This window comes from Falco peregrinus, chromosome 3 (genome assembly GCF_023634155.1).
Source record: "Falco peregrinus isolate bFalPer1 chromosome 3, bFalPer1.pri, whole genome shotgun sequence".
NCBI lineage: Eukaryota > Metazoa > Chordata > Aves > Falconiformes > Falconidae > Falco > Falco peregrinus.
In genome coordinates this window covers 88,388,365-88,676,722 of record NC_073723.1, presented here as the reverse complement: position 1 = coordinate 88,676,722, position 288,358 = coordinate 88,388,365, and the positions used below count along the sequence as shown (strand labels likewise).

Below are 288,358 nucleotides of genomic sequence, written 5' to 3'. Positions count from 1 at the left end.
TTACTGGGTAGTTACCTTCATTACTCATTTAGAGATTTTGATTCTATTAGAGATGTCAAAGAGTTTAATCATGGCAAATGTGTGTATCTTGGAGTCTGGGGGACCAGTCTATGGCAGTTCCACTATGTACCTCTGTCTTAGTGTATAAAGCTTTAAAAACGCTTAAAATGAAACAGCATTTATTGAAAGAGATTGAAAGTAAGATTTTTTACTATTCTCCTATTGAAGGGGATGTCTGGTTATGGTGCTCCTCTTCCTAGGTTTTCTGAAAAGAAGAAATCTTCCTAACAGTTAACAAATAGCTTCAAATTACAGAAGGGAGAAGTGACTGGAATGTTATATCCACCATTTATGCACAGGATTTGCATGTACTCTATTCATGAGTTTAAAACTACAGAGGCACCAGAAGAAATAAAAAAATAAATTTAACCTTGGTAGAGTAGGATAAAGGTTATTAAATGTTTAGAAATTCCACCTCAGTATTGCCTTTATAATCTTTTCCTGGTGGAAAATTTCCAAAAGAACCTGAACAATTTAAATACTTAGCTACAACTGACATACAATAAAACATGAGAATCTTGTTTACCAAGATTACTTTAAGATATCTTCCCTAATAATTTTAGCTGGTAGTGTTTAATGGTCTTTTCTTGATGTTTGCACATTGCTGGCATGCTTTAAAGATGGTATTTTTGTTCTCTGGAATTTTTCTTTCATTAGTTAACACACAGTTTTATGTTTGTTGAGTTTAAAGATCAATAGCAACAACAGCCTGTCTTAAACCCTGATTTGAAGATAATGGAGCCCCAATTCAAATTATAGATAAATATATCCTGTGCCGTCTTTCCAGATAACTTGTAGCCTAGATGCAGCAGACAACATTTGCCCAAAGTTGTCAGAAACCTATATAAATAATACGTCTAGTTTTATTCCACTTTTCAAATTACATGAAGTAGTGCAGTTTGTCAGAATCTACTGTTAATAGTAGAAGATCTTGGCTTATAAAAGTAATGATTCTGTGATTATTGACAAAATGAAATGGATCACTAGTAAAAACACTGTCAGTATTCCACCTCAGGACACAGTTTAGGAACTTGTGATAAAAGCAACAGTATATAAGAAACTGTGGTAGCTGTATGTGTTCCTATATGTTTCACAAAAAAATGGCTGAAAGGAAGTAATTAATTACATCTGTAGAGTGAAGCAATATCAATCTGTCACTCCAGCTAGACCAGACTGCTGTACTAAAAGTGCTAGAAGTCCACAAAATCAAAGGAATCAAAACATGTCTGTATTTTATTTTTTATTTTATTATTTTATGGTGCACTGGCTGGTAAAAACGTAACTGAATAATTCAATACTTCTATCTTGAAAATAAACCAATAATTATGAAACTTAATTTCTTGACTTTTATACCTGGCATATAACAAATCTCCTTCAGTTGTGTATTGAAATCCAGTAAATGATGGATTTAATGAACAATGATATTATTTAAATTAGATCTATAAGTGTTACACATCTCAAAACTCATCAGTATATTTTCTGCTGAAATAATAAATGAATGAAAGACTAATTTATTTTATCAAAGTTGGAAAGTATATTCTTTAGGAGAAGAGACAGAAGCATAAAGAAGTCCTGTTTCCACTTGGTTCAGAGAGAAGTCGATGTTCAGTGGCTTGTCTCAAGCTATATGTAAAGACCATGGCAGCACCAGGAACATGAATACATTTTCTAGCTCACAGCATAGTTCAAACTGTACCCCATCAAAGTTATTGACCGAAAACTAAACCAGACATAAATAAAACACAAACCTAAACCACATTCCAGCTAAAAGCCAAGGAGTGTGTAAAATAAATCTGACTGTGGTTGTTAAACTTCAAGTCTGTTACAATAATTAATATTAAGTAACAGTTTAACTGTGCTTCAATTCTAAATGGAAAATGCTAAGCCTATTTAGGACACAATTTAATGTGTTTACCTAATTGAATCACTATACCAATTCTGGTACAGAGCTAGGCTCCAAGTGTAAGGAATTCAGAGATGGAGAACTGAGTAAGAGCACTTTATGCATACAGAAAAAACTTAATAGCAGGATTTCAGGATTTGTGCAAAGCTCTAGGTGCTTTCATGCTCAATACCCTTGTCTTAGATTTGGCAGACCCTGGTTCCATTCTGCCAGAGGTACCTGAACAACTGCTTCACATATTTCTATTGATCTACATGATTGATATGTGCAGAGTCTCTTGAGTCCTTCTCAACTATCCCTGAGAGGCATGAAATATTTTTGTATAGAGCTTTTAAAGACTCCTTAAAGACTCTCCAGGATGATGGCTATGGCATTCACATAAAGGTAGGATGCCTGGATTTAGTGGAAGATTATGAAGAACAAAGCAAAACCTAAGAATATCTGCCCCATCTTCACAAGCACATATGTATTGGAGTACACCATGGTCTGATGGTTGAGGATCTGCCCTACTGGGGCAGATAGAAACTAGTCTCCCACATTCCTGGCAAACAGAGTAAATAGCAGTCATAAAAGGAAACAAAGCCATCCTAGAAACTGGGGGAAATTTTGATAAGAAATACATTATTTTATTTGTATTTCATAAAACCTGCATTATTTCATTTTAATTTTACAAACTTAACTTGATTGGTAAATGTGGAGAATATGAAAGAATTAACTTGCACAGAGTGTTTTTCAAGAGCAATGACAACATAATTCAAGTTGGTAGAGGCACCTGGAAGTCACTGGACTGCCAACCCTCCCCCAGCTAAAAGTTTTCAGCTGGTATATTATTTCTTTCATGTACTTATCACTGAAATAAAACTTGCATGTGATCTCAGAGAATGCATACTGTGATATTTTTTTTTTTTTTTCATTTTCAGCTGCCACTGGTTCTTGTTCACTTGTTCTTTACTGCCTGATTTAGAGTTAGGTCATTAAATGGAATAAGATCATAACTATAACCATTTGAGATTCCAGAGGAGCGGAGTCAGGAGCCTTTTGCTTCTGTTTAGAAACCCTAGTATGAAAGGTACCATTGACATCATGGGTAGACATGTTTAGATACCAAGGACATAGAATGGTATGCCAGGAATGTTCTTGTAGTCAGTTCATAAAACTTACAATTTCACATAGATAGTAGGTTTATGACCAAGTTATTTCAGGAGATCCTCAGAATAGTAAAGGCCTGAGCCCTAAATCACCACTGTTCTTCAGAATATGCAGTAATTTACACTAGAGCAACATTTTAATAAAATATTACCATGCTGATCTGAGAGCATTACATGCTTACTTTAGATGTGTTACTGATGCTTGCACAACACCCATAGGAATGATGATGAAGAAAGTCTTTGCTGCTCGTTATATTTATAGGCATCCAGGACTGTTGGCTTGCACAGCATTTGAAGAGCTCCTTTCAGACCACTCACAGACTAAGAAGCGATCAGTAATTTCTCAACAATTCTGAATGACATGCAGTAATTTCATATATGCTTGCCATGATTCAAAATCAGAAAAAATAAGTTCTATCCATAGAAAAATTATTGAGTAGGAATACTTTTTCAAGGGTTAGCTTTTTAAAATTACTCATAAGAAAACATGCAGTAGCCTCAAACATTACTGTGCATAGCCTATCAATTTCTTACAAAACGGGTTTGTGTCTGAGTAATCATTTTGTTCAGTCATTATTTCCTGGAATGTATGAATGGCAATTTGGCAATTTTTTACACAGAAAAAGGGAAAAAAAGTCAAAGGTGAAGCTCTTTTATAGTTGATGTTAACTAGTAGGAAGGATGTGATAGAGTTCACAATCCTTAGGAAGAAGAAAAGCAGAATAAAAATAATAGACTTCAAAAAGGTGGACTTTAACAAACTCAGGACACAGAAATGAAATTTTTGAAAAATGAGTTAGGGAGGGTCAGCTGATTCCTAAAGAGACAATATTAAGGGCATAAGTGCAAACTATCCCATTATAGAGGAAGAACAGAAGTATATTAAGAGATCAAATTACAGAAACCGTGAAAGAGATCATACAGGCTATGGAAACTAGGTCAGCTAGAAACTTGGAAAGGTAAGAAAAGTAGCACACATATGTAGGAACAACAGAACAGAAACAGCCCAAGAAAATACAGTTAGGAAGTAACGTGCAAGAGCACTGAGAAGTCATTCTACAAGTACATTTAAGGAAAGACAGGGATAGCAATGGTCTATCAAAAGGGGAAAATTGCTTTGTCTTTCTACCAGCATTCCCTGAAATGCTCAATTATAGGCATAGGCGATGTCAATGATCAGTTTTTACTGCTAGAGAAAAAACAAACTGGAGCATACTCTGAAAAGATGAGTCTGCTCAAATCTTTTGGCCCTGATGATATGCATATTAAACTGCTTTAAAAATGAATTAATGGCAGAATTGTTAGCCATTGTTTTTGAGGGTGCATGAAAAATGAATCAGGTGTTAGAAGACTGGAAAATGAAAACCATAACATTTTCAACAGGAATAGGAGGAAGAGATGGGAAAATATTGCTAAATTATTTCAATTTTCAGCTCTGTTCCACACTTTCTTCTCCCCTAAAATAGTGACAATCAAATGATCTGTAAGGTTTTAAAATATAATGAAGTAACAACTAATTTGGATTTAATGTTTTATGTATAGTAGAGAATCAAAAGATACTATGTCTCTTGACCTTAGTAAGACTTCTGGCAGTTTCATGTTTTTGTTAATTAAGCTTCGCAGATACAGTATAGATGAGACCACCTTATAGTGAAACTGATCGCAGGATGGTATTGAGAGAGAGACTGTTGATGGAAGGAGCTTTAGTTCTGAGTAAAGCCCTTCAGTGGATCCTACTTGAATTCTCATTTATATTTCATTAATATCCTGGGTGATGGAATAGAAAGTATGTTTATTATGCTATCCTGGTATAAACTGCAAGCATATTGGAAGTCTGTATTATAATGCAAAGTAATTTTAACAGGGAAAAAATGTTTTTAAATGTATGATTCAATTCAATAAAGATGACTACAGGCTTCTACTCTTGAGTTGTAATATCAGATACCTGAATACAGAGATAGCAGTTCTACATGAGTTGATTAGATAGCAATTCAATATTGAAGGATCTGAGGATAATCCTCAGCAGATCATAAGCCACACATCAGTCAGTGGTGTCATGCTGCTGTAAAGGAGAACATTGTAAATCATGCTGGGATATGTAAATGAAGTACAGCTTACCAAAAATGCTATGTAATTCTTCTGATTTGCTTATCATATATGAAACCTTAGCTGGAGTACAGCAACCTGTTTTGGGGAGCATTTGGACCCATCAAGAAAGCTATACACCAATGCTGCAAATAGGTCTCAGAGGAAAATTAGTTTAATTGGAGATCTGGATAATTCTTCTAGTGAGGGGAAAATGAACAATTTGGGATTGGTTCTTTGAAAGAAACCAGAAGTTTCAAGAGTATTTAATATGTAAAATACTACTTGAAAGAGGAGAGTAGTTGTCAGTTCTCTGTGTTAGTGATGTCATGACAATAGGTAATTAATAGGTTTAAATAGCAGTTTAATTTACATGTTGAAATAATAATCACAATGATATATTAGAATAGGCCAGTTTCAGAGTCTGTGAAGTCTGCACTGTAGAAAAGCTTTCAGAACTGGAAAGAAATATCTTGCACATAATTAATTATACTTCTTTCCATTTTGAAGAAAAGAGATGTACCAATGAATTTGTGAGATCCCTTACAGTTCAGTTCTATAATTCTGTACTCATTAATTCAAAAATTGAGAGTTTATAAACATTTATTTATTTATTACTATGTAAATGGAAGCAAAAAAAAAGGGGGGGAGGGTTTTGAGCAAAATTCCTCGTGTAATTATGACAGAGGAACTGACAGTTATTTCCCCAAAGATTGGGTTTCTACATTGTCTAATTGTTCTACATTTGCAAAGAAATATAATTGAATGTTAAGGCAAATATATGCATTCAAATCCCGTTAGAAAATAGTGGGATTCAGATGTATAATTTCTCAGCTCCTGCACACAGCTTTGGAAATACCCTGAAGTCTAATCATAAAGGTATCCACAGTGACAAACCCCCAGTTTAAAAACAAACATTAAACAGTTTTGTATCTGTTCACAAAACAAAATGCCACATTTCATAAAGACCTGCTTTGGGTGGAGAAAGAAGGGGAGATATTTTCATATCCAAGAGTGTTTATCAACAACCAGAGTCTGCCCTGAAGCAGATGACACCAAATTTAGCAGTGACTGTTCACTTCAGTGGGATACCTCAGCCCACCTCTGGTTAATTAAAATGATTGGTTAACTCTGCTTAGCATAAAATAAATTTTGGCACTGTAAGAAAAATGTGAACTACCAAAAAATCTCGCTTTATTTCTTGTGGTGTCATGGTTCTATGATTGAACGGACCCAACATGTATTACTGAATGTCAAAACCCCATAAAAATTAATATTCAGTATTTAAGTAATGTGGTAGTTACATGCATTAATTCAGCTAATTAAGCAAACAATTAAGAGCTTGCAATATTAACAAGTAATTGTATAATAGACATTCATTGAAGTTTGTTTGTAAGTTTATGTTATAGGCATTTTAATGATTTTCCTAATTGTACTGACACATTACACAAATTAGAATTAGACCAAAAATTTGGAAAAAGCCCTGGACAACACTAATTCAATCTTCTCAAGCATTTATAGATAGCTTAAAACAATTATCATTGATTTAACTAATTTTATTTGCTACTTAATCTAAATGGAATACTTCACTGCAGCCTGAATTGCAAGTTTTACTGGCAGTTATAACACAAAATATTATGAAGATAATTGGTAGTTATAGTACTGTTGTTACAATAAGACTTAACAAAAGTTTATATACAGATTTTATAAAGCTCTAAGGTTGAACTTAGAAGAGAAAATTTTTATTTAGGTCACAGTATTAAATATTACAGTACAATTATCAATGTTTTATTATAGAATTCAATGATTTCATCTTAGTCCTTTGATATTTTATATCAACAAGGGATTCATTACATCATGGAAATAAGCTCTTTGTGCAGTTTTATGTCATGGGAAAGGGATCATATTTCTGTGTGCTAATGAAGAAATTCTAAGGTGTTGATCTAACAGAAGAAAAAAACCAGACTCTTCCTACTCTTTCTCAGCTACCTCACTTTTCTTTTACTGCTGCATTGCTAGTTATGTATTCAAGAACAATGGAACCTTAATATATTGTTCTTTCTTCAGAAATTTAGCATGTTGTTTGCATGATATACTCTTTTTATAAGAAATGAAACAACAAACTATCTCATGCCTGTGAACCAGATCTTTTTTAAATGTATATATTGGAAACCACTTGATCCTAAGAAGTTCCTCTCTAGCAGTAAGTAATTTTCAATATCAGATTTTTTCCTTTATCTTGCATTTTCCTGTTCTCCACAGAATTCAAGAAATAAAGTTCTCATAATGCTAAATTACTGTACTGACACAAAATGCTAGTCTATGTGAGGGGTTAATGAATATCAAAAGAGACCATAAAAGCATTTAGATATTTAATTTGCTTTTAAAATACAAACACAGTATTACATATTACACTACAAATACAGCATTACATACAAGTGTCTGAATGTCTAGGCAGTTGCCTGTTCAGGGAAAGATACTGAAGAACCATTTAGGTATAAACTATAAAAGCTCTATACTGTATAGCATGTCAATGAGAACAACACCTGAACAGTGATTGTAGTACGTTGAAAAAGAACTCATGGCTTCCCCCTGTCATGTGAGAGGTCTGTTCAGTGGAGCTAACAAATGAAGCAAACAAAATCATCTGGGAAGGACAAGTGCCCCATCCCTCAGAAGAGAATAGCCTTGCTCAGTATGAGGCATACCTCCTGGAGATAAGTGACATGCATTTAAATTGTCTCCCAAATAACTCGGGGTCTGTTCTGATTTTCCCTAATTTGTGCTCCGGGATCTTTTTCCATCAATCTGTCTTGCAAAAGGAGGCCTTTAGAGCTGTTGTTCTTATATGTAGGGAGAACACAAGAAAGGGCAAAGCTCAGCTAGAGTGGAAACTGGCCAATGTTGTTTCAGATAACAAAGAAAGGCTTTTTAAAGTATGTTAATAGCAAGAGGAGGTCTAAAGGAAATATTGGACCCATGCTTGTTGAAGATGGTCATTTGACTGATACGAAGAAAAAGCAGAGGCATTCGATGCTTTTTTTTCCTCAGTCTTTAATAATACTAACAGACCCTGGGCTGCCCAGTCCCCTGAGTCAGAGGACAAGTGTGGGAACAGTGAATTTTCATTTGTGGACACTGAAATTGTAAGGGACCAACTGTATCAGCTGAATGTTCACAGGTCCATGGGGCCTGATGGGATTCATCCCAGAGTTCTGAAGGAGCTAGTGGATGTTACAGCAGGACCTCTCTCAGTCATCTACCAAAGGTCCTGGGAGTCTGGGGCTGGGGAGGTCCCCCGCTGACTGGAAGCAACCCATTGTTATTCTAATCTACAAAATGGGTGTGAGGGAAGACCCAGGGAACTACAGACCTGTTAGACTAACCTCATTCCTGGAAAAAAATACGGATTTACAAAGGGAAAGTCCTGTTTAACCAATTTGATAACCTATGATAAGGTCACACACCCAGTGGATGAACAGAAGGCAGTGGATCTAGGCTTTTGGGAGTTTAGTAAGGCTTTTCATACTGTCCTTCACAACACTCTTCTGGACAAGTTGTCCAACTGTGGGATGAGCCCATTCACACTATGCTGGGGGAACTGCCTGAACAGCAACGTTGTAGTGAATGAGGCTACATCTGGCTGGTGACGAGCCACCAGCAGTGCTCCTCAGGGTTCAGTTCTAGGGCCACTTCTGTTCAATATATTTATCAACAATCTGCATGCAGGATTTGAATGCACCATTAGCAAGTTTGCTGATGATACCAAACTGGGAGGTGCCTTTGATTCTCTTGAAGGACAGAAGGCATTGCAGAGAGATCTGGATAGATCGGAGCATTGGCCTGTTATTAACAGGATGAAATTTCACAAGTCAAAATGCCAGATTCTACACCCGGGACAGAGCAATAGCAGGCAGAAATATTCATTGGGAGAGGACTGGCTAGAGAGCAGCCCTGCAGAAAGGGATCTGGGGGTGCTGGTGGGCAGCTGGCTCAGTATGAGTCAGCACTGCGCCCTGGCAGCCAAGAGGGCAACCCACATCCTGGGGTGCATCAAACACAGTATAACCAGCCTGACAAAGAGGTGATTATCCCACTGTATTCAGCACGAGTGCAGCCTCACCTTGAACGCTGTGTGCAGTTCTGGACACCATAATTTAAGAAGGGTGTGAAGGTCCTTGAAAGCATCCAGAGGAGGCAGCAAAGCTGATGAAAGCACTGAAGGGAATGTCCTGTGAGGAGCGGCTAAGGACTTTGGTCTTGTCTAGTTTGGAGAAAAGTAGGTTGAGGGGTGACCTCATTGCTCTCTACAGCTTCCTGAGGAGGGGAAGGGGACAGGGAGGTGCTGGTCTCTTTTCCCTGGTATCCAGTGATAGGATGCATGGGAATGGTTCAAAGCTGCGTCAGGGCAGGTTTAGACTGGACTTCAGGAAACATTTCTGTACTGAGAGGGCAGTCAAATAGAGAGGTGGTTGATACACCAAGCCCTGTGTTTAAAAGGCATTTGGACAATGCTTTAGGTTGGTCAGCCCTGAACTGGTTATGCAGTTGGACTAGATGATCATTGTTGGTCACTTCCAACTGAAATATTCTATTCTATTCTATTCTGTTCTGTTCTATTCTATTCTATTCTATTCTATTCTATTCTATTCTATTCTATTCTATTCTATTCTATTCTATTCTATTCTACTCTGCTCTGCTCTGCTCTACCTATTTTTTGGATCTTGAGATGAAAGGATACCCCCCTCCCATGTTCTTTAAAACATACTTCAGATGACCCCCCTCACAGAAAATTTCATAGTACAAAGTCCAGTGTGGATGGTTTCACAGAGTAAAGCATTCAAACAGCAGAGCAGTAGTTTGCAAAGTGATAGCTTTGTCTTCTAGTTTTGCTACTGTCTAGTTCAGATGAATTAAAGAGAAATTTAGGTTTTGGATCATATATATGGCAGGCAAGCATGTAAGTCAGAGGTGCTACCAGCATACCTGCTAAATTCATTAGTTCCTTTCTTTGTGTGAACCTTATTTTGTCTGGTCCCTCTCTTCCTCATCTGTAAAATGGTAATTAAAAACAAACAGGGCAGGATGATGTGATAGGGGGTGGAACAGGGGTAGGGGAACAACTGCATGCCTAGGAAAGACAGTTGCCTGATACATTTCTTGAGCTCACCTCTACAACATCAATTTTATGACCTCTTCTGCTATGAAATATAATCTCATAGAAAGGTTTCTATTCTCATCTCTTCTGCTTTTCTTTCCCTTGCCTCTTTTCTTGAGAGGAAACATGCATTAAGACTGAACTAGTTGGTTCTTTGAAAAGAAAGAACTGTGTTTGCATCATGACTCTCAGAATACAAAACGAATCCTTCTGTCTCACTGAAAAAAAAGTATTTTTGTAATTAAATCATATAAATAAACAGATTTTATACGCTAATGATTGATGTCATAATGTGGTTGTTAATGAGGAGTCTGAGCTTATAGCTATAGTGTTTTCAGTGTAAAAGAATTACAGTAAAATACTGGAGAAAATCTTCTTAGGAAAGAAAAGGATTTGTGTTTGATTCACTCAAACTGTTAACCGTCCAAAAGCAAGCAGTCTGTATCAAAACATTCTGAGGGATGTTATATTTCAGAATAAGACTTCTAAAGAACTAGATATATTATAGTTAGGCATAGTTGTGGATGACTGTCAGTACTTTACCTTTCAATGAATTTCAGTCTGTATCACTCATACTACAGAAAACTGTTATGCTATTGGTTTTTATAGGAACTGGCTCTGTAGTTTTGTCCTGAAATTTTCGTTTGGCTTTGAGAAACCTTTCTAAATGAGAATTTAATGGAAGAGAAATAAGTTCTTGCAACTTAGTTCAGTTCTCAGGTACTGAAAACCATTCCACTAGAAAAGAATTAGATAAAACCCTTGTTCAAACCTAGTGTAAATGCCTGGAAATGTTAGCAAGCAAACAGGCTCTGGAAAAGGTACATTTTTGAAAGCTTAGATCCATTTTTCCAGTCAGACAATCGTCAGGCAGCTTGTAACATTTACAGTTATTCTTATATGGCAGAAGAGGCTCCATAGTTTCAAGGGACATAAAAGCTCCTGTTGGCCATACCTGAAACTCTGAACCAGGTTATCAGGCCTTCTCTGCATTAAAGAGAAAGTCACTTATACTTCTGGTGGTCTCAATAATTCAAAATCCTGCAACTGTTTCATAAAAGTTTGAAAGATGTATCGCACTTAATCTGATTCATACTTCCTATTTCATGTTAACCACAGCAGGTAGAAAGAAATAATTTCAGTCTTGTGAAAGCTGAAAAAAACCCCTCACATCATAAAGTGATAACTAAATATTTTAAAGGTTGACCATCAATATGAACCAGATGAGCTAGATCCTAAAGTTCAAAAAATATGTAACATTTTGTTTTATAGGACTGTAAATTAATGCCTTTGGAATAGCGCTTAGGAATAGATGACAGGAAAGGGAAATAGAAGAGCATATTATTAACATGAAATGTGTAATTTTGCTGGGTTGTTAATATTGACATAGGCATAGAATAGTTTTTCCTTTGACATTAGTGATTTTTTTTTAAACTTGAGAGCAATTTCACTTAGGCTACATGCAGTATGCAACTGCTCCATCAACAGAAAGCAGTATGATATAATTTTTTGAGTGGCAATTATTTTCACTTGTGCATCCACCTTCACAGGGTTTATCTTAATGTTTCAGAACTTTTGGTACACAGCAAAGCTTTTATAAGTCTGTCTGCTCAGAGGAGGTGTATTGATTATGCAAACTTGCTAAATGTTGCTTACAGTTACAGGGATTCAATAATAGCAAATGCTGGTTGTTTAGTTGAGCTGGTCTTTCAGTAAAGGTCTGATGAAACTTTAAATGTTGAGGCTATTTTAAAATTATTTATTTCAAAACCAGAGAATGAAATGAAGTTCTGACTACAGACTGAACTTTATAAATTGTCATTATATCCCATTTATTTAACAACCTATAAATTGAAAACAGGTATTTCTTGAATTATTTCTAAATGTTGTTTGACATTTCTTTTTAAGTATGAATCTTTCTACTTGACTGGAAACCTTATCATTGGATATGATTTTTCTACACTATTTGACACACAGTGACATTTAGAGGAAATAAATACCAAGATTCTTAAGAATTTAATACAATAATTTTGGTGTCTCTGATTTGTCAGTGTTTGAGGGATACATTTTGCTAGCTAGCGGTGATTTTGTCTGCACATTTTGATGGTGTGCAGAAAATAATGTCAAATACGCAGATTACAGTTAAAAAAAACCCAACAAGTGAACCTTCTGGAATGGCTACTTGTAAAAGTACAAACCACGGTGCTTGGTTTAATGAGATGGTCCTATTACTGGATCTGGAATTGTAAACTCTATTTAGTCCTGAAAATCTTTTTATTTATTTATTTTTTGTCAGAATTCAAGGCAACACATCTTTTCACGTGAGACCTATAGATGACTGTTTCAAAAACTGAACATGTCTTTTGAAATTCAGCAGGTTTGGATGTTATACATATTTTCAAGTAATACAGGCAAACATTAATTTCAGAGCTCTTTCTCCCCAGTAGTCCTGAGATATAAATCCTTTATAGTCTTATTGTTCTACCACCCTTACTGCTGATTTCTGTGTCCTGTTGACATTTGTACTTATTCACTGAAAGTATGGACTATCTGACAAATTTTAAGTTGTGAGGGTTTTCTGAAGTACAGAGAAACAATGGGATATAATTCTTTTTAGTTCATTTCTTTCTGTCTACATTTAAATATTTAAATTTTATCGGAGAAGGGGAGAGTTTAAGTTGGCACTAGTTGGATTATTACTAAAAAAGTGAAACCAAATCTAGGCTATATAATAAGTAATTGTAAAATAACTCATATGATGATACTCTCCCCAGTGTAAGAAGTAGAAATCCTTCATATGAACAAATTGTAGTGTCCTGGAAAGTATTCTTTAAAGGAAAGTCCTGTAATGAACTAGCTGCATTATATCTTATCTAATATTTATAATTCACAATGCAGCACTATTGTAGGAGTCTGCACATCTTTTGGCTCTAGTCCAAGACATCAATTATAGCTATAGAAATTTATAGGTATGATTTTATAATAGGTACCAGCAAGAGTAGTGTGGAATAGTGAAGCTGGTTATAAAGCTGACAGTGGGAATACACAAAGGTCCATAAAGTGTAGGACATGAGCACTTAACTGAATATACACTACCGTGGTTGACGTGTTAGCAGTACTGCTGATTTTCAACAAAATGGATCATTAAGTATCTCATTTGTATATTGTGAGAAGTATAAACAAAATCTACTATTTGTGAGCATCTATAATACTAAGTAAAGTTAGAAATGCATGGAATATTGCAAGTAGGTTGTTGGGGTTTTTTTGTTGCTGTTTCTTCCTTTAACATTAATTTCCTATACAGAGCTTAATTTTGATTATAAATGAAACCTTCAACATTAATTTTTTTTTCTAAAGTTGAACAACCCTATATAAATAATTTCAAACAAATGCCATTTGTGTCCTATTTTTAAACTGAAGAATTTTAAATAGCATTGTTGATACTTTAAGTATGTTTCAGCAGAAAAGTTAGAATAATCTCGAAAGCCTTCTAATTCTTCAAAATAAAACAAAAATGTAACTTCTTTTTCACTGTTAGTAGTCATGACTGTGTTGGGGGGTTGTCAGTGCTTGAGGAACTGTTAATTGAAATTTAAAAGTGTAAGCTCACAACTTTCTGAGGACATTTGAATTAAAAGTATTATACTTTTTACATTAAAATCCATTAGCTTCTTGGTTCTCAAAATCACAGGTAAACAGATGATGGAAAAGCTTTGACAGTCTTTGGCTACAAAACGGTGAATAAATTATCAGCAGATTGTATAGCTAGAACATTCCTGTTCAGAATGCATGTTACTGGGTTAAGAAAACAAACCTATTGATTTCTTTACATCCTAATCAAAATTGTATTGCTTTTTTCCTTATCCTTCTTTGTCTTGTCATTTGGAAGCTAACTGTATATTATGGAAAGGTTGACAGAAGTTGGTAACTTGTGAGACCCATTTCTGCTGCTACTCTGAAAATGATTGTCAGTCCATCGTTTTGTGTGCTTGAGGCCAGGTGCTGCATGCTTTTGGCTCTTATGGACTCCAACAGTGTGTGGGAGCACATTGCTTCTGAGGGTTGGGCCAATACTGCACTGAAAAGCCTAATATCAGTATTTCACTGCTCTGTAAACTCTTCTGGATTTGAAATTTCTGTGTCCTTCAAGTTCTTGTTCAAATGAGCATGAGTTTGGCTGGAGGAGCAGTTGTAAGTGAGTTTTCAACTGCCTTGTCCTATGGAAAGTATGAATTATAAATGAACTCAGAATCAGGGTTACAGGCTGCTACCCACAAATAGCTTAATCATGACATTTCAATTTTGACTAGCCTTTTTCCTGTAGGTCCTGCTGTTGGGGGACAAGTCCACTGGGATATTTTTTTTTTATTATTTTTTTGTAATTGCATGTGGTAAAAAGAGATGCAGGAACATGCCACTAGTGTGCCCTACTGCAGTCTGTATTTCTGTATTCTTGCTTGCAGAATAAAGATAGACCTGCTATGATAGGTTGGACTAAATTCTGAGTGGATCCCATCAATCAATGTGCCAAAGCCACAGACATATGCCACCTGCATGTTGAAGATAGCACATCTCTTGGGTTAGCGGACAGGAACTATCTTGACATGCCAAAGAAGTCTTTGAGTCTACTTTGTCCTGAACTTTTAGCCAAAGCTGCAATTTCATCTTTTGAATTTTAAACTAGATTCCTTCAGCCTACCCATTTACCATACAAAAGAGACAGAAGGCAATGCTGAGTCATCCAGTGAGCACGTCATGATGCAGCCCCAAAATGCAAACATTTCTTTGTAAGCAAGCTCTGTGGGCACACAGCAGTATCAAACTTTTAGAGATTCCCTTTTGCTTCATCGGGACACAGCAGGACACATACATAAGAAGTTTAAAGTCCTTTTTTTTACATGTTATTGACAGAACCAGCTGACCACCACGCAACTAATGATCAGTTCATTGTCTTCAAAGTTATAACCTACAAGCAAAACAGCTTGAAATGAAGCTCTCCTTTATGGCATTGCTGATTTTTTCAAGTATAAGAATTTTTAATGTCAACTTGTTTGATATTTGTTGAGGAAGATGTGGAAAGTTTTAATTACATAGAACACCTTTATACTCAAACATTCTTTTAAAATTATTATTGTTGTGATAGCTTCTATTGCTGCAATTTAAGGAAGGCTGTACTTTGGAAATATGTTCCAGAAAATACACTGTGCAAACAAAGGGTAAAATAGTTTCCTTGTTTTTTTATTAAATTCTAAATAAAAATAATATTTGCAAAAAAAAAAAATGCTTTGCAATAATTTTGGAGGTATAGACTTTCAAAGTCAAATCTTAAAATTATGATAAATCTATCTGGCATCATACGAAAAGCTAAGATAGGCCCTCATACTGCACAGAAGCAAAATGACAAAGCTAACTAATCACCTGTTGCACCTGGAGAAGGCATCACAGATACTATTGAAGCATTCAGATTCCTTAGCCACCAGCTAAACACAATTCCAGTTGATGTGTCTAAACTAGTATCCAAAAGAGCAATATACAAAAGTCTGCATCCTGATACATTGCAGCATCCAGAGTACTGGCTGGCTGACAGCAAGGATACTCAGTCATTTGAAGAATACCAAGAGTGGGAAAATAAGAGAATATTCTGCCATTTTGCAAAACAAATAACATCAAGTAATTTTGGATATATATTTCCCATTAGAGAATTCATACCTCTACTTGAAAGTAAAATAGTGGAAAATCCTATGTGAAGCAATTCTTACGAGATGCACTTCCTCTTTGTAGAGAATTTATATTGCTAAAATTTTAGATACATGTGAAATCACAGTTCCAGATGAAACACTGGTATATTTATCACAGGAATTAACTCTTACCTTTGCCAATTCTACTGTGTTGGCTATGTGAGAAGAAATTTTTGAGTTCTCAACAGGTTCCTGAAGGCGTTTTTGTTTCAGAAGTGACTTTTTTTGATGTGAAATGAAATATAAAGAGGTTCACTGCCATAGATATGAATAAATAACTGCTTTGGTTTAGGCACAGCAAAGACTAAAAGAATCACTGTACCTGTACTGGAGGCCAGCATATTTAGCTTATAGTATACTAACACTTAATGTATTAGAGGAAGCACTTCAGAGGGCACAGTCACAGTTAATTTAGGGTTTATTGTATATTCTGCAGTGCTGCTCATTTACATGACTGACTACTGTGCTTGAAATTCTTTTTATTTGTCATATTTCTTTAGGATTTAATTCTGAATTATCTACATGTATAACTTTAAGCTTCTTTCTATATCTAGTCTATGTAGGATGCAGTGTCTCATAGCTCTAAGCAGCATATCTTGGTAATTACTTGGCTTAGTAATTCACATCTCACTTTTAAAACTTCCCATAAACTTAAGTGAAACATACTACAGAAACACAAAGTAGACCATTATTCATACAGGTAAAAGTAGCGTTTCCTGCATTGGTCTCACAAAGAACCATAGATAGATAAATTTGGCAAGCCTTAAAGATAATTGATAATTAACTAAAGATTAAATAAAAAAGGACAAATAAGTGAAAATAATATTACTTTATCACCACATTTTCATGTCAGGGGTTTGTGTATACCTGTGTATATTACACACAGATATGCACATGCTTATGCCTTTTTGTCTATAAGAGATGCTAAATTTTATTAGGAATTAAAGAAAGAAGATGTGCCAGGGTTTCCTACAAATAGGTAAGACAAGAAATACTAGATTTCTTAGTTCTTAAAGTAGCAGTTCTTCCTGAAAGGAAAGAACTGCTTTAGGTTTGAAAACAACTCAAAAGTCAAAATGATCAAGACAGAATTTATTGTCTCTCCTAATCTTTCTACTCACTCTGGTAAAGTACATTTGACAGAGAAACTTCTATGCTAACCATATAAATACTGGGAATGCAATTACATTCCCACTGGCATCAGTCACTGCAAATCAGTAGGGAAAAAATGTTTTGTGTAAACACAGTAACTCTCAACATGTTGTCTTCTGCTTCTACTCTTTTGCTTTAGAAGTGGAAAGCATGAAAGATGTCTTATGAATCAAAGTTTGAGTGAGTTCTGTAAGCAAGAATGGTGAGCTGGCAACAGAAGCCAAAAGCACTCATTGCTAGTTTTTCTGAAGACATAAAATGGTGTTTGCATGCTTCATAGACCATTCTGGAACAGAGTATTATAAATTATTAATGTGTAATGTGATCTGTGAATAGGTCTAAAAGAAAATATTTGACTTACTTGAAAGGGCTCAAGAAATGAAAATTTTAATATATTTTCAGATCATTCTTAGAATTTGACTAATTTTATTAATTTTTTTTATTTAAGGAATCCAAAAGCTGTCTTTTCAACACACTGCTTAGTTTTTAAGCCTCAAAAGCATTGTTTTTCCTCAGCAAACATGTTAGTTGTCACCTTTGTTTTACTTTATCTCTCTACTGCTATACATTTCCATTAGCTTCGTTTCTTCATAGTTCAATTATACCTGAAGAGAGATAAGCAAGGTATCAATCATATGAACAACTTTTCATGTAATACCTTACTTTCTAACTCCAGCAAGGTTTTGGTGAGTTAACATATTCACTACTTAAGCTTGTCAATAAAAATAAAAGAATAATGGAGTGCTTGCCAGTTTTCATTACATTTTAGTATCAAATGGTGATGGGACATGATTGCTCTTGGAGAAGAAAAATGAACATTGGATTCTTTCAAAAATACAATGCATTTAGGCAACAGTGACATCAGAAATTGCACAGCAGAACATGTCCTGAATTTATTGATTGTGTCACCTATCTTTCCATGTGTAGGTGCCTGAATATTAGGATAGAGAAAATATTGGCAAGATCATTCTTTCTTTTGTTTTCTGGGTAAAACTGTGAAAGTCTGTGGCAAGGTCTCCTTTGTCTCCTGGGTAGAGAAAGGAGGAGGAAGGCAGCTTTCTTTTCCAACATAAGAGCCAGTCCCACTGGTGGTCTCTCTTCCCTTCTGAGGGGGTAGAGGAGGTTCTCTTATCTTATTTTCTCTCCTGGGTTTCACTTCTTTCCCATCAGAAACGGGAGGGATGGGGGTAGTGGGAAAGCCAAATAGGGGAATTTTATTGTGGGCATTTTTTATTTGATTCAGAGCATTATGTTAACCAAGGACTGGAAAGAAAAATGGAGAACGTTTGGAGAACAATGCATTTCTTAGTAATGCTTTTTCTGCTGTTGGTTTCCTCACCTGATTTGCATTTTTCAGTACTCAGTGGAAAGGCAGAGGGTTGGGCAGCTGGAAGCCTGAAGAGGAGGAATGCTGCATTTCCTGATAACCAAAAAGAGACAGAGAAAAAGGAGTCTTTCTGTTCTGATCATGTAGGAAGTGGTATCCATTACCACTGGATTGACAGTGTGTGTTACAGACTACTCATTTCTGGTCCCTTTTAGATGATTGGATTGATTTTTCCAAAGCCAAAGCACTGTTCTATCACTAGATCAGTAAGTAAGCCTTTGATACTTTGTATTCTGTATTTGCATTTGTAGCAAAAGAGTGCTGCTAAGCATGGAGATCTGTCAAGACTGATCCTGTGATGTGTAGGTCAGTTTTATTGTTTTCCAAGCATTCTACCTTTATGAGTATAGAGAAAAAGAAGTTGGAAATCTCTAATTATATATAGGCACTATTCCCACCCCTGCATAATAATGGTAACACAGTAATGTTACCGTAAAAATCAAGCAAGAAAGCAAAGTATCTTTACCCGATATAGTAACATGAGCTATTTTTCTTCAATAGATGTTACAGTGCTTCATTTGGTCTGGTCACTATTGTCACAACTGCTGCATCTCCATTTCTTGCCATCTTTCAGAGTTTTTTCCTCCCACATTATGGTAAACCTTAATTTACATCTGTGTTTGTTTTAATTTAAATCCTTTAAGCTCTTTTTGGCATATGTTGCCCATGGAATATTTGCTTATGTTTCGTTGCTGGAATAGGAAGGCATGTTTCTCAGGCCACTACCAACTTTAAGGTTGGTTTCCTCCATGGCCAAACAGCTTTGGTAGTAACAGGGGTTAATTAGCATTAATATCTTTTTTATTGTTTTGAAGTTCCAAAAAATCCCATATACAAGTTAACCAAGAGTTTCAGCATCACAATATGGTCATAGGATGTAATTACCCCGGTAGATTGGTAAGATTTTAAAATGTTAACTGTTACTTACATTCTCAAAATGTACACTCATACAGCCCCAATTGTCCATCCGTACTGATGTTTCAACTGCATAAGCAGTTAAAATGCAAGCTCTCTCATTGCAGTAGGACCTTGCTAATTTGCTCGTAGCTTCTTATAACATGCATCATCAGTGAGCATGCATGAGCATTCACAGCGCTTGGCGCATTGCCCTACGTGCTATGTAGCCCATGAAACAGAGCACTCTACCTGGATGGGAAAATGTCTGCTATGTGAAAATGACCCAGAAATCCTCATAACCACACATGACCACATCTACTTGTCCAATGTCACAACTCGCTGATGTCCTCAGGATCGTAAAAGTCCCTCTTTCATAAGGAACTAATTGTAAATTTTCAATGCTCCTAAACATAGGCAGTCCTTTTACAACACATTGCAGCCAGTCTGGAGTAGTTTCAGCTGCCAGGAACGAGGAGAGCAGACATGGTGTTTTGGGAACGCTCTTTTTTAGCCACAGAGCAGGAGCAGCAGAAATAAATGAAAGAATAAAAAGAAACAAAGTGACCTTCAAATACTTTTCCTATCAGTAGAAACACCCTGTGCACGCCCTTCTGAAACTGTTGCTAGAACTTCAGTAGTCTTGACAAATTTAAGCAGAAACTTCCAGCAAACAAATATGACTATTTTTATAAACTTAGCTGGAGAGACTACCCGTTAGAGAAAGCACCTTTTAATGTCAGAGTTGTGATTTATGTAACTATTTTGGGGGCATAGTGGCAGAATTTGAAAGTGCCCCATATGACTCCAGAGGTATGATAAACCAGGTACAGGACACATACCATTATACGTTGCTATCTAATCAGGCTGACATATGAAAAACAGCCAAGTACAATGATATATATTCCGTGTTCTCTTACCCAGAAGGAAACTAAGTTATAAGGTTAACGTAACAAGCAAAAAAGGTATACTTTGACCTTTCTATACAACAGTTTTAGAAGGAACTCTTTAACTGCCATTGGGATTGAGTGCTCCAGAGCGTGTTAAGCCTTGCCAGCCCACTGGATTCACTCCCATGGATCAGAGGTTGAACATGACAAATATGCCTATCAATGTATTCCTTGGAGCTACATGTGTTTCTGTATTTTCAGGATCAGCAACCTTGTTAAGTAAAAAGTTATGGGAACTGTTTATACAGGATGTTGTAACAAACTATTGTTCAATATAAGGTTGAGTGTTTAATTTGTTTATTCATTTCGGGAAGAAAGTAGGACAATTTATATTTTGAACAGCTTGGCTATAAATATACCGTTATGCCAAGATAAATGGCTAAAACAGTGGCTATAAATTTTATTTTGGCATTGCAGTAAATTGTGTATATTCTTTCCTGAATGTAGTGTGAATTAGCATTTTTACGTATCCATGACGTGACCTTTACAATTTAAACTTTCTTTAGGAAATTGTTCTCCTGGAATCTTTACAGTTCTTACCAAGTCCTTACTGAGATATGAACAAGTGAGGTCAGTGGCATCTGTCCCCTACAATTTAATACAGTATTTTATGCAGTCTCAGAAATTCTAACTCATCATCTTTTAAAATTACATCTGTCAATGCTCTTTTCAACATCTTTTTTTTTCCTGTAAAACACACTTTTCAAATAAAGAAATACAGTTGCTTATTAAAAAAAGAAAAAAAAAAGAAAAAAAAAAAAGAAGCAACCTTGGGAGGGAGTAAGGGGTGAATCAAACAAAAAAAAATATTTTTTTTTCTGTTTTTTCCTTTCCAAATCAATTTGGCAGTGAGTTGTTCTGATATGCAAATTGTTGAGTCCTCTTTTGTTTGTCTTCCATTGGCTGGGATGGATGGAGTAAATCCAAGGCCTCATGCATGACCCCAACAGTAGTCTATGCTAAGTTACACTGATGTGCTTCAAGAAGTGCACTTTTCACAGAATATATACTAATGAAAACAGGAAACTGTACTGGATATTAATTTCCTTACTGGATGCCATAAATCTGTCACAGAAAGATAATAAGACTAATATTTGTCTTTAGTGATCTTCATTTTTACTTTAAACATATTAATAAAATTAATAAGCTTAAATTGAACCTCATTTCAGTGTCTGCCAAGCAATCAAATGGGAAGAAAATTCCTACAAAGGATTTAAAAAAAAAAACATTTAAAAATTTTATTATACTGAAAAGATGCATGTTAAGAATCTTGTTATTTGCTTACATGTGGAACATATTTCAAAGGTCACATGTATTACTGATGAGCTTATTGTTTATTATTAAAAATATTTGTCAAACTGTGACACAAATATTTATTTTCAGCATATTAGCTAAAACATTAATTATTTTCAGCTATTAGAACATCCTAATGAGAAACTATTATTAATATGTCTAACAAAGTTCACTTTTATTTGAGACACTCACTGAGGTAATTAGTAGACTCCTTTCATTCATTAACATTTCAAATCTCATTAAAATGTAAATGGGAAAATATTTTTGCATATTAGAGGGTATTGGCACTCATCATAGTAAGTAATTTGGTCTTCATTAATTTTAAAGAATATAATAAATAGTCATTTACTTTTGTGAAAACAGCTGGTTAAAGGTTGTTGTACTTGTGGTTTTTAGCGTTGCAATCAAAATGGATGATTCTTTGTATAGGTCTAATTAATTCTCAGCACTGCACTAGATGGCACACAAAGTGAACAGACTGTATAAAGGGTTCCTGTTCCTCGTGCAGCTGTGTATATGCAGGAGAATTACCTTGAAGTAAAGGGCTTTCCTCCCAGAATGTAGATGGGTAAGGTTAACACAGGATATTTGATAATGACTCTGATGCTCACATTCTGCTTGTAAAATGGTAGTTCAGATAATAAAGATAGTTTATTTTCATAATCAGACCTATTGAAAAGTTTTCATACAGATGTCCTTTACACCTTCCCATCCTGGATGTCAATATTATATTGACCACCTATTTGACAGGCTTTTGGAGGAATTCTAGATCAATTTTTTCAGTCTGGATAAGACCACATAAGATTTGATTTGTATGCTAAAATTTAACAGGCTTCTAAAATAAATTGTTTCTGCTATCATTTTAATGTAATAAAAAAACCAGGGTTTACTTTGGTATATAATGCTTGACCTTTACATATATTAGCGTAATTTTTCCTGTCTTGCATATATCAGGTAATTCTCTATCAAAGCAACACCTATAAATATGGAGATGAAAGAAAAAAGAAAAAAAAGAAAAAAAAAAAAGAGGAAGAAACTGAAAGACATAAAAATGTTAAGAAAGTATTTTATGTACATTTTTGTAAATACAATTCCAAGTGAAACTGTTGTTTTGATAGCTTTTTAACACACTTTCTGTCAGTTTTTCATAGTTCTGTCCACAAAGGTCTGGTGGTTGTTTTATCTGAATCATTTTGTATAGGTATATTAGTTGAATTAAATTTGACCAACACTTACTAGAATAGTTTGATTTTTTTAGAATTTATTTAAGGTTAGTTTCTCAATAAATGAAGATTTATTTCAAAATATGTGGCAATAGCAACCACTAGTTGTTAAGCATAATTTCTAAAATAGTAAGAATATGAAAACTGATGTCTTTTCCTTTTTCATAACAAGTCTCAGAATGAAGCATTTCCTTTTACATTTCTTAGGATACCACCTTTTATACATATTCTGAAATGCCATCCTCAGACAAAGGGATTATAAACCAATTGAATTAATGAGCATATATAAATGAGTAGCTTTTTATTGTGGAAGAGCACAACATACCTTTTCATTTGATAAGCACAAGAAGAATCATTTGAAACATAGGAGCAACATGGCAAAACACCAACCTGTGAAACTTACCTGCTGAATGACTGAAAAGTAAGAACAAAGAACACCACAATCTACTCAGGTACTATAGAAATGATTGAATTAATAAAGGATTTATGTGTCCAAAGTGGGACTTACAGAGTTTAGGTGCTAACATGTTCACTGTTACGTGTTCATCCAAAACCCCTGCCTAACTAAAGTCCAAGCCTTGGAGTATCAGTGCTCCAAAATCTGCTGATTTCTTTTTCCTGTCAGGTTCTCCAAGTACTTTGAGTTGCACATCTGCTCAGCCCTTGAAGTATTCCATGCTACGCAGCTTAATACCAGGTCCCACCTAATGGAAAAACCTGACATTTCTTTATCCTTGTGTGCCAGTCTAGAATGTGTACTGCAAGAACCACCTAGGACACAGCCTGCCGCAGGACACATTTTTGGCCAATATTTTTATGTCACCAAAATTGTGGTTATGATTCAGTCTACCTTTTGCTTAAAAGACTGGGTACATGCTCAAAGCTTAATTTCAGTTGGAAGGAAACATCAATAAGTAGCAAAGTCAGATTCTTTTTCTTACTTCCATTTCTCCAAATTTCCTTTTTTTTCTTTTTCTTCTTTTAGTGTTGGCACAGTCGTCAAGAAAGGGAGAGAAATACAACAACCAATATATACTACATTCTGGAAGTTAAAGCAATATCTGGTTAGTAAATATGAACTTGAAGTACCTTCAGACTACTAAAGCAATTATACTCATGTCTCTTATTTCCTCAGTAGGTGTTTTCCTTGTTATACTACTGCATGGAAGGAGGAAAGAGATGCATAGGTTTCAAGAAAAGTGTTTGAGCTCTACTTATGTCTCTGAAGGAAGATACATAGACCTGTGAATCTGGAGGATGGATCACTAGTGCAGGATTTTTGACTTGTTCTCTTATAATTTCCTGACAGATAACTCCTGATTGATGCTTTGCTAAACACAGTGGCTCCTCTGGATGCCATGCAGACATTTACCCCTTTGTAGCAGCTGTGTGTGCTGTTCAGAGAAGCTTGGCACCAGGATTGTGTAGTCCACCGTGGGGAAGTGTGCAGAATTTGGGGATACAGTGCCTAACTGTAAGTATTGAATTACTTAATAGAATTTGGATCTGCTGCAATCTTCAGTACAGAGTTTCTCAAGGTCTCCAGTGATATGCCCTTTTTTCTTTCTTTACTTTTTTTTTTTCTTTTCTCTTTTTATTCAGGAGCTTTTTTTTTTTTTTTTCCTTTGTAGGTCATGCAGTTAGTATCTCCTAACTGAGTTGGATAGGTATACTGAAGAAAACCTTTCTACCATGATTCAAGCAAACTGTACACTATATGTACCCTAAGTGGTCTGTTTGCATTTTCAAAATATTTCCTGTGATGAGCCTGCCTGTGTTAGAGCAATCACAATAACATTACTTTTAACTGTTTTCTGTCCAGTTGTTGCTTAATAACCTGGCTTTTTATCAGAATCTCCCACCATGCATTGTTTAGAGTAAAGGTTATTTCTTCTTGTATTTTCATAAAATACTAAAACAATGAGATGGGGGCTTTTAGGTATTCTTATAGAACAGGTAAGGAAGTTAATAGTTAAGATACTGCAACCAGTTTTATGCTGACGATGATAATTACTGGTGTATTAACTTGAGAACCAAAATATCTCTGGTAGAGTTGGATAAAAGATATTTCATAGTGGCTCAGAGTGCATGGCACTTCTGTAGAATCAGTTACTGAGGGACTTAACATAGTTTCAACAACATACTGAAGATTCCCTCCCCTGAAGGAAGACTGTCGTTAGAGGAAAGGCATGAAGTTGATAATGAATCCCCCAAGTACCTGTAGTAAAGAGAGATTTCACATCCCTGAAAGAATCCCACTGGTGCTGTCTCGCTTGTGCTTGTCAGGAAAAGCCCCTAACTTCTCTAAGAGAGTTTGGGAGTTGACTTAAAGGGTGACATTGTGTTTGCAACTCAAATGGATGGAGCAGAGACAAATATATGTTTTTTCTCTAATGCTGAGTTTTCACCATTTATCTCTGCAGTAATCCTTTCTTTTCCTTTAACTTCACCTGATCTATTCCAACAATTTAAAATAAGTGTTCAGTAAACTGAGTTCATAAGCAAGAAAGTTACCAGAATCATGCCATTTCCATGTGTAAACCTTCCGAGCTGTAGATCAAATCTAATGTGCCTACATTGCAGTCTTGAAAAAACGTTATATGGACTTGCTTGAGGCAACATTAGCCCGGGAATTTCTGTGTTCCCTATTCTTTCCTCAGTGTAGACCCTTGTCCTACATATTCTTTGTGTTGGTCATAACATACTATTTCCTGATTCTTTATTCCCTTTTCTACACTAAATAATTGGGACTTTTTCTTATATCCAAGAACAAATCTGCTCCAGCATTTTAAAGGTGCAATGTGCAAGTGTGTTTTGCTTCTACATTACTCAATCAGATACATATCCCAGAGGTATTTATCTGTAAGTATATTAGGCCATATGTCAGATTGGAAAAAGCCATTTGTTTACAGATGACTAAAATTTATTACTTCATTTCACAGGAAATACTGGTAGTGATTTCATCTGCTTGAAAAAAAATCTCTAAAAAATTCTCGCTAAACAGAAGGTTTTGAAAAACAGATTGGCAAAATACCTGCCTCCAGTCTATAGAAAAAAACTATTGGTTTTTTATGTCTTGACTAATGTAAGGCTAATGACTAATTAGGCTATAGAAACTCACCTAGGAAATGCTGTTTGGAAGGGTATGTAGACAGATTCCAAGACCTTAAGCCTAGCCCAGGCTTCCCAGGCTCCAGCTTCCAGTTTCTGAAGCAAAAAGCCTGAGCATCCTGATACCTTTAATTCTTGGTGACTGTCTGGGTGCTTCCAAGCCTGTGACAAGGCTGAAAGCCAATGCTGTTGCAAGTGTGTGCTCCTTACCCTGTAGCATTGAGTTTGTATGGAGGTTGCTCTAAGATGAAACTACAGATATCTCCACCCAAAGGAAGCATGACAGGAGGGTTACCCTGCGATGTCTGATGGCCATGCTCCCAGGCACTGAAAGTTGTAAAGACACGGTCGTAGGGGCAGTTTGACTGGTAGGTTTGACACAGACGTTCTGTGGGAACCCTGACTTCTGATTTGCCATAAGTTAAATTGGAAATATTTAAAATTATACACTTTTGTCTTTTAATAAAGTGACACCTTTTACAGCAATTTGTGGGAAGATTACTTGGGGGGGTGAGAGGGGGAGGGAATTAGAGAAAACTGCGTCCTACTAGAAACATAGCATTACAGAAAGCTTTTCAGGGTAAAATACAGTTATCACTTTCAAGATGGTTGACGAGCACAAAATCTACTTTACCACGGCTCCTTAAGAAACACACCCTTAATACATGCTGATAGGAGTAACAGAGGATGGAGCAGAGTGGAGACACCCAGCCAGGCTCTGCAAGAATGGCAACTTGATGGTACCACACAGGTGATAAGATGAGAAGATGTCCACTGCTGAGCCAACAGTTGTGGTGAAATTACTTTCCTTGGATGAGATCTCATTGTAGTACCAGTGCACACCTCCATCCCAAAGTTACCTGCCTCCAAGGTACTACCACACCTCACTGGGCACATGATACCAATCAGTAACAAAAACATGTATGACTAGAGTCACTCAAGGTCCACCTAAATGTAAAGAAAACGAACTGATCTTGGACTGAAAAAAAGTCATGAAGGGAGGAATTGTCTAAACTTCCAATTTACTAAACTGATTTAGTATTTAACTATATGTTAAATATTTCTGTGCACAAAGTTTAGCTCAAGCTGACTCGCACTCTGATGTCATCAAGACTGACAAATGAAAGGACTTATAATCAAGGGAGTCAACCTTGGGAAACGAAAAGAACACTGCTATCTAAATTATGCAGAAAGAAGCCTCCACATGAGAAAGTTCTGGCCACAAGAGGAGACAAGTTAATAAGGTGTTGTAATCCTCAGAAAATTAGTTGAAATTAGGACATAGGTAATTGTGGTAGTGGGAGATCATGACCTCCAACTCAAATAACCCCCCTGAAAGAGGGCAAACCCCAACTTGGAGAGCATGTGTAGTTAGTAAAAAATTTCAGTAGTGCTACCTGAGGATGTGTACTAATTTGTATTAGAAGCAAGAAACTTGTAACCAATCCTGTGTATGATAATGATACGAAGTATAAGAAGTAACAAGGAAAGGAAGAAGTTAGGGAAGACTCCATCATAACTCCTGGGATCAGCTGATAGGCTGAACCTGTCTTCTCCCCCATAGGGACATCTACTGAGTAAGAACTTTATGACTAACTCACACTAGCTGTTATTAGGTGGATTATTTTAAGCTTGCTTTGCAAGCAGTGTATTGTCACCGGCAATCTTTGAACCTAATTCTGTCACAAACTTGCATAATAAAAATCTTTAGCTGAAGTTCATTTTGTATAAATCTCTGGAGATTTGAGTAGTTGTTGTAAGGGATTTGACTCAGTGACACTGTCAGCAGGTCTCCCTGAATAGTTTAGTCGAGTCACCCTCCGATACAGCGGGCGGTCAGGTAGCGGTCAAACTGGTCAGGCACAAGGGTCTCGTCTTTCTTGGGAAACTGGCAGGCTGATCAAATATAACGGGCTAGAGGAAACCCCTCCTTTTAACATGAGTTAATTGTTTCTCTGAAAGTTTCCAGCTAGTTTTGCATCTGTGCATCCCTTCAGAGGCAGTGTTAGATGGTACGTTGCAGTCAGTTAGTAGCGGATGTAAAAGGACGAAATTATTAAGACTACTATAGACAGGTTGTCAGATGCTGTTTCCTGTGATTGGTGAAAAAAGGTGACATCTCCTTATACCCCATCCTTACATTCTACTGACAGTTTTCTGGGAAATGAGGCTTGGAAAAATCACACAGTATTTCTGTCTGCCTATCAAAGATACCGTTCACGGTTTTATTTACTCCTTGCACACTCTTGATGCAATTTTGCTGTGTTTTCCAAAATTACTGCTGGGTTCTCACATCACACTTTGGTTTTTTCGGTTTTTTTTTAAATTTTCTTTCTTTTCATATTCAGTGTAATCCGTGAAAAATGGGTAGTTCTGATTGATTTGTTTCTGAGTTTTTGATGGAGGCCCAAACCAGCTTTGTTTCACAACTTGATGTGTAATCTTTAGATTTGGAATTTGACTCCCAGGACTGCTAATAAGATCTGAAAGCAGGCTTATCCTTGCACAATTGCTGTTGTCAATTTGTAGAAAAATGAAGGAAAAGCCACATTCTGCAGTACATGTGTGAAGGAAACAGAGCATCCTTCTTCCCCTGTGCAATCCCAGTACCAATATTTTCTGAAAAACAGGCGAGGAGGGATGAAAGAGTCAATGCTGTATAGTTCCTAAGGCTGAGAACCAAAAGACCTGTCTTGTATTTCCAGCTGTGTCACTGACCTGTAGTGTAAAGTGCAACCTGGCGTGTTTGGAGTTTGATGACTTTGTGTATTTGTCAGCAGTCTCCACTCCTGCCCGCTGACAGTTTGCTATACAGAACAATGACACCTTTCTCCCAGGATTAGGCAGAGCTTTTCCTCTATGCTTTTTGATTTGAGGACTTTTATGGTTCCTGAGCTTTCTCTGGGACAGAATTCCCAGTACAAAGCTATACTTTAAAGGGCATAACATAATTCTTGATATTAAAATTAATGTGATTTCCCTCTAGCCAAAATTCTCAATATTCTGACATAGCCCAAGAATGCGAAAATGAAACCTAACAGAAGGAGAGCAAACTGCTTTATTCGGACAAGCAGGCACCAGTGTAAAAGTCAAAAAAAAATGTACTGTGTATTAGCTTATTCCAATAAAAATAAGAATGGTACCAGATGATAAAATATAATACATCAGAAATACCAACAGCAAAATTTAAAATTTATGTTTTGAATGCCTACTTTAAAAAGGTCCTTTGTTATGAAGAAAACCAATGCTAACAGTTTTTGAAAGCAGCTGAAGCACATTTTCTAATTAGCTCACAGAGAAAGGGAGTCATGAGATGCTTATAGTTTTAGTTCTGGTTCTCTATACTACATACAGTATATATGTATATACATAGAGCTCCTTTTTGTTTGGAATAGCAGGAATGGTCATTCTTCCATATATCTGTCCTTACTATCATGACAAGTGTTGATAGTCATCAAATAATATAGAATTTAGTAGGTAGCATGGGTATAAACAAGAACATACTGCCAACTTTTATTGCAAAGAATTTTGCTTTAAGCATTCCTCATTTAATGGATATAAGTGAGTGCAATTTTAAAGTACATTTTTGATGTTGACGCCACTTATTATAGCGGCTGGTTCTTTGTCAAATTTGATAATAGTCAAAACAGGATTTTGTTGTCCTTCTTCTTCTTGCCATCTGTTGCTGCTACAGACATTTTTTCAAGAAACAGCTTCTAAATGAATTAGGTCACACTGTTAATGTGTTCTCTTTATGAAATGTTTAAAATTAAAAGCATAAGGAAAATTATGGTGTAACTTAATCTCATAGTATAACTTAATATACAAAAATTTTATTAAAAAAACAACAAACGTTTCTTTTTAGATATATGTTTTCAGCTGATACAGCTTGTAACTTAATCTTATAAGAAATCTGATTGCTTACAAACTTGTAATTCAGTTTGCTATTTGAACACCAGGCAAAGTATATAAAAGATAAAATTAGGTGCTGAAATAAGATAAGAACAAAGGAAAAATACAATCCTGAAATCTGACTTTGTTATACAACCTGAATCCTATTTCATACGTGTCTTTCAGCCTCATTGAACAGAGTAAATAAATTCTTTAGATCCTGAGCTCAGCAAATCTTACCAGCATATGTCTCTAAGCATGCAAGTAGCTTTTTTCACCTCACTCTACCTCGAGTTCCTGCATTATCTAATTATTTTAAGGATGAACTATTAAATTATACTGGATGGGAGAATTACACATGCAGAGATTAAAGGTTTTCATGTCTGTCTCTACCACAGCTAAGCATTTTTTCAAAAGGAGGAGAGGATTTGTTTGGATATTTAAGGCCTGAGCAAATATCTTGATTTCATCTTCAGAGCACAGAGTACCCTGAGCCCTGAACGAAACACAAAGAAGCAGAAAAGGTAAGTGAACCTGTTCTTAAATATACAGTCATATTGCACAAATAAAGAAAGAACCATCTTTTCTAGTTTTTAAACACTTACCATTGCAACTTTAAACATGCATTTACTGTAACTTTAACTATGCAATGTATACTTAAGGACGTAAGATGTCTGAGCTGGAACAAGCTTCTTGGAGCAATGTTCACATTGTATGCATGACCTGGGTCAGTACCCAAGGCTGCATTTGTAATGCTTGCTGCATACAAAGAAATAAAAGGCATGTGGCAAAGCCCCTGTGAATTGCTACTCATTTGCAATACCTGATAAATGTGATAAATGCCATTAATGTCCTCTCTGAAATTAATGTAATTTCTACAAGTAGATCAATGATTGCAACTACTTGTTATCTTAGCAAACACCTGACGGAAGGCAGAGTTTCATAATATGGACACACCTGTGTAGAATGTGCAATGTGTTGCAAGTGCAAAAAGGACTAGCCAGGCTGACTGCTTCATTAGCCAGTATTTCCAGCCATGCTCCATTTAGTGAAACTACCACTCCTGTAGCAGTAGCTAACATTTCTTACCAATTAGTACGTATTAATTGTCATAGTCCTTACACAAGCATGGGCAGGCATCATCTTTCTAATTCTTGGCTACTGTTAATTAACTACTGTTAATTAGCTACTGTTAATTTTAAGATGGGGGTTGCTTTTCTCCTGCTTAAATAATGATTTGATAACTGGTGAAGTGTCAGATAAGTAAAGGGTTATAGCAAGTTTGTTGTCTAAATGTGAAGGAAGGTGGGAGGAAATTCCTGACCCTCAGCATCACCAACTCAGAACACCACCAGAACAAGAACTCCTTAGACTCATTTGCCAAGCCTATTTTCACCGATTACAGTCTGAATCTAAAAACACTCACTGAAGTCTTGTGCTTCTAAGCAGCAAGTTTAGAAATGCAAAGTCAGGAGGCCTGGATCCTAGTATTCAAACTTTAGGTAAAGATGGGTAACCACTTAAGCCTTGAGATCTGAACTCCAAACAGCCTAAATTGAAGACTGCCTTGGGTTAGGTTCAGTCTTTTGCTCCCCAAACTTCCTCCTCATAAAATTTCCACTATAGATTTGTGGAACTGCAACTTTAAAGTACTTTATGGATTTTGGTTCCTTTTCTCCTGATGGAACACTATTACAGGAATTTATTTCTCCTGTGGCTTGAAATCGTCTTCCAATGATCAGCTTAAATTCCCCAAGGCCAATTTATTCCCATTTGATCTGTACCAGTGTTGTTGTTCAGCTAAAATAGTTCTCTCTCCCTGGAGTTTTATTGCCCCAATCTATTAGATTCAGTCTCTTAAGTCCTTGTGTTGCTTACTAATTTTTATACGATAGCTTCCTTATTCCCTGATGATCTCTTTTCTCTGTATTGTTATGTGTTCGAGTTACTTTTTTCTAATTAATTATTGTCACTATATACCAAAATTCTATCAGCGTGTATTCCAAGTTCTGCAGGTGATACACAGAACAAGGGTAAGCAGTCCTAATTTGAACAGTAATGAGGGAACTCTGCACTGTATGTGGGTGTACTGATCATACAGCAAATATTTCAATGGTTAAAGACAGTGTGTCAGTCCACAACTTGGAAACTGCATGTATGCACCAGTTCATATTAATTTTAACTACTATCTTGCACAATGGTATCAATAGTTTCCTGTTATGCTTGAAACATACCACCTGATTCACTTCTGTATAGTTTTACATCTATACACACACATATATTTTATATATAAGGAAAATACATACATATGTGTATATATATCTGTACCCAATTACAATTGCACTGTGTTTCAGATTTATAATTATGCTATTGCCAGGGACTGTTCATGGGTATTCTTCATTCTCTGCCACTTGTAACTGATGAGCTCTGAGCTTTTAACAGCAGTGTTTCTTTGTCCATGTGTACACGGTATTCCATGTTATGCTATTGAACTTTGGTGGACTTGGCAGTGCTAGGTTAATGGTTGGACTCGATCTTCAAGGTCATCTAGTTCTTTCAATGTGCTTTTGTTATCTCCTTTCCCACTGGAGGGGGCATCCCACCCTTATGCTGTCATCGTATTTCATTAGTCTGAATCTTTTTCTATGCCATGTCTGTTAATAAAAATTCTAAAAATGATAAATTTCAAGGCCAAACCTTAAGGAATTGTCCTGGTCACCTCCTGCTAACCAGACAATTATCCTTTCACCACAACCTGACTCTGCCTAGCTAATTCTGTATTTTAGAATTCTTTTGCTAACTCCCAATTTGGCTAATAGTTTCCGGTGAAGAACCATATCAGATACCTTTCTGAAGTCCAAATAAATTAGATATATTACATTTCCCTTGTTACTCTATTCTCTGCATATTGGCAGTGTAGCCCTTTTATACATATTTATACATATTACTGCTCATAGAACTGAATGCATTTTCATCATTAATATTAGATGTCTCCATACTTTGTTAATAACCCTTGTTGTTACAGGTACCTGGTGCTTTGGGAAGGATTTCTTGTTTCTGAAATATTTGATCAATTCTGTTATTTATCAAATAGCAATCATATCACAGGTTATAATCAGAGGTAAGAAAATATAGCTTAGAAATCTTCATTGGATTTTTTAAGGCTCAAGTCTGCAGTGTTTCCAAGTCTTCTAGTCTTACTAAAGTGGGAAGCTAAGATCTTTTGAAACAGAATTAATCTTTGTAAGAAATATTTGGCTTCTTAGAAAGCAGTTATTTTATTTGAAGCTTTTAGACTCCATACTGCCAATTTCTGTTCCTCTGAAACAGCTTTTCCATCTGCATCTAGAATCTGCCTATAATGTCATACCTTGCTCAGGATTTGTTTTTTTTTTAGTTTTGGGATGAAACTTTTTTTTGGAGGGGTGGGGGACAGTTGTTGGGGATTTTTTGTTGTGGAGGTGGGTTTTGTGTTTTTTTGGGGGGGATGGTTTGTTTGTTTGTTTTTTAACCTGAAGTGTAATTTTTACGTTTTGGCATATTATTTCATTACAAAATCCTGTTCACCCAGCAGGGTTTTTCACTATGTGAAAGCAGAGTTATTATAGCTGTAAACTGTTAATGATGGCATAAGGAAATATAAATTGCCTTCTACAAAAGATTTTACTATTATGGGGAATAACATTATTTTTAAGAGCAAATAAAATCTATCATCTTTTTGTTCTGTGTCTGAAGTGCATTAATAGTCACTGTAAACTTTCAGAGCTGATGACTGAATTAAGCCTGGAAGATCCAGCCCCACAGACTTCAAAGTGTGCAGAGTGAAAAAGTATTTCAGGGCAGCCAGGCAGGAGGGATAAGTTATCTTCTGCACAAGACCCTAAACCAAAGAAATCAAAATAAATAAATAAGCACACATGCACACACAAAATCCAAACACACACACAGACAAAAACAAATTATAAAGAGGTTCCACACATTTTCTTAAATAGTCTACTGTTGAAAAACATCAGATCATATTAGATCAGGTTGATCTAAACCACGAACCATTTAAAATCAAACTTTGAAAAAATCAGAGTGTGCATATTGTTGTGATGGTAATTTGATTGCTGTATTTTTTTTGTCAGTGAATGTGCTCATTAAACGATGATCATGCTCTTGCTAACAAAATCCTTCTCTATTCCACTTCAGCAACATTTAGCTATTTTTCAAGGCCTCTACGATGACTTCAAACTTCTCTGGTTAATTAGTAGACTCAAAAGGGTATTATTTTTAGACACTAAGGCCTACTGTAGTACATTTTATTCTCTTGTCAGAGGTCTAGTCATTAAATAATTGGATAAACCTACATGTAAATAGTTATGTTCTGACAGATCAATTTTTTTTAGTAAGATTTGTTTATTTCTCTGTGTTTAAGCACAGTGAGTAGATAAATCAAATTAATAAAAATGATCAAAATGAAAAAAATAATAGAAAGGTAGAACAAATATAAACAGAAGTGAATATATTAAATAATTTTATTTGCTCTGAAACTCATGTATGTAATTATTCTGATGTCTCATTCATGAAAGCATTTTTTCTAAACTGTAAATACAATTATATGCTGGAATTACTTTTACGGCTGTGTGCAGGATTCACACACTGGTCTCCATGAAATGTCTTTTACACAGCTAGCTGGTCATTCATGTCTACATGTTAATGGGTACATATGGTGATATGTATGTATCTGAAGTAGCTTCACAGCTGGCTTCATAGTATATTAGCTCCAATCAAAAAGGAAAAAGGAAAGAGAAAAAAAGAAAAAGACAGTTTTTCTTTTTTACTGCTTTTCCCCTAAACTTCTAGACACTGCCCGTGGCAAGACACACATTGTGACATTAGGATATCTTTTAAGTGGGGTAATTCTGAACAATTTTCAGTTACATTTTCTTATCCATAGTTCTTCATCAAAATAACAATTATTTTTGATGGGCAGGAACATTGTGATTGAGACAGATTACAGGTCATTTCTGGTACTAATTTTTCAGTGCCTGTGGAGCAACAGATACAAAAATGTTTGAAAGGATCTATCTTCTCTTAGCCAGGCTGGTTATGTATATGCTTTTAATGTGACATGCCACTTTTCTGATTTGTCACTTCATATTTATGCTACACAGCCATATGCTTAATCATTTCATGAGGAGTCTTGTCATGGTAACTCACCCTAATATAAAACGAAATGCAATGTAGCATGTCTAGATACAGAAATACGAAATACAAAAAAACATATAATATTCTATGACTTTGATATGATTAAGTAGCACACTGACACCTAGCAGAGCATGTGCAATAAAATTAAAGATACTATTTATGAAAGGAACACTCTTGCTCTTCAAGCAGTTCCATAGATTCAGTGTATTAGGATATAAGTTCCCTGTTTCTGGGAATTTTGGTACATACAGCACTGGAATTGGACTCAAGAAAAATGGTTTCCTACCATGTCTTCCACAGTGTTGCTGGATAACAATCATAGTATCTAGGGAGTGTATTTGTTCTGTTGGCTTTTCTGCTTGAATTTTAACTGCTGAAGAATGTCCTCCAGCAGCTTCACTTTAGTATCTGCCTAATAAGTTTAACAAGTATATGATTTTGGGTTTGTTATACTTCTAACTCCTGAAGACCTGAAGAATTGAAAGAGAATTCAATTTTTTTCCAAATTGCCTTCAGCTCTGATTTTAAAAGAGCATAATTTGTTGGAATTCTTTAATTTTACACGGTAAAATTCCATTTCACTAGAATCATAAATTATGCTTATTCATGTTACACATTCAGTTAATTCCTATCCTTGCTCAGGAGAAGTAAGATCACCATTGCAAGCTCAAAGTTTCACGCTTTTACTTTCTATTGTTTTCTACTTTTCCTTCAATATTAAAATTATTATTTCACCTCACCAATTCATGTTCAAATTTTAATAAATGTTCCATTTAATTTTGGTAATTTTTTCATTCACTACTACTGCAACTTTGTCCAGTTCTCCCTCTGGAAAAACAGGGACAGCTCTCATTCCTTCTGTATGCTCTGCATGTCTGCAAACACTTGGATGTTTTGCAAGTGATGTAATCCATGTGTCCTTATTCTAGATCTCTGTCACACATCTTTTTCAGGTTTGCATTTCTCTTCATCAAGGCACCCTCCACATAGCAAACTTACAAAATTTGTGGGAATTGTATCAGTCAGAACCTCTCTTATATTTCTTTCCCTCTGTATTTTGTTTGAAAACATTGCTCTCCTCTCTCTTCCTGTGAAATGTGCCACACTTTTTTTTTAGTATCATATCTGTCTTCCCCTGCTTACATTAACTGAAAACTATAAAACTTACCAACTGAAGACATCAGGTGTCTGAGGGCTAGCAGTAAACACTTTCCACTGGTCAGTCTTTGTCCGAATTCATTGAGTGCAGATACATTTTTGTAATATATCTCTGAGGAACTTTAACCTTGATAAACGTTGTAAGTACACCATTCCCGCTGCCTGGGGTATTGCCTTGGTTTTATTACTGGTGATATGTATTTTTTAATGACCACTCTGAACAATGGAGACAAAGAAAAATCTCCCTCATTCATTGTCTGAATTTAGCTGATGCATGATGGGTAACAACTTTGCTAAGCTTTTCTGGCATAATTTTATTAGTATTCATAATGAGCCATCCCCACTGATGAATAATCTTTCAATCATGAACAAATCAAACTCAGCTTAAAAAATATCATGTGGAAACAAACATATTCTTTTACAGTGCTTAGAACTGGAGGGATTACCTAGTTTTCCATAGGAAACATTAACAGACATCTATCCTCTCCAATATTAACTGCAGTCAAAAACTCAATGTACAGTCTGTTGGTCATAAAAGAAAATTAGGAGGCTTAAACTCCAACAGCACAAAATTAGCATCATAACAATATGTATCAGACCTTGGTGTAAGATAAAAACAAAGCAAAGGAGCACTAGTTGGAAGAAAAAAGAGACATGTTTGATGTGACAGATACGTGAGTGGAGCATGTTCCTCAGTAGGAAACAGATTGAAGGGCATTCAGAGCAGTCCCTGGAGACACCCAGCAGTGGCAACCAATAGTTCCCAAAACAAAGTGAGTGGAGGAACAAGTTCCCCCTGCTTTGCATAGTCCTCAGTGGGGAGAAAGAAGGCAGAATCCCATCCTGCCAGGTTGGGAGTAAAAAGACAGGTATCTTACTCTGCTCATGTCTAGGAACAGCTGGTAAACTTCATTCCTGGTGTTCTCCATATAATGTCTTCTTCCACTTACTGCAGCACTGCCTTGGCTCTGCAGCAAGCCAGGAGAGAGGTCATACCACTGCTGCTACTCCAGGGGCACATGACAGCCTCAGTGTTGGCAGGATGGACCTACCACAACAAGGTCTCCTAGGACAAATGAGAAAAGTAAAAATAATGCCAGCTCATCCTGCTTGTCTGTCTGCTATAAGACAGAAATCTAAGTCATGTACAGTCTTCTCTGAATCCCCCTGGCAAGGATATCTTGTTGCTATGTTGCACAGGAACAAGAGAAAGGGAAAGCTGTGATTGGTTTTCTGGCTCAAATCTATAAGTTAAGATAAAAAAAATTAACAAATCCTCCCCCCAAAAAACAAAAACAAAAAACAAACAAAAAAACCCACAAAAAAACCAACCAACCAACCAACCAAACAACCCCCCCCCCAAAAAAAAAAAAAAAAAAGAACACACCAAAACTCCACCACCACCAAAAAAAACCCACACCCAAAAAGCACACACTCACAGATACCCCTCCTCAGGAAAACAAAAATAAAAGGTCTGTCACCTTCTGTCAGATGGCAGCTGGCGTTACCGCTTTTCTCATCAGAGCTATGTAGAAGTGCTTCTCTTAGGCCTTGTCTCTGTTGATTCCCTACTCAGGTCCTAAACACACGGAAACAGTAAAAGATGGGAGAGAATATTCTGAAGAAAGCAAAGGGGCTTATAATTCCCAGCTGCATTAGGTTCAGGTACAGCCTAACCCTACATTACTCAAATGATTCAAGAAAAAGTAATTGATATTACCATAAGTAGATGTTCCCAGAATCTCTCTCCAACAACAGACAGACACTGAACTGAATTTATATTTGAAGTAGAGATTGCTTTTGGGCTAAGAACAGTGAGAGCTGGAAGAGCAAAATGTACTGTTCTTGACATTTGAAAAATAAGTGTGGAGTGGAAGGTGGGGAAGTGGTGGTAGAATTGGGATGAGCAAAGCTAAACTAGGAGTCAATCCTTGACTTCTGTGGGAAACCATAATCCCACTCTTAATAAAACTATATTCTTTTTTCAGGACATTGGCTACCATTCATTACAGAGTTTTATGAAATTACCGCATGCTATGTGTGAAGCAACTCATTAATCTGAACAGAGTTTAGCAAAGCCTGTGTTATTATTGATCAGCACTGGGCATTGCACTGATTGCTTTTTAACTACAGGAATAAACATGCTGAATGTGGTTTGGCCATTTTTGCAGTGTCTGTGGTACATCTACTGCACGTGTAAATCCATGTGTTAGGGCCAATCACAAAATTACCACCTTTCTGGGTATAAATTAATGGTTGTCCTTATTCAAATAGATATACATGTAGATTCTATGAAATAAATACATCTCATAGAAAATGAGTAAAAATGACCCCCCCCAAAAAAAAAATTACCAAAAAAAAAGTATTTTAAAAACATTTTCATAGCTCATGTGCAGCTAAATAAGGCCCTTATTCAAGAATAGAATTCAGCTATATCAGCTCTGTAACAAGTGATCCCTCTTTTATGTACTTTGAATTGACCAGCTGCAGCTTGCTCTTGACCATTAGGAAATTTAGATCTTCTCTCCCATCTTGCCTGAGAGCTTCCTTCTTCAAGTACATGGGCTGAAGCTTGCAATATGTCTTTGCAATATAAAGGATTTCTGTCTAATTTAAATTTTATCATTTATAGAAGACCTAAGCTATTCTTGAGAGAGGGAGAGATCAGAAAGTGTATTCACTATCTCAGCTTTGAAATATTGTCTTTGAAACTGCATAATTTGGGAGACAAGAGTTAAAATCACAAAGACATAGGTCAATAAAAACCACCAAGGATTCCTTCTTTCAGAGTAGCTGGTTTATTGTATCAAGTATAATTCAATGTTTCTGAGGCACAAATGTGTATCATACTGAATATTTGGAAAAAATATGGTCTAAGGATAAAGATTAAATCCTGAAAGTGAGAGAGAGATTTATGCTGCTCTTTCTTATGAAGGGATATGAAATACGAGACAGTACAACAGGAAAAAAGGTGAACATGTTCTTGTACTGATAGATAAAATACAGCCACTTAAAATAAATTTGTTTGTGTTGAGTCACTGGCCAGAGTTTTTGGTTCTGTAAATATAATGAAGCTGAAGTCTGATTCACTCCATGAGCTCTTTCAGAGCTCCGTTAACTCAGTAAAGTGCAGAACACTTCTTATCCATTGACGAATGTACAGTATCTAGGCTTTGAGCTGTCTTTCTTTGCCTACCTCTGAGGGCAACTTCAGTTTGTTATTTCCACATCTTGCTAGGTCCCGCTAATACTCCAGCTCCAGCGCTCCCCAAAGGAGTTGTATTTATCTCCCTGTATTTGCTGAGGTTTGTGGCCTCTCACTGACATAATACTTTGATTGTTTGTTTGTTTGGGGGGGTTGTTGTTGGTGGTGTTTGTTTTGGTTTTCTTTTTCTGGAAACTGAGTGAATTCTACCCTTCTTTGATGACCTCTTGGATACAAGAATCTGAAAAGTGACCTTTTCGTTTGCCAGTCTGATTCCCCAGAAGAATTTAAGGATCTTTAATAAACTCTTTTTTAGTTCCTAAATTTTTCTGAAGTAATAAGTGTTGCAAACAATAACAGGAAAATTTAGGTGTAAAATCACATTACTCCAATCACTTAAATCATCAGCTTGGAATCCCAGTTAAGGAAAACATGCAAATATTTGCTTGGAGTTCATTTGAGACCTCTGACATTACAGCTTTCTCCCTCCACACATTTTGTAAAACAGCTGTAATTGACATTGAATATGTATGAGGAGATTTCCACCCCATCTCAGGAATGAAAACTTTGGAAACTTATGATGGTAAATATAAAGAGTCTGTAATTACCAAGATAAATTAAAGTAAATAAATAAAATTGAATTAATTTGCTCAAAGGAATATAGCTAATTTGGAAATTAAATTTTCTAATGGTTAATTCATTGGAGAAACACTTTTGAGTTCCTAAATTCAAGAACTGTTAGATCTAATTATTTTTTTTAAGCTTAAAATGAGGACATACAATTGTAAACACTATCTTTAAGACAACATCATTGCCTTTAAAGTGTTTAACCTCTATGCCAGGGACATATGCATGAATTGAAAGGCTTTTGTATGAAAAAAGCAGCTAAAAAGTTGGAGGTTTTCAGCAAAAAAAGTAATAATCGTTTATTTCTGTAGTATTCAAAAGCTACCAACAGGTTATTTATATAACGAGTGTTGAGTTTAACTATAAAAATATGCACCTTTACCAACCTAAATGATTCTGATTCTATAGTTTCAAATAAGTTCCTGCTGTACCCTATGTAGCCATGACATTTTAATATGCTGTGACATGTATATATATACCCAGTGAAAAGTTACAAGATTAACATATCAGAAATTCAGAAATCTGAAGTGAAAAAAGTAAACTTGAACCCTTCTACGTGTGTGTGTGCTTACCTAATAAACTAGAACCTATGATAAAAGAAGGAAATCAAGAGACTGAAACAAAATATTCAAAAATAAGAAAATATCAAACTTACTGTGGTCCAGTCAACATAGAATTTCTAGTTTTGGCAACATGCATGTTTCAGATATATCTTTTATATTTCAGTGGTCTCAGTCAAAATACGTTTAAAACAAAACTTTAGAACTACATCTAAAGACAAAGGTTGCACAACAGTAAGTATATCAGTCCTCATCGGAAAGCCAGAGGAAAACATTCTGGAACCTTTTCACTACTTTTTATTTTTGCTCCATAAGATTTCCAGTAACTAGCAGTGTACCACAGGGTTCAACATCTTCATCAGTGACCTGGATGAAGGGACAGAGTGTACCCTCAGCAAGTTTGCTGATGTAACAAAACTGGAAGGAGTGGCTGATACACGAGAGGGTCGTGCTGCCATCCAGGACCTTGACAGGCTGGAGAAATAGGCTGACAAGATATATATACTGGGAGCAACTGGCTGGAAAGGAGCTTTGCAGAAAAGGACCTTGAGAGTCCTGGTGGACACCAAGTTGTACACGAGCCAGCAATGTGCCTTTGTGGCTGTATATGGTTTATGGGGCTGAGGAAGGGCTGCAGGGGTAGCTTCTCTGAGAAGACTCCAGAAGCTACTCACATGTTGGACACAGTCTCAGCTGGCTTCAAGATAGACCTGCTGCTGAGCCAAGCAGCGATGTTGCTGGAGCCTCTATGTTAACATATTTAAGGAAGGGTAAAAGATGCTGTGCAGCAGCTGTGAGAGACGAGTTAGAATATGCGACAGAAACAACTTTGCAGACACCAAGGTCAGTGAAGAAGGAGGAGGAGGAGGTGCTCTAGGCGCTGGAGCAGAGATTCCCCTGCAGCAGGTGGTGAAGACCATGGTGACACAGGTTGTCCCCCTGCAGCCCATGGAGGACTGTGGCAGTGCAGATATTCACATTGCAGCCCATGCAGGAACCCACAAAGGAGTAGGTGGGCATGACCTGAAGGAAGCTTCAGCCTGTGAAAAGTCAATGCCAGAGCAGGATCCAGGACTGTGGCCCATGGAGAGGAGCCCACACAGGAGCAGGTTCTCTGGCAGGACCTGTGACCTGTGAAGGATGCATGCCAGAGCAGTCTGTTTCTGAAGGACTGTTCCCTGCAGAAAGAACCCATGCTGGAGCAGTTCTTGAAGAACTGCAGCCTGTTGGAAGGACCCAAATTGGAGAATTTTGTGAAGGACTGTATCCTGTGGGAGGGTCCTCACACTGGAGTAGAGGGAGAGTGTGAGGTGAAAGGAGCAGCAGAGATGGAATGTTATGAACTGACCCCAATTTCCCATCCCCCCGTGCCACTTGGGAGGAGGAGGCAGAAGAGTTAGGAGTGCAGTAGAGCCTGGGAAGGAGGGGTAGGGGGAAGGTGGTTTTAGTTTGTTTTATTTCTCAATATTCTAATTTCTTACAATTAATTTGCAATGAATTAAATCAATATCCCCAAGCTGAGTCTGGTTTGCCCTTGATGGTTTTAGTGAGTGATCTCCCTGCCCTTTTCTTACCCATGAGCTTCTCATCATATATTCTCCCCCTGTCATGTTGATGGGGGTGGCGAGCGACAGAGCAGCTTGGTGGGCACCTGACAGCAAACCAGTCAGCCTGACACACTGTCAAAGGCAACTGATAGCATCCTGGGCTGCATTAGGAGTGTTACCAGCAGGCTGAGGAAGGTGGTACTTCAGATCTACTCAGCATGGGTAAGGCCACATCTAGACTCCTGTGCCCAGGTCTGGGCTCTCCAGTTCAAGAGAATTGGACATACTGGAGACAGTCCAGTGAAAGGCCATGAAGCTGATGAAGGGATTGAAGCATCTCTCCTATGAGGAAGGGCTGAGACAGCTGGGACTGGTCAGTGTGAAGAACAGAAAGATCAGGGGTATCTCATCAATGTGCACAAGTACCTGAAGGTAGGGTGCAAAGAGGATGGAGCCAGGCTCTTCTCAGTGGCACCCAGTGACAGGCCCAGAGGCAATGCGCACAAACTGAAACACAGGAGGTTCCCTCTCCGTAACAGGAAACACTTTCACTCCCGCTCTGCTACAAGTTGCCCACAGTAGTTGTGGAATCTCCCACCTTGGAGGTATTCAAAAGCTGTCTGGACGTGGTCCTGAGCAACTGGTTCTAGGTGGCCCTGCTTGAGCAGGGATGGCAGACAAGATGACCGCCATGCTATGATTCATTAAAAAAAAAAAGGGGGGGGAAAAAAAGAAAAATGTAAAGAAACTGTAACTCTAACTGTAACTGTAACTTTTAAAGAAAAGCTTTTCAATATGTATTAGACTAAAAAAGATCCTAATTGCCTGAATGTTTTCTTTGGTCTTTAATTAATCTGATCCCCTTAATAATGTTTTGGGGTTTGTTTTCATTGCTGAAATTATAGAAATAATTTAAAGTATGAGTTCTCTGTCTCTTACAATCTCTCTACACATAAATTAGAGATTCCCCATAGCTTTTTATGGTTTTCTAAGTTTTCATTTCACACAGGGCAAAAAAGCGCAAAACTTAGAGCACGTGTACTTTGAATACAGATGGATACAACTGACCAAAAAAGCAAAATACACATTCAGATACCTGAAGCCCAGTTACATCTGTGAGTAGTAAATGGTTACCATTGAAAAAAATTATGGCAGGCACTAATAACATCATGTTAGATAATTCTAGTGTTATATTATTTATGAAACCAAAACTCTTAAACTAACATTCAAGAAAGGGAAATGCCAAGTTCTGCACCTGGGAGGAATAATCCCATGCACTAGAATATGCTGGCAACCAATCAGCTGGAAAGCAACTTGGAAGTAGCTGGAGGTCCATGCAGACACCAAGCTGACCACTACACAGCAACGCATCCTTGCAGTGGAGAAGGCCATTAGCATCATGGGCTGCATTAATCCGTGTTGCCAATGGGTTAAGGGAGTTAATCCTTTCCATCTGCTTAATTCTGGTAAGACACAATTGGAGTGACAGGTCTAAGTCTGGGCTCCCCAGTAAAAAGTGGAAATACTGGAACAGGTCTGGACCATGACAATGGCTGAGAGCAGGAGGGTCTGAAAGGTTAAAGACAGATCTTGCTCCTGCCTACAAAAATAACCTAATGGAAGAGTACAGAGAAGATGGAGCCAGACTCTTCTTGAAGATGAACAGTGATAGGTTCATCTATTTACTGATAGCAGTAAATACAAGCTGGAACATGAGAAATTCTGATTAGATACAAGGGAAAACTTCCACCAACAGGATTGTCAGACACTGGAACAGGTTGTCCAGAGGAGCTGTGGGGTCTGTATCCTTGGAGATACACAAATTCCAGCCAGACACGGTACTGAGCAAATGTCCTAACTGGATTTGCTTCAAGCAGGAGTTTTGGACTAGATGACCTGCAGGGTCCTGTTCCAACACAAACTATTTTGTGACGCTACGTTTTATTATTATTATTATTATTCTTGTTGTTGTTGTTCTTATTCTGCATAATATATTATACAAGGCAAGCACAGCTGAGTTGAAATGCAGCACTGAACCATACAACAATTCTCTGTTAGGCTTTTATGCCGCCTACAATTCCTTCATCTACCTCTTACTAAATGACTACTTTTGGGAGCATAAAAAGGAGGGAATTTTGCAGTTAGAAGCTAGGGAATACATGCTACTGATTTGAGAATCAGTCAGCAATATGCAGGCAAGTGGAGGTTATCTTTATTCAGCAGTGCTGGGTGCATGGGGGATCGCTCCACCAAAGTCATGCACACCGAGAGGACTTTTCAGTCCCCCCTTTATACAAGCTACTCATACCGATTCATTAGTTTTCCAAGAAATCGTTTACATATTCATTACAATTCTGAGAATTCATTTACATATCTCATGCCTGCGCAACATCCTTGAGGATTTGTCTCTGCACAGACTCTGTTCCTTAGCGGCCATGTTTAAATTCTTCGTCTTCGCCACGTTGCATGTACAACAGGAATCTAAGACAAAATGCCCCTTCAAAAGATAACCAACCCAAGGACTTAGCAGTCTGTGCATCTGTCATGTGGCAATAAGGGTCCTTGGACATTTCCCGACTTTTAACTAAACATAGGTGCGTCATCCTTTAGATAAGTGGTACAGCATTCACTATTCATTCCCTCCTTTTCTAACAGCTATTGTAAATTCTTTCACAAATACAGAAAATCATCATATCTTATGATCATTCTTCGACCACCAAACAAAACATTGAAGTAATATACATATCAATATTCCTAAAACTACTACAATAAGTATTATAACAGAAGCATGCTTTAACCATTCTAAATTAGGTAACCGCTAAGTCAGTTTGTTCCCTATAGCTTCAAAACTCCATGATAAATCACAGGATCTGCACCTTGTTCCATATCTTATGGACGTCTGTTTAATCATTCCATCCATCAGATTGGGAAGAAGTATTTTGCCCTGGGTTTCCAGGACATGCTCCTCCTGTCTTGTTTGAGCTTTCCAATGACAGTTATTATCACTTTTCATAACTACTGCAGTGGTTAGGTTTAATATTTGTAAATCAAATCTAGGACCCAACTTATATGTTTTATTATCAAATAGGCAATATCCTCCACCATCGTTTGGCTTTTTCCAAAAGTCTGGCCATTTGTCATTGAGATAATTCCAGTTTTGGGAGGCCACCCCATACAGGGGTGTTATCAAGCCTCCTTTAGGAAGAGAGGTACATATCCAGCATTCCTTAGCTTTTGTAGCATTAACAGTTATTTGCAATGTTTGAAGACAGGTATTGTTTACCCATGTTTCAGTTTCTAATATCTCTACAACAGTTACAATTAAGATCAGAATAACTTTACACAAATGTCCTTGATCCTTTTTGACAGTCCATTGTGTCTCCAGAGATTTCTTTATGACTTAAAGAACTTTAGTTTCATGGGTCCTGCCAGGGTGATGGCCCATGATTTCTCAGGAGCCTTCTTTATCTGAGAGTAGTGAATCCAGGTTGGTTGTTCTCTTATCTTGACATCGGTGAAGGTTGTCAGCAGCACCTGATAGGGTCCTTCCCACTTTTCTTCCAAAGGTTTCCCTGAAAGAAGTCTTTATATACACAAAGTCACCAGATTTAAAGGAATGGACTGGTTGATCCAACCCTCTGGCCCTTGTTCCCAATACTTGTTTATTTATAACTTTTAATTGTCCCTGGAGGGCCTTCACATATTCACACAAATATCCCTTCCCTAACTGCCTTAAATCTTCTCCAGCAAATTGTAACTGGTACGGTTTCCGATACAATATTTCAAAAGGGCTTAAATTCTCCTTTGTTCTTGGTTTAGTTCATATTCTTAATAATACCAAGGGAAGAAATTGTGGCCAAGTTAGATTTGTCCCTTATTTTTGCTATCTGTAAATGGTTCATTTTTCCACTTGCCCACTTGTGTGAGGCCTATAATGAGTGTGTAATTGCCAATCTATTCCTAATACTGTGTTTACTTGTTGTATTATTTTGGCACAGAAGTGTGAGCCTCTATCAGAAGAGATTGTTGCCAGAACCCCAAAGCGGGGGATAATTTCGTTTAACAATTCCTTCGTACCTCTCTTGCTTTATTTGTTTGACAAGGGAAAGTTTCTGGCCAACCTGAAAATGTTATCAGTCATAACTAATAAATATCGGTACCCCCCCCCCTTTTCTTGGGAGTCTGGAAAAATCAACTTGCCACTGTTGTCCTGGATAATTTCCTCTACTAATGTACCCTAGTTTTATTCTATTTGCTACATTGGGACTATTATGTAAACACACTTCACATTGCTGAGTCACCTGTTTTATTACAGTATATAAGTTTGCCCTATCAATTTCTGATTTAGATTTTTATATAACATATCAGCTACCCAATGAGTCTTACTATGTTCTGTTAGGGCTGTGGTCCATATTAAATTGGATGGTACCACTATAGAGCCATCTGCCAAATAAGCCCACTTATTTAATTTTATTTTACCATTCATGTCCTGAATTAGCTTTAGGTCTTCTTTAAAATAGTTTGTTTGCTGATCTGTACTTACAGTTTGGATTTTACCATCTGGTATTAAGGATAATTCCTCCTTTCCCACCTCCTCTGCTACTCGTCTGGTCTCATGGTCGGCTAGGCGGTTTCCAATTTCCAAATCGGTGCCTCAATGGGCCATCTTACGTTCTTCCTGCCTGGGTGACCCTCTTATAACAGAGGGGGCCATTCCTCACGTCAAGGTCTGGCATGGCATATGTTCCCACCGCTCAACGCCCGCTGGGTTGCAGCCAACAGTAGAGCTAAAGATTCTTCTTGGTGGCAAACACAGAGGCCAACCCAGTCTTGCCCTTGACTATGGTAGGAGGCACCTGACCAACCTTATTCCTTGTACTTCGTTGTCAATGCAGAGTTTCATCTGCACATCCCATAACAAGTCACTGTCATGGCAAAACACATGGATTTATATTAGTAGAACTATTACAGAGTGTATTTTATTTTAGTTTTTCTGCCAGTATCCCCACAGCCCTGCTGACCAAGGGATATTGTTTTACCTGAACTAGGCAGGCCTCCCGCTTATCATTTTTACTGTAACAGGTAAAGCATTTTTTGCCTTACCTGGAATTTATTTCCAGATATACCTGGCTAAAGATTTCTTTTACTTCAGGGAGGTCCTCTCTTCCACTCTTCTGTTGAATTAAAGATAAACTCAAGATTTCAATTAATTGATAATTTTTAACTTTTGGGTTCATTTCTCCTTTAAACGTCTAGATGTTCTAATAAATCTCATCCCAACAGATTTTGGTGAATTTGGCATTCTTATTTGTTTTCTTAGTTTGTACTTGAAAGGTTTCAGGATGTTTTCCTGGTGGCCAGCAGCTCCCACAACTGTAACAAATTCTTTTCACTGAAGTTTAACACCAAATAAGTTGGGTTTGTATTCACTAAAAATTGCGCCTCATTTTTCCTAGTCCTTAGTTCACCAGAACCCCTTGCTGGTTCTTTAGCTTAGGGCAATCTCGCTTCCAGTGCCCACTTTCCCTACAATATGCACAGTGATCCGATCCCACAGGAGAGGGGTTCACTCTTTCACTTCTGCCTGACATTCCTCCTCTGTCTCTGCCTCATCTCCTCTACCAGTTTAGCAATACCCAGCTCTTCTTCTCTTACCTTCCGTACACGTTCCCTGTTCCTTCTATCAACTTTTCTACATCACAATTACCTAGTAACAATCAACTCGAACCTTTATCTAGTCCTATTAGATCATCCTGATAAGTCTTTCACAACCAACTTTCAAACATCTAAATTTCCCATCAAAGATTCATCTCTATTCTCCTCCGACCCATTGCCTGCCCTAAAGGGGCCGTTACCGGTCCTGTTGTACTGCAAATGCTGCAGCAATTGGGGTGACATTGTCAGGTCCTTCTGCTCCATTGTCAGCAACAGCAACCCCCTCCTCCTCACCATCTGAAGGATTGGAGCAGGAGATGCTCTTCCTGCTCTGCAGGTTACACAAGCCTGCCTCTGCAACAGCGCCTCTGTTTTAACTCCTTCTTACCCTGAATGCAAATCTGCTACTTGTTGCTTTAAGTCTGTGTTCTTACGCATCATTCCTTTGCGGGGAAACAGCAAACACCCTGCCATGCATCCAGCAGGACTCAGTCGCACCTTCGAGGGGGTACGGGGGTTTGTACAAACTCACCCCAATACTTTAACACTTTCACAGGGTCTTTGATTCTCCACCCGCTGCTTTAGGTCTTACATACATTAGTGCAAGTTTTTATCTTACAACGTGCTTCATTCTGGTTGCTCCACAGAAGGAACCACAATCTGAGCTCTTCTCTCTTCCCCGCCCCCCCCCCCAAAAAAAAAAAATCAACAAGAACATCTTTCTAGTTTAGGTCTCAGTTTTTCCCTTATCCTTTTCTAGAGCCATAAAGATCAGGTGGTGTTAATCCCACTTTTGTTCTCTACGAAGAAACCGCACAAGCTGTAAAATTGTGTTGTAATATAAGACTTCTTCGAGTGGCCATCTTTCACCATCACCTAGTGTATACAAAGGCTACCAATTCTGACAATATTTTTAAAATGTCTTTTTGTTCAAATTTCCACTGGGAATTCTGCCAAATTCTTTCCTATGCTTCCAAATACATCCCAGGGGTGTTTTGGTATTTATTTCTTGGCTCGGTCTGCCCCCTATCTTCCTAATAAGCCTGGTAATTGTCTACAATGTATTAGTTATTACTGGAGGTACCATGCTTATCTCAGAACACACACCACAGTTCAAGACCTCTATTTAGCCTTATTTCTTGGTCTCAAATTATTATTATTATTGTTATTATTATTATTATTATTATTTGCGAGGAGATAATATATCTTAGACACTTGCCACCCTTTGCTCGAGTATACAGACAGCATCTACGACACTGAGGGCAGAGGCTAATCAGTGCTTTTTCCAAATGATGTTAGTTCTAATGTTTTGTCCACAGTCTCCAGCTCTAATTTCTAATTATGCATCCAACACTTCGTAAATTGATTTTTTCAATCGCTCCGTCCCTCTCTGGCCAGCCCCTCGCGGGGAACACGGACACGCAGATCGGGACTCCCCACTCGCTTTGCAGTGACACCGCGTCTCTCACACACATCACACTCTCCAGGCAGCCCTCGGTCACACGGGCAGTGTATTACACGGTACCGTGCACTTACAGCTCTAGGAATGCTGACAGTTCGCGTTATCACACAAAGTACGCGTTTCAATGAACAATTGCCAAAAAACAGATCCTAATTATTTTCTGGCCTTAAGCAGAGTGTTAAGTTTTCAGCTATTTGCCTAGAATTACCAGAATATTTTTTTTTCAACATACATTTATTTCATAACTCGAATTTTGAACATGTAACAAGACAACACATAGAACAAACAAGACACAGAGCACTATTTCAGTTGTTATATTCTAGGAATTCCTCAAATCTTAGGACAACCTAAAGCAAGTTTTTAGCTTCCCAAATCTTAAGACAATCAAATAGGGAGGGCTATTACCCTTTTCAGAAGGCATCCCTTCTTCTCAACCCTGCGAGACGGCGTCCCATCTTTCGTCTTATGGGGTAAACCCAAATCTTAAGACAATCAAATACTTAAAACAAAGAATAAATATAAATACCTTTTATGTTGTGCAGAAGTCCTTGTCCACCTGTGTGAGAAGCTGAGGGGTAGGGGAGTCTTGCCGACAGAAGATGCAGTCGGGGGCCCTGAGGGTCCCCAGGCCCCTGGATTCCAGCACTGGTGGAGAGTTCTCCTGGCTGGCTCACCAAATTGATGCCAAAACAGCACAAAGGAACTGCTCAGAGACAAATTTTGTCTTTAAGCAGCAACCCCCACCATATACTCAATAATTCTTTACCCTATATGCGCTTTAAAACATATAGAGGTTTACACTCACCCCTCGGATGTTCAAGACAATAACCGCATACCAACATGCATAATATACCTAATACAGAAATGTTCTCACATTTCCAGCATGAAATGAGGATAACAATTATTATTAGTAACCCTATAATTATTAATCCTATATACACAGATTGACTTCAAATCATCAAACGTGTCAGTCTTCCGACCAAAACAGAATCAGAGTTCCGATATTACCTCAGTATCGGAACGAATACCGGAACAGAATCAGATGTATACCTGGGATGCCAGCTACCCGGCATATGCCATCCTGCATAAGCAGACAATGATCTTATGTCTTACAGACAGCTTTACAGATGGACCTGTCCCAGAACAGAAATATCCCAAACAGTACTGTTCAAAATATAATATTAATATAATATTTACAATTAATATAATATTTGAATAAAAATAGTACCTTTGCTCCGCAAGATGGAGTCCTTGTCTGCTCCTGCAGTGATCCAGATGAGGCGAGGAGCCCCTCCGGGAACATCCCCGGGGGTACCCTAGGGAGTCCCCGCTCTCAATGGGTCCCGCAGCCGAGCAGAGGAGGTCCCATCTGGGTCACCAAATTGATTTAAAGAATCAGTCACCAATATTCGAGTGAGCGGAGGTTATCTTTATTCGGCAGCGCTGGGTGCATGGGGGATCGCTCCACCAAAGTCATGCACACCGAGAGGACTTTTCAGTCCCCCCTTTATACAAGCAACTCATACCGATTCTTTAACTTTCCGGGAAACCGTTTACATATTCATTACAATTCCGGGAAGTTATTTACATATCTCGCTAAACTAGTGACCACGATTTAAGTCCTTGTCTTTGCCGCGTTGTATAAACTACAGGAACTTAGGACCAGATAGCCTTCTTAAAGATGACATATCCAAGAACTTAGCAATTAGCACATCCGTCATGTTAGCAATAAGGGTCCTTGGACGTTTCGCAGCTGTTAGAGAAACGTAAGTACATTATCCCATAGATAAGCGGTGCACCACTCATCATTCAAGAGACACGGGTGGGGCGCGAGGGAGGGCGGGAAGGGGAGGAAGGCGGGCGAGCGGGAGGGCAGGCGGGAGGAGGGCCGCCCCATCGTGCCCCGCCACGCCGCGATTGGCGGAGCGCTGCCCTGCCGGCCCCGGGTTGGCCAGCGGCGCCGCCGCCACCGTCGCGTCTCAGCTCGCCGGGTCCGCGATTGGCTCAGGGCGCCCTTATAAAGCTCCGCCGGGAGCACGCGCCCCTTTTCCTCCCCGGCGGCCCAAGGTGCTGTGTCCTTCAGCTGAAGCTAAGGCCGTCCCACCCCGGCGACTGGCACCGCGCCCCCACCATGGCCTCCGTCTCCGAGCTCGCCTGCATTTACTCCGCCCTCATTCTGCACGACGACGAGGTCACCGTCACGGTGAGTGCGGGCCGCGGCCCCCGCGCGGCACAAGATGGCGGCGAGCCGCGGCATGGCGGGCGGCGGCGGGGCCGGGCTGGCTTCTGAGCGCCGCTGTCGTTGCAGGAGGACAAGATCAACGCGCTTATCAAGGCGGCGGGAGTGAACGTGGAGCCGTTCTGGCCGGGCCTCTTCGCGAAGGTGGGCGAGAGGGAGCGGGGGCCGGGCGGGGAGGGGCCGCGGGCGGCGGCGGCCTCGTCTCGTCGCGGGGGCTGCCGGCTGCCGGTCACAACCGAACTAGCGCAGGTGACAGCAGCGCGACAAGCCCCGGCACCTTCTGCTGTGAAACGCGACCTTTAACGAACCTAAAGAGCCCCGCGTCCCCAGGGGTGCGGGGCCGCTGGTTTGTCATCCTGCGGTTTCCCCGCCGCACGGCTGCCGTGGCATCGCAGGTGCGCGGGACCGAAGCGGAGCTGCCCCCCGCAGCCCCTGGTGACGAGGTTTTACTGCTACTTGTTCCCCCCAGGCTCTGGCCAACATCGACATCGGCAGCCTGATCTGTAACGTAGGAGCTGGTGGTGGCGGCGCTCCAGCTGCTGCTGCCCCCGCGGGTGGCGCTGCGCCGGCGGGCGGTGCTGCCCCTGGTAAGTGGCCTTGCGTGGCCAGCCTAGGGAGCTTCAGCTGGGAGAGATACTTAGGTAAAAAGCTGCTTGTTACCAGGTCAGGAGCCAGCTCGGCTTTTCCTCCTGCGATTTTCATGTGGTTTCATGTAGTACGCACGTGGGAGTTCTGGAGCAAAACAGACCTTCATCGTAAGAAAGGCTGGTATTGCACTGAGGCAGTGTACAGGATTAGCCTTACCTCAGAGTTAAGGCTTGTCTTCCTGTACATCACCAGGATCTCTGAAGTTACTCAGATTTGATAGAAATTACTTTTGAAGGCACAAACATGCTTTCCTGGTGGAAACACTAGTCATCATGGGTTGTTAGCTTAGCTTGTTAGGATTGCTTAGGTCTTGCTTCTTGATTGCAGTCATAGTATATGAAGTCTTTTGTGGCATGTGACTTTTATGAGGTGACAGAATGGAAAACCCCTGATTCCCTTCTTCTTTTCTAGCTGAGGAGAAGAAAGAAGAGGAAAAGAAAGAAGAATCAGAGGAATCTGATGATGACATGGGCTTTGGTCTTTTTGACTAATCAATTTTGTACATGTCTGCAATAAAGAACACTTAATTGTAGTCTTGTGTCTTACATGGAACCATGTGAAGTGGAGTGGATGAAGGATGGCCAGGTTACCTGCAGGTTCCAAAAATGCTGTCATCACATGTTGATCTAGTGGTTTTACAACTTCCCTTGTTTGTTCTTTATACTTAGATGCAGCACAGTGACAGTTCAGGCCCCTAAATGGCACAGCATATGGACAAAGGTAGAGGCATGATCACAGTGAGCCTGGGACGTGGTCACGTTTAGCAAAAGCAGTATGGCCCAGTTCGTATTACGGCCTCTGGGTGAAGCTGCTGTGTGTCTAGTTAATGCTTTAGCAACAGTGCACCTTCCACCTTGGCAGTTTCTAGTACCAGGTAATTTTAACCTTTTTGGAGCAGCTAAAGCAAGGAGTATGTGCATTTTGCAGTGGAGGCCAGCTGTTGAGCTGACGAGTGGGGAAGAAGCTTGCAATCCTCAGGTAAAGGCCCTTGTTAGAGGCTAAAGTTGGGACGCTATTCATGAGCAGGTGTAACTGAAAAGCAGACTGAGCCTTGCAGTGCTAGGCACTAAGCCTAGGTTGTGTAAGATGTGTAATTTTTTTTTGCCTTTCCAGAAAAATGTTAAGGAGCATCTCTGAAAACCACTCTGAAGGGTGGGTGTGGAAGATTGTATAACTTCACACATGAGGAGTAACTTAAAGTATGTATTTCTAGAAATAACTTTTGAACACGACTTGTCCAGAGCAACTGAACAAGGTAAGGGCTGTGTTTCAAAAGTGTATTCTGAAGTATTGGATGAAAATGGGGCATCGGCAAAATGTTCCAAGTGTGTAAGGACTCCAGAGTTGCGTAGGAGGGTTGCTTCACATGTAGACCCAAAACTGATGCACTCTGCACTGTCGCATCTTCCCACAAAATGAGAGCTCATTTCTTTTTTGAAAAGATGCAGGCACCTGTGGAAGAATTGAGTCCATGCAACTGCCTATTGCTGCTGGGATTTCTCACTTACCAGCTATGCTTCCCCTGCCCCTTTCTGAAGAAGCCTCCCCCTAGGAAAACCTATTTTAAAAGTTTCCAGGAGTGTAAGGAGCAACACCAAGTAATTAGAAGTCAGTTACACAGATGATTACACTGACTCGAAAGAGATGCTTTCTGGAAGACTACTTAAATCTTGCATTTCTCCTCGAATGCTTACTGTTACTCCTTAAGTCCTGCATAACTGAATTCTTAAGTTTGTAGATTGGGGGGTGGGGGGAAATTCCAAGCACAGAAAACTTGCAGTGGTTTCTTCTGCAGTGCACGCATACAAAAAATGATACAGTCAGAATTTCACTGGTAACACCTTTTTAATAGGTCAAAGTAACTGTACAGTTCATTATATTCTTCCTGAGAATAATTTATATCCCTCAACAGCAAAAAGGGAGTGTGTGGTTTTTATTTTAACAGAACAGATGGCATAACTGAAAACCAAAGAAAATCTAATTACACTGCTCTACTGTAACTCCTCCCAGGCAAGATAGACAAAAGGATGGGTTAGTTAACTACAGCGGGTTTAAAATATTCCAACATGGCTTTAATCTGTCTTTATAAATTATATAAAAATGGGGGACATGAATGGTTACAGACTCCTCTAAATGCAGCTCTGAATTGCTCTGGTACAAAGCAGCATTTTCACTTCCAAGGAAAACAACATTGCTACAAAAGAACTGGCACGTTATTCTGGTGAAAAAGAGTTTTCAGTTGCGTTCTACAGCTAGTTCCAAACAAATGCTTCACACATTCACATAAAAGTAAAAGGTAGGAAGATGAAGAGGGCTTTAGTTTGTCTTGAAATGACTGAAGTCTTGAAAATATAGCTTTTTATTCTTTCTCTGTAAATTGTGATTAGCATATTGCGACGTAAGTGTTCTAATAAAAAAATTCCAGTCTGGATAGTTCATATACTGTGGGCAAGAATTCTCAGCCCTGAGGTTTCCCCGAATTCTTCACTTCACAATACCTTTCTCTGATCAGCTGCTCAAGCAGTTTTGGCTCCAAGACCATAACCCTGCTGCAGCTGCAGGCTAAGAGTGTCCCATGCAATGTATAGAACTGAATTGCACTCCATAGCTGTGATTTCCCGAGGACTCCTGTACAAACTTCATCTTGTGATAATGCCACTTTTTGATTCCCAGACCAGCTTGGCTTTATGATAAAAAGACTTGGTTAAACTTTTGTAATGAGAACCAACAGCGGTCAGGTCTGCTGAAGCAAGAGGTGCTGGAAAGCCAGAACTACACTGGGTTAATCCTCACTGCTGGTGGAAGGTGAAAGAACATCCCTTTGCAAGCAGAATTCTTAGACTGATGAAACTCCTCCCTCGGTACTTAGTGCGGCCTGGACTGACTGATCATTTTCAGTCTGGCTTGATCAATAACATCCAGCAAATTTTTGGCATCCACAGCTAGAGCGTGAGCAGCTGTCAGCATTTGCTTTTTGTACTCCTGCTGCAGGCTGGTCATGACGTACTGCTGTGCCAATTTCATCTTGTTAATGAGCTCAGCCAAGTCAGAGTTCAGCAGCTTCTGTGCCATCTCAATCTGGAATGAGAAGATTCGGTCAACTGTGCAAGTTGTTGGAAAGCATTGCACTTGTGGCAGCGATACTACAGAGCAGCAGCGCTACCTACCCTACCACGACAGCCCCTGCTTGTTATTTCTGAGCAAAGCTGGGGCTGTTTCTGTGGGCATCACATGGAGCAGCAGGTGGAATTTTGACACTCGCTGTTCTGTGCGGTGATCAAGAGCTGCCCACTGTTAAACAGCACCAAGACCTAAATGGCCATTGGAGTGGGTTTTAACACCTTGATAATTAGGACCTGGAAGCGTATAACATCACTCCTTATTAAAGTAGCTTTAAAAAAATATAAGGGGTCAAGTAGCCAGATATATGTTGCTGCACAGCTAAATGGGCATGATGCTCTGTGGCACTCACCATTCTCTGGCTTTCTCATTATCACACTCTTTCAATGGTTTTACTCCCACCTCATGAAAGATCTTGGCACTTCTCATCCAGAACAAGGTTTACCACCAAATATCTTCTCATCAAAACCTTCCAGCTGCACCAGCCTATACTCAATTACCTCTTCCATGACTATGTGTGCAAGCTGTACTTTAATGAAAGATTACATTTACACTAAGAATTAACTCTCAGATGGTCGCCCTGCATTAGAATACTGGTTTTGCATAAGCACTGCTAATGGTTTTTATGTCAACTTCCTATGGGTGGTGTGGTGTGCTCTTCAATTATATCCAGTTCATGTGTCTTTGCATAAGTACGAGCCTATGCCCATGCAGCAATTCCAGTAAAGTTTACGTCATGTAGAATGACAACTCGAGAGTTCAGGCTGCTTAGTGAGCCAAGATGTATGCATATGCAAAGCAGGGAGAGCTAAACCATGGCCAGGTAGCTGCTCTGGCCGAGGCAAAACATAACAATTGAGCATCAGGTCAGCAGAGCTCTACGTACCTCTCTGTGAGTGCTTGCAGGAAGCACTGGGAGGGTCTCATCTACTGTTGCCAGTAAGGTTCTTAGTGCCAAACCAACCTCCTAAGAAAAAAAATTTAAGGAAATAAACTTTGAAAACATGGAATGAATAGATGAGAAAATTGTAACAGTGCAGGAATCAACAGATACAATTAGTTCCTCATCTGAATAAGGGAGTTAGAACATGGCTGAGAGACTTTAAATCCCACCTGCAATTGTGTTTCACTATCAAAGCAAGATGCCAAAGGGTTAATTAAAAGTTTTTCTTAAAAAAGTGAAATGCAGATTAGATAGTGCATAACTTGCTGCCCCTTGATAAGCACAGGCAAGCTGGGGAATAAAAGCACAGTTGCCCACAATCCTGTTAAAAGCATCCAAAGTGCTAGCCCTGTGACCACGAGTTACCTGCCCCACAAACACAAAGCTTTTCTACTCCCAGCTTCCCAGAAGGTTTCTCCTACGCCGCTTAAGACCTCAGTCAGGAGAGAAATAAAACACTGATTTTAGGAACTGCCTCCATACCTTTACCATGGGTACGTACTCCTCTGGTGGAGCTGGTTGTATTTTACTGGACATTTCTATGACCGCTTTCACCAGCCCAGTTACATTCTCATAGACTTTGTCGTTGGAACGGTCCAGGTTGGCCGTAGGAGGAGGGCTGATTTCCTGTGGCTGAATCTGGAAGCAGAGAAGGGTTGTTCAACCTCCTGTCCCCAGCAGATGGGGCTCAGCAACTTCCCAACCTCCACAGACTGCCGGGAAGGTCTCATTCGCAACAGCGCCGCGCCGCCCGCTCCACCCCCCCCCCCCCCCCCCCCCCCCCCGCCCCGCCTTGGTCCCCTGTCCTGGCTGAGCACACTCACTCCTGGATCTGAAGGAAGTTTCCTTTAGTTCTTTTGACTGAACCTGATCTGTGAAATGACCCTGGGGAATTCTTTTTTTCACCAGGATTTCCCTTAAGAGCTTCCAGTATAACTCCCACAACAGAGAAATAATTTGAGGAACGAGGAGTCCGCAGTACATGATGTGTTCTAAATGGTTCACTACTGATGGGTAAGTTCCTCTGCTAAGGCAACAGGTATCAGGTCCCTTGTTCGGGAAAGTTGTTTTGTGCTCCAAAACAATGTCAGAGTACATAGTTAACATACTGATACAGTAAAGAGAGAGTATTGCAGTACATACTGTTTTGTTAGTGAAAATTCACGGCAGATTAACAAAAAATTGTGTCACCACTAGAAGTGGGAAACACCAACTCTTTTCATACAGTTTGTTTCCAGTAGATCAGAAAAAGAAATGGGTTAAAAATCCAGTAGTCCTTACTCAAGCAAAACTTCTGTTGAGTCAGATCTGCCTAGAGTTAAATCCAGGACAGACCAAAATAATCCTGGGTCAGAAAAGAAACAGACATTGAAAACTTCCTCTGTAAGGTCTTCAGTGTCTCTGCTTCTCAACTGTAGAACTACAAGCATCCCAGTTTCCTGCAGCTCTTCACTGCTATGGGATGCCCAAGCAACTGCTTTGTGGGAGCAGTTGGTTAAAAAATTGCTTATTTTCTACTGGTCACAGAGCAGCTGCCCACTCTTGATCTGAGACAGCTCATCGTGTTTCAGCCCACCATGCTGGGTTACTGCTGGTTCCTAGAACTGGTCCTAGCTACAGAGATGTTTCACTGGAAGCACCTGAGATACTACCCTGATGGAACTATAAAATACTTGGATGAAACTTTGTCTAAGGAAGGAGTGAGTGCAGGATTTAGTGCATGGTGATTCCATTTTGTTGCATTTCACCAAGTGCCTACTGACAACTTATTACAGAGATGCAATCAAGTACATTGATCAGAAAATACCTAAGGAAAAAGAACATTGTAATTGCCTCAATCACCAGTGAAAGGCTGTGATTCCAATTGGTTTCAGCAATCGAGAAGTTAAAACAGTCTTCTGGCAGAGTGACATGCAAAGACATTTTGGAATAAGAGCACATACACACACGCTCACGCACTGCTTACCCTCCATGGCTATGGTTGAGCAGAATGTGGGGGAAGGTTAAAGAAATTTACCAAAAGAAGGGAAAAAAGAAAAACAATATTAATAAAACTCAGCAGGAAAAAAAACCAAACCAAACCCAAAACATGTGTAGCAATAAGAGACCAGTTAAAAAGCCTGCAACAAAAATGCATCCTCAACAGTATCGGCAGTCATTCGTGTTAGCTCTTGGTCCATTTGTTACAGAAGCACCGTGTGCTGACAACCTGCTGTGCACCGCGTAGGAAGTGGAGGTATTTGCCATGCACCCATGCTTACTTTTTACTAAACACATGGGGAAGAGATCATGCAAAGCTTGACAGGAGCAAGCCAGTCTGGCGAGCAGCAAAGTGGTGAATGGAGTAGAGGGCCTCTGCAATGGTGGGAAACAACATGTCCTGTGCAAACAATCCAGTATTCAATAGACTGAAGAAAATTTATTTATCTCCTTGAAAATTTCTTGTTCTTGAAAAAAATCATGATAGGAGGAAATACACAGTCCTCTAACTGTGCAGCTCCTGTCTGTGATGACTAATCACAGTTGTGGTTAAGAACTATCAAGAACCCAGTCTAGATGAGCCACCTAATTTCTACAGCCAGGCCCTGACATTTCAAGAGCACGGACACCTGCATTTCTTAACACTCCTTTTTTTTTTTTTTTGTTTATACCCAACATCAACACTACCGCTCTGCAGACTAAGAAATCAGGAGTTGCTTTGTGTCGACTGGGCGGCTTTGCCTCAGCAAGTACCACAAACCCATGTATTTCCTGACGCATGCCCTAAAGGCTCCTGAGGGCAAGCAGTTCAAATTCTCTTAATTTGTATTCTGCAGAAAAGGGAGACTGAAATGGCAAGTCTGAAATGAGAGCCTCAGAAGCGTCTTCAGTTTAGGACTGCAGACATTAACAAAGCTATACGCTATCAAAAAATAATGGGCTGTTTTCTTGAAGGAGCATAAAACAATCCAATTTCAAGAAACTCTTGACAGAAAACCAAAATCAATCTGTCTTTTCTACTGAAGAAGCTATTTAGTACAAGAATCTTGTTCACTTGTTATTACTGATGATTTTTGGCTGCTCAAGGTTGGTTTGTTGTGAAAAGGATATATTTCAGAAAACATCTTTCACGTTCCAGTATCAGCATTTAGAAAGTAAATTTTAGAGAAGCCAAGTTTAGTACACATCTGTTACTGCTTTTTGCATTTTCTGAGGCTTGGCAGCTTGAAAGGCACTGGCATCAGTTTATAATAAATAATCCTGCTCAAATTGGCCACTGCTGTCTATTTACACTGAATTCTTAAATATTCTGGTAATCTCAGAACGAGAGCAAGAGTGACAGGCAGGTGGTGACTGAGATCGATTAGTGAGATCGATCAGGTAAGTGGCTTATCACAACAGCCGCACTTACCACAACATGGATTCCTGTTCTTTACTACAGGCTTGGCAAGGCTTAGAATAGCCAGAGGTTCTACTTCTGTGAGGAGCTGTACTATTAGCACTAACTGTTGTATTTACAGCAGGGATTGCCGCAGTGTATCTGCAAAGCCTGTGCTCTGATGGAGACCTGATCTTTCTTCTCTCAGGAAACAGCTGGCACATAAATACATCACCTCCTGGGGTGCTACTGATGGCATCAACTGACAGAATGAGAGCAGCGGCAGGAGTGATCCTGCTTTTAACGCTCTGGTCAGTAATACCGCCATCAGACCAGCAGTCTTTGTGGAGGTATTTGCCTGGCTGCAAAGGTTGTGAAATAATAAAACAGCGATGTGTATAGATCAGCTGCACTTCTAACAGAAGTGCAGCTTAATACTCTTAACTTAAATACTCTTAACTTCTGTTAAAAGTATTACTGACAGAGAATTCCCAATCACTATTCTACCTAGCTGCTGGAAACTCCTAGCATCAGAAATAGCTCCACTGGATCCCCTCCGGAGGCTCTGAGGTCACTTGGGTTTCTGTTTCCTGAAGAGGTACTGGAGTCCCAAAGGCAGGGAACAACACGAAAGGCAAGATTTTAGATGTGACTGACATCCTAAGAAGCACTTCCCTTGGCACCAGCTGCAATAGGGACATGACGTTGTGTTTCACAGCATCCTGCAGCATTTCTGCTAGAAAACTAAAGTTTCATTTTTGGCTGTATTACCTATTTACTAGAGATCAAACAACACATTGGAAAGTATCTCAGTCACAGGTCAGACGGTCCAGTTCCCCTCTTCCCTTGTTCCCCAGAGCCAGGAGGGTTTTAGGCACCTCGGTGCTCCAGCAAGAGCTTTTTGAGCACCACAGTTCAGACATGTCTCACTTCTCTGTCACCAAGTATAGGAGACTTTGGTACTACCAGAGTAACTGGAAACCCTAGGTGCGCTCCTTCCTGCTTAACAGAGCTGCTGAGCAGGTAGCTGAGTCCATACAGGAGACCTCATATCGTATGCTCTTCAAACTAGAAATATGCTCACCTGGGAAAGGTTCTAGGTGAGGAACATGCTGAATCACAGTAATGGAGGATATGAGCCTACCGGTTAACTCCCCACCTCCCTGGAGAGCTGCCAGTGCATATTTGCCCCATGACAACATTTACTTGGGAAGTTTAGTTGCTTTTGCTTTCCACGGTCTCTACTTAAGGAACAGCAAACTAACTGAAGAGTGGTAATGTTTAATTTTCTGAGGCATATTTCATGTGGCACTGAGCAATGTACCTTCACGCCTTCGTTGTAGCTGTCCACAGGGCTGTTCAGGCTTGCAAGGCTGCCCAAATGGCTGGGGGCTCCAGGGCGGGGAGGTTTCTTTGGTGGAGCTGCGTGATCTGATTAATAAAAAAAATCTGCATTTTAGAGGACCAACGTATTCAGATGTACCTGCAGCATTTTGGTCTGTCAGTACTACAAAGGCTACATGCGCTTTACTGTACTAGCAGAGGAGATGTACATCTTTATGTGCTTTACAGTAAATCCAGTATTTGTAGGAGTTACACTTACATCTGTATTTCTATTGGAAAAATGCAGACAGAAAAGGTCATGAAGTTTTCCTGTGATTCTGAGAACATGGATGTTTTAGTAAGATACTTAGAAAATTCCTTCATGGGACAACTGCTACTCATCTCAGTACACCTACCCCAGACCTGAGAGGTACTCACCCCGCTCTGTACCACAGCAAAGTGCCACACATGCTGCATATGTCTGGGAAAATTGGACTTCATGGCAGAAATCCTGGGTGTGATTCACTTTTGAGATTGAGAAACCTAAATTTAGGTGTCTACTTTTGTTTCACATGTCTGAACTCCACACACGGTGAAGTCCTACAGAGTGACTCAGCTTCCTCTAGGCCCTTCCCGCCTGTTGACTGAAACACTTTCTTGGCTTTGCTGACTACATCTCTGGGGACCACACGTGGAATTTAAACACATAGTGCACCGAAACATCTAGGTCTAGTTATCTGGAACTGAATCCACCCCTTGTAAGAAAATACTGGCATAGATCTTTGTTCACCACTGCTGCTAGACAACTTGTAATCAAGGATTCAAGATGACAGTATATGGATTTACTGCTTACCTGGTTTACCCACAGGCTGATATATGTGCTGGTTACCAGCCTATAAAATAAAATACGCATTTAGATTAGTTATTACAGTGCTCACAACCTTTAGCAGCACAATCTCAAACATTAAGAGCAGCCAGTTTTCAGCACATTTCCCAACAGTTAAAAATACATCCTTATTCACCATCATTAGCTAAGCTCCTAACAACAGGTATATTATTTATAGAGTAAGAAAAGAATTTCCATTTCTTTTGTATCGCTCACAACAGCCCTGGCTTCCACATTAGAATTTATTCTTCATTATTAATCAAACGTGGTCATATATTCCCAATAATTTTCAGTCTGTATTCAGAGATCAAAGTGTAGAAGTCACGGTGGTGAAGAAGAAATGGCAGTGCAACACTGAGAAGACTGGTATTTCTGCACTGTTGAATGGTTTCCATAATGGTAACAGATTTCTAAGCTGGTTTACTTTTGGGTTTTGTTGCAAAGCTCTTAGTCAGGGTCAATTTGCTTATTTATCTGGAAATAGTTAATAATAGATTGAAGCGACTGTCATTGGTAATCGTATTTATACAACCTTCATGTCAACCTCAGTCACTGAGGTGAGTGGCGCCAGTGGAGCGCTGCAGCATGGTGCACAGGGAGGTTTCCTCAACTGGGGGAAGCTCAGGGGAGCAAAGACCCGCCAGAAGCCCACAGCTTGCGCCACAGCGGCTGAGGAGGCCTGGGCAGGGACAAGCAATGGCAGCCACCCCACACACATATAAAATCAACCCCTGACACAGCACTTTGCTTAACCAACTTAATTTCCTTTTGTGACACGGTCACCCATCTAGTTGGCCAAGAGAAGCCAGTAGATATGTTTTTGGACTTTAGCAATGCTTTTGATGCTGTCCCTCAGTGTCCTTCTGGACAAATATCCAGCACACAGCTAGACATGTCCGTAATATATTGGGTGAGCATTTGGTTGATAGACTGGGCTCAAAGAGTTTAGTAAATCGAGTTACATCACGCTGGTGGCCAGTCCCCAGTGAGGTTCCCCAGGGCTCAGTTTCAGAGCCAGTGCTCCTCAGTGTTTTTATAAATGATCTGGACACAGGAATCAAATGTTCATTAAGTAGGTTAGCTGAAGACAGTGAATTAGGAGGAGCTGTGGACTCCCTCAAGGGTGGAGAGGCCTTACAGACAGATTGGGATAGACTAGAGAGCTGGGCAATTACCAACCATTGGAATTTAACAAAAGCAAGTGCCCGATTCTCCACCTGGGATGGGGTAATCCTGGTTATATGCAGAAATGGGGGGGACGAGAGGCTGGAGAGCAGCCCCATGGAAAGAGCTCTGGGGGTTTAGGTTTATGGCAAGTTGAGTAAGAGTCAACAGTCTCCCTGGTAGCCAAAAGGGCCAACCGTGTCCTGTGGCACATCAAGCACAGCATAGTGAGCTGGTGGAGGGAGGTGACTGTCCCACTCTACATGGCACTGCTGTGGTCTCATCTCGGGTTCTATGTGCAGTTTTGGGTGCCTCAGTAGAAGGAGGACATCAAACTATCAGAGTGTGTCCAGAGGAGGGCAACCAAGATTGTAAAAGGCCTCAGGGGCGAGACTTGTGAGGAGTGGCTGAGGTCACTTGGTTTGTTCAGCTTGGAGAAGAGAAGGCTGAGGGGTAACCTCATCGCAGTCTGCAACTTCCATAAGGAGGGTGGTGGAGGAGGAGATGCTGATCATCTCTCTCTGGTGACCAGCAACAGGACACAAGGAAAAGGAATGAAGCAGCATCAGGGAAGTTTAGACAGGACATTAGGAAAAGGTTCTTCACCGAGAGGCTGGTTGGTCACTGGATCAGGCTCCCCAGGAATGTGGCCACGGCACCAAGCCTGTCAGCAGAGTTCAAGGAGCATCTGGATGACACTCTTAGTCAATGCTATTATAAAATCACCACCTAAAAATGTTAATACATTGACTTTCTTTTCTGACCTTTTATGCAACTGTTCTTGAACATCTCACATTCTCTGTTTTCAGGAACACAGCCAGGTAACAGGGACAACAGCAGTGCACTTACTATAACTTAGCTTCTAACTCCACCACCACCTCATTTCAGTGCTAGATGACTATGAGGATACCGAGCAACCTTCCCAACAGCATGCAGCAAGTCTGCACAGGGTCCTCAACCGAAACGAGAAGCTCATGCCTCGACAACTCGCTCATCTTTCCATTATTGCACTGGAGGGATACTCACAACTATAGTTCAGCATTTATTTGAAGTTTCAGCCTGGCATTTTTAGAAATTTAAAAACTAGTTTTAAAACTACAGGCAGATCTGACAATGTTTCCAATGGCTAAGGTTGCCTAGCGCTTCATGAGGCCTGCTTTCAGCTGCTCAAAACTTTACCTAATTTTAACTGCATGAACTGAAAATTCCCATACTAACTCTGTACTTCAAGCTAATTTCTATCAGTTTACTATGGAAAATGGTGGCAAGAAGCCCAGCTTTCAGAAAGTAAGGTTGCATAAAAATGTATTAGAGAGAAATCCAGTTCTTGTAAGTCTCATAGATGATATTCTAAAAAAATTGTGTATCAGAAGTATATGTCAAAAGAATGTGCACTAAGTTATACAGCCACGTGCTCATCAGTTACGAACCACTAAAATGCTTGTGGTAACTTTTCATTTGTATCACCACCTCCAAGAACAGGATCATGTATAACTCCTTCTTCCTCCCAGCGTCCCTGAACTGTGCAGATGCTGCTGCTCTGAGCAGGAATCAGAGCTGCTGTGCTTTCTGCTCTAAACCCTACCAAGTACCACAATGACCGATCAAACAAAAAGGCCTGTGTGGGGAAGACATAAATGACCTTGGTGAACTGGTTTCTGTCCTCGCCATTGTCACAGAAATCTCCGTGTAATGCTGGGCAATTATTTAATCCTAGTTCTCCTAAAAATGACCACTGCCTATTTATTTCTCATCTTCATGAGAAATAGAAATTGACTCACAGACATTTCCCACTGCAAATGAAGCCATTCAGAGTTATGTTCTGAACATAGTAAGAACTATAAAACCACAAAACCAAGTTCTGGAACTAGGACTGTAGTTATGAATTAAGAGTCTCTTTTAGAATTAATTTTGCCAGTGATCACTAAGTGTTTTCTTCACACTCTTTCAAATGGGGTGTGAAATTGTACTACCTCCTCTGGGAAGAAAGGACTTCCCCTACAAGTAGATTGGGATCTGGGTGTTGTCATTTTTATTCTAACCCCAGGCAGTCATGCTGAACTCAAGGAGCAGTCAGAGAAACCAGCTGCTGCAAGAAGCTGTACTTTAAACCCACTGCCACTGACAGCCACCTGAATCAAACCTCTGACGTAACTCAAAAATCTCCATGTTATCTCAAAGCAGCTTCATGAGTGGCACAAAATGCAGCTATACTTTACTTGCTCTTATATAAAGATGCAACAATAGTAAAGACCTAACAATAACGAATAGTCTTCTCCAATTTCATGGAAGATGATCTTAGCAGCTTCCAGACACGAATGTCTCTAGACACCATGCTGTGGTGTGTCATTAATATACTCATTCATGACTGTACTTTGGCTGCAAAGGCAGGAAGAGTCCCTAAATTCTTAGGTAGTAAAGAAATACGGAAGCCAATCCAGGAATTTACAATTGCATCCCAAATGAACTAGGAAAGTAAATTTAAAATATTAACTATTTTAAAGGTGATCCCTGGGGACAAACAGTAAATGAAGCATCAGGTTTCTATCATTAACAGTCCCTAGCCTAACCTCCCTTTTCAATCAGTATGATTCAGAGATTCCAACAGCAATTAAACAATTGGAGAGACATTTTTAGTTAAACAGACGAGAGTTAAGCCAGTAAGAAAGAATACCACAGCTGCAGCTGTTGTCTAGCAATAAATGAATGACTATGGGGTTTATTCTACTTGTTTCATAGCAGATCATTTACCCCAAGCAGACTTCTGGGTAATAAAACAGTAACATTTAAATTCCTTTTAAGAAAACCCTTCAGATATTTAAACTACTGCAAAAGCTATTTTAACCCTGCTTCCTGTTGACAGAACTTTCAGAAACCTCTCCACAATTTTAAATAAAAGGCCCAATTATACAGCACACAAACATTTAAAAATAATTGCAACACAACTGTGGAAACATTTTAGTATTTGTTTCAACAGCAGCTTCAAGGGAAAAAAAACAACAAACCCCAAATCCGCCAAAATGCTGCATGAACAAGTTTGCCACGGCTGCTGTTCCCGCAGAAGCTGAGCCTCTTGGAAAGTTGCAGAACTATGTAATAACAGTGGAAATGTTTAGCAAAAAATTTAAATAATCTCCCACAATCAAGACAGTGTACAACATGTTCTACCAGGAAACTGGAGAAAGAGTTTGGAGATTAAAAGATCCCACACATACTTACTGGGCCCTGGAGACCTCCATCCTCTCGGTCGATGCTGCCTCTGGAGAGCCGCACATCAGGCTTCTAAAACAGAAAATACAAATTTCATTCTATACTCCGCTTACCGATTCATGCAACCTAGCTTAAAATCATCTTAAAGACAGGAAAATCCTGTTAAAAATTTACACTGACAAATACAGATGTCATTTCATTCCAGTCTATACACCCCCGCTGCTGCGACTACGTGCTTCTGCAACTGCAGCTACTCAAACTCTTGGCAGCCTTCTCGGCTGATTCTTAACCACCCATTCTCAGCACATGTGTAAAAATGTTTGTTATAAATATCAATAGTACCATTTCCCTAACACAACATTGGAAAACCTGCATTTAAATTTTCTTAAAAGGCAGCAAAAGTTGGGCGTTGTTGTTTTTTTTTTTAAAACAGTTTGCTTCCCAACAGAAAATTTCAACCACAGGATGCAAAATGCTGCACATTAATTCCCGCTTCCTGCCGGAGGATGGCTTATATGTACTTGGCTCACTCTCCAAGCCTGCAAATGGGGCCAATTACTGGAGCTCCTTAAACACTGCATTTGGATACAGAAAGCTAATAAAGACATCCAGATGCACTATTCTCCTAATAAAACCAACAAGCAAATTTCTGGTTTATATGTTTTAAGCAAGATATAGGAACCTGGGTGGGGCTCAGCCGTTAAAATGTAAAAATAAGACTACAACAATTTTTTTTTCACACAGAAACCAGTTATTTTTCTCACCTCCCCAGAAAATCCAGGTATGTTACTGGTACTCTTTGAGAATAACATTAATTGCATAGAAAGACAAAGACTGGATGTGGAACAAATGTTAACACTGATCTGAAGACACATGTTCAGCAAAATGAAAATGCTTTTCTAGTGCACTAATTCTGGCACGTAAAAAAAAAAAAGGATTTATCTGACTCTTCAATTCACTCTCTTATGAGACTGGATGACGAGTTAATGAAAATGGTCTACATCGCTGTAAATACAACCTCCTTCATATGCCTGTATACATATATACATACACATGCACATAAAATAGACACACACAGCATAAGAATGAAAATTTCCTATTTTAAGTGTGTGAATACTGATTGTAGGGTTAGTTTCAGAGGATAAATATATCTACTTTCTCTTTAAAGCTACTCTGGATCCCTTTTCTTCTTTCTTTCCAGAAGCACTAAAGAATAATTCCAACTTGCGTGACCTGCTAAATGACCTTAAAAATGCCAGAAGGGCAGACGGAACTTGCAAAGATACACTAATATTGATCTTGTATTATTAAAAATACTCATGTTGGTAATCTGTCAGAAGACCTTATACTTTGGATTTTCATTCAGTCTTCTGCAGACTGAGTGAAGCACAGCCAGAGACAGTCACTGCCTTAAAGAACTTGCAGATTAAAAATAGACAAATCATACTAGACAGGGAAATATTTAACCCCATCTTAAACATGAAGAACTGAAGCAGACACACGCAAGCAATTTCCCAATATTTCTTCAGGAATTTGTGACAAAGTTTATGACGAAAGTTACCATTGACAATCTCCAGTTTATTTCCTTTATTATGATGAAGGATTTTTTTTCTGATTGAAGTCTTATTTGATATGGGTATGTTAGATACTTCATTAGATATCTAAAGTAAGCCATGATTCACATTACATTTTTAAGCTAAAGCAAACAGCTATCCTTGTTTATCTAAGCATAGGACTAACCACACTAATGTTCACAATTTGCCTTCATTTCATGTTTGTTTCTAGCCAGGGAAGTGCCCAAAGTCTTTGGAAATAGTCAAATACTATTTTATCACAGAGGTCTTTAATGCTTTTTGCACTTTTAACCATTTATTAATCTAGAAATGCACCCTAAACCAGACTCCAAAGATAATGAAATATTTAGCATTTTAGATGATTCAGAAATACAAAAATACACACTAGTCCAAATAACATTTTTTTCTAGTCTTGCAAGAAAAAAATTAACAGACATAATATCCACCTCCTCCCCTCCTTGTCTTTACTAACTAGGTCCTCCCTTTCAGCCTCTAAACCCTCTACATGCCCAATTCTATAACCTCATACATATCACAGCAACAATTCAGTTACCCAAGCCACGACCCGCAGCAAATGTGCAGTACCTGAGCAGACTTCAGGTACACAAACATTACACACCCACCTAGCCACAGCCTAAGAATCGTTTCACAGAAAGACTGTAAATACACATAAAATTTTACTAAAATTAGCATTATTAACTTGACAAACACTTGCTTCACACATTGCCAACAAAAATACGGAGTGCTGTTGACCACCCCCTGCAAAGTGAAGCCGTGGAAGGCAGTGGTGCTGCCCAGGCATCTCCAAGAATCTGACCTGAAAGCGAAGATACCAAGTGCCAATGGGTAATGGCAAAGTAAAGAGTCCACAAGAAGCATGTACAGCTACACAACATACCTGCATCTCAGTGATCTGCATATTTACATCTTAGACTTAAGGACTGAAAATCTTTAGTGGTGCATAAATGCAAGCTCTTTCAGCTTCTCCAAATACTTTCCTCCCCCTGCCCCATCAACACTTGGAGAGTTAGGAATACAAGGAACAACAGAGAAATACCCAACATGCTTTTGCATCCAATAACTAGTAAGAGGCCAAATTGCATTTCTAGTGACTTGACTGTGTTCTAATAAACTCTTAACTCCTGTTTTAGTGAATGACACTCTGATTTATTGATTTGTGTAGCTGTGGAAATTCCAAAAGATAACTATTTTACAGTGAGTTATGACTAAACTCCCATTGTATTTTTAAATATTATTTACCAGCAATTCTCATGCTTCTACAGCAGTAAGAGCTTTGATTTTAGCTCCTCATGTTGGCATTACATTGCGATGCGTTGCTGGATTTTTAATCCTGATATTTTTCAGGTGTGTTTAATACAACATTCCCTAGGTCAAAAATAAGCCTCACACCCAAACTGACCCATTCTGTTGTTTACACCCCATTTCAGAGCCCCACAGCACACCATTCTATCTTTCCAGTACCTGCTACAGCCCTATACCTCCACCAGGGTTGATATAGGGTACTGGCCATACCAGAGAGCTTCTTGGCTGGATGGGGAACGATCCTTTCTGAAAGGCAGCTAAAGGGGCTGGAACGTGGGTGGTGGGTGCTGAGGTGCTCGGCACGCCTGCGTTTTTATGGAGAACATTTCTGGCAGTTGCTGGGACATAAATGTATTGAGGATATAGACACACCAGGGAGATGAGCTGGAGGGGGGAAAACCCTCAAGACATCTACTTGGTTGCGAAGCTCTGAAGTTGAACATCACGAATAAGAGTGAATCCCTGCAAAGGCCCTCCTTAACACTCTTGTGCAGTGTACGACTGTTTCAGAACACGAAGCCCTTGGGAAATTAGAGATTTAGGGTTTCAGCTTTATCTGAAAAAGTTGTAACTTGTGAGTATATTTTCCAAGCCTTGAGCCTAAACAGTGATTGACTATGATGACAAATTATCATCAAATGTGTTTCATACTCATAGTATGGTGCGACTTCTGAAGCATACAAACGTTAGTGCTCTAAAATTTTATTTTTTCAGTGAAAGTGCCAACTGTACTAAACTAAAATGCAAGTTTAAGCAAAGCCTTTTCTACTTACTATTCTATTCATTAGACACATATTTAACACATTTAACAACGTATGTATGTCATTAAAATCCTGCAGAAAATCAGAATCTTTCAAAAGCAAATTAATTTTTTCCTAATAAACAGTCTATCTGAAATCTTTGGAAATGTCAAGAGGACTTTTCAGACAGGATGCATATGTTGACAAACTGGAACATAATGCATTTTTTCCCCAGTATTTCTGGTTACTCACTAATAAAAGAACGTTTAAGTCTCAGCATTCTCAGGCCATGCCAAATTGTAATGCCTTGGTGGGATTTTCTCAGGCTAAAAGTTAAGATCTTATTTTAGCAACAGTTCACATCAATTATATTTGATTTGCAGTTCTCAGTGTCAAAATAGGACAAAACCACAACTATGTGGGAATTTCAGAAAAAAAACCCAAACCCAAACATGATAAGGGAACTATGCAAGTTATTTCTTCTTAACCTGTTAATCACAGGAAAGGACTATAAATTTCTTAACACAACACTCTTCTGTCTGCTGAGGAGTTACGAAAAGGCATGCATATATATGTCTTTATAGGATTAAAACCAATGCCATATAACATCAACGCAGCCACAAAGAATGGCTCAAACGGGAAAGTAAATATAAATGAGGCTGCAGGTAACTAAACAGCCCCCAAAGAAGAAAAGCGTTCTGCAAAACGTTCAGGGACAGTTAAAGGCAGTGCCAGAAGTTACAGCATTAAGATCAGTAACTTCACTTTACTGCTGAACTAAGAGGGTCACCTTGAAAAGACACAAATGACAGTTTCTTTCCCACAACTTCTGCAAAGTAAACTAGCTAGCTACCAGTTCAGTAGGCTCTCTCATGGCATCACTACACCACTGGTTTCCTGTCTGTGATTACAGGCGATTCTCCTTGTGAGTCAAACTCTGCATTAAAATACAGAAGGTATACTTTCTCCTAAAACCAATTTAAACCCCAAAAATATCAGTGTAGTTTTTGGCAGTTCCAGACTTTTGTCAAAACCTACAAATAAAAGCGTGCTCAGGGAGGGGCCTTTAAAATTATTTCAACTCAATGAATTCATTGATTTGCTTTTAAATTAATTCTACACATAGGAAGTCAGGGCTGGAAGATTAACATACATCTACTGTGGCCCTCATGGAGTAATTTGATTCGTAGGAGCTGATTTTCTGTGTGCACAAATACTGTAAAGGAAAGGCAGCATACATGCCAGACTGCAGGGTAACGGGGCCAAACCTTTTTGGTTACAGTGAGCTGCAGACATCAGCAGTTGAGAGGCCATTTGCGATTGTGGAGTGCTGCTTTCGGGGATGGAGGTTGTTTGGCTTCTATATGCTATGCACTACGTACATATAAAATCTTGAATAACCTTCATCAGTTTTATTTTTTTTGGGTGGAAATACCCGTATGATCCAAAAACAACTCAGCAGGAAGTGCAGAATGAGAACTTTATGAATTTGTTGTAATACTGCCCATGTGACTGAAGCCAGCTTCATAGGTTATAAATGAAAAGTCCACAAGACTGTATCACCTAAAAACTCCTCACAGAGAAGGCCAAAACAGACTTCCACTTGTTTGACATAATATGTTTGTACTGCAGCCATTTCACCCCTCCACCTGCATATGCCCTGGACAGAGACTGTCTTCTGTAGTTACCTGTACCGACCCTTAAGTGCAGTAATGCTTTCTCTTTGCTTCAGCCTCATCAAAAATAATTAAGATATTTCTGTCTTCCTTCTTGGAGATGCTGATATCTGAAGCACTTTTATCAAAAGAGCATGAAAGCCCGTAAGTTTAATCAGTACCCATTAAAGCTACCAGACTGGTGTGCAACATCCCCACTCTAGCGGAGGTGCGAGGCAGTGTCAGTCCTGGGAAAAAAATGTCCCCTGAAATCACCCCCCCCCCCACTTCTCTTCGCATCTCGCAATGACTGTATTTGGTACCATTCAAGACTAAACACTTCTCTACCTTTTGGTTTTTATGCTACAGATTTATTTTCATTCAGTTGCTTCCCATGAAGGGAGATGCGTTTGTTGCCTCTTTTTACAGCAGAATTTCAGAATTCTGGATTCTGTTAAGGCTGCAGCTTGCAAACACAATTTCTGTCTCCTTTCAAGTATTGACTAGTCACGTGTTCTCAAAGGACCAGTTTCAGGCAAACTGCTTACACAGATAACAACCTCTCTGATGACTGGTAAATTTCCATTTCAATGCCATTGCAATTTAATTCTTCATCCGGGGTGTCTCTTCTAGCAAACACAGCGTAAGTGCTGTTTATATGTGTACTAACACGCTTTGAGTTGTATTTTTCCCCTGTAGAAGCAGCAATAAATTTCAGGTCATGAGCAAGTTGCTGTTACTCTGGGGAAAGATGAATTGTACCAACAGAAACCCCACTGAGGATTTTTCTTCTCAGTGCAGCGTGTTACATGAAATGATTTGCAGTTGTTCCCCTGTGAGTCCAGTTCCCAGAAGCAAAAGCGAGATATAGTGTAGGAGTCTACAGACTGTGTAAATAGAGCTGCTTTTGAAAGGAGCCAGTTTAAACTGAGAACACTACGCTGTTGGGTTACAGAAGTTAAAAATTAAAATCTGGCTCTACTCTCTCTATTGTTCTCTGTGCTTAAAAGGAAAAATACTCTTCTGAAACCTGCCTACAGCAGGCAAGGAAGAGCCAGACTTCAGCAAAACATTTTATCGAAATCTAAATAAAGGTTAGTGCAGAAAGGTGTCTCAAAGCAAGCGAGAGATGACATCCATTTGGAGAATTAAGTTGGAGAATTAAGTTGCTTCTCCTCCCTAAATCACCTGGAGGGAAATTAGAGAAGGCCCTTCTCCCAGGAGAAATAATGGCTCTAGTCACTTACTAGAGGACATGGGCCAAGGAGAGTGTGTGTGTGTAATATATGGCTTGCTGCTACACTGGGCCAGTGTTTGGACTCTCATGTATGAATTGGGGATTTCCTTCATCTGCAAGGCCACCAAGAGTGACTCCCCACACTCTTCAACCATCTTGATTTCTTCAGGGCTAAATCCAGAAAACCACATACTTGTTCCAAGACACACCCATATCTATAAACTGAGGATTCCTCTGACATACATCCTGCCACAGGTTCAAATGTACCCTCTGTGGCCATCATTAGCTTGTTTAGCTTTGGGCACAGAATATAAATCTGTAACAGGCATTCCAAAGCCTGTACAGTAAAAATGTTGGTGCGGAAAGAAAAAACTGAGGTCTCTTATGCATTCTAATTCTTCATTTTGGCCATTTAAGTTCATACTTGCTTCCACTCAAAACTCTTTCTCTGTTTTTTGCCTTTTTAAACCTCTAAGGGTTTACATCAACCAAATCCAGCTCTGGCATAGGGCTGTATAGCTGCTCACAAGTTCACAAGTGCTAGCAGTCCTTCGGGTAGGGGTGGCAATAGACTGTCTCCTCGCAATAAAAACTAACACATAATGAAAACATGGTAATTCTTTTCCAAGCATATGCCAAGACTGTATTACAGATCAAAAGAACAATCAGCAAGTCTCTCCTCAAAGAGCAATTCAGGGGACAGTAAACATCCTAATGGTCCAGAGGCTGAGTCCAAAGACAGCAACAAACACTACAAATAATTATCGTCTATTCTGCAGAAAAAGTCAGAAAGCTCAGGAAGGTCAGAAAGTTTTCTCCAGAAAGTTCCCACACGATCTACTGCCACCTGAGATCACAATGCCTCATTCTCCATAAGCATATTAATTCTTCAAAAAGTTCTTGACCATCTTGAAAGTTTTAATGGACAATGGGATCTTTTTGACCTCCTGGGGCTGTGAAAGTCAAAAATGACTGGTTCCACTGAAGACTGGAAAAGCTCATGCCTGAATTAGGGAAGAAATTTTCCTTTCCTCTCCCTCTCTTCAGCTTGTAATAAATTGGACAAAGCAATCTGGGTACAGTGGTTTCTCTACTCTCATCCAATGGTGAACCGCAAATTCCCAAGTGCATTTACAAGGAAACCCGCCAAAAGCAAGCTCCAGCATCCTTTAATCCAAAGTAACATCTTAACTCTGGTACAATCTGGATCTTGGCAAGAGCATGTACTGGACATGGAGGCATCTACCAGTAGCTCTCAAGAGCCAGTAGAGATTTATCCTACCTTGGTTGTCTTCACAGCCAACAACCTATGGTACCTGCATTTATACAGGCATGTTCTTTAACTATGTACAACATAAAAGGCTTCCAAACAAAATCTTTGAAATACACTGAAGACCAAACATGCGACTGATGTTGTCACAACACATACCACACCACTGTGATTATCTACCTGTCAAGAGAGGCTCATGCCCCCATGGGCTTCCCAGCATGAGCCTATACAGAGAAATAGGCTACACTACCATCTTCTGCTGCATCTGCAGCCATCAGTCTCAAGTAGGAGAATTTTAAGGCAGAACTTGAATTTTGTCAACTGGGAAGCCAGTGTTGAACTAAAAGCCATACACCAGTGGCACTGACAACAAGAAAACATGGCACTGCAAAGAAACCGCAACAGAAGATCCCATGACCAATGCATTTCCTCCGCCTCCTGGTGACATTCAGAGCTTTTTCCCCACCTTGCAGAGCCTGCTCATAAATTTTCTTCCCACTAACATGTCTCATTATTCCTCCAGTGCAAGGCTGCTCACAGCTCTTACTACAGTCAAGGTTCTTAGATGGCTGATGGTTATCCCTTTTTTAGGGGTAGATTATGCACAGATCTATCTCCTTAAGAACAAACAGGCAATCTGGAGATTGACACAGAATTATACCCTCAACTTCCCACACATAAATACTCAGCTGGATAAAATGAGAGATTCCCTAAAAACCACAGCTGTTCAAGGTATTTGAAACACAGGACTTGCTAGCCGAACACTTCATTTAAAAACTGCTTCCAAACCTACATTTTGGTAGTGACTCCTGTATTCAGTAAATACTCTCTTTTCACAAAAGTGACCAAGCTGCAATAAAGAGAAAAGTCAGAATGAATTAAAGAAGCACTATGAAACAAAGTCTTACCAGGAACCGTTCCTCTTTTTCAAGCCAGCGCTGATCTTCTTCCATCTCTTGTTGTTGTCGTATCAATCTCTCCTCCATAAGATGTGTGGGTAGAACCTGGCCCATTCCTCGTATGTCCAAAGTGCCTGTATCCTACAAACCAGAGTGAGTTTATTCCATCTTACAACTTAGAATTTGTATAAACAGATGCAAGAAATTATGGATTGTAGAACAGATTTTAAAAAGCCCGAACGCTCAACAGCAGTCAAGCAGGGTTCCTTAAACGCCTTATAAACTGAAGCAGACCATCAGAAGAAACTCTTTCCAACTACATTTTATCTGCCTTGCCTCTAATCACTGGAACCAAAAAGATTTGAAAAATTCTGACTGTTTTTCAGTAATGTTGTCACTTCATATATTGCACTTCATTTAAGTTGGACAACAAAAACAAAAATTTTGTTTTCTTGGCCTTGCGCAATAACGTAAACTATCCAGTTGTTAAAAGCTGCACGACACGTTTTTCACTCAAAACAAATCTGCTTTTCAGTTTTATCTGACGCTTGCAAAACATGTCACAAAAGACATTTTAAATGGATTTTTGAACAAGTCTTTATGCATGTCTTAAGCTTACAATACTCCATATACCGTATCCCAATGCTGTCTGGAAATCATTAACAAGTAGCGTATAAATTCCACATTTCTAAAAAAGCCAGGGGGAGTTTGGTTACAAACTTCACTGAGATTGTTTTTAGGCAACCAACTTCCCAAGCTTTTGTGAACTTTGGCTGTAACTTATTACAAAGACGTGCAAAGCATTCATATGTTTCCACCAACACGTTTTTCAAGTATGACATAGTTAGACTAAGTTGTTTCTAGAATCAATAATCTACAGGGATGTTGAACTACTTGGGACTACAACCCTCAAGTATGTACTGTGTGAACAACTGCATGGCAGCAATGGCAGAATATAGAGCCAGATCAACCAAGAGAAAGTACAGGCAAATTGAAGACTTGGACACCTATCTGCTTGCCTGTATTTAATGGTTATTACTTAAATGTTTATCAGAGACACAGGGAATAGAGCGTTGGTTAGAAAGGAAACAGATCTAAGAAGCTGCACAAAGTGAATCTTTGTGGGAGGGTAAAATGGAATGCAAAAAGTATAAAATACTGGAGGAGAACAGAAAAAAAACAAACCCGGAAGGTTAAAGGGGGAATTAATTTGATGTTCCTTGCAGCAGCTCTGTGCAAGCTGAAAAGCACCTAACAGGAATACAACTGAAGAACAGTTCTGTAGACCATTTCATCTTCTGTTCAGGCTAAGTTCTGAGGAAGCCTCAGATACTTTAGCTATACTGGGTATCTCCCAACAAAGGGGCATTTTTAAACAGTAAGGATACTATAGATTTTTACAATAATGTTCCCATCTCTACTAAGAGCAGTAAGTTTCAGTAAAGCCTTCTTTTAGCAAACACAGAATATTTGCTATGACTCACTTAAGATAATAAGTAACAATAACCTCATCAAGTATTTGCATAAAGATTACACTTTATGCCCAGTCTCACACAGGATGATTTGTTTCAAATAGAACAGAATTCAGTCATGACTCCCACCCCACTGCAGTAAGGCAATTTAAAAACCACCAGAGAAACATTTAGTTCTCCAAAAATAATCTCCAGATGTACCTAAATAATACAAAAGTGTATTTACTGTAAGAGCGCAACAACAGATGTGTCAGTTCACAATACCTCCATGTTTGGCTGCCACACTGGTATTTCCTGAGGCCGATGGTTCCAGGAATCTGCTTGATCCAAGAGAGCAGCCTGCCCAGGATAAATGCTGCCTGCCATGGCTGGTATCCCATGAGAACCAGGGTAGCCAGACACCTTTGGGGAGGGGGGGGAGAAAAAGTTTATATTGAATAAGACCTACGCTTCCCCATAATTAATCGCTTCCCCCCTGCCCTCCTCAAGGAAGCAAATATGACAGCACAGAAATTACTAAGTTCAAGCAGTCACTGGGAGGGAGGAGGGGCAGCAACATCAGAAGGGGGAAGCTGAGCCAAAATATGACACAAACCCTCTTTTTTCAGTCTTTGAGGATGCCTATCATAACTGTTTGAGGATAACTGTAAGTATTTGAGGATGCTTATTAAAACAGCAGCATGAGAAAGTGTTTTAACCTCTGCAGTCAAGAAGATCAAAGTCCTCTTGTGAACAGAAATGAATCTGTTGACATATTTGTAAGGGCTACACATGCAGAGCTTGTACTAAAGTTAACAGGAGCCTGCAAACACTGCCTACAGAGCCATATAAAAATGTACCCCTAGTGTATGTTACAAGCGTAAGTCTTGAGTGACAGGATGTAATTAGTGTGCTTAGCCGCACGGCCTGAGAACTTCTCCACAGGAAAATCGAAGCAGCTTTAATGAGTCTGAAGTGCTGATGAAAACAATGAAAACCTCCCACCCTCCACGAAAAGAAAATCTCGACCTAGACTGCTGTATATGGCTGTAGCTTTCAACAAACCCAAGAACGCTTGAAGTACTTTCATAACAAAGTTTTGTTTTGAATTTCTTCAGGAGTGTTAGGAAGAAAAGCAAAACTTGTGAGTATATGAAGCGGTAGATCTGAAGGCGGCTATCAGCCAAGGGAAAATAATAATGTTTCAGAGAAACATCAGGGAGCAGAGTATCAATAAGCCCAAGGAAAGTCCACCAGTTAATGCCATTTTAAAAGTCAACTAATTTCGTAGCTTAACACAACCGTTAATAGGAACACCACATTCCTTCAATAAATACGACAATGTCTGATGTGTTTTGTTGCAGTTTTAGGAATTTGAGCACCGTATCAGGTATGAAACTATTTGCCATCTGGAGTAAACCTACCAGGCTCGGTTCAGGGGTTGTTCTGATGTAACCCAAAACCTATTTAACAGAACTGAATGAAAATAAACCACACAAGATGTGAATCAATTCCACCAGCTGCAACTGCGTTATAAACCCAAAATGCACGGTGTTAAATGTAATACCTGATAATGATTTGGCTGTACCATATGCTGTGGACTCGGATAAAACCCTTCACTGGATCTCGGACTGGGGTAACCAGGTCTACTGGGCTGTAAATATAAAGGAATTTTTAGAGATTTTAGAAACAGAAAACTGAAACCAAAAAATTACTCTTCATTGAGACAAACATTTACAGGTGGTGCATCACAAAAGCAAGCTCAAAAAACTTCCTCTGAAATAAATACTCTAATCTGACTAACATTTTTTGTAAACAACTAAAATTAAATTTTCCTCCATTTCTGCTTGGAAATGGATGCAGCTGAATTGTTTGCTAGGTATGCCCATAAATAACACTTGCTGTGTGAATTCTTTGTGTGTATTTAATTGCTTGCACTAAATGATCTGCTTTGTGCCATTTAAAGAGGACATCAGCTAAGAACGTAATTCTTAAGTGATGCTTCCAGGTGCAAATATAGCATTGGGTCTGAGTTCACAATCTGCAGTACATAAAGCTTTGGTATTAATTTGTTGCTTTTGTGACCATTCCCAAAAGCAAATTCTTTTGCTTCAGTCAGAACGCAAAACAAACTGGTTTGTTTAGCATGAATATTTCCATGTGTTATTCCAAGGACTAAAGTTGTGATAATTAACTTCTGTGTAAGCAACTGCCTCAACAGGGAAGGTGCCTTTGATCATATTCTGAACTCCATGATCGCTTCATTGTCCATGCTTGGTTTTGCAGCCATTGCCAGCCAAGAAAAAACAAGACAGAACTAGCTCCTGTTAAAGAGGACAGCTAAAGAACAGCTATCAAGAGTCTTTATCTGACTACCTTGCTTTACTCCTTCAGGAGAAAGGCAATCCTTTACAGGTAAACAAACAAGATTATAATCACAGGAACACATGAGAAAAGTCACCTGCACTTCAGACAGCACTATTATTAAAAAACTGCATGAAAAAGAGCCTGGTTTTCTGCACACATTGAACAAATCACCCTTTTGCCAGAACAGGTATAGAAATTTCACACTACTGAAAGAAGTAATGTTGGAAAATGTTGCTTAGAACAACATACTTTTATCTTCAAAGCATAAGTGTTCTGTTATTTTGGTATTAATGCTCCAGAAGTGTGTGTGTGTGTATATATATATGTTGGGGTTTTTTTTTAATGAGTAGCAGTGCTGTTGGGTGTTTAAGGAGAAAAATTAACCAAAGAGGGAAAAAAACCTCCAAACCTCATGATTCTGCAAATGGGCTCTTTCAGTCTCCTGGCAGTTAAAGGCATTACTTTGAGATTGCAGAATTTTATGAAAAATGTCTTTATCATTCTGTACTAGGATATTTTCTTAGGTTTCTAATGGAAATCACTTGGGATACCAGTAATTTCTTAGTACAAATGGTGATTATTTGAGAATTATTGAATTAGTTGAGAATGTGTAGGAGTTTAAGGCTATAAATAAAATGGCATTTAAGACCTATAAAGACCTGAAACTTTTATAATGAATTATTGGAAGAAAAAAAATCAAGCTGTCACTATTAAAGAATTAGATAATAACCTAAGAGATACGTAAAATCTCATCTCTACAAAATTCAATCTGTTCAAATGTCATTAGTATGCACATCAATATTTTAAACACAAATACCGTATAAAAACACCTAACCAAGAACTACATCACATATACAGGGAGGACATACCGACCCCCTCAAAAAAGATACGCAGCGGTAGAATGAATTTAATCTTAATAACTCTTTTGTCAAGTGTTTCAGTTTATACATCACACCCAATGCTCTAACGATAATAATTTCTAATATTATGTAGCTCATACATTACATTAGTAAAAGGCACTTATTCTGTTTGAATTAACTCCAAAACTTCAAGACTAAACAAATTCTTCAAACAAGATTGTAATGATTAAGTAGCATATTGTTGCAGTTTATGCAGTTTGTCTGCTTCTGTAACTCGGAATATTCTCTGCTTGTATATACACCAAATCCTGCCAGTTAATCTCAGATGGCTAAACAGGTTGATGGATTGTTTGCTGGTTTTAACTCTGAAATGAAAGCAACAACTCCACTGCCCATATTTCTTGGTTGCCATAAAGCTATCAAAACGCAGAACCAAGCTTGGAAATCTATCAGGCAACAAGCTGGGTATGGGGAAACAAAACAGAATAAAAATAAGTTGCCTTCCTATGAGTGCTGGGGGATGTGTGCAGCAGAAGGTGCCACACGAATACTACTGAAATCATTATCAGCACCAGAGCTTGCATATACAGCTACAGGAATTCATCACAAACTGATCAGGATGCAGATAATATTCCACATTACAGTGGTGACTGCAGATGAAATTCTTCAAAATACAGGCTTGATCCTTCAAAGTGCAAAATAACTCCAACGAGAAGCAAACAAGTTACTGAGAGAAGAGAGTGCTCAGCAACTGGGGAGATCAGAATACCACAGCTGCAGAACACATCAGCGACATCCAAACGGGACAGGCATGTAATGAAACGAAATTAAGTGTAAATTAAATCACATAAGGTCCTTGGAAGCAAATCTCTAATTTTTTTGTCTAGAATAAGGAAAATGCCATTATTTGATTTCTATCCTTTCACTAACGTGTTATAAATAAACTTCTTGCTGGTCGGTGGACTCACTAGCTAATGTTTCATAGGAGTGCTACAAGAGAAGAAAAAAGAAAAGGCCAGGATACAATTTTGTGGCAACTATGGCAGTCTTTTACAAGTTAAACAAGTAGAAACAGGAAATCATTAGTGCATTATTATAGCGTGTATCAGTTCTAATAACAGTTCAAGTATAGCTGGGTCATTTCAGGCAAGTATTAGCAGGATGATGATAAATTTGACCAGAATGCCGCTGTTTGAACAAACCCGTCAAAGAAGGCTTTGAAGAAATAAAATGGAATAAAAAGAGGGGTTTTATTTATTTTTTAAACCCACATAATTTGCAGTCTTAGATACCTTGGGAGGAGCTTCATCTGATCCTCCTGAGTCCCAGGATACAGTGACTTGTCGCCTGGATTCCATTCTCATTCGTTCTTCTTGCTGCAGCTTCTCTTCTTCCAGTATTGTACTAAAAAAAATGCATTATATTTAAGTAAAACTCTAGTTCAATGTCTGACAAACCTCCCCCCAAAGCTCTCACTTTTTCAGACTAATGAACACTATTCAACAAAGTGACTGAGCACTGAAACACAAACTTATTTTACTTATATTGTATATTGGTTAGGTTTCTGAAAATCAGTATCAGGAAGAAATACTTCTGTAGGATTACCAGCGTGCTTTTAACAACAGAAGCAGCACCAAGTTTTTAGAAAGCTGTGGCTGATCTTGCACAATTTTTTTTTTGCATGTTAACAGTCCTTTTGATGTGTAATTACAGAGAGAAATCCTCAAAGACAATAAATCAAGCGCTTACTTGCATGAAAACTTACTGTTCACAAGAAAATACTACACTGAACTGCCGCAAAGGTTCAAAACAAACTGAGTACGTTCTTTACTGAAGCCCAACAGAGCTTCAGATCACTGGGATTTGTTTTCTTTTTTAAACAAAGCAGTCAACAAACATTTTAAAGACTAGTCTTCAACTCTTATATTTTAGCCTAACCAGGAACACATTCAGCAAACTAATTTAGCAAAACAGAAATATCTGACAGTATTCACTCAGCTTCTAAACATTCAGGTCAAAAGGCTATATTTTCAACAAAGTACAAAACAGTAGTAAAACTAGTTTGCTACTTACCACTGTTCTGACTATTAAAGAGACTGTTTGAAGTTCAACGTGATACTGCTGCCCCCACAGCAGCCTCCTCCCAGTTCTGCTATGTGGATTATTAATGTTGGATATTTGCCATTTGAAAAATACTCAGAATGAAGCTTTGAAATAGGGAGCTGCAAAGTCGTTGAAGCTGCACGCTACATGAATAGTCTGGAGATGTGAGTAGGGCAGATCATTTACATATTGCTATCCCCAGTGTAAAGATAATCCTGTAAAGGAGCTATTCCAGTTTCTTTATCACTCCCGTTTCCAGAAACAAAGCTAGGTTCTGAGTTTATAATCTCCTGTTCAGTCTTCTAAATAGCCACCCAGAATTACTCATGCAGGGGATGAGATCAACTACAGCAATCTATTCTAATCTTGGAACTTTGTTGCTTATTTCAAGAATAAATTCCTGCTTGGTTAGAGATGAGAGCTGTGCTTTTCCTTACTCAGCCACCAAAAAAATCTATGCCACTTCTAAAAAGCAGAGAAGTCATCTCGTCTCACTGCAGCTAAACCAAGTTTGTAAGTATTGCTGCAATTTCCATCCATCATTACTGAAGTAACACAAGAATGTGGAATGAAAACAAAATCGGTCAAGTTATTTGCAAAAGTCATCCTGATACAACTACCATGGAAACACAGCTACAGCCCAATGCAGGGAAGTAAAAAGAGAAAATCTTTCTATTATACCTCCCTCTTCTTTCAGAATAAGGAAAATGAGGTTATTTCCTACTTGAATCCATGAAAAACTAGCAAAAGCGCACAGCTTTACAGCTAGGTCACACTTCAGATATTCGGCGAGCATTTTTATATAGCCTGAAAAATCAGCTGACATGCATCCGCAGCCATGAACCATGATAATGACCTTTCAAGAAATACCTCTGAATTTTAAAAAAGCACAACAAATCAAGACAAAAAGAAATCCATCCAGCCATTACATGAATAAAATACAGATTTTTTAACAGAGTTGTTGATACAGTAGTTGCTCTACTCCGAGCAGAAGAATGGAACAGGAGTCGGCTAAAAGCAGCCGACTAAATTTAGAGATGGCTTATTGACAATTTGGGGCCATGCGTATAATTTGGAACAGCACAGCCCTGTTTTTCCACAAGGAATGAAACACCAATACCTATCTGCCTTGCCATCAAAGCCATTTTATCTGTGGTGTCACAGTATTCAATACAATACCATTAACTTAAATCATATCACTGGACATGATGAATTTCTACTGAAATGGCTTGTTTTTTGTAACATAGGCTCAGATGTTTGCCTTAGAACTCTAATTCACCCCACTCTGCTCTTTCATCACCTGGGTCATCAGCGGTCCTTTCCCCAGCAACCCAGCAGCCTGGTCAAAGCCCGATCGCTGTAGTGGAATTTGTACTTGGATGCCCTTGAGTATTGCCAATGAGAATATAAAATAGAAATGCCTCAGAGAAGCATTACTTGAAAAAACACAGAAAATATAAATGACTCACAGAAACGTCTTTGTTTTTGCAAAGGGAAGACCAATCCATAGACAGAGTAAAAGCATGCCAAGAGATATTTTTGACCTTTTCCCAGTGCAGCTGCTCAAGCACTCTGAATACTTTATTAGAATTTGCAGAAGGTCATGGAAGTCAGATCTAGGCATATTTTCCCAAACTGCATGTATTTTTAGCAGCACAGAGGAGCAAGCAGAGAAGTATTTCTATTCATATGATTCCCCCAGCAAATCTTGAGGTAGTACAGACAAACTTAACTCATCTTCTTGGCTAGGTTAAGCTGATGAAAAATCTTGACCATTAACAGTTTGCAAAATTGATAAACTAACTGAAATTTACTGAAATTGGCCCGTGACAATGGAAACGAAACATTTACTGGGAGCTTCAGTGTACGAATATCTGAAATACTAAAATGTATCCTTACACTTCAAAAGGCACAGCAATAGCAGTGTTTGCTGCCGTGGTGAATGGGAACCTACAATAAGTGCTGACCATGATCAAGCAGCCTTTTTTTCCTCTCAGTGGTCTCCAGGCAGCAGAAATGCAAAGCTGGATGCTGATGAACATATTTTTGCATACTGCTCTAATTTAAAAGCACTTTCATATGGATCACAGATTATTCCTAATGGTCACTGTCAAAGAGCAAAAGGCTAATGAAGCATTTTGCAGCCTTGATCACCTATCTCAAGTATGTGATAAGCTATTTTTTTGGCAGGATGCCACAAAAGGAGAGGACTCAAACTGCTCCCCACTCTTACCACTTTTGTTTCTTTTATTTACAAGCAACATTTTAGGACCTACATCAAATGCTCAAGTCCAGTTCTCATCAGTTAATTATGTCACTGTTCTAACAAAAACAGACTTTAAAAGCATGAATCAGTCTTTTCTTTCTTTCTTTTTATTTTTTCCCCATTCTTTTTAGAGCTGTACTTCACATGCTCTGCAGTGCTAGGATACTACTGGGGTCACCCACTCTGTTAAAACCTCTGCTGCTTCACCAGTGACCAACAGAAGGCCAGTGACACTTATCACAGCAGTGATACAACTGCTGATTACTTTGCTATTTTTAGGAGAAAGGGTTACTGCTAGGTGCTTTAAACAGAATTCATTCAATGATGCTGTGAAAATGTCATTCAATTACATTAATTTGAAAGCTCAAAATTAAAATCCAACTTAACCTCCAATGCAAACCCCCCTCTGTTTTAACAGAATTACCAACCAAAAGGACATTCAGGGCACCACAACTTGTAAGCGCAGCCTGGGACCTGATTTACATGAAAGCCTGTGAGTACACTGGGGCTATCTTAGCAATACAGGCTTGCAGCATATGGAACATAGCACTGAATAAATTAAATTTATTACGTGCATGCATAAGATAGCGTATGGTTATAGTGAGTGTGCAATTATAGTATAGTAAGTGTATGGTTACAGGAAGTGGCTAGAAGTTGTTCTGAAGAGAAATGCTGTAAAAGTGATATTGTATGATCTGGGTACATTGGTTCACTTTGCAAAGGCCCTTTTGTATTAATTACTACATAATGCAAGACTAAAAGTCTCTTCTACACAAAGTCAGCAAGGCAACCTGATTAAAATATCCCAGATTCTAATTTTGGCCCAGTCAGTAACAGAACTGCAGGAGTAGAAAGGTAGCACCTCACACCCAGACTTAATCTCGCTTTTACATACAATTTGTGCAAAGCAGATGTACCAGGAAATGGGAAAAACATCAAATAATAAACAGAGAACACATGAAACGCTTATGTTCCCATCAGTGCTATTTCAGATGCAGAAAAGATATTTTTTTTCCCCAAAGCCATTGACTTTTTCTCATTAAAACAGAGAGGAACGTTGCGGTACTGTATCATTGACTTCAAGCAAACAACTAGTCTGCTCTCAGCTTGAAAAGACAACCCTGGACAGGATCCAGAACGAGCAGCAGCAACACCACACAGAAAAGGCCACCAGGGAAATGGCTTGTTTTTGCAAGTTCATGGGAATTTGAGTTTTGAAACACAATCTTTTCTAGCTGCCTGAGATTGCCTCATCATAAGGGAACTGGCAACCTTTCCAGCAAGAGGCTGCCTCTGTCTGCAAGCAGCGCAAAGAAGCCCTAAGGACAACTGTGCTGCCTAACTTCCAGGAGACAAAGGTCACCAGCCTGGTGTGGCAGAAGACTGCTTTTGTGAGAAGAGAGTAAAAACTGGCTTTTAGGGCTGCTGTGGCGCCAGGAGAGAGGCTGCCCTCTAAACTATCAAATCTCCTAGCATGAATAAAGGAGCAAAAATCCCACCTCCCTCGGTGCATTTTTCATCTAGCATCAGAGAATCATTTAGGTTGGAAGGGACTCCTGGAGGTCTCAAGTCCAGTCTCCTGGGAAAGCTGGACTCCATGCACAGCAAGGTCTGGTTGCTCAGAGCCTTTTCCAGTCAAGGTTCAAAAGTCTGCCAGCACGGAAATTCCTGAGTCTTTCTGGGTGACCTGTTTCAAAGCTTACCCACGCACACTAGGAAACACTTTAATTTGTAACCAAGGACAATCTGCCCTGCTGCATGTCATGAGTGTTGGTTCTCACCCTTTTTTCCGAGGAGAAGCAGGCTCTTGGGCACTGGCCTACCCTTTTTATATGGTGCTACCTTTCCACCAGATCTTTCACTTTTTTTTTTGCCCTTTCCCCCTCCTGTCTCATGCTGTTGTAATTCTTGCTGCCTTTGCTCTTTTTCTGAGTATAGCCCACATTTACTTCACCACCCACAAAACAATTACTTTTAGTCTGGATTTACTCATCCTTTTCCCTTGCTGGTGAGACGCCCTCCCTGGGTTTACACACCATAGCCCTCTTCCTAGTCACATTTTTAGGGCTTCATCTTCCTCTGTGCCAGCCACCTGTAAGTTACCAGTACAATCTGACAGCAAATTAAAAAGAATCCTATTCTTCCAGAGCCAAAAAAAAAAAAAAAAAAAAAAAGCAAGCACATGGCCAATTTCCACCTATTACGCAAATCACACAACTGTGTCTATCTTTTTCCTTGCAATCTCTACCCAGCCCTATGACTCCTTCCTTTGCGGTTAACTCCACACAGTCAATAGGATAACTTACTTGTGAGAAGAGCTGTTCTTCCTCTAGCTACGTCATTATTAGTCTACACTGCAGCTCCCAGAGTAACAGATGGTGGAACCATATGAAATGTTAAGAAATAGCAAAAACCTTAAAAGATAGCTAACTTATCCACACTGCACCTCTGAAACAGCATCATAATTATATTAAATCTGTCTCTTATTTTAGCTACCTATGAATCATCTTGTATCATGAACACCCAGTGACAGCACAAAATGATATTATGAAAACAAAACATGCCATAAAGCACAACTTTGAAACAAGACATAAGATAAAACTGAATAATTTGGCAGCGAATTACAACAAATCCAAGAATGGATTTACAATGTACAATAACTACATATCGTTTAAAGCTTATATTGACTTAGGCAAAATGGATCAAAATCTCTCAAAACCACTCATAAAATCTCAAAGTTGGTCACACATATCAGATGTGTCTGCACAATATCCCAGTGACGTTTCGAAGTTTAAATACCACTCCCATTTATGGCTGGTGAAACAGAGATATGGACACTGGAATAAATTACTGCAAAATAAACTAGGGTGTGAATTTAAACTGGTATCAAAAGTGTGTGCTCAAATTTATTCCAAGGTATGTATAAGGTAGTCTATATCCTGGTTTACAACAGGTAAAAGAATCTCTAGTCAATAATGCCACATTTATTGCAGGCTCAGGCCAACTAGTGTGCTACGTATGTTATAAAAATAACTTTCAACAGCGTTCACCTGATAGTTCATTCATCTAAGAAAGGATACATTTCTACCCCAAAACTGTCCTCTGCATTCTTTACTAGGTAATCACTCTAAGCTCTTTCTGCACCCCTCCCCAAAGATTGTAGCATACATAGCTAAAATTACAAGCAAACTGCAAATTGCTAATAAAATATGGAGTTTTTATTGGGAGAGAAAGGTGATTCATACTTCCAGTTATTCGAATTTATTACCTAGTCTAATTTTCTCCAACAGATAAGGTCCAGATTTCCAAAAGAGTAGCAACAACCTGGCCTTCTGAAGATAAAACTTAATACACTGTCTTGCATTTTCCACAGAAAGATAATACTGTAACAGAAGATACAGCGAAAATAAGTATTTCTGAACAAGGAAACGACCTTTCAGAAGTATAACCCTACCTGAGTTGTGCTTTAAGTTCAGTAAACCTGGGTCGTCTACTAGGGTCGTATGCCCAGCACTTGGTCATAAGGCTGTAGAGGGTAGGAGGGCAGTTTGGAGGCATTGGGAGCCGCTCACCGTTCTCAATTCGCCCAATCACATCATTGTTCTTCACTCCCTGGAAGGGCTTTACCCCATGCATTAGGATCTCCCACATACACACACCTGAGAAATACAGACAAAAAATTTTCTCCAGTGTAAGCAACGAACAAAACCTGTTAAAAAAGAAACAACCCCCAATTCTGTACAGCCTAACAGTGCAATTTCTTCGAAAACATACAGCTAGGGAATCAGTTTTGACTTACCAGCCAGCAGCAGAGATGAGTGATGTGCAGTAGGATTACACACCCAGTATCAACCTGAACTACTTATGAGGAAGCATGACCCACAGCTGGCTCATGGCAGCCTGGCTTCACGTGTAACTACCTTTTACCTTTTGTAAATCAGAATGGTTGCTCATATTCAAATCTACTTTTTTATGAGGTAGCATGAGTTGTGTTTGCTTTTCCCTTTGACTAGTTCTAACTGGCTTGTTTCGACACCTTGAGCGTATTTTCACTTTGAGGGTGTTTTAACACTGGCACTGATCCAAATTTTTTGTGCTCAAACTATGTAATAAAACAGTTTCTGTTGAAACTGTGTTAAAAGCACAAAGGGAAAAATGGTCTGTCAGCTTAGGATTGGCCAGAGTGTTCCATTGACTTCATTCTTCTAACTCTGACTGTACTAGAGCTTCCTTCAAACTATTAAACCTGCTAAAATTCACATACCCTTTACTTAAAAACATTCAAATGTTATTCTGTAAAAAGGGTGAACTCTTTCTTGACTGTCCTGCTCTTGTTTTAAGTCTCATCATCTTTGTTCCTTTACACAGCCTATCTTTGCACTGTCCAGATCAGCAGTCTGGACAAAGTCTGAGCACCAATGATCAGATTCATACACAAACTTGCATATTTAGGAGAAAAGGTCAAGGCTTCAGGACATTCCCATTTACCCTTATTTTACTCAGTTTCCGGTCATAATTCGTAAGCTAGCAGGAGACATGAAAGTCAAATTAAGTAAGAATCTAGCATTAAAGATCTGGAATAGGATATCACATAGGCTAATCTATGCTATAAGCAAGGAAATGGGCGTATCATCATAAAAGAAAAAGTGAGAATACAAAATAGAAACAGCAAGTAACAGTGGTATAACAGAAAGAAATCAGAGGGAAAAACAACAGTAAAAACATCACCTCATGACTATGACTTAATTTCCTCATACTTTCATTTCTGTCAGCTTCTCACTAGAGGCAAAAAGGCACATGTAACTTTAGGCTTACTGAGTAGAAAAAGGAAAGAAAAACACATAAATGGAAAATGTGCTGGAAGAAACCACATTTTCAGAATGTACAGTAAAAACAGTGCCAAGTATCTGGAAATTTTTCATGTACAGTAGTTAAAATGAAACATCGAACTTTTCTAACAGGACACTTAAGAAACCCCACCACTTAGTGTTCACTTACCAAACATCCACACATCACTAGCTGAGGTAAATCGTCGGAAGTTGATTGACTCTGGAGCCATCCATTTGATAGGTAATTTTCCTTTGGAAGCTACATGAAAGGCAAGACAAGGCAGGCTGTTATTCCTCCTGCTACTGAGCTCAAACAGATTTTGTTCTCGGTGAAGTAATTCATAAGCAAAACCCATCCCCAGCGAAGCACTTTATCAAACCTTGTGTTGCTGTCACTATCAAATATCACAAGAGATTTCTGTACTGTCTGACCAGCTCTGCTGGGAGCCCTCTATCTAGAAAGAAGAGCAGCACTTTCCTTAAGTATTCAGACTGACTGAGCTCCTTCAAGTTTTAAGTTAATTCTTATTTCGAGATGCAACTACTACGGTTAAGAAGGTACAGGCACCAGATCTCACACAGTCACAATATCACACCAAGGCAGTAGATGTTTTTATATGATTTATTAAAAAAGGGTAGGTTGTTTGGCCTTATATAAAGCAGAAAAAAGAATGAACAATAACAACAACAAAAAAAAAATCCCTAAACCTCCTAATAAAGCCCCCGACAACAAACTCCAAAAGCACAAGGAGAAATACCATCAAAATTATACCCCCTCTCTTCTCAGCAATTAAAATAATGATATGTAGCTCACAGTGATATGGGACAAATGAAATGAGGAAACATAATGGGAGTATAAGGGGACAGATATAGGATATTTTAAAACATACAATGAAACTAGAAAAATATTGAAAATTGTATTTATGAATACACGGTTTCATAATATACACCAGATCTGAAATGCTAGTTTGGTACCCTACATGCAATTTCTATTCTGCTTTATTTCCCATCTATCAGGCACTGCAGGACACCTCACAGCTGCTGGAGTCACAGAAGATCAGTATTCCATCCAAAATGCAGGGAAAAGTAAGCTTTAAAGACTTTTTTTGCACTGCATCTCCCTAGTCCAGAGGCATCTGAAGTATGCAATGTATAAGGACAGCACAAACTCAAAATTTATCTGTAGGTAACCTTGAACTCATTTTAGGTTACCTGTGTTATGCCATGAATATTAACTCAAAAAGGCCTCATATGTGGGTAGTCTTCTAAAAATTACAAAGAAAGCACTATAAGCTTGTCCTAAAAAGCAGCATCTTACCTACATATGAATTTCCTACTTTTTGCAACTTAAATCAGACCTTGTGATTCTTCTTCTTAAGCACACCTGTAGGAATTTACTGCCATCTATTAAATTGTTGAATAGCTTGCCTTTTTATACAAATAAACCAGCTAGACTAAGTAAGCTGCTGAATTACTTTTGACAACAAACTCAGTATTTGTGAGAAGCAATTGTGTTCCAACTGCCCTGTGAGAAGGGTCTGGAGTATTACCTTTATAGTAAGTACTGTCCTCCATGTATCGGGATAAACCAAAGTCACCTAATTTCACACAGTCAGTGGCAGACACCAGCACATTTCTAGCAGCAATATCCCTGCCAAAGAGAGGAGACATTATTTCTAGTCATTTAAAACCATAAAGCGCTGAAATATCATTTGAAAACAATTATTAAACCCCAGAAGTAGCAGACTCCTTTGAAAGGACTGAATTATTTTTCACGTCATTGTTTGGGTGTGTCTGTACAGAAAAAGACAGTTATGTATTTGTCTACTGATGCTGAGAAGTTTGCAGAAATGCTGCAGTACAGTTGATCCTTGTAAGTAGTAACTGTTGTCTGAAAGTATAACTGTCAATGTAGTCATCAAAAGAAAAAGTTTTATTCTTCATCTATTTAAATATCTCAGGAGAACATTTTTTGTATGTTAGAACTGATGGAAAGAAGAAAATTTGCCTCCTGACCCTGCAAAGAAGGAACTGGTTTAAGATCTCAGTCCTGTAAGAGGCTTCCTAACAAGGAGAGCTCAGGTTTTAGTGACACCACAGGGATTACAAAAAGACTTAGGCATTTTTCTCTTGAAGTTTCTGAGGTGAGACAACCTGCCTTATTACGTGTCTGTTGATTCTGGATTTCAGCAGGCTTGACTAAGTATAGACAAATTTAACTTTGAGCACCAAACTAAACGAACTGCCCATTACAGGACAGTATGAGTAAGGTGTATCATAGAATCACAGAATGGTTTGGGGTGGAAGGGACATTAAAGATCATCTAGTACCAAACCCCTGCCACAGGCAAGGACACCTTCCACGAGACCAGGTTGCTCAAAGCCCCATCCAGCCTGGGCTTGAACACTGCCAGGGATGGGGCATCCACAGCTTCTCTGGGCAGTTCTTTTGAAATTTTATTCCTTGAGTTAAAAAAAACAGCTACTTGGCCAAAATCATAGAATTGCTTAGGCTGGATCATGGAGTCCAACCACTAACCTAACACTTTCTGTTTTCAATACTTCCAGGGATGGTGACTCAACTGCTTCCCTGGGAAGCCTGTTCCAATGCTTGATAACCCTTTTGGTGAAGAAATTTTCCCTAATATACAGTCTAAACCTCCCCTGGCACAACTTGAGGCCGTTTCCTCTTGTCCTATCACTTGCTACCTGGGAGAAGAGACCAACAGCCTCCAGCCTACAGCTTCCTGTCAGGGAGCTGTAGAGAGCCATAAGGTCTCCCCTGAGCCTCCTTTTCTCCAGGCTAAACAGCCCCAGGTCCCTCAGCCGCTCCTCACAAGACTTGTGCTCCAGACCCTTCACCAGCTTCACTGCCCTGCTCTGGACACGCTCCAGCACCTCAATGTCTTTCTTGAAGTGAGGGGCCCAAAACTGAACACAGTGTTTGAGGTTTGGCCTCACCAGTGCCAAGTAGTCCTGCTGGTCACACTTTCTGATGCAAGCCAGGATGCTATTGGCTTTCTTGGCCATCTGGGCCCATGGCTGGCTCCCTCTGCAGAGCCTTTCGGCCCTCAAGCAGATCAACACTCCCACCCAGCTTGGTGTCATCTGCAAACTCACTGAGAATGCACACGATCCCCTCGTCCAGATCACTGATAAAGATATTAAACAGGACAGGCCCCAATACTGAGCCCTGGGGAACACCACTTGTGACTGGTCACCAACTTGCTATAACTCCACTCACCCCCACTCTTTGGCCTCAGCCATCCAGCCAGTTTTTTACCCAGCGAAGAATATGTCTGTCCAAGCCATGAGCAGCCAGTTGATACCCAAGTATCTGTAACAATCCTAAGGGCTTGTTATTTACAATGTTTTTATATACATATGTATATGTATACATACCTAATACTTATATATGTGTTTGTACGTACAATATATACAACATACATGTAGAACTGGAATGTATGTATTTAAACACAAATAAAACCTTCAAGTTCAAAATGAAATTGTACATGAAAATTGGAGTGCTGTGAACTTTTAATTGCATAATGTAAGAGGCTACAGCCAGTTTCATCTCCCTAGAAAGCTCATGTTCAAATTCAAGGGTGTAAAATTCAGAACACACCTAGAAGGAAATTTTGGTTCATTTTCTGGTTTAGCCAGTACTTATACTCTACAAATATTTTGCTTTCTTTGCTCTTTACCTAAGAAACTGGCTACCCCTTATTTTGCTTTTCTGTATTTGGATTTCGAAGATTACAGTTGACTCTCAGCTTTGAAAAAATACTGTAATCACAAAGCAGCAACTCAGCCAAAATCTGTTCTGATTAAAACCCAGCATCATCTCCTAGTCAATCTAGGAGCAGGCCAGCAGGTGTCACTCTTGAAAAGGGTGTCGTTTTGCTGACAGCATCTGAAAAAATGGCATATAATACAAAGTCTAACATAAAACAGTTCAGTGGATTTTAAGAGTTTGAAGTATTGCTGCTACACACTCTTTGTGTAAGTCAAGGAAAAGAAACACAAAAGGAAGGCTTCAAAGAATTGAACTATGTGTTGTAAATGTTTGTGGTCACTTGAGCTGATATTTCTAACAGCCAGACCGCTACCAAAACTCCGTTAATCTAGAACACCTCGTATAGAAATAAACATGTACATACATATAAAACAACTTACCTATGTACAAATCTTTTGCTCTCTAAGTAGGCAAGTGCTGTGCTAAGCTGGTAAGCATAGAGTATCAGAGAGGCCAGATCCAAGCTGTATTTTCTTACTTGTAAAAACGATCTCAACTTTTTGCAGAAAGAAGGAGAAATGGAAAGAAGTTAGGACAAAAAAATAACAAATTTGAACAAGGCATATCTCAATTTGTAAAGTTTACACAAGTATGAACGGACGTGTTCCCTTAAGACTGGATGAGAAAAGAAAACCACTTGCCTTGAAGAAATCTGACACGAGTTAATTTCAAGCAGTTTTTACTTCACAAAAACTTGTTAGCTAAACACATACAAAAAATTTTTGTACATTGCTTTCATGCTCCTTTTGAAGGGCATATGCTGCTGCTGTTCCAGAGCAAAGCACTCCTGGACTTTTCATGCATTCCTCCCTTGAGAACCGTGCATGGTTTTGGCCTAAATAATTTCAGAACAAAACAGTACATGGCCAATCCAAACACTGATCAGATCAATATTCTTTTGGAAGCATTTATTTTAATCTACATTTGCTAAAACAACTGGATTTAGCTCAGAGTAGCCAATATCAGTGCAGAATTTTTGTAAGCTATATTCCCAGTATAAAGCAGTTAGGACCTAATGGAAGGTGGCACTAGAGTCTCTTTATAAACTAAACCAAGGCTTTGAAAAGTGATTTGGGCACTGGAAATCTGTAATTTTTTGACAGAAAATCACTGCTCTGCTACAGTTTTTTCTGCCCTTTTGTTTTTTCGTTGGTCTGTTTGGGGTTTTTTTTGACAACGTATTGCAGTTTGGTTATTACAATGACTATCTTAAAATGCAGTATGAAATACCACTTCAGCTCACATTTTCAGAAACACAGCTCAAAGAAAACAAACTGATCATAAAAACTGAGATCTAGTTTTGTGTAAACCATTCATCCAAAAGACATAATAATGAGGAAAGTCATCTTATCTAGGGTCTCTGCTGCAGAGACTGTACAGAAAAAAAACCTGTAAGAAATTCAGGTTTCCAAGGAAAAAGACAGTATTTACTCAGGAAGAATAAATGATGTACTACAATTTCACTTCTAGAAGGTATGCTTGAAAATGCTGTTTAAATGATATCACATTATCTTCATCTTGACACAGGTCAGGCTCTCACTCTGGAACAGCAATTGAATTCTCTGAAAAATATGACTAAATCACTTTGGTATGAACTGATGCAGTTCCTCAGCGGAGGAGTTAGGTCAAATGCTGCCACTCCTGTTTCTGAGTCCATAGTTCTACAAACAAGTAGAACTTCACGTTTGAAGAGAGTGTCTTTGCATTAGTAGTACTGTGAAGTGATTTTTTTTCGGTCTTTTGTAAAGGTATCTGTGAGCTATGAGAGAAGACCAAAGTTGTACAAGGATTTTTCCTACCTCCCCAAGCGTACAGAGTTCCATGATTATCCAGACTGGGTTTTCTGTAATAACTCCAATGAGCTTCACAATATGAGGATGATCAAACTGACGCATTGTTACTAACAGGAAAAGAAACAAGTTGGTGCATTACATAAAACCTTTTTTTTAAAAAAATAAAAATAAAAAAGTCAGTTAAGAAGCATTTAGTTTGTGACTGAAAAATACAATCACAGTTCTGCAGGAACTGAAACAACTATGTGCAAGGAATAACGTCTGGCCATTTAATCTTCTGTGGGCAGTATGAAACACTGCTTGCTTTAGTGGTACTATTCTCCACTCACAAAAAGTAAATTGCCGTGGAACGTGCAAGTCAAGTCAGGCTCTCTGGCTCTTCTGCCATGGATGAGCATAACTTAACATAAAGCCCTATCAATCCAGTGCATGGCCCATTCACCTGTGCCTTACTACTGGAAGAGGAAGAATGAGAAAACAGCATATATAATTCAGTGTATGGGAAAAATGTGTGACAGTTTATGACAGACAAAAATCTCACTTCATCATTATATTTGCATCTCATTTTATTTTCCATGGACTTAATTTTCAGTCTCAGCAGTGCAGTCACATTGTATTTTAGGCAGTAAGACAGATCACAGAATGAGTTGGAGGGGACCTTAAAGATCATCTAATTCCAAAGCCCCATCCAACCCTGGCCTTCAACAATTCCAGCAATGGGGCATCCACAACTTCTCTGGCAACCTGTTCCAGTGTTTCACCACCCTCACAGTGAAGAATTTCTTCCTAGCATTGAATCTAAATCTACCCTCTTTTCAGTTTGAAACCATTACCCCTCACTGTATCACTACACATCCCGATAAAGAATTCCTCCCCATCTTTCCTGTAGGTGCCCTTTAAGTACTGGCAGGCTGTTGTCAAGTCTCCCCAGAGCCTTCTGTTCTCTAGGCTGAACAACCCCAGCTCTCTCAGCGTGTCCTCATAAGGGGAGATGCTCCAGCCCTCATGACCTTCATGGTCCTCCTCTGGATCTGCTTAAGCAGGTCCATGTCTTTCTTATGCTGGAGGCTCCAGAGCTGAACACAGTTCTCCAGGTGGAGTCTCACGAAAGCAGAGCAGAGGAGGAAAATCACCTTCCTTGACCTGCTGGTCACACTTCTTGGGATGCAGCCCAGGATGCAATTGGCTTTCTGGGCTGCAAGCACACATTGCTGGCTCATTCGGTTTTAATCTACCAGTGCCCCTAAGTCCTTCTCTGCAGGGCTGCTCTCAATCCATTGATGACCCAGCCTGTATCCATGTTTGGGATTGCCCTGATCCATGCCCTTGCTGAACTTCAGCAACTTCACACTGGCCCACCTCCCAAGCCTGTCAGGAGCCTTCTGGATGGCATTCCTTCCCTCTAGAGTATCAGCCACACCACTCAGCTTAGTGTGATCTGCAAACCTGCCGAGTTTCAATCCCACTGTTCATGTCCCCGACAAAGATGTTAAACAATACTGGTGAAGGGCCTGGAGAAAAAGTCTTGTGAGGAGCAGCTGAGAGAAATGGGGTTGTTTAGCCTGGAGAAAAGGAGGCTCAGGGGGTAGAGACGTTATTGCTCTCTACAGCTGCCTGAAAGGACGTTGTAGTGAAGTGGGTCTTGGTCTCTTCTCCCAAGTGACAAGGCAAGAGGAAACAGCCTCAAGTCGCACCAGGGGAGGTTTAGGTTGGATATTAGAAAAAGTAATATCCAATATCCCTTCACCAAAAGGGTTATCAAGCATTGGAACAGGCTGCCCAGGGAAGTAGTTGAGTCACCATCCCTGAAGGTAATTAAATGATGGGTAGATATGGTGCTTAGGGACACAGTTTAGCACTGGACTTACTGCTGGGTTAACGGTTGGACTCAACAACTTTTCCAACCCAAATGATTCTATGATCCCAGTACAGACCCCTGAGGGACATCACTCATCACTGGTCTCCATGCGGACATTGAGCTGTTGACCGCAACTCTTTGAATGTGACCATCCAATCAATTCCTTACCCACCGAGTGGTCCACGCATCAAATCTCTGTGTCTCTGTTTTAGAGACAAAGATGTGCAGGACAGTATCAAATTCTTTGCACAAGTCCAGGTAGATGGCATCAGCTGCTCTTCCCTTATCCACCAATGCTGTAAACCCATCACAGAAGGACACCACATTTGTCAGGCACGATTCGCTCCTAGTATAGCCATGTTGGCTGTCACCAATCATCTTGCTGTTTTCCGTCTGCCTTAACGTAGCTTCCAGGAGGATATGCTCCATGATCTTTCCTGGCACACAGATGAGACTGACCCACTTGTAGCTCCCTGACTTTTCCTTTTCCCCTCTTGTTAAAAATGGGGAACCCCATTTTTTAAAAGGGTTATGTTTGCCCTTTTCCATTTACTGGGAACTTCACCAGTCTGCCATGACTTTTCAGATATGAAGGGTAGTGTCTTAGCAACTTCACCTGTCAGTTCCCTCAGATGTATTTCATCAGATCCCATGGACTTGGGCACATTCAGGTTTCTTAGATGGCCTTGAACTTGATGTTCTGTGGCAGGCAGTACTTCTCCCAGCCCCTGCCTCTGGATTCTGTCAACTGGGTGGCATAGCTAGAGCACTTGCCAGTGAAGACTGAGGCAAATTGAATACCTCAGCTGTAGCCAGCTCTCCCATTCTGCTTATCAGGGGGGTACATCTTCCTTTTTTGTCCTATGTACCTTAAGAAACCCTTCTTTATATTTTTCATGTTCCTAGCCAAGTTCAGCTCCAGCTGTGCCTTCACCTTCATTATCCCCTCCCCTGCACCCTCAGGCAATATCCCTATCATCTCCCCAGGATGTATGCCTCTGCCTCCACTGCCTATGCATTTTCATTTTGTATTTTAGTTTGGTCCTGATTTAGCCAAAGTTGGCCTCCTACCTCCCCTGCCCAACTTCTTGCACATTGGCATTGAGAGGTCTTGCGCCCTAAGAAAAATGCCTTTACATACTTCTCATTTGCTCCTTTGCCTCTGAGGGCAGATTCCTAAAGGATCCCATGCATTTGCACCCTGAACAGGTGAAAGTTTGCCTTTCTGAGGTTTAGGGACCTGAATCTACTTTTTACCCATTTGGAACCCGAGAAGATTGAGAATTCCACAAGAGCATGATCACGGCAGCCAAGGCTATCTCCTATCTTGACCCCTCTGGGAAGTTCTTCCGCATTAGTGAGCAACAGGTTCAGCAGTGCCTCTCCATCACCTGTACTAGGAAGCTCTCCTCAATGCACTCTAGTAGTTTCCTGGACTGCTTGCAACTTTGCTGTCACTTTTCCAGCAGATGTCCAGGTGGGTGAACTCTCCTATCACAATCAGGGACTGTGAGCACAATGCTTCCTGCAGCTGAAAAAGGAACTCTTCATCAACCTCTTCTTGATCAGGTAGCCTATAGTAGAGACCAACCACAGAGTTTCCTCCCCTGGCTCGGTCTCTAATTTACACCCATAAGCTCCTGACCTGTGCATAACTGTTCTTCAAAGATAGCTCCATGCAATCAATCCCATTTTTGGCATAGAGGGCAACTCCTCCAGCTCTCCGTCCTTGCCTGTCCCTTCTGAATGATTTATAGCCATCAATCACAGCACTCCAATTGTGCGATTCATCCCACCATCAGGCAGTAGTTGTCTTCGATATAAACAGTGGCTACTGGCTCCTCCTGTTTGTTTCCCATGCCGCATGCATTGGTAGAGAGGCACTTCAGCTGGGCTATGGGCCACATCCCCTTTTTTACAAGATCTTGCTCTAATTCCCTTGAGGCAATTCACAGGTGCTTCCCTGTTGCTTTCTAATGCCTCAGCAGTCCCTGACTCTTCTTGAGTGCTTAGAGCCCCATCCACTTCCCCTGCTAAATCTAGTTTAAAGTTCTGTTTGTAAGTCCAACCAGCTTATTGTTTGCCCAAGACACCCTTGCCCCACTTGGTCAATTAAGCCCTGTCAGCTGCCCACAGGCCCCGTTGCTCCAAGGTATGCCAAAGATGGCAGAAGCTGAGATGCTGAGTGCAGCACCAGCTATGCAGCCATTCACTCATTCAATTTGTCTCCTTTTCCTCAACCCCCTTCTCTGACTGGGAGGATACAGGAGAACACCACCTGTGCTCCTGATCCCTTTAACATCATTCTGAGGCACATAAAGCATCTTTTGGTATTTCTGAGTTGCCCTGACCCTACTTGGAACAATAGGAATGGGTGAATGTCTGCATGCTTTGCCAGGCTCCGCAGCCTCTCCATGACATTATGGACGCAAGCTCCCAGCAGGCAGCAAACTTCTCCAGAGATATTGCCTGGGCAACAAACGGGTGCTTTGGTGCCTCTCAGCAAGAAGCCTCCAATTACTAACACACTACATACTTTTCTGGTGGCGCCAGTACTAATGGGGGGGTGATCAGACAAATTTTGCACATTGGTCCTTCCTGGGTCTTGCCCATTGCACTCTCTCTCTTCATTCTCCAGCCCCAGGGCATCATACCTGTTATGTAGGGGCACTTCACCAGGAAGGGGAAGATTCCTCCTCCTGCCCTGAGCAGAGATGAGAGTCATCTGCTTTGTCTTGCGAGTTGGTTCAGTCTGTCACCTCAGGGTTTGAAGCAAGTTTACCTCCCTGTTGCCCAGCTTGTGACAGTGCACAATACCACACATTGATCTCTTGTTCAGATGTCCGGATACTGCGCTGCCTGTTAAAACTCCTCTTGTAACATGGCCACTTGCTTGAAGAGTTCCTCCAGCTGAGCATGCCTGCACCCATGACATCCACCTCTGATTCTGGATCCTAAGGGGACTTCCAGGTTCTGGGTTTGGGAAGCTCTTTCAGTTCCTGGGGGGTCAGTCTGGGTGTAGGTGTCCACACAGGGAGGTTTTATCACTTACACCTGCGTTTCAGTTACAGCTTTGTAGTTGTGGTGGGTGCAAACAATTTTATATCAACAGAAGGCTATCTCTGTTCTGCTCCCAGAGTAATTACGCTGCCCTCCCTGGGTGCCCCTTCATGCAAACTGCCGCGCCTGGTCCTGTTTGCCCACCGTGGTCACTAGTGCCTTTTACAGGTGCAGGGGCTGGCTGCAGTTGCTTCTGGCCTCACCCAAGCCTTCTCAGCCACGCTCACAGCAGCTGCCGGCTCCTGGCGGCTCTCTCCGTGCTGGCACAGAGCTAACTGCCCCAGCTACTGAGTGCTAGTGGTGGTTACATCACGTTTAAATCTTGTGCTTAAATCTCTTGCTCCTGGCCCTGCCCAGGTCTTCTCAGCTGCTGTGGCATGAGCTGCAGGCTCCTGGTGGGTACCTCTGCTCCCCTCAGGTTCCCCCAGTTCAGGAATCCCCGCCATGCACCAAGCCGGAGTGCCCCACTGCCGATTGTGCCTGCACTGGAGCGGCTCACCTCGGTGACTGAGTCAGTGCTAATAACGCTTTGGGGAGATGTATTTGGTAGGTTAAATGAAACATCAGTCCTCTGATTAAGTTATTCCCTTCCAACACACACACAACAAATATCCTTAATTTAATCTTGACAAACATCCTTAATTTAATCTACAGTTGTAGTGTCAAGAGAAAGACAGAGAAATCACCAAACTGGAAAGTCTGTTTCAGTTTGCCTAAAATTAGGCAACAATAAAAACCATTATATTTTGGCTTTTGATTAATCACAAGCTGAAACCAGCAGGTGTTTCTGGATTCCTGCTGTGATGTGCTCTGAATTCTGCTTCTGTGCACTGGTACACAGCAGCTGTATAACCAACACATATTGCAACACCAGAAATCCCAAGAAAAATCCTTGGCCATCCAGTACTGTTTGTAAGACCTAATGTTATCATAGTTTAGTAACATATTTTCCTGCAAAGACACGTATATGGTCAAACTTAAGAGAACATATTCCTTAAAATATTCACATGATCTGAGTAATGCAGAAAAAAAAAATTAATAAAACACACATCCTTATCAATGACATAGCTTAACGCATTAACAAAAAGGAATAACTAATGTGGTGAAATATCAAACGGGCCAAAATAACTGCTAAAATGCTATACAGAATTGAAGCTAGATTCCCAAGTCACTCAATTCCCCTCCTCCCTTTTGAAGTAAATGGAATTTGAGACAGGGATGCTATTTCTGACACCTTAAAAAAGTATGCATTAGTAAGTCTCAGTAAATAATGTGTATATTCCAAACAAACCCCAATTATTCAGCTTTAGGGTTCTCTTGTGCTAATTTAATTCTATGCAATTTACAGTGCTTCATAACATGGCAATGTTGCTTCATTGATGTAACAATGAAGCAGGAACACAGTTTTAATTATCAAAGCAACAGAAAGACAACACAAATAGTTGTATATCGTATTGCCTTACCAGTTTTAAACACAAAATACTACATTGTTGGAAAGCATTTCCCAGACATTAATTCAATCAACGTTAGCTAACAAACTCACAAATTCAGAAAGGTAGTAGTTACTGTATCATTTTGCCACCCAGCTTCTAGAGGTAAGAGGAATGAACTACTTGCAGAAAGGAGCTATTTACCAAAAAGCCAGTGAAAGATCAATAAAAATCTCTCCCCCCCCCCCCCCCCAAGCATATACAAACGCATTAATAGTAATATGCTGCTATGCAAAAGCACACAAGAATGAAGACACAGGTGCTGCTTGTAAAACACTTTAATCTACTTTTTATTCTGAGGTGTTCCTCTTTGTGAGAATCAATATTAAATCTCAGCATTGAAAACTCTATCACAAGTAAACAACTGAACCTCTTAAGTATTTAAATATTCCTAATATTAAAATATCAGAAAATATTTTTTTTAATTCGGTGAAATAATCTCTCCAGATACTGGATTTGGGCCTTTTGGAAAGGCAGTATCTTCTGAGAGAGTTTGTAATCTGAACACAAACAAGAGAAAGGTAAAAGATGGGAAACAGAATTAACAAAAAAAAAAAGGCAAAACTATTAAATCGAAATTGAAAAGCACTATTTATCTGTCTACTATGTTGGCACTTCCTAATCTGTCAAGCTCAAAGCATAATAAGGAGCATTCAATGAGCAATTATTTTCTACATTGTTAACAGACAGAAGCCTACCTTTGACTGCTAAGTTATTACTATAAGCAATGGTATTTACTTTTTCAACAGCTAGAAGTGTAATGGAAAAAATTATAGTAATTTAGGAAAAATCTGACATCCAAAAGTATGCCATTAGCTATGAACATAGATTTTCTGAACAATTAGAAAAGTCCTTGAACAAAAGAACAGTGAATAAAAGTATGGTCTAACATCTGGCCAGAACCAAATAATTTATTGGTACCATACCAGTACCTTTGTGACATTTATCAATATACAGTAGCAGATGATCATAGGCAAAAATTGCGGCCTAAGTCTCCTATTTTAATTTGCTTACAAACCAAATAGTAGAGAAATCAGTAACTACAACATTCTTCTAGAACTTTTCATTACTATTCATCTCAACAAAAAGCCTTCCTCCATGTATAAGATGTACCATTTAGGGGATGCAGTATTTGTGGGCAATTATTTAGAAAACTGTTTTATTCTATCATCATTTTTAATTCTGAATTTTCAAAACAGATCTCTCTCTGACATAACATTTTTAGCCATTTTGTTAACAATCACCTGACCTTGTAAAGTGATACACTGGAAAAAAATGCTAGGATTTTTTTTTAATGCATTATGGGGAAATAAGGAAATAGAGGATCAGATCTCTAATATTCCAAAACTGGTTCTGAAGCCCTACAGGAGTCAGACATCACTGCTTGATTTAGAAAATCAAAGAACCCACATATAATCATATACACGGGCAATGCAAGGATGTAAAGCAGTCTTCCTGGCACATATTGCTGGAGAGGAAAAGGTCATGCTATATATTAATAAAATATTTATATTAGTATCAGATGTTTCTGGCACAGATAGCTGCAGTCTTTGCAAAGACCAGTTACAGGAGCTAACCCAAAAGGAGTTATTTGAATACTCACAGGCTTCTTGTAAAAATTTTTCTCTAACGCTGTCTGAGGTGCAGTTTTTACATGTTTTGATTGCAACAGCCATAGCTGGATTTTCCTGGAAGACATTATTGAGAAATAACTGAAATACAGTTCACGAAAAGCTAAGTCCTTTAAAATTCTAGCAAAACTGCTTTAGAGAAAATTACTGTCAACCAAAATATCTTTAGTTAAGAAATTAAATTTTGAAAGTTTCCATGTTCAAATATTATTACAATCAAGACATCTAGTGTACAACATTTACATCTAACGCACCCAGGAAATATTTAATCTGTTTTAAACTGTTACATCGTACAAAAATTATGACAAAAGGCAGTAAGTTTAACTGATACTGTAAACATTTTGCATTACTGAGGATGGTAAACTCTTGACAGTATTTAGCAAAAGCAGAAGAAACAAGTAGATATATGCCTAAACCCCACACTTGGCTTATGCAAGCAAGCCACCTGGAAAGCCAAATAAGGGACTATTTGTGGCTCTTACAGAGCACAGACTAGCTCAAAGATTTTGAATTCAAACTACAAAGGGAAGTAAACCAAAGGTTTTACATGTTAGCTTCACAATCAGTTAAATTAGGTGTTTAAAACCAAGTTAAACAACACGTATTTAACATCAGAAACAGATTTTGCCACCTCATTGCTTATCCTCTGAATACTGAAAAATGAGAAGCACTGAGACAGCCCAAAGGAGCCCTCTTAGCTCAGGCGGCATCTTTCACCTTGTCTTGCTTTGGTGTGTTTTTTTAAATACCCTTTCCATAAATTACAGCCAGCCCAGAGCTGCTTTCCATAAATTACAGCCAGCCCAGCAAGTGCTTTTCTCCTGAGTAGCTTTAAGTGTTCAGGCTTCCCTAGTATTCAGAATGCCACGGCTTAGAAAATGGTACTTTTACAACACAGTGTATCTTCACAGTAACATGCAGTGCTCAGATGTCATCACTCATACAAGTTTTTAACAGGTTGAAAACACCTGAAGTGTTTTAAAATTAAGCTTCTACATTAGGTATAGGTCTGCTCAAGGACTAGTATATGCCTGCCTTCCAACGGGGAAATTGGGAATTGTGCACTGTTTAAACGGGAAGATTACAAATGCATCTTTCCTTGAAAGGCTGCAGGGTTGATGATGTGTGTCCTCAGTTTTTAAGGCCAGTGAGAGCTGAAGATTCACAGAGTTATGTTCTGTGTCTGCTCATACTTGCTCTATTTTTAATCTGTTTTTATAGACAAACATTATCAGAATCATAGTATTTGCATTTTGCAGGCTTAAATGTCTACACTTCCTAAGTTACTCACGACATAGCTCTTCAAGTTGACTTTTCAGGAATATATTGATTAAAACCTTTTCTCATACATAAACATGTCCATAAACTGACTGAAAAACTGGTGGTAAATTAAGATGATTTTATTCCCTTCTGAAATCAGGATTCAATAATCAACACCGGATGAAACCTCTGGAGGCCTGCAAGACCAATCCTGCTCCTGGTGTTACAGATGAAGTTTTTGAAACATCTCATAACCAACATCAGCACCAAAAGGAAGAGTTTCAGTGTCTGCAACCAGCAAAGGCCCCAGACATTTTCCAAAATTAATACAGGAAAAGGCCTTGTTATCAGGGTTTTGCTGATCTTTTGTTTCCGGATAAGGAGACAAAACAGTGAGGATACATCAGACTGGCAAGAGTTTGTGTATTGAACAGCAAACACTATTTTAAATGACGCGTTTAGATTAAACCCACAGGAAATCAAGCTTTGAACAGTCTTATTTGAATTGTGTATGTCTGAGCAAAAGGATCCTGTATGTATACATACATTTTCCATTCAGTATCCTATAAATATAGGCTGGTTCTTCTATTTCAGGAATACCTAAGCAGTAAGCAGCATTCAAGAAGAGGTGGATGCTGCACAGTCACTAGGAATAAGAACTTTACAAGTGGAGTAACAGGGATAAACATGATTTTTCAGACTCAAATTTGAGCTAGCAGAACAAGAGGCCAGAAATCTCCCCTGTAATTTTGCATGCGAGATGAATGATCAATATATACAAGGATGGAAATACAATCACTTTTCTGTAACTAATCTTTTATCTGTTGTAAGATTTCTTCCAAAAGTCCAAGTTACACTTGTGATTAGTACATTAAATTTTAATGACAATATCTTCCTGTTTTCCCTTCACATATTCAAGTGTCTTAAATGTAGTAAAATTTTATTAATAAAAGTAATCATCAGGCTGACATTTAAAAACCTCATACTAGACACACGATGACTGAATAAAAATCTGTTTTCCAAATCAAGAAGGGATAGAGACAGCAATTTCAAAACAATAGTCCCTAAGAAAAGGGGTTGTTAATTGGTTTTACAGAGAACTGTATTTATCCACTGTGTCCCAAGTTCAGTGAAACATTACTCCCCAAATACTCCTCTTAACTTGGACAGGATTAAATTAAAAACAAGAATATCCCTTGATGCAAAGTGTATCAGATCTGCTTTTCTAAAAGAAGGTGTAAGAACAGACTTCAAACTTGTCTGAAAAGGATAACATGTATCTTTATTTATCTACTTAAATATTACATTAAGGATTTATTTATATAACCCACCTAGCCCAGGATGCTAACCAGCTGTTTCTGAAGTTAGAACTATATGCTTGTCCACATGAATTATTATGTCACCTATCAAAAATCCAGACAATTTCTTTTCACATGAGAAATCAATCTTCATTTTACACTTGTAGAATTAGTTTATTATAAGCTTGAAATTGGTTGAAACTAAATAATTTTTCAGCTTTCTCTTGCTTTTTCCCCACAAACTTAATTCCTTTGGGGCTGCAGTCTAGAAAAAACAAATAAGCACCAGCCTAAATTAAACAGGTCCCACCAACTTCACTGGTTTCACTGAGGTGACTCGTGCATTGGGGTTTTGCTGGATCAGTGTCCAAGTATTTTGTATCTTTTCTTTCAGGAAGAAGTAGAAACTTTATTGTACAAGCCTCCTTGTGAAAGACAGTGAAATGGTCATTGGAGAAACAGACACATTTGTTAAACATTATTGTCACTCTGCTATAGGCTACTGCCCTTCCAGCAGAACAGACTAATATTTCTTCTCTGTATTTCAGCACAGATGTTAGATTAGTTTATCCTGACACAGTTGCCATCTTTTGCACTGAATGCTGAACTCAAGTCAGACCGAACATAATAAACAGTTTTGAGCTTTGGAAACGGTTCTAAAGCATTGAATGCTCAATAAGGGAGTATGATCAGAGGGACATGAGCTTACCGTGCTTGGACACACTCAAAATGAAGAAGAGAGTGTATGGCTGGGGTTAAAAGCAATGACTTCTAATTCCGCCTCAGCCAGTGGCTTTGGTATGGTCCTGAATAATTTATTTGGCTTTTTGGATTCCTTTCACAATCTAAAAAAAATGGGGATATAGGAGCAGAGAAACTGCTCTGGAGCTAGTTTTCTACTTATCTGAAACATGGGAAATACTCTCTGTGTGCTGATTATTCTGAAAAATAAATCACAAAGTCAATATTTTTTTTTGTTTTGGAAGACTCAGACCACGACATCCAAGGAATACATTTATTTTTTATCGTACTTTTTAACTAGAAAGTTTTTATTGTTTGTTTAGTTTTATTTCAGAAGTGAGGCTTACCGGACTCATGTAAACTCCTTGGTGTACATCTCCAAACTGTCCTTCACCAATGCAGCGCCCCAGTTCAATTCTCTCCCTTTGAATTTCATAATCTCTGGCTATAAGAATATAATGCACTTAAAGTATTAAATTTCTGATGAAAGGCAAAGAAATGATCCACAAGATACAAAATTCAAAGTAAGTCACTCAAATGTCTCACATATGAATAACTACAATTAACGTTTACTGCACACCAACCTATACAAATGCTGTATATACACAGTGGAAACCTCTTAAACAAACGTTTGAGCCAAAGCAATGAAAAAGGAATTGTGAAATCTAATTTGCTAAATCAACTACTATGCATTATTTATATTTCAATGCAATAGACATAATTGAATCTTGCTTAATTATAGCTAGTAAAAGACAAAGAACACTAATAAGCCTAGGGCAATACCAATGCTACTAAATACAGCCTTAGAACAAATCCCTTCAGATGTTTAAGAGAACTCCACTATGTGGTATTTTAGATTTTGGAACCATCAAATGAGCCCAGAGAATTTTTAAAGAGGTAACTGCACGAAAAAATACAGAAGCAAGAGCTTTGCAAATAAAAGATAAAATGAAAGAGCAAAATTTTGAGTGCACTACACCTCTCCGTATGTAATTGAGGTAAAATTGATATGTTTCATAGAGTTATGCAATTTTGTTAACTTTGTGGTTTAACAGACTGAGAATATTACTGATAAAAAATGGCTCAGTACTTCAGCAAAACATTTAATCAATTGCAATTGAATTACTTCATTTGCAATTTGCTTTCTAGCAGACATGAAAAAATATTTCAGCAATAGCAGAAAAGCATGTACAGTATATGTTTTCACCTCTACTTGTAGCATTGAGAGGAAAAAAATCTGAACAACCAGCTTAGGACTTCATGACTGATGATTCTGACTTCATTAACACTACAGAAATTATGTCATCTAGAGCTGGATAACAAAGTGATAAATACCTTTTTCATTTCTTTTTTTAAGTACTGCATTTTCCTCTTTAAAATCCCAAAGCTAACTGGTTTAACTATAAATAAATAATGTTTATTAAATGAAAGTGAATAGTAAACTTAAAAATTCCACATCATTCCAAATTGCAAGCATACAGGGATGGGTAAAGGGTCTCCTGTTACCTTCATCTATTCCATAGCTTTCTGCAGTGCAATTAAGAGAAAAATCAAATGCTTACTTAGATAAAGCTTCTTAAAATCAAGACAAGGACAAACATTTTTCAATATTTTTTTAAAATGAAGAAATATACTGATGCAATTTTAAGTTTACATTAGCAGAAGTCACAGGTCTGTTCTTGTGATCTTTACTGACTCAGTCCTTTGAGAGCTGAACACTTGAGTCCACTTCAATCCAGCAAAGCACTTAATGAGTTTCACTTCCTGTAACAGCCCACCTCATGGGCTTTGAATTGAAGGTATACTTAAGCGTTCAGCATCATCCAGGGCTGGGCCTACAAGTAATTACTTCCATGAGAATTCAAATGTAAAATCAGGGAAAAGAAAAGATTCACACAAAGTTAATATGTTAACAAAAAATAAAGGATATAATTTATCACAGTACTTTTTTATCTTGCAATTATTTTAGTAGAATCATGTAGTGACTTACTGCAAGACATTCAAAACACATTGTTTATTTCTGGAAAACATATATTCTTGCTTTTCAAATATTTATGTTCAAATATATATGTTTTTCAAAACATATATTCTTGCTTTTCAAATATTTTCCACAGTAGTGGAAACACTGAAGTGATCATGAAACCTTCCTGCCACATGGTAAACTTGAGAAATCCTTACATACATTCATGGTTCTTCAGCAGAACATGGTACCAGTTCAGCACCATCCTCCTCCTCTTATACCAACCAAACTCAACATTTTGGCAGGTCTATGCATCAACGGATTGTCTACTTCTAGAGAAATCCATAGTTGCCAAAATGCAACTGTAATTTCACAGACACAACTTTTAAAATCAGAATACTACATTTTCATGTTAAATTAGTTAACCTGGACTGTTTAAGATTCAGAATATATATTAAAAATGCCATAAGACAAAATCCTTGTGGTGGCTAAAGCATCTTTTTTTATGACTTCAAAGATGAAGACTCAGAAAAACTTTGAATTTTTATTTTTGTTTCAGAAGTCTTTCATCTTTAACAAAATTGCATGTGGTACAGTTGACTTTCCTCTATCACAGAATTCGACAGCAGCAAGTTTGTCATAGAGCAAAGGTGAGACACCATTAAGACAGCAATACACAGAAGCTTTTCAAATTGTTTGCTCTATCAGAGAAATCTTATGCATTCTTTCTTTAAGCACGGTGTTCAGTATCACAAAAAAAAAATAATCTACATTTTGAGCTGTAAAAGGAATTTCACTGTGAAGTCACTGACAGCAGCAAAACAGAAATTGGTTTTATTTCCTTCAAAACCTTAACTTGAAAAACACTGAATCTATGAGTTTTCAAAACACAACATATATTTTCTTTGCACATATATTACTTAAGGCTGAAATAAAAGATTTAGTCCCTGCTAAACCAAAGAAGTTTTCAGATAGAAAAGTTCCCAAGTTAACTACCATACTTACTTGATGGCATTGTGTAAGTATCTTCTTCATCTATAATCTCTGCATAGTCATCTGTCTCTGTAAAGGGAGGAATTTAAGAGTTTCGGGAAAAGCAGATGAAAATAATTCTCCAGAACAATATCTCAAATTTATCAAGGCTGATATGTGACAACCCCCAACTTCAACATTACTGGGACGTATTTACAACAGCATGAATAAAACTTGCTCATGCATAATTTATGGTATGATAATGACCTCCGTGCCAATTATACTACATCACATAGATGCATTCAACAAGGAAAAAAAGGAAGACTCATTTGTATTCAAAAAAGTTCAAGTTCCATAATTGAAACCCATCTAAACTGTTGACTTAAAACGAAAAATCTTTTTAACAGCAAATTCCATTGCAGTAAGGAGAAAACATTATTAACAGATTAAACTGCTTCACCTTCAATAAAGTGTGAATAATAGTTTCCTAGTTTTTTGTCAAACAGGCAGAACAGACAGTAAAGACATTCCAGGGCAGCATCTACCTCTACTATCAGTGTGGCAAGGCGAGCTATTTTCCATAGTCTTCTACAGCATAAAGGTCTTTTAAACCACACTCTTGCCTTACATCCATTTTTCCTGCATTAGCTTCAATTTTCCTTGTTTAGTGGATATTCACCACCAGCTTTGCTGTCAAGAATCAACATCTCATAGACAGCGTTTGAAAACAAGCAGTTCGAGAAAAAAAATCCGAAAAATGACAGTGTATGTCTTCCTCTGTTTAAAACTTAGGACTTCTACATCTTATCTGTTCTCAAAATGATTTAAATAGTGTCAAGTCATATCAGAAGGTCCTTCTCTTGCTCTGAAGAACTTCTAGTGTGTGTAGGCAATTTCCTAATGGTCAGATAAATCCCTCCAGGGGTTACAAAACCAGTCTACAACAGTGAGACAATTTTTCACCTCAAGGCTGTTAAATTCTACTCACCAATTTTGAATGCATAGAGAAGTTCTCAAAATTGAACAATTTCAAATCCAGTATGCAGTTTTCATGGTTCGTTTCAGGTGATCACACATTGGGCCTCTGAAAGGCATTTTTTACTCCCCTTTTTCCCCATCTGCCCTGGAGCATACGTATATCCCTACGCCTCCCTGACACCATTTCTAGAGGTATGGTTTCTGAATAGTGAATGGGACAAAGCCACAGTGAGAGTGGAAAGAAGGATGGGATGAGGATCCCTTCTGGCAGCAGCCTTCAGTTCAACCAACTAAAGCCAACTCTGAAACCAGAGCAAGGCTCATAAATACACACATACATAGTGTAACAAGAGGCTTGCTTTTCAGACAGACTGATTATTCAACGATTAGGCAACTACAGGTTGCCTATAACCTTTGAAGTTCAACACACTTCAATGAGTAAACGTAGTTTTACGATCCTAACTTTGTATTATTTAAATAAGTTAAAGCTATTTTTCTTTCAAACTCCTGTAGGAATATATTGTGTCTTGTAAAAACAGAATCAGGAAATTCTATACCATTTAATTTTTTGCTAGGCAATTTCTATTTAGGACACAGCAAAACAGAGTCACTCAATGAAAATTCAATGAATTACGAAGACAGTGCAAAATTCTAAACAGGCAGCGTACTCCAGAGGACTAATCTCTTTCTTGGTATGTTTTTTCCTCCCTACATTGTAAACTAACGTTTTTTGTAGAAAATAAGCCCTGGTTTGATCTAAGTAGTAAACATCCATTTAAAGGAAATCATTAGTGTGATACCAACGTAATGGGGATAAATCACTTTGCTTCCTTGTAATATTGTGGTAACATGTTTTTTAACTTTTAAGTGCAGTATGTATCAATTATTGTTACAAGCTAGTACTTGAGGATACCAGAATTCTTAATCTATGTAAAAAAAAACGGACTGAATGAGACATTATTATAAACATATGTGAGAAGAATTTTAGAAGTTAGGAAACTACAACTGGTCTTTAAAAAACCAAAACACCTGTCACACTAGATTATTGAACAGTGCTTATGAAATGTGATAAACGGCTGGGCTTGTTCATCTCTCTATTTTAAATTAATGAAGTTAATTCATAATAAAAGCAGTATCAGAACACTGCAGAGCACTTTACATGGTTTTGATACATCGCCCTAAACAGTCCTGAAACCAAAAGGGTCTTCAGTAGCCAATTCAAATACATTACATGTATGCACTTAGCTAAAGAAGTACTTCTTGTTACACATTTAACACTCTGGACAGGAATATATAATAAGAATTCAGAAAATAACTCCTATACATGCCTGGTATTGTTTCTGGGAATTAGAGGAAAATTCAGTGAAGGCATTAACACTGACTTGCTCCAAGCATTCTGCAACAAAGGTAACTGACCTCTCTCACGAGCAGTCCTTACATCATGACTATAGAGTCACATACTGTGAGACTATTACCAAGTCTGCTAAGAGCAACTATGTATGCTAAGAGAGAGTTCAGAACCTATGTGGAGTCTAAAGCAAGACTCAGCTAGACAAGGCTCTCCAGGCTGCTTTACAAGGAATAATATGTCTCAAGAGCTAAACACTCACAACAAAGCAGCAATTCCAGGAGACGGTCTATCTCTGAGGCCCTTGACAAGTCTGGAAAAACTAAGATTTAAAAATGGGGCTCATTACTGCTGCTCTCTCACACATTTTAAAACCAGCAATGAACCTCTTCACCTGTTGGGTCAACCCCAGATTCTTCTAGATGGAAAAACAAATAGGTCACTTTTCCAAAAGAAAACTGTTGGTGGTACAGGTGACTGAGCCAATTTGAGCTTTACTAAATCTGAATGCATTTATTAAACAGTAGGAAAACACATCCAAGAATATTACATCCGTAATAGCTAATCCATGATGTTAATCACCTGTTCAAAATTTCCCTTTTCATGATTTTTTTTCCCATTTATCAGCACCCACAATTTATAAAAGAAGGCAAGCATTAATAAAAAGATGTAGAGGGTTTGTATCTGAAATACAACTTCTGAATTTAGGACAGTACAAATGTCCTTTGAGTTTTTCATGTTTAAGAAAAGAGAGAAAATTGGGGTACTATTATCTTTGATTTATATTTGAAGGAGAGAAATGAGATGAAAAGCTAGACACCCCCTTTACATTTTACTGAACGGAAGGCCACAAGACATTATACTGCTTTTTATGCTGTTTCAGTACCTCCTACTTGTAAGAATAAAAGCCATGAACTGCTACTACTCATAGTGTATTTTTTTTCAACATCAGATGGAATCCTTTAGAGAAATTGCTAAAAATCTCTTTAAAAAAAAATAAAACCAAACCCCAACTTGTTTTCGCAGGATAGCAAGACAGTACTTTCGAGGAAAAAAATCCACTTACGAAGTCTGGAGAAGTTAAATATTTCAAAGTAGATTTAAAAATTTTGAAGAAAAACATTAAAATCTGTATCTAAAATTAGTAGTTTGAGTAGCTAAAGCCTGGTTATTTCATGTATTTAATCTACATTGTCTTGTACGGCTTCTTTTTATGCAAGGAGCAGTAGTGGACTACAAAGCACTTTGATGCTACCATGCCTATAAAGCATTACTTAGTAGAGTCATTTCTCACAGGTTACATCCATCAATCCCACTCACTGACCAAAAAAATTCTGTGATATCACCATTTCAATCAAACTGAATGGACACTCTTGCAAACCTAATAAACCTTTGCATCATGCCCGAAGTCTCATTGCAAACACATGCAATACCCCATCCCTGTATGTCTGAAATAGTTTTTAATTTTTCAATTCCAGTTCAGCATAAGTGTTAGTTGCACAGCCTGTAAAGTGTAGTATTTATTGGCTAATGTCCAAAGCACACTGCTTTTTAATACTAAAAGCTGTATAAAATTTATTACTGAAATGTGCATTAAGTGGTGTATGGATATAAGAGTTGCATATTGCACGTTAGTTAACACACAGACTAGAAAACATATTACCGTCCCCACTAATTTCATCTGCAGATCCAGGTGGCATGCAAGGAGAGAGAAAAACAGAGGGGGAGAGAGAAGGGACAGAGAAGGGGGAGGGGAAAATATACTATTAAATTCATGAGTAATCCAAAAGTATTCAGACTGTAGTTATCTTATATACCTGACTCAAGAGAAACCAGAAAAAAAGCAGAATTTAAGACTTCTCACCTAAAACCCAAGGGACAAAGATACAATCTAAGAAGCTTGTATGATGAAACAGAGTTAATGACTTTCAAACACAAATGTAAACAAAAATTAAATTTGGGAGTGGAACTAGTTATTTTAATGCATTATTAAGAAACGCCATTTTCTGGTTTTATTCAATACTTAACTACAAAATAGATACCCTGCAGCCAGATGAGTCAGTTCAATTTCACTTTGCACATACGCTTATGACTTTGGATAACATAGAGTTGGTGTGACCCTTTCAAAGGAAATGCACTCCTGTGCTGTCATGAAGACATCAGTAAGAAATGGAACCATCTAAGTATTAATTATACAGAGCATATCCCAGTTATACAAAGCTGAAATTTAAACAAGTGGCAAACGGAGCAACTCTACTAGGAAGATGTTCAAATGAGCACCGTATTCTGCACGTACTGTAGCGGCCCTATTGCACACCAATACCCACAGCACAAGCCGATGCACTTTAGACACGAACTATAAATAAAAGGAAAATGTGCATTGATGTTATAAAAGTAATGCACTTATTACTCCAATTCTTCTTACCCCTAACAAAGCCAAACTGGTCCAGACCAAGTGCTGAACCAGTCAGTAAGCAGCCAAAAGCATCGCTGTATTCAATATTTAATTCAAAGTGATCTCAGCTGATGCTTATTGTTGCTATTCTATTTCATTCATAAGCATGCTGTATCAGGGGTCCAAGAATGAAGTCATAATATATTAACAAAAAACCCATGGTAGACAGGGGCTGAGTAGCTATACAAATGAAATCATTCATATGTTTTTATTAGTAAGATGCTTAAAAACAAGTCCCACATAAAAATGGGGACCAGCAAGCTTGTGACACTGTGAAAATCCAATTCAATAGGAGGAAAGGGCTAGCAGAAATGTAATGAAATTATTCTTGGAACTCTGTTTATCTGGGACTAAAGTAGTTTAAAAACAGTAACCGAGTTAGTATATTCAGCTTTTGGGTTAATAAGGCAGCCTATACAAAGAGCAGTGCAGTACCCTTAGGCGGCGACTCATGGGAACAGAAGACGAAAGGGAGAAAGCGTCTAGCTTTCTTTACTTTATGCTGACAGTGACTGACTCCTTTACAAAGAGGCAAGAAAAGGAAAGAGAAAAACAGAAACAAATTATTTGGAAATAAAAGAAAAGAGACTGGAGAGAACATCTACAATGAATGAACATAAAAGTAAAGGTTTACATTACAATTCTGTATATGCAAATGGATATACCAATGTTGTTGAAACTCTAAAGCATGTTTGGTATTTTCCTTCAAATTCCTTTCTCCAGCAAAGTTATTCTCAGTTCAATTTTTAAAAGTGAGACTAGAGTCTATTAAAAAGTCAGCTTTCACCAACTATATATACCATCCTTTGGCAACGCAGAGAGCACTGTCTATCCCAGAAGCATAACCTGCTTTTGCAACCTCCCCACCTAAGTTCTACTAGACCGTGCTATACCTAAATTCTGATTTAAGTGGCAGTCATCAGACTTACAACATGGATGTATTGACTTTCTGGACCCTTCAAAAAACTTAACACAAAACAAGTATTTCACATAGCAGGGTTACATAGAACAAGGAAAAAGACAGTTTCTCTGTCCACTGAAATACAAAACTGACATATTTTATGATCTGAAATCTGCCACTGGAGTTTTATAGCCAGTGCAGAGCTGGTCTTGCCAATTGATCTTCTAGCTTTCCAAGGATCTCCGGACAAATGCCCCATGGTGCTATCCTCAGTGTCCCCTTCCCTAGTCACCCTACCGCATTTAACCAGCAAAGCACTTACTGAAGAAAAAGATTTCTGAGTAGGAGAAAATACAAAGAAGCCAAAACTGATTTCACAAGGTGAGAAAGAAGGACAACAAGACAACACTAAGAACCTGAAGATAGCTGCTCCTTTTATTTCTCTTGTTACCTGTTCGCTCCTCTCTCTGCTGGCCTCTTTTCTCTCTCTCCTCTATCTCAGGAAATTTGAGAGGTGGTTTAAAAAGTCCATTAACTAAAAACCCACATCTTGTGGCTGACAGTCCTTCACAGTCAAAACTCAAAAGGTGAGGTCCAGCCACCGTGAGTTACACAGGCTGGAGGTACAGGTGTTAGAGGAGAAGCCCAGTACCACAGAAGCAACATACTGGAACAGCATACTAGTCAGCGGTGGCAAGAGTACAGGAAGGGCAGAAAAGGAGAAACACCCTTTAGTAAAAATAATTTCATGTTTTTCATAGATTCTGGAAACCTAAGGAGCTATACTTACACAAAAGCACCATCTTATACACAGTTGTGCAGTTTTTAGCGGCCAGATTTTGAGGGATAATGTGCAGAATTTTTTAAGAGGTGTACTAAGTATGTTTAATCACCATCCAATCTGGAGGCTGCATGTTGAATTTCACGCACACAAATCTAATGGGTAACAGACTATCATATACAACCCATTCTTTGCTAAGATGGCAATTTTAATCCAAAGTTAAAACAACTGGGTGAGTTTTATCATTATATCCTAAACAACAAAAACCACCATTCTAAAAACTGCTGGGGTAATTAAACAAACAGATGTCATCTCTCAATTGTGAAAATGTACGTGTCATTGGAAGTAACAGAACATTAATCAGATTCAATGCTAAGAACTAAAAGAGGTGCAAGGACTGGGCAAAATTATTGAATGAGTGCATTAGTATTTCTGTGTATACCACATTACTGCAATCCTAGGGACTTATCTTCCCAACATCACATAGCACAGTTTTCAGCATTATCATCCTAACACAAACCTGAGGTAACATTCATGAAAAGCTTCAGACATAGTATGAAAGAAAAGAAACAAATACTACAGCTATTTTAAGACACTACTGAAAAGGTACTGAAATGAGACTAAAGGAATCCAATACTCCCTACTGAAACAGAAGGAGAGGTAGAGTCACTGGAAGCAATGCAAGCTATCTAAAAGAAGAGAGATTTCACCTTCTGACCTGTGGGCTCAGGCTACAAAGCTAATTTAAGCCTGAAATGCTGAAACGCTGTTCACTCTTGCATTGATACTTGTGTAGCAAAAGCTGACTGAAACCTGACTAACCTATTTCATTGAAGAGCACATTGAAATGACAAAGGTGTTGTTAATTCATCATGTACACGTCCTGATGTATCTTCTGCATTTCAAACTTTGCCTTTATGATTTACCATCTAAAGTTTGTTCAACTATTCTCCCAGACAAAATGGAAGACTGCTTTGTCTTAAACCTACCATATCTTCAAGTCTAGCTACAAAATAAGGTTTATTTAGGTAAACAGCTAACATAAGATTTTTTTATAAAAAAAAAAAGACTGAAACTGATAATGTCCCACTCTTCTAGATATACATTCCTGAACCAGTTTGAAAAAAAAAACCCTGGGGAAAAAAATCTGTAGAAGGAATAAATCTATTTGTTTTCAAGGTTTTGAAATAAAATGAGCACTATGCAGCTGTCACATCAAGTATGTTAATACATAAACAAACCCCCAAGCCTAATACTGCATGGAACATTTCTTCAGTCATACTACAGTGTTACTACTACCAAGGCGAAAGTGCTGCTCAAATCAAATGAATGGATCACAAAGGAGTGTAGGAGGTTAAGAGCTCTTCAACCAACAACACAGACTGATGAAATCAACGCATAACATAAGCACTGATATGGAGAAAAGCTGTTTAGACTGTCACCACAGTTTATTCTAGTATTTTAATGTACAAAAGGAAGCATTTTAGTCAGTCTAAAATACAAAAAGATAATGCTTTATTTTTAACTATATTATCTTATTAATCAGTGGAATAGCTGGGTAAGTTAAGAAGCAAGTACTTCCATGAACTTGGAGCCTAATGACTTGCTCAAGGTTTGTAAAATTAATCTGCAGTAAACCTTACACTTGAATGTCTCCCAGTCCTGTGACCATGTGGCAGAGCTACAGCTGTGCAAAGCCTTTATATTCATAAAATCACAGAATGGTTTGGGTTGGAAGGGACCTTAAAAATAATCTATAGTTCCAACCCCCTGCCACAGGCAGGGACACCTTCCACTAGACCAGGTTGCTCAAAGCCCCATCCAGCCTGGCCTTGAAGATCTCCAGGGATGGGGCATCCACAGCTTCTCTGGGCAGCCTGCTCCAGTGTCTCACCACCCTCACAGTAAAGAATTTATTCCTAATGTCTATTTTAAAACTATCCTCTCAGCTAATTACTTAATAATGTGAACATATAACTATGTAATTTATGCTAAGACTGTCAAGTTGGGTTCTTTTTCCCCACAAGAAACAAGCTTTAGAGCATGACATAACTGACCCAGCAGACGCAGCCATAAGCACTCAGAATACAATTTTTCACCTTAAAAAAATCACTTGAACTTTTCAGTATTGTGTCTTTGGAGCGACTTGAGAAAATGGCCACAAAAAAACCCCACAACTTTACAAACTCAAGAAAAGAACACCTTTTACCCCTACCAACTAATTCAAATGGAACTAGGAAATACAAGTCCTACACAAGAAACTCTTTCAGAGTTAGGCACAGGGCAGACCTTCATTCTGAGCACAAGAAATCATGAAACAGAGCGTGCACTGTGCTCTGCAAGCAGAAATGATTCACTAAAATTGTATTTGTCTTTCCATGCCTGCTCACAGCTTTGCTTGTGATTAGCTTGTGTACGTTCAGGTCTTCCCATATGTTGATATATCCTTCTTTAAGAAACTTTAAAGTGTTATAATACTGAAATCAGGTGAATAGATTTATTATTTTTTTCTCTTGTTTGTTGTGCTTTGGTATTTGGCTCCTGCTGTATTTCAGTTTGTTCTAGGTAACCTACTGGAAGCCTCTCACAGACAAGTTATACCATATCATTTTTTTCTGCATGCTAAAATCTCAAATAATGCTTATCTCTTTCAAAAGGAGAAATTTTTAAATTCAAATTGAACTTTCAGATAATTGGTACGACTAAATTGGCAACTACTTCAAACAGGATCTGCTCCTAAGTTTCACCGGAGAGAAGAACTCTCATGCCACATCACTGCCATGGATCAGGAGTTAACCACAGTATGTGAATTTAGGTGTCAGGATATTATACTATAAATCTGTGACTCTAAGGCAGAACCTGGAAACTTGCTGAGAAGCCCCCTTTTAAGGATGCTAAAATCCTTCAGTTCCTATAAGGAAGCTTGCTCCAAGAGATGGGATTTTTCCTTTGCAGGGCATGATACCAGCTATATGTAAACCACAGGATGTAGTAGTAATTTCTTACAGAGTCCCTCCAAGCAAACCGGTTTCTTTTTTTCCTCTACAGAGAGGCAATGGCACACCAGCATTAATTAGAAACTTATGCCCTCATATTACCATACACTTAGCAGTTACACTCCATTTGACTTTAAAAAGCTACCTGTGTTAGTCACAGCAGCTGCACCAGCTAAGGAACAAGACAACAAACAAATTTCTCTTTAAGATACCTATTTCCCTATTAAAGGTATGTGCCCTGGGGTTTGTTACTTAGATGACTTGAACAGCCTGCTTTAACATCTGAAACAGTGATCACATTTTTAAACAACTTCCAATTTCCTTCACCAAATAAGCACTGACTAAAGCTGCAAAACCAGCACCCATTTTGAACCAGGACCAACCCTGTGCCCGTTCAGACACACCCCTTTTGCTGGCTCCTGCAGAATGGCTCATCGTCCTCACTGTCATCTTTCCTGTTACAGCTCCCTCCCCACAAAAATGTTATTATATTCAGCAGTACCTGAATATCCAAATGCCAAGAGTGACTGCTGAGAATCACAGAGTCATTTAAGTTGGAAAAGACCCTTAAGATCATTGAATCCAACTGTAAACCTAACGCTGCCAGGAACCTAACACTGCCAAGACTTGTTCAATACTCTGCTTGTTCAATACTCACTGAAAGAAGTGGGCCTGAAATGTCATACTCTGTAGCACTGCATGTCAAGTAACACTTGAGCTACAATTAAAAAAATTTACATCCACAGTGTTCTCTGGTGCAAAGAAGACACAGCGATTAGCCAAGAGATGCAAAAGCATATTTATTCTTCCTAGTCATAGTTATGTAAGTGACGATGGGGCAGAAGAAACCAAAGAACTCTGTGTCAGAATTTATGGAAAAAGGGAGCAAGCAAACTATGGCTTTACTGACTTAATTTTATGAAGAACTTTTTATAATATATAATTGACTAGGTCAATTATTTTTGGAAATACATGTATCAGGAAATATATGCATCACCTTACTAATGTCTGCTATTTCAAAACAAACTGCTGGCCAAAATAAGTTCCTGTAGACTAGAGTAGAACATTTTAATAAGGTGACTCCAAGCAAAACAGCAGGAAATCTAGGCAATAAAATAACAGTAAACTGGTAAGCTGCTCCTTATAAATGTGATATACTATTTGCACAGAACAAATAGTTCAGCCTTACTGCTTCCTGAGTGCACACTCTTGGCTAAATACAAAGAATTCTTTTTTAATGTAAAGACAGAAGTAGAGTGAGAAGGAGATAAAAGTTGGAACTATCTACCAGTTAAAACACTCATTGCCTCTGCTGATTCACAGTAACTTAAACCAAAAACATCAGATGTATACCAAAGAAATCTAAAATCCAACTCATTTAATTGGGCTTCTTACATTTATTTATAATCCTATACACACACAAATGTAAAATTTGAAGGATAAAATTATTACTATGCTTTAAAAACCAAGGGGAATCTTGCAGGCATCTTAATTGCACACAGTGAAAGACAGTGCCCACTGCAAGGAACATATCATTTGAAGAAGCAAGGCAGACAAATAATACCCGAAGAAATAGAAACAGAAGCATGCAGTAAGAGGTGTGTGGTGAAACCTGATTCAGTGACACACAGCCGTAAGAGAACACTTCTTGGCTCCCAGGTCCAGCAATCTGCTGCTTTGGATTCCTGAAACCAACTTCACCCTTCACTAGTTTGAAAAGGCCTTTATTTAGAGCAAAAAAGAAAAAGTATTTAAAAATCTTCTATCTTTGTATGCTTTGGAATATTGAAACACTTGGAAAGAACAAGTTTTCATTTCTCTAGACCAGAAATATTTCAAGGTATGTTAATAAATATTTCAAAAAGAAAGACAAGGTGTCTTTCATTAACAGGTTCGGTTTTAAACCTATAAAACTTCAGACAAACTGAACTTTTAGCCCACCAAATCGTGTTCCACGCTGGTTTTTGGCTATTGCTAGTTTTCCCAAATTGTGGTGGGGAACTCACTGTGAAACCTTCCTTTAGAACTAAGGATGTTAGTACCATAAATATGTCTGACCACTTACATTTTCCTGCCAAATGCCCGTCTCAGATTTTTACTATTTAGCTTTAGGATCAGGAAAGGTCTAAACAAATGGGAGCAATCTCACTGCAAACAAAGAGCAGACTTAATTTATGATTTAAACTATTGAAGGCATGAAGGATGTTACAGCTGTCAGTAAGTTATAAAAGCTCATCTTATTTGAAGCCCTTAGCTCTAAGTCATTTAAATGTCACCAGAGAAAAGCTCTTATTCTGAAAACCAAGATAGCATCACCCACAGCTGGCTTTGCACTGGATGCTGTCAGCTGTCAGACTTTGCTGACCTGTAACTCTCGGGTTAACTGAACATTATGTACATCTGTTGTCTTCGTTGCTCCGTACTGTTGGATCAGTTACATGTGACAACAGTAGTGACACTTCTTCACATTTACATGAAGTATTACTTCATTTATAACAAGTTGATTCCTCTGGGTACTCATAGAGATTCTTATGGAAAGCACCTCCTGAGGAAAAACCCTTATAATGCAATATCATCTTAACAATCTGTCTGTGGTTTATATCTAATATACTGACAACCATGCCACACTCAATGCATTTCAAATAATTTTGGGGCAAAACCCCCCAGCAACAAAACCAGTATGTCTGTGTTCTGTGTACCCTTGAGACTGAATAATAAATGAAATGGCTCAAATCATTCCAGTATTTTGTCAGTGTTTCCAGTGGTTTGGAACATGGTATAAAAAGCAAGGATCAAGCACAATGATTTAACTGTGGAAAGATATAAAACCTTACTATGATACAAGAAAAATCCTAATTGGTTATGATTTTGGTATTAGAAAGACAAGGACATTTCTGGTTTAATTTTATTGTTTTGCTTATGGCATCAGACGCCAGCTTTGTGCCTTACAGCTTCCTTGACATTCACTTAAAACAACCAGCTCATCTCCAGCGCTGCTACTTCTGTTTCTTCTGTGGTGGAACAACAAAGCTCTCGTTTGCCCATCCTTCACCTTTACGTGATGCCCTCAATGCCAGAGTAATGTGGTCTTACAACTAACTTCCCTACATTAATATCAAAACACTCCTTCAAAAGAGTAGAGAAGCAGCAGGTTTGTGCTCCGAGACACAAGAGTACTTCAGATGTAACGCATCAAGCAAAAGATACCTCAATTTGCAAAGTCAAAGTGACAGCAATAAAGGATCATGAAGTAAACATTTATTACTGCTTTTAATAGCAGAAGTGTATCAGCATTCTTAGAAAAATTGAAATGGTGAAAATTTGAGGTGGCAGGGGAATACGACCTTTTTGTCCCAAAGATTAGCTGGTTTTATGTGAGTGGAGTGACTGAAAAGCACAGCACTAATCCCTTAAGAAATTTCAACTTTTTCTAACAGCCAAAATGAGCCACACAGGTAATCAAAAGAAAACATGCTGACCATGCTTCATGCTTATCTACCTTATCTACCATGCTTGCTTGATAGGTACTGAAGGAAGAAGAGCTGCTATTTGACTCTGAGCAGTAACAGTAACTGATGAAGCTCTATTACACCTCTGCAGCTTGATACACATTTTAATTCCAGATCCTCGCATCTATTCTCTTGCACAAGGTCTGTTTACTTGGGCTTCCTATATCAAGGCGTGAATCTCAAACATCTTTAAAAAAAAGGTTACGGATGGGGAAAGGAATCTGGAAAGTAGGAAATCAATCAAACATCTACGTATCTTTCCTTCTTCTATGAAATATGTTGGTTTTTTGAATATGTGCCACTAAGTGCTCACATACTTATTAAAGTGGGGTTGTAGCCTCCCTATAAGTCGGGGTGGACACTCCACTGGGTCACAGTACTGGTTCCTGAAGCTCATGGCCAAATACTAGAAATCTATAGGAACATATCATAATATTAATACACTTCTGCATTGAAAATCTCCTTAATAAATACTATGTGTAAGGATTTAGAAATGTATTTTCTACTAAGACACTGAATTAATCCCTTAAAAGTATTTATTTTAAGATTCTGTAAAAGAAAAAAGTTTTCTCTCAAGTATAAAAGCTTAAAAAACCCCACAGTAACTAACAGAAATCTTAAAAGCCTGTAAGCTATAGAAACAACATGTATTACCTCACATGCTCATCCTTCAATTAACTTGTGATTTTCAAAAGCAAAATTAACTGCTTTGATCTAAACAGCACCTACAAAAAAATAACTATTAAGTTTTTTCTTTCTGAACAGCAATGATTAATACTTAATTGCCTATTTTCACTTTTCAAAGCTGCTCCTTCATAATTAACACACACTCAGGTAATTTCCTTTCTAGCCCACGATGTTCTACTTCATTACAAAGCTAAGTGAAAATATGGACAAGCAGCCTTGCTTTGAAGTATTCTGGCCCCGCGTTACTGCACAGATATGGCTGCGCTCACAAGCGACACTACGTAGGACAGCTGCAAAAAGTTTCTCTTTAGAAACTGAACTACAAAGGCAGCACAGCTACACACTCTTGGGAAAGTCAATAGCCATGTAGCAAGAAGTGAGCTAACTGCGAGTGAAAAATCTGCCTAAGCATCTGCTAGCTTTACAAATAAACTTGCTTTTTTTTTTTTTTTTATGAGCCTTACCTGACACAGAGACTGTGTGTGACCTTACTCCTTGCTTCTCATTGTTGGCCAGCCTGTAAAACAGAGGTTGGAATCGCTGAATGCTGTACATTCTTCAGAGTCACATACACTGGGAATTCATCCTAACAGGGCACCTACTGTAATTAGCAGGGCCAATCCATTTCCCACAGTGACAGATTTTGAGGGGGAGAAAAGTCAGAAGGGAATCTACCATTTCAAACCCATCTGAGGGAGTAAGAGTGGAGAGAATGCGTTACCATTTTAATTAGCATATTGATTCACCACAACAGAGCACATTTAAAAGAAAAACCAAAACCTAAGTTTTACAAACTTTTAAGATTAAGCCATGCATGTTTGTCAATGTATGGAATTCTGATGGTGCTTCTACTTTCTGTGTTATCTATTGGAAATAAAATACGAATTGAGTTTTTGTGTGTCAGATGACTTATCCTGTGCAACAATTTCAAATTAATATACATGTCAAGTACATGAAGAAAAACAATTACATTTAAACGTAGTTAGGTATAAATGTTCACTAGAATCAGAAATTTCAATGAATTCTTCTAAATTTTTTTCACATACATATATCAACACAATTTCAATGGTAAGAGAGAACTGCACTTCATGCTTTCATAAATCTGGAATTTCATCTGGCAAGGGCAAATCTTTCCAGATGTAAGATGCTGTTGGCTAGTAGTTTCATGTATTTGAAGAGAGTTCATTCCTCTGCTGCTAAGACTAAAAGTGTATGTGGTGCCCTTCTTTAAGCAGACTCAAGCATACAAATTCAGGTTTGGCAAACTGCCCCCAAAATAGGGAGAGGCTTTTCCTTCAAACTTTATTAGAAATCCCTACAAATAAAAAAAGGATACACTTTATGCAATTAGAAAGTTGTTTTGCATTTCTCAGTTGTATCTATTTAAGTAAAAACAAATTTCCTCTTCCATATGAATGCACGCTAAGTTTACCAATTTTACTGCTTCCAGCCTTGCCTCTAATTTCCTTTTCCTCCCTGCATTTTAACTCCTCTCCTTCTGCACCATGAGAAAGCTACCTGGCTACCAAGGGCTGCAGCAGGACCCTGCATAGGAAGAGCAAGCAGCAGTATCCAAGTGGCTGGTTTCTTGCAGTTTCAGGAACAAATTGTGTTCCATACTCCACCCCATAGTTAAAAAAGTAGTAACACCAACTCTGGACTCTTTCCAGGAATCAAGAGAAAAAACAGAATGAGGTGCCTGGGTCAAAGTAGGCACAGTCCCTGTGTCCCAGAAGAAAAAGGAATAGATAAGGCGCTATAAACTGCTGATATTCATTTGGACTTTCAACAGTTATCTCCCACTACTGGGATACTGGTGATACTGCCTGATAAGGTTCAAAGAGAACAATCTGATGATAAGTGACTTTAAAATGGCTCTGAATGTGGCTATTGAGGAAGCAGTCAGATTACAAACAAGCAAAATAAAAAAAGTGGCTTGGTAAACTGAAGTTCAGGAGGCTGCAATAATGAACTGTCTGTGGAAAGGGGAGAGAACCATCACAAACTGTCCGACAGGATGGCGATGTAGCTACTGACACCAGGAGTGTAGAGAATCAGCAGGCAGAATTAACAGGCTTGCCTACCACTGCATTATGGACTCCCAACCAACTCCCAAACAACGTAAGATGTATTCTTAGTTCAAACATAGTTAATGAGAAATCTTTTATTATTTACCTTAAAGCTTGGAAAGAAGAAAAATGCAGATATATCTTAGAATACTTTATAAGAATTATTAGATGCAGACAGAAAGTCTCAGCATACCTTTGATACAGTATCACCATAAAACCAGCCATAAAACCAGCCAGAGGGGAAAAAAAAAGCAAATCTGTTTGCCCAATATAGATTAGCAATTTTACAAATCCACAATTACTATCAAAGAAGAATATTTTTACATTACTATATTAAAAAAAAAAAAGATTTAAAATTATTTGCCATGTAAATGGTATTCTTTATTACACTGAACCTAGAGATCCCAACTTAGACTGGCCCCATTATGGAAATTTTATTAACAAAAGGTGACACAACAGATTCATGATATAAGGGGGAAAAAAAAGTATTTTCTGTATTTCACATAGCAGAAAAAGGGACAAATAAGAAAAACAAGAGCACAGACTGAAACCACAATTCAAAAACTGTTTAGCATCACGCATATACTTAAATTTATTCATGGACTCAAAACAAATAGCCTGAATCCCAGTCAAGTCTTTTCCAAAACATCCTTCTTTTGTTACTGTCAAATATGATGGATGCATTATGCACTTTTTTTCCTCAGGTTTTATTTCTGGTATCCTTATAGTTTAATACTGCTGTCAGTCATTTATGCCCCTTGGTCCCAAATCACCACCTGCTATTTGTCCTAGAATCCAAAAGCAAAAATAAAAATCAAGCACATATAAAAAGTCCTAAAGTGTCACTTAAGCAAAACTATTTTTCAAAGCATTTTTAAATATGTAAGAAAACATAAAACTTACTTTGGTATTGATGGTAAAGCTCTTTCACCTTCTGTGTAAACAAGAGGAAAACAGGATTAAAACTTTTTCAAGTCTCCAAATAACCTCTCTCAATGTGCAATATGTACATCCCTAAAACAATAATCATCACAATCTCTAGGGAAACTTATGCTGATTCAAAAGACTGCTCTATACATATATTAAGAGCAGCATATCAACACAACTCCTTCTAACCAGTGATAAAGACCTTTTGGCAAACTCTTATCTGAGAAAACAATGTATATGGAATATAAAAGTTTTTTACTCTTAACAAATAACTCTAATAAATCACCTGCAGAAGGTATGACAGTATCTCATCTCTCTAGTAAGAAATGCTTTTATCTCCAAGATGTGCTAAGTGCTAACATATAAATAAAACAATTGCAGCCAACTTGACTTCCAAGTAAGACAACTAACATAAATCATTAACGCAGGTAACTTATCATATTGATTTCACATTTGGTTGAGAATACACAACAGTAACACGTAGTATCCAGAGATGAAATTAGCTTTTTGTGAACTATTTCCAATCCTTGACAGTCTTTTCTTTGATAATGGTATGGTGTATAAAAGCTTGGATGTACATATTCAAGGGGGTTTTGTCCCTTATTGGCTTTGATGAGACACCTGATATACCTGTGGGGAGGGATGATGGAAAAGTTACTAATCCTTTACTAAAACACCAACAATTTACAAAAGATTGAAGTATGCAGGGAAGGACAGGAGGTAGGCAATTAAAATGGGCTTCACTCTCTAAATCACTTAGTACTGACAAAGTGACCTGAGAGAAAACTGGATAGCCACACTTCTAGTATATGTCACCATTTTCTGTTTATAGAAAATCATGTAAATTCTAGTTTGTTTTTAGCACATGTTAAAATTTCTGAAACTTCCAGACATCATACAAGTAAACTACAGTCTCACCTTTGTGCACACCAAGATGTGCCCAATTCCCAGACGCCATGCTCAACATGGCAAACTACAGTATTTCCTTACAATTCTTTTGCTGTCTGAAGGTAGAACATCATTATTTGGCTCATCAACCTAACTCTGTTTTGATCTGTCTGACAGGGGCTGTTGAAAAAGATGATGCAGGAAAGGTGGCAAACAGGAAGTTGTGATTTGGAAGATGACCTAGAGCAGCTCGGCAAAGTCACTACAGCAAGCACTTGAAACTGGAGGCCGAATGAGGAACAGCAAGATTATACAAGAAGCATGAGGTGGGAGATAAAGGTATTGTAATAGTTTAGGGTAAATGATACCTTTGGGGGACGGAAACAAAAGGCAGAGATCCTTAGAAGTAGGGTGGAGTGACAAGTATGAGGTCAAAGGCATGAAGGTGGCAGCCTGGCAATAGAAGACTGGAGGCTAGGTGCCCAAAAAGGAGACTGTAATGGGCACTAGAGGCTTCACACTGGATGGAACTGAGCAAAAGACATCAAGATTGGAGAAACAGGTAGAAGAGTCATGCCTGCTACTATGCAGACCTCCCTAGGGTTGTGAACAACACTCAAAAGGATCTTAAATTCCATTTGATACCTACATCAGCTGTCACCCATTATTTGTGAAAGCACCCTGTGTTGTAGTTTACACCAAGCTATGCTGCTACTGCTAGTCATTCCAACACTGCTCCTACATTTGGCAGCGGATTTAATGGTTTAGATGTTGCTGATGAATCACAGGTCTTACTGGTGAAACATACTTGCAGTCTGTTGTTTTTAAAGGTTTAGAATGTGATACAAACTTCCGTATTAAAAGAGCTTTATTAAACTGCACAGTTAACTTCATCATTCCATGTTTTTAAATCAAGATAATGGATGCACAATTAGTAAGCAGCTATTCAAAAGTCTTGCTCTTAAATATGTAGCTCCATTGCATATTAACTGCATACTACTAAAACTGTATTCTAGAGATGGAATTTTAATTTCCTCCAGGTTTTTTTGGGGGGGGAGGAGCACATCAGTATCGTATTTGGGGACTTCAGAAAGTCAGCGAACGATTTTGTAACACTTGGAGGGCCAGAATGCTTCATATGTTTAAAGTACTGACCTCAGCTGCAGAGATCAGGTTCTCTCTCCTGCAAATGTAGCCCCAACCTCTTAAGAAAGTGAGAAATACCAGACATGGCAACTGCTAGTGTATGCTTAAGTCAATTACTACCTATCAAAAAGGATCTGAGAGAGATAAAGATAGAATCTATCTTTCCAGTGCAGTATTAAATTTCCTTAACAATGAGAACCCTGTTCTGTTCCTGCAAGTCTGCATGACTGACTTACTGAACAGCTTCCTGTCAGTGCAAAATACAAAGCAAGAATGATAGTAAAAGATCACTTTCACAATAAAATCCTGATTCCATCTTCACAGTAAACTCATTCTACACATTTTGTGAGGTAAGGAGATCGTGACTAGAAGTGGTATTACGTAATTGGTTGAGAAGTAGTATGATGTAGTTAACAAGTAGAGTGTGACAAAGGTGAAAGGAATTGAAGATGGCTGGAAAACTGTGAGAGGAAATGAGATGGGCAGACAAAGAAAAGCAGACTCTAACACAAGTTAAATGTTTGCTTGTTTCCAGATTGGTTGGAAAAACAAGCAGCATGCATGGGTTCAACATAGCTAAACTCCTGTTATATCTGATCATCTTCCTTTTCACTGTCCTTGGGCAATTTCCACGAGGCATGACTGATATATATATTGTTCTCATTAGTACCAGAACAATCCACTGTCATGCACTGAATGGAACTGGGCCCTCGTCCTCTGGGTTGATGGGGGTAGGAGAGGTGGGCAATGCACACTCAGCCCTGGGGAGAAGGAAGGAACACACAGCACTGCTCTTAAGCCACCATCTGATGTATGCATTGACCGCCCTCATGGACAACATTCCCATTTTGGCTGCTGGAGATACCTGTCAAGTGGGGAGCCAGATATGGAGAGGGGAAATGGGAAGTAAGCAAGTGTATGTGTAGGAAAAAAAAAAGAGGCAACCAGAAATGAAAAACTACTATTACACAGTATTAGAGATGCCTCCCCTTTCACTGGAGAAAATTCAAGGAAAATTCATTCACATGGAACTACTGTTGAAATGGCAGTTCAAAGCGTATCTTATAGACACCTACATGCTTGCTGGATACACACTGCTCACTTCAGGCAGCATTTCCCAAGTTGGTGCTCACTTGTTTACAGCTTATATCCCAAATAAAATACGAAACATTAATTAGTACCCTTGGAGGTCTAAAGTCAAAATTTGTTACTAACAGCATCACGGTAAAAGCATATGTTGTTTTTCACAAGTTGAAACCCACAATGTTTTGCCGAATTCTATATCCAGTTAGAAATCGGGATATGCATGATTGTATTGGCATGCCCGTGCCCAGGCGCTGGCAGCAGGAGCTGCAGCACAGCCTCTGTGAGGGGAGGCCGGGGCTGCCCCGGTCCGGCCCCAGCCGGCCCCAGCGCCCCCCCGCAGGGCACAGCTGAGCCCCTCAGCCAAGCCGGGGGCGCCGGGGCGCGGGGACACAGGTTTCCCCAAGGGCCACGGGCGGCCCAGGCCGAGGAGGAGGCAGCCCAGGGGGCAGCGGCAGCAGCGGCAGCCCCAGCCCGCAGCAGGAGGAGGGCAGGAGGTGCCGCAGGCCCGGAGCAGGGCTCCCCTGCAGCCCTGGCGAGCCCCCGCCGGGGCAGAGCCCCAGCCTGCAGCCCGGGGAGGGCCCCAGGCCGCAGCTGGGGGCCTCTGTCCTGCAGGAGCTGCGGCCCTGGCGAGCCCCGGCGGGAGCAGCGGGTCCCTGAAGGGCCGCAGCCCGGGGCAGGGCCCGCGCTGGCGCAGGGAGACGGGGCAGGAGGCGGGAGCGGGGCTGAGGGGCTGGCACGGGCTGACACACGGCACGGCACGGCACGGCCCGCGGGGGCAGAGGGGCCGGGAGCCGGGGGGCAGCTGGGATCCGGGTAAAAGTTGACAGAGAAGCTTTTTTTTTTAATGTTTGTCTTGCTTCTCACAACCCAAATACATTTAAATTGGTAATAAATTGATTTTCCTCCAGTCAAGTCTGCTTTGCCCATGTTGGCAACTGGTAAGTGATCTCCCTGCCTTCCTCTCAACAGCTGAATTTTCTCATCCTACTCTGTCCCCCTGCCCTGCTGAGGAGGGGGTGAGCAAGCAGCTGAGGCTGGCTGCTGGCCAACCCACCTTTTTGGTGCCCCATGTGGAGCTTCAGGAGTTCAAGGCAGCAACAGTAATTGAAAAGGTGGTGGCTGAAAGTCAGGCTGGAGAACAGCAGAGAGGGGAATAAATACGGGAGCTTGTATGCTGGTGTTGGGAATATGTTGTCGTAAAGTGGCAATAAGGAGAAGAGTTTTACTGTGCATATACTGTTGTGGGTTTTTTTTCTTTTTAGGTGATGATACCTTAGATCCATTCCTACCACCCCCTGGCTCCAGGAGACATGAAAAGAACTCTCAAGTATTTTGGTTCATCACAACATAAACTGCCCTCATCTAACTGAAATTATTGTAAAAGCAAAATCAGTGAGATGTCAAACTAGTCAAATTGGTAACAGTATCATGAGATTTATTAAACACTGTCATTCCATTAAAGTGAAAACGGTGCTTGCGGTTAATTTGTGTGAAAACAGAAAAAACTTATTTAGAGAACTTAATGGATTATTTAATTTTGGTATTTTGAAACTCAAAATTCTCAGTTTTCATTTAGCTGTAATCTTTTTAGATTCAAAGGGAATGTTCCAATGTAAAGGTGAGTTCTGCTATGAAGGAATGACAATCAGATAACCATTTCAGTTGCTCAGGTGTTTTTATTCCCCAGAGTCTTTTTGGCCTTTTATAAGAGTGTTGACAATTGACGATTTTGCATTACCTGTAAAGCTTGTTTAAAGTGATTAATAGATACAAAACTCAGCCACTAGACTTAAGATCACAGGAATGCTACTTTGTGCATAGCCCAACCAGTACACGGCCACTTAGTATCAGTTTAAGTTTTTATCAGTGGCTTCATTTGGGCTCTTTGCTTGTAAAAGTTAAGTGTGATAATGGAAACACAAATATTAAGTTTAAAGTTTCCACATCAGTCTAAAGGAATAATAGAAATACTAAAATGTTTATGAAAAATTAAACAAACTGAATGGAAATACGCCAAATGCTTTCCAGATCTTAAATGTTACTAAGTGCTCTCACCAAATGAAGAGAAACTGGGTTATTAACAGATATCAAGACTGATAATATCACAAAAACACAGATTCTTTTAGTAATCAAGAAGATAATTTATGAGGAGACTTGCAATAAACATGTAAATTTACAACAGAGGGGATGAGAAAGTTCAAAGAGGGGAGAAAACACATCTGTTGGATCAAGAGTTGTTACATGATTTGTTTCTGATGTGCCTTATACAATCAGAGCTCACTGTGGAAGGGCTCTGGGAATGCAGATCATGGCAGGGACAGCTCCTATGAAATGTTTAATTATTATCTTGAGTTTTGCTATGAACTTAAAAAAAACCCACCAACATAACCCTCAGACAAAAGAACCCCACAATTTATTTTAACTGGAGGGATTCTCTTCATGTTTGCATAAAGAGGAGTGTTCCCAAGTGCTATATAATGCTCCTTTAACTCAATCACTGCTCATTTGCTTTATGTTAAAATACACCAATAAGAGTATCACACAAACACAGTCCATTAGATGCACTGATTTATTTTGCACTCATGCCTACCAGCAAACCACAGTGCAACACAGTTCTGCAACAGAAAAATCTGAGATCATGTCCTTCACCGAGCTTAGTGAGTCTAGAAGATGTAACAGCTGAATGATAAGCAAGTCAGATCAGAGGAAGACAAAAATTAGAAAGAAAAAGTGCAAATGCAGTGAGTCAATTTATATTGTCACCACCTATAGTCAGGACCCCACATGCCCTGCAAATCTTAGATGGCAGCTGCTTGTATGCATCGTGAAGCAAGTAAGCATTGGAGAGGACACAGTAAATCCTGTAGAGATTTTGACTGGGAGCTGCTCTCTTGCCTGGGCAAGAACAGCAGAGCAGGGTTTGGCTGAGAAATGGAAGTGCATGTGACTGGAGCACAATCAGCGCCACAATACACAGCACTGGAAGCTTGCACACTGGATGAACAGAGGTAAGACTCGATGAAGGCCATGACTGCCTGCAGTTGCTGTTGTGAATGACAGAATTTGAAACCATCAGGCAGTGGTATTTTGTGAAGAGCCTTTGTGTACAGGTAAGAAACGAAAAGCCATTCTAGTGGCAGAGGATCAAGCTGATAATAGCACTGGCAATGTCGACTGGATGGACCAAACTGCTGAAATACCACCAGTGCCAAAGTGGCAAGAATTGGGACGTATTCTACAGAAAAAGTGGAGGACAGTCTCAGAGCTACCCATAGTATGGTTGAGAAGTGGGGAGAGGAAATGTGTTAAGATCAGGAGAAGTTTTAAAACCTCAACTTTGGCTACTGTAACTTCAGGCTGAAAAACAGCCAACCCACTGGGTATCAGAAGGGAAGTTTTGGAACAGAGTACTAAGGATTGTAACAAACGTCACCCATTTTTCAGAAAGGAGGCACAAAAGACAATTGCTTACAGGTATTGACTAGCCTAGTGAAATGAAAAAATTGGGTTGTGATGCCTGTTTCATTTTTAGAACAACAAACTACCATTATCACTGACGCTTATCCTTTTGGTGATGAATTTTGGTGTCAATGGTTCATCATCACTGAGCTGCGCACCAAGATGGCTAGAAGAGATGAGTTTGTGTGCTGGGAAGATTCTCCTTTGTATGGAGGTAAGGTTGCATGACTAACGCAAACTCTAACAAAGCTGTTTGTGTTGGAGCTAGAGGTCACTCACACACGCTAAGGGTCAGAATTAACAAACATGCAAGTTTAAGAATAATCTGAACAATTACTAATTGCTGTCAAAGTATCTAACACACTATAATCACACTTCTTCACTACTCAATGACCAAGTTTCAGTTTGTTGGGGATTTTGTGCTGTGCGCAGGCAGGATGCTATATATGGACCTGGGAGAGACCTGAACTATGTTACTAATATTCATTTGAACAGTTACAAACCAGGGAAAACCAAACAAAAAAGCAAAAACATGGTTAAAAAGGGACTCAGCTTCAGATTGGTGAGCTGCTGGGATAGTTTGTGTACTTCCTTGTATTATAAACAGGGAAGATGGAAATAGTTTATTTTTTTAGAAACCAAAAATTTGGATGGGTTTTCACAGATAAAGATTAGTACAGGAGGACAGAAATTTCCATCTTTAAGTAGCTTTGCTTGGATGTTTTCAATAATTAAAGCTGGCTGAAATGAGAAAACAATCTAATGAAATTTAATTCAAATTCTCTCTTTAAAGCGAGGTGTACCTGCACCCTTGTCTCACTGCTCCCAGTTTGTGGGTTGCTACAAAACCAACAACACTACAAAACGCATCTCTGCTTTAGTTCTATTTTATGAGAAAAGCTCAGGAGACTTCTCTCAAACTTTCTATTTTTTTAACTGAGATGTTCTGAGTATCTAGGAGGAATGCAGAAATTTAAAAAAAATTATCACTAGTCAGAACCTTATCCAAATGCATTCTAACCAACCTCTCTGAATTTCCACTTATATATTAAGGAATCACATTTCAAGATAACACGTCCTTGTTAGGAGCGCCTTTAATTACAATTTACTTCTGCTAGTTAAGTTTAGAATAGTGTAAAGCACTGATTACTGAAAATCAGTCTAAATTATCAGCCATTAAATCATTTTTGATGGAGTGACATTTACTGCTGGCATGCCTCATAACAAAAATACCTCATGGCTCCTCCCCTGAAAGACAAAAGCTTCAAAATGAGGGGTTTGCTGCTACCTTGTGTCTTCTATTCATGTGCAAAATAACCTCTCAATAGACAGGAGTATAGCAGCTACCAGAATGAAACGTGTCCTTACCTTTCTGTGGCCTGATAATAAAAGATTGCGTAGCTCCATTCACCAGTCGGCAATATCCGTCTATCAAGTCAGCCATATTCTCTGCAATGGTTAAGGATGGTGCTGTCACTGTCAGAGGCTAAAGAAGGAAAAAACAAGGCACCAACAAAGAGGTATTATTGTAGATGCAAACACTGAGCAGAACAGCTGTGTCATTGCATCAGAACTTTACACACATTTGCAAACAGTAAACAGCAGAACATGGATGAGCAAAGAACTACCAGATTCTTGCTTTACCTTTTATGTAGCAAATTCAAAACATGAGGTTCAGAAAGCACAGCTGGCAAAACTTTCCACCCAAATTTAATACTAATCTGGGTTTAGTAAGTGGCTGCTAGCTAAACGTTCAGCCAACCAACCACTGTTCATTACAACTGCTATGACTTTTATGGCAATAATTATAATTCTGAAGAAGCTGCTTGTTCCTTAAAGTTCTTACAGGTGCTATCTTTTTCTACCCTTTTGCAGCAATTTATTTCTTTCCCTAAAAGGTAACACCCCCCCCATCTTCAAAAAAGATAAAAATAAAACCATGGACAGTGGAAAAAAAGATGAGACACATACGGACAAGCTATTAATTTTAATATATTGCCAACATTCATCACCCTCTGTGCAGATTTGCCAACTTGCCCTCAATCCTCCTCTACCACAGTGACTGCTTTCCAGTGCACTGGACCAAGAAAAAGATTTGATCTCATTTCCAGTCTGCCTCCCTGTAATATGAGGGAACAAATTTCCCCTTTTTCCTATTTCCCCTTTTCAGAAAAGTGAAATTACTCAGTTTCCTCTTTAGGACCGAGCATCATATACGTATGCGCTACTAACTATTAAGTCGCACTTCAGGGCTAGCATTTTTAAATTAACCTTCTTTTACAAATGTCAAAATCTACAAGCACCAGATGCAAAACCTAAAACATGCAATGTGTTCTAAATCTATTTTAAAAACAAAAATACCTGACTAGTATGATGACTAGTCACACTTGACTTCCCTTTCCCCTTAAAGAACAAGAAAAATCTAAGAACTGCAGAATGCCTAGAATGTAAAATGTTAACATAAAACACGCTGGCTGTAACTGCAGGAGGAGCAAGAGAGTTTAACAGTAACTGAAGTCTTTACACACATACAAAGATAGGCAGTCCTCAGTTTAAACATGCATGTACAGAAGTGAAGTATACATTTAGTATATCATAATTATGCTGACAGTAGAAAAATCCAGAATGAAGTTACAGATCAGAACACAAGTACAATATACAGGATATCTTTCATTCAGAGCATACTGACCTCCACCCCTTCCCAGGAAAACCAAAGTTGGTAAGTTAATCACAACTGTCAGTATCATACCTCAGGTGCACCTGCTATCTTGAGCTGCAACATGCCTTTTCTGTCCTTGTCTTCACTGTTTGAATACTGAATAGTTTGCACTTGATTAAAGTCTGCTAGATGAGTTGGCTGCAGAAAGGCAATGGAAAAAGTGGGGAAAATTTCAAAATTCCAGCAAAATACTTTGCCTTTATTCCTGATGTTGCAAAAGCAGGTGTAGACTTTGATCTCCAAACCACACTTGCCGAAATCTGTTCCTCTGTTTCTTTCTACGGTTCTGTTAGGCTCTGGCTAACAGACACAAATAGCCACAGTATTCGCAAAATGAAACCAAGCACCACGTCTGCCTACAGAGGTCGCTGTTGAGTAACTCCAGGCATACGCTGATCTACATAGTAGAAACAACCTCTTGGAAGTTAAGACAGAAAACTTAACAGGTTAATCACAGGGAACCTGCACTCACAGTACACACAACGTTCCTCCAGACTGCTGTAAAAGGTATGTTCCTAGATAGCTATGTATTCTTAATCTCCAAACCTTTTCATTACCTTTGAATTTATTTCAATAGAAGTTGGACATGGGCTTAACTTAAGCCGTGATTGTGAAGGTCCCACATATTTTGCTATAAGAACCTGTCTGAATAACTTCCTTGCATCAGGGAGACATACAGAAAATACTGTAATGCAATGCACATCAGGTAATGAAAAGGCTATTAAGGGTCTGAAGTAAAGCAAATATGCCAGCAATGGCTGCAAAAAAGCTAAATACTAACTGATTAAGCAAGCTCTGGATTTTCACATTCCTAAGAAAGAATAGAATAATTTGCATGTTTCATTGTTAAGAAGTCATAACTAACACTTCAAATTCTGCAAGTGAGCACTTCATTGGGTACAAAAGCCAACAAGCTCAGTGCTATGGCTGACAGGGTCTCTCAGCTTCACCCAACCGCATTTTCTCCAGTTCCAAATCATGAGTTAAGATCTGAGCAACAGCTGTATATACTGGATCTCCCAGCCCTTCTGTGTTTAACTCAAAGATAAGACTTGTCATTCCCCTTTTTTTGAAGTTCAGTTCACAATAGGTCATGGTTGTTAAGACAGTAATTGAGAAAAAAAAACCACAAAAAAACACCAAAACAAAACAGAAGTAGACTTACATTTGCACCCTTGTCTGTAAGGTAACTGATTCCTTCTTCTGGGCCAATTGCCAGTTCCACTGAAATAATCCAGCTTGACTTCAGAATCAAAGGAGAAAGACAGGGCAAAATTTCAATAGTAAGACAAGACCTTGCTATGGAAACACTATCCTCCAATGTTATAATTGCAGTTTTTAGTAATTAAACTCTAGAAGCTTTTAAACTCTTAAAACAATTTAAAATGTATTAAAATCAAGTAATTTTATAAGTAGCAAAACTCCTCATGACTGGTTTCCTGCGGATCCCTGCTACTCAAAAATGCATTTCCATGTGTTTTATCTTACGTCTACATGAGAACACTGTATTTCCCGTATTTCCTCTTCTATTCTCATGGACATTGATGTGCATGTTCTAATTTCTACTTGTCTATTTTCACAAAGCTTGCAGGCTTACGGCCTTTTCTCAAAATTTGCTTGAAATTAGTAGATTAAAAGGCATTAGAGGAAAATTTACAAACAGAAGAAGCCAAGAAGTCTCACCCCCTTACAAAACCAGGTTAAAAATTGCTTGACTTTCACAACAAATCACCAATAAAAATAATTTTAAATGTACAATTCTTACCCTACCTAATGAATGGTACCTTTTAAACAGTCAACTGAAAAAGTTCTAAATAAAATCAATAAATATATTTTGTTGATAATTAAATCAATGTCTTTACATCAAAACAGGAACTAAGCAAGCAATTAGTTGCAGAATTAAACAAATCCAACACAACTCATAACTACAGCATGTATTCTAGTGACTGTCACATCCCCCTACTTACACCGAGAGCACACTTGAAGCATTCCTTGTCAAATCTGTACACTGGAGAGAGGATCTCAAAGAATTTCAGAATACTTTCTTCTCTATTAAGGTTGGCAAATTGTCGAAATGTTTGTTGGATTAATTTTCGTAGTGTTTTGGCCTGTGTATAAAGTGTTTAAAGATCAATGATATTAATTTAATCAGTGACAGTGCATTTGAAGAGTTTCAGTCAGTATCACTAACCATTTCTTTATCAATGAGATGCAGAGAATTCTCAAGAAAAAAAAAGAAGCTTCAAAATATAAGTAACAGTTGTGTCTTCTAACTTCTGCCTGGGAACAAAATTCCTACTGCTATATATTATAGAGAGAATATCTAACTAATAATTTTTTGAATAAATTATAATAAAAGACATGTTAACCTTTGCAGGAACTATTCTGGACTACTCATTTCTCCCAACTTTTTAACTATGTACCAGTACAAAACCACAGCACCATAGGTTCATACGAGGTTTTAAACCTTCATAGTAGGTTTTAAAACTTCAAAATTAAATCATCATTTTCTTATCTGGTAATAACAACTCAGCTGTAGCAGTATCTGAATCTCTGTGCACAACAGTGGATTCTTCAAGTCTGAAAATATGCAAAATAACTTCCATATAAAAAAATAAAATTTAAATAATAAATTCAAAATTAATGTAAAAAGTAACTGAACAAACTGTTTAACTATATCACATATCATTTAATTAATTGTTTTCAGGGTAGAAATAACCACATAGAAAGAGCATCAAAAATCCTCCCAGCATCTGGGACAGTGGGACAGAGCAAGACACCTAATAATGTACCCTGAAAAAGCAAGCATATAAAGGATACATGCAGGCTTTCAAACAACTGCATTTAATAAAATAAAATAATAAAAAAAAACCACCACAAACAAAACTCCTAATCTACAACTTGTCAAAAGCGAAGTATCTGCCTGTATAAAAACTGAATCTGAGAAGCAATTTCTTTACCACGCCCCAAAACTGAACAAGCAATCAAGAATCCTGAATAAAAACATCTCTTTCTGAACACTAGAATTCATCTAGACAAAAGTGCAGTGTCTTCTCTTCATCTGCCCTAATCCTAAGAATCACAGAGCCATTTAGGTTGGAAAAGATCTACGAGTACATGGGTGCTCTGTGAGTAATGTAGGGCCAGGCAACCTACTCTTTACATCATGTAGTGCCAAAACATGAAAACCACAGACACATCTATTATTTTTCCTTTTACCAAGCTTGACCCATGTCTAAAGTAACTGAATGTGTTTAAAAAACCTAAGTAATACCTATTTCTAATATATCTTCCAATTAACAACTACAGAAGGTAAAATAGTGATTATTTTTGCAGTATGTCAAGGTTGACAGGAATTACCATTGCTCCTCTACCAAACAATATCTGAGTGTCCTACTGTAACAGCATCAAAACTCCTCATTCTTTCGCATCGCCTGTTAACTGCTCCGGGCACTACGCAAATAGAAACTTCCTTTTGTCTTTAGCACTTCCAGTCAGACTAGGCATTCATTTTTAGTAAGCCTTTGAAGAACATTCAGAACTCCAAATTGCCAGAGCTTTTTAAAAGGACTGTTTAGAAAAGAGTCACTCTAATAGCAGTGATTGAAGGGTGTTGTATATTCACATACAAAATCAGTTTTCCAACACATACAGGTTGGAAAAAAAACTTTAGCTCAGCACATAAACTTTAGGTTATAAAGTTTACACAGACACCTGCCATTTTATTGTAATTTTAAATTACTGTGTCACTTTAGGAGAACCTTTTACCAACTATCAGGTGGATCACTACTCTTAAACAGGCTGTGGATGCTTGGGTAGGATAAAGAAAGCATCTGGCAGTCAGGAGACCTCCCAACTGCACCGAGAGCTGCCTAAGACTTTGTTAGGACTCAAGATACACTATACTGGACCTGTCTTTTACCATCCTTTTTAGAGAGAAAACAGATGTTAAGGGAATTGAAGACTTTAGCTTTAACTAAACACCTGGGAAAAACCAGGAGCAAGACACTACAAAAAGAAAAAAACTCCGCTAGCTCCAGTCGTCCCAAGTATTTCAACCACTCAGTTGTTAAAAGGTACTTTATTCTGCCCATGGTTTGTTCCCCTGGCCTGTTTCAGCATCATCTTGACTTCCATGTGTAATGGTATATGTTATTTGGCTCTTTAAGTCCACCAAGATGACTTACTCTTCACTTTGAGATCATTAGTAAGGTGTAAACATAGAAAGTCAGTTAGAGAAACACACCTCTTCCGTAACAGAAGAGCACCATTTATGAGAAGTATCTGCAAATGACAACTTCAAGGGAAATGCAGTGAAAATTTGCTCTTAAATATTTCCTAAGAACATTTTATTTTTCTGCTTTTGCCCAAGGCATGCTCTAGAGTGGAAGTGAAGACTCCTAATTCACAAACTAAAGATAATCTGGCTTGCGTCCATTTCCCTGCACCACCCCCTGCCCTCCAGCTGCTGGTTTAGTTTAAGTAGATATTTTTTCCCCCCATGGTGTTTGGCATACTTAATACAGCTAGTTAGAACATGGCTTAGTGGTTATGGCATCACTGAGGCACCATTTACTAAGCTAAACACAGGAAGGTTTCTTATTCTTCTCTTAGTGAAGCAATGAAAATGGAAGGCCTGCTGACTCAGCGACTTTTCCTATGTATTTGGAATTATTCAGACTTACTCTTTCTTGAACATGGATAAACAGAACATATGAGAGAGAATGCATTTTTCAATGTCTTTAGTGTTTCCTCCTGGAGAAACCTCCCTAGATATCTCCTAAGACAGCACTCGCTTTCTTTTACAACATTATGTCATACAGACACTCTGTGATCAGCTAATACACAATGTCTTTAAACTCCTGACTTTTAAAATGTATTTAATGAGCTCCTCAAATAAAGCTGAACGTTCTGTTTTTAAATCCCTGTATATCACTTCATACTTTCAACTGCTAAATATTGTGATTTTCATTTTTCCAGCCTTCTGGTCTTCCCATACATAGAGTGACACCCTCTGTATAGCTGGCATCTCCTAAATGTGTAACATCAACAACATCGATTACCACTGTAATACAGTCCAAGCTTTACCTCACTAACAGAGAGAAATAATTTTCTTTATTGTAAATGTATTTACAATATCTTTAATATATGGATATTTATATATCCATGTAAAATAATATGTATTATTTTACATGGCCATCAGGAGCCTTCCTTTGCCTGCCAGTACAAAATCATTGGTTTTCACAATGTCAAAGAGTCATTTAATCACTGAATCAATCCTAGATTATTTTTAATAGGGATTTAATTTTCATTAAAAAGCAGATCTCTTCTTCCTCCCCTTGTTTTTCCTCTTTGTAAGTCCAATACTTTTTTTATGTCTTTACAAGGTCCTATTCAGCTTCACCTTCTGGCAATTCTTAGTACTTCTTTCTGCTGTTCTCTCAATTTCATGATTTCTAAAGACCAGTTTTCTTTGTTGGTCAGTTTTCTGACTCCATAATACAATTTTTGAGACAGTTATTCATTCTTTTTTGTCTCGAGCATTTCACCACAGTTTCTCCTGTTAGTAGAAAATACAGTTTCAGATAATTGCTTAAATTAACATGCAGAGGGATTACTCAAATCCACTTGACTTCATTAGCTTTTGATTTTCAAAAGTCTTTTGAAACAAACCCCCTTGATGACAGACCTTTTCTGTTTATCTATTTAAATCACAATGTAGAAGCTTTCTAAATCTGAAGTTAAACTCTATTATTTATACAAAACCATCACTGCTTACCAAACCCAGCTCTAAAATACTGATTTATGATTTATACTTTCACATATGAACGGTAAGAGGTATTTTACCAAGACATTTATATCAAGATGGATATAGCTATAAAAATACTTGGTGACTATTCTTAATCCCTCTTTTGAGAAAAAAATTTATTTTTTACTCTGGGACCATATGGACTTCAATGGAAGTGAGATTCAACTACCATTTACAGTCTTAACTAGGATTAACAAATGTAGAAATTACTTGAAATCTCCCTTGAATGAGTGGGACAGAGTCTTGATGAAGGGAGGCAGAATATGGTTTATCAAGTTGCCACTGAAAATATGCTGTTTTCTTACATGTCTCCTTCCTCTTTCTTCCGATATCTCATTTAGAGGAGAAAACGAACAAAAAAAAAAAAAAGTCAGTTGATACTAGAGGATCTGAGGACTTGTTTTGAACTTTTGTCCATAAGGTTTGAGAAGCAGAGGTGTAATTCTCTCACAGTAGCTCAGCAAAGCCACGTTGAATCATTACTATCTTAGTTCTGCCAGTTGCACACCTGTAGTATGGGATTTATATCCTACCAATCTGATCAACAGCTTTGATATTTTTTCACCAAGACAACATAACTGCACAGTAATTCCTTTACAGCTATACAGGTAAAATGCTAACACAATTTTCAGATTTCTGACACTTATTTTTCCTAAAGTTGTATACAATGGACTGGAACTATAATTACCTTCACCGAATCTAGTAAACTCTTCGGAAAAAAACGTCTTAAACCAACATCTTTCCTGAAACAAAAACACACAGAGCATTAATATAAAAAAGATTGTGCAACATTATATTGTTCTTTTCCAGGGTGGTGCTTTGGGTCTGTTTTTTTGTTTGTTTTCTTTTTCAGCTAGCACATGCTATATAATAAATGATTTTCATAGTAAGGTCTTTGACAAGCTCAGCTCAACAAACACAGTCCTGTTAAAATGCTAATCACAGTTGCTCCACAGCAAATGTGAGATAGCAGTATCTTCTAGTCCAAATTCAAAAGGATATTGCATTTACAACAGGTACCTGGCGTGGAAAGTGTATTATTTGAAACGTTGGCTTGGGCACAGAGAAGTTTTGAGAATAAAACCTGGTTTTTGTACATGTTTTAATAATGCAAAGAATATTGAGAAAATATTCTTACAGCATGTGATCAGGTGAGAAGGGAACAACATGAAAATGGCAAATTCTAATAAACATCTATTAGAATGGAGTAGGAGATACAACACAAAGGAAAGGACTTCTCATGAGATCACCTAAGTAAGCATGTTCACTTCCACTACTGTTTTACCATTTGCACCACTATAATTAATGTGTTTTTTTATATTTCTGCTGTCACTTTTTCCTCATATTGAGCATCTAATGTTAAAATTCCTAGCTTTTTCTTGCAAGTAATCTCACTTCTTGCGTTTGTAAATCAAGATCCTAATTCCATCCATGAGCCTGGATTCTGCACACTGAATTACATCAAGCTCATGTTCAAACTTATTATTAGGGTTGCAGCCCTGGTTTGAAACACACAGCCATATGGATTAAATATTTTTGTAGCTCAAATGTGTGCACCTAGCTTATGTCTGACCTGTATGCATCACTACAACTGAACATTAGCTTCAAGGAAGATGCCTGAGAAGTTGCCAGAGATACGCTAGTGCAGAAGATCATTGTACAACCAGGTAAAACAAATGCTGCATGACCATGAACTACTTTTGTAGTATTAGCTGAAAATCTGCATGAGAAAAATGAAAATCTAAAAGAAAAACGTAGATAGGAAAAGGACTTGTATCCTTGCCTCTCAAAGGTGTTACTGCTTTCCTTTAAGAGGTTACAATCTCTTTCAAACACACAGTCTTATCTGCTTCTGAAATAAGTATGAAAGAAAGCTTTCCATGACCACATGTTTTGAACATAAACAGAAATACATCTGGAATTCCCACATTTAGCAAAGCAAAGCCAAGCTGTTAGTGAGCCTGAGATATACAGAATATATTTACTGCTACCTAACGGCGCAAGAAAGCCAATGTTAAAGTCAATACAAAAAGCTTACTTGAAATACTGAAACAGGGTATTTTTAAAGCTCTCCAAAGACAAATAGTTTACAATTTCAAAAAACATACTAAACACGTCCTCAAATAAGAGGAACAGCGCATTCATGTGCAGCAGCAAACACTAGCATCTGTGCAATGACAGTAAGCTGAAAGATTATACAATTTTCATAAATGTTAATTCCTTTGATGCATTTCTTCTCAAATGCAAATTATGTGCAGTTTATCATCCCACACAGTTAAATAAATCTAACACACTATTACCATCTAAATAACATGCAATGACATTTTGACAAGGAATATATTAGTGTAACATTAAGTATTTGAGAGAGAAATGGTGTTCTCAAAAATGAAGCACCCTACAACACTCCAGTATTACTCATGTTAACAGTACTGCAGCACATGGCTGTGACAACCTGATTCAATTCGTTATTAAAAAGATTTGTAAGTAGCCTTTATTGCAAATCTGTACATAACAAATTCAGAACAAATTCTATGCAGAATACAGCAAAACACAACTATTAATAAAATGTGTTAATAAAGCATAACCTGTGTTTAACTGAGATGGCATATTTACTGGAGGAGATTTTAACATAAGAAGCATGCAGATGTAATGCCATGGTCAATAACAAACTGTGGTTATCGATACACAAGATAATAAGCATCGGGAATTGGAACATACAAACAGTTTTAAACACACAACCCTACAAACTCCTTCCCTTTCCTCCTCAGCTGTACTGCGTGGGGGTAAATTGGCCAACTCAGGATACACACCCGACTCAGTCCTCCAGATTAAGAACTCTGACATCTGTTTTCTGATTGCCGGTAAGAGATAATTAGCAGCAAGATCCCCCTTCATACAATTCTACTACAGCTTTCTACTTAACCTCATCTACTCCATCCTACTTGTGGGCTTAAATGTAAATTTATTTTTTGTGTATAAACTTCAATAGGATTAATAAAACACCAACTACAGATGGATGATACTGCTTGTCATACAATGATAAGCAGCTTTAGGCAACATATATCTTTATTTCTATTTTTCATCTCAATTGAAGTTACAACAAAAAAGTAATGTTAGATTAACATAATAGACTAACATGCTTTTTACAAAACTGTGGCTGCAGCTGTTCCTTCATATAGCTCCCATTTTTGTACTTGTAATTATCCCTGTTCTATGCTAACAGGCTTCACATTTATTATGAAAAAATTCTTTCATTACATGAAGGCACAACTATTAAAGGCTACTTAACAGATTGATTCTATCTACCATTTCCCATCCAGATTTGGTCTTGTATGAAAATCTGATCAAAGACAAATATACATCAAATAGACATCTGACAAAGACAGGCAAGAAGCAATCACACCAAATGCAAAAAAGTGCCGTTTAAAAATTGCACTCAGCTGGTTAAGTGCCTCATGATGTACTAAAACTAGCAAAAAAACCCACCAAACAAAATGCCTCACTTGAGAAATAAATATTACTTGTGTAGATAAACCTTTATAGGCTATTAAGGTGGTAGGACTGAATGAGTACATTTTGGGGATCACTGGTACTTTCTGTAGATTCTTACTAGCTTACAATTATCTATAGCCACTTTAAGGTGCTTTTATCCTTCATCTCTCCCAGCTAAATCCCATGCAAAATACATTTTGCTTCCCAAAGGAAAAAAAAAATTACAAATAATCTTGAAGAGAATTCTACATTTCAAATTTGCATGGCATTAAACTGTTAGTTCTTGCATAGCGGAGTTTTGCTTTGTCTTTCACAGCAGCAGTTAGTTATTTCCTATCAAAACAGGTACTGCTTGGAAAACAAATGCACTGAAAGAAACAAGTCACTGTTAAACTGGAAGCAGCCCCATATTGAGTCCTCCAGGAACTCCCACCTGTTAGAATTCTTAATACTTCCTGTCATCTGTTATGACCCTTGTTTCCTTTGTTTCATTATTTCCAAAGTTGTTCACCTAATCACTAACGTTTTAGCTTATGAGTTGCCAAATAACTGACTTAAAAATACCTTTCTCAAGTTGTTGGAACATATGTAAACTGCAACCACTGTAACTCACAGCACTTTCAAATCTTTTTTATATCATCTTCTTAGCCATGTCTATCTACTCATGTTCATCCTTATTAGTCCTTCCTCATTTTGTTATGTGTATCCTCAACCAGGATATTTCTGCTAGTGACTACAAACAGAAAACTGAAGTCCTTCAAAACAAACACGAACACCCTAATTCAACCAAAAGCACAGCTTTAAAAATTCCACATATATAGAGGAACACTATATAAATAGCAGGTACTATATAAACAATCAGGAAATTATTAAAGTTATTTTGACCTATTGAAATCATAGTTTCCCCAAAAATCCTTGTGAACTTGTGCACTGTGGTGAAAAATCTTTTCTTCCATTCTCTTAATTTCACACCTCTAGAAGTTAGCACATTTTATTAAAAAAAAAAAAAAAAACAACAAAAACACTGACTTCACAGCTACACCAACCTTTTATCCCAATTTTATGTTAAACTGTACATCATCTTTTCACAAAGATAATTAGTAGTGAAGAGTAGCTCATTGGTGTAGGTATGTATGAAACTTGTTAATTAACACAAATAAAACCAGTTTTAAATCCCTGACGCTTCCAAAGGGCTTTGGATCGAAGCCACCTACTCTACATGATTAAGTAACCAAAACACTTTCAGTCTAAGGATGCTGCTTAAAATTTGTGACACAGATACACAACAAACTCGCTAATTGCAAGGTCACAATTCAGGAAATCTACATACTGAGCAAAGAGAAAAAAACCTCCAAACTGTACCACAAAGATTTTCAAGTAACTCAAACTTTACCACAGATGAGTCACAATGAAAAATGCAACTATGCACAGAGAGACATTTAGAAACAAAATCACCTTAGAACTAGACTTGATGAACCCATAACCATTAGCAAAATTGCAAGAAATTGTAATAAACCTCCTAATCAAGTTTAAACAATTCCAACTCTGTTGGAATTCCCTGGACCACAGCTAAAGGTATTCTTCCTACTTCTACACCTAGGTAGGTTTCATCATCCATTTCTTATATTAAAGCACTGAAGATCTCAACAAACTTAATGTTATTAAACTGAATCTAATGTTCCCCAATGAAGAAACAGTTCAAACCTCAAGCTAGGACACAATACTTACTCTAACACTTCATAGTTGGACTTCTTTTCTAATGCATTGCCTCTCATCTCTCCGTAGGATCTCCTGAAGTCGAAAAATATTTAAAAGCAACAATTATTGGATGATCCAGCCTAAATCTACAACATCAATGTAGTCAAATCTTTTAGACTTATCATTAGAAAACATTGGCAGAATGCATTCAAATATAAATATTGGTATATTATCCTCCTACCTCAACAGATCTGATTTTTATTTAAAAAAATAATTCCCATGTAAGGAACATTACAGAGAATGACAGGAGCACTGCACTTCCAGAACCACTTTAAACCAGCTTAACTACACTGCTACCAAAAGAAGTGATCTAACCTGCCCTTCAGCAGCATCTTTCTACCTCCAGCAGTATTTCCTTCCTTTTTAACACCACTTGCATCTGTGCCTGTATCAGGAAGAACCAGAGGAAGCAGGGAATGATGAAAACTAACAGTTTCAATCCAGGCATGTTTTTTATATATATATATATATATGTGTATGTGTGTGTGGGGGTGGGTGGGTGGGGGTGTGTGTGTGGGGGTGTGGGCGTGTGTGTGTGTGTGTGTGTGTGTGTGCGTGTGTGTATTAAAAAAAAAAATCAAGAATGAGTGGCTGTTGTTATCAGAGAGCTGGGATCATTGTCTTCACTGAGAAAGTCGACCAGTAATACTTATGAGTAGGACAGTCTTAGTAGTCATCTATTAGAAATACATTAAAATGCTCTGAAGAGCCACAGCATGAGAACCACGAAAAGCAGGACTTGGCTGACAAAATAATCACGGATTATTATACTCATTACATATTTTGAAATAAGGCACCAACAATTTTGTCAGTGCATAAGGAGTTTGCAGTTACACAAAGAATTTTTGTTTTCCTTGGGGCTACCAGCAAAACTCACAGCAAAGACATCAGGCTCTCCTATGATAGACACCTAGGAAATTTCATAATTCTAAATTTTGTTTTATTTTGGAAAGTACTGTTCAAAGGACACTTTTCTTCTGTGTTAACAAGTTTACATTTGCCATTACTTTCTTATCAATTTTACTTCTTCCCTAATCTCCCTGTGCGAGACAACAGCTTAACTAAAAGCAAATGTTTCAGGCTGGAAACTCTCCATAAATTAGAAAAAACCAAAACATGCATTTCAAAAGCTGTGCTGGGAACTCTTAATCTGATAAATTTATTTTTATTTTCCAGCTGTCTATACAGTTGACAAGAACACCAAAACCACCCAAAAGAATCCTTATGATTTAATAATTTGAAAATAGAACATTAAAAATTGAGTAGAAGCAGAAAGGAAAGGTAGCAGCGTTTATCTTTAATTATATTCTTTAGCTGTAGGATTTATATATGCACAATGATAAGACTACTTGCTAAATAACACCACAGATGCATTTTTTTTCAAGTATACTTCACTGTAGTCTACAGGCCTTTGAATTATTCAGATGAAGAATTCACCCAAAAGGCAGTATCAAGATGTAATTAATTAAAAATTTAAAATTAATGTTAATTTTAAAATCACTAGAAATTGGTTAAAATACAATCTGTTCAGTTTTTCTTCAAACTACTTTGTAGCAAAAAAAATCTTATGATTTTTTATTCAACTATACTGTTCAGAAATCGATGAATTATAAGCAGTTTCAAAATTAATGTATATATTCTATCAGAAACATGTTGAATAATAAATGAAATTTTCAGCTTACCGGATTTCAAGGCAACCTAGTTTCAAAGCAATTTCTTGGTCCACTTGATCTGCTATTTCTAACATATAGTCGTTTTTCACCTACAGCAAAAGAAGTAGGTATGCATCACAGAAAGATCAATTCAGTGCCAATACAGACTAAAATACTGCCCGAACAACTTTAGAGTAAGAGTCCCAAGTGTAATTTTTTGTAATTACGACACATAGTGTTATGAAGAGAAAAAAGAAGTGATGCTCATATTCTCCACAAATAAACTGCACTTTTGGAAAAGAATCCTCCTGATTGCAATGAACTCGATAAAAAAATTCTTTATCTACAACAAAATTACCTATGTTTTAGTAGATATAATCAAAACCTTCACAGGAGGCTGAGCAGATGGTTGCACCTGCATTCAAGTTATGTGAATGTATGCTGTATTCTTGAACCACCTTGGTCAACAAGTTTTAATTTTGTAGATGCATCTAATCATGCATATAAAACAGACAAATGTTCATGCGTTACTGTGAAAATAACACCAGCAGCAAACAAAAAGAATAGTATTTGAAAAGCATACTGCGTACTGACTTCAAATGATTGAACCAGCAAGAAGCAGCACCAAGAGTGAAACTTGATGGTTACAACCTACAGTAGGAAATAAAACGGACCAAGGAGTAGGCTCTAACCTGGAGGAGGCCAAATGCTATGGCCAAAGGCCACCTTGCCTGAAGAGGATGGCTGGGCCAAAACAGCATACTTGGACCACTGCTGGCATTCATTGTCCACCAGCTCTGCTTGGGCACAGTCTGGAAGAATGCTGAAGTGGCTTGTGCAAAAGCTTGTACCACAGAGCATGCTAAGTACTCATTACGATAACTACCAAGGTTCAAAGCTTCATCACATGTCCTGTACATCACATGTACATGATGTAGGTAGGCAGAAGGCCTACTTTTTAAGTAATACTTTCACCACATTGGAGTAAGTAATTCATACAGTTAGTAACAACAACAACAAAAAGACAGCAAGAATCGAACAAGTGCTGAAGAACTTAACTCTGCACATCACATCTTCTGTGCAACAGCATTTTTTACAAGTAACATATCTCTACAGAAGTGCAATTTTTCTTTAATGGCTCATGTTATCCTCTATCTTAGGAAATCATAAACTTGCTGTTGAGATCCTAAAACCTATGACCCTAAAGTTGCAAAAAGTCCTGAAATATCACAAAAATCTACACGACTGACTTGCAGATCAAAGAGGAGATTATACATTATGAAAGCAATGCACTTCACAAAATATTTTTCTGAGGGATGACAAGTTGTAAGAAAAACTATTTCACACTGCTACTATTATGGAATTAATAATTTAGAAGATAAAGAAGTACAGCAGCACATTTAACAGCTGAAGGTCCTCTCCAGTCAGCATCTTCCCAGTAACACACAATCACCACAGCATTCCCTCACCACCAATGCCACAGCTGGATCCAGCCCTAGACTACAAAGCAACAAATACATAAGACCTTCTCACTTACAAAATGCATGAAAAATGTTGATTTCTTATTGAAAGATGTGAAAGAAGAAATATGATAAAACTGTGCAAGAGTGAGAATATGAATTCTTACAATAGCTGCAACATCAGGAGAAAGCCTTCATTTTAACTCTCAGAGGTACTCAACATGACAAAACAAGCTTTTTTCTCAATTCAACTCTTCCAAATAATGAAAGCGACAGAAGACGACATAATTGTCCTTCAGCATCATGCAGTTTGTTATTTGTATACACACAGGGAAATATTAATTCTCTACTCCCATGTTAGTACTACAAAAAATATGTAGAATTAATGTCATTTTCTTCATTATGCTTACAATTAAAAAAAAAAAAAAACCACAACAAACTTCTCATGTGAAACAGCATTCTACTTGGGTTTTTCTGATAACACTTAGAAAGATTTATCCAATTAAAGATTGGAGGTGGGGGGAGCCCCCCTAAAGCCACAGACTCTATATATCTGGTAATTACAATGGCTGTAAGTAATATAAAGTGGGAACGTTTTCCAGGAAATCAAGGTGTTTTGATTCTGTATCTTCATTTGGAACCACAAAGGTCCCGTAGTACATAGACCTATGTGTTCACCAAGTAAACAGTCATTGCTCTAACAGACGAAATATCTTCTAATTTATGAAATCATGTACCGACAACCATATATAAATTAGACAGAACTGTCAGTCATATGGCCACACATATCGTGTGTATCTACAGTACATAGCATGGATATGGATCTATAGGCCGAGGCCAACCGTATGAGGTTCAAACAAGGCTCAGTGCTGGGTCCTACACTTGGAAAACAACAACCCCATGAAATGCTACAGGCCTAGGGAAGAGCACCTGGAAAGCTGCCTGGCAGAAAAGGACCTGGGGCTGTTGGTCAACAGCTAGCTTAGTATGAGTTGGCAGTGTGCCCAGGTGGCCAAGAACGCCAATGGCATCCAGGCTTGCATCAGAAATAGCATGGCCAGCAGGACCAGGGCAGTGATTGTCCCCCTGTACATGGCACTGGTGAGGCTGCACCTTGAATCCTGGGTTCAGTTTTGGGCCCCTCACTACAAGAAAGACATTGAAGCGCTGAAGTGCGTCCAGAGAAGGGCAACGGAGCTGGTGAAAGGTCCAGAGCACAAGTCTTGTGCGGATGAGGAACCTGGAGTCCTGCAGCCTGGAGAAAAGAAGGCTCAGGGGAGAGAGACCTTACTGCTCTCTGCAATTACCTGAACGGAGGTTGTAGTGAGGTGGTTGTCAGTCTCTTCCCCCAGGTAACAAGTGACAATTTGTGAACAAGAAGAAATGGCCTCAAGTTGCACCAGGGGAGGTTTAGACTGTCTATTAGGAAAAATTTCTTCAACAAAATAATTGTCAGGCATTCCAACAGGCTGCCCAGGGAAGTAGTTGAGTCACCATCCCTGGAGGTATTGAAAAGACAGGTAGATGTAGTGCTTAGGGACATGGTTTAGTGGTGGACCTGGCAGTGTTAGGTTTACAGTTGGACTCAATTTATCTTAAAGGTCTTTTCCAACCTAAATTAAATGAAATTATCATGTTATCTATTTATTTATAAGATACAGAAGACACATTCCATTCATCTGAAAGACTGGGCGAAGAAGGCATTGCAGAAATAGTTTCTGTAGGGGGAACTTAAGGTCCTGTTCTTCAGCATCAGGTGTAACACACTGCCTAATGTTATGAAATGGCTGAAGAGGTCTCCCATATGAATTACCCAGAATCACACTGGGAAGGAACCTGTGGAGGCCATCTAGTCAAGCAGGGCCACCTAGACCCACTTGCCTAGGACCATGACGAGACAGCTTTAGAGTATCTCCAAAGATGGAGGCTCCAGAACCTACCAGGACAACATGTGCCAGTGCTTAGTCACCCTCACAGTAAAAAGAACAAAAATGTTTCCTAATGATCAGAGGGAACTCCCTGTGTTTTAGTTTGTGCCCATTGCCTCTGGTTCTGGCACTGGGCACCACTGAAAAGAGCCTGGCTCCATCCTCTTTGCCCTCTCCCTTAAAGTATTTATAGGCATTGATAAGACCCCCCCATACCAAGCCTTCTCTTCTGGCTGAACAGTCCCAGCTCGCAACCTTTCCTCATAGGACACGCTCCAGGCCCTTTATCACCTTCATGGCCCTTCACTGGACTCTCTGCAGAAGCTTGATCCTCCTTGTACTCAAAGTTGCTATAATGCCTGAAGGCGTTTTCAAGAAATTTGGCAATTCAGAAGGCTGGGCATTTCTGACCAGCCTGTAGTGCTTAGTATCGTCAAGCGCCAACATGGGAAGAAGTTTCCCTGGAAGGACGCTTCTGGAAACAATACAAAAAATGCTGAGATTTTGAGTCATATCTTTTCTCAACTAGCATCCATTTACAATCACTCTTCATTCTACTGCAGAACTGCACCTGTTAGTAATGGCATAGTATTTCCCTAAAAGAAAATCTCCTATAACCAGGGTTTTGTTTAACTTTAAATCAGAACTGCCACCTAGATGCCATCATAAATGGCAAAACATAATAAACAGAAAATTAAATTAGAACTTCTGTTCATCAGTACAGACACAAAACCTGTCCTGCATTAAAACAGTCAGACCCCATCTCAGAGCAGTTAAATCAGGAATGTAGTTTCCAAACACCAGTGTTACTACCATAAATGACCTCTGCGGTACACATAGGTGGCAAACAACAGAACTGTACTCCTCGTCCACAGGTCTACATGTAGATATTTGAAGAAACAAACTGAAGATGCAAACTCTACATGAGTTCAGTTCTCATATGGATGCCTGTATAAAGAAATGTATCAAGTTAAAAGAAACTATACTCAATTTACTTCTTGTTTATATTACCCATACTGAGGTTTAATGAACTTCAATTGTACTTTAAAGAAAAGCTTTTATTTCATTCTCCTACCCTTTTTCTGAGAATTCACCTTTATGTACAGGCCAAGTGACTTCGCCTAAAAAGCTGACATACCTGTTTACAAAATGCATTAACTAGCCTGCCTTACATCCACACAAATCAAATATCCATTGGCTAGTTCACTTATCTTTAATAAAACTTTTTTTAAAAAGAAACTGAGCATTCAATTTTTGGAGCCACTGCAACAATTTTGCATCACCAGGAAATGTCAGAGATGTTATCCACCTATTCCTTGAGGTATTCAGACACCAAAAAGAACTGGCTGTAGTGAAGTATTTTTTCAGTCCTGGCATATAAAACTTGCCCTTGCAGAGACTATGCTAATTTGAGGCTACTAGTACAACCTGATCAAATATGCATTCATTTATCTTCACAACTCATTGCCTTGTAGATCCCAGCGCTGAAGTACTTCATTTGTTAAACTAAACAGCTTAAGAACATCTTCAGTTTCATGCAAACATGTTTTAAAATGCTGCTAGCCTCAAGTAACTACTGTTCCATAAATAAATAAGCAACATTACCCAAACATTTAAAAGTTCAGGGTTTCTTTCCTCTTGCCCTCTGGCTTGTGAGCTTTCACAAATTCCAGTCATGTTTTCCCAGTTTGACTCTGTAAGTACAGGCACCAGAACTTGACTAAGAAAATTCTTAAAAAGCAACCCATCCAAAAAATTTGGAAGAAAAAAATAAGCATTGTGAAAATTCTCAGCTTCTTTGCAAGACAAAAGTGAGACATTTTCACCATAATGCTGCAAGTAGACAGTGATATACTGGAATGCATCATTTTGTTAGTGTGACAAGCAGAAATAAAAGGGGATTTTTTTGCAGACCCCAATCCAGAAGAGATGGACAAACATGCTATTTCATAAAGGTGGAGTAAATTACATACATTCCTTCGACATCAGATTTCAGCCAACAAAGACTCTACTCTCCCCTGCTGATTTATTGTGTGGGGTATGTGCATATGTGGGTGTTGCTTCTGAAGTTCCTTGGTACAGTAAGGTGGAGTTTCAAGTCTTTCATAATAACTACATTATATGGTTCAGCCAGAGAAGTGGGATAAAAATGCCTTTATCCATCCAAGAAATGAGATGAAAACAGAAAAAATATCCCCCCTCCAATGTCCAGAAATGACTAACCAGCAGTGTTCACAGAATCAGTCATGACACCCTCTCATCAAAATAAATAGCTGCACCTCATTACCATAAAACACTGCATATAGGTTATACACACCTTTTTTATTTTTGTGTTTAATTTTTGGAAGGTATACAAAGAGATTATAGGCTTCAGGAAGCCTATGGCCATAATCTTGTGGTCTAATTAGATTGAGCAGTGTCTTACTATGGATCGCAAAGGTAATAAATTGATAGAAGGAATTAATTTTATCTTGCTTTTTTCAGAAACTTGTCCGCACACATTCTTCTTTAAATTTCAGTAAGTCTGAGGGAGTGGGAGGCAGATTCAATTTCTAGTCCCAGAATACTAATGAGAACTTCTCTTATCACCTTTAATTTTTCTTGACTGCTTGCTTTGAGATGGCATTAGATCAATGCATGAACTAATGCTCGTGCAAATATTAGATAAGAATTTTTCAAGAGGTTCAGCACAAGCTGCATAACCTCCTAAGGAAAAAGACTGAAGAAATATTAAATGGGAGAGACGCAAGAGATAATTTAATGGTAATTAAGTGCACTGCCATGGGGCAATTGAATAGTTTTCCTAGAAGTCTTTTGTGTTTTCTCAATTATTACTTTCATTATTATTGTTGTTAATGTACTTAAATGAGATAAATGAGAGTATTTTTCCTATGTTTAAGAGAAAAAAAGGCCCTGTCTTTAAGAGCATAAAGGCTATATACAAAGGCACAAAAATGAAACCCTGACAAATCTGAAGAATTCTACCATTTTTTTCTGTTTACTACAACTTCAGAGTAAGTACATTAAGAGGGAGGATGAATCTTCATCTGTGGGTTTTGGAGATACTGTTATCTGCATACTCCTGTTACACCTGCAGAACTGCCCTCCTTGGGGGTATGTGCGAACCTTTACTTACAGCTTGCAAGTTCATTTAACTGTATGCAACACCTAGAAGAAGGCTGAAGAGCACATCATCAAGTTCTATATATTCTTGAAGAAGTTCAAGTACCACTGCTGTTGTTCTGCTCCCCATTTCAGTTGTTCAGAATGGGATCTTTCCAAAGGCTAAACCAGAAAATATTGTAGTATGTTATTTAATATACATTAATTTTACATAGTTTTAAAGAGAACAGCAACTTATAGAAACCTGTCACACAAGCCTGGTTTTGAAAAAGCCACCCCCAAAAACCAACTAGCTAAACAAGAAACAGCAAAGCAGCAACCTGTATCGATTTCCCCCAGTCCAATGAAGCCTTTGAAGTACTCCTGCTAACTGAGTGGCATTACTTCAGCTACACCACATACTAAAGACCAGATGCTCTGGCAATGATAAGACTAAGTGAAGCCCATAGTCACGTCAAATACTTCATGGTCACGACATTTTAGCAATAAAAATGCATAAAGATTAACAAGGCAAACAGATTAGGCAAACACTAGGATTAGGAATTAAATGTTATACTACCAAAAGCCTATATACTTTTTATTTGGTTACAATCAAACCCACAAAATATTATGCCTAAAGTGAATTAACTTTGGTTTATGTTGCTTGCAACACACTTGCTTCCACTCTAGCAGAATGTGCTTATCTGAACTTGCAGAGAAAAACATATTGGAAAAACAGTTTAAAGAAGACAGAGATAAAAATAATTTCTTGATGCAAACTGTGGTACTGATTTCAAGCACCTTTTCCCTAGGAATTTTTTTTTTTTTTTTTTTTTTGGGGGGGGGTACGTTTTCTAACAAGTTTAAATCACATTTACAGTCAAGCAGGTGTATGCTTGGGAGGGGAAGGATTAGTTTAAGTTCCATTAAACATGGTATAATGGAAATGCGAACTATTTCAGGCTTCTAGTGAGCGCTAGTATAATGTCCGTGTTAGAAGATGTAACTGTACTTGCATTTGCTCATTCACAGGCTGGCAAACAATAATTAAAGTGTGACTTATGCTTCAAATTAGTAGTTAACTTGCTGGGGTGTAAAACATGAATGCCAAGCATAAATGCACCTCTCAGAGGTACAAAAAAGTAGTCTTTTACATGTTCTGATAAAACAAAAAGTGAAACAAAACTGTCACTCTGCCCCCCCCAACATACACTACCCCTGCTCAATAAATACATGTTTAGAAAGGGCACTAGTATTTAAAGCAAACAAGACTTTAGAAGTCCAAGATAATCCTATGCCATCACATATTTCCTGACATATTAATGTCCTGATATTCAGCAAAAAATCACTTTGCTTGTTTACTTCTCACCAATATTTTCTGAATATTGCTTTCATCACTGTTCTTCATTGGTTAGCCAGAAGAAAAATCTCTCATTTCTCTAGTCTTTTAAACACTAAAAGTTCAAAAATACTCTTGAATCATAACAAAAGACAGGAGGTGAACACTGAACCATGAACTAACAAGCTTTTTCCACAAGGAAGACAGGCACGTGAACAAAAGCCCAGTTTCATTTCTGATGTCTGACTTCGAAAACATTTGTTCTTTTACTTGAATGGGCAAATTACTGACAGTGCAACTTCTAGATTTCTCAAAATTTAGTAGGAAATAATGGGCACTTTCCTAGCTATATAGATGGCTAACAAATTCCAGCTGGTGTAATTTAAAACAAATACCAGAAACAGAGGAAAGCCCATGTTTGTGAAGATAGAGAAATTAGAGAATAGCCCTACGCTAGCACACATGACTTAAGAAGAAATCTATCACAGGCCTCGTATTTTATATACCAGCTGCTACTTTCAAAAGCCATCTGCTTCACTTTTCTGCACACAATTTTTTTATGCAGCTGCAGTATTTCAGAAAAATGTTCACTCAGGCTGACAAGCCATCTTGCCAGTGCAGTTCATAAAAACACCACGCTGGAATTAATTTTTTTTATTAGGAACATGAGCAAAATCATTCTGAACTTAGTACTGAATGCTTTCCAGGAGTTCAGGGATTTAAAAAGAACCATACATTCTGTGCCTTAAAAATATATTTTAGGTTTAAATCTGCTTATATCCTTAGAAACTAATAAATAAAATTATCAGACTTTCTCCTGAGTTTTCTTTTCAAGCACAACTATGGTGGAAATTCTTTAGCAACAGTACTATCAAATCATGTCTTAAAAATCGTGAATACCAGTAATTAGCCACTATGCTGTCTTTCCTAGCTCATATAACGTTACCAAGAAATTTCCCACCGGATAATCTCCAATTTTTCAGAAGGACAGTTTAAAAATAAGCAATCTATTTCTCCTGGTTTACTTTCAATGCGCATGACCTACTTACACAACTTAGTCCTTTTTTATTTCTTTATTTTGAATTGGCACTGCTTTGAAAACTGCATTTAAACAGCACTTCAGTGGTTAAGTGCCCCCTTAAAGAGTTAACTGCATAACCAACTACATCACCACCACAACATATAAGATATTTAGATAAACAAACAAAGAAACAAAATGTCTTCCGTACTCCATTTAGTAAGCAGTGTAAGAATTGTACTTACAATAATTTAACAAAGCATGGAAAACAAAGATTCACATTACATCATTTTATCCTTATTCATTTATTCTAGCCAGGTATTTTTAGCTGGTGGTTTTTATGTTAAGAAATTATGTACTTGAGTTTAATTAGTGGCATTTATATTAACAAATACAACCTTCCTGTATCTGCAATAATTATTTACTTATTCTCCTTTTTAACAGCTGACATGTGGTTTAGTACCTGCTTTTAAACATTCAAGTTTCTAATACCTGAAGGTATTTTGGTGTTGGGTTGGGGTTTTTTTAGTTTGTTTGTCTTGTGGTGGTTTTTTTTTTTAATAGCCCACTTGGCCACCACAGAACTGCTCAATCAGGATCTTCATTTTATACTCACGCACAATGCTTCTGGTTACATTGGTCCTACGAAAGCCCAGTGAAATTTTTCCCGTAATCTACCAACTCTCAAATTCCAGCTTCTGTAACATGAAAGTCCAGAATACCTTAGTACATCCATCGGAAAAGCTGATCTTCAGCAACTACCTATGTGACCATGACAATGATTGAACCATGTACCGCATTTGTTTTCCCAACAATTTCACATTCAAAATGCAGAATGTTCCTGTGTCCAGAGTACTCCTGTTCAGACTGCGTTTTGTTCCACACTTGCAGCAGGTACCGCATGGAAGTCCACCGTGAGCCACAGCACAGCTCTTCCATGGTACCCTATCAGACATAATTATCTCAAATACTGTGCGGCTTCCACTGTAATCTTTCTGGGTAGCGTTAAAATTCACCACAGAAATGCTGTAGTGTACTCTGGGGCAGACACATCATCAGATGAATGCAGAACAGTCACCCAATATAATTGCTTATATCTGTTATCACCAAACTGCCAAGGAAATGGCTCCGTCTTTTCACAGCGGAGCCCACCCTCATCTACCAACAGCAGGTGCCTGTAGGACACTGAATTTTCTTCACTACAGAATCAAAATAATCAGCCTGAAAGAATAAGGTCCCGATCCACCCTACAACAGCTTCAGAAACCTTACGCAAAATCAACCTTTCAAGATTTCTGCCTCATCTGCTTTGAATGAAGTACCATATGCACAACAGCCCAAAGCACGCTTCTAATGTCATCAGTATTTTTAGGAGTCACCTTAATGATTGTAATAGTAGGGGGTTTTAATATGCTCAGGAGGGAAAACGCATATGTGTTTCCAGCCCTGTTTACCCATCTGATAATATTAGAACTACAGAAGATAAGTCTACATTAGGGAAAATTAAGGCTTTGGCCTCTTCTAGTGGAGTTAAAAGCACAGATTCACTATCAGGATAACATTCATTTGCCACCTGCCCTCAGCTGCTCCTCCTCTTCGTCTTCCAAGGTCACAGTCTCTATATTATCTAGAGGTGATCTTTGACATCTCTAACTAATTTTGGAAGCTCCTCTGTTAATAATAAGGGCATTAGAGATAGGGTGGGGGGAATCAACTTCTGACGCGGCTTTGTTAGGGACAGAATGGCTAAAAATGTTCCCTTCTGTCCGAGTGGGCTGATCTCCAGATGTCACTGCAACAGACACTGCTGCCTCTCAGATCTTCAATAAAATAGGACTATACTCTTGGGAGCCATCTAGTAGTCAACCTACTGAGCATGCCTTGCTAACAGCTAATTTTATACTTCTCTTTGACAAAGAATTTTGCTTTTCCAGAACAAATGAGTCCAAGTATCAATGTAAGTCAACTTTTTTTTTTTTTTTTTTTTGCCTCATGAATGTTATATACTACCAGATACACTAATCGGAGTAGCATTTTGTTCAAGATTACTATGACATATCCATGCATCAGTACATGGAAACCTGTCCTGAGCATTTAAAATTTATCATCTTGAATTAAGAGTAATTCACATATGACTGCAAGAAAGCCAACAAACACTGTTTTCACCACTCAGGATGACAGGTGGAAATATTAAATCAAAGCAGCCATTTTTGTCTGGACTGAGCTTGGCTGACTTGTATTCATAAATACCTCTTAAATAGTAAGTTTTACATTCCTATCATACAGCGCTGCTAACATAAAACACACATCTGACACACAAGATTTGGAAGAAACCGAAGCAGCTACACAACTATACAAACAGCAAGATCTACAACAAGAATGTCAGCATAGTGTTGAGTGTGTAAATCAACTTCTATAGTTAAAAAAATTATTACTTTGTGAGATTTGCAAATATGAGTATATTGCAAATTTCAGGAATTTCAAGAACCCGACCCCTGTAAAGGGTATCTCATAATTACTTTTTCAAGCCATGAGGAGCAGACAGGTGATGTTCAGTTCTATGTATAATTTTTTAAAAAATATTTTTTTAATATCTTTCTAAGCAACTGCAATTCTTACATTTATTACCACTTCCCTGTAAGGCACAGCTTATGTGTCAACCATTAATTCTTCCTGAAATATCTTTTTTTTGTTTTATTTTTTGTTTTAAACAGGCTGCCAATATTGGGAACACTGCCAGCTTTTCTCCCTATGTCCTTGATTTTCTTCAAAGCTTTTCCTGTCAAAGTCATTTGCTTTAGGTCTCCTATTTTTAAATAACAACATCTCTTATACCCTAATAATTAGGTTAAAGAGTCTAATTCCCAGCCTGCACTTCAAATTATATCTCATGCACCTAAGCCTTATAAAAACTTAATCATTAAGTTGCTACAGTAATTGCCTGGACTTAAAATTTCCTACATGTTGGGGACAGTGTTATGAAAATAATTTAATTTGCATGATGCACTCATCTGCTACAATATAAAACAGAATTTTCATTTTAAAAAATACATTTTAAGTGTAAATATTATCTTTACAGACTCTACAGAGACACAGAGAAAAAGTGTTATTTGTCTATAAGAAACTGCCTCCTCTTTCTTTAAAGATTTTTTTTTTCCCCAGAAGAAAACAAGTAACACTTTTTTCTCTTTTCTTTTCAAGACCACTCTTCTTATGAAAGTGGTCCTGCATTGTACTTGTCTGGTGAAACACAGGATTTCTGTGGCATAGAATTCACTCAATTTTTGCAGAACATCATTTATCTGCCCTAACTTTGAGATCATCCCCTTTGCTTACAATTCCTTCCCTTGTGCATTACACAAACTTCAGCTCATTTTAAAAAGCAAATCCAAAACATGGTCCAGTCCCATGGTCTCCTTTATTTTTTATATATGTATCTATACCTCCAAGGCAGCTCCACACTGCAGGCTAAAGGCAGCAGAGAGAAAAATTCTACACTGATAAAAACAACCTTTTCTTGTTCTTTGGGATCTCAAAAAGAACCCAAAAGTTACTTTAAAAAGTCTTCTGTTTGAAGCACAAGGACAGCAACAATGAAACAACTGATGACTGAGAGCTGGTTCCCCCCCACCCCCCATACAGATGCTTACTCCCTTTTCATCAAGGGATAAACCATCTCCAATTACTGGAGGCTAACATGTTATTCAAGGATAAATGTGTGCAGGCTCTTGTCCCACAATAAAAGGAAGGCAATTCAAGTAGCTTACGTCTGATTCTCATTATATGAATCTTTTTAAAACCTGTATTCTATCTTGATGTGAGATATGTCTTTCCTTCCTCGCTCAGCTATTAAGGCAAGAGAGAAGCCTGTCCCCTTTATTTCCACCTCCGAACAGCTATGTCACTGGAACAGAAGGAAAGGAAGACATTTGCCATGAATTTTACCAACACTTATTCAAAGCAACTGGAAATGCTCTGAGAAAGTACAAGAAAAATGTGAAATCTAATTTTCATTACTCAAAAACCTAATTTTTATTCCTCCTTTCATACCTTTAAGCTTGTTTGCTCAGAAGTTTTCTTAAAAAATGGTAAAAATTCAGACGAGACAGATCTTTATTCTTCTGAGATTCACAAAACAGTCAACAGAAAGAAGAAAAAAAAAAAGAGGTTACTTATTGATAAAAATTAGATTACAGTACTTTTACTCAGCAATCCTGTGTACTTCATGTTTAAGGCTTTGCAGGCAGGATTAGAGTTCACTTTGGTTCAGATTTGGGTATACAATAACAGGGGACACAACTGAAGGCTGGCACATAAAACCTATGAGGCAAGCATCTGCCAACTGTGCAGACAACCATAAATCGAGCATTTCCCCATTTCTGAATACTTTAACCTCACAATTCAAACAGCACTGGGTGGGATCCAATTTGCCTAATCTGTCTGAAATTGTAAACAGTTGGGCCCAAGGGAATAATGCAGTCAATGCAGCATTACCACCTAAATGCTCCACTTCATGGGGGGGGGGGGAAGAGGAGACACCTCTGAAGACCTGTCTCGTCTGCTACCTTTGACACCTTCCAAACAGGTAAGTAATAAAAGACAGAATTCTAACATTAATCTGTTGATCACAGCTCTCAACTGGGATGTAAAATGACATGTCTTGAACACACAACTCCTCCGGTCAAGAGGAATGGCCTAAGCATCAGGCTCTACCCCACCTCAAGTCTCAAACCTGAAGCACAGCCCTAAACATAAGATATTTTGAACGAACCCCGTGGTATCACTATTAGTATAAATAATTCAGATGTTACTAACAAGTTGCATGGTGTCCCCCCCTCACACACACACTGATTTTAATCCTTTGCTCTACAGATTGTAAACCAGGGGCACTTCTATGAAAAGTCTCTTTAAGTGCCCTGCTTCCAATTAGGACAGCTTACGCCCACTGCAGATGGCAGAATGACCGGCACCGATTACAAACGGCTGCATGTCAAGCTACAAACAGTTCTGGTCATAGGTTCTTGATTTGTTCAATACTCTTAAAAAAAAATATATCCAAAACAAAGAAATGTCACAGCATCCTTAAAATAGCAAAATCAAGGAGGAAAAAAAAAAAGGAACAAATCCAAAAGATTTCACATATTAAGTCCAAGCTGAGAAGACTTAAATGCTTGCACCAATTTATACAGGGCAATGCACTCATTGAAGTGAATGGGAGTAGTCATGCATGTGAAGTTACAAACGTGTGCCAGTTTTCAGTTTAACAGCCTGGTAATTGTGGCTTGGGTTAACTGTATGAATAAACTGTGTCTGTTGACAGCGATTAAGGTAACATTTTGTTATCCTTACAAATGTTCTGTGTTTTTCTGGAAGATTACAATCACTTGAGGATTCAGCTTCTTACTCAAATTTTCAGCTTCTTTTTCAACAATAATGCTGCTCTGCAACTCAAGTCAAGAAAATAATCATATTTTCTAAAATTCAGGGACAATTCATGGGTGACTGAGGTCACCATATTTCTTTTCCTTCTCTGTGAATTTTTTAATTTGATGTTTTACATTTTTAATAAGTCAGACAACATGTGCTTAGATGTTAGCAAGTTAGTAACAGGTTCTCAACCTCATCCTGAAAAGAAGGATTTAGTCACGGGCAGCATCTGGTCCTCAAAATTATTTTTTTTCTCATTTATAACACACCAGACAACAATGTATTTGACTTTCATATCCATAAAAACCAGTTTGATTACAGAAGCATTATTCTGTTATATTTTTAAAAACTAAAGTGGGTCCTATGTTCATTATTCCCAACATAGTTATTTCTGTGCAGAAAGCTGAAGATATCTATGTATGCATGCACGATTTATGTACATTCTGTTGTTCTTGCCTATATACAACATAATGTGTCTGAGAGCTGTGCTTAGTAAGAGGATGGTAAAATATTGCAGGAATGACAATGAGAGAGGAACAGACTGTGAAAAATCATCCTTCCTTGGTTTTCCATACCCTCCTCTGTTGTAGCTCTGTTTTATGATGCAGTGTTACTACTCAAATTCTTTCCCTGCCTTCTTTTCCTAAGTCAGTGGGGTTGTGTTAACACTCTCAGAGATAAAACTAATTGTCCTAATTTATTCAAGAGGCCAAGTGAGACTTACAGAGCAAAACAGAATCATGGACAAAGAATGACAGCTCTGGAAAGGTGTGCACCGTATTTCCATGACAATGGAGATCCAAATACCTTGCAGCATCCCAGAACAAAGAACTGTGACTTTTGAAGCACTGGGTTTAGAAATACCTCACCATAAAGTGGAGAAGAAATGGGAAGAGGGAAAAAAAAAAAAAAGGTATGGTGTGCTGAGCAAGGAGACAAGAACGTCTGATTTTCATATTAGAACTGAACTAGGATTCAGAGCATTGTCAGATACACGCAACTGTAATCTTTGCATATCAGTTCCTGATGACCTTCATAAACCTTCTTGCTATTCTGAGCCATCTGTATATTTTTCTGTTTCCCCAAATTTAGTAAAAACGTGTTTCCCAGAAATTGCTAAAAATATTTCACTAGCATTTTAAATTCCTTGCTTGTAATAAATATTTCTCTGAGGCACAAATGAGGGGGCACTGTAGACTTCCCAGCTGTTGAATAGGTAAATGATGGAGTTCTGGAAATTATTTTGGAGCTCACCATCCACTTTTGCATCATGGGAAACACAAATCTTCTAAGTTTAAAGCCAGTACAAACAGTCACTTGCCGCTAAAGTAAAAAGGAAAATGATTTTGCTGTTGCTACAAAATACCCTGGCAGTACTAAAAAGTCACCAAAATCCAGACATTTTTAAGCTGAAGCAAGCATACTGCACGGATCAGTGCTACACTAGAACTGTCTTCTCAGAAGTCAACTCCATCATGTATCAATACAAAAAATTCATCATGTATTAAAAAAAATTAAGTTATTTACCTAAGACAGGAATGTGTGCATATACAATAAAGGATAGAAGACATTTAAGAAATGAGAACAAGTATGTTAATACTATATTGGTTTGGATGAAGTATTGAACAGAGGGGAGTATTATCTTTTCCTCTTTTTAGAAACTCAAAAAGAAAATTTAATCTGAATTACTATTTCCTGCTTCTTCATCTGCAAATGTGTCTGCTCACAAGGGCAGAAGTGTGCCATGCTTTGGACCAGCTCAGTAATATCCTAATTTTAGGGGATGTTGCTCAAGGATTATGGTATGCCTCAAGCAAGCAACCTAAGATAAGGATATTTTTGAATATGGCAGATACATAAAAACAACAGTAGTCCATGGGAATAGTTTTGTCTGGTAGAAGCCTTTGGGGTTTGAGTAACTTTATCAGCACTTCATATTGTTGTTTCTTTGACATAACAAAATGCATCAGGTAAAAAAATTTTCCTATTTCAAAACAAAACTCCAGAGCTTTCATGATGCAGTTCTTGAGCTCTGCCATTTCAGCTGACTTCACAAGCACTCTCCTCCTTATCTCACTCCTACCTTATTCCACCTCTATCATGACAATACTCCATAAAATGACTCCTCTAATCTAGATTAAAACTAATCCTCTATATAGTAGTATAAAGTATTTCTTCAAACTTAACATAAAAACATACCTGGCTCACCAATTTGTCACTATTAGTAACACAAACTGTTTGTTAAGCACTAACAATATTTCAGTTTATGAACATAAACAACGTACCATACAGACACTGAAAAAGACCCACCGAATACAGCAAATAACTCCAGGGTTTAATTTTCACAGATGCATAGATTCTTAGGGGATATGATAACCATTCTGGTCCAGATACCTCTAAAAGATATCCCCATGAATTTTTACTTTCACCTTGCCAGTCTACAAGCAGATTAAAATTATTTAAGTGAACAAAATGAAGATTTAGGTGCTTAACTTATAGAAACTTTTACTATTAGGCAGTTTTGCTAAACAGTAAGAGAAACTGAAATCCAGAAAATGACAAGTGGAAAAAACATTCCATGGTTGTAGTGAAATTTGTGCATGCAAAAATACAGAAATCCAGATATTTAATTATATGTGAAGTAACTACAAGAAGCCAGCTGAACAATAGTAAATTTTATCCAAGTTAAGATGACAACCACAGAATTACCTCGTCTTTGGAAAATATTCCTCACCAATTATCAAGGAGAAAGATGCCACGGGCTTCATGCCCTTTCTGCTTTATACATGCAGCCTTAAATTTTACTAATTTCTGTTTCTGCTGTAATACGCTATTTGCATAAACAAATTCACAAGTTTCCAAATTCAGCAAGAACAGCAAAAATGCAAAATGCAGAAAATTCAGCAAAGGTAGTAGCACTGAACATACCTGTTGATAGAAAAAATTTAGAGTTGGCTTGTCCTCAGTGAACTGGTTTAGAAATCCTTTTGGCAAATACCGAATTCTCAATTCATATCTGAAAAGCAAGAAAAAGAGACAAGTGAGCCGGTGAGACAAAAAGAATAATCAAGATTTCCTCACCAATATAAGACATCTTCAAGCATTCTTAAAATAAGGATAAAATCAAAACAAACCTAGAAAATTAAGGGAAAATTTCCTCTTTTGACTACCCAGAGAACTAAACTGGAATAAAGATGTTTACCAAAGACCTTTGTAATGGAAGCAAATGCAATGCCTTCTTAAAGCTTCAGTGAGGACTGAAGCATCAAGATTTGGAGCAGGTAAGCTATCAGGTCCAGATCCATCAGAAGGGAAGCCCCACTCAGGTGATGACAGCAGATGATCTGCCCTAACCACTGACATGACCCCCAGCAACAGCTTTTATCTTTGGTTATCACAAGTATGGCATTTAAAAACACAGATCCCACTGCTTCAAGTAAGAGTGGCAACCAGTATTACCCACCAGGAAGCCACATCCTGCAGACAAAACAACAGCTTAGTCAAGGAACACGACTGCTTCTCTGATCAAGTGCTGTACTATTCGCCTCTGAATCGGTTTGAAGGGATTTCTCTGTAAAAAGGTTTCCTACTTCCTTATTCTTCATCAAGATGTATGCAAAAGCTGAATGAAACAGTTTTCAATGTGACATTCATATTTTTCAAGTCAACAGTACACCACGTTCAGAACTAGCTTTGATTGATGACCTACATCAAATGTCTATCTCTTCTAAATCCCTGAACTTCTGCTTCCAATCCCTAAATTCTGTATTACTGCTTTTCCTGGGGCAACAGCCCACAATATTTGACACACACTGCATGCTTCCTCCTCTAACACATTCCTGCACTGAAATTCTGATAATAAATGCCCTCATCCCTTTGGGTGTGCCAACAGCGTTGTATCCTAAGTATAAAACACTTGACAGCCCTTCCCCAAATAAAGTATATTTAACAATCTACTCATGATAGTAACAACAAATATTGCAACATTTCAATCTGTTGGTTTCAGCAGGACAAGAACTTTTTAGCAAGTGATCTGGCTACCTATAACAAGTTTTATACAGGGATTTTATAAAAGGTACTAGGAGTCCTGCTTACAATACCACTGCAAACATAAGTTGCAGTATTCTTTGCTTTGAAATCATTGAAAATACGTTGTCCCATTAGAAATCATTAAAGTAAGGAAAACATTTAGAAACTGTAAACACACACACACACTGTATACAAACTAGGAGTACTTGGAATGAAGATTTTTCATGGTATGGGAAGTTTATTTCATGAAGGAAAATGTATGCTCAGTCTTCTTGTTCACAAAAGTATGTTCTTAACCTCAGAAGAGTTTTCAGACTGTAGAATATAAAAGAGAGGTGAAGAACACCTGAAGGAGCGTAGATTCAAATTGGACATACGGAAGAAATTTGTTACCATGAGGGTGGTGAGACACTGGAAGAGGTTGCCAGGAGAAGCTGTGGATGCCACATCCCTGGCAGTGTTCAAGGTCAGGGTTGGATGGAGCTTGAGCAACCTGATCTGGTGGAAGATGCCCCCGCTCATGGAAGGGGGCTTGGACTACATGATCCCTAAAGGTCTTTCCTAACCCAAACTTTCTCTGATACAATGACACAGACAGGTAGGTATACAAAAAAATATACAAAGTCACAATTAAGATAAACTCTCAAAAAATCTAATTTGGGAAGGCACAGTCACCTTCTGTTGCTGTTCATCATTTACATTTAATGATATATAGCATTTATCTAGTTTTTCAGTAAAATTTTAGATATAAGCCAAATAGTACCTGCAGGTGTTAAGTGCAAAGGCGAGAATGCAGGGTGAGCACACTGCCCAGAAGCAGAAAAGCAAAGCCTGCCCTATTGCCTGCTTCTGCCATATGCCCTCAAATCTACTGCTGAACACCACTGCAGAGACTGATAAGGAATAAGACAAGTCTGTGTAAAAAAATTACTTGTTTGCAGTGTTTGGGGCAATATAACACAGTGCATTTTAGTTGTCTTTCTGCATTTTAAGATTAAAACCACCTCTGTTCTCTGAGCTGTTCTTATTGATTCCTCATCATTTCCCAGATGCACTTTCTCCTGCTATTCTCCCCTCATTCTTTATCTGTTTCTATCCAGATTCCTCTGTGGCAGCAAGTTCTAAGCCTTGCTGCATGAAACAGTAAGCAGGAAGAAAAAAAAATTTTTAAAAAATAAAACTATTATTAAAAAGTGAAGATCGGACCTTCGAGCAAGAAAAAGTTGACTGACATGACACTTGAAGGTGACTGGGTAACTGATTATCCACATTGCAGTATCCCCTAGCTAATTAAAACACAATTTCATCCTTTCCCATTGGAGCTGCACTTTGTCAGATCACTGGCTGTTAATACAAAATATGGCACCTTTTTTATTATTGTTCTCATTAATCTTTCCAAGGGACTGGCAAACACATAGCAGAAGCTGACATGCAACTCAAGGGTATTAGCAGCACAAATAAGAATTTATAAACCAAGACAGTTAAGTCAACCAAGGAAAGTTTGTATTCTTGCAAACCAACACAGGCCACACTCACTTTCTTGGGTGCAAAGCTACAGCCTTACCTGAATGAACGTCTACATACATGATTTGTGTACAAGACACAATACCAGCCCACAGTGCTTCTAAGGACACGTAATGGACAATATGTTTTCAGTGATTTCAAAGCAAAGAAGACTGAGTGTACCTGCTGTACTGGGTGCCCGTGCCCCGGCAGCAGGGTGGCCTCTGCGGGCCAGGGCTGCCCCGGTCCGGCCCCAGCGCCCCCCCGCAGGGCACAGCTGAGCCCCTCAGCCAAGCCGGGGGCGCCGGGGAGCGGGGACACAGGTTTCCCCAAGGGCCACGGGGCGGCCCAGGCCGAGGAGGAGGCAGCCCAGGGGGCAGCGGCAGCAGCGGCAGCCCCAGCCCGCAGCAGGAGGAGGGCAGGAGGTGCCGCAGGCCCGGAGCAGGGCTCCCCTGCAGCCCTGGCGAGCCCCCGCCGGGGCAGAGCCCCAGCCTGCAGCCCGGGGAGGGCCCCAGGCCGCAGCTGGGGGCCTCTGTCCTGCAGGAGCTGCGGCCCTGGCGAGCCCCGGCGGGAGCAGCGGGTCCCTGAAGGGCCGCAGCCCGGGGCAGGGCCCGCGCTGGCGCAGGGAGACGGGGCAGGAGGCGGGAGCGGGGCTGAGGGGCCGGCACGGGCTGACACACGGCACGGCACGGCACGGCCCGCGGGGGCAGAGGGGCCGGGAGCCGGGGGGGCAGCTGGGATCCGGGAAGAAGCTGAGGAAAAAGGTGTCTTTTTTAATGTTTGTATTTTTCTCTCACTACCTGAATCTACTTTAGCTCGCAATACATTAAGTTTATGTTCATTCATTGGGTGTTTTGCCTGTGACCATACTTGGTAAGTGATCTGTCTTTGTCGTTGATACACAAGTTTTCTCATCCCATTTTCTCCCTCTGTCCTGTTGAGGAAAAGGAATAGGAGAGGGGCTGGGTGGGGGTCTGGCAGCCAGCCAAAGTCAACCCACCACAGGGGTATCAAGTACCTGACCAAGGGGACCTTCTAAATCCTGGAAGAGAAATGTTATGATTCAATTCAGATGGTTAAGACATCTTATTTTAAAAACAGATACTGAAGATGGGGTTGAATTTTCACACTATACAAATTATAAACAAATATTGTCTAACTACTGGTAGTCACTCCACACCCCTTCTTCTCCTATGTTTTAAGTCACCCTACAAGCCAAAATCAGAGACATTCAGGCCTGAAAAAAATGTGTATGGAACTGATTTCAGACCCTCATTCAGCAGCATACATACTGTCTCACCTTGAGCTAGGCCAAGATATACTTGAACTACTCAAATAGTTTGTACCCCTCACTACAAGAGGGACACTGAGGTGCTGCAGCACGTCCAAAGAAGGGCAATGAAACTGGTGAAGGGTCTAGAGAACAAGTCCTATGAGGAGCCGCTGAGGGAGCTGGGGTTGTTTAGCCTGGAGAAAAGGAGGCTGGAGAGAAGGGATGAGGAGGGGGACGATGACACACACCTTGTTGCTCTTTACAACTACTTGAAAGGAGGTTGTAGTGATGTGGGTGACGGTCTCTTTGCCCAGGTAACAAGTGATAAGAACAACAGGAAACGGCCTCAAGTTGTGCCAGGGGAATTAGGAAACATTTCTTCACCAAAAGGGCTGTCAAGCATTGGAACAGGCTGCTCAGGGAAGCAGTTGTGTGACCATCCCTGGAGGTATTGAAAAGATTGTGCAGATGTGGTGCTTAGGGACATGGTTTAGTGGTGGACTTTGCACTGCTAGGTTTACAGTTTGACTCAATGATCTTAAAGGTCTTTTCCAACCTAAATGATTCTATGATCACGTGATTCTAAGATGTAGACCACCTTTACTCACTGAGATTAAAAAAAAAAGAAAAAAAAAAAACCAACCTCTATTTTACAGGGACTTGTCTTCTTAACTGAGAAGCCATGAGAAGTATTGCTTTTTGTAATAGGATCTTATAAGAAAATCAGGTAAGGCAAAACAGCTTGGCTGGGACAGTGACTGAGAGTGACCTTCATTACCTATTTATAACCTAATCTCCGACTACGCCTAGGGGAACGAAGAAGCTGACTTCCAAAGGCCAACTCTAGGACGGGCTTCATTTTCAATATCCTCTATATCTACTGTCTTTGGAATGCAGCCATCTGATCACAGAATCACAGATAAGGATGAGTCTCTTTCTCACGAACAAGGTCTGCTTTCAGAGCAAGTATCCCAGCTGACGATCACCTGGAACACCACTATTCTATACTTTGAGTCTGCAGCTATACTGGGGTACAGAAGCACTCTAACAGACACTATGGGTCTCCACTCAGATCTGCAGAGAGGTGGGCATTAACAGTTAACAAGCTGTACGGTGAAGTGACTGTCCACAGCGTTGCATACACTACTGAGCTGTTCTAGGAGGTTTCTTATGAGTAACAGGCACTACCTGGGCAGTTGTTGGAGCCAAAAAAAGCAAGGATGATCTACTCCTTAACGTTTTGTCGCACTGAAAGAAATAACCTCCCTCACCAGTCCCACCCACAGGTGGCTTCCAAAATGTTCTGATTCAGTTCAGATCAAAAAATAAATAACCAGAAAGGAGAAAATGGGAACAAAAAGGGCAGACAAAGGAGGAGCCTTGTATGAATTTAATGAACTGAATCAGCTTACTGAAGGATTAGATAAGCATTAAGGCTCACAGAAAAAAAAGGAAAAGGACTGGATAACGAAGCAAGAGGGGAGATGACAGACACTGGAGAGGAGAGGTACAGAGCCATTAGATCAACTTAGTCAACTCATTAAGTCATTCTACAGGTGGTCTGGGCTTTGTGTCAGTACCAAGGCATTTGTATTGCACATATCAAAACTTATAGTACAGAACCACTAAGAACTGCAGCTTCCTTTGGGGCATCTTCTACCTGTTAGTGCCAAAGCATAAATGACACCTGGTTACAAGGACCTGCTTTACCTACAAACCTTAACTATAACACCAGAAGGTGTGTACCCTGTTGGGAACAGTGTGTTCCAACACATACAGTTTGTTACTTGAACCTCTTGGTATTTCCCTTGTGGGACAAAAAAGACCGGCAAACGGAACAGTGCTTTGACACATACCACTTTTAGAGACAGAAAGTATAGCTGCTGTTGACTGCTGTTTAAAGCTCAGTGTAACAAAAAATGATGAGGGTTGATGCTATCTGTGATTTAAGAGTCCCACATCCTGCTAACCCTAGTTCACCTAGCTGTAACAGAGGTAAAGATGAAGGTTAAGGGAGGAAGGCTCCTTCACCTTTCTCCTTCATGCCCTTGGAAACATCCATACACTAAAACTAATAATACTACTAAAAGTCAAGAGGAATTTCTTCATTAAAAAGTAAGTTTAAACATATGCCTTGCTAGCATAAACCCCAAGAAACCGGATGCAAACAAATCCACTCCAGTCTTTATTGCCTTCCCATTAAAAAGCCCTAGGATTTTGTTTGTTTGTATTTCACCTGCCATCTGGGATCATCTCCCATGCCCAGGTAAATCCTTAAGGAACAATTAACAATTTATGCTACTGTAAGATAAATCTAACAGCAGCAGTGTTACTGGAATTCAGTAATGAATAAAGCTCTCAGACTGCATTTGGAAGACTACAGTTATTCCAAAACAACTGCATGGAATTACACTCAAATTATACAATGCTTTCGTAGTGCTAAATCCTGCGTAACTCAAAGAAATAAGACTGTATTACCCAACATGACATAAACCACAGCAGACTAAAATACTTATTTCCTGAACAATCTACTACAAATAAGCAAGCAGTTCCAGTAATTACAACTCTGATCACTTTTGGCACCATGATTTAGACGCATTTGGAATTTTCTGGTGCTGGAAGGAATTATCTTCATTGCCAGACAATAAAATAAAATGGAAAAAGGATATTTGATTTGATAGAGTTAACTAGCATGAATGTTCTTAAAGTAAACGTACAGTGAAGATACAGGCACAGTCAATACAAGGCTTCTATCTGACCTTTAGCATCAATTTTACTTTGTAGGAAAAAAAACAGAGTATTAGGTCTTTACTGATTTTTATTTAAAACAAACAAGCAAAACCACCAGGAGATAGTTCAAACCTTCTGCTATCTCATGCAAAATACAAAGCTTTTTATCACAAGAAGGTGGTCAGGGAACTATATAAAAGCAAATGTGAGGATGAGAAAAAGACTTCCAGTAAACAATGATTTCCTGTTCATCTTCTGCAACATAACTGAAGTTATCCACTGGCAGTTTGGCAAAGCTAAACTGTGTGTCTCCTGCAACTGAACTGCTGGGAAGAAAATTTGAAGTGACAGAATTTTGGGTGACCTTGCCCTGAAGTCCACTATTATTCATCCTTCCTAAGCTCTAACTGCAGCTATACCATCTGACCAGAGTCATAGCCCTATTTCTCCCCTTCACTAGCACTTTCTCTGCAGGATTATAAACAAGTACAGCACCAAACAAAGGCTGCATATACAGGAGACTGACTTTATTCTGGTAACTTTTGCGTCTAACCTACTGACAATCAATGTAACTTCTAGTATCTGGATTAGTCCAGGAAAACATCTGAGATCTAATTTCTGAACACTGTGGACATACAGCCCTTTCAATTTAGATGATTAAAATAAAATTAATCAAATGAGAGGCAATTACTGGTTTATTAACACTATAGGAAGCTTTTAATTTAAGAACCACTCCAAGACTTCTCCCGCTTTACTAATCTAAATATTTTTACAAGTACTGTCATGTGATCTTAAACACTTTGTGTTATGGTATTACAAGTATGACAGCAGCGTTTTGATTATGCATAGCAAATCTCTATGGGTTTAAAAGGTATGTCAGGCAGCATGTATTCAATAAAACATTAAATGACACTCTGGAAAGGTATTGAATAATTTACATCTTATCATAGCTCTTCCATGGGTATTTTATACAATTCCTTTCCACAAACTTCAAAACAGTATCTACTTCTGCTTTTAAAACTAATTAACTTTGTTCTGCAATATGTACAGTGCAAGTTGTACCACCTAATAAAAACTGAACTGACACTTGTATACTATGTAACAAATTTCCACAGCATCAATTATTCACATCTTATATGCAGCACTACTATCATGGAGAAGATTCAGGAAACCCCTACTTCCTAAACTGTGATTTCACAGTATTGTCGATGAAAAATTTTATGTGACATACAAAAGCGAAAATATTGATGCACATCCTAGAAACACTAAAAGGTAACATGCATAGAAGAGAATGTGCAACATTTCTGAAACTTAAGTTTTAAACATTCCTAATTTGTTTGAATTTGTTGCATTTGTTAAAATCAGGTCCCTAAATAAAATTTATAAACTGAAGATTGCCAACTTGGCATTTGCTAGTATGTCACAACTCCATTTGCAAGAAATTAAATATATTTACAATAATTTTGCAGAAGATATGTATAGCCTTTAAAATACCTAGCAACTTCTGCACAAATTGCTGTTACGAATATAAACCGTAAAAAGACATGCACAAACCCCCTGTAATGAACTAGTAATCACAGTAATCTACTGTTTTGTGTTCCCACACGACTTTAGTACTATACTTAGTTTAATGAAATTTGAAAACACTGAGCTCCGCATCTTCTCTAGTAGACTACTGTGTCTTTCTACTAATAAATGTTAGTTTCCTCGTGTCTTCCCCACCAGGGAAATGGACAGTCTTTCCCTCACTCCTCTCCAGCTCACATCCTCTCCTAAGCATACAACATCAGCTTACTCTGCTAAAAAGCTGAAGAAAACTCAACCTTCATCAGAACGTAGGTCATACCGCTACTTTCAGCCAGCTAACTGGTATCATAAAAATATCTCAGCAAATGCACCTAGGCTACAAAAACAACCCCAAAATTCTCCGGTTACCTTTCTATTGTTCATTTCTCCTAGTACAACTGGAAAAGATCCCAGTTAGAAGAAAGGCAAGTGTCACTTGTCACTCTGGCCCTCAATTCATTACCCAATATAGTTTTACAACTGAAAATTTTTACAACAACAGAGGGATAAACTGATCTATTCACTGCATTTCACTCTTTCCAAATCACCTCTCTCCTACCTAGTCTATTTTAAAATACCGCCAGGACTTAACAATGTCTTCTTGGTTTTATTTAAATAACAAGATTTATCCTTTTAAAATTGCAGCAGTGTGATTATACCACAAATAGGAATAGCATTCCTGTCCTAAAACTTTTAAGGATGAGAAAACCTGAGATGGTGCTGGTTTACTAGGCATACCACAAGTATTGCATATTTTCAGGACAAACAAATAGGAGATTTCTGCTCCTGTTTTGTGCCTCCTCTACATCCCAGGTTACACATGTCTGTTCTCTTCAGTTTGCAGGAAACCCCTTACACCAAAAAAACCTTAAAGCAAAAACAAACACCGCTTACAGCTCTTTGTGAAAAGTTTTGTGGTTGTTTCCCCCCTCCCACGCCATTTCATCACCTCTGTTCCACCACAAGACGATCTTCCTTCGTAAAGGCATTTTTAAAGACAAGGCAAAAAGACTTGTATGACTATTTTCACACTGAATAGATTTACACTCTTACTTCCATTCTTCTGGAGGGTGGGCTAGTTCAAATTTCTCTCTCACATTGGACACCCCCATGTCCAGGTGTAGCCAGTGAACCTCCTCAGACTGCAGATGACTGAGCCGTAACCCATAGCAGGCCACATTTTTCACTTTATGACTGTCCACAATCTTCTGAATTATGCCCTAAAACAGAGAAACATACACTCCTTACAAGCCGTAAAATACAACATATATATATTTAAAATATTATAATACCCTACATAAAATACTAAGCAATAAATCAGGTATCACTTTTATTAAGAATACTAAACACGTTCAATTGTAAGCTATATTTTAATCATTTACAACTTCTGAAGTTTTACTAGCACGGCTTCACAAAACATCAGTAAATGCATCTCCATGCACCTTGCCAGAATTAAGCCACTCTTTCCTCTATGTAAAACAGAGTAACATAAAAGCCAAAATATAAAAAGCGTTATTAGTGGATGAAAGCAATTTGCTATTTTTTTTAAAAAAAAAACCACCACACACCCCAAACACCCAACAAAATGAAAACACTAGCAGACTTTAAATGTCACTCTTCATCTACAACTGGAAAATCATCTTAGACTTTTATCCGATTTAGTGCCCCAACAGCCAGGATTTGGTAGGTCACAGTCACAACTTCTTGGTTTCCTTCCCCCTCTCCCCCCCACTCATTCTCTCCTGAGATTCAACACAGATCCCTTATAAATGAGTCAAGAGACAATTATTTGGGAAGATTCTCAAACAAAACAAATGTCTGCTTGTTTGTCTTGAGGTAAATTTCAGTCTGAGCATCTCTTAACGAAGAAAAGAACTTTTCAAAAAAACCAGAACAGACTGCCATTTCCCTTCCACATTACATGTTAGGAAAGTCTAACGGGCGGTAACTAGAATTCAAATGTGTTAGTAGATCACAGATTAGCAACCTTTCAGGCGCAGTGTGCCAGGCTGTCCTGCTCTTATCCAGATTAGAAAGTCAGCAGGAGATCAGAGTTGCTGCCTCACAACCGGGTAGAAGGGAAGGCTTGTCTCTGCAAGGCAGCAGATGCCTGCCGGTAGAGTTTAATGCTCAGCAGGAGCATGGGCTATCTCTGCTCCCAGACACTTCTTTCAGGAATTCATAGTCCTTCGCTTCTGATCCTGCAATGGTCTGAAAGTTTCCTACTGAAAATGCTCGTGTGTGAGTGTGCATATAGATATATATACATACACATGCACATATATACACACACAGAAGCACAAGCTGCCAATTCTTGCTCAGAATTTCAGAAAACATCAACACATAGCCAGTGGTAAGTACTACAGGAGCCAGAGCAAAAGTTTTTTTTACAGGATGACATTGTTTTCCCAAAATTTATTGTTTTATATCCCCGAGAAATCATGTAAGACCCTGATTCTGTAAATTAAGCAAGAAAAAAAACTAACTGCAGAACGAGAATTATGGAAGCACTGAATTTGAATAGAGGGGGAAGCTGACACGTGTGGGAGTGGAATCATGCTTTTGGTGAGGTGATACTGAGCTGTTAGCTCAGCTCACATATCTTACCGAACTGCAACCTTTAAATAATCCTCCAGAAGCAATACAGTGCATGGTGAAAAATAAAAAAAAATAAATATAATAAAACAAACAAAAACCCAAACAAAACCTTTCAAGCCTACAAGAGGATAACACAAGCCCTGTTAAGTTCATGGAGTCTGAGTCAGAAGAGGTTCCATCAAGCCCAGCAGCCTGTCTCCAACAGCAGTGGCATGAACCTCCTCAGGAGCATCATATGCTTCAGTACCAGTAGTGTCTCCCAATACCCTCATCTTCTTCCATGCCCAGGAGTTGGCCCTGCACTGCTAAGTGGATGGCAAGCCCAAACTTGAAGTACAATGGACACAAACAACAAAGCATGCAGGATGCTTGCGGAGGACTAGCATGTGGGAGGGAGACTTCAAAACACACTGGCAAATCAAAGTTTTCAAGTGGCACTACCAGCTGGCAGCACCACACAGAATAACCAGCAACAGCTGAGTCCTGACAACCAGAAGGCACTCAAGTGGCTGGGACAAATATCTGATGCAAATCTCCCTGCAGGTATGTTGGTAAAACAACTGAAGGAAAAACTACAGTGGTCACAGATGGATACTGGGCAAAATGTGACACCACGCAAAGAGACACCACCAGGCAAGCACATGTGACACTTTCCCCATGCGACACTTCCCCTACGTGCTCTCCTAGCCTCTATTTTTATCCAATTATATTTCCTGACCCAAGCATTGTTTCTGTCACTAGTCAACCTTCAATGAAACTCTTCCAGGTACTCATCCTGTCTCCTCTTAAAACAGTTAAGTTTTTGCAACCTTCCCCAGCAAGTTCCAAAGGTCTATTGTCAGGTCAGTGAATGCTTTTAAATTTTAATTAAACATATTGAGCACAGCTTATAAAAACTGCTTGTTTGTTTCTTGCCTGTATTTAAGGGTCTTTGTATCAAATACTGCAAAGGAGTACAGTTGCCTGTATCCCAGGAAACACATAACAACCACGAAGTACTCTCAGAAGTGACAGAGGCACATTTAACCTCTCCTTTACCCAAAGGACAATCTCTGCTTAGTAAAGCCTAACATTCTGGCAGTCACGCTCTGCTCTGAAGTGAACACTGCCAGCTTTTCTATGTGCATGCAAACAGAAGAGATTAATTCATTTTCATCTCTTCCTGCACTCTGCACAGAGTACATAACATGCAGTGTTTGTTTTTGGAAATCCACCCTTTTCCGTGTCTCTGACACTGTCAGTTGATAATGAAAATGGGGGTGCATGTTCTTAATCGATGGTTAAGATGCTGTGTTAAGACATGGCTTTGAAAAGAAAAAATATTATGCCAAAAATTATCTACGACCATGAACTACCAAGAAAACTGATGTATAAGGCTCAGCTGAAACCATTAGTATTGACTCAGGAAAGAATCAAGCCAGGCATCTCAGAGCCTCTTTAATATTCAGGCTGGGGTTTCAAAAGAACTGAAGAAATCCTATGCCTTAATTCCCACCAAAAGCGAGTGAGATTTTTAAGCCTCTATCCTTCCTATATCACCGATCAATTCTAAACCTATCACGGAACCAAAAGTAAATAATAATAAAAAAGTAAATTTATTTTCTAAATCATGTAAGAAAGGTATCCCACCTGCTCTGGCCAGGTAGTTGGTATCACCCCAAGATAATTATTAGCAACAATTACTACATACTGCAACTCAAGAAAAAGTCAACTTCAACATTAAGGTGGTAACAGCCTTGGTGCAATGGACGTCAAGTGCAAGTATTTGAAAATACATTCTAAAAACTTATGTACACCGAAAAAAGAAGTGATGCTTTATGCAAAACAAACGTTAAGTGGCTTCTCTTTTGTTTAGGAATGCTGCGGAGCTCATTCCAGATGCTAACAGACCATAGCCAGGATCAAAAAATGAAGAAATACAGAAATGCAGTGATTAAGACATGCAAAATGGCTGGTCTGCAGAGGAAGCCTCTCAAGCAAAACATCTGTTTGCTTATTTATTTTTTTACTAAGAAACCAGAGAAATTGGATTTTAAGACATTTAGAGCCACACCTTCTATCAAAATAAACCAGCACCACAACAGTGTGGTTCATGCAGCAACACAAACACGTACCAGAAGAAGCAGAGCATATAAACAGTATATAGTAAGTTCCCACACACTAGGACACGGTTTGTTTTATTAGGCTGCTATTTCCAAACGGTACAAGGTTAGTCTCCAAGACTTGCACTGGCACCACAGCCATAACCAGGTCAGTGTATTTAACTCCAGTGGGGTAGTAAACAACATGTTGAGTCTCCTCAGGTCCTGGACAGCCTCCACAGACCAAGTGGAGATGCTTGGAGTGTCAAACAAAGCCACTGCCATCACTCCAGGATGGGCGACAGCTTCTCTGTCTTTCATGGTCACAAAGTTAGGAGCCTTGCCAGAAGCATGCCTGATGTTCTTTGTGGTAGTGATCAGAATGCTTAATCAGAAGTTTCCAGACAAACAATTTATCTGCTTAACCACTGCACAATAATGACGAAGATATCCTGCTGAGATGTCAGGACGATCTTTTAACTGGAAGCAAGCCAAAGAAATCTGAAATCTCTCCAGACTCTACTACAACCAGCCTTTTAGCTCAGGAAGCTCCTCAGATGCATTCTTGACTGGAAAATAAACAGGCAAAGAACACTGAAGTTTCAACCTGAACTACTTACAAGCTTGTGACCTCAAATTAATCACAGCTAGAAAAACTCATAGGAGAGCTTGACTCCAGCAGTAACCTACTTCAGAACAAGATTTCACTTTGTGTAAAAAAAGTGTGTTTGGCTGTACACAGGATACCTACAGGAATATAAATTTCTGTGAAGAGTTTTCATGTGTCTATTGTTATTCCCATAAATATCCTACAACTGTAAGAAAGTCACACAACCATATGCCAGTTGGATACTGTTTACTATAATCACAATGACCTTAATTTGGTTTCCAGAGCTAACATTTACAACCCAAACATAAAATAGGCTAGCACAGCTGAGCAAAAGAGAATGGGAAGCCCTTAGAGGAAGTTCCTATCAGTAACAGGTAAGTGGTAGGTCACCTTTCCCTCCCTTTAACCCAGAGGGAAGGCAGGGAAAAAGTTTTTTCAACAGCTAGAAAGCGGGATAGCACTCATTTTTACTCATCTGTCTAAAGAACCCACAGATATTCAACCCAGCTATTTTGAAAAATAGATTAAAGGTTGTCCTAAATTAGGAGAATGTGTCCAGAAACAGAATTTACAGTACAATGTATTTAGGAGGCTGTTGAAAAATCAACACAGACCAGAGAAAGGCAGAAAGGCACAGGATACCCTAGGCTCTCCCAGTATATATCAATAATATCCTGTGTTTCTGTAAATGAGTGAAAATGAATTGCTTGCTTGTAAATTAACAAAGCTGATGTGCTACTATGAATAAATGGAAGTTGAAAAAATACACTCCCAGTGTGACTACAAACCTAATTTCCCTATTTAGTAGGAAGGAGAAAGTGTCTTGCACTAGAAAAAACTCATTTCAGTAGCACCTCTGACATAAGGACACTGTGTTAATGTTTGTGAAGCACTTCAAATATGTCAAACGTTATTTATAGATCAAGTTTTATAACTCCTAATGAGATATTTATATGGGGAGCTTAAATGAAAAGCTGAACAAAAGTAAACTACAAAGCTCTGATGCAAATCAATGTACAACTTTCATAAAGGAAAATTCTAGAATGCCGCTACAACATCAAAATGTGGGTTGTCCTCTGATGACACTACACCTGACATTGAAAGAGAAAAGCCCACATCCCTCTTTTTCTCATTAGCATGCTACTTTCTCTCTCCTGCACTGACCCAGCAAGCACATTTGTACTTCACATGATCAACTAGATTGGGGAACTAATTCAGCTGAACGCGAACTCTGCCGCTGAAGCCCAGCAACAAGTATGTCTTGAAACTATTGCCTGAAAACACATTATTCTGGTGCCTAGGATTTAGTCACCTTGCAAGCCCAGAAATACCATCAACTCAAGCAACACATTCACGGAAGTGCCTCAGCATCTTTCACACTTAAGCCATACACAGATCTGCCACCCAGAGCCCCTCTCCGCACCCACACGTAATTCCACTGGGAACCTCCAAGCGCATGCTGACAGTACTGTCAGAGCAGAGCTGGTACAGCTGTGCTTTCCGGTCTCCTTGGTTGAATCAGCAATTTTCTGATCCTACTGTACACTTCCCAAAGAAACTTAACAGTATTTTAAATGTTGGCAATGTTTAGTTTTTCAGAAGCTTAACATCCAGGACTCACGATCCCCTATCCTCAGTTGCACTTGCAAAGTCTAAGAGCTTCCTTGGATCCAGTACTTGTATGGTTAAACACTAATGCAGGATGTGCTGTTGACTTGAAGCCATCTATAGATCTAGGTGTTTTCAGGAAGATGTCAAAGGGTTATTCATATTGTTTTTTAAATGTTATTTCGTATGTGTGTGTCATCCAAGGATATAAAGAGTATTTTGCACAAGTAAAACAGGCATCAATCAAGCATTTTTTGCCTGCTATAATTAGTCTGATTACCACAGTACCATATACCTTCTTTCTTATACTGCTTACATTTGCAGGTCCTTAGTTTTGAGTTCTTGGTACTTTCTGCAAGTTCTCAGAAGGGAGGCACATACTAACTAACAAAAAAATTATGGCTTGTCACCTGCTACAATGCATGTAGGCATGCAGCAGAGGAAAGGAAGTGGGGGGGAAGGTAAATGGTACTTATTTTCCAGCTCTATCACTAGATCAGGCATGATTTTATACATTTCTACATTTATCTAATTGATGTTAGAAATCAGCGCACTCCAGTCTGCTTCTATATATCAAAAAGTTTCACTGCCTCAAAGCACATATATTACTGTATACATGTAGAAATTAGATTTGGATATGTAACCATTGCGGTATAAAGCAGACTCCTATAACACCAAAAATATTTACTTGGCATGGTTTTGAGTCCTGCTCACAAACTCCTTCCACAGAATTTGTGTGACCAACCTGCTACCACTGTATTATACCATCATAAGAACCTATTTTAAAAGAAAAACCCAGTAGATAAAAGAAGTTTCCTGTATAATACATTTGCATTCTCCTTTACAGATAGCAGTAGATACATTAGGAACAGCCCTACCACATACCCATTCCCCTATAAGTATTCAACCTATCTGCTTGGTTTAGGAGGAACCCAAGAAGCAATAAAGCTTATCTGGCCCATTCAACAGTTGGAAAGCAGTGGGTTCAACTTCTGATAGTCAGAATCAGTATCATGTAGACCAGCTTCACTCCAGACTGGCCACAGCTACCTTTCATCCAGATACTGGGTCAAAATAAGGAGGGTCTGAAAAAGGGGAAGAGACCTGGAGGACAGAGATGAAGGTGAATGGGTGGAATCATGGCTACAAGTTAGTCATCTCAGCGACTGCTGTTAGACTGAGAAGTCCCTTGCCCTTTTCCAAGACATGCAATATCGTTCTTAACAAATGTCTGGAAACCAGGAATGCTGCAGTGGATGATGAGGGATGCTCATAAATAAGGCTTTAATATGCTATTCCCTGGTGGTGCAGTAACACTGCAGTGCCAGCACAGTCATTTCCTTTCTTCCCCCGGTCTTCTAAGTTGTGTTAGTCTGCAAGACGATGCAGCTAACAAAGCTGCAGAACTGATGTGGGTTAAAAACGACACTAAAACCGTCATTCATTTTAACTTGGACTGAGTTTGCCAGTCAGTCACAACACCTATGCCAGCACAACTAAGGTGGTAGAGTTAGAAAACAAAACAGCAAGGAAGCTAGCACAGCTGCCAGAAGAAATGCTTGTCTAACTAGGATATCAATTGAGTTGTAGACCTTCGCACTGGAGGCTTTTTCCACTCCACCACCACAAGCTGGATCTCCCATCAAATACGCAGGTCTCCTGTACTACTGGGTACAGCAACATGATACAGATTGAATGGGAGAGACAAACAGGAGAAAAGTAAGCAGCAAATACTAACACAGTAATGCAGTGTAATAAACTATTATAATGATGTTCTGGCTGAATGTGTTTCTGCCCTTCTCCTCCTAAAAAATTCAAATTAAGGAACTGACTGGAATATACAATGCACCCATGCCTCCCACCTATGAAAAATAAGATTCTGCAGATGGGTAGGGAAGCTGATGAATTTGCTTTGGGCTTTTTCCATGATGTAAGCATGGGAGACAGCCAAGGCATGCCCCTTGATTTCAAATTTTTTAAAGTTAGATATATCTTTATCCCTCACTAAGGATTATGTTCCCCTTTTTTTTGAGCTTTTTGAGTTCTTATTGTGTCAACATTAAAGAAGCTGACATTTCAGGGTGGTACTGCATAGAAACCAGAAAAAGACATCTGAATGATGAACAGGTTAAGAGAGCCCTGGACACCGTATCTTTATTTGTCAAAGACTTCTAACTATGCTTCTCCCTAGCTCCAGAAATAAGAAAAAAGCTGACAGCTAGAAGTTTTAATGTTATCTCTATCCCATTCTTGTTTTAGAAAGTCTTACAAAATTTTAAGAGAATGAATCTGTATGAGAATCAAGGTGTGATGCATGTCTGGCAATAACCTAGTTGCTTCAGATTTCTGGTTGTTATTTCCACATAAATAATGCCATCTTTACTTCTCACTACTATTCAAGAGCCAAGAATAAGCTTTAAGGGCTGGAAGTTTAAAAGAAGGTGTAAAGGATGCAAGCTGGGCACCCCTGGGGTGGGAATACAGACCACGGAGCAGAACTGCACCTCATCTATAAGGGCTCACACAAGGCTTCCAAATGTCTGTTTTCTAAAAAACCCAACTCTTCCCTACACCCTCAATCTGCTAAATGTAGTGCACTCATTTCTCTATCAAATATGGTTACAATTCTGCCTCAATTGCATCTTCTGAAACAAGAAAAGTGATTTACTTGTAACTGCTGATCAAGATGCGGTAGCAGTGTTTACTTTCAGGGCGCACTTGAGACCAAAGAAATTCCATCTCAGCAACACCCACCTACTTGCATGCCACACCTGAGGCTGTGAACAGGGCAGAGCAGGCCCTGCATCCTCTCCAACCCCAAAGCCTGGAAAACCCTCTCCGTGAATATGCACGTAGGCAGCCATACCAAGATAAACAACCTTTCTTTGGGAAATGCATAGCTATATATGCATTTGCAGCAGGAGACCACTGTTTGCACATTCATAAAAGCCTTTTTTGTTCTTTTGGTAATATCTTTCATACATTACCAAGGAAAAAAGGGTAAACAGAGCACACCAGTTCTTTGACACTCATGAAAGCATTTCTAAGACCTGAAAAGCTGCCCTTGAATCCACTGCAGAATACAGACTCATCACTCAGAGGAAACAGCTGCCTTTGAGGGACTAAATCCATCCAGAGCAAGCTGAGGTCCACAGCCAGAAGTTCCCCTCAAGGCAAAGCCTACATATAGCCACGCTATTGTCTTGGTTGGATACGTCAAGTCCAATAGCAAGGAAATCATCTTTACTCCAGCCACTTAAAGAGACTCTTACAGACATCCAAGTTCTGTTCATCTCAGGTTAACACCATGAGTTTTTTTTAATGAAAAGGGTTTCCCTTCATCATAAGGATGCATACAGCTAAAGCACTGTTTCCACTCTACTTTTAGGAAGTCATAAACTTTTTTTTTTTCTTTTAAAAGGGAAAAGGGCCTTTCCTCACTTCTCTGACTGTCAAACACATGCTTTCCATTGACAAAGACTGTTAGAAACAGAAGATGTTAGAAATCACAAATCAGGAAAGAAAACTCCACCCTTACTTTCCCTTGATAGCAGTACATTGCAAAATCTCCTCTGCTTTACCAGCAGAAATCGTTTTAATTGGCTTTTCTGGAGATTTCAGACCAAGTCTGACTTCTTTCGACTGCTGGAAGGGTTCCTCAGCTATCATCCCAGAAGCTGTGCTAACCAGGGAGTAGTCTTGAAAAATCTTTTTTTTTTTTAATTTTCCTTTTAATAGTGGAGGTGTCTCAAAGACATTCACCTCTGAATATTCTTACAGAGCTCTTCTGAAACAAGCCAAAGGCCAAACTCAGCACTAGTCTCCTCAGTTTGTAATTCAGAAGAAATGGAATCTTAAATTATTCAGCTTGGTCAAACAGCAGTCATTCTAATGGAATGTAGGCTTGTACTCCAACAGCAGTTTACTGTTTCTAAAATAAATGTCAGGACAGTAGATCTTTACTACAGAGTACCTGCACATTCAACAGCCATTGCCCCAGTTTAACAAAATAAAAAAAAAAAAAAAAAAAAGAACCACATTTGTTAAAACAACAAAGTTTAACAGCTACCCATCATATTCTTCCTCATCAGGAAAGAACAATACAAAAATCCCACTACATTTAGAAACAACCATCCAATTAAATGTGCATCTAAGAAAACTGAAAATTAAGGCAAGCTTCAAGAAACTGCTACTTGCCTATTGTTTTGATCCTGCTTTTACAAAAAAAGATGTCACATTTTTGCTTAAAATAAGGATGCATAACTGCAAATTGAACTCAGCACTGAACTTCTTAACAGGGACTGAAAGTTTTGGATCCTTAAAGCCCATAACCACAGGTATTTCTGAACTGAAGAAACCAGAGATGTAATCTCTGCTTCTGTTTTTCAAGTTTCTACATACTTTGGAAAGATAACCTCAATTTCAAGTACCACATAAAGAACCCTAAACATTCGTCCACAGTAGAGGCGTGCAAGGTTAAAAACATACTGAGACATAGTTTTTCTTCCCTCGTACCAAGTAACGCACTTTATGAAACAAACCAATTATATTAGACATAAGTGATGCAGCAAAGAGGTTTCACGTGGCACCCAAAAACCCCTATTCCATTTAAAGTAAGTGTATACTATTGAGGATAACAATTCCCAGTGTTGCACCTCTAATCTGTCCGCTCACCAAGTCATCCCCAAACACAGGTATGAGCTTATTAAATTGGCAGGACAGATTTTCTTGATCACCAATGAAAATCCTATCACAGTCACAAGGTCTACTTCACTGAGGAATGGCTTTTCATACGCAGCCATGCTAGAAATGAAAACGTAGGGAAAGAAGAGAAAACATTCAAAACATTTGAAGTTTTTTTTTACTTTATTTTCTTTTGCACAAAGGAAACTTAACAGTGGGCAGGAGGAGACAACAGGTCTCCTTAACTCTGACAACTCTCTCCCTTCAGCAGATTAGAATAAGGCCTTGTACTGGAATTTGAATTATTATATGGAGAATACAAACATTGGAAGGAATGAGCAGATGGGAACCTGCTTCTACAGTAAGAACCTTACAGAAGAAAACAACCCCACACACCACCTACCACCATGCAAGATTCTGCTTTTGGAGGAAAATGAAAAACCAAGCAAACCAAGTTTTAAAAGCATTAGACACGTTAAATTGAAATTTATTTCAATTTAAATACCACAACACCTCAAAAATTGAAAGAGTAAGCGTAGCAAATGGTAAGTAAAGGTCTCAGCATTAAAGACAGTGTATGCTTTAGAATAAACACCGTTTTTTCATGCATACATAACATTTCTACATAGCTCAAAGATTACAGATACTTAGAGTTATTCTTTAAAATATCCCAACCTTTGAGGTTTTTTTGCATAGACTAATTGAAGGACAACATTGTAAAAATACAAGCAGCAGGTCACACTACCAGAGGAGAAGAAAACAGAGGGACTTGAGAGGAGGAAGGACTCTTCAGCTCAGTTTCCCAGCACTCTGGGAGAATGAATTTCCAACCAAGACTTTTTTTTTTTTAAAATCATGTACACATTACGTTTAAATATTTTAAACACGTAAATACACACATCTTACATTTAAACATGTAAAAAATTATTAATTTTCGCTTAAATATGAAAAATGTCATTTAATGTCACCTTCATCCCAGGTCTCATTCCTGCCATCCTGCCATGAGGTGTCACACAGACTTTTGAGGAGTAAAAGTGGTAAAGGTCAATCGACATATGTCAATATTGGTATCTAGACTGATAACCACTGTTCTGAATTTCAAATTTCAATTCTGCAAAAACAGGGAGAGTTCTCATTTCTTTAAGATAATACAATCATACATCAAATTTTTCTGTTCTTGTTACTCGTGATATAAAACAGTTAAAGACGCTTTTAAAATAAACCACAAAACTTCTGTGTTTGTTTGCTTCCAGACTTCTACCTCCCATTTTTTGAGCATGCAGTTAACACTTAACCTAAAGATGGCACAAAAATGCTGAAGAGAGACTTACTCGGACATCAGTTGCATCTCCATGACGGATAATGCTGGCCCATGTTGTTGGTTCACTGCTATTTTCAAAGTAGTGAAAAACCTTTAAGACTCGTTCCATGGCCCCCGGGGAACGCTCCATCCCAGTACTGAGGTGCGTCTTTGCACTTGAACTTGGTGTATGATTCAAGTTTGGATCAAGGTAAGCTGCTGCCATGGTTTTGCTGGATGCTAGGTATCTGTCATATTCTAGGAAAGGGAAACAAAAAATAAATTAAGTTTAGTTATATCTGAATCTTACACTGAATCATACACAAAGCATCTACTGGAAATACATTAAAGACTCATTTTTAAAGACATTTAGTTGACTTTTTTGGAGTCCCCTCCTAAACAAACTATACCGCTACAAACATATAAAACCCACCCAGATGACTACCAGAGAAACTACAAGCCCCTTGGAGCAAGTGATCTGAATTTGAACACCACAATCATTAACGAAAGCAGCATCTTTAGCAAGACTCCTTCCTTTACTTTCTCAGTGACTTAACCCAGGCCCCACCAAAACTTTCAAGACCAAATAGCGACATCCAGTTTCAACAGGAGTTCCTATCCCTAAAATCTATCAAGTCTGGTCTTGCAACAAGTCTCTAAAGATCAGCGTAAGGAAACCCTGACAGAGCAGTCACCGAACTGGGGGGCTCTACTAGGAAGCCTCACACCAACACCAGGCTCTCCTGTTTAATGCTAAGACAATGTCACATCACTTGTTTCATGCTATTTTGGGAACCAGTGGGACTCAAAACCATCCACAGCCAAATTCATTATTCCCCGAGGAACCACTAAGAACACCACCGTTTCTCTTCTCATCAGCTACTAAATAAATGGCTAAGTTTTATCATCAATTAGCCCGGTTTCCAAGCAATTTCCAAGTCTGGTGGCAAAACACATGGACCATGGTACAAGTCTGCATCTCAAAGAAAAAAAAAGAAAAAATTGCCTCTTGGCTACTGCTGCAAATTAGTCAGCCACAAGCAGATGGTGTCTAAGAAATAAATGCAGTAGAAAAGAAAAAGAGCAAACAATACCTCCTGCCTCGCCTGACAGTCTCAAGCATCATCCCAGTCTGCTGGCTGGAAAGAGCAAAGAACTGCAGGGCTTTGCTCCAGGGCTTGGGCAAGTGCACAGAGCTTTCTGTACCTCCTCCTCACAGCGAGCAGCCAGTGGGGAGGCAGTTTTGGAAATCTGGAGATGTTAAAAATAAAATAAACTTGATCTTTTTGGCATGGTACTCCAAATGCCTTTCTGGTAGTAAAGCTGGCCTGCAAAAGGGGGCTGGAGGAGTGAAACTGCCTCAGCACTGCTACTGAATGCCTGAGCCTTAGTTTACTTCACTGTGAGGCAGAAGGGACCCATGTTTCTAGCTAAGCTCCTATAACACCTGGCTGCCCCTCAACAGAGCTTCAGCCATCAATGTGCCACCCGCCATGGTGCTCTGCTGACCTTCCCGACACCTGGTTCAGGAAACTACTGGAAAAAAAGAAAAGGCAGTTTGGTTTTCAGGGTTGGCTTAGTTTTACACCACAGATGCACAAGGTGCCACAGATGTTAAGATAAGCACACAGGAAGAGAAGCAGAAGCAGCCAGTGGTTGGGGGCAGGAGGGGAGACTATCTCCCCTCCAGCAGCAGCAAGCCACCATTCACCAGTAACATCAAATCACACCAGGAGCTCAGCTAACAGGAACCCAGCACCAGCAATACGAAGATTTGAAATCTTCAGATAACATTTGCTAGTGGCTGAAACAGGACTTGAAGTTTAACACAACGATCTGAAGTGCCTACCTTAATTCAGACCCGCAAGGTTGGGAGGAAACAGTATGTCTTTACCTCTTGAATAAATGGTTGAATTGCATTCATCCAACAGAACTCTGAAGAACTTAAAGTTAGAGCAGTATTGTGTCAGACAAAAGGCCTCCAATGTCCTGCCCTCAGGGAAGATGGTGAGAGCAAGCCAAGGAGAGGCTTATCCCAGACATTCCCCCAGCCTCTGATCCCTGAAGGACTCCCCCACCTGCCAAGTGCTAGCTTAGTTTCATATCCCTGTTGCCTCTTATCTGAAAACTCAAGAAACCATTATAGCTTTTGTACCTTGCTTTATAATTCTCTGTTTTGGCAATCAATACAAATGTATTAACCCAACCTTATGCCACATTAAAACCTTTACTCCTATCCACCCTACACCAACATACAGATCGGAAAATGCCAGGAACCTCTCTGCAACGCTGCTCCTGACTTATCCTCCCCAAAGGAGGTTGTGAGTTGTTTTCATATAAACCTTGACTTGAAAGCTGAAGCAGGTATAAGTATCTCCCCTGTGGCAGACTAACACCAAGATGACATGATCGTACGTGCTCCTAACTGCAGGGCTCCTCTCCTCTAAGATTAAAATAGCCATCATGAAACTCTGTGTCTGCAGGGTGGGGAGTTTCATCAGGACAAATTCATGCAGATGAAGCCCTTTAACAGTGCAACTGCTAGGCATGAAAAGGCAGTTTTCAGGCTCAGACATGGGCTGCTTAACTTCTGCATTATGTTCTGCCTCCTTCAGAAGAAGCTACCCTACCTCAAAGTCACTAGTAAAAATGTTAAACTGTATTTCAAGCGCATGTATGCAAAAAGCAGGAAAATTTCCTACAAACCAAAGGAAGGAGAGCAATTTTTAAAGTAAAGGAGAACTAAAAGAAAGCATGCTTTACTATTAATTTGCCATATTTCATCCACTGAACATATGCACTCATCAAGTTTTATTTGGGAAAAAATACCGAAACGAGCATTTAGAAGATGTATGACCACAGACTCAATATAGACAATCTACATCCCTGGGGAGCAATAAACAGAAAAGGAATGAAAGACATCAGTTTCTACGTAGAGAAATGCACAGGCAGCATAACTTCAATGGACAGGCAAAACATTATTACAATTTTTTTCATGTTCATTACATTGAGGGGGAAATGTGGAATCAAGCGTCAGACTGACTGTACTGGTACAAGGTATTGTCAGTTTTCACAAGGTTTTATGGGATAGAGGTTTTTAAAGGTGAATCATCCTTCCAAGCAAAATTAGAAAAATAGTTTTCCTTCAGAATCTGAACATCACTGGGTTCCTTACAACTTCTTTAAAAAAATCCTAATGCTTACTTTATAAGGTACCAAAAGGGCAATAAATTTGATTGCTCAAGGTACAGAACAGAATGCTGTATCCCTGCTTATGGACCTATTAACATTCCCATTAAAACCAGCCCCTGGGTTTGACTTTGTAATGTGACCGTAAAACTGCCCCAGGCCAAAACTCTGTAAAACATAGCTGCTCTTGATGCAAGGATAGTTAAACAACTATTTCACAAGATATGCTTGGTTGTTTAATGATACAAAGAAAGCTAAGATTACAAAACTAGGATGCTTGTTAGGGCTCTTCTAAATTCAGATCAGACTGGTTTGTAATCCTTCCATGACACATCTCAGTTTCAAAGAGCAGCTTTACTCCTCTTGGCATTAAATAGACAAGTGGTATGCTATGATGGAGCAGAAACAAGCTAGAGCCAACGAAAAGAAGGCTAAAAGAATGTAGATAAAGATTAGATATAAGAAATTTTGTACAATGAGGGTGGTGAGACACTGGGACAGGTTGCATCTGTGAATGCTCCATCACTGAAAGTATTCAAGGTTGGACAGGGCAACCTGATCTAGCAAAGATGTCCCGGCCCATGGCAGGGAGGTTGGACCAAGTGATCTTTACAGATCCCTCTCAATCCAAATCATTGTACAGTTCTACATTGTGTATGGAGACTTGACTCTGCTGTATTTCATTGGATGTTGTGGTGAAAAAAGAGCTGGAGCACGTCCAGACTAATGGTCTTAAATGAAGGGTAGTCAAACTTGTTTGTATGCAAAGTCATGTACCAGCTATCCCTTTGAGCTTCCAAGAGCAAGGACTATTGTTCTCCCAATGCTTGCGCTTTAGAAAAAGCACCTCTATTTCTCAGTACTGTGAAGACTTATTCCAAGCTGGGGAGAGAACTGAAGCAATATGATCCTGGTCTGGTGATACTTAGTGGGTCTGCTGAGATGCTGCAGTTGTTACACCACCATGATGCATGTTATTGAGATGATCTCCTCTACTGTGGTGGAGCACCTGAGGTTTAGGAAAGCGTATGGGAGACAGTTAAACAAGATTAGAAGATCGAGCTTTTCAGAAAAACAAAAAAAACCCAGCAACACTGCGTTTCTCAAATCAATTACAAGAAAGCACCATTTATCTTTTTTGTGCTTCTTTCTGTTTCAATACAATTTGTTTTGAATACCTGCAATTTTCATTACTTAGCAGTTATAATAGGGAAGTATAAAAAAAAAGTTTATTTTCTCAAAAAGCACACAATGGTGAGAACTAACTGAATCCTTCCAGAAGTCATTTGCTGCTCAATGTGACTCCTGCTGACACATCTGAAGAGCACTGAACATTCTGCACATTTGCTAACAACACTGGGCACAAAGTCGATATTACAAGTTCCAGGAGCACAAAGTTCAAAGTCGTATTTCACTACCAGCTCCCAACACTTAGAAACTAAATCATTTCCACTAATGAGACAGTCAAAAATCATAAAAAATATTTAACATCAATTGACTAAAAATCTATTAATAAACGGATAGAAAAGTCAAAGTAGTCTCATAAGGGAAATTATTTAAATGCCAATAATGTCTTCAACATTAGCAGTTTGATAATACATTAAAAAATAATAAAGAAAAATAAACAAAACTGTTCCTCATAGTAGTACTGGCAGATGGCCAACAACGCAGCATTAACAAGTTCATTTTACAAGGAACCAAGCTGTAATTATTCACACTGTGACTTCATGTTGTCCTTTGTAGATACCACGAAATTTCACAATGCTGCTCAGCCTCCATATTTGGATCCCCATCTTGGGCTTGAAGGCATCAACACCTATGAGCTAAAGCCCCTTCCAAATAGCATTTCTGCAAAATAACTTGGCCCATCTCAATTCAAACCTATAAAACCTGTAAGAATCTATAAAAAAATACAATAAAAATTCAGAGTGCATTTCTTTCTCTGGTCCTGGTGTAGTAATTCTACAAGACTTAAAATACTATAACATATTAAGTTTATTAAAAGAAATAAAAGCCTTCAGGTTACTTGCATCCTCAATAAATAATGCTGTTTTACCAGACCGACTGGCTGGAAAGCAGCTTTACAGAGAAGGACCTGGAGGTCTCGGTGGATAACAAGCCAAGCATGAGCCAGCAACGGACCCTTGCAGCAAAGGCAGCCACCAGCCTCCTGGGCTGTGTTTGGCAGACCATGGCCAGCTGGGACAGGAGGGAGGTGATCCTTCCCCTTCTTCAGCACTGGTGAGGGGTATTGGGAGTGCTGCGCTCCACAATATGGGACATGGACATAAAATGGAGACAGTCCAATGAAGGATCACAAAGACAATTCAGGGACTTGAGCATCTGTCATACAAAAAGCTAAGAGAGCTGGGATGATTTGGCCTGGAGAAGAGAAGGCTCAGGGGGATCATCCAGTAAAGATGGAGCCAGACTGTTCCCAGGAATGCCCAGTGAGAGCACGAGGCAATGAACATAAAGTGATGAGAGCTTCTGCACTACACAGGTGGGTGAACACTACAACAGGTTGCCCAGTGAGGTTGTGGAGTCTCTATCCATTCAAATCACGACTGGACACAGCCCTGAAGCTACCACCTGTAGCTGGCCCTGCTCTGAGCAGGGGCATTGGATCAAACTATCTCCACAGGTACTTTCCAACATCTGTGATTTTGTGATTAAGACTAACTTAAGAATTTCTTTCACACTCTAAATTCCTTAGAATTATCCATAATACATCTCACTTCAGACAGTACACACCTCATGAATTTTGAGCTCAATCCATTTTCACAGCTTGTATTGAATCCTGCTGTAGCCCACCTTGCAAAGACTAACTCAATTATCTCAACCTCACAGAAAGTAAAGATTTTAAATACAATTTTAACTATGTACTCCATGACAAAGCTTGTATTTTCAGGAGTCTGTGTTAAGAGTCGGCACATTGCTGACTTTTGATATGCCATCTCCTGATAGATATCATTTATTTAATTTTTTTAATCATAAGATCTGTTTTTTATGTTTGCTGCTGGACATGAAGCGCATGACTCGCTAAAATCCTTCTCAGAAGAACTTAAAAGACACGTTTCTTCTAAGAAAACAGTCATAGTGTATTCAACTACATGCTGATTGTCAGTCATGTGGCATGGTCGCACGCTTGGAGTGCCTGACTATGACAATAGTCCCTTTCCCAGAAGACCAGACAGAGTGGAAAAGCAGAAAAAGTAACCTGGTCAAAGCAGCACCCCCAAAACACATACATGCCACAGGAAAGCAGCAGCAAGCATGCTAGGTGTGCAACTTGTTTGGTTTTTTTTTATTATTTACCCAATGTTAACATCTTGTTCCACACTTAAGGATGAAACTTTAAGAAAAGCATTAGGTTTGTGATTTCAAATAAGGGATAAGCACAGAAAGAGAAAAGAAAGGGTATTTTTTCCTATTATCATCCCTTCTGCCTTCAGAAAGAGTCAATAATTTCAGCTATTTCTATAAATCACACTGGAAAGTGCCTGTTTGTTTCCTACTGAGTTTATTTTTCTTGTTCTCTTTCTTTCAGCTAATGCTGATGGTTCAAAAGCAAAAGAAAAAAGCAGTAATCCTTTATTCCACTTTAGACAAGCTTCAGCTATATTCACTCCTCTTGGTAGTATTTGCTATGACTACATCCAAGAACGCTTTTATTTCTCTTGCTGCCTCTTCTCTGATCCTCTCCTGGCCACTGCTGTCTCCTCACTCCTCCAGATACGTATGTATTTTTAAGTACATTACATTGTTTGCAGTCAGAAACATTTATGAAGGCTCTCACAGGTCAAAGTATAAAGCAGCCCGGCCAGCCACATTAAATCAATCTGAAAATTGAGCTCTAAATATCTATTTTAGTCTGAATTGACACACCGAGTATTTCACTATATTGAAATGAAATGGAAGAATGGCCTGGTACAGCCAACTCCTCCAAACACTTCCCCACCCACCCCACCCATTCCCAAAAACACTACCCAAGAGTTACTAACTCTATGTCTCAATACAGTTTAAAGCAGAAATGTACAGATTTCTGTCTTTGGTATTTTAGAAATACATCAGTAAATCAACATGAAAGATAATACAGACCAAAGTCAAAACAAGTTTAGCAACGCAAGTTGCCAACGTGGAAAAAAACTATTTCAATTACATCAGTGTTTTAGCAGGTTAAATATTCAGGGGAACAGGAAGGAGGAATTCAGAGCTACAAGACGCTTAAGAACCAAAGCAATCTGACAACTTTGGGCCTCTTAAACACAAGGCAAGCATATCTCTGAAAAAAAAAAATCTATTAATACATACATGTATCACCTAAACTAACTGAAACAAGGACATATTCCATGTAACAGCTGCTATTGATGCCAGCTGTCTTAAGGACTGTAAGTCACTTGTATTTTCAGGAGTCTGTGCTAAGAGTCAGCACATTGCTGACTTTTGATATGCCATCTCCTGATATACATCATATAAATATTTATATTTTTTTAATCATAAGATCTTAGCAGCTTATAGATCGTAAGAGCTTAGTAGCGCTACAGCAGCAGTAGACTGTTACTTGGGTAGCACTGCACCTTGAGATGAAAAGAAAAAGTTTCAGGGTACTGACAATCAGCTGAACTATTTGCAGCAACTCAAATTACCAAGATGTCTTCCACTGTCCATCGGCATTCAAAACAGTACCCATCCTTCTCGGTAGAAACCCACAGGATTAAGTCCTGACATACCTTAAACAATTTGGTTTAACCCAATTTTATTGTAACATTGCATAATCTGCACTATCAGCAATTCCCTTTGGAGTTGGCACCAATTTCTATTTTTAATATAAAAAAATTAATAATGAGGAAACATCAGTTGTGTTGGGAATACAAGAAAACCAGTGTCTGTATATGTCTTAATTAGAACAAGATACCCAGCTAGATACTTGCCCAATTTCTCAACAGCACTCTGAACCTTCACTGTGGTCCTTCGGCACCACTGAAATCCAAGTAGACGCTAATCTCCCCTTACATCTTCTGTTGTTGATATTTTTAATTTCTCTAGCAAGTTGTAAAGAATTACAGAGGTGCAGTTTTCTTAAAAAGGGCACCACAGAAATGAGGAAGGAAGAATTCTGGATTTTTAAAATAAAGGTTAAAACACGATTCTACCTATTTTGAAGCTGCACTACTGGCTGGCAGCAGCCCTTCCTATGAACATCAAAACAAGAGAATGAAGCCATATGATTTCAAGCAATCTTTTCTAATACTACTTGCTGAAATACTGGTCTGTGGAGGCCCTATGTAGCACAAGCTCTTCTTCTAAACAGCTTTAGAAATAAACCAAAGCAGTGAGAGTTCACTGTCTTTCTAGACTAGTAAAAACTAATTACAGAGTTAGTGATAATGCAAGTGTGTGGTTCTCAGAAATGAAAAACTGGAAGTGCCTGAAACTAGAGGCAGCGGAGGAAAGTAGTAGGGTATTCTGGCTATGCACTATCACAGCGTAACACACTTGGCTTTGGCTACCATTTGACTTTAAGCCTGCCTTTCCTAGTTTGACATTACTGAACTATACCGTCCCAGTTCTACATTTCAAAACATTCAGCTGTATAGGCTTTAAATTTTTAACCCACCTTAACACAGTTTTAACCAGAAGCACACATCAGATAGAGGGCACTTAAGCACTCAAGAGGAACGGAGCATGTCACCAGCATGACAATGGCCTATTACATAAAATTCAATGACCTGTAAAAAGTTTTACTTAAGCCTATTCCAGCTCAAGTGTTTTCCAAAGCCAGTAATTACAGTCTCTGGTACATAGGTAGAAATTAAGAATAAAGTGGGTTTTATTCAAGTGATTAAATGAAGTTGTGTAGGCTGATCATAATTCTCCTAATTACAAGCTTTTTTGAGATTAACTTCTCTATCTCCACACACACACAAAATGAGTGATTCTCACAGTTGCAGTTCTTGGAACTGGGCACGTACCAGGTGTCTCCTTGCATCCTCACAAAAGATCTTGAACAGCAGAATAAATTGTGATAGTCCCTCGGATCCTCTTAGGAATCAAAGCTCTTGGCTTCTCAAGACTGTATGCTATGTTTGAGGACCTAAACACCAGCCACATCAGTCTTTAACTAGACATTTGCTTCTCCTTCTCCGTCTCTCCTCCAGTCCCCATCCACTGCACCCAAAGACAGCCAAGTAAGCAGAACTAGCTTAATCACTCAAAGAAGAGACGTAATACTTCCTCAAATGTGGCATTTGATTTAACAGTCAAGTCGAAGGCATAATGCCTAGTAAGAAATCAGTTGGTGGCCTCCAGGATTCACGTACTGACCTTATCATGAAACTGGCACGAATTGAAGCCTCTGCTAACATGACTAGTAAGTCTCTGTACTCTGGTTAAGTCAAGCTAGGAACAGATATATATACTCTGTATGGCCCATTTCAAGATTTTTCTTTAAAAACAACAAAGGCCCAAAAAACTCCACTTAAACAACAAGAGAATGCCAACATATTCTCCATCACCACCACCCCGCCTTAAAAATGATTAACACACTTAGTCCACCTGAAGCAGTACATCAGGGCCCCTCCAGACTCCTGGAATCAATACCAATGATTCCATACTGCTTTGAGGCAGAGTAACATTTATGGATTCTCCACCAGTGCTTTCACTCCAGGTGGATCCTCTTGACATACTGTGTAGGGCTGACTCTAAACCCAGAACACTATCTCATTGCAGCTGGAATTCTCCATGGACACAGTCCCTTGTACCCACACTCTCTCTACAAACTAGGGACTTCTGTACTGTGCACTGCACGTGTACTGGGAGGGGCATTCGCCATCGTTGTTCTTTTCAGTACCAACGAGGTTTATGCTACTGATGATACTTGCAGATTTTTCCAGTGAATGCTCCATTAAGTCTTTGAATAGAACCACCAACACTGAAAAGCTCCGAACACCTGTATCATCCAAGAAACCTTTGGACCCCACTGAAGAAGGCATTTTACAGTCTTTTACCTCCAACCTACGAACATGGGACTACTGAACTCTCCTTGAGTTTAGATTAATTAAAGCATGTTTAATATAGTAAAGGTCCTGAGGTTCAACATTTGCATTTTATTGGGAAATAAGGAATTCATAATTTTAAGGAAGAGCTGTCACTTGATCAAGGTAACTTAAGATAGCAAGTGGGTTCAGAATGGGGGTTTCCTCAATGTGCAGTAAAAGGGGACAGAACAGACAACTGCTTAGCAAACAAATGATTTTAGAAAAACTGCTTTAGGTTTTTTTTCTATAACCACCTTCAGTATGTATGCCAGATCAGACAGAGACTTAGTTTCACATAAGATTCAAGATATCAAAAGGTTAAGACTTCCAAGTTGAAGACTGTAACAGCTGCAATTAGACCATTCTATTTCCAACTCAGCTACTTCCTAAAGTTTTTAAACAAGGAAAATAAAAGCCATTCCTAAACTAGTTATTAGCCCGTTTAAATATGCTGACATTAGGGCTTCCTTCAACAAAGGTCTCTGAAAGAGAAACTTAATACTTCAAAGGGTAACATATTGGTCTGTAGTAGAAAAATTCATTGGAACTCGCAAGAGCAGGGCTCAGTCCCCTACAGCATGACAAGTTTTGTTACCATTAAGCTTCATCAGTTTTGTCATTTCAAATTGTGGAAGAAATCATGCAGGAACATCTCAAGAACACTCTATCACGGTACATGTGGCACTGTTTTCCTCTCCCCTGCATCTTCCCAGGACAAGGAGCATCCTGGGTCAAAACTACATCGTGCTTTGCAATGTGTGGGCAATAAACACAACAGCCTGAGCCACAATGAGCTTCAGCCTGTTCCATTAAAGCAACTGTCTGTGTTGTTTCGTTTAGCTCATCTCATCCCACCTGAACAAATCCGGGTATTTGTTGGTTACTGACAGTTATCTAATTTCAAACAACTTGGAAAGGGGTCAAGAAATACCAGGTAATTCAATTGCTGCACATTTTGGAAAAAAAAAAACAATCAGTAGTAAATTCATCTTTGCGCATTCCTTGACAGCCCATCAGCTGGCTAAGGAGCACAAACATGACAGATTATCAGCACTTGCTCAGGTCCAGAAGCACCAGTGTATGCTGTCCCTCATCACAGGAGGGTACCAAAGGCGATGAAGGATGATTGGTGTAACAGCTTCACAGTCAAGAAACTAGGGCAAACCTGAAGAAATCAAGTAAGCAGGTTTCACTACCTCCACACAATGTACTGCATCTTTTATAATGTATTTGGTCATGGACAGGCATTAAGAAGACTCAAAAAGATGAAACTGTTACTTTATATTCATTTTTGTTCTATTCAGTTATTTCCCTGGAAACAATACATCAATTCCTCACCATATCATAATGATGAAAAACGCTATTTGTGTACAACAATCTGACCATTTGCAGAAACAGCAGGTGGTAATAAATTAAGTTGGTGTTACACAAACAAGACACCTCCATAAGCCAACAATATACACAGAGCTATCAATCCAATCTTCCTTCAGCCCCTATTAGAACATACAGAAATATTAACTTGGGGGAGCTACTTAAACATGCAGTTTTTTAAATACTGAGTTGTTCCTGGCCTGAAAACATAATCTCTTACAAGAGAATTCGGTAATTAAAACACCTTTGCACATGAGCTTCAGGAAGCAAATATCTTTTTATATATTTGCAATCTGTGCTCTTAATATGTAACATTAAGTACACTTCACAGTAGCTAGTGAGAAAAATAAGAAAACAATCTGTTTCAACAAGGAGTATAAAAATACATGCATTTTTGCACAAAACCAAGGTATTACACCCTCCACATTAAAAATTGATTTTTTTTCCATGCAGCAGTATTTCACAGGTCAGAGGTACCTACCATCACTCAAACCCCTATGCATACTGGTACAGTAGCTAGCATTAGGAAAAACAACACAGATAAAATAGTATTAAGCATTTCAATCAAAAGATAAATATTTCTTTGCACTATTAATTTTAGCCTGAAACTGGGTCTTCAGGATCTTTATGATTTGGAAGCCGTTCTGTCAGTGCTTACTAAAGGCAAGGGGTGGGTGTCTAGTATCTTCAGCATTATATCCCATGCCAGCAGAGAACTACAGATTAAGTTTATTCTATTTTAACCCCAAGGTGCAACAGAGTAGAAAATTCAATGCAATTTCCACCACATCTTGAGTACCGCCCAGGAAGTCCACATAAGTACAACTAAAATGATTAAGGGGCAGAGCAGCAGCCACATGAGAACCTAAAAAAGCTGGGACTCCAGCAGAGAACTTGATCAGTATTTGCAAAATCCACAATGATGGATAAGCAGAACCCTAAAATTAAACCCCTGATTAGTTTCAGTCAAAAGATCTTTTCTAAACAGGAGGTAGTGGACAGCAGACTGTTGAGGCAGATGGTAGCAGCAAATTCAGACAGGTATGGACAACAGACACAGGAACGGGTATTAAAAAGACTCTCCAAAAGTCTCTAATGCAGTGGATGTTGAAGAAGCACAAGGATGGACTGCAGACAACAGCCATGCTCACATGGTCTCATGAAATAGTCACAAATGGAAGATGATATCAAAGGAAGTGCACCAGTGATGTGATGCCTTTTTTTTTTTTACATTAAGTACATACATAGAAGTTTAACCTCTCGCTTCTACTGTTGAAGCTGAAATGTGACCCTTAGTGCCTCCAGAAGGTTCAGATGAAAATACAGATACACCAGCTTTGCAAGTTTTCTCACGCCTGATGTTTTATAGACTACATTTATCAAATCAATAGTTGCCAGTGCAAGATGATGATTTCCAGGCTTGGAAAAGATTGACATCAAGTCTGAAAACCGAAAGAAGCTAAATAACATTATTATTTTCTTGGATAGAACAAATCAGAAAATTAAACAATCCCTGAAAAAAGCACATCTATGAATGCATCAGGAAAGTCTAGATCATATATTTTGATCCTTATAAGGGTTTATATAGGTATGTCTAAAAAAACCCCCAAAACACCTACAGATGGCCCATCACTCACGTAACATTTTCAGAGCTTTTTTAGAAGTTGTCAAATATTTTCTTGCACACAGTTCAAGTTCTTATGTGCAATTTAATGTTCAAATATCATTAAAGGAATTTAAGTCTGGCTTCTCAACTCTACCCATGTAAGAAGCTACAGAACTGACATACCATTGCTTCTGAATAATATATTTCTATGTAAGTCCGAGTTAATTTTTCAAAAGCAAGTAAGTTGTCACCACAGGCTACTGAACCAACTTAATACAACCAATTTGTCCTTGCTGCTGCCAAAGCTGCAGAACTTGCTACCCCTTTTCCTCCCTGCCAAGTGTTTCCTCATCCTCTCTTCCCAACTACGCAGCCCTCACTCCCTTCTGTGGCCTCCTGCTGCTTCTCAAACAGATTCTGAGCTGCTTTTACTTACTAAGACGGAAGAAATCCGTTCAGGCTTTTTTTTTTTTCAGGTTTTGGTGGGGGTTTAGTTTTGTTTTGTTTGTTTGTTTTTTTTTTTGGGGGGGGGGGGGGGGGGAGCGGGGGGGAGGTCCATTTAAACAAGGTCAAGTGGGTCAAGAAGAGCTTTTAAAAGCTCTGGAGCCAGCACAAAGTCAATAGCAAAAGCACATGGCCAGCAGTAGGGAGGAGGAGGCTTCCCATTTTTGGCAGCTGCAAGTGGGTATGTCAGCTCCTGCTCTTGGACTACATTTGAGGGGCAGTGGGGGGGAATAATACATGAATGGGAGGCAGAAATCATCTTCTCTGCACTCACAAAAGGATTGGAGAAATGAGTGAGCTTTGTATTGGTGAGATTTGTTTTTCTCAGTGTGCCCGCACGAATCATTTGCGGTCCAAATCTGACAGGTCTGAGCCTCCAATGCTAAACTATTAAATAGCATGCATTGATTTTCAAGACCTGGTCAAGAGAGGGTGAAGAGGGGAGAAGGAGGACAGAGCACTGGTAGGAGAGGAAGAGGAACTCCTCCACTGTAATGATTAAAGAAGGCAAAAATAATTTGGTTAAAATACCAGTTTAAAAAATTCAAGTCTCATTTTCAACTTCCATCATATATTTTCCCCTTTTCCATTGAAGTCATTTATCAACTATTTGCTGATACCCAGATGAGTTTGACAAACGAAATGGGCAGATTTTAAAAGAGACAAAGAACATTTAATAATAATGTACTGAAATGGCACAGAGAAATATTGAGTAAGCGTCAGAGCGGAGAGAAAAAGGAACAAATGTGAAGACAGAACAGGGAGGAGAAGAAGAAAGTGACACCTTCAAGTCAGAGTGCCTGAACTCTCATGGTGTTCAGCAGCAGGTTCAAAAAAGAGGGTCCAGCTTCCTGGTTGAGCTAACCCTCACCATTCCAGTGGCTTACCTACCTCACCACGGAGGATCCTGCTGATCTACAAAGCTCCTATGTACAGCTCCCTAATAACAAACATAAGCAGTTCTTTAGGTCACCAACAGACCTATGTAATCTCTATTTTGGACCTGGCATACTAAATAAAGAAAAAGCATGGAAATGGAAGATATGTTGCATCTTAATAAAGAAAAACAAGGTTTTTACAGTAATGGTTTTGCTGACATTTAGAAGTTTTGTTTCTGTAACAGACTTCAGTCTGTATATAACAGACTAAATGTAAGGCCTCAGGCATACATTAATTTATGATTATTCTTGCATTTCCTAACAGTAGAGCCACACAGAAACTTACAGTGATTTTCTGAAGTGTTTGTAAACTGGACAATTACAACTGCTCTAGTATCATGTTCTTCTGACATACAACCATCTTCTAAAAATAAATAATCAATCTGATGCTATGTTTTGCAACATGCACTTTGATGGTATTATTAAATACACACAAATGAAGAATAACAAGGCATGGAAAGTATATTTGTGAAATACTGAACACATTCGTAAAAGTATATCAGAACTTCCTATCTGTAGGAACTTTTACTATTAAAAGTTAAGGAAAAAAATAGTCCAATTACCTGTTTACTGAAAACAATTACAATTTCCTTTTTTTTTTTTTTTTTAGGAGCAGAGTGTTTACTACTAGATGAGACAGTAGTTCTGGTACTAGAGTAGGTTTTATAATTTTATACATTCTTACAACAATGAAATTTTTAATTCCTAAATTTGGACACAGACAGCAGTTGATGAAATTCCTGGGGAACAGGACAGACAGGTAAGGCTTGTTTGCATACAGGGCAGACAAGGTGATGAGCATCTGTAATTTGCACCAAAATCAACAAAGCATCTGGTAATTAACTATCACTGCACCATCTACAGATCTTCAGCCAGGGATCAGAATTCAAAGAGATGGTAGAAGCTCCACATTACCCGTTAAAAGTAGTTTTTCGGCCAGAGACCATTTGAACACATGACAATGACTACAATGAAGTGTAAAGGAAAAAAGTTTATTTGAAATGCACTTGGCACAGGCAATGGCAGGATAAGCACACCTAACCTCTAATTATTTCCCAATATTTTGTATATGTCAAAGTATGTTTTGTAAAAATGTTCAGCATTTGCCTGAAACAGGTTTCCATTACATTTTAGTCAGCTGCAGAATATTTCACTGATCAAGTGAAGGGAGTTTCACAGATGACAGGCATTCAAAGAGAAAAGCTCACTCAAAATGCAGCTATATTCTTCTGTTAATAACAACACTACTCAGAAGAACGACAGACACCAAAAAGAGGTGATGAGAGAAGCAAAGAGCCAAAAGCAGAGCTTGTCAGGCTTCGAGAACATTTTTGTTCCACCTGGACAACAGAACTGTCCTTGTGGGACAAGGTGTACATACTGCTCTGCTGCCAGGGTTTGGGAGGTGTAGCACCTACACTCCTTCTACACAAATGTAAAATTCAAGACATTAAGCGTTAATAAGATTTGCTGCAAAGAAATAAGCTGCAAATTATTTTCACACTCCAGAAGGAAATTAGTTTTCCCACTTTAAGAGGCAAATAGAAGAAATATTTGGCTAATATGAAGAACAGTGCAGAGCAGCAAACTTGATGAGACTTCATGGTTTAGTCTACCCCTTCATGTAACAAAAAACCAAACAAAAAAAAACTCAACAAAAAATAAACAAGAACTGACCACACCCATAAACAAACACCCTCAAGCACCACCTTTCACTAACTGCAACACTACACATTTAGAAAGTTTTAAGAGCGAATTCTGATTCATTAATGTGCAACACTATTTCCTCATTTAAGGTGTCAGTGAATAAAGAGACTGAAATCATCCCCATTCCGCTCTTCTTGTGAAAAATCTATTTTTCTCTGCAAAAAACTTCAGCTGCACAGCCTGCCTCACTGCTATACTTCATAAGGTACACAGGAAAGGGTGTTGCTGTAAGAAAAAAACCCTTCAGGAACAGATACTGGCATGTTTCTTCACTGCAAAAGCAGCAGCCCAGGCTACATTGACTCCCTTATTTTAACTATCCCTTAACACACTCCTACTGAAGATCAGAAAGCTGCACTTCTGTCAAGATTTCTTCATTGGAGTTGAGGTTTCTATGGCCATCTCGAACTGTGGAAGAAGTTCCTCACCCCCAATCTGTGCTCAATAATTTTTTACATTAGGCAACTGAAGATTTTTCATTTTTTTTTTTAATTTTTAATTAATCAAAAGAAACTCGCAGTTCAAAAATTTCAGAGAAGATAACTGATACCAGAATTAAACAAAAACTTGTTTCAGTTTCTATTTACTGCACACTTATGGTGTTTTTAACATTTACTAGGTTATTTGTTATAAACATCTCTTATCCATTTTCCCTTGCGCATAGCAATTCAGTCATTTTAACAGTATGTAAAAGGAGAGGACTTTAAAAAAAAATTAAACAACTATTTCACTGGTATGCCTGCCTTTAACTGTTCAATTTTCTATCACCTGCAAAATACTTGACATAAAATACCTGAAATTAAGAATTGTTGCTTTTATAAATCAGATAAATGTCCAGAAAAAAAATAATCCTTTATTCCTCATTTTTCAAATGTAAACTGTATTTTAGAAATGGATTTGTTCTTTTGGAGTTTAATTTAAAAAGAGGAGTATGTTGCTACGCAGCATATATTCCATCTTAAACTTACCGATTTACCTTGATGTTTTGATTTATAAGGCATTTAACAAAGGTATACACCAACTAAGGTATTTACAAAGAAAACCTTTTGGATAGGGTTTGTCAATTCTTCCAGGACATAAGAGACTTAAATTTCTTGTTTGTTTTAATGCAACAAAATTAAGATTAAAGAAAGATATAACAAATTACATTGGGAATATTCCTATGAAGATGTTGTTTCGACAGAAAGCTCTGAACTTATAAATCAAGTTATTATAACATTTATATAATCTACTCTTACATGCTAAACAAAACAGTTCACAGCAATAAAACAAACAGTATCTCTCCAGCCTGAAAGGAGCGTGAGGAAAGGGAAAAGAACATGTAGAAGTTGTATTCAAAGCCAGAAATAATACGCCATCTAAAAATTCAGTGCCAAATTACACTGTACCACCAAGTCAAAGAACACATATGCCATAACTAACAAATCATCAACACAAAGTGTGCAGGATCCACCCTTCATCGGTATGGCCTTAGTTTTGCAAAGGGATGACCATACCTATGGACTTCCAGGAGAACGGCAGATTTGAATACCTGACAATAAAGATACCTGTGTATTTAAGTTACTGCAAACTTTCTGTGCAACAAGTCCTCAAATTCCTTTCTATCAGCTCAATAAGCAGATATCCAATTGTAAAAATCCTCACTCTGGGTCGGCGATTGGTACATTCTCGGTTTTGCTTTCTCTTTAATTGCCAAACTATCTTTCAAAAAATCAATTCTCTACTTCAGTATTTTAAGTGGAAGTGGGCTGGGGGGTATCATACACCAGGTAAGGTGGGCAGGACTTGGCAGGGAAGAGGTATGGGCTGTGATCGCCAGTGCTTTATGCCACTGTATGACATTCATTACTTAAATGAAGCTGGTGTCTAATGACAGCATTACTGAAGCACTTAACTATAGTTTTCACTCTTTCCTCATTCTTCTTTAAGGAACCTGTTAGGCTTTTCCTTAAATTGTTGAACAAATGCCCTGCAAGAAGTATGGAGCAGATGCTTACAACTATTTTCATCATTGCTCTGCAACACAGTATCAACTTTTCCAAATCTACTGCTACTTTTCAGTCAATGTTTAGCAACTAAAACTATTTTCTATTCAGCATCGAAACAGGAGACATAAAAATTAAATGTTTACACTTAGGAAAGACTTTATTTTATGTAGTAGTGCTTCTTAGTACTTATTTTTAGTAAGCAAGATGGTTGTTACCTAGACTAGAGGAACAACAACAGAAATTAGAGGAAATCTTGAAGTAAAAAAAAAATAAAGACAACAAAATAAAAAAAAGTGCTAAGAATAAAACATTCACATTAGATGGACTTTATTTACAGAAACAGTAAATATACAGTACTTTCCTCCTTTCCTCTCTTGTAGAAAAAAATTTCATAGAAACATAGAATCATTTCAGTTGGAAAGACCTGCAAGATCATCAAATCCAACCATTACCCAGCACTGCCAAGTCCACCACTAAACCATGTCCCTAAGCACCACATCTAGCTGTCTTTTGAGTATCTTCAGGGATGGTGACCCACCCACTTCCCTGGGCAGCCTGTTCCAACGCCTGACAACCCTTGCAGGGAAGACATTTTTCCCAATATCCAATCTAAACATCCTCTGGTGCAACCTGAGGCCACCTCGTCTTGTTCTCATCACTTGTCACCTGGGAGGAGAGACTGACACCCACCTTGACACAACCTCCTTTCAGATAATGGCAGAGAGCAATAAGGTCCATCTCCCCCGAGCCTCCTTTTCTCCAGGCTAAACAACCCCAGGTCCCTCAGCTGCTTCTCACAAGACTTGTGCTCCAGACCCTTCACCAGCTCCGTTGCCCTTTTCTGGACACACTCCAGCACCTCTATGTCCCTCTTGAAGTGAGAGGCCCAAAACTGAAGACAGTGGTTGAGGTTTGGCCTCACCAGTGTCAAGTACAAGGGGACAATCACTGCCCTGGTCCTGGTGGCCACACTATTTCTGATACAAGCCAGGATGCTGTTGGCCTTCTTGGCCAACCGGGCACACTGCTGGCTCACATTCAGCTGGCTGTTGTCCAGTAACTCCAGGCCGTTTTCCCCTGGGCAGCTTTCTGGCCACTCTGCCCCAAGCCTATAGCACTGTGTGGGGCTGTTGCGACCCAAACGCAGGACCCGGCACCGAGCCTTATGGAAGCTCGTACAACCGGCCTCAGCCCATCGGTCCAGCCTGTCCAGATCCCTCTGCAGAGCCTTCCTGCCCTCAGGCAGATCAACACTCTTGCCCAGTTTGGTGTCTGCAAACTTCCTGGGGGTGCACCCCATTCCCTTGTCCAGACCATTGATAAAGATATTAACCAGAACAGGCCCCAGCACCAAACTCTGGGTAACACCACTTGTGACCAGCTGCCAGCTGGATGTAACTCCATTTAGAACTACTTTTTGGGCTCATCCATTCAGCCAGTTTTTTGCCCAGCATAGAGTACCCCTGTCAAAACATGAGCAGCCAGTTGCTCCAGAATGCTGTGGGAAATGGCACCAGAGGCTTTTTACTAAGACCAGGCAGACAACATCCACAGCCTTTCTCTTTCCCCTTTGCTAGAAAGGGCAAAATACAGCCCTGCTCAGACAAACAGCAGCACCACTGATCGATACACAGCCTGGCCCACTGCTTCCCACAAGTCACAAGGTGTCATGCAGTTTAATCGCACCTCCAGCCAAACCAAGGAGCTTGCTCGGCTTTTCCTATATGAAATGGGAATAACCAACATGACCTCTTTGTGCATCCAGGTGTATCTAACATGTGCTTGTTCCTGATTTCAGATAATCCTTATTACCAGCTTGTCCCCACTCGTATCTCTTAACAGTCACTGCTCCCTTGCAGAACAGACTGGACACAACAACACCATAACTACTTTCCCTTCAAATTTTAGAAATGAGTGATTTTGGATGAAATATACTCCAGAGTTTCATTTCAGCATATTACAATAAGAAATTCATAATTCTGAGTTCAGAAAATGACCTGAAGCATGGTTCATCACAGAAGTCTTTAGGTAGCCGCAGCCATAGGAAATGCTGCTGTTCCTACTTTAATACCTTGTTCTTCATCACTGTGTGCTGTTTGTACAGTTTGAGTACGCTATCACATCCAGAGTTCTGAAAAGAAGTGAGATGTGACAGATAGGAGTAACATTCCAAAGGAATTCTTACTGCATCTCCAGCCTGACAAAATACATTTAAATTATGTTTAGACATGCAAACTTGGTACTGCAAACATCACATCCAATGCTACTGGCCAATGAAGGTCACACAGCTTATTTCAGTAAAACTAGATCACCGCATCCAAAACCAGCAAGAAGTTTGTTCACCATCAGATGAAACCACAATGTATACAGCTCCCAGAATAACTGGAAGAAAGAACAACTAATGGATCTTGGTGTATTCAAGCACTGATAATGCCTTGTTATCTATTCATTTAGTTTATATGTATTATTTATGTACTAAATATTACATATTTTATATCATATATTCTATAAGTATGTGTATATATATGAAGATATAAAAGTAAAAGCAATGTGGCTGAAGGAACTCAGCAGCAAAAGTACAAATCCCTCATTTCAAGGGCAGAACTGCAACACTGCAATGACATTCTCCTACCTCTGCAGAAAACCCCAGGCATTAAGTCCTCCCCTCATAACATGAGCAAAACCCCCTTAGTATTAGAACACATAGATATAGAAACATATACAGAAAAGCCTACCTTCTGCTAAAACCTAGGTAGTTGGTACAACATCAACAAATTGAACTGACAGGCACCACTGCTATATGCCCATCTCACCGCTTTGCAAGAGGACACTGTGCTCAGGCAGATCAACAACAGCTTAGGGTGCAAATCATCAGTTTCTTTGCCACTCATGTGATAAAAGCAGTGTACTAATTAGCACTGCACTGCCAGCACCTTTGGATGAACCACCGATGCACAACCCCTTGCCATATGAGTGGTACTTTTACCCTGCGGTAAAGGGTTGGGATGGGCATCTACAGCACATGTATGCTTCCCTTTTGACAGGTACAGTTATATATAACCATAAATCAGAGACCTTTTAATGCAGCCTTTTAATTCTGCCAGTATGATTCCAGACCATTGCAATCTAACACCTGAATGGACAAAAAGCTTCTGTTCAAGCTGACTGGTAATGCAAGTTGTTGTATGGGAATCAGGTGTTACAATCAAATTGAAAAGGCTGCTTTACTCTGAAGTATCTTTGTTGCAGTTCTTCAGTTTATCTTGACCAACCATCATGTCACAGACTAGACAAAAGCCCCTTTTTGTTGAAAACACCAGGATTTCAGGAATACGATTTCTACTAGTATCTCCCCCTAACAGCAAAGACAACAGATTACTGCCAAGTTGCACACGTAACAGCACAAAGCCCATGAGAAGAGCTTAAATCTTACTGCCCCTTATCATCAGAAGCCAGCTGAGAAGCTGCAGGAATACATCCAGTTCCTTCCCATCTCCTCCCTAGAAATAAAGATTTAACAGGACTGCAGACCAATACTCATCATGCAACTACTTGTGATGAAAAACTTCTTTGCTACAACATTTAGATGCTTACTAAAGGAGATTTCTCAACCATTATGGGAATCCATGACCAAATACTGGCAATAAAGTAATTAGTCTACCTTCATCAAGAAGTAGTACTGTTCCGTTCAAGCAAAGAAAAGTCTGGGTTTACTGACAACTGTAAGTAGAATCAGCTTTGGGCAAATTCTTACAGGAACTAGAAAAAAAGCATGCAATGAAAGGAAGACACTACCATTTTTCAGTTTTGAGTCAGACAACATCAGGGTGTCACATACTATAAATAACACAACAGTGAAGACTATCTGTATCTTCTACAAGGTTGAGAAGCAAAAGCCTTCCATCGCTATTTTGGAAACATTTAAAATTATTACATCCATACCTCTTCCAATTCTGAAAGGAAACTGCCACATTGCTGAGGGCCCATTCAGCTAATGTAAGTCGAACCATCAAACACTGGATGCAGAGGAGAAGTGGAGACTACTCAATTTTCGTCTGACAAAAAGAGACCTTTAGTTCTACAGTACAAATTGAAATCGAAGTTTAGCTTTCAGTCTCAAAATGCTACAATTCAGTTTATTATGCTCTTCGTCTATTGACATGACACCCTCTACAGCTCTTCACTGAAGTATTTTCAGTTGCTGGGAGCAGTTGTAGCAAGCAATGGCAGAACTGAAGGTCACACAATGATTTTCTTCCTGTACTTACTCAAGATGAGGAGACTCAAGCCATGAAAAAAAAGCTTTTTTCCTTAGAAATTTCCTCAGTTAAGCAAGAGAGGAAAATTTGCAGAGTGAGTCCAATTTAAATAAAAAAAAGACAAACCAAACCCCTAGTGCTTAGTTTTATGGATCTGAAAAATCACTGGCTGGGGAAACACTATTTTGGAAAGTGGTGATGGTGCTTGGGAAAGTAATAAGCAATCTCTCTCCGGGCAAAGAAACAAACCTTGGTTATCAAATAAATAAACAAAAAAAAAAAAAAAAAAAAAAAAAAAAACCACAAATGCAGTTTGTTTATTTTCAATACAGATTATTTTCAATGAAATGACTCAGCAAGACTGAATTCCACCCAGAAATATTTTTCATAATATCTTTACTAAACTACATGCAGTATCAGGCAAGGAAAATCCAATCCTCTTCCTATATCCTGGTAAATAAAGCATCACACAAGTGCTGAGCAACCACCAGTTAATTCCATAACCTCAGCAATCCCTTTCCTTTACAACCTGTCCAGAAACACTGGCATCAGTATTTCTCAACATGGATTCAACAACAGATATTGCAGTGATCTCATTTACTTTGCAAGATGATTAAATCTTCACAAATGCTACAGTATTTTTGTATATGCTATAATCAAAAACATTTATGATGTACTGTACTTAAGCTTGTTTTAATATAACTGTTACAAAGACATTTCCTTATATCTGTCTTTTGTTTGCTGTGCTAATTTATAGAACCCAGCAGCTTGTATGGGCTTGCCTACTGTAACGTGATAGTATAAATTAATTAGTCTCCTGTTTTTAATAAAATATCATGAACAAATCCATGTCAGGTCACGAATTTACAGATACTGTAATATTTTTATATACATATATAAATATATATATCTGTGCGTGTGTCAGACTAATAGTTAATGGAAAACTACATACTCTTTGCTGGCATACCAAAATTTTTACAAGACATGAATTTGCAACTATTCTGTTTGAGCAACACTTCAGCAAGTAGAAGGATTGCGACAAGCTGATGCATTTCTTACAAAACAAACACCAGTCAGAAAAGCATATTTCATTACAACAGTCCTTCCAATAAAGGCTGTGCATGAAGATCAGTTGTCCAATGAATTGTGTTTGCTAAAAACACAAAAACAGGTAAAAAGATCATCTTCAGTATCTAAGGATACCGATTTCAAAATATCACAACTATTGCCAGGCTAAATGGGTAAGAAAAATGATGCTGAGTCAGTGTGTGTGTGCACATATATCTGTGCCATATAGAAAATAAAAATATATAAACCAATGTGACTTGTGATGAAAGAATTCAAATACAAACTGAGTAAGAAAGCTATTAAGGCCACGAACGCCTGTTTAACTTTTCAGCAAAAATGCATCATTTCAATCAACGGACCATTCTCTTAAATGGTGAATTCCAGAATTTGCTCTGCAGCCTTTTTCTAATGCATCTTCGAAAGGTTATTCTAAACCATTTTGTTTTCCTTGCATTAAGTTTTAGTTTTTCCCAGGCAAATCAGCAGTTAATTCCATGCCGGTTCACCAGGTCATTACTAGGTGCTACAACTGATAAGATCATACATCTCCATTACACAGGGCACCAAATGCTCCCCCAGTGTTTGAAACAATCACTTTCCTTTTTTGTAAAAATATCTCAAGCTCCATCTTCTATTCCAGTAGTCTTTGAATAAGAAACAAATCACTCTAATGGAAACGCATCAGTACTCTCACAGCTGCATACTTCCCATACGTTTTGAAGAACATCAATGCTACCCCACCCTGTACTGTAACACTGAAGGAAAGAAATCCCTCGGGTTTTCCAGACTATTTTCCACTTTTAAAAATACACAGTCATAAATGCCTTTGAAAATTAGTTGATTAATGAAATTAACCTTTTATAGATATACACACAACGATTTCCAACAAAAAAAAAAAAAAAACCCTAGGCACACACACGAATTGAAAGAAGAGATGCTTTAACAGTGTGAAAGTCTCACAATTAAGAAGCCACTAAGTTAATAAAATTTAACAAAAGTTTAGGTAAATTTATGGTTTGGAAGGAAGCGTCTGATGTAAGCCACTCTAGTAAGTCAACGACAGACTGTCAAGTGACAGACTAGGCTCTTTTCCCAGTTGTTAGGCCCTCGGAAACCAAGGGAAAAGCACTTCATGGCATTCCTGAACTACACTTACAGATTCACAAAAGTGCAAGAGTGGGTGCTTCCCTCCGGTCACCTCAACTGAAACTCACTGTGAAGATGCAGCAGAACATTCATACTAACAGAAGGGCTTTCTTTATTTCCTAATACACAATACCCATTATATTTCTATGTTATATATACAGCGTCTGTATCAAAAAAGGTAAGAAATCTGCCTCCCTTAGTGGTATTGGCAACTTTCCTTATGCTGTTCCTACCACCCTGCCCCTTCTATTGAGTACTTACCACCTAAAAATCTAAGAGTCTGTTGGACCAAAAATTATCACCCAAGTACTTTCTGTTAGCCAAACAGCAGAGACTTATGAGATGGAGATGAAGGAGAAACAGCATTGAACTTTTTATGTATCTATCTTGCTTATACTCAAAGAGATCACCAACAGGCTCCATCTGAACACACATCCTGAAACATCAGGGAAAAAAAAACACAACCCAAAACCCAACAAAAAAACCCCATCATTTAACTTGGAATTGCTTATCACTTAAAAAAAAAGATTGCAACATTAACAGATTGCAATAAACAGGGTAAAATGCATTCCCAGCTGATCAAATATATTTCACAACATAGCTATCTTAAATTTTTGATTTTTTTTTTTTTAATATCAGGACAAGGATTTGACTGAATTGGGATTGATTGTCTTAAGCAGTATAGAAACAGTTGAACTCAAGAACTGTGATCACCCTTCATTAACTACTCACATGACATACACTTAACAACATCATGTTATTTTATTGTTCATAAATTATTAAACAGCTTTTCACATGCAAGATATTCAAGAAGTTTCCTCCTTCTTGGGGTGGATAACTTACAGCTACACAGCAGAACGATCCTTAACTGTTACACTTACATTTCTTTCACTGAGCAATTTTTAAGCTTAAAATGGCATGCCACATGAAACTCAGGGAAAGACCACTAGCAAAAGCATCTAAACCAAGGTACAATATATTTATTATACAATTACTAATCTTACCTAAGATTAGAGATATTAGTGAAAAGTTTTTAATGATCCATGACTACTTTCTAGTCTACTGTTACAGTCCGAAAGATGACATCCCTGCATGATACCAGCACAAATTTTCAGTACTTAGCTGGAAAAGAACTACTGCCTTCTCAGGGACCAAGACACCCACTTCAGCATCCCCAGAAGCTGCAACCGAGCTTGAGGCTGTTTATTCCACAAGAGCAGAGATTTTAAGTTTCAAATTACTTAATAAGAGAAGGGGGTGTGTGGGGAGGAGGGGGATGGAGAGTGGCCAAAAACATCTTTCTTCTACCAATAACAAAGTAATACAGACTTGCTTGCTGACAAGAAATATGCCAGTAAACAAAACACACAGTTTCTCTTCATTTACCAACCACAATATTCTCAAATCTGGAGTATGCAGATCCAAACTAAATCACTGAATTCAGTAACACTACTCAGGATTGGACTGAGTAGGCAAAACAGATTACACGAATACTTTATAAAGAAAGCATCTTATTCTTTGATGCAGTCCTACAGAGCACACAGTATTGACTGCAATTAGGTCATCACGCAGTATTGCTAAGAAGATTGAAGAATTTAGATTTAAGAACACTGGGGAAAAAAAAAAGGTAGAAGCACACTCAGTATGAACACAGACTCCCTTAAATATTTCAAGGTATTTCCAAGGAACGAATGTTTGCTACGAGATCACACCTAACACACTGAAAGCTTAATCTGTCACATTCAAGAAGAGAACGGATCATTTAGAAAGAAGTTATGGATAATAAAATACATACATCAAGGTTACATTTTAAGACTTTATAAAATACTTCTAAAAGTTTTATCAATTTTTGCTGCAGGTAACCTGATGCTTTAACAGAAAAGCCAAAGAGACAGAAAAAAAGCTATTGAAACGAAATGTTTCTCTCGTTAATAGATTACCTTTCTTTGACTGTAGATATCTCACAGCCCTCATCAAAGTAGGCCAGATCCGTTTCATTTCCCTAAGGTTAAGCTGGTGAGCAGTATACAGAGTATTCATCAGTTAAGGAACAGCCACCCTTCAGCGACAAATATAGCACAAGCTATTTCTCATCTGTCCTATTTTTCACGGAGGCTGAGATATAACTTTTTCCAGAAATCATCACAATTGGCAGCTGCAAAGACTCTGTTGCCTTGGTCCTCTTATGCAACTCCTGGCATCCCCCTTCTCCCCCCAAACAGGAATAAGAAGAGATTACATGGCTGTTCTCTATCTCGGGGCAGAGGAGGCCGGATAAGCCATCTCCCCTTAAATTATGTTCGGAGAATACTTCACAGGCAACCAGGGGAAGGAGGAGGGATCGTTTTTCATTCATTTTAGTTGTGAGTGGGTGGGGGGGAATCTATACCTTTTATCATGGCCCAATGCAGCCATCTTCTGCAAGAAGCAGCTAGCCCTGCCGTAGTCATCCTCTGGTGCTGGCTCAGGAAGGAGAAAACCAGTATCCCCAATACTAACCAGCCTTAACAACAGATGGTAACAACCTGCTTCATCTTTGAAAACATTTTTTCTTTCCCGCTTTTGAAAATTACTCTCTGGGGAAGTACCTTCATTCTGACCCTCACAATAGTTCAAGGAGGTGAATCCTGATTTCATCTAACACTTTTGTTACCCAATTTATGACACACAGGAGTAGGCACTGCTGTTACCCTTTCATGATAAGTTTTACTAAAAGCAAAGCACGCTTCATTTTAGCTTTGTTGCCAGCAGCTACCATTACCCACCGTTTTATTATTATTCCCCAGTGAGCTGACAGATTCTGTACTTATAAGACGCTACCAGGATGTGGTGTTCCAAGTTCTGTGATTTCTTTTTAACTTAATTTTACCATATGCGCTACTACAACATGTCAGTATGTGGCAAATGCTAGTTTAGCCTAGGCAGTTCAGCAAGGTGCAGAAAGCATGCAAGACAAAGACTCTTTCAAATGCTCCTTTGTATGTCCTCCAAAAAATGAGACAATAAAAGTTATAAATAAATTTCCTGTTATTTTTTCCAAGACAACTAATTATCATCTACTCCTACCAAATCCTTAGTTCAGATATGTTTCCCCTGAACTTCTGGAGTAACTGCCTGTGTCTGTGATCCAAGATTACAGTGACGCAATACTTCACTGCCAGTTTCTCTTCCAAAAAAGAAAGTGCACTGAAATGAAAGTGAACACGAGGAAAGTTATGCTTACAATCAGCAACACTCAACCTTTTACAGTTGTTCTCCATCTAAGGAAGACTTGATTCTTTGGCTACCAGCAAAATTTCAAGCTTAATCCCTGTACTGTATCTTCATCTACACACCCCCACCCACAACATCAACATACAAATACCTTCTAGATTATAATAGGGTGAATATTATTGTCTAGGGGATGTAGATTAAGATAATCATGCGAATGAGTTTCACATGTCCATCTAATCACTGTTCAGCCTCAATGTTAAGTCAAACCCTCTCATTGTAATAAATGCATGCTTTGTGGCTAGTTATTGTCCCTTGGGGGTGAATAACAGGGGTGGCAACTTCTCAGATATCACACAAAAATACGTTAGTCTTCAACCGAAAATGCTACCTACAATAATCAGCCACTTGAAATCTACTTCTTCCAAAAGGTAAGCAAAAGCAGAATTACACTCGCAGTGGTTCCAAAAATACAAAGATCAAAAACAAAGCCGTTAGATCCTCACATCAGTGGAAGTAAAAACCAAACAGCTCAAGCGCTATTCCATTTCAAATAATTCTGAAAAGCAAAGAGAGAAAAATTGAAACATTACAGCTGTCAGGTGAAAGAAGATCCTAAGGACTCCTCTGCATTACAAGCACATGACCCAAATAAAAATACTGTTTTCTAGCTTTGCTTTTTTCCTTGATAGGAGAAAAACCTTGCAGACCCACAGGTGGTAATATATAAAATTAGCAGAGGATAAAAAGGAAAAGAGAAAACATATAAAAGAAGGTATGTGTACCTTTAGCCCAGCATATCGGGAATGGGCTACAGCCGCTTTTCTCCATATAGCTAGCACCTGCTCGCTTCGGGGCCTGCTGGCCTGCCACTTCCAGCAACCACATACACCCGACCGTATAGAGATTCAAGCCAGGCTCCGGCATACAATGTCCCAATTCAGTGCTCCAGCGGTATGTGGTCCTGCGAGGGGGGGGAGGGGGGGCGGGAGGAAGGCTGGGAGCCGCTTCTAAGTACTCGACCCACCAGCGAGGCAGGAGAACCGCTGCCCCTTTTCCCGGCCGTGCTGCGCTGGCTTCACCTGGCGGCGGGAGCGGCGGCGGCGGCGCGGCCCCTCAGCGCACCCGGGGCAGCGCGCTCCGGCTCCGGCGGCAGGGGGGCACCGCGCCGCGGCTTCATCTTCTCCCGCCTCGGCGATGGCAAGCCCGAACCATCCCTTCCCGCGGGTGAGCGACCGAGGAGGGCGTAAGCAGGCAGCAGAGTGAGCGTGGGTGCCCGTACTCCTGCCTTCATTCAGCAGGGAGGCGGGGAGGGAGGAGGGGAGGCGATTAGCAAGCGCCACATTAATATGCTAATCTCCCCCTTCTGTTCCAGGCAGCCGGCAGCCGCCTGTTTACCGACCTGCCAGCCGGCCCCGGGAGCGGCTGAGCCGCAAAGCGGGCCCGGCCGGCGGCGCGGTGCTTCCCCCGCCCGTTCCCGGCGCTGCCGGTGCGGCCCCAGCCCCCTCGGCGGTGGGGCAGCGCTTTTAGGTATTTTCCATCTATGCTTGTATACCGGCTGGACTGAAAAAAAAATAAAATAGGAAGAGGGGAAAAACAAAAAAAAAAAAGACCCCCCTACACCCTCTAGAAGTGTGCAGTAACTAACCCTAATTCCTGCTGAAGTTTCTGGAGGAGACCCTGCATCACCACCTGCCAGCCTTGACAAGCACAAGGTTCCCGATGGCAGAAGCCCGAGAGCGTTCCCGTGCCTTACAGAGCAAGGAGCCCAGGGCAGGGCAGCAGCAGCAGCAGCCACAGCCCCACGGCCGGCCCTCCGAAACCTGGGCTGCTGCACCCGCTGCTCAGCAGAAGGTGAAGGTCACCCCGGCCAGAACGTTTCTCCTTAACTTAGCAGCATGCCACATCAAAACTGCTTATGATAATTATTTTTTTTTTTAAAGAAAGTGAGTATAAACTCATGCAAAAGCATTTTTATCAACACAGCGTATGTATGGAGAAATAAAATATTCATTTTATTCCTAGCAAAAGATTCCACAAAAATTATGAACTGATTCAGCTAAAATATGCATTAAAAATAATAAATCAACAGGAACAACAGATTCACATTGGTCATTAAAGCCCTTTATATATTACATATATTACACTGTAATCTTTTCTCGCTCCCAGCCCTCAGCAGTAAGGCATAAGGCTTATCCAAGACTATAACCAAAAGGGAATTAATCTAAAGCTAGCAGCCTATCTGCCTACTTGTAGCGGCACGTACTCATCACACTCATCTACAGCATACGTTTAATTACCTTTCTTTACCTATAATACTGCAATCTTCATTTGTCAATGCACTGGCTATGCAGAACTACGGTGGTGTCTGTTAAACTCTTCATAAAAAAAATGCAGCAACTGCATGTAAGTATTGCTTTCTTCTCTATTTAAAAGAGAAAAATAAATATTCACTGGGGAAAAAAAGGGGGGAAAAAAAGTTAGATTAGGCCACAACCAGGCCCATCAGATGTTCTGCATCACTGCTCAGGCACAAAGCTCTTTCTGGGGCTGAAGAAAGCCAAAGAGAACTGAAGACATGCCTGCATGCCCTCCTGCCCACCCCCTTCCCCCCCCCCCAAAAAAAAGTTCTACACAGCCAGCCAAATACTTTTGGCAACAAGGTCGATTGTATTTACCTTCCATAATAAAGCAAACCACATTATAGTAGTATTTAAAACACAAATTATTGTATTGGCATGCCTAGCGAAGGTGCAGAGGCAGAGGATAGGCGCCTTTTGGGTTCAAGCTGCAGCTCACAGCACAGGAAAGCTGCCATTATGCATCCAGCTCTGCCATGGGCTTCCTTGATGACCTTGAGCCAGTCAGTCTTGTTTCATTACAAAACAGAAAGCTGCAGATAGTTCTCTAGTTTTCCCTAAGTTGGTTTGTGCTTTAGGGTGTAAAATAAAAAATAAACAAACTCCGTGTTTCTTCCATAAAAATGTTTTGCAGAAAACTAAAAAAAAAAAATACATGTAAAAGGTAAAAATGGTATGGCCTGAATTAAGTTTTATTCATGGGGGGAAAAAAACCCCAAACCACCAACCCTTTAAATATCAACTGGTGAGTGCACTACCAAGGAGAATTTTAATAAACAGATTATGTGGACTCACATTTTTCTTTATACTTTTAACAGATGAGACTAATACAGATTATCAATCCAAGTGTCAGGAGACACTATCTGCTGTTACGGCTATCCTTATTGATGATACAACTATTACAATCATTCTCCTCAAGGACATAGTTTCTTGTAATATTAAGACTACAAAATGAAGGTGAAAAGGTACTATGTAGCACGAGAAATTCTTTATTCAATTTTACAAGTTATCCAATATTTTACACTCTGACCATATACTTTTCAAAAGAAACCAAGCGCTTCCTTGATTTTTAAAACCAAAAATTACTCCTTAGAATAACAAATAGAAATTCAGTAACCAGCAGACATATGCTCATTCTCACCTTTCAAATAACATTCTATGTTCTGCAGAAAGTCAGAAACCCCAAACTTTCAGGCAGGAGGGCAGCAGGGATAGAACAGAAGACAAGGCAGACTAACATCACCCCCACCACCCCCCAAACTGGGAAAGTTAACTACATCTCTAGTATACTTAATACCAAGGATTTGCAACATTTTATAAATACTGCACATCAAGTAGGTATCTGAGTACCATTTATGTAAAATAATCTCTTTTAAGTAATGCCAATCAGATTACAACATTTACCGAGGTAAGGAACATCTGTCAGAAATTAGGACTGTGGAACAGGAACATTCATTCTTGTTGTGCAAGACGCATATGCTGACATACGCTGATAGTATCTGCATAGTACTCACTGTGTAAGCAATTACACTAAGAGATATCAAAGAAAACTCTAATTTTAAAAAATTAACATCAGTTCATAGTAAAACCACACAGAAGCACTGTCCATTTTCCTAAAAAACACATTCTAACCAGAAAAAACTCAGACTACCCCAGTAACAACAGACAGGCCAAGGTCCTCAGCTAAGAAATGGCATTTTGCCTCCAAGGAAATTGAAGTCAAGACTTTTCTACTGACTGTGACTTTGGTTGCTCAATTTCAGCCTGGTTTTAGAGACTACTGCATGTCAGCATCAGCTTTTTGAAAGCAGGGAGGGGGAAAGTCAAAAGCTTTTGAATTGTATCAAAGCATTTAGGTTTTGTTTTAATTTTGCCTGCAGGGTTGATGCTGTCTCCTAGTGAAGTCAACTGCAAAAATAACAAAGCCTTGTGGAATAAAGGGTTAAACAGCAGTTTTGTACAATTGGGAGGCACATAAAAGGTTGTATAATTTTTTTCACTCAAGCTTATTCATACAAAAATAAAAATCTAAAACGCCTGTCGGATGAACTGGCAAAGCTTGGCTTTCTCTAGGGTTATACCTAGAGACTGAGCTCCTGTGGGGTGTCTCATACCTAAATCAGCAGAGTGCTAACTACAGTTTCTCCCTCAGTGAAGAGCATCATTAGGATCTCTTTGCTATTCAACCAATTATTTTCACATCAGTTAATATCTCTAGTCATCAAATTTTGATCAAACTGGCTGGGAAGTTCGAGCACTGTTGGGAAAGGAAACAGGACAGGACCAAATAGACAATACTTGCCTGAGTTCCATTACCCTGAGAAACTAAGCTCAGTATTCAGAAGCTTTGGGAAGAAAGCAGTCAGATCTGAATCAACGCAGTGTTTGACAGCAGAATGAAGATTTTTTTTCCAGTTCCTCTTCTGCAGTATCTCTGCTACCAGATGAGCATACCAGCAACAGAGATCTTTTTAAGACAAAAATGAAGAGCCACAGCCTAGAGCATAGCAATCACATCATCACTACTATTATTTTGGACTTGATCATTCATAGTCTTAGCCACTTCATGGGCTACTGTTTATCCCTCTAGTAGTTACTAGAAGCTGAACAAAGTCATTTATTTTAAGAAAGTCTGCATATTAATGTAAGGGATGGAAGAAGAAACACACCTTCGTTGCATTCATTTTGCTAATAAAAAATGAGAGCTCCCAAACCAAGCTTGTCCTCAGCAAAAGTGGAGAATTTTTTTTTGTAAACCCACAAACGCATTTTACTGAAACAACTGCAGAACAGCCTGCAAAGTTAAGAGTGCCTGATGACTGTTCTAAAAATTAAAGCATGTTTATTGCTCATATGACAATCTTCTGCATCCTAATTCATTTGCTTTTCCATCTTTGTATCCAGAATTTGGCAAACATGCTCTCCCAAGCATTGAAACTGTGCTGCAATCTTCATTTATCTTCATTCTCTGAAGCCTGTTCCTTAGGTTTTTCTTAATTACTATAATTATTTTGTGTGCATGTGTGTATTATTTAAAAGTGGAAAGGATTATCTGCCCTAAAGTTCCCTTTAGCCAGAGCCAAACAAGTATCTTCTCCTTTGTTCACAGGGACTACTGAAAAATGGTGCATTATATCAAATGGGGACTTACAGCTCGTGAAGTCTACCTTACACTAAGCTCAAGTTTACTAAGGCTGTCCTGGAAATCTGCCTTGGATTACCTGGTCTTTATCATCCTTACCCACTATGAAGCCCCTGACCCTCCACTCACATCTTCTCTAACATAGTCTTCTCCTGAATGCCATTTGCCAAAGGGCACAACAGAGAACAAGGACGACAAATTTCATAAACTCAAAGGATCTCTGAAGACTGAGCAGCTCAGTCCTCATTGTACTGCCATCACAAATGTTCCTTCTTATTTAACTGTGGGTATTCTGACAGATAAAACTGAAAGACAAATGACATTTGAGTGTCAAAATCCAAGCCCAGTCATCTGACAGAAATAATTCAGCACAACTGAGAAGGCAACGTTGTCTCCATAAATTCATTTGACTCTTTGCAATGCGGACAAACTAATTCCATGCTCCAGATTAGATTAAGCATTTTTTTATTCCTGAAGGAAAAACAAAAAGGACTTAAATAAACCTTAGAGAACCAATTAAAAAAAATATGCAAACTACTAGTAACATCCATTGCCTGTAAAGCTGAGTGCTCTTTTGTGAGGTTCCTATCAAACAAATTTTTAATTTAGATTTGGGACTTTAGTCTTCATTTTGAACTTCTAGTGGTACCTGCTTTAAGACTTCTTACTCTGAGAATGCTCGAGATTTGAACGAGTACAAGAGAGTGAAGCTCACACTTCCCAGCTTCAACCTGGAGCAGTCAATAGCCAGGAAAAGAAAATACACTGCAAGTTTCACACTACAGCACTTCAGTCGACCAGAAGACTATGTCAGTATTCTAAACTCATTCTAGAATATAAACTGCTTTGGATCTCTGCTGAAGACATTCTTCTGGCAGAAATTCAATGCAGTACTGAATTTATTGTTACCTTCCTCTATTTGGTGAGTTTTATAGTAGAATATATCTAGGGTATTCCTGAAAAGTGCAGTTTTAAACCAACACTGTTATCACCATCTGGGCCACAGTCATCGGATTAGCCTTACTACCCTTTGAATTACATTTTGAAAACAGTTAACAGAATTCACTACTTTTGTTTTACAATCTCAGCCTACTGGTAGCAGTGAGACGGGGAAAGGAAACAGCAGCACATTGGGAGAGAGCAGGAGGAACGGAGTATTAATGACGTTTGCCATGCTTCCCCTTCCCAAAGGATCCTCTGATGTTGAGCAGCAGAGCCTACAGCATGCAGCCTCCAAGCCCATGCTGATAAGACAACAGACATTAGAAGGACCACTAAGTTTAAATTTATTTTTATTATTTCATAAATAAAGACTAGCCACTTTTTAAACCCATATGGGTAGTAATAATTTTCAGGCATTGAAGTTGTAGCAGATTTTCTTGTGGGTAGACTAACCCACTCATATGCTCCCACTTCCTTCAATGTACTTTTTGAAGGCTTACTGTAGAGAAGTATAAAGTCAGCACCATGAAAGCTGAGAATGGTTTAAAATTACTCCCTCCTTAGGGCACCGATTCCAATCTTCTGTCTCTTCATGTTCTAGGTTATTTACAAAAAAAAAACCACCAAACTCCAAAACAAAACAAACTAAAAACCCACCCAACAATTCCTATCCTCGAGACATCTTTGAGAAGTTCCTTCACAGTTCCAGTGCTTAAAGCAAACACCTGCTTCATGGAGACCTGGAAAACTAAGAGAAGAAAGAGTGAACCCTACACATCCTTCTCCTTGTTTACTGCAAAACAGTCTGATAATTTTGCTCTTTGACAGGATCACTGTACTTACCAGTTTGTACTGCTTCTCATCAACCTTCTTGGATGGGAGAAAGATGAGAGGTGAGACAAAGTTATACTGAATGGTCAACAGAACCTTTTTTGACTTTATAAAGCTTCCTCTGTTTCTGCAGAAAACGTTCTGTTTATGAGGTAAACACAGCAGAAGGTAGCTGAAGGGGGAGGACCCCACCTCTTTGATGCTGTTTAAAGGAAATGCATTCTGTAAGGATTACTTTTGTTCTGTGGAAGGGATCCATGAGTGGATCAGTTGACCTTACAGATGCTTCTTAAAACTCTTCATTCATTCAAGGGTAACCTAGAAATAATTAGTCACATCTTCTAAGAAGGATATAGGAAAGTTGCTTATGGGTCAGCAAGTCTCTTCAGTGCCTGTTTATATCTGGGCTGCTTTCTCTCTCATCTAATAACCCGTTACACAGAAGAAAGTAAGAAAGCTGTGCAGCCACAGAGAGTCCAATTAATTTACCAGAAATTATGTAGTCTGGACATGTGTCCCTTGTACTGCTCTTCCTCTGTATGCTAAATATGAAGTTAGAACAACAGCTTACCAAAAGACTTTGTGCTAAAAAGATGTTACAACAAAGAGTTGTACCTGAATTATGTATCACTACACCTCAGAAGTATGTAATTTTCAAAGACTTTCAGCATTACATAAAACACAAAACATAACATCAGCGATTCCTCAGACTTCCAAACCATCAAATGTGATTACAAACTGAACAAAATTAATCCATGAGCTCACAATAATGCAGTACTATTCCATTTATATTTAAAAACACACTGTTGGAACAGTTAACATTGTATTTCTTAGTGAAGGATATGCATAGCATAAAACCCCTATGTATACAAAAACACAGGCTAAGACAGATAGCTATCTAACTTTAAAGTGCCAGTATTAAGGAACAATCAACAAGCCGGTGTTGATGTCCTTCAAATCTAAAAAAAAAAATTTACAAAACTCTAAAAAATGTTGTGTAACACAAACATTAAGGCTGCTCTATTAATCAAACAGATTCTGTGCCTTAACCTACCAAGCAAGACTAGTGTATTTAAAAAACAAGAAAATATTGTTAGAGACAAATTCCCCTTTCCGACTCCAATTAGCATAATTTGGATTCAAAACTGTTACATGAGAAATCCCAACAAATTCCACTTCGATGTTTTGTTTAGGAGAACCTCTAGTAGGGCCCGGGTGTAGCTGAGCCTCTAAACCACAGAAAATTCTATTCCTTTTCCCTTTATATCAACCCCTCACCCAATTTTATACCAAGAAGGGACATTCACTTTACAAGAGCTTTCACCTATCTCATTGCTTCATGAGAGCAGCAATAAACTCTCAAGCAGCAGTTTGCCAGGCAGTCATTTTATGCTCTGTTACAGAGAATCAAAGGTCATCTTTAGCTAACACAGAACTTTTCATTCGATGCAAAATCCACCACCTTAAAATAGCCTCATTTGTTCCTCTAATTACACAAGACAGCTTGTCGTCAGCACAATTCTGTCAAACAAGTTATATTTACCTACAAAAAAATACCTGCAAGGTGGTATCAAAGTGCTCAGAAAACACAAGAATGTGCTACTTAGTTAAAAAGGCTTCCAGGAGCTCACCACCAAATAAAGTTCAGGTTCGTTTAGCAAAGCAGCTGTGACACTAGATGAAACAGCCCTCAGTATTTCAAAGACAGAAAACATGCCCAGTCTGCATCCTTTTATAATACAAAAATTGATGAGCAGACCAATAAAGCCTCTTGTTTGTAGCTCCAAGTTCATCTGAACTTTAAGTGTAATAAACTTTTATCCATTGACTCAAGGACGACTTCAGCATGAAAGGCAGGGTTTTGGTGAAGCTGAAAACACATTCAAGAATGCTGTTAAAAAAAATAAAGTAGACAAGACCAAGATCTACAAAGACCAACCCATACAGCTGGAAAAGAGCCAACTTTCTGGGCACAGCCCTTCTTCAGATCAAGGGGAAGGGATGTTAAGTATCCTATGTCTTCAAACAGTAAAAAGAAAGAAAAAATGTAGCAAAAAACCCTATTACTGATGCAGCCTGAATGACCTACATTACCAAACATCATAGGAACAACACTGGGCACAGAACAGCATCTGACATGGCCAAGAGTTCATCTCTTGTGTAGTTCTGAGCTATCAAGCACCACTACCAAAGAACTTGTCTTGTTGCTCTCCTCAATCCCATTTGATGCATTTCAACCAAGACACAGTACTAAAGCTTTTAAGAGACCAAGAGACTGGGACAAAAAAAATAATAATAAAAAAATCAGTGAATGCATAAACAGAGGAAGACTATAAGCCTTGTCCTGCCACTCATACATGGAGAACAAAGTCAACTTAAACTGGTAGCTGAGAGATTCAAGTATCCTGAAATGAAAGCATAGTAAGAATTTTTAACTGCAGAAGGAGCTATGAAACTGCCATCTTAATAGGTTAAATATCTTCAAAGGATGACTTAAGACAAGTTCTGTCTTGGAGTTGAAGGACGCAGGTCATGAAACAAAACCTAACCACTGTCCTTCAACTTTCTACTTAAAACCCTTCTTTAAGAAATTCTATATAAAACTATATACTGATGTTTCCAGACCCTCAATGATCATTACTACCTCCAACATCTCACTATTATTTGGCTCCCCTACCTTTCTCTATAAAGTCCTCAGGTTTTAGTAACACCTTCCACTCTTGGAGGACGCATAGTTCACCAGACAGTCAGCAGCAATTTCAATGCAAACCAATAATGTCTTAGCAGGGGTCCTCAAACTTTTTAAGCAGGGGGGCAGCGCGTGGATGAAGTGGCAGGCAGTCATCTGCAGCTGCTTGGTTTCCCCCCCCAACCCCCGGCGGGGGGGGCAGGGGGGTCTGTAAATACCGGGGGCCGGACTGAGGACCCTGGGGGGCTGTATCAGGCCCGCGGGCCGTAGTTTGAGGACCCCTGTCTTACAGGGACTAAGAGCCTTAGTTGCATTCTAAGTTTTCATTAGCAGTTCAGCTGCTATTCAGGTCCACAGAAGTTTGCTCCACTAAGAGACAGATCCATTTTGCTGGAGCTGTTTGTAAAGTATCTGTAGGATAAGCAGAAAAAACACCACAACCATGTGTGCTTACACCCTGGCCCACCAACCTTTATAGATTTAGTTAAAAAGCAGGTAATTCTGAATCACAACTGAGTCTACTAATCCTGGAAATACAGTTCAAATACTTCTCTACATTGAGCCTTTCACAGAGTTATCACATATTGCTGTAAAAAAAAAATAAAACTAAAGATAGCAAAGCATGTGACACCATTCCAGCAACTAATCTAAATGGAGACTAAGCAGAAACTTTAGTTGTTAAAGATCTTTTTAAAGGGGTAATTCGTGAATGAAGATATAATCTGGAAAACATGTTTGTGCCAGAGTTAAACAATTTCTTAAGAAGTTTCACATCCATCTTAACTGTAATTCCAGCCTACCAGTGGAAGCACAAGCATTTAACACTCCACTTCTGTTATTCTGACCCCTTGTCAAAATAAAGTCCTGAAGAAAAAAAAAAAGTCTGCTGCAAGAACAGTCTTTTTGTTGTTGTTGTAAAGTTTGACCCTTCCATATGAAAACCTGAGGAACATAAGCTTTATGCCTGACTAACTTCTGCAGTTTTTCATATTCAAATTATTGTTCTCCAGGAAAAAGGCCTGCAGGAAACATTACAGCTATCATAAGCTGTCTGGCTATTTTCTTAAATGTATTCTATTATCTACTTTCTGAAAATAAAACAGGAAGGGGGGGAGAAGTCATAGGTACAGTATCTACAATTTTTCTTACTACTGCCTTTTTCCAGTCTTCTGCTGAGCAAGAAAAAAAAAATTGCACAAAAAAAGTTGTTCACCAACTGCACAAGCAGAGCAGTGGAGCTATACATTAAGGATGTAAAAATAAATGAAAGGAAAGCTCGTATAACCCTTTATTTATGGTCACTTTAGGCGTAACTTATAACAAAGTAGTTGACAAGTTCAGCCGTGCAATGTTTTTCCTCTTGGTTCACTGTAGCCCATGATGTTCTACTTCAAACAAGCTTATGTGTATTTTGGGAGAAGATCCCAATCCACTCCCAACCCAGGTCCCACAGAACAAAAAACACACTCTAACTACTAACATTTTATGTAAACCAACTACACAAGATCCAGCCTGATTTTCAGACTTCCAGTAACACTGTGAAACCCACCCTTCCTTTACTTAATAGCTGCTGCTATGAAAACATTAGGTACTAACATACTCTGACACTACAGCAAGCATCTCCAATGCACTCATCCAAGAAAGCTTCAGGTCTCATCAAAACCTACCGCTAATTGTGCCCAATTCCCTTAGTATTAAATTCTTGACAAGATGGAGGGATGGGGACAACCTTCCTTTCCAATGACTTTTGTTTCTCCCTGCTGATAAAACACAACAAAACCAAAAAACCCCACACACACCCCATCTTGAAAAACTTACAAATGCTCAGTTATTGCTCAGTCATTTCTGTTGCTTCCACAGTAGGAGGCTACGATATGGGATGTAAATATAACTGGACAGGAGACTAACAGGATGTGTGGGTTTAAACTCCTGCAGATGCATAACACAATTAACTTTAAGTTGAAAGAACTGCAAGAGTTGAAGGAGTTACAAAAAATCACAGAAACTGTACTTTCTGTGCAGTAGTCTTATAAAAATAGCAAATGCATCACAGGCATAAGCAGGATACCACTCACAGGATAGTAAAGAACATTTATGTACCATAAGTATCGATTTCTTCTGTTTTCAAAATGTCTTTTCCTTAAGAAATTCTGGTGACTGTCATGGAAGATTGTGTGTTATAATGCAGCAACAGAACCTCCCTTTCGCAATATCTTGATGCCCTGATTACAGCTCACTGTCCTCCATTTGGGAGGCTGACACTGCTCATGGATTCCGCACCCCACCCCCACCGAAAGACAGATTAATTTTCCAGTCCTCTTGGCAGATACCCACACCCCCTACCTTGCCTACACAAAAATTTTCATTAACTAAAAAAACCCACACTACCCAAAAATTAAATAATCCTGTAAGTTCCTAACCCCTTACCAAATACCCTTTTAAAAGTTCTAAAATTTGCAACCATACAACATCCCGTGGTAACCGAGCAGGTAACTGCTCAGAACTAGTACAGCCAGTCTTGCAATATAAAAGCAACTCTCTCCTGCTGATGTTTGACTACAGCACTGGAAATTAGCTCACTGTTTGCACAGAGTACAAAACAGAAAACATTTTATGCATATTCTGCTACTATCAGGATGTCTCATTCCAGCAAGGTTTGTGACACCGAGTTAGAACAGGGACACTCCGTCAGGTCTTTTTTACAAAGGTACCCACAAAAGTAGGTGCACCAGCTCCACCTCTACTGCAAGTCAGCAGCAACCACCACTTGTACACCTGCTCCCAGAGACCTCCGAGTTCCTCCTGCAGAAACATGAGAGATGTTCCATTTCTGTAAACTTGGTGGAATCCAGACAAAATTCTACTTTAGATCCAGATCAAATATATACTAACCCTTATCAATGCCCCTTCAGCTTTTTCCACACTATCATTGCCAGCCAGTTCGCCAGCAAGGACATACAGGTGGGTGTCAAGTGTTGGAATGAACTTCTTCCCTTACAGACTGCCTTAGCTGAATTTGAACTGCCAGTTCCTAGACACCAGTTTTGTTTCAACAGAATGAAGAATATTTAGTGGTACAGAACCCACAAATAACCATTCTCAGCCTGTATTCCTTCAACTCCAAAACAGGGAAATGTCTACTCATAGCAAAGAAGCATCCTGTTCTAAGCAAAATATTACAAGTTATTTAATTTTTCACAGCACGTAATACAGAGTTCTAAGCCCTGCTGCAATTCCTCTGGTATCACTACTGACAAAAATCCATAAAATTCAATCGCTTCTGTCCTAGGTAGGTTTTTTTTCCCTCCAAAGAATTCAAAAAGAATTAAAGAATTTTCATTAATTCTGTTATTTTGTCCAAAAACTGTCAAAATCTTGCCTTTTTTTTTTAAGAATGCCAATTCTTATTATGCTTAAAATAAAGTATTGGATGATCCTCCTTCCCTACACCCCTAACTATCAAGATATGAATTACCCATCTCTCAAATGGAAGTCTAACAAACCTCTCCCTGCAAAACTTGCACGAGGAGTATGTCAATAGGTGCCTATATCACACTGAAGCTCAGGCTTCTTCTCCATCAATCTCAGTGAGAGAATATTTCTAAAATAAACTTCCCAAGCTAGGAATAAAATTAAGCATGCTATCTAGAGGAATAGAGAAAATGCGCAGATGACTTAATTCAAAGCTAGACTACATAACTGGAATCAGGATATTTTGAGTTAACCAGTGTTGTTTCACACTGGATCTCACCCACACCTTCTTCTGTCACTTGCAAAAGGAAGTTGAACAATTTTCCCTAGGAGGAGTATCCTTATCCCTCCAAACTGCAAAATTCCTGTTCTAAAGACATCATTTGTAATATTAATTTCTAAGGAAGCAGATAAATGACCAATTTGTCCTAAAGTAGCTATGAACATGTCTATATAGTCAAGCAATACAATTTGTGTATGATGCACCCGCCTACTGGAATTCTTCCACTTAAACAATGATCACACAGGAGTAAGCATGAACAATCCTCACAGTAGTACATATGTCCCCAGAACCTTGGGAGCCAGAACTACAGACAGAAAACAAATGAAGTGTGCTGAACTGCTGCCTTTGTATTTGTTCTAAACTCTTAAGACTATTAACCCAGCTTGTTAACATTGATAGGAACATCGGGCATAGGACTCAAAGGACCCTTCATGTCATCAACTCCTACTCCCTACTTCCTCATGCAATTGAGTCATAGTCCTATTAAGTGATAAACATATCACATCTCACCTTCTTGAGCATCAAAACAGACTAAAGCAGTTACTAGGGGTATCACATCATTCCCAGTGCTCCTGATTTAGGTCCTGAGGGTTTTTTTAATCCTACTGTCAATACTCTATATTGAAACTACTTTCCTTCTACCTCCCATGTCCTCCTTTTTCCTCTATCCCTATACATACTCCCAGAAAAATAAGAAATTTGCCCTGGCTGCAGACTTAACTATAAACTATTTCACAGCCTCTCACGGCAAATGGAGGAGGTTCCTGACAGCTGGAAGAAAGCAAACTTAACTCTTGTCCTCAAGGGAGGCAAGGAGGGAGGGTCAGGACAACTAGACCCTCCATTCCTGACAAGGTGATGAAGAATATCCTGGTAGACATTTCTAAACACACCAGGGGAAGGTGATCAGAAGTAGTCAGTTTGGATATATGAAGGGGACATCATGCCTGACCAACCTAATGGACTCCTACACTGAAAGTACTAGCTTGGTAGTCAAGGGAATGTTGTTTCTCTTTACTTGAGCAAGGCTTTCAACGCTGTCTCCAACGACAACATTCTTATAGACAAACCGATGAAGTACGGACTAAATAAATGGAACGTAAGATGACATGGAAACAGTCTGGACTGTCAGGCTCAAAGGGTTGTGATCAGCAGCTTAAAGTCCAGGTGAAGGCCAGGCACTACAAATAAAAGATTAGTAGGAACGTCAGTTTCTGAAGTTTGAAAAAGACCACATTCTAGGTTATCTGAATTTTAGTGAGGTGTTTAATATGTCTCATCTACATAAGTCCGGCTCATTGATAAAAATGTTAACCTTTTTCTTAGCAAACCATGCTGTTGCTATTGACCTGGGCAGACATTAGCTATAAAATACAGATGGGAGTACAAAGAGGGCAGTATCAAAAGCACAGTCAAAGTAAGCAAAAAAGTTTCAGTAGAAAGGCTTGTAAATAGACAGATTTCATGTCAAGATCTCAGTTGTCATCTCCCCACCTCTCCAAAACCCTAGATACTAACAGTGATAGCTTACAAAGGATAAATGTATCGCTTTTCCAAGTATATCAGAGGTATATAACAATGGGAAAATGCATTTAGGAGGTAGAGATAATTAGATCACTAAAACTACTCAATACAATTTTCAAATAGGAAGATTTAACACACAAATAGCAAGGGAAACTTCCTCAAAGTGACATTTAACTTTGCCAGCAATAGTCTCGTCCAGTAGTAATAGATGTTTTGTGATACAGTATTTGGAAATGTACAAATAGCACTCATCTCACCGCCAGTGGAAAGAATTAAAACTATAAGGCATACTTGCATCAAAAGGAAAGCCTTCTCACATCTTCTCAACTATAAGGGGCTAAGATGATAGCACTAACATTTCATAAACTGAGTTTTCAGTTCCATACTCTTTTCATTTGTAGAAGTACCTCATAATTTAAGTGCAAATTAAAAACATTACAACCAAAACCATTACAAATATATGAAAATCGAGTTTACTGTTGGATAAAAATCAGAATTCTTGATAAAATCTGCAAAGATTCCTAGAAGAAAAAAAACTTCCTGATTTTCAAAGGGATTACTGCAAATACTACTTTTAGTGAAAAAGAAAGTGCAGGTTTCCCCGTGTAATCCCTTAAGCACCATGTCAGGCATTCTGATGTGAGAGGAACTGTTTACAGTCTTAGTGCGGTTTGTATTAAGTTCTTATTTAAAACTGAAGTGACAAATCAAAAAGCCACCATTTTGTACTTTTTTACTTTTGACTATGCAGTTGCATTTCCCCCCCCCCCCTTTAAGCAGGGACATTAACAACAGTTCTCTGCTCATTTTACTGAATTTGTTCTCAGCTGTATGAATAATTGCTGCATAATTTGTTATCCCCTGTAACACCTGTGAACATTTATTGTAAGAATTCTGCATATCCTCTATTCTGTCATTCTTGCTACTGCAACTTCATCTGGCAATTCTTCAACTGGTTTTTAATTTTTCATCTTTTAACACCGTTGAAAATATCCATGCCATTGTTGAGAGTTTTTTTAATTGTAGTCTGCATTACATTTCAAGTTGCTGTATTTAGGTTCACCACACAGGCAGGTGCAGGTTTAGGATAAGGAAGATCTAATTACACAGCGTAGCATTAAAAGACCCCCACCTCATATCCGGTGGGTAAGAGAAAGCAGCAGCAGGCTGCTTCAAGGCAGTGTACTTCTGTGGAAGGTGCCAGGAGATGAATCTGGTTTAATTAAATGGATCACTAGCAGGCCTTATGTAAGCAGCATGGCCATACACCCAACAAGAACATGTTTCTAATTCAGAAAGAACTTCTTCAGGTTGAGCTGAAACTGTTTACACTTCTTTTTTTGGTCCCTAATGCGCACTTGAAACTAAAACTAGTTCCAAAGCCATTTAATATTTCACAGTAACAACTATGTGTGGATAGTGCTTACCTAAACGGTACGCTATACATGAAAAAACGCACACAGAACTAGACTTCAAATATGCTGCATATCTGGAATTAAACTACAAAGGATGCTCATTTCCTATTAATTTTTCAATACCTTATGCTAGGAGACTACAAGATTTTACTTGACTCAGATGTTTTCTGGACGAGAGTCATAAAGAACCAACATCTGTACCTAAGATTCCATTCTGGGAGAATGTTTTGTTCCATTTTTAACTGAAAGCCCAATATATGCTTATTTCTTACATTTGTCTTTATTCTCCTCTACCTATCTTATGTATTTTTTGGCATAGCTTTTCTCTTCATTACTATTATTTCTTGATTCCAGTAATAAATGCTTACTTGCACTTGATCAAGAACAAAGGACCAAATCTAAAGATGTTATACTTATTGCCCTCTGAATATAAAACAAAATCCAGAAGGGATTTTTTTTCATCCCAACAGTGCCAACAGGGAAAGTTTAACTGCATTTACCAGAGGAAACTAGTCTTTCATTTCTCCAGGCATACTGTGAACACACTCATGTTCCAAGATAACTTCACATATAGACAGGAATACTGCGTTCTTTATCTGGGTTTGAAATTATGATATATTAGCAAGTTGCCCTCCAAGCCTCTACTGGTTTGCATTCCTAAAATTCTCTACGCTTATATCCATGGCCTCAAGTACAAGGTAGTAAAAAAAAAACTCATTAGCCACAGACTTCAAAGCAGTGATACAAATTCATGCAGGATAACTCTCCTGAGTTACAATTTATCTAACCACCTAATCAAGTAAAGCATTCAACAGCACACAAACAATCCTTCTTTACAAGAAGATTTTGCTAGGAAATCAAAGCAAAAAGGAAGCATTCTGGATGACCTTGGTGTACCACTGACTGGAAAGAATTTACACATAATACAACCTCAAACAAGACCCGACAATAAAAGACCTCCCTACTGCAAAGCTCTCAAACATTGCAAAAGGCCTCTCCCCATGTTATGATGCAAATTTAGAGTACTAAAACCAGGTGGCAAAAGTGAGAGCATTTCTAGTGACATCTATTGTTCACTGCTAAAAGTGGCACCCAGAAAAAAAATGTTCTTCAAAACCTGAAATAAAAACATACTGTTATTTAAATAGGAGTTCTGATGAATAAAACTTCCTATCTCAACGTCAAACCTCATCTTTATTCAAATGCGTTACAGATTTTATCCTGGCAGTTTTCTAATGTGCCAAATTCTTTGAATTTTAACCCCATTATCCAATGTGCTCCTATATCTTTTTGTATTGGTGTTACTGGCAGACTAAACAGGCACATAGAGTTCCTCATCATGGCCATTAATGAAAATATCAGCGGACACGTCAGACCTCTGTGGGACTCCATTTGAAACATCCTTCTCTTTTGACAATATTTTAAGTGTGTTAAAACCAGGTTTTATATTTGCTTCTCCGTTGCATACTGTCAAATCTCTGCTGCAGGCAAGTTGGTATAAAAGCTATACATCACCTCTATAAAGGCCTCTTACCATACCATAGAAAAAGGTTACCATTTCAAAAACTTGGGCAAATTTTTGCCCTCTATCAATACTTCAATGACAAAGCTGAAGAGTACAATTAGGACACTCCCACACCCATACCCAAACTGGAAAGAACCATGTCGGCATGACTCAGGTTTACAGCACAAATTCTTCTAGTCCCAAATGGAAACTGGGAAGAAGATTCACCACACATCCTTGTTTTAGAAGCTGCAGAAAAAACCCCACAACCACCCTTATTGTCCTGTCTGCCTGACCTAAACACCAGGCATTTATTTTTCCAGTATTCTCCACAAGTACTTGCCTGCCTGACAACTGCTCTCAACACTCAAAATCATTTTAAAAGTCTTCCTTAAAAGAAAACTTCTTCCACATGTAGACTTCTCTTCACTGCTTCAAGCAAACATGGGTTGGGGTTTTTTTTCCAGAACAGCCACTCTAAAGCTCCTGTGGAAAGACTACAACTATCAGCTATGAGGCTTTTAATTGAAGTTGCCATTTGATTCAAATGGCAAAAAGCAACTACCTCCAGAGCAGATTCATATTGACTACGTACCATTACACTTTAGATATTCACTTGCAAAAAGACACTTTGTGGAGATGAAGCACATTTCAGTAAGAAGAAATAACAGAACAGATACATAAGCAAAATCACCAATGCAGAGTAAGAGCAAAAGGCAGCAGACCTGATAAAACATCCAGTCCCTTGCTCAACCACAAGTAAAAGCACACTACAGTTATGATTCTAGAATTCACATTACAAATAGTGAATAGATGGACAAAACGCTAGGAAACAGAAGACATCTTCATCCTGACCTCTACATCACAACTTAAGCCTACAGCCCAAGTGAATTTATACAACAATACTTGGTTAAAGACCAAGTTTATCAAACAGTAAACAAACAAAAAAAAATGCTCCTTTTAAAGACCAGGTTGGTGGGATTGATTTTTTTCATTGTTTTTTGTTGTCATTGTTTTGTGGGGGTTTTTTTTCTGTTTTCAACCACCACTGATAGAAAAGACAGAGACCAACAGAGATGAGGGATAGTTCTAGCTCCAGCACAAGTCACCTGTGACCCCAGCCAAGTGAATGTGTCTGTCACCTTCCCTACTACCACCTGGGGAGATCCCTTCCACCCATAAACCACTCATCCACATTTTCTTGCACACTGTCCCTCTGATTCACCACTAACATTATTTATGGCTGTTCCTAATCTGTTCTTGACAGATGTATCACATGCTGTGCTGAGTCGTTTTAAGCATTAATTATATCACACACATTTAACAACTGCACATAAATATATCTCAGTTACCTCCTCCCCTTGACAAAATACGTTATTTAAATGTAAAAAAAATATCTGTACCTCAACAGGTTTTGTTCTGACCTCAGATTCCAACATGACTAAGCACCATGACAGTGTCAATAAGAACCAGTATTCTGATTACATAAAAGCATGACTATATTGCAAAGCAACTCCTTAAAAGCTGCCTACTGTCACATCAAGACATAAACGCAAGAAGAGAACTTACCTGCGGGCAAGGAAAGTCTTCAAATATCTGTAACAATAAAGAAATAAATTTAGCAACAGAAGAAAAAATAGCTCTAAAACTCAATTGGCCTAATAATTTTTCTGCAAGGCTGTACTTGTTTAAAGCAGCACATTATCTGAAGCAATTTGCTAGCTACTAGGCATGCCACATGCAAATCAAGAGCATTTTCCTTGTCTCACCCTGTTCATTAACAAGATTACATTTTGCCCACCTAACTGCAGGACAAAGATTATACTGCTAGGCAATGAGTGTAATTACTACAGCAGAATACGGGTCACTACTCACAAATTAAGTGTTACATATGGATTTCACCATGATCACCTACATAATTTCAGAGCTGAAAGTGTCAGGGTTAGTCTTTGCATACAAAGAGGACCTCACTGTAGGTTTTCTTTATTCTTAAACCTTTAGAGAAGAGGTAGCCAAGCTTACAAACGGTTAAGTATGGAACGCAGGAAATAATACTAAAATGAAGGAGTCTGATTTTTGTCACTAAGGCATACAAAATATGGTTACTGAACATTTTTATAATAAATGCCAAAACTGTCTTAAACTGCAGTCAACTTTACAAGAACCACTGCCTCCGAGTCAAAATAGATCATATTAAAAACTACACTCCTGAAGATGGGTATAAATGTGTATACATTAAGTTTTTCTAATTAGTTAATTATAGGAATTATTATTTTTTTTCTGCCTGCTTTTCATATATCTACTTGCCAGCTCAGTACATGATTGTAACTAGGACTTGAGACGCCAATCGGAGTTCAGAACAGAAACTAGAACCCACAAAGAACTAGCAAGCAAGAATTACTCAAAGTCTGTAAGGACAAGGACTGGGGACACACATCAAGGGGTTAACAGAAGCGGAAATAAATACAAGTATGGGGGCAAAAGAAAGGGGAATCAATAAAACAAATGAGTAAGAAACTGAACTGAACCCAAGAAAAAGGTCTACACAGTTATTTGGTTAAAAGGAGACAGCAATGTTGAGTAACAAAATTGTTGTACTGGGTACAAAATCCACGTGGAAACTGAACTTTAACCACAGGTGTAGCAACTGGAACAGATTCAGAGATTACCTAAGCAGATGGCCACTGCTTTGCTACCTATTAGACGAAATAGCAAGGCTCAATAAATTTATTAGCCCTGCTCTCACCAACAGATTCTTAACATCATGCTTGCTTTCATTTACAATCCACATTTGTGGCTGCACAACATGACAACTCAAATACCGAAGAAATGCACCTGAAATTTAAAGGCAGTCCACTAAATTCAAAAGATGAACTGTAGGACTCTAAGGAGACAATGAAATGGCAAGACAAAGTTTAAACACAACACAAAATGAAAACAGCAACAGGACACCACAAAACAGAAAATATTGCAGCCTTTATTCTGGTAGAACGGAGTAAAATTTAAAAAGATAAGAAGGTACATTTAAGAGATGCTCATGATGCTGCCTGCTTATGAACAAAACTGCCTTACGTAAGAAGAAATGCCTTGAGATAGAAGAAGCCCAGACAAGAAGCAGCAGCATAAACTGCCAGGAAGGAAAATCTGAAGTCACCTCCTGCAACAGCTGCTGCACAGCATCCAGATCAACACATACGGAATGGAGCTTTCTTCTGGCAGAAAAATGTCACTGTGTCAATCAATTTGAAAAGTTAACAAATAGAAATGTTAGACTTTTTGGGCTGTTTATATATGTTTAATAGTTTCTGTGTGCTCTTTCTATAAAGTTGCAAAAAAATTCCTGCTTGTCACTAAGACATACAATATGAACTGCAGCCACCCAAGCGAAACAACTAAAACGGCAGAGCAGAAAATACAGTATTTTATTTTAATTTTTCTACAGTGATATAAAGCAATTTCTAACCTTAATTATAAGTTAAATTTTTTAATGTTCTTTAAATTCAAGTTACTACCAAAAAATACAAGCCACATAAAACATTTCTAATACGTCAAGAATTAGAAGAAAATTTTAATTACAGCACTTATTAACTCTTGAAGCAGACTATTTGATTAAGTATGCCTACACAACAGATTTTAAGAAAATAACGGTAAACATAACCACTAGAAAAATACCTCATCTTATACACACGAATAGGCAGAATGCATTGATTTACATTCCAGGAACTTAGTTAGCCATGCAATTTCTAACACCTCCAGGGAAAGCTCTGCAGCTAAGACATGCACATATCTTTAACTTCAGACCGACTTCATCGTATTCTAGTGTTTGTCCCTAATACCTGAGCCACAGGTTCTGCTGTGATCTCCTCCTGCACAGGCACCAGCATTCACACAGATCACATTACTGCACTGGGACCTATTCTAAACAGGAGACCTACAAGATCAGCATCGTTACTATATTAAAGTCAAACAGCGTAATGATTTCTTACTTCCATGTTCCACCACAAAGTAGCTCCACAAGCACGTTAACTGAAGAGATGTTACAGCTCTGGGACAACTAGACTGACTGAACAGCTTCCTGCAAGTACATGTTCTTCTAATACAATTTAGTGTAAGAGAGAATGTTTCCAACAATTAATTGACACACACTAGTTTTAAAAACAAGTAGGACAAAAGAAATGGAAGTGTGAAGGTCATAACAGTCTACTCAAAATTGCACAAATGCACTTTTTAGTAAAGTTACTTGTCTCATATTTTTCAAAGATCTCTAATTAAGCACAAGGTCTTCAATAGGCTAATGCATCTTGATTCTGGCAAACACCAGCCACTACAGAGATATAACTCGTAAGAGCGTAAATAAATCCAACAGTATCACAATTCCAAAGATCAACATAATTATTTCAATTTTATGTGCTTGTGTAAGTTAAGTGTTCATTACCTTCACGTGTTTCTATCAGACTCACATCAGGAACTCTGATATTTCTTACCCTTAGGATTACCCTGTCTCCCCAGCTCACTCATCTTTTCTGGCCTAAAACTCCTTAGCTTTATTCTCCACATATGGTTTTCATTTAGCATCTAATACTGAAAATATTAGTGGATTCCTGCAACATTTTAATAAGTTCGTTCACTGAGAAGTAAACTGAGACTACGCATTTAGGTAGCTACTCACTTCTGATCACACTTACGGACTTGCCTTCTTTGCTGTTCAAAACCTTTCCCTTTTTGAAGCACCTTAGACATTCAGATCTCCATAGAGGAGGAAGTAATTCAACACAGATTTGAAAATAAAAAAAAACAAACCAAAAATTAGGCTCCAAACCTGATTTGTGACTATTGAGGGGAGACTTGAGAGTATCTGGGGGAGCTGTCCTGTAGGGTAAGGATTCCCTCATGCAATAAAGGTCTGGACTGATTTTTCTCCTACAGCACACAAACCTCGTTTCCAGCTGTATAACATGAACCAACCTTAATTTCTTATCTGCTCCAAAGTAGTTCTTCAAAGTGAAATTAAAAATTAATCAGATTTCACATGCTTCTACTCCTAGTGATACTTTCAAGGGATCAGTCACGTTCTGCATTTATATTCTCACATGTCTTACTGTGCTGCTAAGTAAGGAGCAAACTGTCAGTTTGAATAGACAGAAAGAAAAATAATTTTCAGACCATATTCTTTACAAACTTTTACATACCTAGTAAAGGTTAACCAGTTCAAGGAAAACTGTTTTAATTCCGAAGAGATATTGGGAGAATGGAGCAGATGGCGTCAAGAGATCCTTTCCAACCAAGGTTTCTGTAATACCACACAAAGATGACAATAACACAAAAGAAGCTGTAATGACATCAGAGGTCATTACAAAATAAGTTCCTCAGCCAAACAACATGTGCCAAGTAAACCCGTCATCTATATGAATTCACTGAGGAACAAAAAAAAAGACTGTATATTAACAAAAGAGCACTACTCTTACTTCTATATGCGCTGAGACTGTTTGGGACAGTATAGCCCTCAAATAGGCTTTGTGGATCCCATCACAAATAGGTTTTATTCTGCTATCTATGGATACCTTGAGTATCAGATGTCTCCAACGCTGCCTTTGTTTTCATGAAACTGCATTTTACCTTGCAGAATTTTCTCAAATGTCTTTGTGGAAATGGAGCCGCAACTTTAAACCTTCTTTCCAAGAATAACATCTAATCATCGAACACAGGAATATTTTGTGAGCCTCATGTTCCTACCTCAAGGTAGAATGAGAACATGGCTCCACGGACAACTACAGAGGCCGAGACTCTCACCCCATCTGCAGCACTGATCTCTTTCCCAAGCTGTGGTAAGCAGCAGACCACAAGAAATTTAATGTTGTTCTCCTGCAGCAGGAACTGACTGACTAACCTAAAACGATTCCCTTTAAATGAATTCAGATATTCAGTTGATGAGCCAATCTCATTCCACTGAAGAGTAAAGGCTTGCAGCACACATGAACCACACACCACAGACTCAAAAAAGCAGAGTAGCGCATGTCATTTGACAACAATCCTTCCAGCTGAAGGAGGAATAACGCAGACTCAACATAAAATGCAGTTTTACTATTTATCTACCAGTATCAAAATCATTTGGGAATACACACATGTATTCAGCTTTTAGCCTTTGCACAACTGATGCTGAAGGATGTTGTCTCAGAGCCTGCAATCAACAGCCTGGAAGTCTCCCATCCTATTATTCTCTGGCAGGCTGGAAGGGCAGCTGGATGTTCCTCTAATCTTTAACGAAGTTGAGATCTCATTATTTATGTCAATTTTTTTTAAAAAAAGCCAATATGTAGGCAGAAAACAAAGGTCACCTTTCAAAAAACTGCTTTGTAAAATTACATTTGAGAAACTCAAGGATTTATCCATGATCATCTCATCTATTGAGCAAAGACCTTGGAGATACGATTAATTCATTCTGACAGAACACCCACTAAGGAAAAGCTGTTAAAACATTTTACAATATGGTTAAAAGATTGCATAAACCACCAATTAGATTGTTCTATATATGCATTTTTTTTCCTTCATCATTAAAAGTGCATCCCTTATTTCTAACCTACTTCTAATTTAACAAGCTGCAGAGCTGAATGTTAACAGTCCTTTATTATATCATTTCCCATTTTTAGGGCAATTTTAAAGAGTGACTCAAAATCTTTTCTTCTATCAGCCATGTAGAATGAGAGGCAGAAGTGGCACACTATAAAGGCTTATTTTTCTAAACCTTTGATCATCCTTACAAGTCTTTAAATGTTCAAACTGTTTTTTTGCTTTCAGTAGTTTCCCCAATTTGCAAACACCAATACCTGACACAGAATCCCTATGTCACTCATAACAGCATTAAAAAATATCATTTGCTTACTTAGAGGGGCCGGGGGGGGTGGTTTGCCCCCCTATTGATATATTTATTACGTTTGCCTTAGGCACAGCAGTAGCTGAACATCCAGCATTAACTGCAAATTTTTCTCTCTTACCATGGGGAGAGATGGAGTGGAACAATTATATGACAGACACCTCCATTCACAGAACTTGCTAACATTTTTTTGTGCTTTGGCCAGATCAGAAGAAATTCAGCATGCAAATCTTTTCTTCACAACCCTATTTCATAGGAGATCCATGTTCTGCTGTACTCCGTTACTATCTTTGTTTAAATCTTTACTTCAACTGCAGATATCAGCAATAATGATTTAACGCTTTCATTTAGGTCTGTTGAAAAGGTTAACTAGCAAGCAGCCAAGAATGAACTGCTATGACACCACCTCAGGAAACGTGCACAGCCTATGTTACATTTTTGAGTTCTGTTTAACCAATTATTAGTTTTAACGCAAGCTGCTGCTTCTGAAACACAAAATATCAGAGGACCAACTGCAGTACTGCACAGAATACAAAGGGGGTTGGTTTTTTGCTCAGATTGTATGTTTGGTTGACAAAGTACCAGGCTTGCTTGACAAAATAGATTACAATGTGATCACCACAGTATCTGACATACCTCAAATAGCTTCAAACATGCAAAAGTATAATGTTATTACAGCAGTACAAGCATCAGCTGACTTGTCCCCTACCTCCTGAACATGTTCAGTTTATATTTGCTTCCTTAAGTGACAAACTGACAAACCAGTGGCTCATTAACTGTCAGTCTTTCCACTGCCCCAACCCTCTGTTTATACCTGCCTTCTGCTTCACACGCACCATGATTTAAAAAAAAAAGCAGTATTTAGTCTCCTTAGTTTTTAACACCTACAAAAAAAACCCCAACCTTTCAACAGTTTCCAATTACAGTTTCCCCTCCCACTGACACAAACTCCTCCTAAATGACTCTGCTTGTGGTTCTTACATACTAGTTTTTGAAACTGAAAAAATCCAGACTCTGATTAAGATGCTGATAGTAAACCACATGCATTTTCCTTCATCTCAGCTGAACCCTGCCCTGAATTAAAAGGGCATGCACCTGGAAACTTCAGATTCATTTATACCACATCACTGATCATGGCCACAAAGTTACCTATCCAGCCACTAGTAGCCAAATTTCAGACCAGGCACACTGAACAGTAAGATATCAAATGAAGACGTTCTGGTGGAAGCTACATACAAGGAGATTGAGAAGAGAAGAGAAATTAATCATTACACAGGGCAGGTGGGATCAATCTCATTACACACTCAGTTACAGTACATGCAGTATCTGACTCTGATAAAGGATTTACTTTTATTATCTAAACAAGTACTATATATACACCTTTTGCTTATGGGGAAGAGAGGTATGGATAGAGAAGAAACTGGATTAGGCTCTCCAAGGATTGGTTTTAGTCAGCATCACAAAACGAGTAAGCAAAATCTTCAAGTCTGTAGGTGACATTAAGCTCTTATGGATAGGCAAAAACACGCCAAGGGCCGGGGGAGGGGGGGGAACCCAGAAGGATCTTACAAAATGAAGCAAGTTGCTAAAAGACAGCAGATACACTCCAACACATAGATGTGATGTAATGCATCTAGGGGAAAAAACACTCCAAGCAATAGCTCTTCAACCACTTAACACTTCCACTTTCCCCAGTTCCAACTGCGGGAGGAAGGCTGACTCACTGTTTTCTCTGAAGTCACCAGCTCAAAGTGCAGTAGCAGACCAAAACAAGGCAACAAAACATTACCTATCTTTAGGAAGGGTATTGAAAACATGGTACGTATTACTGTACGAAACAAAGTATGTGTATCTTGTGTACAGTTCTCATTTCTGCACCAGAAGGAATACAAACTGGAGTTAAAAGAATGTCTAGAACAGGACAGCTGAAGCGATCAAGGGATGGAGCAGCTGCCACATAAGGCCAGACTACAAGATCTGAGACCCCTCATAGCTGGGAGGACACGAGGCTCACAAAATACGACAACAGCTTACAAGCAGAAGCAGGAGGGAAAGAGAAAAAAGGAAAAGAAAATCAATGCAGCACCTACCAGTGCTGTACAGATGGTACAGATGTACAATCATCAAATCCTACCAGTATGAGTAGTAGGAGGCATTTGAGGAAACTACTGGAGATTAGCTTTATATGAGTAGTGGTGCTTCACAGCCAGCAGCAAGCTTTTTGCAGTCCTGTTAGAGAAGGTTGTGGCAGCAGGTACCATCAGCAAGTTCAAAGGCAGTTGTGAGATTCACAGCAGGTTTACAAGGGAAGATGACAAAGACTCATCAGGAAGGTACCACCTGGCATCCTTGATGCAATGGGGATGCCAAGGAAATACAGGGCCAGGCCTGCACACTACATAAACAACACCTTCTGCTGCCACTGATGTGTACCACTAGGCTGGAGGATCACTGGTCTCTCATCCAGCATCCCGGCTTGTAGCAGAAACAGAGTGGCCAGCAGGACCAGGGCAGTGACTGTCCCCCTGTACTCAGCACTGGTGAGGCTGCACCTCAAATCCTGTGTTCAGTTTTGAGCCCCTCACTACAAGAAAGACATTAAGGTGCTGGAGCATGTTCAGAGCCGGGCAATGGAGCTGGGGAAGGATCTGGAGAACAAGTCTTATGAGAAGCAGCTGAGAGAACTGGGGGTGTTTAGCCTGGAGGAAAGGAGGCTCAGGGGAGAGAGACCTTATCACTCTCTACAACTACCTGCAAGGGGCTGCAGGTAGGTGGCTCTCTGTCTCTTGTCCCAGGTAAGAAGTGATATGGACAAGAGGAAACTGCTTCAAGTTGTGCCAGGGGAGGTTTAGAATGAATATTAGGAAAAATTTCTTCCCTGAAAGGGTTGTCAGGCCTTGGAACAGGCTGCCTGGGGAAGTGGTGGAGTCCCCACCCCTGAAGGCATTGAAAAGATGTGTAGATGTGGCACTCAGGGACTTGGTTTAGTGGTGGACTTGGCGATACTGGGTTAAGAGCTGGATTCAATATTAAAGGTCTTTTCCAACCTAAATGATACTCTGATTCTTGTATTCTTAAACTTCCCATCTCGCAAAGCACAAACTCCCTCTGTGAAAATGTAGGAGAGTCACAAGCTTTAGATATAACTTATAAGAATACCTATTCAACAAGAAGTGCTGTTTTAAGAATATGTCAGCTACATTATAGGAATGTTCTTGTCCTTTAATGGCTTATAACAAAAGGAGACATGTTTAACTGAACAAGCCCAGGGAACTTAAACACCACTGAAGATGTTTAAGGGGGGACATACGTGTGCTTGCAATGTTTCAGATCAGGAATATCTCCAGCACTGTGACCTGCAGAAATTTCCTGATGGAAACACTGTGACATTTTATGAACCTAACAATTCAGGCCCTCAGGCAAGCTTAGGGAAAGCTTTAGACATCCCCTCTATACATGTCTAGCTACCCACCACCACCACCACCCCCCTTTGTACTACAGCATGCTTGCTCTTAGTAGTGATAGGTTTAGTGGAATATTTTTTTTCACAAGGCATTGTCTTGACATTGCTTGCTATCACTGAATCTGCCTTTCCATGATGGACTCGTGACATGACACCACAAGTCACCCATGTTTCCATAAAGTGACAGGATTTCACAGTTCCTGTACTCACATACGAATTAGCACTGCATGCCAGTGAAGCTGGTTTGCACTCCAACAGGAACTCAGCAAGAGTATCGAGATGTTTTAGAAAGTAAAATAAATGTTTTCCCAGGTACAGAAATGAACACCAAGGACACAGCTAAGAACAGCAGAGAATCAGGAGGAAGTACTTCACGTGAAATACTAAAAAATAACTCAAATGGAGCTAAACAACCCGGACCACAAAAATTTATTGGTGCGTTTTATTTTTTTTACAGGGGTGGGGGGCAGCATTGTTTTTAAAAGGATAACTAGTTAAAAAGATTTAGAGTAACAGTTTGAATACCAGACCAACATTTCACAAGATTTTCAGTGGTTTTAAGACCAATTCTTAGAAAGTTGGGAGAGTCATTTCCCTACATGTTCCACCACTGTAAAATTATGCCGTTTCCATGGTTATGGACCACACACGGAATTCCATTGTTACAGCGGTTTCAGAAACTAGAATTAAAGTTTTTCGTTTTTTTCATTTGAAGTTACAAAACATTCAAGATGAGTGAAAGAAGGTTGAAGATGATTAATGCAGCCAGGAGGAAGGGAGGAAAAAGTCTGAATGACAGCTTTCCAGTAAACACAAAGTAGTTAGTCAAAAGTTTAACAGAAGATTATCACCTTTGCACATACACTGTACTTAGGTAAGGGGGAGAAGAGCAATTACTAGCTAACACTTGCATGCACAAGACCACCAACTTACTTAGTGCCTAAAAAATAAAATGTTTTATTGATCTCAATGGGATTACTGCAAGGTATTCAAAGTGAGCTTGACAGCAGCTGCAGAATTTTTGTTCTATACAGAAGTCTGCCCCAATAAACAGATGAAATCCATTTTTAACAAGAACTCGTGTTTTCCTAGTCTAACAGCGATACTATGGAGGGAGAAAAATTTAGCTGCAGTCAGAGCATGTTCTCAAAGAGAAGCGTAACATCCCTTTACAACAAATGGGTATTTGCACAAGCATATGGCTTAGGGCATTTGCAGCCAGAGCTACAGAGTCTGAAATCAGCTCTCCAGTGAGATGTGACAGTTTTGGATCTTAACTATGTAAGAAATAAAAGAGAACTAAGTATAACGTGCTCGGTGTGCTAGACAAACTTCCAGTATATTTATCACCACAGGCACAGGGATAACTCATTTAACATAATCTTGTTACAGCCTTGCAGATCTTACCAGGGACGCAGATTACAACACTTCCAACTGCTGTACTGTTTGGAGGCACAACATGCTGCAAAGTACGATTCTGGTGGGGATTTTTGGGAGGTCAAAAAAGCTTTCCAAAACCTAGGTCACAAAGAAATACTGTTTCAAGAACCATCTAGACTAAGTAAATTATTTGTCAAAGAACAGAGCAGACACAGGGCAATGAGAATTAGCAAGGAGATAAAAGCAAACATTATTATTTCTACTGTTACACAAGCATATATAATTATTTTTAAGCCAAAAAGACACAAAGCCTACCTCAGGGTCTTAAATAGGAATTCAGGGGCAAGAGAAATAAAGACAAGAAACCAAGAAAAGGCAAAAGTCTCATTATAGAGTTATAGATTATGCATTCATCTAAATTCCCATAATTAATTTTTCTTGCTGTTTCATGATAGCAGTATTTAAGTTGCTCCCCCTCCCCCCCTGCAGGGAGATGGACCAACAGAAATAGAGACAAATCCTTTCCCTAGCTTCTCCTCTGCTCCTCTATCTCCTTCTATACAGTTTTCCAGATGGAAAAGAGACAGAGGACAAATTAAGACAGCAAAAAAGGATGACAAGGAAGGTAGGATGGAACCACAAGCAGAAAAAAAAACTAGCAAAAGCAAAAAACACACACATACAGCAGGACAGAGAAACCAGAAGAAATGACTGACGAAAACTAGATCACAAAAGAAAAAGAGGGGATAATGGGGGAACAAGACTGCAGACACAGAATTTCAGTACACAACATGAGACAGGCTTTCTTCTCCTAATTGGTTCTGTCATGTAGCCATCGGAGAGCAACTCTCAAAAGACAGTGTCGTTTGTGTAAAAGGAAAACCCCCAACACGTCTGTTCTTTGTAAGAACATGATCAAACAAGAGACCCAGTTGGCTCGACAGAACATAACACACAGGCAAGTTCCATATTCTGTTTGCTGCGACTTCCAAACACGGCCATTACTCATATCAGCAAAGCAAGCGAGTCATAGTTTGTTTCTAATACAGCAGCACACGAAGTCTAACATATATGATTAACAGATTCTCATATCCACAAACCCACTGAAAAATTTCAGCTTGGCATCATTAAGATTTTACCAGTCCTGAACTGCAATTTAAGATAGTATTTTTCACCTTAATCTGCTGCTCTACTTAATCAACTTAATGCACAATAAAAACTTAATTTGACAAAATTGAAAGCATTACTCCTCTCTGCCTCTGGCATGAAACAGATTAAGACCACCAGAAATACTGCAGAAAGATTTAAGATTCATTACATGTTAGGTGGCAGATAAGCATTAGATATGCTATAAACTCTATCGTCTGTAGACTCAATAATGCGTCCAAGAGCTGTAGGTTTTAGTTAACACTACAATTACCTCCCCAGCAGCTAACCGAAGCTGTGCCTCCTACACAAGCCACAACTATGATTTTTAAAGTCAAATCTCAAAAAATATTTCATATAGTACTGACAAATCACAGACACTAGGGAGAAAGAACAAGGACCGCAAAGACAACTCTCAATTTACATATACTTTACATCTCCTGTGTAGGTTCCTGGTCAAAACCAGGTTAAATAAATGCACAGGTCAGAACAGAATGCGTTCTAGGCCCAGGTCCCTGCTGTTTCTGAGGAAGTAACAAGCAACTTACAGCCCTACCCAAAATTTATCAAGGTTCAATTTAAATTAATTTGTTTATCCACAGAATGTCTAAAGACAGTGACAGAAAGCTGCCATATGTGAACGTTTGCAGGTCCGTACAGAATGACTTGAAGCTAGAAGTTAACACACATCCAGTAGCCAGCTCTACCAGCAGCCCCCGAGCTGGAGGTACCCCAATGCTCCTGGGGCAAGACCAGAGCTGGTTCTGCAAGAAGCATCTCCTGCCATCCCAGGGCCAGCCTGACAGCACTATTTGTACTGTGAAACAAACACTTCTGCCTTCAGGGCTGTCAGACCAATTTTCCTCATAAATAACTAACAAGCCAATTTTAAGGGCAGCAACAGTGAAAGGAATCCTGACAGACTACTGTTCACAAAACACACACGACTGACTTTTAGCTAAAAATTACTAAGCCCCATCGTAACTCTGACTTACCTCATACTGGTAAGTACTACCGAGTGTTACAGTCTATTCTATCATGATTTTGTACCTAGACATGACTTCTTAGAGAAAAAAAATATTTTTCCATTGCAAAAAGCATTTACTATTTAAAAAAAAGTCTGAAATTCACCATTTCTGCTGCTGATAAGAAGCAGTGCTCTTTCACTTGAAAAGTATGTAGTCAAGTATTTCAGTAACAGCTTTTTCCATTTACGCAAAGGGATCATAGAGCATATACGCTTGTACAATTACATCTTACTTGAACTTGCTTTGCTGATACATAAACTGCAATACTACTGGTGAAAACATGTGTGGCCTATGTATGATCCCTCAGCAAACCAAGTTAGCTGTGACATGCATTAGCAGAAATAAAATCATGATGTAGTCATTTAAGAATAAACAAAAAAGGACCACAAAGATCCTATTATATAAGCAGATTTGGTACAACCCTATGTATATTGGACTCAGTAAACATTTTCTGCACAAAGGTTAGAATTCAAGATCAAATAAGTGTACAGAAGAAATGTGTGCTTCTGCCTCAGCAATGAATGCTAGAAAGCAATAAAACACAAGATTTTTGTATGATAATATAATCTCTAGGAAATTACAGCAACAGTAATAAAACCTAAACCAAGAAAAAACACTGCTAAGCTTTTTGACTTTTTCCACTGATATTATAATTTATTCGTTACCTCACCATTCTGCATGACTGAAAAGCCAGTGCCAGCCCACCTCTTATTATTTCAAAGAAGAGTAAGTTATTTGTGGACTATTCTCTAAAACACTTTTCTAATCATTCATGCATGAGCATGGAGGAATAAAAGACCAGCAAAAAAGCTATCCAGCTCTCCCTGCTCCTGATCCAACTTGGACAAAGTCAAATACCACCAAACCCCATAAAAGTAAGAACAAAGAATGAAACTCAGTCACAGTAATTATCTAAAACTGAACTGACAGCTGTTTCACACACTTTCAATCTCAGTAACATGAAAGTGAACAATTTTAATTACACTATGATCTAATTTTCAATAGATCACGTATGAAGTGTCAGGTACCACCAGCACACCAAGTTATTTAGAATACATTGTAACAATATTTCTACAACCCTATAATGTGTATAATACATACACAATGCTTATTAAAAAAATTACATTAAAATATAGCATTAAGTTCATGATCTCTTTTCCCCAGTCTTCCCTCTCTGAATTGCTGGTGAAGGTATCCTAAAACTCACCATCAAAATAAAAAAAAAAATCATTTGAGTTCAAGCTTGAAGCATAAATGAGAAATAAAATGGCTGAAGGTCCAAATTAAAAACCTTATTGAAATTTCCAGTAATTACTACAAAGATACTCATTTTCAGTGGAAGCTGTTCAAGATATTATCAGGTTCAGAGTGGATGTGAACTTAAAATTGCTCGAAGACGTTGAAGTAATTTTGGCACAAAATCATCCAGCTACTGCATAAGGATGGCAGTATTTCAAGAACTTCTGAACACATACATCTTTGCTGATATGCAGAAAGATCAAATTAAAGAACTACAGTGTGTACTTATTCCACTGTCAGCTCTGGTACAGTTAATATTTATTTCATCATTCTGCAAACTAAGCATTTGTGACAGTACAAAGGAATTTCAGGCCGCATATGCTAACAACATGTCATGGTATTGGAGTTGAAGTAATTTCTACTTTCTATTCATGCATTTCTTCTTAAGTGGGGCTGCAGCAGACAAGTTCTTAATAACAGGATACCGAAAGCTCAGAGCAAACCAGAGGAAGCTTAAAGAATGAAAGAATAATTTTCAGCCTAAATGACAAGGATGTTAACCCTGTTGCAACATGAACACAATTTAAGTCCACCCCTTTATCTCCCTTTTCCTCTGTGATTCAGGAATTAAGAAAAGTCACAAGGCCAGAAGGAAACCACAGAAATCCTCTAGATAAATTTGGGGTAAACTGGTCAACTCTGGCCTCCAGAGAAGCAGAGCAGTGACTTTTCCTATCACTGCAGCAATTTGGCTGGATTAGTTCTGTCGGTGACCTAAAGCATTCCCCAGTAACACAAAGCTAGAATCAATGAATCTGAGACTGGACTGGATTACGAGGGACCATAAAGATAATTAAATCCAACGCCACCTGCTGTGGGCAAGGACATCTTTCACTGGACCAAATTGCTTAAAGACCTGGACCATCCTGACCTTGAACACTTCCAGCAATGGGGCATCCCCAACTTCTCTGGGCAGCTCTTCTAGTGTCTCATCTTCCTCATGGTAAAAAATTTCTTCTTTATATCCAACCTAAGTTTACCCTCTCTCAAACCTGAAACCATTACCCCTTGTCTCGTCATTACAGGCCCTCTGTTTTTCTTTTCAGCATTCTGAGCTGCATAACTGGGAGCAGAACGAAGCCCACATAACCCAAGGGGAAATGAAAAAAATGAAAAACCCAGCCAGCACGGGTTTATGAAAGGCAGGTCCTGCTCACCTAACCTCCTTCTATGACAAGGTGACTTGCTTAATGGATGAAGGAAAGGCTTGCATGTTGTTTAGACCTAGACTTTAGTAAAGCCTTTGACACTGTTTCCCACAGCATTCTCCTGGAGAAACTGGCTGCTCATGGCTTCAATGGGAGTATTCTATGCTGGGCAAAAAAATTGGCTGGATGCCCAAGCCCCAAGAATGGTGGTGAATGGAGTTACATCCAGCTGGCTCCCCAAGGTCCCCAGAGCTAAGTATTGGAGCCAGTTCTTCTTAGTATCTTTATCAATGATGTAGACAAGGGAATGAAGTGCACCCCCAGGTGGTTTGTAGACACCGAGCTGGGCAAGAGCATTCATCTGCTTGAGGGTAGGAAATCTCGGAAAAGGGCTCTGGACAGGCTGGATGGATGGGCCAAGGCCAACTGTATGAGGTTCAACAAGGCTCAGTGCCGAGTCCTACACTTGGGTCAGAACAACGCCACGCAGCGCTAAAGGCTTGGGGAAGAGGGGCTGGAAAGCTGCCTGACGGAAAGGGACCTGGGGGGGCTGGTTGACAGCTGGCTGCACATGAGCCAGCAGTGTGCCCAGGTGGCCAGCAGCATCCGGGCTCGCATCAGAAATAGTGTGACCAGCAGGACTAGGGCAGTGATTGTCCCCCTGTACTTGGCACTGGTGAGGCCAGACCTTGAATCCTGGGTTCACTTCTGGGCCCCTCACTACAAGAAAGACATTGAGGTGCTGGAGCGTGTCCAGAGAAGGGCAACGGAGCTGGGGAAGGGTCTGGAGTACAAGTCTTGTGAGAAGCAGCTGAGGGACCTGGGGTTGTTTAGCCTGGAGAAAAGGAGGCTCGGGGGAGACGGACCTTATTGCTCTCTGCCATTATCTGAAAGGAGGTTGTGTCAAGGTGGGTGTCAGTCTCTCCTCCCAGGTGACAAGTGATGAGAACAAGACGAGGTGGCCTCAGGTTGCACCAGAGGATGTTTAGATTGGATATTGGGAAAAATGTCTTCCCTGCAAGGGTTGTCAGGCATTGGAACAGGCTGCCCAGGGAAGTGGTTGGGTCACCATCCCTGAAGATACTCAAAAGACAGCTAGATGTGGTGCTTAGGGACATGGTTTAGTGGTGGACTTGGCAGTGCTGGGTTAATAGTTGGACTTAAATTTTAAGTTGAATCTTAAATTTCTTTTCCAAACTAAACAATTCTATGATTCTCACAAGCCCCCTTTCTATACTGAATATGCCACAATAAGGTCTTCCCAGAGTCACCTCTTCTCCAGGCTGAACACCACCAACTCTCTCAGCCTGTCTTCATAGGAGGTGCACCAGCTCTCGGATCACTTCTGTGACCCTCCTCTGGACCAGCTCCAAGAAGTCCATGTCTGTCTTGCACTGGGGCCCCCAGAGCTGGATGTATACTCCAGGTGGGGTCTCTACCAGAGCCAATGGGGAGAATCACCTCTGTCAACCTGCTGGCCACGCTTCTTAGCATGCAGCCCAGGATACAATTCGCTTTCTGGGCTGCAAGCACATATTGTGCAAATGCATAATCTTCTAGGGCACACTCATTTTTTTCCATAGTGCAGTTACATGTCTCCCCAATCAATCTGTTAAAAACAACAAAAAACCCCACTACAACAAATTCTCCATAGTTGGAGGATTAGCTGGAAACCTCTATCTTGTACTGGTCTTCAAGTACACAGTCCTAAGCCTTTCCCCTCCTGAGAGTTTCTCTCAAACTGGAACTCCAGAAAAAGATTAATTCCTCCCGCTGTCCCATTTAGCCACATGAATCTCATCCCCTTACAGGATGTTTTTCTAAGTTTTCAAACTTAGCCTCAACTCAGCAGCTGTAAAGATCACTTCACTTTTTACAGTGCAAATGAAAACGGAAAGCAATGCCAGAAAACTTCCAAATTTAAAAAGCAAGACTATGATGCAGATGAATGGCACAGCATGGTGCTTAATAGGATATCCAAAAACACAAGACCACTTTATACACTTCCAACACTATTTTACCTTCTCAAAATATTAAAATATATACATTGCTTTGAAACACCAAATTAAAAAATGTAAAAATCAAGAAACTTTTCTGAATAGTTTATTAAAGCATTATTTACCCCACACCCATACATTCTACACCATCACAGTGCTCTGAACACCCCTGAACAAGAAGAAAGCAAAAAAGCCATCAGTGTGACCAGTTTATCTAATGCACTTGTATAGTAGCAAATCTTTCATGGAACTGATCTGACCTGCCGCTACCTGCCTCCTGACAGCCATTCTGGCTAACCCCTGAGCCCCAACCCCACCTCCTTACAATCAGCTGGCAAGAAGTATCATAGTACTCCAGATGGTTCAGAGTTCCAGGCTTACCAGTTTGGGGGATACCATGTGTCACTGATGTCAGCAGCCTAACATCAGCAGCTCCATTCAGATGTGTTTCGAAGCTTCTGCCTCTATGCAGCGCTTGCAAGGAACCAGTTTGTGGCCAAAAAAGCATGGGGGAAAGGATAACAGAGAGGTGGCATGCAGCTCAAGTCTAATTCAGGAAAGCAGGTAACAACAGACAACACTGTCACTGAGAACATGACCATAGAGAAGAAAGTGTAATGTCAGAGGTGGTGACTTATGTTTCATCCTGTCCAAGGGAGTTCCTGGGCAGGGAAGAAGGGTATGATGTGGTCCAGACTACCTCTTACAGAGAACATACATCATTAGGATAAGCCTTTTTGTGTATGATTAAAATATGCTTGCTAAAATTCATTTAGGTCAACTCAGGAAAAAAATACTTTAAAAAGATTTCAGGTTTTTTCCCACACACACAGACTTTTTTAATTAGGACATCTTCACATCTGTCTGCAGACACTAGCCAGTGTCAACAGGTTTGGCAATTACATACAGCTCTAAAATTTAAAGTTGACAAATTAATTATACACTGTTCCAAAAATCAAGTGCAGTTTTGAGGGTGACTTGTTTTGAGGGTGACAGCAGTGACTTGTTGTTAGTCATCCTGACACCTCTTTCCCAAGTACTCACATGAATGCAAGAACAAAGTTTTACTTTCCTGACCTGTCCTGCATCCAGAACATTTCTTTCTGAAAATTTTGAGGAACAATATTATCTGGTTTGGCTTCTAAGAAGTTAATATCAAAAGAATATAAAGCTCTAGCTCCTCTCTCTCTTCCCTGAAGTATAAAAATACCAAGCTACACTGAGAAACTATGGACCTCATCCTTCCAAGACTTAATCCTGCATGACTTAACTCTCCACTATCTCCCCAGCCTCCATCCCAAACCCTAAAACTAAAGCCATTCAAAAATGCAAAATGTGTTGCTTTTACAGTTGTGGTAAGCAAACACAGTAGTTCTGCCACAAAATGACTTGCAGTCCTTTCCATGCAGATCATCAATGGACACCTTGTCTCCTTATAAACTGCTGGTCGATGGAGCCAACCTATATTACATCTCATGTCCTAAGGCCAAGATCAGCTTTTCAATTACATCTCAAAGACAAAAGAACAACCGACTTACGACTTACGGCTATCCCACTATGTTACACCAATGATGATGAGCTGCTAGAAGTTAAAGACAAGACTTCCACGCATTAAGCAGCTCTTTTCAAGGGCTGAACTCAACAGCTGCCCTCTATGAAACAGTTGCTGGTGGACTTTTCAATTTCACATTATGACCAAGACTAGAGACCTGACGGACCTCTGCCACAACACCCTTTAAAGATAGGCACATTATTCAAATGAAAGGCAATCAATTGTAACATTAAGAACTAAATGAATATGCATGCAAATGTTTTTAAGTATCATAAAAAACTTAATCATACCTCTTATGGCCTCATACAACAGCCATGAAAATATATTTTCAGTGACAAAATCCTCTCATTCAAGAAAACCATGACAGATGATGCAATTTAGTTCACATTTATAAATTGTGAGAAAAAGCTAGCAGAAACCTATGTTGGGAACATTCATGGACACAATTACAGCCCTGATTACTGGCTAAATACTGACATTTGTGACTGAAAGGCCCAGAAAACTGAGGTCTGACTTCTGCCCTTTTTGAAAACTGAATGCCATGAGATGGACAGCATGAATAGCAAATGTGAGGAATTTCCAAGTATTTTACATGCAAATAATGTTACTTTCACACTAGAAAGCACATAGGCAGTAGCTTATTTCTTGTTTTGTTCTGTCCTTATTTCCCCTTCATATTTACAAGCATTTCAAGATTAACTTGCACAGCAAAACTAGCTAGCCTCAAGTTCATGAAATCAGTTAAATGGGAGCCACATGTGTAAAACATACAGAAATTTGTAACTCCGATGCCTTGTTTTCAGAACCACATGTGTTTAAGTATTAAGCTGGAGATCAATTAATCACAACCCAGAAGGGCCTTCAAGCTTAAAGACCAGCAATACACAAATCAGTACTTAATTTGCAGTCAGCATAGGAGATAAAGAAGTAACAGAAGTTATCTACCTAGTGTATATATTATAAACCACAAAGTCAAATAAATACCAGTGTGCACTACCAACAGCCTCAAATACATACTACGAATATTTCAATGTAGTTTTTTTTAACTCTCCTGCTTTTAACAAAGATTTGTTATCAACCACCCCATTTAAGCTACAAATGGCATGTATGTGCCACTATTTGCATAATCCAAAAGTCCAAAACCACATTTTTCCCACATATTTCTTTTTCTACCACAGAGAATAAAGTAGGCTTGGAGAGTTTTCCTTGTCCTTGAATTGCTCACGTCCCTGCTTCCCTCCTTCAAATTTCTGCATTCTTTAGAAATTTGAGGTATGGCAGACAAATCAAGACATGTTCTTGCTTCAAAACACATTTTAGGCAAATGTAACGATACAAGAGAACAGTAAAAATAAGAAAATGCAAAGATACCAGGATTTCCTGAACAGATCCTCTGACCTCAATGAAGTCATCAGACCAGCTATATAGAACATATGGATGCTGCAGAGATGAAAACAAGTATTTAACTGAAATGTGGCAATTTTCTGAAATTATGCATTGCTGCCAATTAAGACAACTGAGAATAGTTCTACCATCCCAAAAGCAACAAGTCTTTTGTTCAGTTTCTATAATCTTCTACAATTAACTATAACCTCTATGAGAGCAGAAATTCTAGATGTGAGACCAAGCTTTGTATCCTTCCTACAAACTGCTTTTCAAATGTTTGCAAGTTCCCACTAATTTCTCTTGAAAAATTATTTGGAAGGAAGGGGGAAAAAAGTTCATGCTAAAGTAATACATTTTAAACTAAACTCCATCCAAATCACTCAAACATGTTTTTTCCTGCCAAAAGTATTTTACCATTCAGATGCAAATTCAGGGATTAAATATGTTGTTTAAAAATATCAACCAGGTAAGGAATTTGAATGAAGAAGGGATTATGTCCTCATGTACTTAACAACAGATAGCCTACTGACTGAACACAACCCTCTCTCCTCCCCACTTTAGTGCTTCCACACTTTTTCCACTAAAAATTAGGGGATGTAGAACTTGTGTTAGAAAGGCATTACAAGCTAAAAGAACTCTGTATTTGTGTATTTCAGCTACTTCTCAAATCTGTGATGCTCCTCTGAATATGGCCATCACAAATTTTCTTTGTATAAGCATACTTTCAAGTGGGAGTTTTAGTTAGAAAAGCTAAAACATCATCTTCTGACCTGTATCACTCGTGCTGCTTGTATAGTTATTGTAGTGATGGTAGCAGCATTCTGTGCAGGTTTTTGTGCTATCATCACTATGGATACACAGACCACCAGTATATTAAGCAATGTAACTTACTGTTTTCCTTGTGTTATTCTTTCTCCCTTCCAGGAGAAGAGCTGCATTTGCGTTTGTCTCCAGAGCTACGCGCTTATTATCAAAAGCAACATAAAAAATATTAAGTCCCTGTATTAGCAACAAAATTCAGTAATTTTTATGTCACTTGAGCTCTGGATTTAGTATAGAGCTCTAACCCTTAACCTTTTCCTTCAAAAAGTGAAAGAGTAACTGGTAAAAGTTTCACACCATACACATACACCCCAAGCAAGACTTCCAGGTAGCTTTGGCTTGGCTTCTCTTCAAGCCTTATGAACAGGAAAGCTCTGAACTGAAGCCCAGGCTTCACCACCAGCACCAGGTGCCCTGTTCTTTATTGACTACTTACACCCATACAAGGTCTCCTGGGGAAAGCAGGCCTCAAAATAAAATGGAAAACGTCACTCATAAAAGCCTTCCCCAAAAAAGATGTAGAGGCCATAGTTTAACTGCCACCTTCATTTAGGGTCCCATCTGTTTAGGATTTAGCACAGAGCTAGAAGCACAAGGCTGTATACAAATACACCTTATGCTCAGGAATTTTAGGTTATTAAAGAAGGGCTAATACATAGCCCTGAACACCATGCAAAAAGGAGATGCAATTTAAGATCCCGTTTGCAGCTTTGTTTTTCAAAACCAAGAAATATTATGCAGAGACTTCTAAGGTAAATCATTCACCATAATAAGAGTCCAACTAAAATTTACATGTAAAGCAATTTATAAAATTCAGTATACATTCAAGGCAGAGTACAATCTAAACAGTTCTGCTTAAAATAACTGGGATACAATATGGTTCAGACTCTCAGTAATACTACTAGCAAAACACCATGAAAAGACTTCCAGAAACAGAGGAAAGTTTAAATACATGAGTATTACACTATTAGAAAAAGCCTACCATTCATTTTCGATATTGCCCTTGTAGAGATCATTTAGAATAAAAGAATAGGCTGAAAGGCAGAACTCCAGGATTACAGCTGCCCCAACTCTTCTGGGCCTTAACACTTCCTATGATTCTGCCAAGCTTTTATCATCCTACTCTGAAAGTTAAACTGAGTAGACTGATCCTGAAAGAGAGAAATGACAACACAACCACCTGCTTACAATACATACAAAAATAACCTGGAATGCCAAGCTTGGGGTTCTGTTGACAGCCATGACTAAGTGCCCTTTTCCTTTCTACACTCTAAATACTATTTTACCATTTTTAATGGGAATCTTAGTAAGCAATTCAAAGACTGCACCTTCCACAATACAGCTGTGAGTAGACTGTGTTACAATATGCTTTCCAGCGTTGTTAAAGGGCAGTATTTCAGTGGTACCCAAAACAGCTATTAGTAACTTCTGCTGGGCAATCAGGGCTCCTGCTTGGTGCAGAGCATTGTATCTCATTTAATGCATTCATTTATGGGTGCAGTGATATGACACTTACTGCCTTCTCATGTCCTCTTCATCCTCCTTAAGAAGAAAACACTTCCCAAGCTGCATTTGTCCAGAATCTCACTGAGGGAATTCAAGTTAACTGCTTTACTTCTTGCCACAGGGAAAAAAAAAAAAAAGACACCAAAAAAAACCAAGAAGAAAAAACCTACAACCCACCCAACAAGAAACCCCACAACCTGATACATAGCCATCACTAAAAAACAAAAGAAAATCACTTCACTTCTGATGGTCATTTACTCTATACCCAAGACAGCAGTATGTGTGGACAGTACACAATATCATCAAAAATAAACCACTATTTCTGCTAGTCCTTGCCTACTGTAAATTGATTTAATGACATTCAAGTACATGAAAACACAGCATTTCCAAAACAGAATACTTTCAAAATAAACTTCCATCTAAAGAATTACGGTGCACTGGGAATACGTACGCTACTCAACGTCCTAAAGAAGTAACAGTAAGCAAAACCAATTGACTACAAATTAACTAGGCATAAAGAGGTAGTCAGGCCAATTTGAAAGGATTTATACTGACTGTTCACATAGAACTGGTAACGTGTCTTAGAAATACATGAGAAGGAAAGAAGTTGTATCAGAGGCTTTAACACTGTGTCACATGATTTCCCACCCAACAGCTTTACAACTAGGTAAGAGTAACCAGCCTTGCATAGACAAAATGAGTTTACTAGCAAGGCAGTATCACCACAGAAAATTGCAAGGTTTTAGTAAATCAAAAGTGAACAGGAACTATTGAGACTACAGAGATAAGGGGAAAAATAAATGAAAAACCAGTATTATGTTGGGACTTCTGAACACAGGGTGCCAAAAATAATGGACATAAGTAAACTTTTCACTTTATACAATGCTGATAAGGGTTAACCTGGAACATCAGGTCCTGTTTGGAGTACAGCACAATATTTATAAGCCCAGAATTTCCTGAGGAGTGAAATTCCCTGCATCTCAGGCATTGCTAATTAGAACACATTTCAGGAAGTGCACTTGAGACCGCTTCTCTTCAGAGGAAGTTCTCCTTGAGTGTCTGCCAGGAAATAACCCAGAACATTCCTGTACTACAGCATACACAAACCAACCTTGGCCACTCCCTGGGTTCTCACTTGCTGGTCCTGCCACCTATGAGGCTGGCCACTATGTTTTGCACAGTATTTTATGACTTGTCAATACGTTTGTACCCACTGGTTTTCCTCTTACAAGCACGCTCGTTACAACCTGCTCTACAAGTACAACTCAAGAGGCTATATACCAATAAAAAACACCATCACAGAGAATAACAGGAAGCCTGGCAAATCTAACTCTGTTTACAGGTAAAAAATGAACTTTTCAAGCCTTGAAAAGATGACTGTTTGGCTCAAATTTTGGTCTTTTTGATGCTCCCAGAAAATTCAAGTTTTCTTCTTACAAGCAGGAAGGTAACACACTTTTCAAGGTGCGAGGCTGATGGTTGATTCACTAAGTGTCTGAAATCTGGATGTACTGAAAAGTTAAAAAGTCAGCCACCTAGCAGCAAGGAGCACGTTATCAATGACTGTTTTGTATAAAAATGAGTCTTCGTGAATGATTCAGAATATCCTGCTGCTTTAAGAAACTTTCCTAGGCCAGTCTTAAAACAGTCTAATGCATTTCCTGCAGCAAATCACAGGTAGTACAGATCCTAATACATTAGCCAAAATACAGCATCAAAGGATGATTATACATTACGAGTGAGCAAGTGAAGTGTTTCCACAGAAACAGAGCTACAGTGAACTTTATTGCAAATACAGCCCTGCATTCCCAAAAGCTCTATGCCTATTTTTAGAGAAGTGAAAATACTTTAGTGGGATGGAACAGAATAGCCATATTGAAACAGAGTTAGTTTTGCTTTTTAGACCAATAAAATGGGTTTCATCCACCTTCATTACAACTATAAGTAAGAGCCTACCACCATAACAGTTAAAACACGTACAGGCATGCTTGATTCCAGATACAAAAACTCCTCTTAGTGATTTGGAACACATCAACAAGGTTGCACAAACTTGAACAGGTATGCATTTGCAGGGCTGGGATGAAGACAAAAAGTTAGTTGCCCCTAGACAAGAATATATTCTATGAAAAGGTCTCAACCTTTCCAAGCTGAAGCAATGCTGCAACATACAGACTAAGGCCCTGATGTATAGGGAAAAGCTTCATAGATATTTAGAGACAATCATTCAGAAATCTGCAATTTAAAAAGTCTGGAAGGTAGCAGCAGCATTACAGGGCTATTCCTGGCATCATCAGAATGTACTACTAGAGATCCATCCAAGTAGTATTACAAAGGAGTACTATTTACAGACTCAGACTTTGTTTTCTGCTTTATACTGCCCTACTGACACTTACCACAAGGGCTAGCAACCAAAAAAAAAATTTTGGTATACAGAAGACCTTTGGTACCTCCAGAAGGAAGACTAAAACCCTATTTCACTCTACTTTGGTAACATATTCCAAGATATGTCCACACAGGCAGAGGTTTTATTAAACTCCACTGAGGGATGAGACAATTAGGAAGAATATTACAAGCACTGAAATTTATTACCCTCAGCCTATTTCTATGTAAAAGACAACAGTTGCTCTGGGCAAGAGGCTGAGGAACAACAGCTATGCTGAGCAAAGGCCAGGACAAAGTTCAGAAAGGCACTAGGCACCACGTGGCATGGTTTGTGTTTATTACATCCAAGTTCACTGCTTTTAAAACTCTGGTGATGCCTGCCAACTCAGATAGAGCACAGAGCCCTTCACAGTACGAATCCAGCCAGAGAGAAGAGCATGTTCCACACTGAACCACTGGTGAACTCACACACACATGTGAACCCAGCTTGCTCAGAAGAAGTTGAAGTTTACCATAACCTTGGAGGAAAAGTCCATCTTACATTACTGTAGACTTTGGGGCATTGGAGTATCAGATAGCAAGCCAAGCAAAATTCCACTTTCAGAAGCCAGGAGGAGCCATAAGCACATAGGTGTTATTGGCAAGAAACAACGTACATTAATTATCTTGATACTTGAGAACAGAGTGGTTTTTCTTTCGTTTCAAGTTCAAACTGAAAGCTTTTGAAACAGTTTTTTTCAACAAGAAGGGAAAAGCTCTGCAAGTATTAACACAAGATTACACGCATAACGTCCAAAATATACAGAAAACACGGATCTTTAAGATTTCATTAGGGAAGCATTTCTTACTGTAAGAGATAAAAAGGAACATTGATTTATCAATCTGCCATACTGTTCTTAAACAAGTGCTATGCTGGATACAACAAGCTTGCTCATCAAATACTATGTGAATTTCAACAGAAATAAAACCATAAAGTCAGAAAGTATCTGATGTCACTTGCAATAGGGATGTGATCAGGAAAACATCTTTTGGAAGCTGCTTCTTAGGTGGAAGTGCTAGCATGACTTACTGTCAACAGCTGTCTAATATCTTTGAAAACACAAGCACAGTAAATACCCATACTATCACATGTACTCTTACTTACAGAATCCCTGTACCAATTCAGTGCATAAAGGCTGGCCTGGGGAGGAAGTCAGAATTATAAAGCTAAACAAAAATGTTGCTCATAATACCTCTCTATTGATACCCGTCTTACGCATTTGCTAATAATCATATAATCATTGGGTTGGAAAGGAACTTTACAATCAAGTCCAACTATTAACCCAGCACTGCCAAGTCCACCACTAAACCATGTCCCTAAGCACCACATCTAGCTGTCTTTTGAGTATCTTCAGGGATGGTGACCCAACCACTTCCCTGGGCAGCCTGTTCCAATGCCTGACAACCCTTGCAGGGAAGACATTTTTCCCAATATCCAATCTAAACATCCTCTGGTGCAACCTGAGGCCACCTCGTCTTGTTCTCATCACTTGTCACCTGGGAGGAGAGACTGACACCCACCTTGACACAACCTCCTTTCAGATAATGGCAGAGAGCAATAAGGTCCGTCTCCCCCGAGCCTCCTTTTCTCCAGGCTAAACAACCCCAGGTCCCTCAGCTGCTTCTCACAAGACTTGTACTCCAGACCCTTCCCCAGCTCCGTTGCCCTTCTCTGGACACGCTCCAGCACCTCAATGTCTTTCTTGTAGTGAGGGGCCCAGAAGTGAACCCAGGATTCAAGGTCTGGCCTCACCAGTGCCAAGTACAGGGGGACAATCACTGCCCTAGTCCTACTGGTCACACTATTTCTGATGCGAGCCCCGATGCTGCTGGCCACCTGGGCACACTGCTGGCTCATGTGCAGCCAGCTGTCAACCAGCCCCCCCAGGTCCCTTTCCGTCAGGCAGCTTTCCAGCCCCTCTTCCCCAAGCCTTTAGCGCTGCGTGGCGTTGTTCTGACCCAAGTGTAGGACTCGGCACTGAGCCTTGTTGAACCTCATACAGTTGGCCTTGGCCCATCCATCCAGCCTGTCCAGAGCCCTTTTCCGAGATTTCCTACCCTCAAGCAGATGAATGCTCTTGCCCAGCTCGGTGTCTACAAACCACCTGGGGGTGCACTTCATTCCCTTGTCTACATCATTGATAAAGATATTAAACATAACCGGCCCCAAATACCAAGTCCTGCAAAACACCACTTTTGACCAGGTAAAGAATAAATAACTAGCATCAGGAAGACAAAGAATCCTTTATGAGTTGAAGCAATTAAGTGTAATTTAGGCATTCAGGGTTTCTGGATAATGTTAGCAGAGTCATTTAGTCAATTTTTCTGCAATCACCATGCTTTTCTGTCATGGACACATGGCTTGATACCTGGAGGGTTAAATACAGAACTGTCAAGTACTTTCAGGTCCTATTCAAAACAGTGAGATTTCTGATTTGAGTGCACATTTTAAGTGTCACAACAAAAAAATGGCACATCTGAGCAGGGACCCAAAATTTAAACCTTTGATCCGAAGTTCTGTGACTCCAACACAGATATTAATAATACTGTAAGGTGAATGGACAAGGCCAGTACTACCATGGCAAACTTAACAGGAAAAATCCATCCTATAAGAAAAGGACTTTAAGAGTGCAGTGAATAGACAAGTATATTTTTGGTACCAAACAAGTTACTGGTTCTGTGGAGCAAAGTATGTGATAGCATAACAAAGACACTAATGTTATACACATAAGAGCTTAACTTTTTGCAATATGAATACAAGACTTAAAATGACAGTTTATAAAGCAGCTGGGTAAGCAAGGGATTCCTTACATTTTTCTGTCATTTTGACTATTTGCATATGTAATACCGATTTCAAAGAGTAGAGCAGCACTAATGCCTTCCCCCTACCAAAGCTCCAGCCAGAAATAATACACATACTTCAATGTAAACCTGAAAAGTCAGAAGTACTTGCAATTTACATTTAAGATCTTTTGCTGTTTCTTCCTACTTGCCATTACATTTCACTGCCTTGTTATTCACAGGGCTGGTTTTCTATAAAGTCTTATCTAGGAAGGTATTGCAGGATATTTACCTAACAAACTAAGTACTTAGCTGTCATGGGTTTACCAGACTGTGACTCACTTCAGCCTTCTTTAAACCATGTTTCCCGAAGAACAAATGGCTTCAGTGCTTTTTTGACTATGACATCACAACAGTCATAGCTGTTCCTTTTAAAAGGTCAAACAAAATGAAAGGAAGCATAAGAATAAAACCCAAAAATCACAGGCCTTTATACATGACAAACTGAGGAGGGGGACCTGTTTTGCCACCCCCCGACACCTTGTTTTCTTCATTTCCCACACTGTTTTCCATGTTCAGAAAATATTTCTAAAATGTCTGCGCTTCCATCTGAATCTTAATTCAGAAATAACATAACACATAAGGCAGCAAGTTTTAGTCTTAGTAAAGATAACAGTACTGTTGCTTTTTGTTCAAACTGAAGTACTTTGGGTTTTTTCCAGTTTAGGTGTCAAAACTGAAGATTACTATTTTTTTTAAACTACTCAACTTATTCCTTGCAGTAGTGAAAGCAGACAGAATTCCTTGGAAAAAGCTAATCACATAATACAAACAAACATCATCCCATACCAGAAAAGGGAAGGGAGAACGTAGAAAGGAGAAGCAATTAATCACCATAAACTTGAAAACTGGAGTTTAAGAAGGGCTGACTAATACCCAGACCACTCAGTAAGAAGTTAAGCAAAAAAGTTACTGAAGAATAAAAAACATCCACCCCTGCAAATTTAGATAGATGTAAGTGACCCTCTGCTGTTTCCTGAAGGTGAAAATACAGAGAGATCCTGGAGAGGCAATACTCTGAAGCTGAACTGCAAGGTAACAGCATGAAGCCCCAGTAGAAAGGCCTAGTCCATGTGAAATGCTAGCAGACACACCTCGTTTGTTCTCAAGTGTATTACAGCCCAGGCAAGGAAAACATTAATGTAATCTAAAAGAGGTTATATATTAAGTCTTAAACAAGGCTCCCTGCATCAGCAAGTTAGATGGGAAAGTGCTCCTGAAGTAGCAGATTAGTTTTGTTATCTGCCAAAGCCTAAGCAAAAGAAAAAAAAAGTAACAGAATACAGGCTCCCAAACCACCAACCACAGGGAAGCTGTAGAAAAAAAAAAAACCAACAACAAAACCCACAAACCAGAAAAGAAAAAAAGGAAGAAAGAGGATCCAACAAATTATTCTGGCCACCCTCAAACGTAAGAATATTCCAAACATCCACGTATGTCAACAGCAATAAAAACAGAAGTCAGAAATACCAAGTATACTGAGGAATAAAACTCAAGTTTGCAAATACAATCATTCACCCTGGAAGAAGAGGAATCAAAACCAGAATCAAAAAATAGGAGACTAGAAACAGATTCCTGTAAAACAAAGAATACCGTGGCTATTCAACTTCCTTACTCCCACTTATAGCTAGACTACTTAAGATTAGGCCAAGTGCCCCTACAGAGAAGATTTTGCTTAACACAGATTTTTATGTATTAAAAAAGCAAAATATAAGAACAGAAATTCATTAACATTTCACTCCCAACATGTCTGTTGGGTCAGACAACTTACAACTAAGTAGGTTTGGTAGGTGAAAACACACCTTACAAATTCCTCCCATGCACAGTAAATTATTTGCTGCCCAGGTCCACCCATCTCTGTATCCCTCAGGCTGAATCAAAGGGCCATAAATGGGATGTCAGAGAAAGGCCTGTTCTAGGAGGCACAGGGGAAAAGAGAAACCAAGAAATTCTGGTTTAACAGCCACTATTTAAAAAAAAAAAATTTCAACTGTAACCGTTTTATCACTAAAACCCTGTGTGAAAGTGAAATCATTACATACCTTAAGTAGACTTTCCAGCTCTCAACAGCAGGTGCTCAATACAGGATGAAACATGAAATCTGAAACAAACATTTAGAATTGATTAGGAAGTTTTCATGACCTAACATCAAGGCAGTCAAATATCCAACAAACATAACAGCAAGTAGCTGATATTCTTATTATGAAGACTAAATAACCTTCCAAAGGAACAAGCTCCAGTACATACCCTACTTTACAAATGCAGATTATTTAGCTAGGAGTCCTCAGGGGAAAAAAAATAAAAAACCAAACACCAAAACTAGAAAAACAAACAAAAAAGAAAACACACAAAAAAGTTCTTAGAAGTAGAAGCCAGGGGCTTACATTTGAACTCAAAATAGATACTTCAGAAAGTAAGTTGCCAGAAAACCTGTAGGTCCCATTAAAGCAAGCTACAAATCTCACAAGTTGTATTGTTTTGGTATTTTGAAGAAGGAAGGTTAAAGGATTCTTAAGTGAACCTTTAATACAGCTAGCATACATTTAATGGCAATAATTCAATGAGTACTGAAAACCCTATTGAGTGATTCAAAATGCTAGCAGCATCCAGATCTAGAATTAGAAAGAGTGCTTCCCTGGAGAAAAAAAAAAAATGTGTGGGAGGAACTAGTGAAAAGCATTTATTTCCTCAGGGTACGTGCATCACAGGACAGCCACACCAGTTTTTAGCTAAAGTAACAAATACATACAGATATAGCTCAACACACACATGTAACACACTGTCCAGAAACAGTTGTGGGTTTTTATCCTTTAAGGAAAGGATCGATCTGAAAGAACTCCAGAATCCAGTAATCTACAGTTAGTGTTGCTACTTGGCTAGTTGGTTTCGCTCTTTTGCCTCTCGAACAACAATATACTATAGGGACAAAGGCAGTACCAGTAAAAAGCCCAAGCTTGCATATTAAGCATTTAAAATTTGATTTTTAAGAACTGTTTCTGAACCTTTTTCATCTTGGCTACTTAAAGTGTTTCCCACACACAAAGGCCAAAAGATTTCCACAACAGAAGAGAACCTGATGAGATAGAACAACAGAAGAGGTTAAAAAACTGTGGAGAAATTTAACTGTTCATCTAAGCTATAATAAACTGAGAAAAGTAAGAAAACCAAAATACTTGAATTTCTACATGAAAGCCACAGTAGTCACAGACACTCACGCAAAACATACATTCATAATATTAGAAAAAATATCACTGAAACCTTGAACTGCTTTTATGGTGGCACATTAGAGGAATGGCACTGCCTCAAAATACTAATTCTAAAGTTAACACAGAATCTGTTACATCAGCCTGCTGTCCCATTATTTCTAGCAGTCTGAGCAGCAACAACAGCTTTCTCGGTAGTCATGTCTGCTCTGAATATTTTTATGAAATTAGTCATGATTTGGGACAATTTGTGAAAACACCAAGGATTAACACAATGGGAATGACATCATGACAAACCCTTTATGAAGAGGGAAATTGCTCACAAGGCACTCAGATTAAGAAACCATGCAGTTATTGATTCAATTAAAGATGTTTTCTGATACAGCAAAAGCTACTTTTAATTTCCAAGGACGACAGTAATGACCTTTCCCCACTCTAGGAAGTTACGTCAACAGCACCCTTAAAGCATTTGTTAAAATAATTGTGTGTAATACCATGGGACTTGCTCACATGCGACATCAAAAATGCACCAGACAAATAATAGAAAAATATTTTAATTGCTTAGGCATCAATAATGCAAACAGAAGCATGTTAAATTTTCTACACAAGTTATCCCCCTGATTTTCAATAGAACTATCCATGTGTGTAAAACTCAGGGTACAAACGCGTGCTACTGTGATTTGATGTTGGATGGCAACCCTGGAGCACAGATAAAGGGCCTCTCTTCTCATCATTAGCTACTAGGAGAGTAACACAGTCAGAGACAATCCAAATAGAGGACCATCTCCATTACACTTGCAGCTGTTTCCAGGCATACTTTCCCAAGATTTGCTTTTGCAGGTTTACTTCAATAATTACTTAGGAAGCAGGTGGTAGCAAGAACTCTCCTATGCTCAAGTTTGGCCAGTTGTAACACTTCTTAAAATAGCAATTAGTCTCATTCTAATAGGGATAAATGCTGAAAGCTTCTAAAGTGGTCAAAAGGAGATTAAACAGAAGTAGTGGTTTGGGTTAAGCAAAGTATTGTGCTTTTATTTCCACCTTTTGTAAAAAGAAATAAGAAAACCTATGTACCTTATAAAATGGTTTAAAGTAAAAAAAAACCAAAATACATCTGGTGGGGAGTGGGGAAGGAGGTTTTCATAGCTTTTGAAGTTTTTTCTACCTTTCTCCACAAGGAAAAGGTTTTCAATAAACTGACAATATTTAAATGTTAAGTTTAACACATCTTTTGTTGTGAAAAACTATTCCTTTTTAGACTTTATCCAACTGGCTGAAAGTCATCCATCGGTCCAGTTTTATATGTTTCCTTATCTTTTTTACTCAGTTTTACCTATCACTGTCTTACCTTATTTTCTTCCTAAAAATCACACATATACCTTCCTGTTTTTTCAAATAAAAGAGAGTGCATACTTGTAGATCTAAGCATCCATATAGACTCTGAAATTTTAAGTTTTATCTTCCAGCATCATTCCATTCCCTCTCCAGTTTGACTTCTTCACCAAGCATACCACTGAAGACATGAGCCAATTACTAGCATTCAAGAATAAAAATCTTAAAATATCTTCTACGCATGGAGTTCATCCCTTAGCATCCACATGTTTTCTGCTACTTTTAAAGCTCTTTGAACATGTTCAAAAAAATTTGTCCTCTGCTCTTTTCTAATCACTCCATTAATTCACTCTTCACAAATTCCTCTCCTAATCCTTCATTTCATTTCAATACAGCAATTCCTCATCTCAAGCCTCACAAAGCTGAAGCTGGACCACTAAACATCAACATTACTCATTTCACTTCCCTCTCCTTCTACCTCTGATCCACATAAGCAAAGCAAATAAAACAATTTGGTGTGATGCAACATTTTAATCCTTGTAAAACATTTAACATGATCATATCTGGTCTCTAGTGATGCCCCATTGGCACTACAGCAAGTAACAGGAAAACACCACAAAAGATCAAGCTAGACAGGAAAGACTTCAAGGGCTCTGCCAATGCAGTGGAAGAACAGCAATTTCTGGGCACAAGTAGTATTTTCTTTAGCAGAGATACAACATAATAACTAATTTTCTGCAGTATTATTGTTCCTGTGCACATAGTTTTTTAGGTACTCTCCTGTATCTTGCCTTAACAACTGTATATACACAGCTCCTCTACATTTCAAGCAATGAGTGTAATGGACCTGCCTGGAGCATTTTGAGCAGTAGGACCAAGAAGAAACCTACGCAGAACAGTACAACACAGCCCCGAGTACAGCCTACTGACAAATGACCTACAAATGGCCTTCAGGAAAGTCCCAGAACAGTCAAGGCAGTTACTGAAATCTAGACCAACTCAAAGGCACTATTTGCATGGACACAATGCTGTGAAGATTTAGTAGTCTTGAAATCTTAAGTGTTTCACCATAATTGGTGTACAAGCACTAATTTGATCTTAACATTGCTTAGTGGCTTGGACACCAGAAAAATGTAGTCCATAAAGCAGAATTTGGAACAGGTTCATTAGACCCAAACATAGATTCAAGCATGTCACCACAAAGCATACCTGTATGGCCACTGTCAGCCTCACCACCAGTAGTTCTACAGAAACTTTTAACCAGATCATTGTAACAATTGGGGGAAGAAGGGCAAGCTTCAGCAAGGTCAATTCCATATCATATTAAAAACACACAAACAAAAAATACAGGAGTCTGTACTTACTATTACCTCCTATTCATAAGAGCAATCACACAAAATCAGCTATAAAGATGAAGATTTAACAATGCAGAACAGAAGTCCAACATAACATTTAGAACTGCTGTAACAGAGACAGTCCAAAAAACTATCATATTTCAAGTGACAGCTGTGCATTAAGTACTCACATTATATGCACATGGGCACCACAGTTCCCCCCTCCCCATTTCATTTTGATTACGTTTCAAATCCTTTCTCAAGAGCCACTACTTTTATCTTGCCTATCCAAAGCTGACCTCAACTCAGCAACCCACAAAATCTACTCTTGATAGAAGTAGTAAAATAAGGGAAAAGTATTAAACCAAGCATACTTTGTGCACATTTATTTTCACAACTTACTGCAGTCCTCACTGTTCCTGTACTTCCATTCTGTGATCTCTTGCTTGGTATAATGTGACCAATGTTCTGCTCCCACTTGAGAATTCAATATCTATTTCAACAGAAATAACAAAGACTTTTGAAAGAAAAAACCTCAATGCAAGTGCCATTTATCTCCAAAGAGCCACACAGATAAATACGTTACAGAACTCCAAAATTTGTTTCCTAGGAAGGGAAGCTCCTGTATTCAATACTCTCCGCGGATTATGAAACAGTTTAAAGGTTTTGTTTGCCTTTAAGAGAAGAAAAAGCTGATTCAGTTGTAAAATGAAGCAAATGATACACACTCCTGTCTTTAAGATTCCCTCTTCCCTTCTGATGAAAGGAGAGCAAGGCATAAAACTAGCTGTTGAAAGCAGTGAAACAGCATGAGACAAGCAGTGCTGCCACCACACAAAGAAACTCTCCCGCTTCTACTAAGGTTGAATAAGCAGGGGCTTATAGCCTATGACACAACTAGACTTTCACTTCATTTAAATCCCCAGCTGAGAATTAATCATCTATGCTGCACACCATCTTCTTCTAAAGGTGCCTAATCTCCTGAAGAAATCCACTTGTGGTTTATTTCACACAAGTAACAAATTTCCATCAACAAGGGAATGAAATTCAGAGTAATAAAACCCAATTTCTTATAAAGATGAAATACTGATGCAAACTCCAGGCAGAAGTTGGGGTAAAGGTGTATTTGGCCTTGTATCCTGCTCCTTCAACTCCATTCTTTGACTAAGTTTTACAGGGGCACTGACTATGCTATTTTTGTTTCTGTCCACAACCCGAGAAATACAAGTAATAAACTCAAACTAACATTCACAAAGCATTCAAGAAAAGACAGAATATTCCCACAGGATAAGCACACGCCATATAGGTTTTTTCCCCTATTTCTCTTATAAGCTTCAATCCTTTAACTATGCCATCAAAATACATGGGCAAAACAAAAGGTATATTATTCACCTCTGAAAATGCATTGATTTTTCCTGATCACCATTAATTAGTATGGCCAAAACCATTTATGTACATAAGCATTGCTATTATATGCCTTGGGGCAATCCTCCTCCTTGGAGGAGGTCCCCCCTGCCACTGGCCAAAAATCAAACAATTTAAAAGGCAATGCTAAACAAGAAATTCACAAAAATCTGAAATTATTAGATTATCCTAATAACGAGAATTTAGTATCTAGTCTGACTACATACTTTTAGAACTGATTAAACAGAATTTAATACAAATGATGAGGAAAGGATTTCCCCTTGCCTCCACATCACACACGTGGGTTTTTTTTTTAAGACGACCTTAGTTCCCCAGACCACAGCAAACTGCTTACAACAAAAATAATCTATAACATGCCACAAATGTACACTCTAAGCTTCACCTTATAGCTTAAAGGCTCCCTGAAAACTCAGATGTAGCACTAAAATGTTAATTTCAGCAGCTTCTGCCTCTGATTTTAACATAGTGATTGAAAAGCTCTCAGATCAATGAGTTTATTCTTTACTTTCATAAGGAACATCTCAAATGCTGGGTGCGTCATTAATATCAGTTTCCAGCAGAGGCTGTACAAGTACAGACAGCCATGCATACCACATTGTCTTCACACACATTTTCACTGAAGATTACTTAATTCTGTTTCCCCGATCTCAGTACTGATTTATTCCTTCCATGACAAAATGCTCAGAAACATTTTGACTTCCTTCAAAACAGATTAATTCAAGCTACAATTAAGAGGAAGCCTACTGGTGCAACATCAAAATACAAGCTATCACACTGAAGAGTGAAAGACAAAAAGAAAGTATAGATTCACCAGAAGTTCCTATTAATTCTGAAAGCAAAGCTCAGTTTATTAACATGTAATAAAATAAAGTCATTAAAGAGCAATACCCAAAGGAACAACAACAGTCATCCTCTAAGGCCACTTTATTAACTTGTTTGCACAGTTTAAAAGTCTTGCATGTTTTCTTCCATGAAATTTGTAAAGTGCACAAAAAAGGCAACTAAGCTAATTGTTCTAATATCAGCAACCAGTTTACAATTCTGTTTTTCAAGTCACGTCTAGGTAATATCTGCATCTATAGAAGAGCACGACAGTTTAATTTATGGAAAAGATCTTCTCCCCATGACCTTTACAGCCACAAGTGAGAACAGCATTCCACAAAGAAAATAAATGATGTTTTGCCTGCAACAGATTTACAAAGGTGCACAGTCTCAGGCAATAGCTAACAAGTTCACAGCAAGGAGCTGCGTACAAGAGCTTGGAGAAAAATATCAGTTGCTGGGGTTACTATCAATTACCTTTTGACTATTGGCATAAACCTGAAAATAATAACCTCGCATTCTTTACCTGTTAGCATCACTAAAATCAGTGCCAGACAGGACTCAAGAGGTCATCTTGTCCATCTGCCACTCCTGAGGTGGTGATAAACAGCATCTCTTTTCTGACAGATGTCTAATTTGTTAAAGTCTGTCATTGACAACAGTCCCTTCCCTAATCTGTTCTAATGGTTTGTTACTCTTAGCATTAGAAGTCTACCTCCACAAGTAACCCAAGTCTTCAGTCCTATTATTTCTCAACTATTTCTTGGTTTAGCTCCCCTAACCCTTTATCTTCTTCATCCTTGTTGAAGCCTAGTGCATGTGAATAACTTAAGACCACACTGTAGGAGATAAAAAGTTAAAATTTCTATTTTTTCATTTCTTGTGTGTCATTCTTGGATATCTTCTTCTACTGAAAGCATCCAGAACAAATGAAAACCCTTTCCCTACCCAAAATTGAACACTGTATTCTAACTAAACAGTACTGAATTCAGTTGAACAGTTACTCCAAGTATTTACTCCCTTGCTACACCACAGTAGAGCATTTTTTTCTGCACCAGCAGAACAAGGTTAATCACAAACTGAGCACCAATCAATCAATAACGTGCACATCTCAGCTTACTCAGCTCTTTCAGAACTTGAAAAGTATGCTTCAAGCAGACATCTGAACAACAGAATTCAAAATGCACTAAACAGAGTAGGAAGAGCAGCTTGAGTTGAGAGGCACCAGAAAAAGTACAGAAAACAGCCAGCTTTATACAAGCTAAAGTGAAAACGACAAGATAATTAATAAACCAACTGGAATCTAGAAGCCTCTAGGATATAGTGCTTAAGCCTGAAATAGAAAGTGAGAGCTGATAACAATTCCAAATTATTTTAGCCATTAATTAACAGCATTCCAATAATAGTGCTGTTAACACAAGAGTGAGAGCAGAAACTCTAATTTGTAACATTTGCAAAAAGCTTCACTGCAAGCAGGAGACCCTTACGTGTCAGTACTGTGTAAAGGTTTCCTGGGTGAAGGGTGGCAATGGAAAACTAGTTAAAAACAAAAAAAAAATTAAATTTAAGTCTTCAATACAATTAAAAATGCAACCCAGAGATTAAACCCCTCCAACTTGTGGCTCATCACTTGGGATGTACATTTTTATATCCATATTATCAACCAGGTTTCCCCCCTACTCATAAAATAAAATGTAAGTGCATTGTATTCAGTGAATGCAAATGCAGTTCTGAGTCACACCTCATGAAAGGTTAACAAGTACACTGACAAATGTGAATTAATTGCAACGACCATGCCAAGGTTCATTGCAAGCACTAAGATGGCACCTTAAATGAACAACTTTGATCTAACATCATGGTTTCTGCTTTTCCTCATGAAGGGCATTTCAAACCCCTCTACAAAAAGCACTTCAGAATTGTCATGTGTTCCTGTGCCAGTGGACAACACCTGAGCAAAGCACCATCCTTATTTTAAGAGGGAAAACAACAGCGCAGCAGTTAAATTAGTTCAGTCATCAAAAGAGAAAAAAAATAAGCCACAGAAGAGGTAGAAAGAAAATTCTTGCCTCTTGACTTCCAATACTGTGGCTGTACCAGTGTTTCCTGCCTCTTTCTACCACTGGTTAACAAAAACAGTGGTATCAGGCACAAGAGGTCCTAGGCACTGACAAAAATACAAAAATAGCTCAAGTGCTGAAACTTGCTGGGGGAAAGGAAGGTAAGCACTAATGCAAAATTAAAGAAGTATAAAGTTTAACTTCTCTTTGTAAAGAGTTCAAGCAACTGAACTATGAAGGTACCTGTTACACTTCTGTGTGCTACTACCTAAGCAGTAAAATCACTTAAGAATTATCTCTGCCTTTAAACAGCATCTACTACAGAAAAGCATCAGTAAAGAAGCAAAGGGGATGAAGGAGGAGTCGCTAAAACCTCAGGCATAAGCAGGCATAAAAGAATGACAAGAGCAGCCCCCAGCAAAAGTAATTTCTGCTTGAAGAAAGGTATTAGAAATGGGGGGGAGGGATGACATGGGACACAGAATGACCAACAGCTAGTGAACATCTTTGTTAATTAACCAACATAGAAAGGAAATGTACTTTTAAACACTAAATTTATTTTTCTCCTTTCTGTAGTAGTCTTTACTTGAAAAGAGTGGGCAATTAAAACTCCAGTATTCTAAACCACAATGTAAGACAATTTTTCCCTCAGAGGAAAAAGATTACAACTGCCTCGTCCAAAAACGGAAATCAAGAACTGATACCTGTGTGAAAATAAGAAAATGTCAGTAGTTTTTATGCTTTCGCACTGTCTTTCATAGAAAAAGAAATTTAAAGAATACCTAAAATCAGTAAGAGGAAATTCTCTTTAAGATCACAGAAATCCTGAACCTCAGTGCTACAGAGTATTACTGAGGACAAACTTGCCTCAGCATTCACGCTGAATGTAAAACCTACAGCAGACAGGATGAAACAGGTATTGATTGATATCAATCTCCACCACTGGGTATAACTCAGACGTTGGGATTTATAAGTCTCTTACTAGCACTTTCAGCAGCAGTAATGTTGAAGGCAGTGCTAGGAAATTAAGTATCAAATGTTGATGGACCGGGAGACCTTCCATCTCCCGGTCCATCCCATGGACCGCACATCCCATGGACTGTAGCAGCAAACACTCCTCGCAGCATTTAAGACCAATCTGGGGTAAAAAAGCTAGGTACCTGGTTAAAGGGGTGCATTCAGATCTGCAAAATACAGCATTTAGCTCATTTTGAGCTTCTGCCACCCCCTTGCAACCAAATTATTTGCTATCCTAGCAGCAAGAAAACAGGGAAGAGTAGCAGCTCCTGCTTCCCATATTAAAAGAAAAAAAACCACACACACAAAAAAACCCCACAACACAAAACAGACCAACAAAAAACCCACCAGCTGCTGCTTCGAATCCTTCCCATGAACTTGAATCCAGTAAAGGAAAAATTTTATCTGCCTTCCAAAGGATACTTTATAGCCTCCGATGGTCTGCTCCTCCTCCCCTCCCCCAAAACAAAACAAAAGCAGGAATTGCACATTTTCATGTACGGGTAAACAATGAAAACCCCCAAGCATGGCAGCAGGAAGCAGGAGCAGCCAGTAGAACCCTCTGACCTCTTTCTTACCATCCCAAACAGCAAGAACAGCTTCGGCTCTATCACAATCCTCTCTGCAAAGGCAATGAAAAGTGCCTCATTTAAGGAGTCTTGACATACACACCGTCTAAACACATCTAAATTTATTGTTTATCAACATACCGAGAATGATAGCAGTGACAAGGAACATGTAATCTCCCATTACTGTCTCCAGGACAACTGATGCACGTGTTTTGCTTACACACTTCTGGTCAAAAGGAAGGAAATTACTCCAGGGTCTTAAAATGAGTTAAATTACAGTTCCATGGGCAGGGAAAGGGCCAAGATTAATCTTTAAGGATTAAGGTCTAAACTGACCTATATTACTCTCCACGAAGTTGGAACCCTGCAGCAAAATGAAACCAAGTTGAACACTTGTCAGTTCCCCTTCCCAGAAAAAGTAATACTTCAATGCAATAGGAAGCTAACAAAAACTACTAAAACTTTTTCTATATGCCCTTTCTGCACTGAACACAATAAAAAAGGGCAGAGGACCAGCGCAGAGAATTAGAGGGTGGAAGAAACAGTCTTGAAGTCATAGGGGACAAAGGAAATCCGATACAGGAGAGTTTTACCTATCCAGCCGTGGACTGCTGCAGACCTAAAGAAAATTTACACAAACTCACAATTAACACTGGTGCAAGCAAATCATCAGATGCTCTCTAACAAAGCCTGTTGCCTTCAGCTTTCGTTATTTACCTCTTTCATTCCAATTTTTTACTTGACAGAAATTGCATTCACAGCTTATAAACCAGGTTTCAGAAACTATTCTCCAATTTCTTCTTAATCTACGAACCACTGACACCACCTCTAATCTGCATCTCCAGATTTCAAGTACTGTCAGAGCCAGACAGCATTCAGTTTCTGTGGTTCTTCTGCCATCTCTGAAACTATTTCTTCCATAGACATGATTCCCTGTGTCAGCTACCTCCAATGACACATCCCTCTGACAAAGCTTTCAAAACATGCCCTTGCAAATTTCAGCAGTTCATACACCTTTCAGCATAACACACCTGGGTAATCACAACAGTCTAGAGACTGTATCTGCTTTATACAAATAGAGAAAATCAGATCAAGCCAGCTGAAGTTTTTTGTGCTTTTGGTTGTTTGATTGTAGGCGGGGGTTTTTTGCATGTGATTTTTTTATTATTTAATCACTTTCTACTCATGAAGACGTAATACTCAAAAGTCCCCACCAGTTGCAAGACTTGCATATTCCAGTGTCAGGATCACTAAACACTGAGCAAGAAACAAACTCCTACCTTCAGAAGCTCACATGGTAGAAAAAGTTACAAAAAATTAGAATAGGGAAAATTAAAAAAATTAAACCTAAAACACAAAGCCTGCAGGTTTTACAAGCTGTTCAGTCCCTAAATAGCCACTTTCTTCAACAGTTCATCTGATTAGCCATCAACTACTACCTGAATATGGAGAGCTGGACATGAAAAACAAGAGCTATTAGAAAGATCTATTTCATCATCTCCACAGAAGTCCTTCCTCTCCTACACCAAAAAGACTATTTAAAACCAGATATCTACCTGGCTATCACATTTTCCATTTAATTTCCCATTCTTTCAACTTCATGTCTTCCTAATATATACAATAAACCACATTCATTGAACACTTGTGGTAGAACACATTGGACTTCTGAGGTTCCTAAGTAGCAGTCATATACAAATCAAGAGACTCACTTGAAATTCATAACAATTTATAAACTTGAAACTTGCATTAATCTGCATTAATTTCTAGGGTTTTTTCTAAACACTTCAAAATATAAAAGACTGCTTTCAGTACAAAAACCACTATCTTGTAGAAGTTGCCATTCAGGGAGACAAGAATCACTGTGGTTCAGATGCTAAATAAGTAGATGCAGAATTAGAGTTTCAGTGTTCCTAACTAATTTCTGCTATCATTCCATACAGGAGTTCAAAGTGATACAGTAAGGAGTTGTTTGCTGCAGTTTTTAAAACCCTAACATCTAATTAAAGTCCTTTCAAGAAATTTAGTCAGTAAGTCCATGTTTTCATGTTACTCAGCAATGGTACTTAAAACTTCAGAACTAACACGAGATGAGAGGAAGAACAGATTTAGTCTGGAAACCGCATCTGATGGAGCCAAATATCAGTCACACACTTGAGCTTTCATTGACAAAACCGTACCTTGAGAACACAGAAAGTTCTCTGTTACAGCAGGAAAGACTTTTCCACAAATCCTAAGAGATATAAAAGGAATGGAAATAGCCTGTATTGTTACTATAAATGTTTTATCATATAAAAGACCGTACTGCTACACAAGGCAATGCCTACCAGGGAAAGAAAAAACCCAATCATTTTGTTATACAAATGACAAAATATGAGTTATTTCTTGAGTTACCCTCTTACTGAAAAAAAAACCCCACCACATTTATACATGCATAAAAAAATAGAAGACAACTCCTAAACCATCAAAGTCATGCATTTTACTACTTAACCTCCAAAAAGCACTCCTGCTTTTCTCTGCTCCTATCATACACCCCACCAAATATCTATTAGCTTGGTGGAACTTACAAAACCAAGATTCCCCCATTCAACTATTAGTCATCATGTGGTAAAAAATTATATAAAAAAAAAATAAAAGCAAAAGCCCTTTCAACCGCATGTAAAGTACTTTGTTTCAAAGTTACATCACTACATATGTAGAAGTTGTAACCATTTTTAAAGCTATTTCAGCAAATTACACATTCAAGACACCAGTGCTATTCTAAGAATATTCATTTCTTGATTAAGTACTCCAACACACTACTATGTTAACTACATATGCTTAGTACTTTTAATAATACCCAGGGCTGAGGCTGAATAAAGCTTGGAGCTTTTGACAGATAGGTATTATGCCATCTTCCTCTTATGTGTAATTTTAACCTTCACACAAAAGGTCAACGAACATAAACATCAATCCAAGCCATGTTGTACAAAAACTGGATTTAAGACATAATAGCACCAAAGACAAATTAATTTCAGAACTGTTTTTCTCTTGTTGAATATCCTGTAGAGTTTACAGTCCTGTGAGTGAAAATGTGTGCCAGCAACTAGTGTCTCTTCCCTCTTTTGGGTTTGTTTGGGTTCTTTTGTTTGTTTTGTTTTGTTAACAGCACTCCCAAATTTTAGGTCCATTACATTTATTGCACAGGCCCTGATCTCAAACATACACATATATATTCTTTACAGAACCTCAGCCATAAATAAACCTTGCTTTGAGAAAATGAAAGGCTGTGGACCCCATCCACAAATCACACCATACAGGCAAAGGTGTTCCAATAAAGATATGAGGTAGGATAACAACCTGATTTCCAAGGTAACAAAAAAGGAGCCAGGTAGAGAAAGGAAGTGGTGGAATTTTGGACATCAGTAAGATAACAAGCTCTTCCAAAAAAACACGTAACATTTAATATTGTCTGGCCTCAATCCAGTTATGCACTTGACCTTACTGAGGTTTAATAGAATCAGAGATGATAAAGGCAGATTAGGTTTGAGGAATGTGGGACTTTCCCCATTAACACAAGCAAAAAAGAAAAGATTAAATGACCAAAGGCCAAAGGAGTCTGAATTTTTAAGGGACACTGCAATACCACTTTACTCCCAAGCTAACATTCACATTAAATACTTCAATATGAATCCCCAAGTGTTTCTTCTTTCAAGTGAACTTTTTGTGCAACACATTTACTACAGCACTGCTATTATCCTAGTCAAACTGCCAAAAACTGAGCTGCAGGCTGACGCTGCTACCACGCTAGGGCCTACAGGATACACTCTGCTTTCAAAGCACTTAAGACTGACTACAAGTCAACTAACACAGAAACAATGTAGTGAACAGTCTTTCAGCCAGAAAAAAAAAGGAGGGGGGGAGGGGGGAAATCAAAGAGAAAGACTACAACTTATTAAAAAAAAAAGCATCATCTGAGTAAAGGCTGTTGGGAAAGAGAATGAATGTGAAAACTGGCAATATACAACATAGGCTTCAAAATTAGTCCCAGGGATTCGACGAGAAAAATACTCTGTTACAGCTGCAGAAGTACAATCTGCACCATACTACAAAAGCAGGTTTACAACCGAAAAGAAAGAAAATATCAATTTCCTCAAGAAACACAAAGGCTCCCCTATCCAATCCAACTTCTGTGGTACCAGCCAGGTCGATCCAAAGCCACTAAGGAACACTCGCTCCTCTTCCCTGCTACAGATTTCAGAGGCTCTCGCCGCGCTAAAACGTGTCTGTGCCCAAAGAGCTGCCTCTGCTTCTCTTCGGATCACACAACCCCACTCTCCGGCGAGCTCAGTAACAGAATAAATCAATAACAACAACAACAACAAAAAAAAAAAAGAAATCACCACACCAGAACCAAACCCCCAAAAACCCCAAAACGCACAAAGAGAAGAAACCTTAACCACTTCCCCCGCGCTCCCACCCAGGCTTTAACAGGCAACCACAGATTTACCAGCACGCCCGGAGAGAGGAAGGGGCAAAGCCCGGCTCCGGCAGCGAGGGGACACCTTCTCCTCCCCCTCCTCCCTTCCCTTTCCCTTTGTTTACTTTACGGACCGTCCCGCTCCGCCTCGCCGAGCCGCGGCCCCGCCACCGCCGAGCCGCCAGCACCTCGCCGCCTCTCGCCACATCCGGTGGGACCGGACCGGCGCGGCCGCCCCGGCCCCGGGGAGCAGGGAGGGCCGGCCGCCAGCCGAGCCCCCCGGGCGGGCGGGCAGGGCGGAGGGGCCGGCCGGCTTCGCCCCGGGGAGGAGCGGGGGAGGCAGGCGGTACACCAGATGACCTCTCCCCGCAGGCTCCTCTTCTCCCATTCCCTTCCCATCCTGCCCGTCCCACCAACACCGCCCAACGCGGCTCCCCCGCAGGCGCCGCTGGCGAGGGAAGGGAAGCGGCGCTGCCCGGACCCCCAGCCCCATATCCGCCTTCCCCCTCGGCCGGCTGCAGCACCTCGCTTGCACCGCGGCCACGGGGCGCCCTCAGCCGCGGGAGGCTTCCCCGGCCGCGGGCACCCACGGCTGCGGTTCGTGGGTGCAGGTACGTGTGTGCGCTCACGCAAACCCCGTGGGAGGATGGGGTGTCTCCTGTGCCCCCTCCCCGGCGTCCAAGGCAGCCCCTCCCGAGCAATACAGAAGAAACGGGCGGCTCTGCCCCTCAGGAGACGGGGCCGCCGTCGCACCCCGAGCCGGGGGGGGACACACGGGGGACACACACGAAAGGAGAACCCGCTGCCCCCCCCACACCCCTTTCCACCGCTTCCCTCCCCGTTACGTAAGTTAGGGCCATCGGGGCCGCTGCGCCTTATTCTGCGGGTCCCCCTCGCCCCTTCCGTCCCCTCCTCCTCCCCTCAGGCAGCCCCCGCCGCCAGCACTCACCGCGCTGCGAGCAGCCTCCTCCGGCCGGCGGGCGGGCGGAGGGGCCGCGGCGAGCTGGGGGCGAGAAGCAGCGAACTTGTCCCGCCGAGCGCCGGCTGCTGTGGACACCCGGCTGCCGCTCGCTCTAGGTGGGTCTGCGCGGCGGTGCGGGCAGCTGCCTGCCTGCCTGCCCGCCCGCCCCGGCCACTCCAGGCCGCTCCCCCGCCCTCCCGGCGCGCTGCACCATGGGATGCGCGGCTGCCCTCTCTCTCCCCCTCCCTCCCCGCCCGGCTCGCTCCCCACACTAACATGGCTGCGGGGGATGGAGGGGGGGCGGGCTGCCGCCCCTCAAGCCGGGGGCGGGGGGGGAGGCGCCCCGCCCCGCCCCACCTGCGCAGGCGCGGCGTGCGGGCCTCAGGTGGCGCGAGCCGTTAGTCCCCCGCCGCCGCCTGGAATCCTGTCAGGGGCGGTGGTGATGGCGGCCGGGCGCATCCCTTCCCTCCGCCGGCCTCATCCCTTCCCTCCGCCGGCCTCAAGGGGCTCTTTCCTGCCTCCTTCCCCGAGGCAATGCGGATCCTGAGGGGCCGGGGGGGTGGGGGGTGTTAGCTCGAGAAGAGGGGAGGTTTAACCCCTTGTCCTCACTCCGCTTCTCAGAGGCGGCTCTCAAGCTCGGCTCCTCGGTGTCTCCCTGTTCATTTGTGACCGGGCGTCCCAGCTGCCCGGAGGCATGAAGACGCCTCAGACAAACTCGCTCTGTTGGCTTGTTCTGGGACCTCTGGCCTTGCTTCATTGCCACGGCGGCACCGGTTGGCACAATTGTTCTCTTGTTTCAAGACTAGGATATTCTTTCAAGAAAATACTTGCATATTTACTTACGTATGACCTCAGTGTTTGCGTGCTTGTCAGTCGTTGAGTATATTTAATAACCTAGGTCTGAAATGGTCATTTTAAAAGTCCCTATTAAACCATCGCTTGCCTCTAGTGGCAGTTGGACTCCCTTTTTGCTCCTCTGCATGCCCCACGCAGCCTGAGCTTGAGCAGATCCTGAACCTCCACCTCTGGAAGTTGCCAGTGTGTCTGGAAACCTGAGGTAGGGTGCATTTCACTTTGGATTACGTGTATCTGGAGCCGACTTAGCTGGCTGGGCTGCCTTTATAGTTGGTAGAGAACTAGTCACTGCAGTGCCATTTGGGATGCGATTCATCTGATCAAATATGGGTAGTTTAAGGTAGGACATGTCACACTCTTAAACTTACCTATATTTATTAGTTTTAGAGGTACTATAAGGACACTCAAGGGAGCCATGGTTAACGAGTAGGCACCTAGATTGTATATCCAGTTTTTCAGGTGATTCCCACCTAAAATGTCCCAGGCCCCTATAGGAGCCAATCCATCAGGTAAGCTCTGAACAGGATATAAATGCATTGAGCACCGTACAAAAGTAAGTCCTAGAAATGTTCTTTTTAACAGCAGTACAGTAATCCTAAGCATCTTTTATAGAAAAATGCTTGGCCATTAGAGGAGAGAGTCCTTTAAGCCGCACAGTGTACGCTGGATGGAATAGTAAATGCACTCTACTCTTTCTACTGAAGCCGGACCACTATGCAGAAATGAAGGAAGGAAGGAAGGAAGAATGATTTCAGTTATTTTATAATTATTGGTCTTGGGATCACTATTGATGCTCTTGCCAGAAAAGGTAGAAATGTGCTAATTAAAATTACTGATGACAGAAAGTTGGGAGACATCAATAAAGAGGATGTTCACAGGAACACAGAGGAAAAATTGAGTGCTCTTGAGGACTGAGATAGTAAAAATGGAAGGAAATGCATGAGTAAAACAGGAGTATATTTTCTGATTAATATACAGGGAAGGGGTGGCATAAATACTGGAAAGAGAAAATGAAAGGGAAAATGGAGCTTCATAAATTTTTATTATATGGTATTTAGCAGTAGCAGGGAATTGCGCTAAATGACCCTTCCAAGCATTTGATCCCAATTATGAATCATTTCTTCTTTGTCTCAGCCTTCATCTAAAGATGTCAAAGTGCTCTAGCCTCTAAGCAAACTTGTGAAGAAGACAGCTATCCTCATTTTTTGTACTGGAAAGCTGAGACAGTATTTGAGTTGCCAAATTCACACATTATTCACTTGATGAACAGGCCTAAAAGCAAATAGCTCCTCTCCAGGGCTACATCCTACACATACAAGATAGTAGCAATACCTACTTTCTGTCTTGTGTAGTATATCCTATTGATTTTATATACAGGTTTAATAAACATTCTTCAGGTATCTTTTCAAATGTCCTTGCTTTAATAAATAATTACTATTCCTGTGTGTTTATAACTGTCCTCTTCAGGTTCCCTGGGCAACATCAGTGTAACCAATTCTCTTCATTTTAGAGGTGAAAAAACTAATAAGAGACATGGGTAATTTATGGAGGAGACAGAGTAATGCTACAGCAATGGTAGAACTGTGAATCTGATTCTTATATTTTTGCTCAATCTTTTAATAGCTACACTTGTTCATACAGAAAAGAAGTGTGCTGTCTGTAGTCTGTGGGAATGTACCCATTGGTTTTAATGGGATAAAGGTAAACCCAAAATGATAAATCAAATCGATGGTTTGTAGCAATTCCTGAGAAGTGTCTGTTTCAGGTCCTGGTGACAAATTTTTTTGTTGATTTCTTGTTACTTTCTTTCATCAGCAAGATACTTGTAAGAACTTTCATCAGCAAGATACTTGTTGCCTTCAGCAACAGACTGATTTTGATAAAACACTTGCAAGGAAATCTTTCTTATATTACAGAAAGCAGTTTGGTTTTAGTCAAATGTAAAGGAAGTTCCATAAAAGCTGATGATTCAAGCTCTCAGCTGGGAGAGGGGAGCTGTGTTGCTGTCCGATGGAATGTTACATGATTATCCAAAATGATGGCTTTAGCAGAAACTCATGAGACTCAAGTAGGATGAGAGTCATGGCTTCTGTATGGACTATAAGGCATCCAGATTAAAATCTCTGCCATTCCCGTGCCCCTCCCCCCCTTCCCCCAACTTCAGGGCCCCATGCAAACTAATTGCCTCTGAGAAAGATACTTCTAGAAGTTCATACATCCTACCTATTGAGAATACCATGAATCGCTCTCTGATTACCCCTATTTTTCTCAACTGTCTAAGGGAGAACCTAGGTAATTAGCCTAAATCTTTACATCACTGAACTTTTATAAGTTGTGATTCGCACCTTTGTCTTCTAAGATTCTTGTTTTCTTCTGATTCTTGAGAACTTGTGCAGAAAAGTTAAAGTTAAAAAAGTTAAAGTTTTCTTGCCATGTCTGTCTACACAGAAGTTGTTGGTAAGTGGAAAAAAGACTATCCCCTATAATTTATTACCAGATGATTAATATTGAGGTAAGACATTCAGTTTATTACTAATGGTATTATTTGCCTAGTCCATGCCATTATCTCATTTAATTTACAGTGATTATTAAACCTGTGCTGCATTGGTATAGACAAAAAGGTAGGAGACTTCATTATAGTGTAGCATGTATTGTCTTTCCTTTTATTAAGTGATGGAGCTGGGGGAAATGGCTCTAATGAGAGCTAGTTCTTTCCAGCATTTTGGAGAACAGCTTCAGTCTGGCATCTTCAGCTTTTCTGCAGGATGGTAAATATTTATTAAAGCAACCAAAGTGATCAGGCTTATTAGAGACAGGTAGCTCTGAACTGTGGGGCTGTTTCAAGCTGTGACAATGAAATGCAGAGGGATTTGGGAAAAAAGGAGAAAATGGCAAGATGTTAAGTATTTCACAATATACACAGTAACATTCTTCATTGTAAGAGGAAATGTGTAAATGTCTTTTTTTTTTTTTTTTTAATCATCTAAATCAACCTGAAATGAAGAAGTCTTCAAGTGCATTCGTAAGGAGTCTACGTAGTACTCTGACCTTGGTAAGGAAATTAATATAGCAGATAAGTAGATAGAAATAAAATGACAATGCCTGTCATATCAGAGTTACAATCTGCTGCAAACCTGATGGTGCAAGTTTTTCTGATGTGAGAGTTTTCATATTTAGTTTGTAGGGTCAGCAGCATGGGTTACCTTGAGGGACCAGGTCCTACCTACATTTAACAGTGAATAATGCCACACAGATGGAGGATGCATGTTACAGCAGTTAGAGCCCCAGTGGTACATGCAGCCTCATGGCTAGAATTACAGACTTGAACAATTAAGGGCACCAAAATGTAAATAATCTTGATATGCACATCTCTGCTGCTCTCTGGATTTAAAAAAAAAAAGAAAGACAAACCATTATATTAGCATTTCTGTGCAGCACCTAGAGTAGAAATGGAATGGAAAGTCACAAATGGAGGTTTTTCTAATTTATTAAAAAACAAAACAAACCACAAATTCTTAAGAAAAGCTCCAAGACAAATTGGCAAAATTGCGCAAGATCAGGAAGAAATTTTCAGGTGGAAAAAACTACCTACCAGCTGGGAGACCCACTTGATGAGTTGCTGTTATTAACTAAGACCTCCAAAGCAAATGTTAATGTGTTAATTAGAAGCAGGGTAATAACCTCCCAGATTTCCCAGTGGGAAACAAAAAAACCAAACCAAACCAAAAACAAGACTATTTTTTTCTGGCTATAACTGGTTAAAACCAAACATGTCAGCAAGGGACCCCCACCCCCCACCCCCAATACTGCTTCTTCATTTTCTGAAGCGTTTGCAGCATTGCTGCCCTATTGGTAATGTAGACCACCTTACCTGGCATTTCAGCATGGTAACTAGATAGAAGCACGGAATCCAGAAGTTTATTTATCTTTCCAGAAAATCAAATAAAATCTCTATCCTGACTGGTAGCTTTGATTTCTAGAAAGAAAGAAAAAGTCCCGCATTGGCTTAGACTGGTTCCAAGTAAGAAAAAAGTAAGAAAAGGAAATTAAAAGGGAAGAGGAGAGATTCATTCTCTGTCTGTCCTGTCAGTATAAAAACACAAGAGTCTGAATGAGCTCTCACACGGAGCCCTACTCATTTTATTTTGGCTTCCGTGATAGAAATCAACTTTTTTTTTTTTTTTTTTTTTTTTTTTTTTGCTAACCAACCTTCAGAAGAACTTGTAGCCAAGCAAAATCAAACCATATGTTTTAAAATTGCATTCTGTTGAGACCAAACAGCATAAAGGGATGTAGCTCTTACGGACATTTAGGAAACACTTGAATTCTTTGACTTACCTTCTGCAGTTTTTTACCATTTGGATGCCTTGAGCTGTGTTGCATGCTTTTCTCAGAAAGGCTCAAGAGAGATGGAGGGTATTCAGGCGTATGCATTATCCGTGGGGCTAGCTTGTGGGAAAGCCAGGACTGGAGCCACAGTACTTACATTCCAGGAGCGCATTTGATGACTTTCCCAGTAAAGACACAGCCTTTCTTATCTCTCAGCTCTGAGCCAGCCCACGATCCTTATATTTTCATTTAGTATTCATAAGAATTGAAAAAACTCCTTTTTTTTTTTTTATTATTTTGTCTTTACACAGTTCTGGTTCTTTGTGATTAATCAGATCAACTCAGCTTTTTGCAGAAACTGTGACAGTACCGTCATCACTCTGTTCTCTCTCAAATTCCTCCCAAAATCCCTTCAGCTGCTTTGGTAAGCTTACACTTTTACTGTGGAGTCCCTTGATGTGTAAAATATATGTGATGTTTTGATCAAAGGAGTTCTTGTACTTAATGTAAATTTCAACACACTTATAGCAGTCAGATGTGAATGTATAGATCTAATCCTACTGTTCACCACTGGGCCCACAGGACATCAGTGCAGCTAGCAAGGAGGGCAGGGATGATTGGTGAGGAATATTTTAACTTCTATATTTGATTTTAAGACTGCGTTAAGCTTTATCCATTTATGATAAGATTAACTAATGTTCTGAACACCTATCATCTGAAAGGTTACAACAATCACATTTGGGAACAGTTGTCTTTTTTTCTTTCACATTTTTTTCAACATCTGAGCGAATGGCCAAAAAAAATCTCCTTTCTGCAATCCTTTTGGCCACTTTAAGTGGCATTTTAGATATCAGAGAATTATTTTCTGTAGATTTATTTTCAAACACAAACCCAAATACATTAAGTAGGGAGACTGTTTTCTGTGGGGTATTAATGGTCATTGCTGACCAGTCTCATATTCAGTGAGTGATTTTGAATGTATGTGAACATTGGTTTTTCTGATGTTTTGTTTATTTTCCAGTCTCTGTTTATTCAACTGTAGTATCTACAAATTTATCAACCTAATTTTTAATTCTAGGTGGAAGGAATTCTGAAGAGACAATGCCACCTTGGAATCTGTCCCAGAATCTTGAAGACTTTGATACTACTTTGATTTGGAATTTAGGAGTGGCATACAGGACTGGTAGTTGTTCCATATGCCTTTCCAGTGAGTTACAGGGTTCTTCTTATTTTCCCTGAAGTTGTGGCCCTGGAAATTTACTCTTTCTCTCCTCTCTAACAAAAGAATAGAGATGAGGGGCTCTAATTGCTCCATTGGACCAAGTGTCATTGGCTTTCATAACTGTGTAGGATGTGGTGAAGAGGACATGTTCTAGCAGTGACTTGTGGGGTGGGGTGAGTCTTCCTATCCTGTATCCTGTTGCAGAGGCAATCCTCTTGCATTACATTTTCCTCTTGTTAAAAAAAGTTACTTTAAGTTATAGGCCAAGATACTGCTGACCTGTATGAATTCATTTTACAATGGCTGTGTAGAGAGTCCCTGCTGTCTACATGAAGTCATTACTTGGGAACCACTGAATGAGTTACCTCATAAAATTAAGTCAGCCAGCAGAAGGCTTCTGTCATTCCTTTGATTTGTTCATCCTGTGCTACTTTGAAAGCTGGAATAAAAATGGAATAAAAGGATTGTAATTTTCTTGAGTTCAGGTCCTTGCTCTTCAGATGCCTAATTAAAAATCGATCATTTATTCTCCTTTAGGATTCTGCAAAGAAAGGGTACTGCTCTTACAAGTTTTTGAAGGGAGCCTCTGCAATGGATAAAATACAGAGCTAATTATCATAGCAGGTACGTTTAGAAGACAGCAATGCACTGGAAAATACTTTCTTTGCAGGACTGTTGAACTCGTGCATGTCCTCCTGTTCTTTACCCCTTCAGTACACTGCCTGACATTCATTGGCGTGTATGTATTTGCAGTATAGAAAAAGAGATTTTCTGAATTGTCATCTTTTCCATGTTACATATACAGTTCTGCCTACTAGTTTTCTCAGTACACGCATAATACCTTTGCATCTTTTGGAGGTGTTCTGTGAAGTGCCGTTGTATCTGGTTACCTCAGCACCACACTTGAGTTTATTTGCTTTGTAGGAAGAACATTGCACACAGAAAAGGGGTACGAGGGAAGACCTGTGCTTTGACTTAAATCGGCGTGTTTTGCTTTGAGTTGATGGCAGCACATGTAGGGGCGAGTTCATGCTTTAGAGTAACCTCTGAAGAATAGACCACGTTCCTTAACAATTGTGTTCTTATAAATCCTCATGTTGTCTGCCATTTCAGTTTGACATAGCAAGCGATGAAAACAAATATATCTCTTGGGTTCCTTTATTCTGAAAACAACTGCTATAACAGAAGGATCGCAGCCAGATTCATTTGGGTTTGCACAAAGATTTTTGTTCTTTGTGGCAATCTAACATTTCTGCATCAAAGTCCCTATTAGCTATAGAAAAGTGAACTGACAGCAGCTGAATCATCTAAACCAGTTTTTAATCAGAATTTGTTCTTAAAAATGTTACTCTCTCCTCCGTCCGTCCCCCCCAATTGAACCAGTTTAAAAACTGTGACTGTTTAGCTTTATAACAGAATTATAGCGTTGAATAAAGGCTGCTTCAGGAGCAGGAAGAGAGAAGTGCACTGAATTATGGATTTCTCTTTCTAAAAGAGTCAAAGATTTCTTTCTTATGGATGTCTGCCTCTCTAGAAAGTTATCCAGCTGCTTTGGTATGCAGGAAGGGCAAGAGCCTTGTAAATATGATGTAGATTATTTCTTATTATTTATTTAGAAACATTTTTTGCACATCACAATATTAACTTTGTAAGAGTATTACTTTTCAGCATAATACACATACAGGCGATTGAACTGTCAGATAGTTTACCATTTAGAAGAAGCAGTGCCGTGTTAGGTCTTTTTTCCTGCTCTGAATTTCATGTGGATTTTAATGTCATTTAGTGTTTCGATGCCTCCAGTTCTAGTCTGTAAAATAGGTGTAGTAATTTGATAGCTATGGGAAGACACTGAGAGCTGCAATTAGGAGAGTTTCAGAAAAGAGGTTGAAGTTGCCTGACCATTGATGACAAAGTGTATAAGCCAGGGTTTTTTCTCTTTCTTCATACAGTTGTTGTTTTCCCTACCCTTTTATCTGTATCTTTGGAAAAAACCTCCTACAGTTTCAGTGAAGGACTGGAGTTGTGCATAGTGGAGAAACAAAGATTTCCATACTGGTTTGGTTTGATGTTGCTAGATCAGCTCCTGTGTCAGACTTTAAAAAAAATATCTGTTTATGTTAGGCTAGTTCTAGTCTGAGCTGCTTTGTTTATTTACCAAGCAGGTGCAACAAGTGTAGAGGTTTTTCAGTCTCTTGTTGGTTACCCCAATGCTGTCTTTCACTGTGATTTAAATTAGATTAATGCAACCGAAATGTAATAAAATTAAGTTATAAATTTAACAAAATATGTAATAAATATGTAATAAAAAAGACCATTAAGACATTTGAGAGATTTTGCACTTAAAAAGCAAATTCTTGTCTGTAGAGGTACATATTGGTTGCCCTTTGCTGTAAGGAGAGAAGCCCTGCAATATGAAAACAGAAACTCACAGATGTTGACATCAAGAATAGAAATAAAGTCCATGGATTCTAACCAGGTGCCAAGGAAAATATCAGTATCTGCAGAGAATGTTGTTTTCTTTATGTTCACATTGAAAGTATATGTAATTTTTCTGGGAAATGTATGATATTTTGGGGATATTTATATATTTTGTCATTGTTATGATTTAATAAGGAAAAAAAGTTCCTTGAGCATGTCAAGGTATTCCAGTGACTAGCTCAGAAACTTGGAAGCAGCTGCAAGAGCCACCAGCTGAAATGCCTGGGTAGGCAAACAAAAAGCCATATGCTGTTTGCAGCATTTGCTCCAGATACTAGCATCTGGGCTGCTTGGCATGGATACCTCTCCCACCCTTCCTACAGCAAGAGACCACTTGTAGGCTTTAGTTTTATTTTATAGGGTTATCTGTGTACTTTAAAGAGTCTGTCTCTGTTAATCTTTCTAATGTTTCAGAATTGAGAGTTCAAGAATAATTAGAAGCTTTCTAGTGCATTGAAAACAATTGTCTTTGTTAAGGACCAGATGATACCAACTGCCATAATATAATACGATTTGTGTACACAAGCAATATGCACACTGCAGTAGTGTTCTTCTGTGCATGTGCACATGATTCTAGCACGAAGGGAAAAATGTATATGATAAATATAAAGAGCATATGAAAGGAGTGCAGAAAGTAGGATTTTGCTGTAGTGTTATTAGCTCTAAATTAAAACAACAGTACATTTTAGAGAAGTTTTGAGTTTAAGAAGTTTTAAGATTGCTAGTAATACACTAGATTTCCAAGGCATTCCAAAATTTTTAGATAGAAAAAGAGAAACAAGTTACTGAAAATCCCTGTAGAGTACCCAGCTTCCACTTCCATGCCAAGCCATGCAGCTTTACTTAGTTATGTTATAAAGCTGAGACTGGCCTTGCAGGTTTTTTAAATAAATCCTGAAGATTTTTTTGTTTTGTTGAAGACAAATTGCAGCTAGGTTTTTTAACCAGAATACAGTAAACCATGGCAATAGAGCTTCTAGAATTTCAAGTTTATCTGTAATTTCCCTGCAGTGGAGAGAACACCCTTTCTCTAGGGCTGGTGAAGAGTTAGAACAGTCTTGTTTACATCTAGCAAAAATTATGAGAAAGTTTTTATGTTGATAGATCCAGTCCCTGCCTTGCTTCACTCAGTCTCTGCCTGAGAAGTTCTCCACAGGAAACAAAAATCAAAAAGAACAAATTCAATAGCAATAGTAGTGTTATTTTTAAACTACTGTACTGAACAATGTCCCCTCAGTAAAAGTAATACAAATACTAGACTATTGACCACAATAAATGCGGACTAGTTTAGAGTCCATTAGGCTTCTGTTTTCTTTCCTTACACTGCAGCTGTAGTGTCAAGTATTAGAATTACCGGAAAGTCACCTGTGGAATATTTGATGTGCTTAAATACAGGCTTGGTGATGTTTATTTTTAGGTACATAGATCAACAATCCTTCATTATTTTGCCTTTTCACTCTAAATTAAATTATTTGTCTTGAATTTCAAGAGACATACTTGATATGTTCATTCATGACCTAAAATAATCAATGTGAGCCCACAGAGGAAGAGATAAATATAGGAGAATGGCTTTTACTACTGTTAAAACTGGCCAAATATTTGCAGCTTTGCAATGAT

General features: G+C 39.1%; 2 protein-coding genes and 1 long non-coding RNA gene across 17 annotated transcripts; 2 read left to right on the top strand and 1 right to left on the bottom strand.

Annotated features, from left to right (window-relative positions):
* Window positions 1-51,412: 51,412 nt before the first annotated feature.
* Window positions 51,413-52,816, top strand: RPLP1 (ribosomal protein lateral stalk subunit P1). Of its 2 annotated transcripts, XM_055798248.1 has the most exons (4): window positions 51,423-51,600; window positions 51,706-51,780; window positions 52,106-52,223; window positions 52,696-52,816. In XM_055798248.1, exons 1-4 carry the CDS (start codon window positions 51,529-51,531, stop codon window positions 52,773-52,775), a joined length of 345 nt encoding a protein of 114 aa, XP_055654223.1. In that variant the 5' UTR covers window positions 51,423-51,528; the 3' UTR covers window positions 52,776-52,816. The 2 variants fall into 2 exon arrangements, with proteins under 2 accessions (XP_055654224.1, XP_055654223.1); XM_055798249.1 differs by lacking the exon at window positions 51,706-51,780 and having other exon boundaries at window positions 51,413-51,600.
* Window positions 52,817-54,110: 1,294 nt separating this feature from the next.
* Window positions 54,111-278,056, bottom strand: PTK2 (protein tyrosine kinase 2). Of its 13 annotated transcripts, none has more exons than XM_055798242.1 (36): window positions 277,846-278,056; window positions 262,724-262,782; window positions 233,391-233,417; window positions 185,666-185,892; window positions 173,808-173,974; window positions 164,582-164,669; window positions 147,411-147,490; window positions 145,699-145,761; window positions 141,167-141,221; window positions 136,637-136,777; window positions 135,835-135,912; window positions 134,700-134,807; window positions 133,319-133,436; window positions 125,348-125,378; window positions 122,840-122,892; window positions 113,937-114,020; window positions 112,710-112,727; window positions 108,754-108,810; window positions 107,295-107,315; window positions 106,136-106,233; window positions 102,462-102,546; window positions 94,457-94,557; window positions 93,038-93,153; window positions 90,413-90,513; window positions 89,032-89,121; window positions 87,488-87,692; window positions 80,957-81,068; window positions 78,005-78,091; window positions 76,723-76,860; window positions 74,996-75,127; window positions 66,298-66,360; window positions 61,882-61,921; window positions 61,030-61,136; window positions 56,831-56,986; window positions 56,291-56,371; window positions 54,111-55,362 (listed from the first exon to the last, which is right to left on the bottom strand). In XM_055798242.1, the coding sequence occupies exons 4-36, from the start codon at window positions 185,858-185,860 to the stop codon at window positions 55,150-55,152; spliced, it is 3,282 nt and encodes a 1,093-aa protein (XP_055654217.1). In that variant the 5' UTR covers window positions 185,861-185,892; window positions 233,391-233,417; window positions 262,724-262,782; window positions 277,846-278,056; the 3' UTR covers window positions 54,111-55,149. The 13 variants fall into 13 exon arrangements, 12 of the variants coding, with proteins under 12 accessions (XP_055654217.1, XP_055654218.1, XP_055654219.1 ...); XM_055798243.1 differs by lacking the exon at window positions 277,846-278,056 and adding an exon at window positions 277,031-277,170; XM_055798244.1 differs by lacking the exon at window positions 233,391-233,417.
* Window positions 278,057-278,436: 380 nt separating this feature from the next.
* LOC114010639 (uncharacterized) lies at window positions 278,437-284,655 on the top strand. Of its 2 annotated transcripts, XR_003552175.2 has the most exons (3): window positions 278,437-281,764; window positions 283,353-283,465; window positions 284,120-284,655. It is a non-coding gene; the product is annotated as an uncharacterized LOC114010639 (long non-coding RNA). The 2 variants fall into 2 exon arrangements; XR_008746701.1 differs by having other exon boundaries at window positions 278,437-283,465.
* Window positions 284,656-288,358: the final 3,703 nt, after the last annotated feature.

Bases quoted from the DNA above. Each gene is read 5' to 3' on its own strand.
- RPLP1 (XM_055798248.1), top strand. From the start codon at position 51,529: ATGGCCTCCGTCTCCGAGCTCGCCTGCATTTACTCCGCCCTCATTCTG. The intron at 51,601-51,705 runs GTGAGTGCGGGC...CTGTCGTTGCAG, and splicing joins ACGACGAGGTCACCGTCACG to GAGGACAAGATCAACGCGCT. The intron at 52,224-52,695 runs GTAAGTGGCCTT...CTTCTTTTCTAG, and splicing joins GGCGGGCGGTGCTGCCCCTG to CTGAGGAGAAGAAAGAAGAG.
- PTK2 (XM_027779091.2), bottom strand. From the start codon at position 214,587: ATGCCGGAGCCTGGCTTGAATCTCTATACGGTCGGGTGTATGTGGTTG. The intron at 125,379-133,318 runs GTAAGGACACGT...TTGTTTACACAG, and splicing joins TATTATCAGGCCACAGAAAG to AAGGTGAAAGAGCTTTACCA. The intron at 122,893-125,347 runs GTAAGTTTTATG...TCTGTTTTACAG, and splicing joins GCTTTACCATCAATACCAAA to GCTGGCCAACAATGAGAAGC.